Source organism: Acipenser ruthenus, chromosome 4 (genome assembly GCF_902713425.1).
Source record: "Acipenser ruthenus chromosome 4, fAciRut3.2 maternal haplotype, whole genome shotgun sequence".
NCBI lineage: Eukaryota > Metazoa > Chordata > Actinopteri > Acipenseriformes > Acipenseridae > Acipenser > Acipenser ruthenus.
In genome coordinates this window covers 55161207-55414803 of record NC_081192.1, presented here as the reverse complement: position 1 = coordinate 55414803, position 253597 = coordinate 55161207, and the positions used below count along the sequence as shown (strand labels likewise).

Here is a 253597-nt window from a genome sequence, read left to right as displayed (position 1 = left end):
GCCAAAGCTCCTTAGTTTCACCGGTGAAAATTGGATCGTCCTGCCACTCAATTTCACTATACGCCGATGACACACTTTTATATGTGTCTGATTTAGAGCGCTCTCTTCCAAATATACTTCAGATTTTTGAAAATTTCGGCTCAATAGCTGGTTACAAAATTAACTGGTCAAAATCAGTGTTAATGCTACTTAACGCGGAGGCAGGTAGAGTTAATATCCCCCCCATCATTCCAGTCTCACATCAAGTAACTTATTTGGGCATTGAGATACATCCCTCCATATCAACAATTGCTAAAAATAATTACACAAAAGTGCTAAAAAAAATTGAGGGGGATTTGAACAGATGGATGCTTCTACCAGCTTCAGTTCCTGCCCGTATTGCCTCGATTAAAATGAATATTCTCCCCCGTATTAATTTTATTAGTTCAATGCTCCCATTGCCTCCACCAGTGGGCTACTGGTCAAAACTTGATTCCTTGTTGAGAAAATTCGTCTGGAATGGTAAACACTCTCGGATCAAATTGTCTTTATTACAACGCAGTAAAGCACAAGGCGGTTGGGCCTGTCCAAATTTTAAATTTTATCACTGGTCTTTCTTACTACGTACACTAAACCACTGGATGAACCCAACCATGCAGGCATCTTGGAAGGAAATAGAACAGGAAATATTATCCCCAATTAGAATACAAGATATACTGTTCTCTGGCCTTACTTACAAAAGGTGTTCCCTGCACTATGGCCCCATAATCGCTTACACTGTGCAAACTTTCCGGGCAGTGGAAAGAACTTTGGGTCTTAATATTAAGTGGCACAGACACTCGCCCATTTGGAACAATGTTAATATTTTATCTGGTGGTAAACCCCTTTCCTTGGACTCCTGGGCCCGGAGGGGTATAAACGTGTTGAACGATGTAGCCGGTCAGGAGTCTATCCTAGAGTTCCAGGACCTAGTTTCTCGCTATAGTATCCCTAGCACCTCTTTGTTTTTTTATTTTAGACTGAGATCTGCTTTAAAAACATATGGGGTTCCCTGGGGCTCCAACTTAATCCGTCACCCAGTAGTGGATTGGGTCCTGGGGGCAGCACCTAAGGGCTTAGTCTCCCATATATATAAGCATCTCACCACACACTCCCCTGCCCCCCTCTCTTGTTCAAAACTATGGGAGAAGGATATAGCGCAATGGGGAGGGACTGTAGACTGGGATGCGGTGTGGGGTAGTGTCTTTGGAGCGTCTAAGAATCGAAATCACCAATTTATATACTTTAAATTATGCCACAGAACTTATTTGACCCCTCGTAAAAGGCATTTTATGGGGCTAGCCCCTCATCCTTGTTGTACTTTGTGCAACCTAGGAGTACCAGGCACTCTGATGCATATACTGTGGGATTGCCCAGATGTTCAGCTTTTTTGGGGGCAGGTAGTAGATTCCATTTCTGCCATTATGGGGAGGTGCTTCCCACTGGACCCTGCCTTTCTTCTCCTGGGTGATGTTTCTAAATTTCCTCTCTCTGAGAATGAACATAGACTGTGGCTGGCAAGTATGACTGCTGCAAAAAAAAAGATTGTGCAGCGCTGGCTCCCTCCTCATCAACTCTCCTTGCGGCACAGGCTACAGGTGTTTTTAGACATTATTTTTTTGGAGATGTCCTCAGCCAGAATCAACGGAGCTAAAGCTTCCACTTTGCTGATGTGGAGAGACTCGGCAACTGCAATTAAGAAGTTACTATTGTTGTAATCAGTATGCATTGCTCATTTATTTGTCGTCAACCCATGTAACGAGGGGGTGGGAGGGGTGGGAGGGGCGGGAGGGGGCGGGGTGGGGTGAGGGAAATTTTTCCAGGGTCTTTCTGTTCACTTTGTATATAAATTTTCAATAAAAACTTAATTACAAAAAAAAAAAAAAAAAAAAGAAGATTCACGTCAATCGGCCAAAGGGCTCATGAGGAGTTGTTGTTTAAGCGTTTTACGCAAAATTCAACATAGCTGCCACACCATGTGACTGATCCATTTTTCCTTAAGTAGAATCAATCGTGGACATGAGCGCACTATGTACAACATTTTTCACAGCTGTACTATTTACCGTTCATGAGAAGAAGACTTTTGAATATTGTCCAAGCTTTTCATTAAATTCAAGATGGCTGCCACACCATGTGACCAAAGGCCACCATATTGACCACGACACAACATCTCATAGTCCTCTACATCCGTGTCAAATTCTGTGCATTTTGGTGCAGCCGATAAGAAGTTATAGGCAGTTTTATAGCCAGTTGCGTATGTTGATGATGTCATGCAGCGTGGACGCCATGATTTTCACAGTAGCAACTTCCCTTGAACAAGCTTAACAGATGACCATACTGAGGTGTTTTATTCCAATTTTTGTTTCAATCGGATAAGCGGTTTCAGAGAAGATGATGTTTGAATTTTGATGATTTTATATTTTTATGGTAATTTTATGTTATTAATCAATGTGGTTGCCAAACCACTGAACCAATCAGCTTCATATTAACAACAGTTAATCATGGACTATCCCTCAACATGTATAGCAATTTTCAGAACTCTGCAGTAAGCGGTTTCCGACACATAGGCGTTTTAAGAAATTCCGCAAAATCCAATATGGCTGCCGAACCATGCGACTTGCATAAATTTGCTGAATATCACCGACTATCAACCATAGGCATCTACCAGTGTACTGAATTTTGTGAGTTTTTGAGCATATTTTGGCAGAATAATAATAATAATAATAATAATAATAATAATAATAATAATAATCCTAACAAAAACAATAGGCTTCCCCAGCCTTTGGCTTGGAAGCCTAATAATAATAACTAGTGTTGATAGCAACTATAAAGGCTTCCAAGCAGTTATTGTGAAATTTAAGCACATTGGTTATTATAGATGAAACGTTATCATCCCAACTGTGCTAACTGTGTCCATTTTGGCACAAATATGATTAGACTTTTGATGATTGCATGAAATTTTCATTAAATCTAAGATGGCTGCCACACCATGTGACTAAAGGCGGCCATATTGACCGTGGCACAACAAACCATAGTCCTCTACATCCTTGTCAAAGTTTGTGCATTTTGGTGCAGCCTATAAGAAGTTATGGGCAGTTTTATAGCCAGTTGCGTATGTTGATGATGTCATGCATCACGTTTGACCTTTAGGAGAGGTCAGAGGTCACGGGTGATGACATTTTTTCATAGAGCACATATGACTTCCCATACGTGCTCCATTATAACTATGAACCTGTCGGCACGCCCTAGGAGTTAAAATGTCAACGTAAATTCCAATATGGCCGCCGCGCCGTATGAGCAATCGGTTTCAATCTTGAGCAGTTATTACTTTCCAACGGTCTGTACAATTCTGTTGACACTGAAGAGCATAAGTGCAACAGTGTTCTTGTTATGGGTTGCAAAAGTTTTTTTTACAATTATCAATATGGCCACCAAACCATGTGACCAAAATGTGTAATTTTCATATCACCAGTACTTCACATGAGTCTCTATGGTCATATAAAGTTTCATGACTGTAGTGTATTGCACCTTGGATTAATGCACGAACGTATGAAAATAGAGCCATCGTGAAACGGTTATTTGCGCGCCGCGGCCATGTTTTTTAGCGAAAAAGCGTGGATTTTACAAATGGTATGAACATGCGTGCCAATTTAGGTGTCGATTGACGTTGCAGTTTAAGAAAGAAGATTGAATAACATTATGTAACACAATTTTTGTTCCTGGTTAGTAAGTGTTATTTCCTAATTGCTTATGCCTCAAAAGTATAGAAAATGGCTATTATTCCCCACAAACTTTGCTTTTGTGACCAGACAGTGATATTTTGAAATGTACCTATTTCCAATTTGTGTCTTTTCGTTCACATAAAGTCAGAAAAAAACAACATATGAATCCAAATTAACATGTATTTATACTAAAGTAATACAAAAATGACTACAAAAGATTTGAAGTGAGTAGTTTTTCGAGATTTACGATTATACTGTAAATCACTTTCACGAATCAGCCCCCAAATGTAGTCTCCCATTATGTTCTCGTTATACTGTCCTTGGTAGCGGCGTTAAAAGTCCAGTATATCCTGGTGGAAGCGCTCACTTGCTCCTCCGAGTACGCTCCCATGTGCTCCTTGAATTTATCAAGATGAGCAGCAAGGATATGGACTTTGAGGGACATCCTACAGCCCATTGTGCCGTAGTTCTTCACCAGAGTCTCAACCAGCTCCACATAGTTTTCGGCCTTGTGATTGCCCAGGAAGCCCCGAACCACTGCGACAAAGCTGTTCCAAGCTGCTTTCTCCTTACTAGTGAGCTTCTTGGGGAATTCATTGCACTCCAGGATCTTCTTTATCTGTGGTCCGACGAAGACACCGGCTTTGACCTTTGCCTCAGACAGCTTAGGGAAGAAGTCTTGAAGGTACTTGAAGGCTGCCGACTCCTTATGTAGAGCTCTGACAAATTGTTTCATAAGGCCCAATTTGATGTGCAGTGGTGGCATCAGCACCTTCTGGGGGTCCACCAGTGGCTCCCACTTGACGTTGTTCCTCCCCACAGAGAACTCGGTCCGCTGTGGCCAGTCCCACCTGTGGTAGTGCGCCTTGGTGTCCTTGCTGTCCCAAAGGCAAAGATAGCAGGGAAAGTTGGTAAAACCGCCTTGGAGACCCATCAGGAATGCCACCATTGCAGCCTCTTGATGCCATCTCAGAAAAATGCAGATATGTATCCACTTAGGCAGCTGGAACTAAACTGAACTGGTGGGCTTAAGGCCCCTGTATTTATACTACTATTTATATTACTGGAAAGTTCTAGAAAGTTCTAGAAGTTACTCCAAGTTTACTCAGCACTGAATCTATCTGGAATGTTCTGGAAAATAGGTACATTTCAAAATATCACTGTCCTGGTCATAAAAGCAAAGTTTGTGGGGAATAATAGCCATTTTCTATACTTTTGAGGCATAAGCAATTAGGAAATAACACTTACTACCCAGGAACCAAAAAAAAAAAAAAATGTTACACAGTGTAATTGGCGCCAATCCAGCGTAGCAGGCAAAGTAATTGTTCAATCGACCTCGATTGAACATATGTTTTTTATAGGCCATTGCTGCACTATCTGCTGCCATTGTCACAGTTCCACCTTAAGTTGTTTTTAAAGGCAAGAGTTTTGAAAAATTCCCAAAATTTCCACGAAATCCAATATGGCGGTCGAACCATGTGACTTTTTAATTCGGGGACGCCAGTCTGGTTGTCCAGCCATAGGCATCTACATACGTATGCATTTTCATAACTCTGCTACGATTTTTGGGAATAATAATAATAATAATAATAATAATAATAATAATAATAATAATAATAAACACAGCAATAACAATAGGCTTCCCCAGCCTTTGGCTTGGAAGCCTAATAATCCTAACAAAAACAATAGGCTTCCCCAGCCTACGGCTTGGAAGCCTAATAATCCTAACAGGCAGGCAGCAATGGCAGCAGCGGACCCTCGGGAGGCGACGGCAACAGCGGACCCTCGGGAGGCAACAGCAGCAGCGGACCCTCGGGAGGCGACGGCAGCAGCAGACCCTCTGGAGGTGAACTCAGGAGGGGAGCCCCTCGCCATGGAGGCGGCAGCAGGAGCTCCACTTCTCCCTCATACCCTGCAACTGGTGGCTCCACAGACGATGCGGAGCAGCAGGCAACCCCAGGCGATGCGGAGCAGCAGGTAACCTCAGGCGATGCATGGCAGGCATCCTTGGGTGGAGCGTTGCAGGCATACTTGGGCGGAGCAAGGCAGGGCAGGAGCAGTCCTTCCCATGGTGGTGGAGGTGGAACCAGCAGGTATTCACCCTCTGCTGGCGGTGGGAGGGGCAAGCAGTCCTCCCACGGCAGTGGAGACGGAACCAACAGGTATTCACCCTCTGCTGGTGGAGGTGGGATGGGCAAGCAGTCCTCCCATGGCGGTAAAGGCGGAACCAGCAGGTATTCACCCTCTGCTGGTGGAGTTCCCGGAGGCAAAGGCAGCTCCTGCTGCTCTGATCCTAGCGGTGGAGGTGGCGGAGGCAGAGGCAGCTTCCGCTGCTCTGCTCCTGGCGGTGGAGGTGGCGGAGGCAGAGGCAGCTCCTGCTGCTCTGCTCCTGGTGGAGGCGGTGGAGGTGGGGACAGCGTGTAGTCTCCTCCTGTTGCAGGGAACCAGTGCTTCTCCTTCTCCTCATCTTCCTGGAGAATGGGACAGTTGACCACGAAGTGGCCCCACTCCACGGCCTCAAGCACTGAGGTAGACTTCCCAGCTGCCCTTCGGTCATCCCTCCTCCTCTTCTCCAGGACGGGGGCAGTTGATAACGGAGTGGCCCCCCTCACCGCAGGAATGGCACCAGCTTATGGCCTCGACAAGGAGGAAATAGCTGTTCCAACTGCCCTTCTTGGGCTGTGCATGCTTGTGCTCCATCCACTTGGTCACTGAACACAACGGGACTTAGGGCTCATCCCTTTCCTCGTGTCCCTGTCGACCTCTGGGCAGCTTTCCTCCTCAATCCCAAATCGATGGCAGTATGTGCACCACTGCTCCTTCTCCTCCTCCGTGGAGTCCTCCCTCTGTACACACCATGCGAGATCCCATGGCTGGAGCTTAGGGTCCACCCTCCTGCTTCCTCTGTCCTTCTGTTGTGGGGGCTGGCTGTTCTTCTTTACCCTTTTTCTTCCCATTCTCATTTAATCATTGATTTTTTTTCCTCCAAAAAAAAACACTTTGAAAAAAACTAACAAAAACGGCGCTCAGCTATTTTATTAAATAATAATAAAGACAAAAGGTTATAAACAAAAACACCAAACACTAAACAAAAGGGCACGCTGGCCAAACAAATAAACAAACAATAACGGAAACAAGTATATTCATATATATATATATTGTGGGGCAGTGAGGGCTAATAAGTATGTCAGTCTGAGGCTGACAAGATCTATGTTCCCCTGTTAAGGTGAAAAACTTGTAGTTCATGATAGGCGTCATGGCCGAAGTAGCTGGGGAAACTACATTTCCCAGAAGCCTTTAGGGCTGATGGCATTCAGCCAGAAAAGGGAAACACCTGGCTAATTGGGTAGATAGGGTGTTGATTGTCTGAGTGTTTGCAATTATCTGTGCTATATAAACTGTCCTTTTGTTCTTAGTGTAAGAAGGAGGTGGCAGGAGTGTTGAATGTGGAGAACGTAAGTGCAGAGTGATTAAAAGAATTGATAAACTAGATTTAAGACAGGGAAACAGCTTAGCTGTCCTGTGTGAGTTAGGGACTTCAATATAGTGAAGTTAGTATCTTCAAGTGAAGATAGGCTTTGGTTTGTTCTGTTTGTAAAAGGGTTTATAGTATTTTGGTTCAAATATTTACTTTGTTCCTGTGTTTTGTTTTATTTGGTGAGAATAAAAGTGCGCCAAGGCGCTGAACAATAACTCTGTCTGTGGGTGTTTGCTGTTCCTGCCGCTAGTCAGTCTTGACTGCCCGCCACGCTACCACATATGGTGGCAGCGGTGGGATTCTAGTGCCCTAGAGAGAGAAAAAAAAAAACAAAAAAAAAAACACATAAATTATGGAAGATGTTCTCAGAGCCTTGTTGCAGGCCACTGCTACTCAGCAAGAAGCAAACCAGCGTCAAAGAGAGCAGACAGAGGCACAACAAGAAACTAACCGGCTGCAAAGGGAGCAAGCAGAGACACAGCAAGAGACAACTCGGCTCCTGTTGACCCAGATCGCACAAGGGCAATCCGAAAGGCAGGAACTGGCGAATCGGCTTGCCACGGTAGAAAACAACGCACCGGGTGGGAGGCCCATGATGAGACCGAGCCACGTTCTGCAAAAGATGACAACCAGTGACGATGTAGAGGCTTACCTGCTTGCTTTTGAACGAGCTGCTGCTCGAGAGTCCTGGCCCAGGGGACAGTGGGCTGGGATAGTAGCCCCGTTCCTGATCGGGGATGCCCAGAAGGCATATCATGATCTGGAGGCAACAGCAGCGGAGAACTACGACAGCTTGAAAGCAGAGATCCTGGCCCGAGCTGGCGTAACCCCAGTAGTTCGTGCACAACGTTTCCACAACTGGAAGTTTCAGGAGAAACTTGCCCCAAGGTCTCAAATGTTCGACCTCATACATCTGGCTAGGAGGTGGCTAAATCCGGAGGTCAACACAGCGACCCGAGTTGTGGAGATTCTGGTTATGGATCATTATTTGAGAGCCATGCCTGCCTCCCTCAGGAGATATATTGGTCAAGGGGACCCAGGCACAGTGGATGAGTTTGTAGCTTTAGTTGAGCGTCACTTGGCTGCAGTAGAACTGTCTCGGTTACCCAATGAGACACTGTCAAGGAGCACCGAGCGACCCTCTACCCTGAAGGACTGGTCTCGCAATGGAACCGGTAAGAGGGAAATGGGGAAAAGGGCCTCTGAAGAGCAGCCACAGGCTGTGAAGGGACTGGGGAGTAACAGGCATATAAATCTAGAGCGGTATAAAAATGTTAAATGCTTCCGTTGCCAAGAGTATGGGCATATAAGTGTGCAGTGCCCAAACGAACACGAGCCCATGCAGTGTAACGTGGGTCTCAATGAGTATGATTGTGGGGTCGTAAATGTGGTGAACATGGCACTAGGAGTACATAAATTTCTAATGCCTTTAAAAATTAACGGGAAGGAAGCTCTGGCACTCGCAGATTCAGGTAGTGCAATTACATTGGTCTCCACAAATTTTGTGGAATCAAACCAATTGGACCATAATCTTAAAACTGGAATTACTTGCGTACATGGGGACGTGAATTTTTATGCAACCAGTATGGTTACCCTTGAATGTCAAGATTCAAAGTGCAAAATGAGAGTTGGGGTCGTGCCTAAGTTGCCGCACGCAGTAATTCTAGGAAGAGATTATCCAGGGTTTGATGCACTGGTTAAAGTTGAAGGGGAATTGGCTCCCCCGGCTGGAAATTTAGTGTCAGGCGAAATTGGCCCAGAGGAGTGCCTTGAACAGATCTTCCCGTTTCCAGACCCGACACTGTTTGTAAAACCCCAAAGAATTAGAAAAACAAGAAGGGTTAAAAGAGAAGAAAGACGCAAGGGCCCCATAGGGGAAAGAGTACCAGAAATGTTACTTGGGGAGAGGGCAACTGGTACAGAACCAGTAGAAATTCGAGACCAGGAATTACTGGAGCAATGGTCTCTGCCAGATTTACAGTTTGGAAGGGAGCAGTTAAATGATCTCTCACTAGGGAATATTAGGAAATCTGTGGTGGAAATAAATGGGGTGCCGGTGGAGGGTAAAACCAAAAATCCTGTAGAACATTACATTCTCAAGAATGATTTGCTGTATAGAGTCGTACAACAAGAGGGAAATGAGGTCACACAGTTACTGGTGCCACACCCCTATAGAAATATAGTAATGAAGTTAGCCCATAGCCACTTGTTTGGAGCACATATGGGGGTCAAGAAAACTACACAACGGGTTTTAAAGAGGTTCTTTTGGTTGGGCATATATAAAGAAATAGAGCAGTATTGTTTGGGGTGTCCAGAGTGCCAGTTAGCGAGTCCCCGGTCCCATTTTAGAGCGCCTTTAGTTCCCCTTCCAGTAATAGATGTGCCGTTTGACCGTGTAGCAATGGATTTGGTGGGGCCCTTACCTAAGTCAGCCAGGGGTCACGAATATATTTTAGTGATTCTAGACTATGCCACACGGTATCCAGAGGCTATTCCTTTGCGAAACACCGCCTCAAAAACAATAGCAAAAGAGCTAGTCCAGGTTTTTTCGAGGGTGGGAGTACCAAGGGAAATTTTGACGGATCAGGGTACTCCCTTTGTATCGAAACTTATGCGAGACCTATGTGACTTATTAAAGATTAAACCCATCCGTACGTCTGTGTACCACCCACAAACGGATGGCCTAGTTGAGAGGTTTAATCGCACCTTAAAGCACATGCTCAAGAAAGTAGTCGGGACGGACGGGAAGAACTGGGACACCCTGTTGCCGTATTTAATGTTTGCGATACGAGAGGTTCCTCAATCTTCTACTGGGTTTTCCCCATTTGAGTTACTTTATGGGAGACAGCCCAGGGGGATACTAGACATGGCAAGGGAAACTTGGGAGAGCCAAATAGACACAGGTAAGAATGTGATAGATCATGTAATGGAGATGGGGGAGAGAATTAGGAAGGTGACCCCCATAGTAAGAGAGCACATGGAGAAGGCTCAGTTAGAACAGATGGGAAACTATAATAAGAAAGCACAAGTTAGAGGGTTCCAACTTGGGGATCGTGTGCTGGTTTTAGTTCCAACACCTGAAAGTAAACTGTTTGCCAGGTGGCACGGGCCCTATGAAATAATTGAGGTTATGGGTCCAGTAAATTATAAAGTGCGCCAGCCAGACCGCAGGAAAAAAGAGCAGATCTACCACATTAATTTGTTGAAGCCGTGGAAAGATCGTGAAACCGTCTTAATCGCAGAAGAGCCAATAGCTGAGGGTGATAGGGCACCAGCAGATATAGTTCACATAGGCCCCAATTTAGATGCGACACAAACTAGAGAGGTACGAGATTTAGTGAATAGAAATCAGGACTTATTCACCACATTACCAGGAAAGACAACGTTAGTGCACCACGATATAGTCACTGAACCAGGGGTAAAGGTAAAGCTCAGACCCTACAGGGTACCAGAAGCCAATAGGGAAGCCGTAAAAAGTGAGGTTGAAAAAATGTTACGCTTGGGGGTAATCGAGGAATCCAATAGTGAGTGGACCAGCCCCATAGTCTTGGTTCCAAAGCCGGACGGGTCTTGGCGATTTTGTAATGATTTTCGCAAAGTAAATGAGGTATCTAAATTTGACGCTTACCCAATGCCCCGGGTTGATGAGCTGATTGAGAAATTGGGCAAAGCCAAATTCTTGTCTACACTGGACCTTACCAAAGGTTACTGGCAGATCCCGTTAACAGTTCAGGCTAAGGAAAAGACAGCTTTTGTGACCCCGGAAGGTCTATTTCAATACACGGTCATGCCCTTCGGATTACACGGTGCCCCTGCGACATTTCAGAGGCTTATAGATAAAGTCTTAAGGCCTCATATTCAGTATGCCTCGGCATATCTTGATGATATCGTGGTGCATAGTGAGGACTGGGAGACTCACTTAGCTAAGGTGGAAAATGTCTTAGACAGCTTACGTCAGGCAGGGCTGACAGCTAACCCCGAAAAGTGCCATCTGGGTTTAACAGAGGCAAAATACTTGGGCTACGTTGTCGGTGGTGGGTTAATTAGGCCACAAGTGAGCAAAGTGGAAGCCATAAAAAACTGGCCGAGGCCCATAAATAAGAAGCAGGTTCGGGCCTTCCTGGGTATCGTAGGATATTATCGGAGGTTTATTCCGGACTTTGCTACAATTGCGGCGCCATTAACCGAAATGACTAAGGGTAAAACTCCAAATATGGTTAAGTGGACAGGAGAGGCTGAAAAAGCCTTTAACCAGTTGGGAAACATATTGTGTAGCGGCCCAGTATTAATAGTCCCTGATTTTAAAAAGCCATTTGTGGTGCAGACGGATGCCTCTGATGTGGGTCTCGGGGCAGTGTTGTCACAAATGATAAATGGTGAGGAACATCCGGTCATCTACCTAAGTAGAAAATTGTTACCAAGGGAGCAGCGATATGCCATAGTAGAAAAAGAATGTTTGGCAGTAAAATGGGCTGTAGAAACCCTAAAATATTATCTACTGGGTAGAGAGTTTTCTGTGGTGACAGATCACGCCCCACTCAAGTGGATGAGTCTGAACAGAGAGAAGAATGCCAGAGTGACAAGGTGGTTTTTAGCCTTGCAGCCATACCGCTTTACCATTAAACATAGAGCTGGTTCAGTAAATGGAAACGCGGATGGTCTATCCCGAGCACATTGCCTCTCGGCGGAGGCCGCTCTAACCAGAGGGTTGGAGCTGAGGGGGAGGATATGTGGGGCAGTGAGGGCTAATAAGTATGTCAGTCTGAGGCTGACAAGATCTATGTTCCCCTGTTAAGGTGAAAAACTTGTAGTTCATGATAGGCGTCATGGCCGAAGTAGCTGGGGAAACTACATTTCCCAGAAGCCTTTAGGGCTGATGGCATTCAGCCAGAAAAGGGAAACACCTGGCTAATTGGGTAGATAGGGTGTTGATTGTCTGAGTGTTTGCAATTATCTGTGCTATATAAACTGTCCTTTTGTTCTTAGTGTAAGAAGGAGGTGGCAGGAGTGTTGAATGTGGAGAACGTAAGTGCAGAGTGATTAAAAGAATTGATAAACTAGATTTAAGACAGGGAAACAGCTTAGCTGTCCTGTGTGAGTTAGGGACTTCAATATAGTGAAGTTAGTATCTTCAAGTGAAGATAGGCTTTGGTTTGTTCTGTTTGTAAAAGGGTTTATAGTATTTTGGTTCAAATATTTACTTTGTTCCTGTGTTTTGTTTTATTTGGTGAGAATAAAAGTGCGCCAAGGCGCTGAACAATAACTCTGTCTGTGGGTGTTTGCTGTTCCTGCCGCTAGTCAGTCTTGACTGCCCGCCACGCTACCACAATATATATATAGCAATTGTTTCTCTCTCTCTCCACAAAACACGTCTCGCCTCTGACACTCTCCTCCTTCAGCACAGACAGCTGCAGGCTTTTATTCTGGCCAAGGGGTTAACTAGCTGTCCAGCTCTGCTCACTCCATTGGCTCCCAATCACCGCTCGCATCCAGTTCAAGACTCTTGTACTAGCCTACAGATGCCTTGACCAGACTGCACCCAGCTACCTCCAGACCCTCATCTCTCCCTACACCCCCATTCAACCACTCTGCTCCTCCTGCACTAGAAGACTGGCTCTACCTCCTCTCCGCTCCCCTGCCTCCAGAGCCCGCTCCTTCTCCACGCTCGCCCCGGAGTGGAGGAATGACCTTCCTACAGATGTCAGGACTGCCCAGTCCCTGACCACCTTCCGGCGCCTCCTCAAGACTCACCTCTTCAGACAGCACCTGTAGAACTCCTCTTTTTTTCCCCCTGGACACGTATCACTCTTCCTTACATGCGCTTTACTTGCTCTTATCTGCCCCGTATTTTACTGCATTTAATCCTGTACTTTAGAGTACTGTAATCTGTCACAAGTGTTATTTAATCTGTAGTATTTTGTATTTAATTATATCCTGATGTAACTATCACTGACACTGTTATCTGCTCCCTTATTAAATCGTATTTTGTCATACTTGTACTTGCTAGAACCAAAGTCATTGTATTTATCTTGGTCTTAATTGTATTATTACTTGTACTGTGATTCTTGAAATGTATTTTAGTTTACGACTGTAAATTGCCCTGGATAAGGGCATCTGCTAAGAAATAAATAATAATAATAATAATAATAATAATAATAATAATAATAATAATAATAATAATATCTTATTACCCCTTGGCCACAGTCTGCACAAGTTTAGTAAGGATGCGTGCCTGTCAGCTAGTTAAATAAATCACTAGCTGATCAGTCACGCATCCTCACAAGGTTTTTAAAATACAAAAACAATAACAGATAATGGTGGCGGCTTTTATCTGCGCCACAAACAATAATACAAATAATAATAAAACAGTGCACATATACATATAGAGACGGGACACTCCGCCACACCATCTCAGTCTGCGGACTTGAACCCCATTGGAAACCTGTGGTTTCAATTGAAGAGGGCAGTCCATAAGTGCAGACCGAAGGATATCAAGGATCTGGAAAGATTCTGTATGGAGGAATGGTCTAAGATCCCTCCCAATGTGTTCTCCAATCTCATTAAACATTATAGAAAAAGACTCTGTGCCGTTATCCTTGCAAGGGGAGGGTGCACAAAGTACTGAAAACAAGGGTGCCAATAACTGTGACACTTCATTTTTTTGGAAATAAATTTATAATTTGAGAAATGTGTAATTTTGGTTGATTCCATTGAATCATTAATAAAGTCAAATATATTCCACAAGTTGGAAAATTACAATATAGCTCAGTACTGATATTTATTTTATACAGTCCTTTTTCCTCATCTTTATCAAGGGTGCCAATAATTGTGCTGGTGACCGTGTGTGTGTGTATATATATATATATATATATATATATATATATATATATATATATATATATAGGTGTATGGGATATAATGTAGGATATTTAGCACGAGTGTTGTTATATAGTTGTATTTAGGCACAGAGATTGCACAATCACTCCATGTGCAGACAAAGTATGTAATAGTAAGTGAGCACGGGATTGCACAAATTAGTTCTCGTGCTGGGATTCAAGTGAATAATGAATTAGTAATTGAATCCCAGCACAACTGTATATATATGTGCACATTTCACTCACTTGGGGTTGTGTGTGTTCGTGAGTGAAGAACGGGAGAGAGACAGTAGGAGAAATTAAAATAACAAATAATTGTTATACGCGCTGGCTTTCAACCAGCATGTGGAAGGGTGGTGGGCAATTCACTGACACAAGGGTGGTGGGCAATTCACTGACACAAGGAGACAGTACTTTATTTGTAACGCCGCTCAGGCGCACTGATTTATTTGGTACAGTAGATGGCGCTGTTGTCCGTGGACTGGATACTGACAACAGTAACCAGAACCACAGTGTTTACCAATACAGGTACAGGCACAACAAGTGCTCGTAAATAATAATGAAAACCAAAGGCAAAAGAAAAAGGGAAAATAAAACACAGCAATAAAACTACAAACAAAAGTGCTGCTTACGCAGTGCCCCCACTGCCGCTAAGCCGGTCAGGACGAGCCTCCGTCCTATGCTCAGTTCCCCTATACACTGGGATGGCCGGAGTTCCCCGTAGAACTAAGCACGTCCCCTCGGGTACGTGGTGATTTCTGTTATTTATTTCCTCTTTAAATTATTTTAAGGCTGTCTGTTTTCCCCAGCCAGGTTTGCCTCATTTTAAAACTGCCGTCTTTCGTCAGTGTCACTGTGTGTTCCGCAAACACGGCCACCCGAGTGCACAACCAAGCCAGATCTTAAGGGCCAAGCAGTCTCCCAAGGCCTGCCCCTCAGCCACTCAGAGAGAGGGAAAGCACACACACCCTCTTCCCCACCTCTCCGTGACATCGCCATGACCGACAGGCGGATCCCACGAGACTTCTGCCCTCCACCTGCAGTAATATGGATGTGCCAAATAGTCAGTCCAGATCTCCCGTTACACAGCACGATTCTTGTTTGTGGAGTGTTCGTCCCTGTTTGTTAGTGTCTGTCTGTTTTTGGCCAAAGTGCTGTTTTGTTTTGTGTACAGTGTTTTTTGTTTTTTATTTTGTTCATTTATTAAACCGCGCAAGCAGCGCTTTCATTCACTCGCAGTGCTGTGTGTTTCTTCCAGGTCTGACATCACCGCTCAGGCCAGCTTGCCAAACGGGTCTATTTATTAATGCATTTTGATACATAAAAACATAAGAACATAAGAAAGTTTACAAACGAGAGGAGGCCATTCGGCCCATCTTGCTCGTTTGGTTGTTAGTGGCTTACTGATCCCAGAATCTCATCAAGCAGCTGAAGGATCCCAGGGTGTCAGCTTCAATAACATTACTGGGGAGTTGGTTCCAGACTCTCACAATTCTCCATGTAAAAAAGTGCCTCCTATTTTCTGTTCTGAATGCCCCATTATCTAATCTCCACTTGTGACCCCTGGACCTTGTTTCTTTTTTCAGGTCGAAAAAGTCCCCTGGGTCGACATTGTCAATACCTTTTAGAATTTTGAATGCTTCAATCAGATCACCACGTAGTCTTCTTTGTTCAAGACTGAACAGATTCATTTCTTTTAGCCTGTCTGCATACGACATGCCTTTTAAACCCGGGATAATTCTGGTCGCTCTTCTTTGCACTCTTTCTACAGCAGCAATATCCTTTTTGTAACGAGGTGACCAGAACTGAACACAATATTCTAGGTGAGGTCTTACTAATGCATTGTAGAGTTTTAACATTACTTCCCTTGATTTAAATTAAAAACTTTTCACAATTTATCCGAGCATCTTGTTGGCCTTCTTTATAGCTTCCCTACATTGTCTAGATGAAGACATTTTCTGAGTCAACATAAAGTCTTTTTCATAGATTCCTTCTTCAATTTCAGTATCTCCCATATGTTATTTATAATACACATTTTTATTGCCTGCGTGCAGTACCTTACACTTTTCTCTATTACATGTCATTTGCCATGTGTCTGCCCAGTTCTGAATGCTGACTAGATCATTTTGAATGACCTTTGCTGCTGCAACAGTGTTTGCCACTCCTCCTATTTTTGTGTCGTCTGCAAATTTAACAAGTTTGCTTACTATACCAGAATCTAAATCATTAATGTAGATTAGGAATAGCAGAGGACCTAATACTGATCCCTGTGGTACACCACTGGTTACCTCGCTCCATTTTGAGGTTTCTCCTCTAATCAGTACTTTCTGTTTTCTACATGTTAACCACTCCCTAATCCATGTGCATGCATTTCCTTGAATCCCTACTGCATTCTGTTTGAGAATTAATCTTTTATGCGGGACTTTGTCAAAAGCTTTCTGGAAATCTAAATAAACCATGTTGTATGCTTTGCAATTATCCATTGTCAATGTTGCACCCTCAAAAAAGTCAAGTAGGTTAGTTAGACACGATCTCCCTTTCCTAAAACCATGCTGACAGTCTCCCAGGATAATGTTCCTATATAGGTAATTTTCCATTTTGGATCTTATTATAGTTTCCATACGTTTACATAAAATAGAAGTCAGGCTTATTGGTCTGTAGTTACCTGGTTCGGTTGTGTCTCCCTTTTTGTGGATCGGTATTACGTTTGCAATTTTCCAGTCTGTCGGTACAACCCCTGTGTCAAGAGACTGTTGCATGATCTTGGTTAGCGGTTTGTAAATAACTTCTTTCATTTCTTTGAGTACTATTGGGAGGATCTCATCTGGCCCAGGAGATTTGTTTATTTTAAGAGCTCCTAGTCCCTTTAACACTTCTGCCTCTGTTATGCTAAAGTTATTTAAAACTGGATAAGAACAGGTCGACATGTGGGTCATGTCTGTATCCTCCTTTGTAAAAAAAAACTTGTCAAAAGTAATAATTTAATGTTAGCCTTGAGGCGTAATTCGGGGGATGCCGTAGAGGGCTCTCTCCCGCTTTGCGCTGCTTTTTCTTATCCTAAATCCTTTTCTTTAGCCAGTCTTACCTTCCCTCCGTGGCGTCCTGCCTGGAAAATGTCCGCCGATCTCGGGTGGAAGCTGATCCTAGCTCAGCCATGTTACTGGCTGCCCCTCCTGTCTATCTCTCTCTCTCTTTTCTACTTTAACCCAGCACTATTTCTGCCTCCTTGTCTGTGTTTGTTTTTTTTGGAGACTCCCAGACTGCGTGCTTACCTGGTAACCCGCTAACCATTCCAAAGCAAAAAAAAAAAAAAAAAGGGGGGGATTGTGATGTTCGTTTAAAACTTTATTTTCTCTTCTCGGTTTTTTGTTATAGTTTGTATTTAAAAAAAAAAAAAAAATAATTTGTTGTTTGTTTCGAGCTTAATAACTGGCACACTGCCAGAAGGATAAAGCAAGATGGAAACTGCTTTCGGATCCTTCTCGGATGACAGTGACGAGCTTCCACCAGGTAAGCTACAGCGCTCGGCTCGCTCTTCTCAGCCCAGGCAGCAACCCTCACCATCGCCAGAACCAAGCTTTTCATCAGTAAGACCCAAGCATTCAACTCCTCTACCCCCTAAGACGCTGTCCTACAGCAGCTGGACACAGCCAAAGCTTCTTAAAACCCTTTTCGAAAATGGGATTCCAATAACCACCAGGGCGGATAGAGAAGAATTATTTAACATATACTGCAACTCAATCTCAGCAACTCCTGTCTTTCCCGCTTCAAAAAGGAAACATGTTGCTCTCCCTCAACAACATTCAGCCACTGAAGTGCCTATCCCTCCTCAGCTACTCGCCACTGATCTACCTGTCAATCAGGCTACAAGCCCACTCCTCCCGACCAGGCAGTCCCACGTATCAGCATTTGATTCGCCTGCTTCCTCTTTTCGGACATGGTTTTTCTACTGGATTATCATGTCTCCCTTCTTCTTCTTTCACCTGCAGCAATCTTCGATCTGCTACTTTGGACCCTCAAGCCGTTTCATCTCTAAATAAGGCCGAGCTGGAGAAAGGTTTCATGTCTGGCCCCTTTGCAGCTCCTCCTTTTCCAGTCTTCAGGATAAACCCCATTGGCATCGCTACTCGAAAAATTTCAGGGAAAAAACGTCTTATAATTGATCTTTCAGCTCCCCAAGGCATCCCCACTAGCAGCATCAACAAACTCATCCCAGCGGACCAATTCTCGCTTCATTATGTTACACTCTGCGATGCCATTAAATTTATCAAATCGGCAGGCCAAGGAGCTTGGCTCTCAAAAGCCGACATTACCGACGCATTCAAAGTCATGCCAAACCACCCATCACTCCGTCACCTGTTTGGCATTTACTGGCAAGGTTCCTATTTTTTAGCAGTCCGAAAATCTTTGATTCTCTATCTGAGGCCCTTTCACAAAGACGGCTGCAGTGGATGACTTCAGACCAGAAAACAGGAACACACACAGAGACTTGGGGTTTGAATGCATGATCGCGCTCAGCATTTAATAATTAAACAGAACAGAAAATAAATGGTGGTAACAAACAAAAACACAAGGACACGACACATTCGCCAAAACAAAAGAGATAAACAAAACGGACTATCACTAAACAAAACACGGTGAGCTTCTTTAACGATTATTATGTATTCTCATTACCTTCGTCTCCAATCCCGTTCTCCACTCACCGAACACACAACCCCGAGTGAGTGAAAACATGCTGCTTTTATGCAGTTGTACCGAGACTCGATTGCTAGTCAATCATTCAATTGGAATCTCGGTACAACTGCACGTGAATTCATTAAAGTGCACTTTCCCGTGTTCACATGCTAATACTTTAAATGCACGTGATGTGATGTGCCATCGTCGTGCCTAAATACAAATATACATTTTTAAATCACTCGTGTTACACAGACCCATTTATATCCCGTGTATCAATGACTATACACCAACATTTACACACAACACGTAACATATAAATAAACTACGCACAAGGGCGTGGCCACATTGCCACATATACCCTCCCTTGTGCGCAGCACACATGGCCTCAACGGCCACCTCCCCCCTTAAAAACCCAGCAGTCCAGGACAAAGTCTCGGGCTGGGAAGGGAGGCTTCAGTGGGCCCATTGCTGGCAATGCTGTCAGCACCCCTGCCGGTAGTGGCACGGCTGACAGCATGCTGGTCCACTCCTGCAGCGAAATTGCTGCGGGGGATGCTGGTCTCCTGACCTCTCCCCCTTTCTTCGTAGCCGGTAGCTCCCTCCTGTGGGGCTCTGGCCACAAGAACTCCTGCAGCGAAACTGCTGCTGGGGAAAGTGGTCTCCTGACCTCTCCCCCTGTCTTTGTAGCTGGTAGCTCCCCTTTCTGGGGCTCCGGCCACTGTACTCCCTGTGGTGGAGGTGCGGGAAGCAGAGACAGCTCCTGCTGTTCTGCTCCTGGCAGTGGCGGAGGCAGAGGCAGCTCCTGCTGCTCTCCTCCTGGCGGTGGTGGAGGCAGAGGCAGCTCCTGCTCCTCTGCTCCTGGTGGTGTCGGAACCAGCAGGTATTCACCCTCTGCTGGTGGAGGTGGGAGGGGCCAGCAGTCCTCCCACAGCGGTGAAGGCGGAACCAGCAGGTATTCACCCTCTGCTGGTGGAGGTGGGAGGGGCAAGCAGTCCTCCCACAACAATGAAGGTGGAACCAGCAGGTATTCACCCTCTGCTGGTGGAGGTGGCGGAGGCAGAGGCAGCTCCTGCTGCTCTGCTCCTGGAAGTGGTGGAGGCAGAGGCAGCTCCTGCTGCTCTGCTCCTAGTGAAGGAAGCGGTGGAGGTGGCGGAGGCAGAGGCAGCTCCTGCTGCTCTGCTCCTAGTGGTGGAAGCAGTAGAGGTAGGAGCAGCGTGTAGTCTCCTGGCGATGGAGGTGGGAGCAGCGTGTAGTCTCCTACTGTTGCAGGGGCCTGGTGCGGCTCTGCCTCACTTGCAGGGGACTGGTGCGGGTCTCCCTCCCTTGCAGGGGTAGGTGATGGAGGCAGAGGCAGCTCCTGCTCCTCTCCTCCGGGTGGTGACGGTGGGGAAAGTGATACCAGCAGACATTCACACTCTGCTAGTGGACACGGGGACAGCAGGCATTCTTCCTCTGCTGGTGGACACGGGGACAGCAGGCATTCTCCCTCTGCTGGTGGACATGGGGACAGCAGGCATTCTTCCTCTGCTGGTGGACATGGAACCAGCAGGCATTCTCCCTCTGCTGGCAGCTTGGGTCCTAGGGCTGTGGAAGCACCGACTCCCCCCTCTTGGGCTGTGGACATTCGGGCTCCCCCCACTCAGGCGTAGGACGTTCAGGCTCCTCCCACTCAAGCGTAGAATGTTCGGGCTCCTCCCACTCAGGCGTAGGACGTTCGGGCCCCTCCCACTCAGGCGTAGGACATTTGGGCTCCTCCCCTTTGGGCGCTAGAGAGGACAACAGCCTTGCTAGTAGCGGTGCGGGGCACCTTTTTAACACCGCCTGCATCTGCTGCGCTGATGTTACTCTGGGGCCCCCTTACTTCTCCCAATCCAGCAGCCAGTCGATCACCCCCTCTGTCACTGGCCTGCAGGATGGGTGCTGCTGTTGCTTCCTCTCTAGGCGCTTTTCTCCTTCCCTTTCTCCAAAAAAAAATCCATTTTATATATTTTTTTCCCCCTTTCCAAAAAAAACACACTACTCCTTCTCTGGTCTGCGTCTAGGAGGCACTGTTAATCCCACGATGAAACAACTTTCTTATGTGAAATAAATACTAACTACTGTAAATAAATGTTAAAAGTTATGAAGGCGCATTTGTCTCGTCAAAATGACAGACTTCTTTTTGTAGCCATTATAATTAAAAAGAAAAATTCACGTAAATGCACATCTTTCTAATCTGTGCTCATTCTACTGCTTGTGTTCACTGTTCAGCAAAAAAAAACGTAATTTGGTTGTCCCAGCCTTTTCACTCCGCATAAAAGTAGCGCACTGCATTGAATATTCCTAACTCAGTTGGAGTGACTAAATTAAAACAAATAAACAAAAAAAGAACCATTACAACCACAAGTTTAGAACTTTTCATTTTCAACAATATAAAATATGTACTACAGTGTTGTACTACATATCACTGTTATTTCCATAGTATAGGTTTTTGGAGAGGTTAGCTGCATATAGTAACAGAAGTTAATGTGAAACAAAAAAAGAGGCTTGACTTGTCAACTGTACCGTAGTGTGAATGATCGATTTCAACTCCATGTTATCATATGGGTTTAATATCTCACAAGATTATATGCTAAAAGGAAATTCTCTTAACACTAATATAATGCCGTCATATTTAACCAAAATGATATAAATCCTATCGACTGTGCGCCAACAATATCGTTTATTTACATTTACACATCACAGCCCACCAGAAGTGGGTTGTAACATCCTGTACATTCTCCAATCATTTTGTAATTGTTCAGATTTCTTCCCACCCACCTCATCTTCGTATTCCGGTGTGTTTTTTATATGTACATAGAATGACATTGGCGACTCAATGAGTGCAATAAGTTGCGTTAGAAATGGACAGATTCATTTGCTATACGGTTGCTATATGGTTGCGGGGACCAGTGCTGGTATTTACATTTAGTGGATCCGAGGACGACCCAAGCCCCAGTGCATTATTTGCCAGGAGATTTTGTCAAACAATGCTCTTAAACCTACAAAATTGAGACGGTGGCAAAGATTCAAGCCCAGAAATCTCATTAAATTACCTACTTTATATAAATCCTTTACTATACACATAGAAATTAGTTTCAAAATGTGAAAAATGTGTGGCAATGGTCCGTGTGAAAAATCTAAACACCAAGGTGGTCCCTACATTAAAAAGGCTGGGAACCACTGTTTACAGCATCCAGCCACACCAGATGAGCTGCAGTTGTTTAATGTGTGTGTTCCCATGCTACTAAATGGCGAGAACGGGAGCCCAGTCCTGCGAAGGAGTAGAGGCGTCCTGGGAGGTAAGGGAAGCGCAGGAACAACTCCACTGCTAAGGTGACTGGCAGGGGTGTTGTTGCTGCCAAGTTGTGGGCTAAGAGGGATGTATTCTGCACCTTTAAAGTCATAAAGGGTTTTTAATGATTTGTTTAAAACTTTAAGTTGCAAAAAGGGCTGTGACAGAGAGCGAATGAGTCTTGGTGTTAGATCTCCCTCTCGACCTGTGAGGGCACGGTGCACGAGGAACAGAGTACCCTTAATGAAATGGCACGACAATTTATTCCGTAGGGTAGGTGGAAGTCGGTCATTTCGGAAGGGGGCGGAGCCACGGCACCCAAGCTCAGTGACCCGGACGGTAAGCGGCGTGGCATCCGAGGACTGGAGGAGCGGATGCACTCGTTAACCTCGGGGTCATGGGCGAGGGTATAAATAGGGGGCATGGCTTGAGTGATCTGTTCCTTTGTATATGGTTAAACGAACTAACCGAGAACGAGCCCGTAGAGTGAAGAAACTGTGAGTGTTTTCGTGTCTGTGTCTAAAACCTTGTGTGTCTTGTGTGTTATTTAGCCACTGAGGAATACTGAGCACGATCCGGAGCTGCAGCCACAGGCCAGCGACAAACCCGGACTTCACCGTTTCACTCTTTGCACTACCAGAACTGTCTTTTTGTTTTCACCACTAGCACTTGAATCACGCACTGTCTTTGTGTTTGTGTTTTATGTGGGTGACTGAACGGGACTTTTGGGGTTACGGGTCAAACCCGTGGATTACAAATAGAAGTGATACACGCCGCTGTATCACTTCCAACACTATTATTATTTGCAGGTTTGCCTTAAGGCTCTGGACATTTATTAAATTAAATAAACACCCTTGCACCTGTACCAACGTTGGAAGCTGGATAGCAAACGGGAGGTGGAGGAGAGACGGAGAGAGGAGAGGTACACCGCGCTGATCGAGAGGGTCAGGCTGGCAATACCTCCCACAGCGTTAGCAGAACGCGGCTTCATAGCGCCCAAAGCGAGGACGCACAAAATGACGGCGGAAGATGACCCAGTAGCATACCTGGTGGCATTTGAGCGGCTGGCTACCACCGCGTCATGGCCCCGACAGTTCTGGGCAAGCCAGCTGGGACCCTGCCTGATTGGGGAAGCACAGGCAGCATACCAGGCGATGGGGGATGACGACGCCACTCAATATGACCTGGTAAAACTGGCTATTCTCCGCCGTCTTAACATTACGGAGGAAACGCACCGAGTGAGGTTCAGGGAGTACAGGAGGTCCCTGAACGTACGCCCCAGGGTGGTCGCGCAGAAGCTCTGTGACCACGATACACTGGCTCACCCCGGCGCTAAAAACAACTGCCCAGATGGGGGAGGCCATCGTTATTGAGCAGTTTTGTCATGTGGTCGGCGCCGAGACCCAAGCGTGGATACGGCGCCACAACCCAGACACCCTGGAACAGGCAGTAAAACTCGCAGAGGACTTCGAGGACTCCCTGGTATCCGCCCAGACTGGGCTACTCACCCTGCCACCTCAACGGAGCAGCCGAGCCCCACCTCCTCTCTCTGCTCCACCAACCCCACCACCGGGACCGGTTCAACGACCTCCAAGAGCACCGACCCCAATGGGCGACCTTGCCTCCTCTTCATGGAGACCAAGGTTGGCCCCCAGCTGGGGTAGAGGTGCTACCCCTACCCCGTTGCCATACCAGCAGCGGGACAGACCATTTAACCCTGTACCCTCCTTTCCCCCTACCTGTTTTAGGTGCCGCCAGCCGGGTCATCAGGCTAGGTCATGCCCGTCTGCGATGGAGTGTGACGTGGCCGTCTGTAATCTGGCATCTGAAGCGGGTAAGCGAGGGAAAAATGGTCGGGAGGGGCCTTGTATTGTTAAGGTGATTTTTGGAAATGTGAAAACCCATGCATTAGTGGACACAGGGTGTGGTCAGACCTTAATTAGAGCATCTCTCTTGGGCGGTATGGTGTGGCAGCCACAAGGTCAGGTGGCGATCTCCTGTATCCATGGAGACACGGCAACATAACCCACAGTAAAAGCATATTTATCGGTCGGTCCGATTAAACGTCACCTGGTAGTGGGGGTGGCGGAAAGGCTACCACATCCCATTATTCTGGGTCGGGACTGGCCCAATTATAAAGATTTGGTGAAATTAAGGGCAGTCCCGGCCATACACGCAAATGTGGCAGAAAAAGTAGAAGGGGAAATGATTGGTAATGTTTTTCCCTTCCAAGCAGAAATGTTCTCTCCTCTGTTCCGGCCGAAAAAAACAAACAAAGAGAGAAGGCTGCGGAAATGGGAGGGAGCGTTAATGAGACAAGGCTGGGGGCTGGTGGGAGCCTGCTATAACGGTGAAAAACGTCAGTCAAAGGGGGTCGGAACGCAGTGTGACCGAGAGGGCGAGGTTGCTGGGCCATCAAGGGCAGATGTTACTCCCGCCCCGCTCAATATACCGGACATGTGGCACTCAAATGTGAACCTAGTGTGGGAGCAGAAAAATGACCCATCACTGGCGCACATTTGGGGACAGGTCCGGTCCATTGAAGGTAAGGATGTTGAAGGCGCTGGGGCACTAGTATTTCCACACTGCATTATCAAGGGGCAATTACTATATAGGGTAAACCTGGCCACGGGCACAGGACATCCTGTAACACAATTATTGGTTCCCCCGTCTTGTCGACTGGAGGTCATGAGGCTGGCGCATGATATCCCTTTTACGGGGCACCTCGGAGTTGACAAGACAAGGGAACGGATATTGGCTCGATTTTATTGGGTAGGACTTTATAAGGAAGTGTCGAAATATGTAGCCACATGCCCAGACTGCCAGCGAGTAGCGCCGGGTCGAGTGCGCCCCGCCCCTTTGGTCCCACTGCTGATTATTTCCACCCCCTTTGAACGCATCGCAGTGGACATAGTCGGCCCTTTGCTACCTTCTGACTCCGGGTATACGCATATCTTAGTGGTGGTAGATTACGCAACGCGATACACGGAGGCAGTTCCATTGAGGTCCACTAGTGCTGCTGTGATAGCCAAAGAACTAGTGCAGATTATGGCAAGAGTAGGGATCCCTAAGGAGATATTGACTGATCATGGAACTAATTTCTTGTCAAATACGCTACAGCAAGTATATAAATTACTAAAAATACGTCCCATCAGAACGTCGGTTTATCATCCACAGACGGACGGATTGGTGGAACGTTTCAATCAGACTCTAAAGGCGATGCTGAGACGATTTGTGAATCAAGAGCAAAAACATTGGGCATCGCTTCTTCCCTACCTCCTTTTTGCAGTGAGAGAGGTGCCGCAGAGTTCGACAGGGTTCTCCCCCTTCGAGCTCTTGTACGGCCGACAGCCTCGCGGCATCCTCGATCTGTTGAGAGAGGGGTGGGAGGAGCACAAAGACTCGTCCAAAAATGTAGTGCAGCATGTGCTCCTACTTAGAGATCGCCTAGATTTGGTCGGTCGTTTGGCCCAAGACAATCTCAGATCGGCTCAGCATCGACAACAGCAGCATTACAATCAAAATGCATTAATCCGAACTTTTCGGCCTGGAGACAAGGTAATGCTGCTACTTCCCTCATCAGAATCCAAACTATGTGCTAAATGGCAAGGGCCATATGAGGTGATTCGGGCTATAGGAAAGGTGAATTACGAAATTAGACAGCCCGATCGCCGTAATAAAAAAGAAATTTATCACATAAATTTATTAAAGCCCTGGCAGGCAAGAGAGGTTTTATTCATAGCCCCAGGCAATATAGAGGATGATTTAGGGCCCGAGCTGGAACCCTCTGGCACAAAGAACATTTCGATGGGGGAACAGTTACTTCCTGATCAGCAACGTGAACTACGCAGGTTAATTGAGAAATTTAGCGATGTTTTTTCTAACACGCCCGGTACAACTAACCTTGCTGAATATGACATTATCTCTCCCCCAGGTGTCACAGTGCGAGAGAGACCTTATCGGATCCCGGAAAGTCGACGGAGTGGCGTTCGCAAAGAGGTATGGGACATGCTCGAACTTGGGGTGATTGAGCCTTCCAGGAGCGAATGGTGCAGTCCAATTGTGATAGTGGCCAAAAAGGACGGCACCAACCGCTTCTGCGTTGATTTCCGCAAGGTAAACGCTATTGCCAAGTTTGATGCGTATCCCATGCCTCGGGTCGACGAACTTCTAGATAGACTGGGGACGGCAAGGTTTATTTCCACTCTGGATCTGACGAAGGGATATTGGCAGATCCCGTTAACTCGTAGTTCTAGAGAGAAAACCGCATTTTCAACACCAGAGGGGCTGTTTCATTTTACAACCATGCCATTTGGGTTACATGGTGCGCCTGCTGCCTTCCAGAGACTAATGGACCAGGTTTTACACCCACATCGTGAATATGCGGCAGCGTATATTGATGATGTGGTTATTTACAGCTCCACCTGGCAAGAGCATTTGGCTAGGATCACAGCCGTCCTTCAGTCTCTAAGGGCAGCCCGGCTGACAGCTAACTTGCGAAAGTGTGCGTTTGCCAAGAAAGAAACACAGTATTTGGGATTTGTAATGGGGAATGGCAGGGTGAAACCCGTTGTCTCCAAGGTCCAGGCCTTGGTAGACACGGCAATCCCCAAAACCAAGGTTCAAGTGAGGTCGCTACTGGGGTTAGCCGGTCATTACCGCCGCTTTATCCCCGAGTATGCCACAGTGGTTAACCCCTTAGTTGACCTCACTAAGAAGAGCGCACCAAATTCAATTAAATGGTCAGAAGAATGTCAGGGGGCGTTTGATATTGTTAAGCAGAGACTTTGCCAGGCCCCTGCTCTCATCACTCCAGACTTCACTAAGAGATTCATCCTCCACACCGATGCTTCGGATGTCGGTTTGGGTGCAGTCCTGTCTCAAATGGTAGGCGGAGTAGAACATCCTGTTCTGTATATAAGTAAAAAAATGCTCCCTCGGGAGCGCAACTACTCCGTCGTCGAAAAAGAGTGTTTGGCCATTAAATGGGCTACTCACTCTTTGAGATACTACCTGCTGGGACACTCATTCGATCTCGTCACTGACCACGCCCCACTCAAGTGGTTAAGCACAATGAAGGACAGCAATGCCCGGATAACTCGGTGGTATCTGGCATTGCAGCCCTTCATGTACCATATGGTACACCGTGCAGGGAAAGACCACCAAAATGCGGATTATTTTTCCCGGGAGGGGGGAGTAATGGGAAAGGTAGGTTTAGCCGAGTGTTCCTTCGGCTCCACTCTGAGCGGTGGGATATGTGATAGAGAGCGAATGAGTCTTGGTGTTAGATCTCCCTCTCGACCTGTGAGGGCACGGTGCACGAGGAACAGAGTACCCTTAATGAAATGGCACGACAATTTATTCCGTAGGGTAGGTGGAAGTCGGTCATTTCGGAAGGGGGCGGAGCCACGGCACCTGAGCTCAGTGACCCGGACGGTAAGCGGCGTGGCATCCGAGGACTGGAGGAGCGGATGCACTCGTTAACCTCGGGGTCATGGGCGAGGGTATAAATAGGGGGCATGGCTTAAGTGATCTGTTCCTTTGTATATGGTTAAACAATCTAACCGAGGAGCCCGTAGAGTGAAGAAACTGTGAGTGTTTTCGTGTCTAAAACCTTGTGTGTCTTGTGTGTTATTTAGCCACTGAGGAATACTGAGCACGATCCGGAGCTGCAGCCGCAGGCCAGCGACAAACCCGGACTTCACCGTTTCACTCTTTGCACTACCAGAACTGTCTTTTTGTTTTCACCACTAGCACTTGAATCACGCACTGTCTTTGTGTTTGTGTTTTATGCGGGTGACTGAACGGGACTTTTGGGGTTACGGGTCAAACCCGTGGATTACAAATAGAAGTGATACAGCGGCTATTATTATTTGCAGGTTTGCCTTAAGGCTCTGGACATTTATTAAATTAAATAAACACCCTTGCACCTGTACCAACGCTGTCTGTGTGATTATTCTGCACTGCACTCACCTGCACGTCTTTACCACTTTGCCACAAGGGCAAATTATACTTATTATTTTATGTTGACAAAATGAGAATTTGTACTACATATACAGTAGGCTACAATATGTAAAGAACTTTTTTTTTTCTCATCCAAGCAGTCCCTCGGTTGAAACCACACGCTCGTCACTTTCCCTGGGGCATGTCCTGCAAGTCACATGACACACAAACATCCTTTCCTCTTGGGAACTAATTACTACATGTTATAAAGATACATTAGGGGACCCTGAATTGTGCAAAAAAAGTTGAGTAGTAAAGTCAGGGGTGAAATTCTGCTGGTACTCACCGGTACTCAGCACCAGAACTTATTTGTTTTAAATCTGTACATTCTTCTGAAAGTGTACGACGATGATCACCCCATGGTGAAAAATCAATTGAAGAAATCACCCCATGGTGAAAAATCAATTGAAGAAATCACCCCATGGTGAAAAATCAATTGAAGAATGTATAACAATAATTCCATCACATTTCCTGTTGTTCAGCTTTGAGAAGAGCAGAGAAGTACACATAATATATCATTGTGGGATAAGTAATAAGTAATAAAATAAAAATAAAACAACAGGGATAGATGTTCTAATCCAAGTCTATCAATGTATCATGGACAGGTCCTGTTGTAGGCGAGTAGCCAGGGTCTGGAAAGTATGGGGATGATTTCAGAGAATACTATGGAGATTAAAATGGCCAAGTCCAGTACATCATGTCTTTAATAGTTGTGCCTGTTATATTAAAAATGTCAGCCCCTATTGGCTTAATTTTTTTTACAATTTTACAAATGTTTACACCCGGCTGCGCATAGGAGTATCTGCACTTTTATGCTGAGAATTTCACCCATGAATAAAGTGCAAGTATTAATTAATAATTATTTTTATAAAGGTTGCAACCCTAATTTTTGGGTTAAAAAATCAATTAGCAAGAGCTGTATATGAACAGCTGATAGTTTATTTCTTAATTGCAATTTAAAACTTGTATGAACTGGAAAGCATTTTTTGAAAAATTAGCAATAACAAGACAATGTTACAAGAAATGTCTACATATTTATTCAGCCTATAATTGATAGCAGAAAATTGCATTAATATCCAACAATACTCAGTCTCACAAACTGCATCAGTTACGTGTACATAAACAACGTCTATTTCTATTTCTATTGAAATTATAAAAACATGATTACTGTTATGTAACATTTTTAAAAATACATGTGAATGCTTTACTCCATTTATATGGAATACCTGTAAAACAGGATTTTCAATCAAATATAAAACTTGTAGCTGTGTGACGGTGACCAGTAAATTATGCAAATTAATAGTACTGTGGCGAAATAGGTTAACGCAGGCAGGCGCATCACAGAGGGCGAGGCAATCCACACACACACGGGGAGGGCGGGCACGAACCTGGGACCTCTCGCACTAAAGCATAGCGCCGATCCCGCTGTATAAATGAGCCGTCTCTTTTGCAAGGAGCGTATATCGGGCTTATGTCTCTGTATGTGATTACGTCACGTACCAGTCCTGCTGCTGCCTACCCCCTTCACGCTACACTCTCCCCTGCCAGCCTCAAGTCCGTCCCAGACTTGCTCACCAGGCTACAGTCCGACGAGTGCTTGCCGGGGTACCTGCGTCCACTGCTGACACCAATGTGGCAATCTCGGTTAATGCAGCCAGGCGCATCACACAGGGCGAGGCAATCCGCACACAGGCGGAGGGCGGGCGCGAACCTGGGTCATCTTGCACTAAAGCATAGCATCAATATCGCTGTACAGATGAGCCAGTTCCTTTGCAAGGAGCGTATGTCAGGCTTAAGACTATGTGTGTGATTACGTCACCTACCAGCCCTGCTGCTGCCTGCCCCCGTGCACGCTACAGTACTATCGAAGTTTTTGAACGTTCGGTCATGTGTTCTGAACCTTCGAAGGTCAAAATGTACCCTTCGTTACAGCCCTAAAAATTAATAATATACATATTAAAAATATAGGGGGATAATAACTTGAAAAGTAGAGCCTATCAGCAGTGACCTGGCACTACGAAAATTAAAAGGAACCTTCAACACCATAACACAAACTCTTTCATGAATTATATGAAAATTAAAGTTTAATTTTTACATACAAATAAACGTGAATATATTGGAAAACATCACAATATACCGTTCATAACCGATTTCGGGTTATCATTTTTGTAAATAAGTTTACTAGGAATGTTTTAATTGTTATGAACCTAGTATTTTACATTCGTCTTGTTGAAACATATACATTTTAATTATAAATACACCTTTAGCAAGCTATTAGATGTAATAAAGTTTAAACAGTACATATACCGGTATATCTCAACAGTACAGTACATACACCTAAAACCCTAAGAGCTGTGATTAATCCCAGGAGGTAAAGGCTGCTGCAGCACAAGGCAAACATGCCACTCCCACCCCTTTCTTTACTGCACGTACCCAAAACAGATCCCTGCCACGGTAGTAACGTAAGCTTAAATATTTACGGATACTGTACTGCTTACTGATACAAGCTTGTGAATAATTATAGTATTTTTAGTAAAATCCTTTATCATGTTTCGGTGGTACAACTGCACAGAAGAAAAACTCAATGGATCTTTGTATTGTACTTGCCTACCTCCCCTGCACACACGCAAATAAAAATGGTCACATCTCGCAAAACAAAGAGACATATTTTTTTAAAAACATGACTGCTCACGATCGAGGTTCTAATTCTAACTTCTGAATAAGCTTCGTGAAATAACGTAATAAAAACAAAACCTGGGGGGCAGTGATGTTTGTCACTATTGTTCTCCATTTGCCTGTCTCGCGTCCCAGTCCTTAACTATTTCTCTCTTTGTAATTTTGAATAAACCTTCCTTCTGTCTTTGCTCCATTGTGTACTATGGCTTGAATGGAAATTTACATCTCTGCAAAAGAGAGTAAATAGTGGCGGCATGAACATTTCCCACCAATCAAAACAGCTAGGCCGTGGAGCAGCACATGTTTACAGGCAGCATTCCACTAAGAGGGAGAGACTGACGTCCAACTGACTGGAATGGAGTTTAAAGGCTGGACCGGAGTTCAAAAGGAAACGTGAAACTTGAAATAAAGTGAAGCTCCTTGTATCTTCAAAGTGATTTTGAAAAAATAAAATAAAAAAAACATTTTCATTACGCCTTTGTCACTATTGTCGTGTCCTTCTTGTTTTATTCACTCGATGCAGTTAATTAATTGTACGTTGTAATTCCAAGCCACACTTAACTCCACTCCATACGTTTCTGCTTTACTACACAGGGCTTTGGGGAATGGCTAGGAAAATAAACAACTCGAGTGAAGAAGGATCTGTAGCCGGCCAGATCAAGGGTGTGTTTATACAATATTTCCTACATAGTCCTGATTTCTAATCTTATGCGATATCAACACGTTTTTTTTTTTTATTAAATATATTTCTGAAGCATATTTGAAGACCGAAACAGTTATTTCCATTGCAGTGTTGTTGCACTAGTAAGTTCATATTCGTCATATTTGTTCTGTTGTTTTATTTTTTTTTATAAATGTTTATTTTATTTAATCGTCCTGTAGACAACATTTAATTAAAAAAAAAAAAAAAAACCTGCTATGCATTCTCGGCGTTTGGTAAAACGTTCGATTCTTGGGAGCCGTGTATGTGCCCCTAGCCCCACGGGGGACGGAGCGCTGCTCCCAGGGGTGGTTCAATCTGTCAAACTGGAGAACAGGGAAACGGTACCGGGATCACGTCGTAACGTGTACACAGTGTTGCTACAGGATGGGACCCTGAAAGAGTATTCTGAAGAGGAAATCGTCACGAGTCCTGCACAAATGGCAGGGAAAGCGCAACTCAGGTCTAGCATGAAGGTGTGTATGTTTTTTGTTTCGTGATCAGCTTACTTTTGCTGCTATTTAGGGTTCCGACCTTTTTGTTATATCCTGGCGAGATATCACTCTACGGGATTAAGAACAAGCTAAGAAAGCTGCATGTCTGAACAGAAATGCCCACAAATGAACAAAAACTATTGCTGTATGGGTGTATTGGTGCATGGCATTGATGGGTATGCGGTAGTTCTAAAGTAAAGGCTCTGCGTGAAGAAAGGGGGTGAAGGTAGTCGAACACATTTGCTGCACAAGTTATGTGCTCTTGAGTATTTCTAATGCAAATGCTGCAGCTACAGCCCCCCCCCCCACTTCGTGATAAGAAGAAACGAATGGTGTGCACTTGAACTGAACTTGTTTTTAGTCTTTATTTCTTTATTGGTATGGTTACGGTTATTGACAGATTATGTATGTCCTAAATACATTCTGTCATTCACATTTTACCATAGCATTAAATGACTGGCACTGTTATAATTACAAGAAAACTTGTTTTAAGATGGATTATTATAGTGTATATATGAGCAGTCATACCTAAAACGGCCTCAAAGTCTTCACAAAGATAAAACAATTGTTGTATTGGTCACTGTGGTGCTTTACAGTGGATTCCCAGTATTAAAAGAAAACAAAACCATCTTTACACCAATATTTTCTGAAGTATAAACAGCTAAGCATTACACCCAGTGTTTGTCCAAGTGACTCCACATTATATAGTGGTATGCTTGTTCCTTGTCTCTGGTGGGCTGTGGAACCCATGTGGGATCTAGAGACAATGTCCATCCAAGTTAAAATAAACTTCTGTGACTATCAGGACCAACACTATATAGTATGGTAAATTATATTACAATTTCTGTTTCAGATGTTGATATGATATAATTATTATTACGTTACTGAAATGCTACTGAGATTTCACAAGACCCATGGAAATCAAAATGCCAATAGGCCTGGTCTCTGGAGATCAGTTTTCCATACAGTTTGAAAGTGGTCCAAATGAACGTCTCATTATCGAATATGGGCTCCTAGCATTAATGCAATCTTTACTGCTTCCAATCAGACAGTGGATGATGTCATGGGGGATGCTTTCTGGTCTCTGATGTCACATGGTGGGTTAAAACACTGTACAACACAATGTACTAGAAGGACATAAAGGTGTTCTATGAGATTAAGGATCTGTGCATAATCTCTCTGCTCAAGATAATCCATGACAATTCTGGAAGTTTTACAGCAGGTTAGAAGTGGGTTTACAGCTTCATTAGAAACTGTGATTTTCAATCAAACAGTGTTACCTGAGCAGCCACTTTACTGATGGTCATATCTGAAGTCTGACTGGGGGTACCTGCATTTAAGGGGGTGCAGCTGGTACCCATATACAAGCACCTTTGTCGAGAGGCATTATAAATACTTTTTTGGTACTTACTGCACACACAGAACTGCTCTTCTAGGTTCAACATCAGCATATTACCTATTAGTGATCCTGGGGCCCGTTTCATAAAGGTCCAACGATTGCGATGTGGTTGCGAGGACGCAGAGGTCATCGCTGTGTGCATTTCATAAAGCACTTTGCAGTGTCTTCACTTGTGATGACTGTTTTGCAATCTGCACTTAAAAAAAATTCAATAATCGGTAATCCACTTTAATGCTCAGTGATCGATTAGATAATTACACAATGGCGGGTGCAAAAGAAAACTATTTTTTTTTCAAAGAAGAAATTGATACAATTATAGAAATGGTTGGCCAACACAAATCTGTTCTATTTTGTCAAGTTGTCTGGAAGTGGCAGATAATCACGGATGCAGTAAATGCTTTAAGAGTGGAGCAGAGAACATTACCTGAAATAAGAAAAAAATGATAGATCTAGTAAGTAGAACAAAATTAAAAGAATGGAGATTGAAAAAACCTCATATGACGATGAAAAATTGTGTAAATATAACTGGTTGAGTAGCTGTTGCTGGTATTGAGAGTGAAAAAAAAAACAGCAGATAGAAGCTGCTGCCTTTAACCCAATGTAAGTAAACATGTCTTTTGCTATCCATCTAAGTAAGCAATGATGGAAACAGATCGTTATAAGTTACAGTATTATTATTATTATTATTATTATTATTATTATTATAATTATCTTACCCACTGTCTCCCAATATCTCCAATAGCAAAGCGATTGGCAAATATCACAATTTGCCCAAATTAAACTGCCGTTTGTACTCCCAGGGTATCGAATGACAGCATCTAACACAGACATTTTGGCATATGTGATGGCTTGAATATTAATAGAATTAAAACCTGTCCTGCATGTACAGGTGCTCATTCACAGCAGGGGACAAAATTGGTATTTGAGATCCAAATTTCTTGATCTAATAAATCACACAGATTACAAAATGCAGCACAAAATTTTTTTGAATTGTGATGTATTTTAATATATATATATATATATATATATATATATATATATATATATATATATATATATATATATATATATATATTGTAACAGAGCAAGGGCTGTAAATGTAAATAGTTTGGGTATTGTTTGTGTTTTGGTGGTGGTTGGCAGGGACGGGGTTAATTCCCCTCCCTGCCAAAAACATGTGACAATGTGGCTGTTCCCAAACAAGGTAATTGGTGTTAATTGGGAACAGCCACAAACTATAAAAAGAGTGCTTCCAGCTCATTAAGGGGGAGATCACCAGGGAGCTGGTATAGGAGAGTTTGGCTGTGGAAAGGAAAGGAAAGGAAAGGAAAGGAAAGGAAAAGAAAAGAAAAGAAAAGAAAAGAAAAGAAAAGAAAAGAAAAGAAAAGAAAAGAAAGGAAAACTTTGTGAAAGTTTGTGTGAGACAGGGCTCTGTGTAAGTGAAGTTAGGCTCTATGTTGAAGTAGGCTTTTGTTTTGTTTGTCTTGTTTTGTGTTGTAAAAAGTAAAGTGCGCAGTAGCGCTTCAAATCAAAGTTTTGGTGTCTGGATCTGTGTTTTTAAGGGGCAAACGAATAGCTGAGCTGTTTTTATATATATATATAGCCCCTTTCACACTGGCATGCTCTACCCGGGTTGGAACCTGCCCGGGTCAGGACCCGGTGTTATGCGGGTCGGGTACGCGATTTCACACCTGGGTGACAGACGCAAGTGCACAATTTTGTTACAGACTCTCATCCAAGCTTTTCTGGATTGAACCGTTGGCCCAAATGTTGATTAGAACAAATGTTTCTTCATCCCTGCTGCAATCTGGCTAATGTGTGTCTCAATCAACAAAAATATGGCTAAACAGAATAAAGAAATGTTCCTTATGGAAGTGAAACCTTCACGCAGGTGCGACTGTTATTGCGTGGGCTCATTTGTGCATTATGCCTCGCTCAGCCCGGGTCAAAACGTGTTGACCCACATCCTGAGGTGGGTCGCTGGGACCCGGGTCAATTATTAAAATTATTAAAATTAGCTTCACAATAAAGAATTGATAAACAGAACAAACTGTCATTTATATCTTATCAGTGAAACTCTGTACACTATCTATTAATGTTTAACTAGACGAAGGAATGCTGCAGCTACGAGGAGTTTAAGTGCGCCAAGGTCCGACTGGAAATGACATTAGTTGAATCACGCAACAAATGCGTAAGGGAGGCAGCACCTGTGTTGAAAACTGGAAGAAAGTGGGTGGCAAAGAAAGCCGTAGAAGATGCAAAGGCTGCCCTTCGAATCGGTGATATCATGGGGCAAATTCAGCATGGAAGAGGGGGTCTTGGTCTCAGTTCAGCTCCTCCTACATGACACAAGGCAGCCCCAGCTCAACGGAGGAAGCTGGTAGTCAACAAGGTGCAAAAGCAGGAGGAGAGGATGAGGTGCGTAAAGGCCGTTTCCCAGGCCAAGCAGGGAGAATGGATGAGATGGGAGAGTGTGGAACAACGCAAGATCGGCTGGCAAGACCTATGGGCAATGGAACAGAGCAGGATCAGTTTCCTCATCATGTCAACATATGATGTTCTCCCATCACCACAGAACCTAAACCTCTGGGTAGGAGAGGATCCCACATGTCCTTTGTGTTCATTACCTGCAACATTAAGGCACATTTAGACAGCATGTAAGGTGGCTCTTAGCCAAGGACGGTTTACTTGGTGCTGCGATGTTTGGCCTTAGTATTGGAAGACAAGCGTAACATGACCAATAAGTTGCCACCAGTTCCATCAAAACATTACACACGAAAGACAACATTCCTCCGCCCAGGAGAGCAACTGCCAAGAAAAGGTGTTACAACCAAGCCTCGCCCAGGACAACTGAAAGCTACTAGAGACTGGAAAATGTTGGCAGATGTTGGTCAACAGCTTATTTTTCCACCTGACATTTGACCAGATATTGTCTTGTGGTCTGGATCAGCATGCCTTGTTCACCTGGTAGAGTTAACAGTGCCATGGGAAGAAACTGCGGTATGCTCAACGAGCCATTGAAGCAGAACAGCGAGGACGGAGAGTCCGGGTTTACCCAGTGGAAGTGGGTTGTCGAGGATTTGTAGCACACTCTAAAACCCGGTTTCTCAGAGACGTCGGATTCAGTGGCCAAGAGTTACGTCGCACAATGAAGAACTTATCTGAAGCAGCATAGAGGAGCAGCAACTGGCTGTCGTTGAGACGGAAAGATTCTGGTTGGGGATCTCAAGCACAATAGAAAGAAAAAAACACTGATGTACGGGTTAGTAAGCTGGGCTGAGTTGAGTGGGGGACGGAGGGGGGTGATGCTGGAACGCCAGAATCACCGTCGAGCTCTCTTGAGGTGTCGTGGGCTAGTCGACGAAACACCAAGGATGGAAGGTGCCTCACTTGAAGACCCCAGAGATGTACCCTACTTAGCTCAATCCAGATGGTTGTCATGCTGATGCGCTGGGGAGACTGCACTATGGTTGATCCCCGGAGCCAGCATCGCAGCCGTTGTGTGGGCTGATGCGCTAGGGAGGCAAAATAAGCTGATCCCTGGAGCCAGCATTACACTTCAGCCATCAACACCAGGCAGAAGGATACCTACATTATCATATGGAAGGAAACGCAAATGGATGGAGACACAGATGGATCACATTAGTTTACTGTAAAGCTACGTCTTAGTTGGTGCTTATCTTGGCGAGAGCCGAGTTCAAATCAGCATGAAGTTTTAACATCTACTCTCATGTAATGGAAATCTAGAGCACAGTACAAACCGAGTTCAGCATTAGTTTTGTAAAATAATACTTCAAAGTTACCTCAAAAAAGCTCAATTTAACCACAAACAGAATCTGTGTAGGCTATATGACAAATTTATGAATAACTCACAAAGTCAGTCTATATTATATTTACTGTAATGATAAAACAATGTAGGCTGTCATTCCAGAAAATCTTTTCCAAAAATTCAATGATGAATTGAAAGGATGTTTGTTGTTGTGGCAGACCCTAATAAGCGGATTATATAAAGTTAAGATATTTTCTATACTGTAAATATACTGTTTCAGTCTTTTTAAACATTGTAGCGAAACATAGAGCAGAGTCTTTTGAGGTGCAAATTTGGATGTCTCCGAATGATCTTAAATAAAATTTTAGCAAAACTGAAGTTCTATTTTTTGGTCCATGATGTCAGCATGGGTTGGACCCCATCCTGCACCTATATTATTAATTTGTGCATACGCAAGTATTCCCTTCTAAACCGTGCGTACGCACATTCCAACAGAAAGTATGTGATTTATGTATGGAGATTCGCGCACACGCTGGACCATGCGTACCATCGTTTCCTTGTGTTAGAATAATGGTACTGCAAGATAAGATCAAACTCCTGTTAAATCATCTAAAGATCCGCAGTCAGTGCAATATGTATGTGGAAGGCCTCTGGCTGACACACAGAGAGGTATAGGGTTAGGTGAACAAAAACTTGCTTTTATTTACAATTCTTCACAAACAAAAGAAAATCTAAAACAAAATAAAACAGTGTACTTTAAACGGACTCGCCTATTTACAACAATGGTCCGCTCACAGTAATTCCCAGGCAGGCAGACACAGCGCTGACGGCGATTAGTCTCAAAAACAGCTCAGCTAGTGGTTCAGTCCCGGTAAGGTTGCTGCAGGGCAGGTAACGCTCTTCAATTGTCTGGAGCATAGGCAAGCTTGTGAAGGTCTGGAGCACCGTGTACCTATTTAGTCTGCAGGTGTAAAGTCTCTCCTGGTCCCAGGAACACTGCCCTGACTAGTGGAAAGGCTGACCCTTTTGTACACTTTAGCTCCGCCACCTACCCGATTACCTGGGATTGGAACCAGATGTACATTGTTCCCCTCCACCAGCCTTTTCAGTGCAGTGATTTCATCTACCCTGTCACAGTAAAATAATACCCTGGTAGAAATCTTGAACAGGATCCTGTATAAGATCCTGAAGGATCCCATAGGATCCTACAATAAGATATTGTACTAGATTCTGTAAGATCTTGCACAGGATCCTTTAGGCCCTACAAGGTCCTGTAAGGTCCTACATATGATCTTGTATGGCCCTACAATATTCTGTAAGATCCTACATAGGACCCTACAAGATCTTGTAAGATCCTGTAAGATCATGCACATGATCCTACAATATCTTGCAAGATCTTGCACAGGATCCTGTAGCAGTCTGGAAGAGTACTTGTAGGATCCTGTCAGTATCCTGTAAGAACCTGTAGGATCGTGTAGGATGCTTGTATGTTCCTACAGCATACTGGTAAGATCCTGGCGAGATCCTGTAGATGTCCTATACAATCCTTGTAAGACCCTACAGGATCTTACTGCATCCTGTACAGGATTTTGTAACATCATGTACAATATCCTGTAGGATTCACAATGTACAATTATAATCGAGGATCCTACCATATAATCCTCCTCTAGATCATACAGGTCTGTGTAAGAATTCTACATGATCCTAAGATCCTGTTTGATCTGATTCCTGATAAGGGTCTTCTACAATTATCTATTCAGGAACTTATAGGATGTAGTGATTCCTGAGCAGAATCTTACACAGGATATTGTACAAGACTCTGCTTAGGAACCTCTACATTCTACAAGATCCTACCGAACACCTTGAACATCTTGCAGGAACAGTCCTGCAAGATCTCATGAAACAAAGATGTGGACTATGATAAAACCATTTTCAGGTACTACTGCAAAGAAAACACACAGTTTACAAACATTCTGACAAACCAATTTTATTTGCCAGAAAACAAAGAAACAATATAATAGGCATCATATTACACAAACAGCACTTGCTTGTATTTAAGCAACTATTTAAGGGGGTAGAGAGGGAAACAAGAAAAACAACCCTCCAACTTAGACAATCCTCCCATTCATTTCCCTTGCCTTTTCCATGCTTTCATTTTATCTAAGCCACAGTGTATCAAAGTCATAGTGCTGTTGCCATGCTAGATGGCAGTCTTCCTGTTGCTCTTTATTGGCATGTGGATGGTGTTCCTGCATTGAAATAAAAATATATATCACTGTGGCCCATTCAAAGCTTTATAGTGGAGTTACCGCTTAGCTTGAGATATGTTTAATAAAATATCTTGCTCTGAGGGCTCTGGTATGGTAAAAAGAAGCCAAATATGCAATTATTTCAGACTCTCTTTGTAGAAGAAGTTAAGGCTCTCCAAGAAAGGTTCTCTGTTGAGGAGGTCCCTAATCAGAAATTCAAACATTTTGTAAATGAACAAGTAGCTGACCTCATGGCCAAAGGGCCATCTCTCAACTTTAAAATCCACAATGAAATGTGGTTGTAGTGTGTTTTTTCAGCCAGGAAAATGATTAGCAGGCCGTGGAAAGGAATCAAGCAGACTGTATGATGCATGCTCAACTTGCATCAGAAATAGGGGAAGCTGTGTTTGGAATTATGGAATGTTCACCTGTGCACAACATTTTAGATACCCAAGATGTTACCCATAGACTATGCACCAAGTCCTTGAAGGTGAATGCACTAGAAGCCTTACTAAATAGCGGAAAGGGGATTGTCCAAGTGAAGTTTCGATCAGCAATGAAAAAAGAAAGGCTTGGTATGAGACTGAAGAAAATGTGTCTTCCCCATGATTTCAAGAGTAAGCTCAGATCATTTGAAGAATTTAACAAATGGAAAGCCAATGAAAACAGCTACTCCCTCCATGCAGAACTGCACATTTTTAAGGGAGTACTTCCCAGTGAATATTTTTACCCATACCCTTCTTGTCACTGGTGTATGGACTTTGTGTAAAGATAACATAACCAACACTGAAATCTCTTTGGCTGAGGCAATGCTACAAAGTTATGTTAGACTTCTTCCAGTCCTATTTGGCGTTACAGACGGAACATACATCTCCCACTCCCTGACCCACCTAGCTAAGCAAGTGAGAGGGCATGGACCTTTAATTCTTCATACTGGTTTTGTTTTTGAGTCTGTGCTGGCACATCTTAAGCATTTGTGCATCAGTATTTGGGCAGCAGTGTGGAGTAGTGGTTAGAGCTCTGGACTCTTGACCGGAGGGTTGTGGGTTCAATCCCTAGTGGGGGACACTGCTGTTGTACCCTTGAGCAAGGTACTTTACCTAGATTGCTCCAGTAAAAACCCAACTGTATAAATGGGGAATTGTCTGTAAAATAATGTGAAATAATGTATAATGTGATATCTTGTAACAATTGTAAGTCGCCCTGGATAAGGGCGTCTGCTAAGAAATAAATAATAATAATAATAATTTGTTCCATGGCACTCGTGGTATATCTGAAGAAATTGTGAAGAGACTGGCCATTGCTCAACATGCAACTAAGCATGCACTGGACATTGCTCAAGGCAATGAAGATGCTACAAATTTATAGAACACCTTTTGAAACCTGAAACTGCAACAAAATTGGTAACTTTGAATGATGGTGTCAAGTTTGGAATTCCTCACACAGACATCATTATCGAAGGTTTCTCTGCTCAAATGGACATGATCATGGTTGCCCAATGGATGATGAGAAATTGTGAAGTTTATCATAGCCTCATCTACAAAAACAAACAGAGCTCTGTGAGTTATTTAGTAAGTTTTGAAGAAAATGGTGGAGAGGTCAGTTTTGGTCAGGTGGAGTATTTTATCAAAGATGGCAATAATGGTTCTGCAGTTATCAATGTTTATAGAAGCGTACACATTAATGTGTGTCAGAGAGGTTTGCCAGAACCCAAAGATCCAGTGATGAGGTGTTTTTGACATCAGGGTTTCTTGAATGTCGGTTCATTGCTGTGAAGAAAGCCAGGAATTACAAGTTTATAAAATGTTCAAAGATACAGAGCAGAATTGTCTTTGGACTGAGTGATGATGATGGTGTTGATGGATATGTTTCATCAGTATTCAAAAACTATCAGCATGACTAAAAATAGTTCATTTGTAGAGAGAAATATCTTGTACTATTTTATAGTTATATTTATTTTATAGTTGTGCATTTCCGTTCATATATAATTCCATCGTGACTGTTTCATTATCATCAGGAGGGGTACACGTCTTGATTTTGTTCAGATTAAGGAAACAAGCACCGAAGGAACTTTGTTTTGTGATCTGTTCCCGATGGAGCTGTCTATTATGCCACATTGCACTTGGGTCCTCTGAAAACAGCTGACACCCACTATCCTGCTAATAAACAGTCACATTCAAACTTGGAATGCTTGATATTTTGGTGTCCTTTTGATATCATTGAACATCAAATTTTGGTTGATTTGGCACAGAATTACCCAAATATAGTGTGATACTGAACTTGATCTTATAGTGATTTCTGCCCAAGATTTGTACCAGGACTCTTAGGGCTTCATTCACTAAACGGCAGTGTTTTGGACATTATACTGCGTGAGAAAGGAAGACCACTTCACGTGGTTTCATCCAGTGATTAACACCTTAGTCACTAAACTTAATAGATGCAGAAATACTGTATGGTGGAGTAACCTTCTAATTAGCATAAACCTTGTAACACACCATATATGCCACGCAGTATGGGCTAAACAGAGTGCCAATTCACAACAAGTTAAGGTGCCTCTGTATGAGATATCCAGCTTGAAATACAATAGAATCCTGTTCTCCATTTATACACTTAAACAAGTATAAATGTAAGACATTCCATGTAAAAACAAATAGATTTTTAATCAAGTAGATTAAAACACATTTTTATTTCAAAGCAGCACATGAATGAATGAATGAATGAATGAATGAATACATAAATAAATAAATAATATTAATTTGGTCTGATGACCGATGTACTTTCCCACAATATTTTTTACTTCCAATAATTAAATGGTTGGTGTGTAGCTCCCGACATCTCATCTATTCAGAAACCATAATTAATCTACAGTAATGCCTGCAATAGTAATGTTAACCTGATTTAATTATTATTATTATTATTATTATTATTATTATTATTATTATTATTATTATTATTATTATTATTATTATTTATTTATTTTTAATATTATTTATCATTATTTCTTAGCAGATGCCCTTACCCAGGGCAATTTACAGTTGTCACAAAATATACACATTTCAACTGAAACTGAAATAATTTCATAAATAGGCTACCGTGTACAGTTTTTAAACACAGTTCCTGTCTCAATGAAAAGTTCATTACTGTTCTTTCCCTGAATGCAAGTTGCGCTGCATTGTACTCCCTGCTACTGTACTAGCCATCACAATGCTAGCCAAACGGCCTTCTATACTGTAGGCTATCAACAAAACTAAAGAATTACAATAAAGCAGACCCCGTGTACAGGGAGTTCTATCTCGGCTGCTGCCCTGGCATAATGAAAGATGACAGTCTCACCGGCATTTTTCAGGACAGTAGAAGGACCAAATACCTTGAGAATTGTTCAGCATGTTTCTGTGCCATACAGTAAGGCATTCGTGGAGCGAGTTTTCAGTTTAATGTTAAACCTTTGGACTGACCAAACGAATCGCCTAGGTGTTGAAGTGGTCAAAAGTGAGCTTTGCATACATTCCAAACCACATGTTCACATTCAAGTGTATAGTTAAGAATATAGAATCAATGCAGTTTGGGAATAAAATAATCTCAATGAAGAGGGACACACAAAGCAGCTTGGAGCTTAAACACAAGGTAATACCATTATGTTATTTTAACTGAATAAAACGTCATCAAGCAGCTTCTTGAAGGATCCCAGGGTGTCACCTTCAACAACATTACTGGGGAGTTGGTTCCAGACCCTCACAATTCTTGTGTAAAAAAGTGCCTCCTATTTTCTATTCTGAATGCCCCTTTATCTAATCTCCATTTGTGACCCCTGGTCCTTGTTTCTTTTTTCAGGTAGAAAAAATCCCCAGGGTCGACACTGTCAATACCTTTTAGAATTTTGAATGCTTGAATCAGATCACTGCATAGTCTTCTTTGTTCAAGACTGAACAGATTGATTCTTTTAGCCTGTCTGCATACAACATGCCTTTTAAACCCGGGATAATTCTGGTCGCTCTTCTTTGCACCCTTTCTAGAACAGCAATATCCTTTTTGTAACGAGGTGACCAGAACTGAACACAATATTCTAGGTGAGGTCTTACTAATGCATTGTAAAGTTTTAACATTACTTCCCTTGATTTAAATTCAACACTTTTCACAACATATCCGAGCATCTTGTTGGCCTTTTTTATAGCTTCCCCACATTGTCTAGATGAAGACATTTCTGAGTCAACATAAACTCCTAGGTCTTTTTCATAGATTCCTTCTTCAATTTCGGTATCTCCCATATGATATTTATAATTCACATTTTTATTGCCTGCAAGCAGTACCTTACACTTTTCTCAATTAAATGTCATTTGTCATGTGTCTGCCCAGTTCTGAATGCTGTCTAGATCATTTTGAATGACCTTTGCTGCTGCAACAGTGTTTGCCACTCCTCCTATTTTTGTGTCGTCTGCAAATTTAACAAGTTTGCTTACTATACCAGAATCTAAATCATTAATGTAGATTAGGAATAGCAGAGGACCTAATACTGATCCCTGTGGTCCACCACTGGTTACCTCGCTCCATTTTGAGGTTTCTCCTCTAATCAGTACTTTCTGTTTTCTACATGTTAACCACTCCCTAATCCATGTGCATGCATTTCCTTGAATCCCTACTGCGTTCAGTTTGAGAATTAATCTTTTATGTGGGACTTTGTCAAAAGCTTTCTGGAAATCTAAATAAACCATGTCATATGCTTTGCAATTATCCATTGTCGATGTTGCATCCTCAAAAAAATCAAGCAGGTTAGTTAGACACAATCTCCCTTTCCTAAAACCATGTTGACTGTCTCCCAGGATACTGTTACCATATAGGTAATTTTCCATTTTGGATCTTATTATAGTTTCCATAAGTTTACATATAATCAGGCCCGTATTAAGGTATTTGACATTTCAGGGGCCCCCTTGGAGAACCCCCCCCCCCCCCCCCCAAGCACAAACTCATACAATACCAACACAATAATGTCATTCGAATAGACAGTGGACAGCGTTACCACTCACATCACAGTAGCTATGGCATGCAAAATAGTATGGTAGTCGGTACTACCACTAGCTCTCATTACCGACTGCATCGTTTCGAATTAAATCAACGGTAGTTGTAGTCGGTGGGACCATGTTATCAGGCAGCACAGCATGATATGACATTAGACAAAAACATAGTGTAGTCGGCGCTACTCTCAAGCCTCCTTAACATTGCAAAGTATAAAGACACATTTGACTTACCATTGCTAGATCTTATGCTTTCTTGCCTTAAAACTTAAAAAAGAATTCCTTACTAATGTCCGTGAAGTCCAGTTGGCGAAGCAGGTCATGTTCAGTGAACATGAGAGTTAAATGATTGAGTCATTAAATTCAGTAATTCATTAAATTCTCTCTGAGGCGGAAAAATTACTGTCTTACTGGCAAATAAGGGGACACTTGCTCACCTTGTGCGACCTCACCTCCTCAGTTATCGGACCCCAACATGCCGTATCAGAGCTAGCAATAGCATTATCTGTTTCGTCAGTTTCTCTCGCATTAAATTGGCAGTTCAATGGCTGGCTCTCGTTTTTCTCCTCTGCTGTAGTGGCTGTGCACTCAGCGCTAACCGACTCGCTGCTCTCTGCTTGCTCCTCTGACTCATGTGGCTCTTCCTAACTTTCATTCTTCTGACACTGACTTTTAAAGAGTTTAGTGAGTTTTGGGGTACTATTTATAACCTCCTCGGATTTAGCTAGTTTGAGTTTAGTGATTTTTTCTTTTTTTCGCACCGCTACTCAGCTTTTCTTATTTGAGTTAGCATAAGATTTTTTTTATTTCGTCAAATAACTACGGCATGCCAAAAGGACACAAAATGTTTTAAAAAATAGGCAAATTGTTTAGTTTAGTACGTGCTTTTTTATTTGCCAACCGTTATCAGTTTGACTTTACAGCAGTGGTCCTCAAAGTAATTTGGGCACGGGCATAAATTGATCTTACTTGGCTGTTTGCGGGCACGCTGACTATTGCATAGGTTCTTATAGTATAACGTTATATATAGAGTTTTAGTGGGAGTTATTCTTTGTTTACGCTGATAAGGCCAAGTCTCAGGCAGTAATTGTATGTGCTGCGCTTATTTTTCAAATAATTCATATAAAATACGCAATGCAAATATTTTTAAATAACATGTTTACATAGATAACCATGAATAAACTAAAATAAGAGGATTGCGTCTCGCTTTGTGTCAATTTGTCAAATCTGTCAACACTACTCTTTTTTAAAGATCGCTCATCTCCCAGTACAATTATTCTGAGAAAGTGGATTTGTAACTAAATCTACTACAGTGTTTCCCTTGTCTGGTGAAATTAAAAAAATATATATAGAGAAAATTCAATTCTAAATACTGAAATGTATTATTTTTCTCAATAACAGTCGGCGAAATTCAGTGCTTACCCGGCATATTAACAGCCCGCCTCGCTCACGAATGATTGGACAGCTGTCGGATCTTTCACTTTCCCATTGGCTACTCACTCGCCTTCAATTTTCATGCAGAATACCGTGAACGGCCTCTGCTTAATTATGATTGGACAACTGCGTAAACTTGGCAGATATTTGATTCTCCTATTGGTTAAACTTACTGTCAGTACCTGCAACTGAAACAGACAGAGTTAATGTCCCACCCAGCTATTTAATGATTGGGCTACCGCAGAGAAAATGCAGATATTCAGTTGGATGATCGTATTGCAGAGGTACTTCAGGAAAAAAAAAAATATGTCGAGTACGTACAAGCACAGCATAAGCGAGCAGCACAGAATTTGCCAGCGGGCACCACTTTGAGGACCACTGCTTTACAGGGACGGCAGGGGCTCCCCTAGGAGGCGGGGCCCTGGGCTTCAGCCCATGTAGCCCATTGGCTTAACACGGCCCTGCATATAATACAAGTCAGGCTTATTGGTCTGTAGTTATCTGGTTCGGTTTTGTCTCCCTTTTTGTGGATCGGTATTATGTTTGCAATTTTCCAATCTGTCGGTACAACCCCTGTGTCAAGAGACTGTTGCATAATCTTGGTTAGTGGTTTTGTAAATAACTTCTTTGAGTACTATTGGGAGGATCTCATCCGGCCCAGGGGGGTTGTTTATATTAAGAGCTCCTAGTCCCTTTAACACTTCTGCCTCTATTATGCTAAAGTTATTTAAAACTGGATAGGAACAGGTTGATGTGTGGCATGTTGTCCGTATCCTCCTTTGTAAAAACCTGTGAAAAGTAATCATTTAATATATTTGTTATTTTTTTTTCTTTGTCTATGGTTTGGCCATTTGTGTCTCTTAGACATTTAACCTCCTTTTTGAATGTTCTCTTGCTCTTATAATATTGGAAAAACATTTTGGTATTGTTTTTAGCCCCCTTAGCAGTGTTCATTTCTATCTCTCTCTTGGCCTTTCTAACTTTCTTTTTGACTTGCGTTTGCAGTTCTAAGTACTCTTTCTGTGTACTTTGTTCTTTATCCCTTTTAAACGCTGTGTAAAGTGCCTTTTTTCGCTGAATTTTTAAAAAAATATATCTATTAAACCATTTTTGCCATTTTGTTTTAGATTTAGATTTGTCTACTTTTGGGATGTAATTGTTTTGTGCCTCTAGTACTACATTTTTAAAAACACCCATCCTTTTTCTGTGGATGTTTTCACTATTTTACTCCAATCTACTTCTGTTAGTCTCTGTTTCATACCTTCATAGTTTGCTTTTCTAAAATTGTAAACCTTAGCTTTAGTCATTACTTTGGGGGTTTTAAAAAACACTTCAAATGAGACCATGTTATGGTCTGAGTTTGCTAATGGCTCTCTGAACTCTGTTTTAGTTATTCTGTCTTCGTTATTTGAAAAGACTAAATCAAGGCATGCCTTCCCTCCAGTCGATGCCTTGACAAATTGCTTTTTGTCATTTCCACCATTTCAATTTCGTCCGTCGTGCTCCCCACCGGGTTTTCCCATTTTATATGGGGGAAGTTGAAATCCCCCATTAGTATGGCTTCTTCTTTTCTACATGCATTTCTAATGTCATTGTATAACAGATTATTTTGCTCGGCGTCTGAATTTGGCGGTGTATAGCATGCTCCTATTATTATGCACTTTGAATTGTTATCCATTATTCTGACCCATATTGATTCGCCGTTGTTTTCTTCATCCAGATTTAACACCTGTGCTTCAAGACTATTTCTTATGTATAGCTCTACCCCTCCACCTCTTCTGTCCTGCCTGTCTTTCCTATACAGTGTGTACCCACTAATATTATATTTGTCTCCATCACTCTCAGACAACCAAGTTTCTGTAACACCTATCACATCGTAGTTACTTGTTAGTGCAGTAGCTTCAAGTTCTAACATTTTGTTTCTGAGCCTTCTAGCATTTAGATAAATACATTTAATTGCTGTCTTACCTGAGTTGTTGTCTTTGTTTTGATGTGATCTCCCTTCTGTTTTTTTGTTTTCTCCCCCCTTTCTAGTTTAAATGCTTTTGGACTTCCTCAAGGAGATCCAGAAGATGTTTGTTTGTTATTGATGTTACGCAACATGGATGCCATACCACGCAACCGATCAGCTTCTGATGCACGTGCCCCAATCTTGGACTGTCCCTTAACAAATCTGTATTGCTTATTCAATGCAGTGATTCGCCAAGAACTAAAATGTCTGATTTTCAGGGGTTGTTCATCAGTAACCATGCAATACTCACTGTTTCAAGTGTCTTTATAGAGTAAGCTATTCTGTAGCGTTGTGTCTATACTTTTAATTACCTAAAATAGTTTGTTCCAAGAAAAATAAGCTGGCGAACTTGCACCACCCCCTAGTTAAAATGCAAACATATATATTTTTTCTGGTTTGGTTTAGGCAAAGTACAGCGATATATATATATATATATATATATATATATATATATATATATATATATATTTTCAAATACTTAGTGTCTGTGTTTCAATATGTGTACAGTTCTGTATATGCCTGCCTGTCCACAAGGTTATTTTAAGTAGACAAACTATAGTAGGGTCTTTATTATTATTATTATTATTATTCGCGTGTGTATTATGTTTTTTTATATTTATTGTATTTATAAATGTGTACTTTGTTTTGTTGTGCAGCACATTTAATTATTATAATTTTTTTAAATAGCTCCTACTCAAACAACATTACGACAGAAAAGCTGCTGATGCAGCTCCATTTACTTTCCACCACAGCATAATTGTATGTTCCATTTAAAATGTTTACAACATCAAAAAACTTAACCTGAAGCAGTGTGGAGTAGTGGTTAGGGCTCTGGACTCTTGACCGGAGGGTTGTGGGTTCAATCCCTGGTAGGGGACACTGCTGCTGTACCCTTGAGCAAGGTACTTTACCTAGATTGCTCCAGTAAAAACCCAACTGTATAAATGGGTAATTGTATGTAAAAATAATGTAATATCTTTTAGCAATTGTAAGTCGCCCTGGATAAGGGCGTCTGCTAAGAAATAAATAGTAATAATAATAATAATAATAATAATAATAATAATAATAATAGTAAAACTATAATACCAACAATGGTATACTTTTTTTATTAAAGCCAGCATAGTTATCCAAAAGGGCAGTATAAAACTTTCTGTCCCTTTGCAGTTTCTGTATTTTCTCCCTCGTTTTTGTTATGCAAGTAAGAAAACACTGTATATGCCTGCATGTCCACGAGGTTATTTTAAGTAAACAAACAACATTACGTTTATACTAATTATACTCAATTATACTAAAATTTCTGTGTATTATACATTTTATTGTTTCAATTGTCTTCTGATTTAAAAAACGTGGTGCAGTATTTTTTTTTTTTCGCGTGGATGCAGCTGCAACAGCTCTTCAAAAAAATGTTTTCTTAGTTTACAGTATGTGCCTTTGTATACTGTACTTTGTGTATGGTAAAATAATATCAGCCTTTCCAGTGTAATTACTGTGTTTTAAGTTACACGAGTTAGCGAAACTGATCTTGCCAGACACCAGCAAAAAATAGCTGCTTCAAGAAATATTTTTTCCAAGACTGCTCAGTTTTCAATGGCAACAGCTGTCCCCAGTGGTGGGAATGTGTAATTTCAGGGTGAAAAAAGGGCAAAACTGGCATGTCACCCATATTGATTGGCTCATGGCGGCCATGTTTGTTCATGTAGCAACCTTTCCTGAATAACCTTTTTTAGAGGACACTACAAAGATAACATATACCCAAGATTTACGTCAATCGGCCAAAGGGTTCATGAGGAGTTGTTGTTTAAGTGTTTTACGCAAAATCCAATATAGCTGCCACACCATGTGACTGATCCATTTTTCCTTAAGTAGAATCAGTTGTGGGCATGAGCGCACTATATAAAACATTTTTCACAGCTGTACTATTTACCATTCATGAGAAGAAAACTTTTGAATATTGTCCAAAATTTTCATTAAATCCAAGATGGCTGTCACACCATGTGACCAAAGACCGCCATATTAACCACGACACAACATCCCATAGTCCTCTACATCCGTGTCAAATTTTGTGCGTTTTGGTGCAGCCGATAAGAAGTTATAGGCAGTTTTATAGCCAGTTGCGTATGTTGATGATGTCATGCAACGTGGACGCCATGATTTTCACAGTAGCAACTTCCCTTGAAGCGTAACAGATGAACATACTGAGATGTTTTATTCCAATTTTTGTTTCAATTGGATAAGCGGTTTCAGAGAATAAGATGTTTGGATTTTGATGGAAATTCAAACATGGATGCATATAAGAGGCTAACATTGTTCTAAATTCTAAATCGCTTTCTGTTTAAGATTGTGTGTGTGTGTGAGCGTGTGTGAGTGTGTGGTACCCTATTCTTAATTTTGCAATATAAAATAAAGTCTACAGCATGTATTGGTTCTTGTATATTTTAATGCCACTATCATTTAAATGTGCATTTTTAAAGCAATAGAAAGTGATAATAGTGTGACGATTGGCTATCAGGGGTGCCTGGCAAATACACAATTCACCATATTTAATTGTGACCAAATCGCTACTAGGACATAACATGTGCACGATTCATGAGTAACACCACTCGAATCCTATACCGAGGAATTATCAACAGGACAGAGGAGAGAAGCTGGAACAGAACCCAGAGAGACAGTACTAATGGAGCATTTATTGTGCTCTGCAGGTAATAGACCTTTTGGACAATTGGCTCAAATAAGGAAACAAATTATTTTGTAATAAATCATATCCAAAGTTATATTATAGCACTCAATAGTTAACCATCTGGCCCAACAAACATTATATCTGGCTGAATCAAAAACATCATATTGCACACTTGATAAACTCATTATAGTTTGCACATAAATAGTAATTATTGCACATCAATAGTAGCCCAGTTATATTGCACACCTTAATCATGTATATTACACATAATTACACATCTTTAATGTAAACTCACTGTCCAACTTGCACCCCCAGCGTAAGCAACGTATTTATCTCAAGTGCCATGGTAAATACAAGCTTCATATTGCATCTTTATGTTTGATTTTTAGACTGCCTACATTGATTGTGAAATGGTTACCACTGCCGAGCAACAGGAGCAAAGGAAGAGTGAGATCAACCAAAAAAACAAACAGAAGCTTCTTGGGAAAGAGGAAGATATAAAAATGTTTGACAGTAAAAAGGCAGACAGAATCCAGGACCATGAAAAGGATCAGACACGTTCTGTCTCGCTTTTGGAGCAAAAGCATGAAGGTGTTTCCTCGAGTATTGATGTCCCTCATGCAAGGTAGGAGAGGCTCATCAAAAATGCATTCTTGCTTAGAGGGGAGAATGAATAATCAATGCTAATATTGTAGCCTAGAGGCAAAGTCTGGTGGTAATAGATGTTAACAAAATCTGGTTTGCTTTTGTTTGACCTGAGGCCCTGGCATTAAAAAGTGAGGAAAGAAAGTGGTGTTAAAATTCTCTACACGTCAGTTAAAGGAGTGCTAACCTGTGCTTTAAAATCCATTTCTTATCTCTTACTAGCCTTATTAACATTATTGCTCTCCATTTTATTGTGCTGAGAATCGTTTGGTTCTTCAAAAGTTATTTTTTTTAAAATGTAAATTCAAGATAGGCAGATATAGCATTGGAATACATTTCAACTGCTATACATGAAGTGATTAGCTAACAGGCAGAAGGAGACATTTTCCATCTATCTTATATTGTCTTTGAAATATATGCATAGATTTTATACTGGTACTATAACGGGTGGCCAAACTTCCTGACCCTGCGAGCCTCATACCAAAATGTTCATATAGCCGAGAGCCACAAGACACATACTGTAAAACATTAAATGTTTGCGAGCAAGACATTTTAAAATGCTAGCATTGTTTTCATTTTTTTGTGTTCTCTCCAACATTATAACATAATTTTGCACTTACTCTATGCAATAAATGTTATCTCCTGACACTAGATGGCAGCAAAATACACATGACTAAGGGATAGAACTTATTCTGTGTAATTTTTATTGTACTGTAGATCTACAGTTTATTAAACTTTATATGTAGCACTGGTGTTTTTCCATTATTTCTGTTTATACTGTATGTATTACATACTTTAAATAAAATATTCAGTTATTATGAAGCAAAATATGATAACTGCCCTGATTTCACCAAAAGCAATATTTTTTTTGTATGGCTGCTCTGTGTATTAAATACTTTTGAGAGCTTTGTGGATGACACATGCACTGTATTTATTTCGGAAGGGATTACAGTACCTAGTCATGACTAGATGTAAGCTGTGTAAATATAATATTTATTTTAGACCTGCAGTATAACATTTAAACATGCATTCTCTAGTCTAGCGCCAACAGTTGAAGCCAGGCTAATTTGCAGTCAGGGCGGTACAGAGGAGGCTTGTGAGGTGTTGGTGAGTAAGGACCGAACGTTGTTTCGCTTTCACGAACTCGAGCGTGGTGTAGAGCGACATTATTGATATGAGTCGCACGCTTGTCTTCTTGAGTTGCGGATACTTCGATCCTGGCACTTGTTTCCAGAATTCGATTGTAGACTCTGATTTATGCACCATCTTTAGACCCTCATCCTCCTGGAGTTCCAGTAGTACCATTTCTACATCCGATGTATTCGTTACCAGAGGTTTGGGGATCGGACAGCCGGCACATCCGGCACAGGGTACATCCTGCAATCCACGGAATGCCTTTACCAGATGCGCCACCCGGGAGCCCCCCTGCTGCTATTTCTGACCCTCACATGCTGTTTCTTGCACCAACATTGATAATACCAAAGCAATATATCCCTCCATCTACAAAAGCAATTCAGATATTTAAAAACAATTCAGACAAGAATGGTGCCGTACTTTTGAATGGCTTGAATATAACAAGCAGTTAAATGCCATGAGTTGCAAAGTGTGCAGAAAACACCCTCAACTAGCAGATAAAGCATCTGTATTTTTTGTGGTCAGCACTACTTTTAAGTTAGAGTCCATACAAAATCACGATGCAAGCAGTGCTCATGTTAAATGTGTTTCTGCTGATAGTGCACAATTAGCACCTGAAACAGCTCCAATGGCTTTTTGTTTTCAGAGAATGGTTCCTGCAAATATGGAGTACCTGTGCTGTCTGTATAGTATTGCCTACCTGGTGGGATAGACCTTTCAGAGATTTTCCATTTCAGGTCACACTGTTAAAGAAAGGTGATTGACCAATATGCAAATCACAAGAAATGCTGTGAATTTGTTCATCACATTGCAGCAGTTATTTTTAACAAATCAATTTCTGTAGCAAAATAGTCTCCAGCTTTGGGACTGCTGATCGATGGTAGCACTGATCGAAGTGTACGAGAATGTGTTAATGTTTTCCTGACATTGATTGTACTCTTGTCACTTGTTTCTTAGGAAGTGAGTTGCTAGGGAAAGCTGATGCAGATGGGTATACAGTATATCAGCAGGGCCAGCATAACTATATAGGCAGAACAGGCGGCCGCCTAGGGCGGCAAAAACCGTACATAATTACATTTTATATTTCACATTTCTTTAATCGTAAAATGTTCAACATTTCCATACGGCTTATTATTGCCTTGACACAACAAGGAAAAGAGATGGCTTTATCGGTACCCAGGCACTGAAATTAGAGCGGTTGTGTGCCATTTAAGCATTTTCATAACACATCGGTAAAGATTCTTTAAATCTTTTTAAAGTTAATTCTTAAGTCAAGGATCTGCCTATAGAAAAAAGTGCCGGAGGATTTGCTGTGCACGATTATATGATCACTAACCTACACGTTAGATATCCAGTTTTATAGTAGTTAAGGAATGCAATACGGTACTGTACAAATAAGGTACAATGAAAATACAATGTGTTTGAAGTAACCTGTGTATCCTGTATCAGTTGTTATTTATAACTCTAAGCTCATGCATGGTGGTAGAATCCATTGATCATAAATGTTGTAGTAGAGCTGACAGTAGATGTCACTACCATTTGTAAACAGAGTGATCATTGTGTAGTTTTGTGACGATGTAAAAAAAAAAAAAAAAATCTGGTGTACAATAATTTGTTGAGAGAGAGAAATAAATAAATAAATGGGCTTCAGTGAGTTAGATAAGAAATAACCCAACGACAGGGTGTGCAGTATGACACTTCCTCCACCCAGGAAGTGTGGTAAGAATTGTCTTACCGCACAACTTTTCGCTTATAAAATGGCTACTTTTTTTTTTTAATTACACAAACTAGCTTTTTTTAAGGAAAAAAATAAGAAAGTGAGAAAAAATAGTCCCTGAAGACTGTTTGATTGTAACTTATATTTTGTAATTTTTTTAATTTGCCATAAACATTACATTGAACATTGCCATTTACAGTAAGATTTTCGAGATTAAATGGCATTTGTGAATTGAAAGCAAACTGATTTCCCGCATCTGAGAGAGGATTCATGGAACAGCTAAACGCTGCACTGGCACTCGAGGGAGGGGCTTCTGAGTGGTTTTTTTTTTTTTTTTTTTTGGTGGGAAATGATCCTACTCAGGCTTTGCAGTCTTCAAGAGAAGCTGACCAATAATTTCTGAGGCATAATTTCCCTAGATTGTAAACCAACATTACAATGAAAAAAATATTGCAAAATGAACATTAGGAGTTGCATATAATGCATATAATGTGGCAAAATATCTCCTGAATGAATGAGGGTAAATTAATAATTTAATTTTTTTTTTTTTTAATCCGTGCCGTCCGATTTTTACCCACACACAAGATAATTGTAAATCAGCATTTTATATGTGAAGTGTTCTAAATAAATGTACATTCTACATAACAAAATGTACAAAAGTTTACAAATTATACACAACAGATATTCCCATTATTTATTTCCATGTAGCTGCTGCTCATTGGTGGGAGATCTGTCTCGCTGTACACTAGTAGTTTCCATAATAGCGAATTCTGCTTCCTTTCATTTTTCTTGATCTCGTTAACATGCATTTTGACGAAGGAGTTTCCCTTATCTAGGTGTTGAGACAGGAAGTGATGTAGGTGACCTGCGACAATTAAGCTTTTTAATGAGAAATGCGTTCATTAACAACCTCATCGACTCAATTTCAAAGCATTAAGGGATTAATTAATTAACACATTTCGTTTGAAAATCACTTGCTACTAAAGTTCTTGTTACTATACCACAAGTTCGATGCACTAATGCTGGTTTTTGAAAATCCTGCCCCATATGTTTTAATATCGTGCAACGAGAACAATGAAGTAATTGACTTCTGGCCAATTGGAGAAGAGGTTCCAGCTGCAGTTTGGTCAAGATATTCCTGTACCTAAAAAATAATAATAATAATAATAATAATAATAATAATAATAATAATAATAATAAATGTTTACTAACCAGAATCAAAGCAATTAACTACAAACAGAAATAAAATGGGTTACTTGTCTGGATGGTCATGTGAAAGATGCCTGTTGAGTTAAATGATGTCCCCAGTTTTTCTCCGATCTTCCTCTTGCAAATTTTGCATTCCGCACTCCATTTCGACAATGATGCATTTATGTTGTAATTTTAAAAGCCATAAACCACAATCTGTGGAGCAGCAGTGGGCATTATAATTTCTCGAGACTCCGTTTCTGACACTGTCTGGCATGAATGTAACACAATCTGTTATGAAATCACCTGCTTTGCTCTAACTGAATTCAATTGTAGTAGCCCCCACTAGTGGTAGTAGTGGGGGAACAGTTTACCTAACGGATGTTGTCTGATATCCCTCAGGAAAAATGAACAAATAATAAAAAATAAAAATACAAAAAAAAAAAAAGATTAATTTTTTCTAGGTAGATTATTCTATATGCATGCCTTTTTCAACTTGTCTGTCATCATCTTCTTTTCTTTTCTTTTGGAATTGGAATACTGTTTGAATGTACCTGAAGTTTATTGATTAGCTTCAAGTTTGCAGAAGTTGTTTTTTTTCACTTACACATTGCCGGAACTCTGTGTGCGTGTGTGTGTGTGTGTGTGTGTGTATGTGTCTCTCTCTCTCTCTCTCTCTCTCTCTCTCTCTCTCTCTCTTACTGTGTTCTTAAATAGTAAATTTTAGTATTTTGTTTTGCAAAACAGCACTTTTATTAAGTATGTAATACAATGAAATTATGCTTCAGTTCATTTGATTTCAGATAACAATGTATTTATCTTTTCTCTTTTACACAAAAACATTATATTGATGTATTTCCCCTTTGTGTGTTCGTAATGCAATAAAAAGTGAAGTTCACATAGACAGAGATTTCTAGGTTGAAGTTGCTTTATAATACTGTATAGTGCAGTCTAGAGCTGGGGACAGGAGAAGTGGACGACTCGTTCTTGGGGTCGGGTTTATTATTTTGGACCCGTGAAAACCTCTACTTAATGGACTTGGACGTTATTTCTGACTGGGTGACAGGAACTGAAAAACACTGACGCCAAGTACTGCAGATTCAAAACAAAAAGACGCAGCGGTGCTGTTTTATTTAAATACAAAAATAAATAAAATATTTAAACAGAAAACTACAGAGCGAAATAAAACAGTTAAACAAAAACAAGTCACGAACACAAAATACTAAACAATACAGATCAGGCTGGGCAGTAGCCTTCACTGTTCCTGTATTATTATTTTTAAATTTCTCTCTCGCTGTCTCCGCTCTCACTCCTAACACCCACACGGAACATGGAGAGCTGCAGGCTTTTTATACCGTTGCCAAGGGGTTTAACTAGCTGGCAATTATTCTATTACCCATCGGCCACAATCTGCACGAGTTTAATTATTCCTGACAGAGGACGAGTACCCACTCTCGCCTCTGCCAGAACACATTTTAAATAAAACAATAAGAAACAAAACGCACGGCTACACCGTCATATTTAAATACAATAAATAAATACAAAAACAATATCGACGACGCTTCGCCGTCATATAAATACAATAATAAATCATAACAACAATCATAATAATAATAACCACAAATACAAAATAATAAACTGCACGGGCGGAGGGGGAGACCCCGTTCTAAAAAATAAACAAAATCCATGTACAGTGCTCCTTGCCCTGTTACACTGACCTATTTATTATTGTCCAGTGTGTGTTCTGTTTTCTGTTGCTCTCTCGCTTTCTCTCTGTTTTTGTTGCTCTATTTCTTTGTATTATCTTGTATTCTATTAGGATTTTTGGAGTTTAATGACGGTGGAAGGAGGCTTTCTAGGGGGTTGTACTTTCGTCGTTTTCTAATAAGGAGCAATAATTGCGTTTTTTTGTTATTTGTATTGCTTATGTGGGGGTGAAAATGGTGAGTTAGGGTTAAAAACCCTAACGCCACATTTACTTGCTTTTGTGGCGATGAGTTTAAACCTGCTAAAACTGCTGCATTAACTTAGTTTTTTGCAATATACAGTCAACCTCGGTTAACTCGACACCAAAAGGTGATGCCATTTAGTGTCTACTTATCCAAGGTGTCGAGTTAACCACGGGTGCAATGAGCCATGGCATTAACATGTATATAAGTAACAGAACTCAAACATTTACAGCATTACAGTATTTATTTTTAGTTAAATGTCCTTATGAAAACTGTTGAAAGAACTGCAGTGAATGAATCAATTACAATAATGTACAAACTCGTTGTAATGTCCTTAATCTTTAGTAAGCATGTAATGAAGATTCTGATGCACAGGTGGGTCTCAATTCACATGAACTTTATTCCATGGTTTATTAGTTAACATTAATGATGTTTACTACTATTCTTCTGCACTAATCTACCACTGTACTGCAGGGTGGCCAGATTTCTGACAGAAAAATAGCGACCTTGTTCTTCAAATAAAGCCCAAAACCAGCAGAACCCTAGCCACGCCCCATTTATAGTAACACTTGCCAATCTTTAAGAAGCATAAAGCGTGGGTCAGGTGGGGTGGGGAAGAAAATTACTTTCATAATACTACAGATTGGATTAAGTGCAGGATTAAATACAGTAAAATAGGGAGCAGATAAGTGCAAGTTGAAGTGCATTAAAGGTAGAGTGCTGTATTGTCCAGAAGGGAAGAGTTGAGTTTTACAGGCGTTGTCTGAAGAGGTGTGTCTTGAGGAGGTGCAGAAAAGGTGGTCAGGGACTGGGCAGTCCTGACATCTGTAGGAAGGTCGTTCCACCACTGCGGAGCAAGGGTGGAGAAGGAGCGGGCTCTGGAGGCAGGGGAGCGTAGAGGAGGTACAGCCAGTCTTCTAGTGCAGGAGGAGCAGAGAGGTCTGGTGGGGGTGTAGGGAGAGATGAGGGACTGGTGGTAGCTGGGTGCAGTTTGGTCAAGGCATCGGTAGGCGAGTACAAGAGTCTTGAACTGGATGCGAGCGGTGATCGGGAGCCAGTGGAGTGAGTGGAGCAGTGGAGTAGCGTGGGAGAAGCGAGGCAGAGAGAACACCAGGCAAGCAGAAGAGTTCTGGATGAGCTGGAGTGGACGGGTGGCGGACACAGGGAGGCCGGTCAGGAGGGAGTTGCATTAGTCAAGACAGGAGAGTACCGGGGCCTGGAGTTGCGTGGAGTAGTTGGTGAGAAAGGGTCAAATTCTTCGTATGCTGCTCAGGAAGAATCGGCAGGTGCATGCGATAGTGGAGATGCGCTGGGTGTAGGAGAGGCAGGGATCCAGGGTTACTCCGATGTTCTTGGCTGAGGAGGAGGGAGAGAGCATGGTAGATTCCAGAGGAGGGGGAAGATGAGGAGGGGATGGGTAGAGATACGGGAGGGGATGGTGAGGTCAGAGGGGGGGGGGGAGAGGAAGATCTGAGCATCATCAGCATAGAAATGGTATGAGGGGGCCCAGGGAGCGGGTGTAGAGAGTCCACATGAGAGGACCCAAGACCTATCCTTTGGGGACTCCTGTTGAGAGAAGGTGAGGCGTGGAGGTTGAGCCGTGCCAGGTTACCTGGTAGGTGCGGTCGGAGAGGTAGGAGGAGAACCAGGCCAGTGCAGTGCCAGACATTTCCAGGTCAGTGAGAGAGAATAGGAGAATAGAGTGGTAAACAGTGTCAAAGGCAGCAGAGAGATCGAGGAGAATTAGGACAGAGGAGAGAGAGGCAGCACGGGCAGAGTTTAGCAAGTTAGTGAAAGACAGGAGAGCAGTTTCAATGGAGTGAGCAGAGTGGAAACCAGATTGGAGAGGGTCGAGCAGAGAGTGGTTAGACAGGAAAGCAGAGAGCTGGCGGTGTACTGCCTGCTTGAGGGTTTTAGAGAGGAAGGGTAAGAGGGAGGTGGGGTCAAGGGTAGGTTTTTTGAGGAGGAGGGTGATAGAGGCTTGTTGGAAGGCAGAGGGAAAGAGGCCAGAGAGGAGAGAGGTGTTGAGAAGGGAGGAGATGAAGGGGAGTAGAGCAGGAGCAGCAGCTTGAAAGAGGTGAGTGGGGAGGGGGTCCAGGGCGCACATGGTGGGTTTGTGGCCCTGGAGGAGGGAGGAGAGGTCAGAGTCTGAGAGGGGAGAGAAGGAGGGTGAGTTAGTTGGGGAGACAGAGGGTGTTGGGGTTGGAGGGGGAGGGAGAGTTGTTAAAGAGTTTGCGGATATCAGATTTTAGAGGAGAAAAAAGGCAGTTGTCACAGGAGATAGAGGAGGAGGAGGGAGGGTTGAGGAAGGAGGAGAAGGTAGAGAATAGTTTCTGGGGGTTGTTGGTGGAGGATTGGATAATAGATTGGAAATAGGAGCGTTTCACAGAGGGGAGAGTAGTGGAGGAGGGAGCGGTAGAGATCTAGGGCAGCAGGGAGTTTGGTTCTCTTCCATTTCTTTTCAGAAAGAGAGGGGAGAGACAGAGAAAAAGAGATGAAATAGTGAACAGAGAGGTCCAGAGGGGTGACTCAGAGGGTGGAGGGGCAACAGGCCCCAGAGAAGGCGAGGTCCAGTTGACGGCCAGCTTTGTGGGTAGGTGGGGATGGAGAGAGGTTGAAGGAGTCAAGGAGAGGAAGGAATCCGACAGAGTGGGTGGGGTTGGAGAGATGGATATTGAAATCACCTAACAGGACAGTTGGGGTAGACAGAGAGGGGAGGAATGAGAGGAGATATTCAAGACTATGGGACGGGACATGGAGAGAGGACAGGGCAGCAGGAATTAGTGTTATCAGGTGAGCCAGGTTTCAGTGAGAGCAAGGAAACTGAGAGAGGTGGGAGGCAAAGGCAGAGATGAAATCTGCTTTGTTAGCAGAAGAGTGACAATTCCAGAGGGCACCAGAGTGAGTGCAGGAGGGGAGAGAGTGAGAATGGGAGTGGGATTTGGGGGGGGGGGGGCAGAGGGATCAGGTTGGGTTAGGGGAGCAGTGGCGGAGAGAGGACAGAGGATGGAAGTGAGAGACAGTCATAGCAGGACAGATAGGTACAGATACGGAGCAGGAGCGGTGGGGGGAGGGTACAGACCTATCTAGTAGTTGGCGTCTTCCAGAGCACTGCTAGGTTCGGATTTTCTCCAACAGCCTCTTCTCGCAGGTCTCTCCTCGCTGGATTCCCGGCTCTATGGTAGAAAGGCTGTTCAGTTGGCTGGCGCACAAATAGGCTAGCTATCTATTATACTAAACTGCGCTAAAGACAATACTTAAGCAATACAATAGTTTCAATGCACTTCAATGGGATCACACAACTACAAAATGCTGTGTGGAAACCAGTCAAATTGCAAATCAACCTCTTCAATTTAACCACAATCACCTGGTACTAATCACAAACAGTAGATCACCTAATTAAATCAACACCACCTTTTATAATGCTACTTAAATAAAGATAATGTTAAGAGTTGGAATGAGGCCTCTAGTAGCCACTGGGAGAGATTTGGAAAAGGTCCTTGCTCTGACTGCCACAGCTCAGACTGCCATTGGTCGTGTGGCTCTTAGACTGGCTGGCGCTTAGAACGGCTGGTGTTCTAAGACACTGAATGCCAATTTATACTATCCTGTCGGATATTATTATTATTATTATTATTATTATTATTATTTATTTCTTAGACACACTTACCCAGGGTGACTTACAGTTGTATACAAGTTAGAGAACAACAGACAGCTAGTTGCCGTTCACTTTACACAAAATTTGCATCAACCTCACAATTCAACACACTCCAACACACTTTGCATAACTTATCTAGCCTCAGACGACTCATGTAATTTTGAAATATGTATTTAGAGACTAAAATTAAAGGTAAACAAATTTAAAAGTATACATCCTTTGCCTTTTTCCATACACTACATGCGTAACAGTAATACGAGTACAGTATAGTAGTAAGCCATTGTCTTTAGCAGTGTATTGCACCACAGTAACAATTACAAATAAGCAGTATGATAAGTTTTTGATGCATAATCCAATATATCTGACATAATAAATATAGTAATGAAACATGGTAACTCTGGCACATATATATTGTAGCACTGTATGAAACTGCTATCAGAAAAAGAAGGCAGTCTTGACAACAGAGCACGGTTTAGAATCTGAGCACCCTGCCGCACGGTTCAGAATCTGAGCACCCTGCCGCACGGTTCAGAATCTGAGCACCCTGCCGCACGGTTCAGAATCTGAGCACCCTGCCGCACGGTTCAGAATCTGAGCACCCTGCCGCACGGTTCAGAATCTGAGCACCCTGCCGCATGGTGCAAGCAATCAAACCCTACAAGTTAACAGTTGCGGAGCAATACAGCAGCAGACGAAGCCGGTCCGTCTGCACCTGCCGCTACAATATATATTTGAAAGTATATATAGGTTTGAAGGAGGTATAACTGCAGTGTACAAAAATTAAAGATATGAAGAAAAAAAAATGTTTTTGGATGTACACAAAAGGTTTCAATGACTGAAATATATTTCAGGACATTTAGGACAAAAGCCCTTCTGCTGTGTAGAAAGAAATATGTGTGTGTGTGTGTGTGTGTGTGTGTGTGTGTATATATATTCAATGGCAAAAACTTAAAGTAACGTTAAGGTTTGTTTGCAAATGTCCAAAAGGTTAGGAAATTGCAAGTTAAGGTAGCCACGCAACCTTAACTCTGCACCCTTATGTGTATGCTTCCTGTCACACTTGACATCACATATGACATCATCAATGACATGGGCAATGACATCACTAAGCACATGACAAATTCTCCCCGAAGACTGGCCATACATACGGAAGTCATTGTGATTGGTAACATGTTCAGTAACTGCACTCCCACAATCTTTGCTGTCATGCTCATTATTTCACCAGTGTTCTAAATAAAACCAGTTAACTCAGAATACAGTAGAGCTCATTAATTAGTTGGGACCTTCCACAAGCATATTCCTCCAAACTCTAATATTGGAATCCACAACATTGGCTTTCTTGTATGAACTACACTGTTTCACATGGAAAAAGGAGTCACTGCATTTTCTACAGTATTATTAATAATTTTATTTTTGCACTGTTACCCATTCTTCTTTCAAACTTTACAGTTCAGTAATAATTCTTGCTAACATAATCTTATGACTGGAACCCAATTATGACATTGAAATGTTTAGGTACAATTACAGATTTCTGCAGTTCAATGAAGTACATAAAGCAGAAGTGGATTGTAATGCGTGGATTTTATGCTTCCAATAAACATAAAACACAGCTTTGTGTACCACAGTATACATGGAGCAGCAGTATACCATACAGTACTACAGAACATTCCTTTTCTATTTCACTGGTGCCTTCTGAGTGAAATTTAATGGAGAGTGTTATCTTACATGTAGGGTTTCACATCCCATCCATTTTCAGGTACTCCTTTCCAAACATCAAATACTCATCACTACATACCTCAACATGAATTACACATTTCTGAGTACATGGAAATCTGTTGTTGGTTAAAGCACATTTCGACAGCAAAGATAATGCAGTTACTGAACATGTTACCAATCCCAATGACTTCCGTATGTATGGCCAGTCTTCGGGGAGAATTTGTCATGTGCTTAGTGATGTCATTGCCCATGTCATTGATGATGTCATATGTGATGTCAAGTGTGACAGGAAACACACACATAAGGGTTCAGGGTTAAGGTTGCGTGGCTACCTTAACTTGCAATTTCCTAACCTTTTGGACATTTGCAAACAAACCTTAACGTTACTTTAACAAAGTTTTTGCCATTGAATTTCCATAGTTTTGCAGAAGGCATCTTGGAAAATCAAACAACCAACAAGTATGTAAAGATTTTTTTTTTAAAGCCAGGTTTATTGAGGCAAAATCAAATGTTGTTAATCCCTGCCCCTGGAGGCTGGAGAGGTGGGGACAGCAAGGACTGTACCTGAAGCTGGAGAGGTGGGGACAGCAAGGACTGTACCTGAGGCTGGAGAGGTGGGGACAACAATGGCTGCCTTGGAGGCTATAGAGGTGGGGACAGCAAGGACTGTACCTGAGGCTGAGGACGTGGAAGCAGCAATAGCTGTACCGAGGCTGGAGAGGTGGGGACAGCAACGGCTGCCTTGGAGGCTGGAGAGGTGGGGACAGTAACATCTGTACCTGAGGCTGGAGAGGTCGTGACAGCAACGACTGCCAGAGAAGCTGCAGATATGGCGACAGCAAGGACTGTACCTGAGGTTGGAGAGGTGGGGACAGCAATGGCTCTATCTGAGGCTGGAAAGGTGGGGAAAGCAAGGGCTGTACCTGAGGATGAAGAGCTGGTGACATTATTTGAACAGTACTGCCAGGGAGCAGTTATTCTTCATGTTGTGTGGCTCTCCACTCTCTCTAGAAAGATCATGTAAGAATCCTGCAGGTTTTTAGGCAGACGGATGCGTTGTGTGCAATTTAAGGTCTTGATGCCATATTGGATTTGCTGTCGCTTCTTCTCTCTTCTATCTGTCAGGCGCATCTTTCAAGTCTTGTCAGTTCTTATCTGAATTAGATAGGAGATATTTGGATCAACCACCAAAGGAAAAAAAGGTTTCTGAAATGTAATAAATATAATTATGTATAGTGATTTGGATATCTGAAAATGTATATAATAATCTGTGATATACTAAGAGTATTTATTAAAAATGAAATAATAACAATAACTGGTTACATGCATTTCTAAATTGAATTGCCGAAAAGTTTACTCTAAATGTAATAAATAGAATTGTGTATTGTGCTGTCTTGACGAGTTGTGCACATAAACAATTACAATACGAATATTACTACAGTTGTAATATTGTAATGTTTTTTTTTTTTTTTTTTACCGTCTTTAGACTACTCGCTGCGAGTAGTATTACATTTATTTATGTTCTCAATTCAGACCGATTTGATTATCGTCATCAGTCATGTCTTATACTTTCTAAAAAATATATTGTTATTCATCCATTTCATTAACAAAAGTTAAATAACTTTTTATTTTACTCGTGGATGTTCTACTGCTGTCTGATACATACTTATTTCAGGGGTTTCTTAAATCAACACAAATGATTAATAATAGCTTCTACCCACCTGTCAGTAAATTACTTCGCTTTGTGAAGAAGGTCTCTTTCAAGATAAACATTCTGTAGCGTTGAAGAACAACTTTGTGGACCAGCGCGCGCTGTTAATTTAAAAAAACTTCATTTGGCAACGATATACAGTAAACAAATAGCAGAAAGTGTTTAATGTATGTGCTTAAGTATGGAATATATAACACGCATACATATAATAGTATGCATTTGTATTTTATGTTATTTGGGAAAACATTATCTTCTCACTTTTTTATGTTTGTTTTTTGTTTTTTTTTGGAACCTACGCGATACAAGATCATAACCATTTACAGTATTGCGTTTACAAGTACTGACAGACTTCTTTCTTTTTTCGTATCCAGCAGGCAGTATGTATTTATTTTATGTGAATCAATGTGTTCCTCGACGAACAAGGGTTTTGTTCAAGCTGGGCCATGTAAAGCTGTCAGTCAGATCATTAGTTTAACAAAGCAAATTACAACTTTGATAGAAACAAATAATCACAAACCCAGTAACAACGATCTTCAATAAACAAAAAGCAATTGATGTTTAAAATAGGAGGTGTCATAACAAATACATTGTAGTCTTTATTATTTGTTATCCATTTGGTAGACGCCTTTATCCGAGGCTTACGTGTTATTTTTTAACTAGTGCTTAATTTGTGACAGGGCTCTCCAGGGCTGAGCCACAGCACCTCTTGGTTTCCGTGTTTGTGTTTTTTCTTTTTGTACGTTCACTCTATTCAAGCAGCAGGAATGTACAGACTTTAATTACCGCCATCCCTGAAGCAACAATACAACCCAGCACACAGGGTAGTACTGTAACGTGCCACTGCATTCTCTGTTTCCCTTGTTCGTTTCTCTGACCGCTGACACTGTGTGTGTGGTGGAATGGAATGACAGTTTCGATGAACTCCCGACCGTATCATGATGTTAGGAGGGGGGGGGGTATTTCATAAATGAACAAATTATTATTAGTTTCCCCAGTACTGAAAACACAAACACTGATTATTATCAATATGTAACACAATTTTTGTTCCTGGGTAGTAAGTGTTATTTCCTAATTGCTTATGCCTCAAAAGTATAGAAAATGGCTATTATTCCCCACAAACTTTGCTTTTGTGACCAGGAGTGATATTTTGAAATTTACCTATTTCCAATGAGAAAACGGGCGGATTTGTGTCTTTTCATTCACATAAAGTCAGAAAAAAACAACATATGAATCCAAATTAACATGTATTTATACTAAAGTAATACAAAAATGACTACAAAAGATTTAGAAGTGAGTAGTTTTTCGAGAATTACGATTATACTGTAAATCACTTTCACGAATCAGCCCCCAAATGTAGTCTCCCATCATGTTCTCGTTATACTGTCCTTCATTGACAGCTCATCCAGGAGCCTCAAAGCCGTGCTGCTCCATAATGGTAACAAGTACCCGTCTCTTCCCCTGGCTCACTCGGTGCACCTCAAAGAGGATTACAACAGCATCAAGACCTTGCTGGATGCCTTGAAGTATGATGAGTACGGCTGGGACCCCCGGAAGGTGCTGATGCCACCACTGCACATCAAATTGGGCCTTATGAAACAATTTGTCAGAGCTCTAGATAAGGAGTCGGCAGCCTTCAAGTATCTTCAGGACTTCTTCCCTAAACTGTCTGAGGCAAAGGTCAAAGCCAGTGTCTTCGTCGGACCACAGATAAAGAAGATCCTGGAGTGCAATGAATTCCCCAAGAAGCTCACTAGTAAGGAGAAAGCGGCTTGGAACAGCTTTGTCGCAGTGGTTCGGGGCTTCCTGGGCAATCACAAGGCCGAAAACTATGTGGAGCTGCTTGAGACTCTGGTGAAGAACTACGGCACAATGGGCTGTAGGATGTCCCTCAAAGTCCATATCCTTGATGCTCATCTTGATAAATTCAAGGAGAACATGGGAGCGTACTCGGAGGAGCACGGCAAGCGCTTCCACCAGGATATACTGGACTTTGAACGCCGCTACCAAGGACAGTATAACGAGAACATGATGGGAGACTTCATTTGGGGGCTGATTCGTGAAAGTGATTTACAGTATAATCGTAAATCTCGAAAAACTACTCACTTCTAAATCTTTTGTAGTCATTTTTTATTATTATTATTTATTTCTTAGCAGACGCCCTTACCCAGGGCGACTTACAATCGCAAGCAAATACAAATACATTCAAGTGTTACAATACAAGTCATACAATAAGAGCAAGAAATAGAATAATTTTTTTTCAAGTGTGACAAACCACAATTCAATAATACAGCAGATAATAGTGAAAGTTACATCAGGATATGATTAAATAGTGATAGTTACATCAGGATATATAATAAAAATAAAAAAATAAATAATAATTTCTTTCTTAGCAGACGCCCTTATCCAGGGCGACTTACAAGATATCACATTATTTTTACATACAATTACCCATTTATACAGTTGGGTTTTTACTGGAGCAATCTAGGTAAAGTACCTTGCTCAAGGGTACAGCAGCAGTGTCCCCACCGGGGATTGAACCCATGACCCTCCGGTCAAGAGTCCAGAGCCCTAACCACTACTCCACACTGCTGCCCGATATGATTAAGTACAAAATACTACAGGTTAAACACTTGGTAGATTACAATATTCTGAAGTACAGGATTAAATGTAGTAAAATTGGGGGCAGATAAGAGCAAAATAAAGCATATTTAAATGAAGGGTGATAGTGTCCCAGGATACAACAGAGGAGTTCTACAGGTGCTGTTTGAAGAGGTGAGTCTTAAGGAGGCGCCGGAATGTGGTCAGGGACTGGGCAGTCCTGACATCTGTAGGAAGGTCGTTCCACCACTGCGGAGCAAGGGTGGAGAAGGAGCGGGCTCGGGAGGCAGGGGAGCGTAGCGGAGGTAGAGCCAGTCTTCTAGTGCAGGCGGAGCGGAGGGGTCGAGTGGGGGTGTAGTGAGAGAGGAGGGTCTGGAGGTAGCTGGGTGCAGTCTGGTCAAGGCATCCGTAGGCTAGTACAAGAGTCTTGAACTGGATGCGAGCGGTGATCGGGAGCCAGTGGAGCGAGCGGAGTAGTGGAGTAGCGTGGGCGAAGCGAGGCAGAGAGAACACCAGGCGGGCAGCAGAGTTCTGGATGAGCTGGAGCGGACGGGTGGCGGACGCAGGGAGGCCAGCCAGGAGGGAGTTGCAGTAGTCTAGGCGGGAGAGTACCAGGGCCTGGACCAGGAGCTGGGTAGCATAGTTGGTGAGGAAGGGTCGGATTCTTCGGATGTTGCTCAGGAAGAATCGGCGAGTGCGTGCCAGAGTGGAGATGTGCTGGGAATAAGAGAGGCAGGGGTCCAGGGTGACTCCGAGGTTCTTAGCGGAGGAAGAGGGAGAGAGTGTGGTAGATTCCAGAGGAACAGAGATAGAGAGATCAGAGGAGGGGAGGAGGAGGGAAAGAAAAGGAGGTCAGATTTAGAGAGGTTGAGTTTGAGGTGATGCGAGTGCATCCAGGAGGAAATAGCAGACAGACAGGTAGAGATACGGGAGGAGATGGTGGAGTCAGAGGTGGGGAAGGAGAGGAAAATCTGAGCATCATCAGCATAGAAATGGTATGAGAAACCATAGGATGCGATGAGGGGGCCCAGGGAGCGGGTGTAGAGAGAGAACAGGAGAGGACCCAAGACTGACCCTTGGGGGACTCCAGTTAAGAGAGGGTGAGGTGTGGAGGTTGCTCCACGCCAGGTTACCTGGTAAGTGCGGTTGGAGAGGTAGGAGGAGAACCAGGCCAGAGCAGTGCCAGAGATCCCCAGGTCAGCAAGAGATGATAGTAGAATAGAGTGATCAACAGTGTCAAAGGCAGCAGAGAGGTCGAGGAGAATTAGGACAGAGGAGAGAGAGGCAGCTCGGGCACACTTAAGTGAGTTGGTGACAGACAGGAGGGCGGTTTCAGTGGAGTGAGCAGAGCGGAAGCCAGATTGGAGAGGGTCAAGCAGAGAGTGGTTGGACAGGAAAGCAGAGAGCTGGCGGTGTACAGTCCGCTCGAGGGTTTTGGAGAGGAAGGGTAGGAGGGAGACAGGACGGTAGCTCTGGAGGGAGGTGGGGTCGAGGGTAGGTTTTTTGAGGAGGGGAGTGATAGAGGCTTTTTTGAAGGCAGAGGGAAAGATGCCAGAAAGTAGAGAGGTGTTGAGGAGGGAGGAGATGAAGGGGAGTAGAGCAGGAGCAGCAGCTTGAAAGAGGTGAGTGGGGAGGGGGTCCAATGCACACGTGGTGGGTTTGTGACCCTGGAGCAGGGAGGAGAGGTCAGAGTCTGAGAGGGGCAAGAAGGTGGAGAGGGAGGGCGAGTTAGTAGGGGATGTAGTGGGTGTAGGGGTTGGAGCAGGAGGGGGTGCGGGGGAGGGAGAGGTGTTAAAGAGTTTGCGGATATCTGAGATTTTAGAAGAGAAGAAGGAGGCAAAGTCGTCAGGGGAGATAGAGGAGGGAGGAGGAGGGGGGAGGGTTTAGGAGGGAGGAGAAGGTAGAGAATAGTTTACGTGGGTTGTTAGTGGAGGCTTGGATTACAGATTGGAAATAAGCACATTTAGCAGAGGAGAGAGTAGAGGAGAAGGAGGAGAGGAGAGTGCGGTAAAGGTCTATGGCAGCAGGGAGTTTGGTTCTCTTCCATTTCTTTTCAGCAGATCGCAGTGTGATTCTTGCCGAGCGGAGCACAGAGGAGAGCCAGGGATGGGGAGGGGAGGAGCGAGCAGGTCGGGAGGTGAGGGGACAGAGGGAGTCGAGGGAGGAGGTGAGTGAGGAGAAGAGGGTGGAGGTAGCAGAGTCTACGGAGAGTTGTGAAAAGTAGTCGATAGGAGGGAGGTGAGAGAGAGCAGTGGAGGCAAGGACAGAGGGGGAGAGAGAGCGGAGGTTACGGCGAGAGGTGACAGTGGGGGTAGGAGGAGCAGGGAGAGGGGGGAGAGACAGAGAAAAATAGATGAAATAGTGATCAGAGAGGTCCAGGGGGGTGACAGAGAGGTTCAGAGACAGTGAGGTCCAATTGACGGCCAGCTTTGTGGGTAGGAGGGGACGGAGAGAGACAGAAGTCGAAGGAGTGAAGGAGAGGGAGGAATCTAGCAGAGTGGCTGGGGTTGGAGAGATGGATGTTGAAGTCACCCAACAGGACAGTTGGGGTAGACAGAGAGGGGAGGGAGGAGAGTAGATAGTCGAGTTCATCCAGAAAGTGAGTGAGAGGCCCAGGGGGGCGGTACAGGACAATGAGCAGGAGTTGACAGGGAGAGGTTAGTTGGACTGCATGAAATTCAAAGGTATTGACAGAGAGTGAGGTGAGATCAGAGGGGACAGAAAAGAGTAAGGAGGGAGAGAGGAGAAGACCCGTCCCACCTCCCCGTCCAGTGAGACGCGGGGTATGGGACAGGACGTAGAGAGAGGACAGGGCAGCAGGAGTAACAGTGTTATCAGGGGACAGCCAGGTTTCAGTGAGAGCAAGGAAATCGAGCGAGAGGTGGGAGGCAAAGGCAGAGATGAAATCAGCTTTGTTAGCAGAAGAGTGACAGTTCCAGAGTGCACCAGAGAGTGTGCGGGAGGGGGGGAGAGGCAGAGAAATGAGGTTAGAGGGGTTGGAGGAGCAGCAGCGGAGGGAGTGCAGAGGACGAGGACGGGAGGACAGACAGGGATGTGAGAGACAGTCATAGCAGGACAAGCAAGACAAAAGGCACAGTAGGAGCAGTGGGGTGGAGGATACAGACCTGACTAGTAGATGGCTTCTTCCAGAGCGCTGTTAGGTTCGGATCTATTCGACCAGTGTCTTAGCGCAGGCCTCCCCTTGCTGGACTCCCACAGCTAGACTCCCGGCTCTTTTGTTGAGGCTCTTCGGTTTGCTGGCGCTTCTTGCTGGCGCTAAAATTACTTTAGTATAAATACATGTTAATTTGGATTCATATGTTGTTTTTTTCTGACTTTATGTGAACGAAAAGACACAAATACGCCCGTTTTCTCATTGGCAATAGGTAAATTTCACTGTCACTGTCCTGGTCACAAAAGCAAAGTTTGTGGGGAATAATAGCCATTTTCTATACTTTTGAGGCATAAGCAATTAGGAAATAACACTTACTACCCAGGAACCAAAAAAAAAAAAAAATCTGTTACACAGTGTTACCAGTTTTATACAGACAGAAACACAGATCTGACCCATGTGTGCTGAACTATAGACTATTTAATGTCTCCCTATTCAGTGAAATGGAACGGTCGAAAGCAACGCTGCCATCCACTGACGTCAGACAGAAGTGACGTCAGACCGTTATCTTTTTTGGTTCAATATCGGTAAAACCAGGACCCCACCGAAAATATAAATACCCCGTTGCACATCTACACTCCCAGGACTATGTGTATGCCAAGTGTGGTTCCTTAATTAGCAGTACTTTCTGAGATACAGGTGTATACAAAAGCGTCTTAATTTTTCAATTTTTTTTAAACAGCTGTTTTAATCGCCACGCTGTATCTCAAAAAGTATTTCACCAAATATGACCCCGTTCACAGGGTTTGTTGAGCCTGTCAATCCGACCACACTCACCAATTTTCATGCATATCGATGGGGATTTAACCCCCTTTTGAGCTGGTTCTAAAATCGACTTTAAACAGAACCTTCATTCAAACCTTAACTATATCTGACATTATATATATATAATATGTGTGTGTGTGTGTGTGTGTGTATTGGCGGTTTTGCTGTCGCTCGTCCCTCGTAATTTTCGAAAGTTTTTTTGAAAGTGACGACAAAAAAAATGTGGAATCGTCACTAATGTTGATCGTTTCTGTTTGTACTATAAAAAAATCCCTTTTGTTAAAGTTAAACGAGGGGATCGCTTAATGGCAGCAGTGTGGAGTAGTGGATAGGGCACTGGACTCTTGACCAGAGGGTCGTGGGTTCCATCCCAGATGGGGGACAATGCTGCTGTACCCTTGAGCAAGGCACTTTACCTAGATTGCTCCAGTAAAAACCCAACTGTATAAATGGGTAATTGTAAAAATAATGTGATATCTTGTAACAATTGTAAGTCACCCTGGATAAGGGCGTCTGCTTAGAAATAAATAATAATAATAATAATAATAATAATAATAATAATAATAATAATAATAATAGAGTCACTGCTGCTGAGCAGATCAGCGCCTCAGCCTCTCGATTCATTGACTCTGCATCGTTCTCATGGCGTGGTAGGCGACTTAAATGCAGTCAGCCATTCAGCGCCTCAGTTTCATGTTGTGTGTCAGTTACCATGATAATTGAAAAAATAAGAGCATGCTAAAAGAGCAATGTTCTTGTATTGACGGTGTGCTATAGACTCAAGTAAATATACAGAATGTCGTAAACAGTCAAGCAGTAACCAAGTATCTGCTGTTAAGCTTATATATTATAACATCATAATCATAAAAAACAATGAAGCGAGTTCATGCAGACGCGTTGCGGCCACTGGCCTTCGTCAGTGCAGTAACAATTTAAATCAAGCTCATACAAGTGAGACATTTATATGTCTAAAGCATTAATTATTATTATCTTTCAATAAAGACATAACAATCAATATTTTTAGTGCCCAATTCAAACAATGTAAATAAAACATACAGACCAACACCAAAATATGTATATCCAAGTATAGTCTATTGTAAAATTACAAACTAGCACACAAAATCATAACGGACCACTAGATGCAACAACAATAGATACGATTATAAAAAAAAGGTGTAAACAACAGCTCCTCGTTCATGCCACCAGGAGATTCAGTTTGCAAAGTATGTATCCAAGAGGCTTCCCTTTGTAGTAACAGTTTATTACGATCTCCACCTCGACGTGGGGTATTAACCACTTCAATCCCCATAAATCTGAGAGCACAAGCGCTATGTTGTTGTTCATTAAAATGTCTCGCTACAGGTGATCGTATATCATTATTCCTAATAGCGCTTTTATGTTCACTTATATGCGTTTTCAATTCCCTAATGGTCTTACCCACATAGCACAGACCACAATTTCAACAAATAGACTACAAACTTGGTAACACAAGTAATCCTACCTCTTACTTTAAACTTCTTATTAGTTTTAGGATGGGTAATTGTATCACTTTTTATCATTGCATTGCAACAAGTGCAATTGTGACAATTAAGTACCTTGTGGTATTTGTGTTAAAAATTGAGACGGTGGAATAAAAGTGTCTGCTTTAACAAATACATTTCTCAGATTTCTTTGTCTTTTAAATGTAAAACGTGGAGGATACTGTAAAACAGATCTTAATTTGGGATCGGTTGACAATATATGCCAATGAGTCTGTATTCTGGTTTTCATTGTATTTGAAATAGGTGAGCAGGTAGAAATAAAAGTAATAGCGTGTTTAGTTTTGGAAATAGTTTTGGTCTTAAATTGATGTGTAAGCATGGTCTCTATTAAGAGACATGCATTTAGATAAAGCTTTGTCCACCCAAGTATGTTTATATCCTTTCGTCAAAAATCAGTTTTTCATTTCATTAGCTTGTAATACAAAATCATCCTCAGAATCACAGATCCGTCTTAATCTAAGGAATTGACTATATGGCAAATTGCGTTTCAAAGAAGGAGGATGATAACTAGAAGCATTTAAAAAACTGTTACGATCCTTGGGTTTCCTATATAAAGTGGTTATCAGGCGATGCCCCACCTTCACAACTTGAACATCTAGAAAAGTAACCATACTCGAGCTAATCTCTGAAGTAAACTTGAGTGTAGATTTAATGTTAATGACATATTCTTCAAACATATCTTTAGGTCCAGTCCATATAAAAAATATATCATCAATGTAACGTAACCACAACTTTAGATAAGATTTAAAAGGATTATTGTTGTAAATGTTAAAAATAATGTAATTGTATGTAAAAATAATGTGATATCTTGTAACAATTGTAAGTCATCCTGGATAAGGGCGTCTGCTAAGAAATAATTAATAATTAATAAAATGTAATCGTGTTCAAATTTACCCATATATAAGTTGGCATCTATATGAACTAGGGGGCATCACCTGAGAACCATGGTACCTTGTTACCACAGTTACCATGGTAACCTAGACTGCTTTATGAGGCTGTACTAGGTGCTGCTGTAGCTTTCAGCCTCACATTATTGTTTGCAATCTGACAGCTTCAGCGGTAAGCTTGTGTGTGCGAATTAAAAAACAAAACTGTTAGCCAATACTGTAAAATGTCGCAGAAGAAAATCCACTCGTTTTTTCAGCACGAGTGAAATAGAACAAACAGAACAAAAAGTTGTAGAAGATGAAGACTTGGATTCGGAACACCAGACAAAAAAGAACAAACAAAGCTCACAAGCGTCAGATAAAAGAAAAAGAAAACAAGCAGCAAAGTTTCAGCCTTATTGCAAAACTCTGTTTCCATGGGTTGTATTTAATACTCCTAACAATGTTTTTTTTTTTTTTATTATTGTAAAAGACATATAAGTACACGAAAACACTCAGTAAACAATTACATTTTTAATGTTATTGTATAACATAGACTGGTAGATTTTAGCTGAAGAGTTAATAAAATTCTGAAATATTGTACTTTCATTTAGGAAACCTGAAGTGAATATAGAAATAAGTTTGTTGGTTATGAAATATTGACTTATTTGTGTACCATTGTCATATGAAATTTGCAAAATAATTGCAAAAAATAAATTAAATAAATCCTGGTATAAGTACTCATAATGCATTCTGTGTATATATGTAGCTTTTCAGGGCAAATAAATCTGGATCTTGAGTTTTAAAGTTCTAAAAGTTTACAGCTGTAAATGACCAGTTTATTTAAACTGTAGAGCATTATTAAAATGGTTTAATTAAATAATTGTTTTGGTCAATACAGTGATTTAAGGTATAAAATAAAAACAGGATTCATAACACCCTTGAAGACTTGAGCTGTGCGCCAGTAGTGACTACTGAATATCTGGAGTGACTAATGTTTTTAGAAAGGATTAGTCACTAGTGACTACAAAAATCTAGAACCCAGGGGAAACCCTGGTGTGGGTGTGTGTGTGTGTATATATATATATATATATATATATATATATATATATATATATATATATATATATATATACAGTACAATTCTTCTAGGTACACTTGCACAAAGTCAGGGATTTTCTAGGCATATAGTCAGGTGTATGATTAAACAATTATACCAAACAGGTGCTAATGATCATCAATTCAATATGTAGGTTGAAACACAATCATTAACTGAAACAGAAACAGCTGTGTAGGAGGAATAAAACTGGGTGAGGAACAGCCAAACTCAGCTAACAAGGTGCACAGCAACAAGACACAAGGAAGTTATACTGCATCAGCAAGGACTCTCCCAGGCAGAAATTTCAGGGGTTTCCAGATGTGCTGTCCAAGCTCTTTTGAAGAAGCACAAAGAAAGGGGCAACGTTGAGGACCGTAGACGCAGTGGTTGGCCAAGGAAACTTACTGCAGCAGATGAAAGACACATCATGCTTACTTCCCTTCGCAATCGGAAGATGTCCAGCAGTGCCATCAGCTCAGAATTGGCAGAAAACAGTGGGACCCTGGTACACCCATCTACTGTCCGGAGAAGTCTGGACAGAAGTGGCCTTCATGGAAGACTTGCAGCCAAAAAGCCATACCTCCGACGTGGAAACAAGGCCAAGCGACTCAACTATGCATGGAAACACAGGAACTGGGGTGCAGAAAAATGGCAGCAGGTGCTCTGGACTGATGAGTCAAAATTTGAAATATTTGGCTGTAGCAGAAGGCAGTTTGTTTGCCGAAGGGCTGGAGAGCGGTACACGAATGAGTGTCTGTAGGCAACAGTGAAGCATGGTGGAGGTTCCTTGCAAGTTTGGGGCTGCATTTCTGCAAATGGAGTTGGGGATTTGGTCAGAATTAATGGTCTCCTCAATGCTAAGAAGTACAGGCAGATACTTATCCATCATGCAATACCATCAGGGAGGCATCTGATTGGCCCCAAATTTATTCTGCAGCATGACAACGACCCCAAACATACAGCGAAAGTCATTAAGAACTATCTTCAGCGTAAAGAAGAACAAGGAGTCCTGGAAGTGATAAGAACATAAGAACTGTTGGAAAACATGGAACAAGTATTGAATAGCAGTTTGCTACGCATGAGGAATGACGGCTGTATTCATGTTATTTTTCTGAAAAGTGATTTAACATTGGATAGAAAAAACTGTTAGTTCCAAAAATGCAAGCACTGCTGTGATAGATGAAAGCTGCAATATGGTAGAGAAGTTAAGATTCTTTTGTGTCAAAGCAAATGGCTGGCCAGCAGCACACGGCTGTACAAACAAGTCCTTTGATCTCCAGCCCTGACATGAAAGAAGCTTGCCCTTCGGGGAATCCACTGGGGTATAAAACTAGTTAACAGGTTTTTGCTTAGAAAATACAGCTGGTTTATGACGGGGTCATAAAGCTAGTTTTCAAGGGGACCGAAGGAGCCAGGCTCTAAGACTTCAGAGAGATCCAAAGAGATAGTGCCACTGGGATCAAAGGGTCTTAGGCAAAACAGAGAGATAGTTACAAGGAAGATGACAAAAACCAGATGTATGGACCTTCTTGTGGCACCAGGGTCTGAAGAGTGCACTGAGTTCCGAGATCTTCACACTAGATCACACACACACACACACACATAATGATAATGAGTTGTACCTTTTCTATTGGTTAAGTGTCAGAGAAAGAGGAGGAGAGAGACACCTATGCAGAAGGGTATTTAATGTCATGCAACAATTGTAAGAATGAGTATTCTGTGTCCTGTACCTGGGACCAGACTCCCTGCATATTTCAATAAACCTAACAACTGACTGAAGAAAAGGACTCTGTGCAGTTTCTTGAATCTACTTACTCACCATCCTCTTTTTTAAGTTTCATCAAGAACATAAGAAAGTTTACAAACGAGAGGAGGCCATTCAGCCCATCTTGCTCGTTTGGTTGTTAGTAGCTTATTGATCCCAGAATCTCATCAAGCAGCTTCTTGAAGGATCCCAGGGTGTCCGCTTCAACAACATTACTGGGGAGTTGGTTCCAGACCCTCACAATTCTCTGTGCAAAAAAGTGCCTCCTATTTTCTGTTCTGAATGCCCCTTTATCCATTTCTCCATTTATGACCCCTGGTCCTTTTTTCTTTTTTCAAGTCAAAGAAGTCTTGTTAGCCTTTTTTATAGCTTCCCCACATTGTCTAGATGAAGACATTTCTGAGTCAACATAAACTCCTAGGTCTTTTTCATAGTTCCCTTCTTCAATTTCACTATCTCCCATATGATATTTATAATGCACATTTTTATTGCCCGCATGCAATACTTTACACTTTTCTCTATTAAATTTCATTTGCCATGTGTCTGCCCAATTTTGAATGCTGTCTAGATCATTTTGAATGACCTTTGCTGCTTCAACAGTGTCTGCCACTCCTCCTATTTTTGTGTCGTCTGCAAATTTAACGAGTTTGCTTACTATATCAGAGTCTAAATCATTCATGTAGATTAGGAATAGCAGAGGACCTAATACTGATCCCTGTGGTACACCACTGGTTACCTCACTCCATTTCGAGGTTTCTCCTCTAATCAGTACTTTCTGTTTTCTACCTGTTAACCACTCCCTAATCCATGTGCATGCATTTCCTTGAATCCCTACTGCGTACAGTTTGAGAATTAATCTTTTATGCGGGACTTTGTCAAAAGCTTTCTGGAAATCTAAATAAACCATGTCGTATGCTTTGCAGTTATCCATTTTCAATGTTGCATCCTCAAAAAAGTCAAGTAGGTTAGTTAGACATGATCTCCCTTTCCTAAAACCATGCTGGCTGTCTCCCAGGATATTGTTACCATATAGGTAATTTTCCATTTTGGATCTTATTATAGTTTCCATAAGTTTACATATAATAGAAGTCAGGCTTATTGGTCTGTAGTTACCTGGTTCGGTTTTGTCTCCCTTTTTGTGGATTGGTATTACATTTGCTATTTTCCAGTCTTTTGGTACAACCCCTGTGTCAAGAGACTGTTGCATGATCTTGGTTAGCGGTTTGTAAATAACTTCTTTCATTTCTTTGAGTACTATTGGGAGGGTCTCATCTGGCCCAGGGGATTTGTTTATTTTAATAGCTCCTAGTCCCTTTAACACTTCTGCCTCTGTTATGCTAAAGTTATTTAAAATTGGATAGGAACAGGTCGACATGTGGGGCATGTTGTCCGTGTCCTCCTTTGTAAAAACCTGTGAAAAGTAATCATTTAATATATTTGCTATTTTTTTTTTCTTCATCTATGATTTTGCCATTTGTGTCTCTTAGACATTTAACCTCCTCTTTGAATGTTTTCTTGCTGTTATAATATTGGAAAAACATTTTGGAATTGGTTTTAGCCCCCTTAGCAATATTGATTTCTATCTCTCTCTTGGCCTTTCTAACTTCCTTTTTGACTTGTGTTTGCAGTTCCAAGTACTCTTTCTGTGTGCTTTGTTTTTGGTCCCTTTTAAATGCTCTGTAAAGTGCCTTTTTTCGCTGAATATTTTTTTTAATTGATCTATTAAACCATTTTGGCCATTTTGTTTTAGATTTAGATTTGTCTACTTTTGGGATGTAATTGTTTTGTGCCTCTAGTACTACATTTTTAAAAAACAGCCACCCTTTTTCTGTGGATGTTTTCTCTATTTTACTCCAATCTACTTCTACTAGTCTCTGTTTCATACCTTCGTAGTTTGCTTTTCTAAAATTGTAAACCTTAGCTTTAGTCATTACTTTTGGGGTTTTAAAAATCACTTCAAATGAGACCATGTTGTGGTCTGAGTTTGCCAATGGCTCTCTGACCTCTGTTTTAGTTATTCTGTCTTCATTATTTGAAAAGACTAAATCAAGGCATGCCTCCCCTCTAGTCGGTGCCTTGACAAATTGCGTTAGGAAGCAGTCATTTGTCATTTCCACCATTTCAATTTCGTCCGTCGTGCCCCCATTGGGTTTTCCCATTTTATACAGGGGAAGTTGAAATCCCCATTAGTATGGCTTCTCCTTTTCTACATGCATTTCGAATGTCACTGTACAACAGATTATTTTGCTCAGCATCTGAATTTGGCGGTCTATAGCATGCTCCTATTATTATGCCCTTTGAATTTGTGTCCATTATTCTGACCCATATTGATTCTGCATTGTTTTCTTTGTCCTGATTTAACACCTGGGCTTCAAGGCTATTTCTTATGTATAGCGCTACCCCTCCCCCTCTTCTGTCCTGCCTGTCTTTCCTATACAGTGTGTACCCACTAATATTATATTCGTCTCCATCACTCTCAGACAACCAAGTTTCTGTAACACCTATCACATGGTATGGCCCCCACAGAGCCCTGATCTCAACATCATCAAGTCTGTCTGGGATTACATGAAGAGAGAGAAGCAACTGAGGCTGCCTAAATCCACAGAAGAACTGTGGTTAGTTCTCCAAGATGTTTGGGCCAACCTACCTGCCAAGTTCCTTCAAAAACTGTGTGCAAGTGTACCTAGAAGAATTGATGCTGTTTTGAAGGCAAAGGGTGGTCACACCAAATATTGATTTGATGTAGATTTTTCTTCTGTTCACTCACTTTACATTTTATTAATTGATAAATATAAACTATTAACATTTCTATTTTTGAAAGCATTCTTACTTTACAGCATTTTTTCACACCTGCCTAAAACTTTTGCACAGTACTGTATGTATATATATATATATATATATATATATATATATATATATATATATATATATAATATATATATAGTGAGACAGCAGGGAGGTTTTAGTTTAATTGTATTTGTTTATTGTTTAATTTAAATTGGTTAATTGTTTTATTGTTTAATTATCCCCTGCACCTGGTGGTTGTTATTAAATTAGGACCAGGTGCAGGGTATTGACGAGGAGCAGTCAGTCTGCTCAAGGCTGCTGAGTAGAAGGAAGCAGGAGAGGTGCTCTGCTTCTGAGCAGTCTGGAGAAAAATGTACAGTTTAAACCTGTTAAGGTTTGGGGCAGGTAAACGGCTTAGCCATCCTGCGAGTGAGTCAGGATCCAGTGTGTATAGTAAGCGCTCCAAAAACGTCGTAATTTAAAGGGGCACGAACCCGTGAGAGGTGAAATCGTTCACAATATATATATATATATATATATATATATATATATATATATATATATATATATATATATAAATAATGTCTGTGTGTTTATACAGTCTCTATGGAAAGTCTACACCGCCTTTCACACACCAAGTTAATTGGCCTCCACCTGTGTTAAATTGTAGTGATTCACATGATTTCAGGATAAATTCAGCAGTTCCTGTAGGTTCCCTCTGCTGGGTAGTGCATTTCAAAGCAAAGACTCAACCATGAGCACCAAGGCGCTTTCAAAAGAACTCCGGGACAAAGTTGTTGAAAGGCACAGATCAGGGGATGGGTATAAAATATATCAAAGACGATTATTAAGAAGTGGAAGGTGTATGGCACCCCCAAGACCCTGCCTAGATCAGGCCGTCCCTCCAAACTAGATGACCGAGCAAGAAGGAGACTGATCAGAGAGGCTACCAAGAGGCCAATGGCAACTTTGCAAGAGCTACAGGCTTTTATGGCCAAGATTGGTCAAAGTGTGCATGTGACAACAATATCCCAAGCACTCCACAAATCTGGCCTGTATTGTAGGGTGGCAAGAAGGAAGCCATTACTCAAGAAAGCCCACCTTGAATCCCTTTTGAAGTATGCAAAAAACACTCAGGAGATTCTGTAGCTATGTGGCAAAAAATTTTGTGGTCTGAAGAAACTAAAATTGATCTTTTTGTCCTAAATGCAAAGCGTTATGTTTGACGCAAACCCAACACAGCGCATCACCCAAAGAACACCATCCCTACTGTGAAGCATGGTGGTGGCAGCATGTTATGCGGATGTTTCTCATCGGCAGGGACTGGGGCACTTGTCAGGATAGAAGGGAAAATGAATGGAGCAAAGTACAGCGAAGTCCTTGAGGAAAACCTGCTGCCCTCTGCAAGAAAGCTGAAACTGGGACAGAAGTTCACCTTTCAGCATGACAACGACACAAAGCACACAGCCAAAGCTACACTGGAGTGGCTAAGGAACAAAAAGGTAAATGTCCTTGAGTGGCCCAGTCAGAGCCCCGACCTAAATCCAATCGAAAATGTGTGGCATGACTTGAAGATTGCTGACCATCAACGCTCCCCAAAGAACTTGACAGAGCTTGAACAGTTTTGTAAAGAAGAATGGCCAAATATTACCAAATCTAGGTGTGCAAAGTTGGTAGAGACCTATCCCAACAGACTCACAGCTGTAATTACTGCCACCAAGTATTAACTCAGGGGGATGGAGACTGATCTAATTGTAATCTTTCATTTTTGTATTTTTAATATATAATTTTTTTTTATATATAATATAAATACCGAATTCCTTCCAATTTAAGAATCCCATGCTTTCAGATACAAATGAAAATATGAGTTTCACCTCAAGCAACAAAGGAGGCAACATGGTGGGCTCAGTCAACCATGGTCTCACAGGGCATGCCATTGGAAGAAAACAGCCACCACAAAAGACTTTACACAGATGCCTCCCTGATAGGCTGGGGAAGCCCAGACAGGGAGGCCCAAGTACAAGGAAAATGGTCAGTGCATCAGAGTGCATCACATCAACTAACTGAAACTCCTGACAGTCTAACTTGCTGTAAAGCATTTCAAGGTAACCTTACACAGCCAGAACATCCTCATCATAACAGTGTCACGAAATCCGTGTGTTCAGATTTCTTTTACGTACACTTTTTATTTGCTCAGCACACACTCTTATCTCAGGGGAGACGTTAGGAGGACAGAGATGTTATTACTCCTAGTGGGATATAGTTCGTGCTCTGGACCCGCAGTATATTCGGATGACCAATATAGTACCCAAGAAATTGACAGACTCATGTAGCTAAAGTGTTTTTACGAATCAGAGTATGATCAGTACTCCTTCGGTTTACAGGCTAGTTCATATCCCCAGCTGACAGATGTCTTTAGAAGACCACTCACAGCTTCCTCAGTTCTGTTCAAGGTACTACCAGAAGTGGGCACTGGCAATGTATGCATTTCCAGCCTTTCCCTTGATTCCAGCTGTCCTGAGGAAAATAAAACAAAACCAAGCCTGCCTGATTCAGCCCTATCCAGCATCCTTCTTGGACAGGAAGGCCACCCTGTGGGACCACACCCCATTGTGTCAAAATGTCTAAAAGGCCTCCTGCACCTAAGACCACCCTGTAGGCCGGTGGTCCCCCAGTTGAGCCTCTCTAGCTTTAGGAAGGTTAACAAAAGGCACCATTCAAACCCCTAAGCTCCTGCTCCTGCTCCCTAAAACACCTGTCTCTCAAATCAGCATTTCTAGCTCAGTCCATCACACTCCCTGAGTTCTATCGCCTGAAAAGAGCCCAGTTCTACTATATATTCAGGACAGAGAAATACAGACCAACAGACCAACTTTCTGTGTCCTTTGTGGAGAACACACTGGGGTGCCGGTATCCAAACAAACCATTGCAAACTTGCTGACGGAGTGAGTGAACCAACTGGATGGTAAACTTCCTACTGAACACGGTTTATGCTGTGAATATGCAGTTTATGGTAATATTGTTAAAGCGTTTACTTCCAATGAAAAAGTCTGTTTACAAAATAAATACTAAACAATTTCATAATACAGGTCAAACCACTCATACATTTTGTAAATTAACATGTATTTTTCTTCTTAAATAAATAGCAGAGTAAACATTTTGAATATATGGCCCTGTGTTTCTTATAAATTGACATTGTCTTTTCACAGACTGATACATTGTCAGGTGGTTTTAATGAGCCGTTATCCTCAAGAAGTTCAGAAATAGCGTAGGCTTAAACCTAAATCTCAAAATATATCGAGCAGTACCTAACACAATATGTCTATAACCCATTTCTGTTAAGTACTTTTTACTGCAGTGAATTACTAGGTGACACTCACAAAAAGCCATGGGGCTCTTTTGCCAGGTAATTTATCACAGTTTAATTATCCATAATGCCATTTTAATGTAGGTTGCTTAATTAGTGCATAAAATACTGTTACTGTACATGTGCGTAAACGTGAGGTGAGCTTTTAGAAGCCATTTGCATCTCTTAGGACTTTTGATGTGATTAATTTTTCTTGCCAATGAAACAGGGCATCTGACAGGTGGAATGTCTTAACAATGAAAACACTGAAGGTAAATATATCTTGTGTGTTACAGTAAGTGCAAAAAAGAAATGTGATCACAACTACCCTTACCAAGTCATTTTCACAGACAGTACAGTTGGACTGCACTATAAAGAAAGGTTCTGTTCAAAGGAGCAGTGGGTCCTTGTAGTTAATAAGACTGCATATGTCTAGTTGTCTGACCTCTGCTTTTCAAAAATGATGTTACTACTACAGTATGTAAGCAACAAACAGCCTGCAGATTTACAGACTGGGAGAATTTCATGAAAGAACTGGAGAACATACTTTTTTCTTTTTAAATTCAGTCGTTGCCAATTAGTTTTTTTTTATTATTTTCTCCCCAATTTGAAATGCCCAATTATTTTTAGGCTCAGCTCACCGCTACCACCCCTGCGCTGACTCGGGAGGGGCGAAGATGAACACACGCTGTCCTCCGAAGCATGTGCCGTCAGCTGCCCGCTTCTTTACACTCTGCAGACTCACCGTGCAGCCGCCTCAGAGCTACAGCGTCGGAGGACAACGCAGCTCAGGGCAGCTTACAGGCAAGCCCGCAGGCGCCCGGCCAGACTACAGGGGTCGCTGGTGCGCGGTGAGCCGAGGACACCCTGGCCGACCTAACCTCCCTCCCTCCCACCGGACGACGCTCGGCCAATTGAGCGCCGCCCCCTGGGATCTCCCGTCCACGGTCGGCTGTGGAATAGCCTGGACTCGAACCGGCGACGTCCAGGCTATAGAGCGCATTTGGCACTCTAGCGAGTGCTTTTACTGGATGCGCCACTTGGGAGCACATACTCTTAAACAGTAAGTGACATCAATTTAGTTAGAAACTATTAGATATACTATGTAATTCGGTTAGACACACTCTTTCTATAAATCACAGATTTATGTCACCAGAAACAGCCTTATTATGTACAGTTGTGTGTTTATTATTATTATTATTATTATTATTATTATTATTATTATTATTATTATTATTATTATTATTATTATTATCATCCTTGGCATCAACATATCTAAATAAAATGAAAAAAAAATGTTTAATGGTCTGACTGCTTCAGTGTGCAGCCATAATTTTGTGTGCTGGAATAAAACAGTTCTATTCAGATTGTAGGGTTTGTGACAGGGTAGCTGAGCACTGATGACGTTCCCAGACCAGAAAGCTGACAGAGACACACAGGCAGGTACTATGAGTTAAAGCGATGCAGCGCCTTTTTTATTCAAAACAAAACAAAAATAAATATTTTAACAAACACTGCTCATAGATCCAAAATAAAAGGTTTAAACAAAATCAGGTCACGAACACCTGAATCTCCTTACGGTCAAAACAAACACTGCTTCCTGCACGCAAATCAATTGTTTGTTTTCTTTTACTTTTTTTACTTTTGTTTTACCTCGCTCACTCTTGCACACGATCCTCCTTCCTGAACACCCACACGGAACAACAAAAGCTGTAGGGTTTTATACCTGTGACCATCTCCGAAACTAACACTATATTATTGAATACAGAGATGGTCACATTCAACACTAGCTTTAGTTACCTTTCAATTCGAAGATGACCACCGAAGACATTACGTATGGGATATGCCTGCCCATTGGGTAGGTAATTGCTGAGCTCTCTATACCAGAGCTGCCGATAGGCCCCTTCCTGGGATGATGCACTGGGTCCCACCCACCGAGGGATTAAAAACATCATCCTGAGGAAAAAAATTCTCTTTTTCCTTCTCAAGACGGTACGGTAAGACCTCTGTGTTGAGCTGAGCGTGTTTTTAGAAAAGAACTGCTTGAGTCGAATTGAGCCAATTGTATTTCCCTTGTATTCGTGCTCAAAGGTGGCTCGCCACTTTCCCGGAATCAATGACTTTGAAAAGACTGAGCCTTTCGACTTTCTGTCAGCGGCCTCCTCGCTTGCGTGGTAGGCCGCTCTTTGTTATCTATCTATTCTACCGTGGTTTTTTGCTGTCTGCGTCAACTCGCCCACTGCGGCTTCGGCCCTTGTGTCCCCCTGGTGCACGCTACGCACTGATCAGGTGTGTGTGACCGCGCAGTTAGGGTAGGCACAATTGCATAGCTGCCCCCCCCCCTGTGCTTCGGTATCGCAGCTCACACATAGTCCTTGGTACTTCGGTATCTCAGTGCACAAGGTGCTCATTGCATAAGGCACACGGTGCCCAGCGCTACAGCATCAGTGCACAGACACAGCGCTACGGGGTGCACATAGTACTCTTGGTACTCGGTGCATGCGGTGCTCGGTATGCATGGTGCACATGGCGCTTGATGCCCACTGCTACAGTGCTAGTGCACGAACACATGGTGCACGCAGTGCACACGGTGCTTGGCCACTGCTACGGAGCTAGCGCACGATGCTGCACATACCCTCTGTGCGCAGTGCTTGGGTGTCCAACGTGCCACCTTGGCCTTCGAGGGATGTAGCCTGCAGCATCTGTGCGGCTTTTCAGCCCTGGGTGAAGGAAAATAGGTTGGAGAGGGTGAGTGAGTTCCGCATCCTCGGTGGCCAGACCGTCGGTGGCTCTTGGAGCCCCTCCTCCATGACCTGTCCTAGGACCCCCTGCTGGACATCCTCGATGCACAGGCCTCCCGTAGTCACTCCCCATCTCCAGAGGCGAGAAGGGTGAAGCGTTCCAGGCAGGCGAGGGACATTATGGACCAGGTCCTGGAGCTCTTGGCCAAACAGGCTCCTGTGGCCCTGGCTGCAGCCCCAATTGCCATACCCCCCTCCCCCAGGGGAGATCAGGGTGGATGGGATGAGGCATCCCAGCTGGTGCAAGAGGACACGCTTTCTATAGCGGCCTCTGGGGAGGGGGCCACCTTCTCTGACATGAAAAACATGTGCATAGGCACATTTTTGTTTGGTTTAATTGTTTTATTAGTTTGGTTAATTTTCATTTGTTAATTGTTGTGGCAGTTGGCCTTGTTATTGCAAATTAAGGCCAGCTGCCAGGTATAAAAAGAAAGCAGCCAGTGTACTCGGGGCTGCTGTGTGAAGAGCCCGCTTGCAAGTGCGTGAAGGCGAAAAAAAGGAAAAGGTAGTGTGAAACCTTTTGGAGTGAAAACCTGTGTGTGTTTTGTTTTGTTGTGTTTTGTTTGGTGGGGAAACGGCTTAGCCGTCCCACTTGTAGTCAGAGTGTTCCCGAAAGTTTAGTTAGTGCTCCGAAGGAGCTAGGTGTTTATTTTGTTTATTTTATTGTGTTTATTAAAAATAGCGCGTCAGCGCGGAAAAAAATCCACTTCTGTGTCTTGGGTCGGTTTTTTAAAGGGGCAACGAACCATAGGGAGTTGCAGTTGTGTTACAACGCCCAAGTGCACGAATGGCCCAAAGCGTTTTTGTACGCTTTCCCGTCTATACTGCTGCTCCCGGCCTTTCTAGAAAAGCTCCGGTTAGAGGAGGCGTCAGTTCTCCTAGTGGCCCCAAAGTGGCCCAGTAGAATCTGGTTTTTGACCCTGTGCCAGCTGTTACACGGCCAGCAGTGGGAGATCCCACTGTGCATGGATCTCCTCAGTCAGGCGAGAGGCACTCTTTGGCACCTGGAGCCAGGTAGGTTCTTGCTATGGGTCTGGCCCCTGAAAGGGGCCGCTGGTTAACCCTAGGGCTATCAGATGCAGTTGTGGGTACGTTGCAGAGCACTAGGGCAGACTCCACTAGGTCTTTGTACACCTATAAGTGGAGATATTTCCAAGCTTCGTGTCTGGCTGGAAGCTATGACCCAAAATCTTGCCCTATGCCAATTGTCTTATAGTTTCTGCAAGAACTGCTTGATGCTGGTAGGTCACCTTCCACTTTGAAGGTGTATTTAGCGACTATCTCTGTATGCCATGCCCCCGTAGATTTTGTGTCTCCGGGTGCGCATTTCTTGACTACCCGATTTCTTAAGGCACTCTGCTATTACACCCTCCTAGGAGAACTGTTCTCTCCAAATGGAGCCTTAATATTGTACTGGAGGCTCTCACGAAGGCCCTGTTTGAACCCATACACTCCATAGAGCTGAAGTACCTGTCTATGAAGACAGCCTTCCTCGTGGCTATCACCTCTGCAGGCGCTGTCTGTGCACAACTCATGCATGCGTATTTGGGAGGATGGTAGCAGGGTGTCTCTGCGCACCAACCATGCTTTCCTCCCCGAGGTGATCACAGCCTTCCACATTAATCAGTGTGGAACTGGAGTCCTTCCATCCACCACAGTTTGCTTCAATGAGATTGAATTTCCTCTGCCCAATGTGGGCATTGAGATGCTACGAGGATAGGACAAGAGCTCTGCGTCAGTCTGACCAGCTCTTTGTCTGTCATGGGACATGGACCCTAGCACAGCCGCTCTCAAATCAGTGTCTGTCATATTGGATTGTGGATACAGTCTCGACTGCGTATGATGGTGCTGGCTTTCCCCCACCTGGTATGGTAGCCAAACACTCCACTAGAGGGTTGGCTACATCTTGGGCCCTCTTCAGAGGTGCCTCGATGTCTGGTATTTGTACTGCGGCTAGATGGGCTATGCCGCATACTTTCTCCAGGTTCTACCGCCTTAATGTGGTAGGTCCTGCCCTGCCTTCGTTAGGCACGAGGGTCCTTGAGAGTGTAAGCTCACACCGCTAACCATTGGGTTATGCGGTTCTGATGCATCCCTCATATGCTGCCGTTCCTTCTCCATCGCGACGGCTCTGGTATACATTATCCCATACATGATGTTCTTTGGTGGTCGTCTTCGAATTGAAAGGGAACGTTAGGTTACTTACCATAACCCTGGTTCCCTGAAAGAGAAGACGACCACCACGGTCGCCCTCACGGGTTCGATGGAAAAAGAGAAATAGCTTCCTCAGGATGATGGTTTTAATCCCTCGGTGGGCGGGACCGAGTGCATCATCCCAGGAAGGGGCCTATTGGCAGCTCTGGTATAGAGAGCTCAGCAATTACCTACCCAATGGGCAGGCATATCCCATATATAATGTTTGTTGGTGTTCGTCTTGTCTTTCAGGGAACCAGGGTTACAGTAAGTAACCTAACGTCTGCATGGCCGGCAGTCAATAATCACAGACTGCCGACCATGCATTCACGCAAGCTGTTAACACCGCCTCTGCTAGACCACATTTAAACCAAACAATAACAAAACATACTCGTTTTAAATAAACACAAAATACATTTCCTTTTAAATCATAATAAATCATTTTTTTTAAATCGACAGTACAGGTGTATGTATCGACAATACATACACCTGTTTTAAAGTAAACAAAACAATACAGTGTTTCCAATATCTTTACAAGCAGGGCTTTGCCCTGCCCCCGCTAATTATGTGACAGGCTTTTCTTCCCTACCACAGGGTTGTTTAAAGTTTTATAGATGAGTAAATCACAAACGCGAGCCTGTTCAATTTGTTCTGCTTGTATTTATCACCCCTCTTTTGCATTGAGGTAAAGCAGTAGTGCTGATGTACACTGGTTTCTCCTGCTGTTTTTCAGGAAATTGTCTGAAGAAGTGGACATGGATAAAGTGACAGCAGCCATGGTTCTGACAAGCCTGTCAACCAGTCCTCTGGTTCGCAGCCCCCCAGTCAAAACTAATGGTAAGAAATAAATTGATCTTGACCTATTGTGTGCTATATTTAGGTCCTTCAGTTATACAATGTTGGTGAATATTATTGGTTAAAAAGCAATTTTGCAATGTGTCTAGTGTTACACATAGAATGAGGGGTGTAGATATCATTCAGGTGCAGCACATTTAGTTGTTTTATAACACTATCAATGGCACAGGTTGAGCTACCATCTTTGTTATCCACGTTCCCCTTTCCAGAACATCTGTTAACAATCACGGTTCATCCATCGCTAATATCTTCTCCTTTTATGTTAGCTTAACCAGCCATCTGACAAGAACACTTTCATATATATATATTTTTTTATTTTCTTTTTATGTTTTATGCAACAATGGTGCTATATTAGTTTAATGCAGCTCTATGCCGGTATTACTTTTCATTCAGCCAAAATATTACACAATTCCGGTCGTTAAACTGTTAATTATTTAACACTAATTTATTTGACATTTTGTCTTACCTGTAAAACTGTGCAGGCTCTTAGAGGAGGCAAGGGAGGCAGTGCCTCCTCAAAATTTTAGTGAAAAAAATAAAAATTATATATATATATATATATATATATATATATATATATATATATATATATATATATATATATATGTTATAGTGTGGACACTATATAAATAATTACATTGAATATGTATTGTACTTACCTGCAGTGTAGTATGATTACTATTCATGTGTGCATTGTTATTATTGGCATTGACTGTGACCTTTCCCCTTTGATGATGTCATCACCCAGAGTCGGATCTGTACAATGTGACACTACCACATGTTGAGTTGGCTGTATCGCTTTTCTGTATTTGTACCGTGTACATGGCTGTACACCTTTTATTTCTTAGTTTGAAAGTAAAGGAAATTAATATTGAAACGCATGTGGACATTCCTTGTCAAGTTACAACATCTTTTTGGCAACAAGAATAAAACTTAATCAGCATGTACAGGAGGGAAACGCCGACGGTGAGAATCAGCAGCAAGTGGAGATCGCTAATGAGGATCAAGGACAAGTTGGCGTTACAATGGCAATGTTTGGGACTATCACTAAGTTTGTGGAAGAGAACGAGGACTGGACGGAATATGTGGAAAGGTTGGGACACTTTTTCTTGGCAAATGGAATTACAGATGAGGCTTAACAGCGCTCTTATTCTCTTGAGTGTGTGTAGGGCTAAAACCTACAAGCTAATGAGGAATTTGGCTACACCACGGAGACCGGGAGAAATTCCTTTTGTGGATCTAGTTGCTCTCGTTCAGACTCGCCACAATCCAAAGCCTTCAGTGATTGTCCCTGCCATTTTCGGAAAACAGGTCAGTCTGTTGCTAACTTTGTTGCTGAATTACGTCAACTCTCTGAACATTGTGAGTTTGGGGCTGTGTTAGTGGACATGCTCTGTGACAGATTAGTCTGTGGCATTAATGAGGACAGCATACAGCGCCGTTTGCTGGGGGAAGCCACACTGACTTTCAAGAGAGCATTGGAAATATCTCAAGGGATGGAGATGGCAGCTAGTAATGCTAAAGATATTCAAAAGGCCAACAATGGAAGTTGTGCAGTGCATCAGGTGACAAAAGAGGCAGCAGGAAAAAGGGGAAAAGCAGTGGAATGTTTCAGATGTGGGGGAACACATTACGCAAACAACTGTAAGTTCAAGGATACTGTCTGTCACAATTGCAACAAAAAGGGACATTTAGCTAAAAAGTGCAGGGGTGCTAGGAGCAAGCCAGAGGGTGGGCAGACTGGGCAGGGCAAGTTCACAGCAAAGAAGTCGCAGTCAGCAGTGCACCACCTAGAGAGCACAGAGGAGGAGGAAGAGCATTGTTCCTACAACATGTTTAATGTGAGTGAGCCGTGCGCAGAGCCTATCTATGCTACAGTGGAGGTAGATGGAAAGGAGATGAGGATGGAGGTTGACACGGGGACCTCTGCATCTGTCATCAGTGAGGAGACCTACAAAAAAACAGGCTTCCGCCCTCACATCGGCAGGGATCAGACTGCGTACGTACACCGGGGAGACCATACCATTGCTGGGGGCTCTAGAGGTGGACATTGCTTACAACAGCCAGGAAGCGAGAGCACTGCTCCTGGTGGTGAAAGGGAATGGACCGAGTTTATTAGGGCATGACTGGCTCACCAAAATACAACTGAACTGGGGTGAGATAAAACACACACGAGTGACTGAAGTCATTCAAAAGTACCCTGAGGTTTTCAACGATGAACTGGGCACGCTGCAGGGCACTGCAGTTAAGCTGTTCGTGGATCCTCAGGCCGAGCCTCACTTTTTCAAGCCCAGGACAGTGCCCTACGCCATGAAAAAGAAAGTGGAGGATGAGTTGGAGCGGCTGCAGGAAACAAACATCATTACTCCCATTCAGTTCTCCCGCTGGGCAGCTCCAATCGTTCCCGTTCTGAAAAGTGACAACACTGTGCGTATGTGTGGGGACTACAAACTCACCATCAACAGGGCCTCTAAGCTGGACGCTTACCCGCTGCCGCGGGTGGAGGACCTGTTCGCGATGCTTGCAGGAGACAAGACATTCTCAAAGCTTGACATGAGCCACGCTACCAACAGCTCCTCCTGGACGAGGACTCAAAAGAGTATGTCAAAGTCAACACGTACAAAGGCTTGTTCAAGTACAACCGCTTGGTTTTCGGAGTGGCGTCCAGTCCGGACATTTTCCAGAGGACAATGGACAATCTGTTGCAGGGGATCACTCATGTAGCAGTGTACCTGGACGACATCCTGGTTACAGAGGAGATGGAGGAGGAGCACCTCCACAATCTGGACCAGGTGTTAAAGAGACTCTCCGAGGCAGGGCTGCGCCTGAAGCGTAGCAAGTGCACCTTCCAAGCACAGAGTGTGACATACCTAGGTCACAAAATCACAGCACAGGGTCTGTGTCATGTGGAGGACAAAGTCAGGGCAATCAAGGATGCTCCAAACCCCAAGAACATGTCCGAGCTCAGGTCGTTCCTGGGCATGGTGAACTACTATGGTAAGTTCCTCCCTGAGCTGTCAACAGTGTTGACTCCACTGTATCAGCTGCTCCACAAAGACTGTAAATTGAAGTGGGGGCCAGCACAAGAGAAAGCTTTCAAGGAAGTGAAAGCACTACTACAATCAGCACAACTGCTGGTTCATTTCGACCAAGACAAAGAGATCATCCTGTCATGTGATGCCTCGCCCTATGGCGTCGGGGCAGTACTCTCTCATCAGATGGAGGACGGGTCAGAGAAACCCATTGGATTCGCATCACGCACACTGACGAGTGCTGAGAAGGGATAATCACAGTTAGACAAGGAAGGTCTAGCCATAGTCTTTGCTGTGAAACGTTATCATCAGTACCTCTACGGTCGTCATTTCACCATATGCACTGAACACAAACCACTGATGAGCCTTTTCAGTGAATCAAGATGCATTCCTCCCATGGCTTCAGCAAGGATACAGCGCTAGGCCCTCACACTGTTAGCTTACCAGTACACTATCGTGTACAGAGCGGGGAAGGACAATGCAAACGCAGACGCGCTCAGCCGCCTCCCGCTACCAGAGATGCCCGCCACAACTGTGGTGCCTCCCGAGACAATTTTCCTAATGGAGAGATTGTCAAACTCACCTGTGAATGCCAAACAGATCAAACAGTGGACAGACCGGGATCCTATCCTGTCCCAAGTGAAAAGATTCCTTATACATCCATGGGAGTGGCCTGACCGCCCATGGTCCAGGTTGCACATAGTCTGCAGGCCCTTTCATGGGCCACATGTTCCTTGTCATGGTGGACGCACACTCCAAGTGGCTGGAGGCTCACATCATGAGCAACATCACAGCGACAACAACCATCGAAAAGCTTTGGCAGGTGTTTGCAACCCATGGTCTGCCTGACTCTCTTGTGTCAGGTAACGCGACAACCTTTACCTGTGACTTGTTCCAAGAATTCATGCAGAGAAACGGGATTCGCCATGTCCACAGCACTCCGTTTCACCCGGCCTCAAACGGCTTAGCACAGCGGACTGTGCAGACACTGAAAGAGGGGCTCAAAAGGATGACCGGGGGAACCATCACAACCAAGCTCTTTCGGTTCTTGTTCCAGTACCACATCACGCCATAAACAACAACAGGACAGACTCTAGCTGAGATGCTGATGGGCAGAAAGCCAAAAGCTCACCTGGATCTATTGCATCCGGACATCAAAGCATGAGTGGAACGGAAGCAGGAGAAACAAAAAGAGAGACATGACCACCACGCGAGGGAGAGACAGTTAAAACCCAATGACACTGTCTACATCCGCTACTTCACAAGCAGCCAGCGCTGGTTGCCAGGTATCATTCTGAGTCAGAGTGGTCCAGTCTCCTTTGTGGTCAAACTGTCTGATGGTCGAGTCATGCGTAGACACCAGGACCACATCCACCTGCGCTATGACAAAGAAAAGACAATGTTTTCAGACAGAACAGCTGCGGATGGTAGTACGCAAGTTGAAACCCCACAGGAAACAGTATCTGAGGAACAGGGGCATTCAGTGGTTCCAGGAGAGGGTGATGGACTTTCTCTCACAAACACCCAACCCGCTCCTGTGCCCTCAGACCCAGCTCCACTGGGACACGCCTCACCTGTGTAGTGGCACACCAGGAGTACTGTGCAGGTCACAGTGTAGTCACAAGCCTCCTGAAAGACTAACTCTGTAGTTGAGACCTAGACTCATGGTGTTAGTGTTGGAACAGCAGACCTAGTTGAAAAGAAATAAGGACTGTCATTTTTGTTTGTTTACATTTACAGTAACACTAGCACAAGTTCTAAAGTGTTGTAAAGGAAAGAAGAGAAAACACTGATGTGGTTTACTTGTTCTTTCCTTACAGGGGGATTGAAATTAAGGGGGGAGAAGTGTTATAGTGTGGACACTATATAAATAATTACATTGAATATGTATTGTACTTACCTGCAGTATAGTATGATTACAATTCATGTGTGCATTGTTATTATTGGCACTGCCATTGACCGTGACCTTTCCCCTTTGATGATGTCATCACCCAGCATTACAAAGCCAATCAAATCGCGTGAAAGTTGCCTAACGGCTTCTACATTCACAGCATTTTAAAAGTCAAAATACAGTAGCTGCATACATGTTTCGCCCTTTTTGGGGCTCATCAGTACAGCGCAACTGTATTTTGACTTCAGAAAGGCTCAGGAGAGTAAGTAAAAACAAGTAGCTTTCGCGTTAAGGTGAGTGAAAGCAATAAATTCAAAAACAAAAACAAATGGGTTGTAGGGAGATATGCAAATAAAGCATTACAAGAGCTAATTAAAACGCTGTGAATGTAGAAGCCTTATGGTGACTTTCACACGATTTTAATTGGCTCTTGTGATTCTGATATTTGCATAAATCCCAACTAATATATATATATATATATATATATATATATATATATATATATATATATATATATAGTGGTAAAGTGGGGGAGCTTTTGACCACAGTTCTTCACAAAACTGTGTGAGTTTAAACAGGGCAGTGCCTGTATATTTATTATTGTTACCATCCCTGTGCAAAGGGACAAAGTAACAAACACAAAATCAAATACAATAAATCAAAACAAAATCTCCACTTCGGAGAATTAACTACATTTCTTCCAGTTTCCTAAGTTAAAGTATTTTAACCCCTTGTCTGCTGAGGCCCTTTCGATGCTCTGTGCTACAAGAGTTTTGTGATTTTGGGAGTCAGCTGTTTTACACCAAAATTACTGTATGTTCCATTTAAGATACCACAGGCAAACTATCCTTTTTTTGTCATTTTTTTGTGGATTTTTTAGTCATGTGATCACAAAAATTTAGCTATTTTTATATGCAAAATGCAACTTTTTCATAAAATGTATCATCCTCAGTCCCTAAAATCGTTTTTTTTATGTAAGATTTTAGACTGCTAAGCTGCTCGATTTGCCTATGTCTTTGTGTAAATCTTTGTATTTGTTTTGGGGGTATTACGTGCTCTAGGCTGATATCAGGCCACTTTGACGTTTCCACTTTGAATTATGCAGCCCTTGGTGTATATTACTGTAACAGAAATACAATGATTCTTGGTTTTAAATCTCCCTCCCGACCTGTGAGGGCGCTAAGCAGCGAGAACAGAGTTCTTTGGATGGGCTGGTCTGACAGTTCTTTCCCAGGGTCGGGAAGTTGGCCAGTCTGGATGAAGGCGAGACTACGTTGCACGAACGCATTAACCCGGAAGCTAAACAATGTAGCAGCCGCAGATTGGAGAGGCGGTTGCCCTCGTTTACCAAGGGGTCATGTGTGACAGCACAAAAGGGGATGGAGAATTGCAATCTGTTCCTTCGTTTTGGTTTGTAGTTTGTAAAGGACCCGAGAAGGGAGCAGTGAATATATGTTTTGTGAGTGTTTTGTTTGACACAATCTTCGACTCCTGGGCCTGCCGTCTGGAGACAGCCGACGTCCTTCAAGACGGGCAAGACCCAATTTAAAAAAGGGTTTGAAGAGCGGCTGTATGCCGTGAAGGGACAATGGTTGGGACAGAGACAAGGGGAGAAGTTAGATTTCTCCACTTGTAAATGTTTTAATTGTAACAAGATGAGGCATGTTGCCAAGTACTGTACTCACAATGAAGTGTAATGCAGGAGACGCTTGGTTTTGTGGGAGTATTGTTGTGCCGGGGGTAGTAGAAGGACGCCGACCCTATATAGAGGAAATACAGGTAAATGGGAACTGTGTACCAGCTCTGATTGATACTGGCAGCTCAATCACATTAGTGGCTGCTGAGTTAGTTAATAAAAAACAGTTAGATTTTAAATTTAGTACCAGTATCACCTGTATCCATGGTGATATTAAATATGACCCCACTGTTAAAACAGAGGTCTCGCTACGAGGAAAAAAATGCCAGATGAGAGTGAGGGTAGTTCCCTACCTATCCCACCAGGTGATCCTAGGAAGATATTATCTTGGGTTATATAGTCTAGTAAAAGAAAAAGGGGTGGAGGACACCCTAAGTACAATAACAGACGAGAACTGGGTCACAGAGTTTCCCTTTACCGATGAGACCATGTTTAACGGAACAGATCCCTGAAAGGTTAATAAAACACGTCGACAGCGTCGATTAGAAAAACAGAGAGGTCCTCCAGCCTCCCGGGTGTTATTGGGGGAAGCGGGAAAACAAACACAAAAAGCAATAAGTACACAATGTAATTATGTTGACATTCTAGAAGAGACTGGTGAAGTGGTGATTAGCAATACCAGAAATGTTGATACTTGGCATGACACATTTCAACCCTTGATAGGACAATTTGGCCGGGATCAAGCACAAGATCCCTCATTTATTAATATTTGCGAAAAAGTAGTAGCTGTGAATGGCATACAGTGTGCAGGTGATTAATAAACAGACAGACAATTATAATCCAGGGTCAATGTTGTTTAATGGTTGTATTTTGTAATCCAAACGGCTAACAACAGTAAATAATAACAATGTCAATGGGAAGCAATACAGCAGCGTGTCTGTAATCCGCGGGTTGGCCCTGAAATAATAACAGTCCTGTTTTAATTCAGCCACATGTGTTCAGTAACACATACTGTACACAAACACCCATCCACAGTGTGTGCTCTAGTGCTTGTGGTGAAAATACAGTACTTTAGTGCAAACAAAGTGCAGTGTTGTCCAGGTTCATGCTGGCCTTTAGCGACAGCTCTTGGATCGAGTTTAGCTGTCTAAATAATCACAAACAGTATTATTTTGACACGACATAAAACAAAACATTCACGATTTGTTCCACACAAAACACAGGTCCTTCCAGGTTGTTCTCTAACCAAAACAAAGGAACAGATTGCGTCGCTCCATCCCCTATTTATACTGTCACTCATAACCTCTTGGTCAATGATTGCAGCCGCTCCTCCAATCCGCAGCTGCCACATTATTTCCCTTCCGGGCCGATGAGTTAATATACCGAAGCTCCGCCTCTCTTCTAAATGACCGACTTCCTTTTAACCCTAGGAACAAAGTGTCAGGCCAAGCAGTCCAAGGTTCTCTGTTCCCATTACTTAGCGCCCTCATAGGTCGGGAGGAAGATTTACCACCAACAATCATTGCCTTTCTGTCACATATCCCACCGCTCAGAGTGGAGCCGAAGGAACACTCGACTGAATCTACATTTCCCATTACTCCCCCCCTCCTGGGAAAAAGAATGCTTTAGGCATATTCATAGTTCATATTAGTTCCATAGCAAAACAAGTTTATTCATAAATGATAAACAGCATGTTTACATGTTTTGACACTTGTCATTTGAATCTGTGATATCCCTACGTTTTATATTTTCTGACAAGGACACATTTTCTTCAGTATCATGCGTCTGTTAACCACATCATTTAAAAATGTTAACCTTGTGTATTTGAACCAATGCATTTGACCTAGTGCTTGCCTATGGTTAAGTGGCATTCAAAATATCTATGCTTTAAGTTTTAGGGTGGTTCATTTATCTTTGGTTGTTGGTGTCTCTGCTCACCAACAAAGTTGTCTGTTATCTTAACTGCTCAGGTTGTGACAAGCGTCAGGCTTCAGGACGCACCAGGCACTTAAATAGACGTGTTGTTTTCCACATACAGGGTCGAGTGAATGTTCGGTCACAATGGGCTTGCAGCCTAGAAGTGTCCATCTGTTAATCTCTCTCTGTCCTTTTCAAAATCATTCCAAGATGTATCTTAGAAACTGCTGGAAATACTAAAACAAATTGTCCATCAGTTGAATTGACTATGCCACAAACAAACTTCTCCAGCGACATTTGAACCAGGGATCTTCTTTATTCAAAAATTAAGCCCCTAGGCTCTAGAACAACACCAAGCCTGTATGGATGTCACAGACATTTACTTTTGTACTGTGTGTGTAGTGACTTCGTTTCTAGCTGACATTGAAATGATTATGGTAGAAGACAAACAAATGTGAAAAAGTGCTAAAGGTAAATTTATTATTATTAGCTGGTATATTGAGATTTGGTCGTGAGTCACTAAGAAGAATACTTGTAACTTATGTTTATATGAAATTACATCTCTAAAAAAACAGCCTAGAAAGGGTTGAAATGCGATCGTAATATAATATATTACTTAGTTTATAAACTGTAAACTGTACCGTACAGCTTAATTGGCTGTGGCCCAAAGACCATGAACAGCAAACATGTATTTTCTTCTTCATTTCAGCGCTTTGTAAATGTTTTCATCTTGACTAAAGTAATTGTAAAATTAAAGAATAACACACACACACAGAGCAAACTTTTTTTTCTTAATTTAAGTGCTTTCAAACTTTGGCTTTCATTTCCAGGAACAAAACTGTGAAGTGTAAGGGCAACAAAAGTGAATAGGTTAAGTAGGCCTACCTGTTGTCAATATTTTCTGATGAATAAAATGTGTTTATTGTTTTTTTTTTAATTTCAGTTAACATAACTGAATTACTAGAGCCACATTTTCTCCAGTAGTTCATTGCAGAACATTGACACAGAAGTGTTTCTGAAAGGACAGTCATGTGAATGTACTCAAAAAAACCTGTAGACAGATTTCGCCGCAAGATTCCCACACTATAAAGCACTTTAATGGTAACACTCAAATGGTGTTCAAATGCTTTGTCATCGGAATCTTTTTCAGTTCAGAAAAGCCTTGATCTCTGTGTATTTTCTTAGTCCCCTCTAACAATTCCCAGTCACGACATCCACAGTCTTGTACAACCCCAAAACACTGCCTGCAGAACAAAGATTGTTAGCCTAGTTGTTTAAGTCGATCAACACAGCTCTTTTCAGTGCTTTTGAATACATATTTCAGTACTACTAAATGCATGTGTGCGCCGCCATCCATATTCCAAACAACCATCAGGACTAAACGTAGTCTGTCTTAGCCAGCAGCTCTGTGTGACAGATAAATGACATTCTACGTGCCCTGTGCTAAGAACTCCCCAACAATTGTTTATCTCAATTGCATTGGCGATTCTCTTGTGAAACTGGCTGGAAAACCTCCAGATATCAGCGCAGGATACAGCGAGTTGGAGGTTTTGAAATGCGGTGTCCGCTTCTTTAGCTGTCTTGCTTGTCAAAGGGCCAGTCCCTGCATACTCAGACAGCGCAGCTATACACGCTAAAATGTAACCTAAAACCATAGTTGAAGTTTGAATACCGGCACATTTCTAGTTCATTTTGCCATTGCTACTCAATGTCAGCAACCACCGTTCTATTTCTCTTAAAAATGCTCCCTATTTGGTTTATGCATTGTGTAAGCATGCTGGTCTGTTAACCAATTCTGTTAACCAAATTGATACTTATTTTCTTTATACAGGCACCCCGCTATTCTGAGCACTTAACAGGCTATCCAGAATAGTTTTTTTGTGCGGTTTTCTGTAAATACATAACAGTCCTATGTATGAAAGCTTTAAAACGGGGCTGACATACTGTGTAACAAGAAGTGTTCAATTGTCATTTTTGAGAGGGGCTATCTATATGATAATCTATATGATTTTTTATTTATTTAACACAAACACCAACACAGCCAATTCTTGTTTTAATTCATTTATAAATTATTTACGATTACCTTCTTTGAAACTGTTCTCATTCTACCTAAATCAATTACAACAAATGTTGAACAGCGTCTCAAAATAAAACGCACCAGTCACTTATCGCCTATAGCCTATCACCACAGGCCATTGTAATCCCCTGCCCCTCGTCCATGAGGGGGGCCTGTCGCTTGTACGATTGTCTGTTTGCCATGCTCACACAAGAATAGACACAGCCCAAGTTTTTTGTTTTAAGTAAATACATTGTAACAAAGTTGGAAATTGTCTAAAATATGACCGCTGATAGTCAATGTTTGTAGCATTTTTTTTTTTGACATTATTAAGCTTTGAACTAAATAAACTTAAATAGACATTCATGATTTGTGCATTTCAGCATAAACGCCTGATTTCAAAGTGTTTAAATACGTGCCTAAAGACTTTGTAAAACTTTTGTGTTTGTTTACTTCTGCTTAAGCTTACAGGCCGCTCCAGCATTGCCAAGAGAGACCCAAACCGGTCTTTCTGCACGGCTGGGTCAACATATGCCTTATTTTATTTGTATAAATTAAATACAACCACAACTCTATACTTCAGTTTTATTTACTGTTTTACTGTAACAATTTTGTTTTTTTAATATCAAAATTGACTTGAAACTACAATCTTTAAAACTGTTGCTTTAAAACTACACACATGGCCCTTAACCAAGGTAAAACTTCAGTAATTGTAAAAACTACAAACACATGACAGGAAGGGGTAGTGGCACATCCACAACGCCCTTAGTGCAGGAGGGGAACTGCCAGCCACACACAATTTTCTCAGTATGCTCAGACACATATAAGGTTTGTAGCATTTTATTTTAAAACTTTTTTCTTTGTAAGTACATACATTTTAACAAGTCTAACATAGCGGAAGCTGATAGTCAAGGTTTGTATTATTTTTTTATTGGGGCATTTTAATGTTTTAAACTCATGACACTTGGTACGGACATTTCAGAAGCTGACCATGCTGTTTTACACGTGCTTGTACATCCAGCTGTGTAAAATAAATAATGCAATAAGGTTTTTAAAATGTTAACTTAATGTATACAGTGTCTCTTATTTTATTTATTTATGTGTTGGGTTAAGCATGTACATTTCTTAAACAGGTTGTACCTTATTTTAAACATTGTCTTTTTTCAACAGACATGCTTCTCTGTTTAAGACCAGCCTGTGTCGCTTTACTTCTGTATTGGTCTGTTTAGCTATGTACATACAGCATCTGATCCTTGTTCATTTTAAAACACATTTGTAGTCTTTTTTCAACATACGCTTCTCTGTTTAATGCCATCCTGTGTTGCATCCTTCTGTATCGGGGCAACATACCTCTGGACATGCAGCCTCTACACGTGTTAACAATTCACCTTTCTCCTCTTTTTAAATTGTTTTTCATTTAAGTAACTGCATTTTAACCTTCTTTTTACCATTTACTGCAACGATTCGCCATTGGTTCTGTCACGCGACCCGTTTCTTATCTTTGAACAAACCAACGACGTCCTCAGCACATGACCAGGGACGCTGTTAGCTAGTGCTGCAGGCCCCTCATTTCTTATCTTCGAGCAATGCCCTTGGCTCCTGCAGGGCAGAGTTTAGTGTACAACAGTGTTCTCTTTCCCTGAGACACAGACACACACAGACACATTTAAGGTTTGTAGCATTTTATTTTAAAAATGTTTTTTCTTTAAGCAAATACATTGTAACAAAGTTGGAAATTGTCTAAAATATGACTGCCGATAGTCAAGGTTTCTATTTATTTTTATTTTTATTGGGCTTAAGGTTTTAAACTCAAGACACTTTGTAGGGATATTCCAGAAGCGCTGTGTGTTGCCTTTACACGTGCTTGTACATCCAGCTGTGTAAAATAAATAATGCAATAAGGCTTTTTAAAATGTTAACTTAACAATGTATATAGGGTCTCACATTTTATTTGTTTATTTGTGTATGTATTTATTTTTTATGTGTTGGTTAAGAAGTGTTTTAACATGTTTTTAGTCTTTTTTCAACAAACATGCTTCTCTGTTCTCTGCACGTTTTAACATTTCTCCGCTTTTAAACTGTTTTTCATTTTAAAGTGCACACATTGTAACCTTGTGTTTACCATTTTACTGCTCATTTTATTTTCAAAACTTATTTGATTTTTCAACTCTTTATACATTTTAACAAACAGTTAACATTTCCAAGCTTATTTTATTTTTAACAATATTTGTATAAATAAAAGCTGCATCTACCACGTGGACATAAGAACATAAGAACATACGTCCTACATTTCTATTGGAGACTCTGCTTAGAACATAAGAAAGTTTACAAACGAGAGGAGGCCATTCAGCCCATCTTGCTCGTTTGGTTGTTAGTAGCGTATTGATCCCAGAATCCCATCAAGCAGCTTCTTGGAGGATCCCAGGGTGTCAGCTTCAACAACATTACTGGGGAGTTGGTTCCATACCCTTACAATTCTCTGTGTAAAAAAGCGCCTCCTATTTTCTGTTCTGAATGCCCCTTTATCTAATCTCCACTTGTGACCCCTGGTCATTGTTTCTTTTTTCAGGTCAAAAAAGTCCCCTGGGTCGACATTGTCTATACCTTTTAGGATTTTTAATGCTTGAATCAGATCACCGTGTAGTCTTCTTTGTTCAAGACTGAATAGATTCAATTATTTTAGCCTGTCTGCATACAACATGCCTTTTAAACCCTCCTGGCTGGCCTCCCTGCGTCCGCCACCCGTCCGCTCCAGCTCATCCAGAACTCCGCTGCCCGCCTGGTGTTCTCTCTGCCTCGCTTCTCCCACGCAACTCCACTACTCCGCTCACTCCACTGGCTCCCGATCACCGCTTGCATCCAGTTCAAGACTCTTGTACTAGCCTACAGATGCCTTGACCAGACTGCACCCAGCTACCTCCAGACCCTCATCTCTCCCTACACCCTCACTCGACCTCTCCGCTCCTCCTGCACTAGAAGACTGGCTCTACCTCCTCTACGCTCCCCTGCCTCCAGAGCCTGCTCCTTCTCCACCCTCGCTCCGCAGTGGTGGAATGACCTTCCTACAGATGTCAGGACTGCCCAGTCCCTGACCACATTCTGGCGCCTCCTTAAGACTCACCTGTTCAGACAGCACCTGTAGAACTCCTCTGTTTTTCCCCTGGGACACTTATCACCCTTCCTTAAATGTGCTTTACTTTCTCTTATCTGCCCCCTATTTTACTGCATTTAATCCTGTACTTCAGAGTACTGTAATCTGCCAAGTGTTTAACCTGTAGTATTTTGTATTTAATCATATCCTGATGTAACTGTCACTGACACTGTTATCTGCTGTATTATTGAATTGTATTTTGTCACACTTGTACTTGCTTGAACCAAAGTCATTGTATTTATCTTGCTCTTAATTGTATTATTACTTGTACTGTAATACTTGAAATGTATTTGCTTACGATTGTAAGTCGCCCTGGATAAGGGCGTCTGCTAAGAAATAAATAATAATAATAATAATAATAATTCTGGTTGCTCTTCTTTGCACTCTTTCTAGAGCAGCAATATCCTTTTTGTAACAAGGTGACCAGAACTGAACACAATATTCTAGGTGAGGTCTTACTAATGCATTGTAAAGTTTTAACATTACTTCCCTTGATTTGAATTCAACACTTCTCACAATATATCCGAGCATCTTGTTGGCCTTTTTTATAGCTTCCTCACATTGTCTAGATGAAGACATTGCTGAGTCAACTTAAACTCCTAGGTCTTTTTCTTAGATTCCTTCTTCAATTTCAGTATCTTCCATATGATTTTTATAATGCGCAGTACTTTACACTTCTCTATTAAATGTAATTTGCCATTTGTCTGCCCAGTTCTGAATGCTGTCTAGATCATTTTGAATGACCTTAGCTGCTGCAACACTGTTTGCCACTCCTCCTATTTTTGTGTCGTGTGCAAATTTAACAAGTTTGCTTACTATGCCAGAATCTAAATCATTAATGTAGATTAGGAATAGCAGAGGACCTAATACTGATCCCTGTGGTACACCACTGGTTACCTCGCTCCATTTTGAGGTTTCTCCTCTAATCAGTACTTTCTGTTTTCTACATGTTTAACTACTCCCTAATCCATGCATTTCCTCAAATCCCTACTGCGTTCAGTTTGAGAAATTCATCTTTTATGCGGGACTTTGTCAAAGTTTTCTGGAAATTTAAATAAACTATGTCATATACTTTGCAGTTTGTACACAATGAGGATAATTCCTCAAGGCAGAGCTTTCATCTCCTACCTTCTCTTGATTTGATTTTTCCTGTCGATTCCCTCAACGATGTCATACTCATGGATCATTTTTGCTGCAAGGAACTCCCCCTGTGGGAGCTCCTACTAAAAGAATGGAACGGCATTACTTTCTTTTACGACGACTGTCTCCTGCTGCACGAAGACCTTCAACTGTTCACAGATGCAGCTCCCTCTCTTGGCTTTGGAGGATACTACAAGGGAAAATGGTTTCCTGCTCCATGGCCTGACGAATTCAGCATCATTCCTATACCCGATCACTCCTCGTCATTGCGCAAAATGTATCCATTTGCTGTAGCCGCATTCCTTTTGGGAGTCTTCCTTGGCTCAAAAATCCATTATTCTCAGCTCAGATAATTCAGCTACAGTCATTCAGACAAATCATTAACAAGGTTGTTCATCCTCCCACCATATAATGAGAATATTCAGAAGGATTACCTGTTTATCTGTTACTCATCAGTTCATTTTCAGAACTCAACACATTCTTGGCCACCTGAATATAATCGCAGAGATTCAGAGCATTAGCTCCCGAAGACGACCTCCTGCCAGCTCAGATTCCTCCCTTTTCAAACCTGACATTCATGTGAGCCACCCGCTGCATTCCCTGATTCTGCAGGCTCAAGAAACAACTCTTATCAGCATCACTCACTGCAAATGTACTGGTCATCCTGGAATTGCTTTAAAATGTCACTTTGCATTCAACATTCCCTTCCCATCATTTTCAGTGCCCGTAGTGTCATCCTATATTATGTCCCTTAAGAATAGAGCTATAAGAGTTTCCTGCATCAAAATTTCAATTTCCGACATCCGGTTTTTCTACAAACTCATTTTCGGCGTTCCAGCTCTACACTCGGTAACTCACAAATTTCACTAATCCTGAAAGGTCTTTAACATTCAGAATCTCTTTCTCCCCCTGCTTGCCTACCTATCACCATCAACGTACTCTCTTGGTGCCTCTCATCCACTCCAGCTACTCCTCCCTGTTTTAGATAAAACTTTAAAGCCCCTTTTCTCTTTCTCTTATATTCAATACTAATCGTGGCATTGAGACCGGCTTGTACTTTTTGGGGGTCTCAGCCTCGTCCAGTAGGCCAGGCAGCGAGCCCTCAAACCAAGTTAGGTTTGATGCCAAATGTATATACAACATACTTCTCTGTAAAATCGCATACTCTGCATTCTCCACAATAAATATTTGTACTAAAACATTTTGTGATTGGTGTTTGTCCCAAACTACTGAATTCACATTTGGCATCCTTTAAATTAAAGTTGGTTTGAGCACTGTAGCTGCAGTGGTTGAGGAGATAAAGCCATTTTACGTGTGTAAGGTAGGCTGTGTGCGTATATGCGGTATGTTATTGTTTTTCACAATTTATTTGTTTGATTCACATGTAAAGGAGAGCTTGAGAAACAATTCACAATTGGTCTCCTTTAAATTAAAGTTGGTTTGAGCACTCTAGCTTCTGTGGTTGGCGAGATACAGCCATTTTCATTCATGTCGGGTTAGCTTGAGTCGAATATCAAACGTCAAGCTAACTTTACTGCGGTAGCATATTTTAGTTTAGAAAAGTAAATGATGGCTGGCGCAATTACCATATTGTATTGATGGGGCTGGTATTTCACAGGACGTCTGGGAGGATGAGGATTCCAGCAAATGGTCCGATGCCACTGCCACTGGCCGGTCACCCATTAACCGGTGCATTTCCTCCCAGAACCGAAATTGGGACCTTGAGCTTTGACCGCAGGACTGCAGGCGTTTTCTCTCCTGCAGGTACAGATATTTCAGTTTCTTGAATTTATCTCGTACCTGCAGGAGCGTTCTATTCATACCAAGTTCAGCCAGAGCACCGGTAATACTGGTGAAAATGGTGGCATTTCTTTGGCGAGGTCGATCCAGTTCATCCATAACCCCCAGATCCGCAATAATTTGGAGGAGGAACGAGTTTCCTCATCCGTCCAGCGGAGCTGGTGTTGCTGCTGTCAGAAGGGGTGGAAGCGTGAAACATCCTGCGGGAAAAAAAGCTGCATTATTCATAGTATTATTATTATGATAATAATGCTGGTCATAACGATCTAGTAGTTCTCATGCATCGTTCATAATACACTGAAATGAATAAATAATGTTATAAATCAACATCTCTATATGCAATTTATATATAATTTAGCCGCGACCCTCATCAGGAGAAGCGGATTGATAATAATGGATGGATGGATATTTAACTGATTTGTATTAGTAAGACTGGGATAAGGAAAATCTTACTTACGCTACAGAGGAGGACAGAAAGACCGTATCCCAGAGAAGAGCGTTCTTTTACATAGGGAAAATGGAGGAGGTATCGTGTTATTTCATGAAAGTCTATCGTTAAGTATTTTGCACGACTGTGGAGTTTGTTGCTATGGGACTAATTAGGCCAATTAGCGCGCACTTTACCGTGCTTTACCAAAGTGTAATGACACTTGAGTCACACACTTTTTATGCCGTGCACTTTTGGAACAAGCACAATCATGCGTCATTTGCGCGTGACACGTCATGAATGCACTATAGTAGCGCGATTAAAACTTGCATGTAAACACTGCCACTGATTCAGCTCCTCAATCACTATCTGCTGCTGCGCTGAAGAGCTCTGTCTATAATGGGACCGGATTACACTTCTGCATTACCTGAATCTTAGGTGCACAAGACATCTACTATTAAGTTACATTATATGTATTAGTCTAACATTAAACCTACATGTAATATGTTGAAGGTTTATGCGTTGCTCAAGTGAGATTCTAAATGCTTTTATTTTACAAAAACCAAAACTTACTGTAGTCTACTGTATTTGAGTGCTGTTATTTCCGAAAATAAATGCTTTTAGCAAATCATAATAAAAATAAAAAATAAAACAAAGTACACCAAAATAAAAATTGCAAAACAACTTAATCAAAGCACCAAAAAAAAGCAACCCTGGAGGCTACCAAAATATATTGTGAATTATACCTATACAACACACAATAAAGCACACAGCCATCGTATTAAGTTGTATGCATAAAATTTAAAAAAGAAAGAAAAAAATGAAAAAATCTGACAAAATATCAAATCACAAATAAAAAAACATCACGACAATTTGTGAATGGAAGGCTTTATATTATAGCTTATAGTAAAACACGTGCAGTGTATTTGTAAACACTGATATGCTATTAAACAAATGTTGCGTTATTATGCGCTTTCACAATTATTTTCAGCATATCGAGAGATCTTGCTAGGAACACAGGGAGGCAGTGCCTGTTTAGAGCAAATGCGTTTCACCAGTGAGTGGACGGTGTCCACCCCCCAGTCTAACACTGGTTCCAAGAATTATAAGCTGGCGAACTTACACCACCCTCTAGGTAAAGTCCAAACATATATTTTCTTTCTGGTTTGGTTTATGCAAAGTACAGTGATATTTCCTTTTTTTTTTCTTCTTCTAATAGTTAGGGTTGCCACCTGTCCGGGTTTGACCTGGACAGTCTGGGAATTGGCATCTGTGTCCGGGTGGAGGAATAAGAAACCCGGACGCCCTAATGTCCGGTTTTAAATGAAACGCATAAGAAACACCAACCTTCATTTAATATTTTCTTTGACATACCGTATAACGGCTTTATTGGCGGTTTGGATTGGATCGCCAATAATACTTCCACCAATCAGAGTGTGGCATACAGTGTGCGATCCCGCCCTCTGACAGACGCGCTGGACAAGGGATAGAATGTGTCGGCTGGCAAAGTGAATATGAGAATGGCAGTGAGTGTTGAAGCCAGTTTGCTTAAAAAAATTAAAAGCAGACCGGACATTTCCATCAATGGATTTAGGAAATCTGGAATTTATGATGCAATAAAAAACTCTGAGGCTGTGTAAACTGCGCCTGCTACTGTGGTACAGTACTGTAGGACTGTTCTTTTTTTAGGTTAAGCAGTTTGTGGTGTTTATTTATTTATTTATTTATTTTTACAAGGAGTTAATTAAGTAGCAGACAAAATTGTTTAAGCCAGACTTGTTCGAAAATCTGTAACAATGGTGCAAATTTGCTTTGGATTGTTATTCTTGATATGTGTAGATACACTGTGCAGGTATCGCAAAGTCCCTAAACAATATGTTAAAATAAATTAGTTCTGCACCATATAAAATAGATGATTTTGCCAGTGCTTGCTAGTCTATTAACCAGTTTTAAATTTAAAGCGTTTTAGTTTTGGCTTTATTGTTAAAGTTTTCACACGTGGCTACTGTCCTGCAATTACTACACAATACTGTGATCATTCCACTGTGTTATGTTAAGATACCATAGATAGGCCTAGGTTTTACAACTGAGAGTTAGCAAATGCCTATCTTTAAAGTGTACTGCAGTTAGTGATCCTTTCCAATTACTGATATCTTAAAATGGAAGGGCCATATAAGAACGATAAATATTGTAACTCATTTTTAGAAGGCCTTTGTTGTTCTCCAAGTTGCTGCAATGACATTGTAGATGTTATAACTAGTTACTGTAAATTAGATTCTGTTTTAGCAGACTAATTTCATTAAGTAAACATGTTTTTTAAATTAAAAGTCGAAATACAAAACTGAAATTGTTCTTTGTGAACGTGCTAAGTGATAAATGCCAATTCAAAAACCGTCAAAATCTACCAAGGTAGGAAATCTGCAGATTTAATACCAGCTGAAATGTCCAGTTATACGGTACATTAGTTGCTTAAAGGATTTCCACTATCTTATTAGAAATGTACTGTTTAGTCAGGGATCAAAGTTGGCCAAAATTCTTATGGGCATCTGGCTCCTAGCTTTTAAAATTTGGTCTCCTTAAAAAATATATATATATGGGCCAGGTAAAATACTATATAAAATATTATATGGTGACGTCACTGTTTTACCCCCCCCCCCCCCCCCCCCCCCGGTCAATACACGTGTCTTAATCCACTGTAAAGACAGCCTGAATATATTCTTGTTCAATCACCGTTACGAATCAATCTACCCCAAAAAACGTAAATACAGTATGAATTCGCTTGTGTGATTTTTCCTTCTTCTGCTATGTGAAAGTAAATCTTCGTTTTTGTACATATCCTATGAACGCTGTCAATGTGCTATATGAAGCAAAACAAAAAATCTTAAAGCGTTTGCAATCAGCGGCAATAGCAACTTCCATTGAACAAGCGTAAAAGCCAACCATACTTAGATCATGTATAGCAATTTTCGCTTCAATCGAATAAGCCGTTTCTAAGAAGGTGTTTTTTTTGATGATTTTACGTTTTTACTGTATTTTTATGATGTTATCCAACGTGGCCGCTATACCAAAAAACCAGCTTCTTATGAACAACAGTTAATGCTGGACTATCTCTAAACAAGTTTCAGAACTCTGCAATAAGTTGTTTTCGATTCGTAGACGTTTTAACAATCTCCACAAAAGCCAATATGGCTGCCGAGCCATGTGACCTACGACATTTCTTTTGGTTTCTGGTACACAGTCCCATCTACCAACCTACCAATTTTTGCAAGTTTCTGAGCCTTCGGCTAGGAAGCCTAATAATCCTAATAATTACAGTAGGGCTCCTGGAACTTCGTTGCTTGGACCCCTAATAATAAAATAATAATAACTAGTTGTAAGCAACTTTATGGCTTCCTAGTTTTTATAATGGAATTTACGCTTATCCATTGGCCACCATCCATGTGACCAATCAACTTCATTCAAGTGTGGGCATTACTTCTCATAGGGTAGTGTTATACAGCAAAGTTTCACAGTTTTTTGTGCAATGGTGTTATCTAAACTTTCTAAGTAGTTATAAGTAGGGGTCTACCTAAATCGTGAAATTGAGGGGTCACCGCAAAATTCACCTCTTTTAGGCGCCAATGCATAACAGCACAAGCCACAGAGCAACAACATTCGTGAAAACTTTCGTGATCATTTACTTCCAACTTTCAAGTTTTGAAATCCAAAAAATATATAAAAAATAGGCTCCTTGGAAATCGGCACAATCGTTTATAAACAGGTAGGTCGCATAGTTAATACATTAAGCATTCATTATTTAAAGATTGTTTTAGCTGCGCATATCAAAGACGTTTTTAATGAAAACAAACTATAATTAATTATACACATCACAAATATATCATGCCGTCCTATCGAAAAAGTTAGTAAATGATTGCACATCACTCGTATTTTACCATATTTTACAGATTTCTGAGAGGGTACTGAATTGGTTACAACACCGGACAAGTACGGAGAGAAAAAAAGAAACCTTGTTTTAAATGAACTACTGCATAACGCAAGCAACGCAAACTACGTGTGTCTTCCTTCTGTAGATAGGCTTTTTTTGTTCCTTCACCGTCCTGTGTGCATTGCACTTAGGAAAAAAAAAACACATCCTTAGATAAATGATATTTACAAAAAAAATCTCCAAAGCGGTTAATGTTCTTGTTTACTGTTCAAATGACAACGATGTTTTAATCAGCCTATCAGTGCGTCTGTACTGGCTTTTCTGTGACCTGTACTGTACAGCAGGGGGTAGGGCAAAGTCAGTGCTGCATTGTTTTGATTTAGGTTGCTTAAAGAAATAAATAATGCTAAGAAAATAAGTGCTAAGAAATAAATAATAATAAATCTAGATCTAACAACTTTGTTGCTTGGACCCCTAATAATAATAATCCCAGCAATAACAATAGGCTTCCCAGCCATTCTGGCCTGGAAGCCTAACAACAACAACAACAACAACAATAATAATAATAACAATAATAATAATAATAATAATAATAATAATAATAATAATAATAATATCAAAAGTGTTGTCAGTCAGAATACAATAATAAGATTCTACTGCTGCTGGGGTCTTAAGGGGACCCCAAGCCCTCTGCCATTTTTCTGCCTCCCCATTTCTTTTGGCCACCATTCGCCACTGCTGTAATAACATAAAGAAAAACATGCTTGAACTTTACAGAACACAATACAGCAGCCTTCTTTATTTTCATGCAGTCTGACCTGAGGTCACTGCTGTTTGTTCCTACACTGCCACCTACTAACGGGAACAAGACTCAAAATTACTGAAGTCTTCCATCCATTATTTGTAACCGCTTAATCCTATAGAGAGTCGTGATGATCTGGAGCCTAACCTGGCAGACACAGGGCGCAAAGGCAGGACTACACCCTGGATGGGACGCCAGTCCATCGCAGGGCAACTAAGAGGCAATTTAGAGAGGCCAACCCACCTAGCCAGCATATCTTTGGACTGTAGGAGGAAACCCACGCAAATACGGGGAGAACATGCAAAATCCACTCAGACAGACCCCTGAGGCCGGAATCGAACCCAGGACCCTGGAGCTGTGAGGCAGCAGCGCTAACCATGCGCCCCCCCCCCCACCCCTTACTCAGTCTTTAACTGGCCTATTAAAAACATAATGATTATTACATTTGTTTTCCCTTTAAATGTGTTTTTGTAGCAATTCCATTTCACATTTTTTTCTTAACCATTTACTTTTTGTGTGCCACACAAGTACATTGTAGCATGTTTCTGTGTAAGATGTAAAAAAATACTTAAATCATTCTTGCTCATATGTATGCAATTATGTATGTGATAACATGTGCAGCATTGATATTTACTGGTTTGTATATATCAAAATGATCGAAAAGATTGGTGAGAGAACAGATCAATCTGTATTTTCCTGTGGGGAACTCCTATAAACTAAAAACCTAAAAACTGATGTCTCCAACATATACTGAGAAATTCTATGTTTAGAGATGGGAATGTGTGAATACACTGAGGTAACCACATGTTGTGGTGCTCCTATACTTTATTGCAGCCATAAAATAATAGATAACAGTTTATTACCGTTTGCCATTTTGCAGATGGCACAAATGGATCTTGGAAAGAAGGAGGCTTCACCACCTCCAGTTACAGCAGTAGTGGCTACTGGAGCTGGTGTGCCCCTAGTGACCTGTCCAACCCATCCACCCCTTCGCCACCTCTGTCTACTGACAGTTGCAAACCCTTCCGCATCCCCAGCCAGACAGATGATGGCATTGACGAGGCAGATGCAAGCGACCTGTTGTTCAACGAACCAATTCCCAGGAAAAGAAAGGTTGGTGTGCTTTTCTACCTCCAATAAATAGTTTTTATGCACTTATTTTATGTACTTATATTTCTTTTCTTTTAAAGAGGATTTTCCATTGTGCATATAAAAAACTGATTTTTTTCTTAGTTTCCTTTTACATTACTCTGATAAAGGTTTATCTGCTTGACTTACAAGTTTTACCGTCCTTTTACTTAACGGCACATTCTTTCAGTATCTGGATTGAATATTAAAACAATTATATTGTAGCAATCTTGACAAAGATGCACCTTCAGTGGTAGCCACAGCCAGCTTTAAAAATTTCAAAATATGGCGCGGTACTCTTCGCGGTAAAACTGAAGTCAATGCGATATGCCGGTCTGATGGCGTAACTGGTTTGTTACAGATTACTACTGAAACACAGTGTTTCAAATGGATGTCACACACTGAAGCTTGTGAATACCAGAACGCAAACGACGTTTCATTTGTTGTGTGTATTTATGCAACCTACAGTAAAATTTTACAACAACCCAAAAAATGTATATCATTCTTGAACTTTTACTGCTTGAACCCAGAGTGAACGATCATGTCCATCTCCAGAAATGTATCAGGTTCTAACGTTATAAGTTCCCACATCAGAACACCACTCATAAATATTTACCTTTTATTTACCTAAGGATATGTATGTAAAATATTATATTTATTTTGGGATACAATGTGAAAACCTTTTTCTACAAAGAAAGTAGTTTACATTGTATAGGAGCTGCTATTATTAACATACTTGCCAACTGTTCAGCGGGACGTTCGTTCCCGGCAGGGGGGGAGTTATGATACACATGGGAGGGGTCATACACAAAAACACTCTATCATATAATTAGGGCTTCTGATTTTCGGTATAAAACATCCCCAATGCAAAAAAAAATTAAATGGGTGTATAGCCAATAAACACCGGAAAAACTGTGGAAATGGTTAATCAATTCACAATGACTTTACCCTTTTCCCATTAAAAAATAAAACCTACTACAAAAATAATAATACATACATTTCCCAGTGCTGCTGGGCAATGTCCCGCCTTCCTGACATGCATCTATTATTGATTCGTTCTCAGTACTTTAAACCAGCCCCAACTACTGAATGACAGCACATTCCTACATTTCTATTGGAGACTCTGCTTAGAACATAAGAAAGTTTACAAACCAGAGGAGGCCATTCAGCCCATCTTGCTCATTTGGTTGTTAGTAGCATATTGATCCCAGAATCTCATCAAGCAGCTTCTTGAAGGGTCCCAGGGTGTCAGCTTCAACAACATTACTGGAGAGTTGGTTCCATACCCTCACAATTCTCTGTGTAAAAAAAGTGCCTTCTATTTTCTGTTCTGAATGCCCCTTTATCTAATCTCCATTTGTGACCCCTGGTCCTTGTTTCTTTTTTCAGGTCAAAAAAGTCCCCTGGGTCGACATTGTCTATACCTTTTAGGATTTTGAATGTTTGAATCAGATCACCGCGTAGTCTTGTTTGTTCAAGACTGAATAGATTCAATTATTTTAGCCTGTCTGCATACGACATGCCTTTTAAACCAGGGATAATTCTGGTTGCTCTTCTTTGCACTCTTTCTACAGCAGCCTTTTTGTAACAAGGTGACCAGAACTGAACACAGTATTCTAGGTGAGGTCTTACTAATGTATTGTAAAGTTTTAACATTACTTCCCTTGATTTAAATTCAACACTTTTCACTATATATCCGAGCATCTTGTTGGCCTTTTTTATGCTTGCAAGATTTAAACTAGATTACAATTAGGATGGAGGCTTATTAGCAGGATTTAAAGCTGTACTACAGTTAAGATACAGAGGATTTCAAATAGAATTGTGCCGAAATGTACAAAAATGCCTACGCAAAAACCCCAGAGGAATGTGCCTGTGACCATAAGGAGTTTGTTTGGAAGACAGCAAAGGAAAGAAACTACAACTAAAGTGTGCAAGTACTGTCGAGTTACTACTTTACATATTTTGACAGAAAAAAAAATGCTCAAGCATTTTGAAAAGTAATGGAAAAACACTAATTTCATACAGTATATCAAGAACGAAAGCCCTGAAAACAACAATTTACATAAAACTCAAATAGATAAAAATAAGCACCAAAAAATACAATTAATAAAACCCGAAAAACAGAAGCCCTACATATAATGGCACCCAATACGCATGCCAGCGTCAGTGACACTGTCGGTTGTGGTGAAGTGCGTACAGTGTTTACTGGCGCTGATGCCTAGTAACATTTATTTAGATTTCCAGAAAGCTTTTGACAAAGTCCTGCAAAAAAGATTAATTCTCAAACTGAACACAGTAGGGATTCAAGGAAATGCATGTACATGGATTAGGGAGTGGTTAACATGTAGAAAAGAGAAAGTACTCATTAGAGGAGAAACCTCAAAACGGAGCGAGGTAACCAGTGGTGGACACTTTTTTTCACAGGGAATTGTGAGGGTCTGGAACCAACTCCCCAGTAATGTTGTTGAAGCTGACACCCTGGTATCCTTCAAGAAGCTGCTTGATGAGATTCTGGGATCAATTAGCTACTAACAACCAAAACGAGCAAGATGGGCCAAATGGCCTCCTCTCGTTTGTAAACTTTCTTATGTTCTTATGTTCTAACACCTGTAATATGCAGGCCAAACTTAAACCACTGGTCAGTGTAACACCGTCGCTGATCAGCAGCTAACAGCAAGCTAGCAAGGGCCATACGTCAATTGTTCATCTGATGTTTTCACTTACTGAATTAATCTACTTGATATAATTGTTATGTTCCCCAAACTTTAAAAGTCTATACAATATGTTGACATCGTTTTCGTGCCGTTTACATAGCTGGATTATGTATTTGTATTGAATATAGCTTTCTTTTCACGGCACCGTGAAAATAGTCACTTCGTATTTATTGTAGCATATTTTTTTCTTGTCGTCGTTGTTTTGTATATATCTATATAATTATGTTACTGCACTGGCGAAGGCCAGTGGCCGCAACTCGTCTGCATGAATTTGCTTCATTGTTTTTTCATAATGATGTTATAATAATAAATATGCAGTGCCGTATATATACATTTTTCACATTGTATTTGGTCAGATTTTTTTTGTGGGTTGTATGTGTAGTTGTCACAAAGACGGCCAGAGTGGGTTGCGTCAGACCAGAAAGGAATTCAAACACAGACAGAGACGGTGGTGATGATGAGCTGAGTGCAATGGCTGCACTCAGCGTTTAATAACAAAATAAAAGGTTTAAACAACGGAATACAAAACAGGACACGGCACTTGACGCCAAAATAAACAGACAGACAAAACGGACTAGACAGTGCACAGACAGACGAACAAAACACGGTGAGCAGATAACACTAATAATATTTACGTTCTTTCACTATTTAGTTTCTCCTTCTCCACACTCGTTCTCCACTCACCGAACACCAACCCTGACTGACTAAAAATGTGCCTATTTATACTGTTGTGCTGGGATTCAATTACTAATTAATTATTCACTTGAATCCCAGCACATGAATTAATTCTGTGCAACCCCGTGCTCACATATTACATTTAACCAGCACGTGAAGTGATTTGTGCTCTCCTCGTGCCTAAATACAAATCTACACTTTAAATACACGTGAAACACAGACCCGTTTATATCCCGTGTACCAATCTATACACCAACATTTACACACGCAACATACATACATACATACACAGAACACACAAATGCACACAGGGGCGGGGCACTTTGCCACATATACCCCCCCTTGTGCGCAGCACACATGGCCTCAACGGCCACCTCCCCCCTTAAAAACCCAGCAGTCCAGGACAAAGTCTCGGGCTGGGAAGGGAGGCTTCAGTAGGCCCATGGCTGGCAATGCGGTCAGCTCCCCTGCCGGTAGTGGCACGGCTGACAGCATGCTGGTCCCGTCCTGCAGCGAAAAAGCTGCGGGGGCGGGTGGTCCCCCGACCTCCCCCTTCTTCGTAGCCGGCAGCTCCCTCCTGTGGGGCTCCGGCCACAAGAACTCCTGCAGCGAAACTGCTGCTGGGGAAAGTGGTCTCCAGACCTCCTCCCCCTTCTTCGTGGCCGGCAGCTCCCCTTTCTGGGGCTCCGGCCACCGTACTCCCTGCGGAGGTACAGGCAGCAGAGGCAGCTCCTGCTCCTCTGCTCCGGGCGGTGGCGGAGGCAGAGGCAGCTCCAGCTTCTCTGCTCCTGGCGGTGGTGGAGGCAGAGGCAGCTCCAGCTCCTCTGCTCCTGGCGGTGGTGGAGGCAGAGGCAGCTCCAGCTCCTCTGCTCCTGGCGGTGGTGGAGGCAGAGGCAGCTCCAGCTCCTCTGCTCCTGGCGGTGGTGGAGGCAGAGGCAGCTCCAGCTCCTCTGCTCCTGGTGGTGGTGGAGGCAGAGGCAGCTCCAGCTCCTCTGCTCCTGGTGGTGGTGGAGGCAGAGGCAGCTCCAGCTCCTCTGCTCCTGGCGGTGCTGGCTCCCTCTGCTGTGGCGGCTGGGCATGTGCGCGCCGTGCTGCCTTCAGCAGCATAGCGAGAGACTGCTGGGGGACACCAGCATCCTGCCCTTCTCCCCCCAAAAAATTTTCAGGGGGTTGAGCCTGTAACCCCTCCCCTTCCGGCTCTTGGGGCTGAACCAGCAGGCATTTTCCCTCTGCTGGTGGAGGTGGGACCAGCAGGCATTCTCCCTCTGCTGGCCGCTTGGGTCCTACAGCTGTGGAAGCCCCGACTTCCCTCTTTTTGGGCTGTGGACGCACCGACTCCTCCCTTTTGGGCTGTGGACGCACCGACTCCTCCCTTTTGGGCTGTGGACGCACCGACTCCTCCCTTTTGGGCTGTGGACGCACCGACTCCTCCCTTTTGGGCTGTGGACGCACCGACTCCTCCCTTTTGGGCTGTGGACGCACCGACTCCTCCCTTTTGGGCTGTGGACGCACCGACTCCTCCCTTTTGGGCTGTGGACGCACCGACTCCTCCCTTTTGGGCTGTGGACGCACCGACTCCTCCCTTTTGGGCTGTGGACGCACCGACTCCCCCCTCTTGGGCTGTGGACGTTCGGGCTCCCCCCACTCAGGCGTAGGACGTTCGGGCTCCTCCCACTCAGGCGTAGGACGTTCGGGCTCCTCCCACTCAGGCGTAGGATGTTCGGGCTCCTCCCACTCAGGCGTAGGATGTTCGGGCTCCTTCCACTCAGGCGTAGGACGTTCAGGCTCCTCCCATTTGGGCTGTGGACACTCAGGCTCCTCCCATTTGGGCTGTGGACACTCAGGCTCCTCTCCATAGCTGCGGAAGGGACAGTGGGCGAACAGGTGATCCTGGTCGCAGAGGAGGCACCCCGGCGATGGCTTGTTACATCGCCGTGGATGCCTAGCCCTTAGGCGGCACTCCTCCTCCCTGTCCGTCACCTCTTTATCCGTCTCTGCCTCCCGCTTGGGCTGTGAAGGCAAAACCAGCAGGCATTCACCCTCTGCTGGTGGAGATGGGGACAGCAGGTACTCACCCTCTGCTGGTGGAGATGGGGACAGCAGGTACTCACCCTCTGCTGGTGGAGATGGGGACAGCAGGTACTCCTCTGCTGGTGGTCCTGCTACCTGGGCTGCTGTTCCATTTATGGTTGCCTCCAGGTAGCTGAGGACAAACTCCACACCTTCCTCCAAGGTGTTTGGGGTGTGTTCCTCCTGATAGGCCTCCCATCTCTCACTGTCCATCATCCACAGGGCCCGGACGACTATGGGCAGAGACTGGGCCTCCAGCCCAGCATTCTCCAGGAACCAGCCCCGCAGTTTGATGGCGTCTTCTGCCATGACTTTTTTTTCTTCTTTTTTTTTTTTCCCCCAAAAACAATATTTGTAATCCTTTTTTTTATTTTTATTTTTATTTATTTTTTATATCCAGACCCCTCCTGGTCTGACGCTTGGAGGCGCGGCTATCCCACGAAGACACCACGTGTCACAAAGACGGCCGGAGTGGGTGGCGTCAGACCAGAAAGGAATTCAAACACAGACAGAGACGGTGGTGATGATGAGCTGAGTGCAATGGCTGCACTCAGCGTTTAATAACAAAATAAAAGGTTTAAACAACGGAATACAAAACAGGACACGGCACTTGACGCCAAAATAAACAGACAGACAAAACGGACTAGACAGTGCACAGACAGACGAACAAAACACGGTGAGCAGATAACACTAATAATATTTACGTTCTTTCACTATTTAGTTTCTCCTTCTCCACACTCGTTCTCCACTCACCGAACACCAACCCTGACTGACTAAAAATGTGCCTATTTATACTGTTGTGCTGGGATTCAATTACTAATTAATTATTCACTTGAATCCCAGCACGTGAATTAATTCTGTGCAACCCCGTGCTCACATATTACATTTAACCAGCACGTGAAGTGATTTGTGCTCTCCTCGTGCCTAAATACAAATCTACACTTTAAATACACGTGAAACACAGACCCGTTTATATCCTGTGTACCAATCTATACACCAACATTTACACACGCAACATACATACATACATACACAGAACACACAAATGCACACAGGGGCGGGGCACTTTGCCACAGTAGTATATAGAGGGAGTCTGAGAGAAAAAATGGCACCAGTTTGTTGGTGCTTTCATTTGTTTGGTGTGCAAGGTAATCAAACATGCAATCTTCAGGTGTGAAAAAGTTATTGCCCCCCTAGTTAACTCAACCCAATTAAAGGGGTAATTAGGGTCAGCTGTTTGGGTACTTTGGTTAACAACCAGGCCTGATTTGGGCCAGCCCTGCCCAATATAAATCTGACTAACTTTGGCCCTTACCATCAGAGTGAAGTTGTCAGCACACAGGTTCTAGAGGCACATCATGCCACAAACAAAAGAAATTCCTGAAGACCTCCGGAAAAACGTTGTTGATGCCTATCAGTCTGGAAAGGGTTACAAAGCCATTTCTAAGGCTCTGGGGCTCCACCAAACCACAGTCAGAGCCATATTGTCCAAATGGACAAAGTTTGGGAAAGTAGTGAATCTTCCCAGGAGTGTCCGTCCTGCCAAAATCTCTCCAAGAGCAAGGCGTAAAATCGTCCAGGAAGTCACAAAGAACCCTAGAACAACATCCAGGGGTCTGCAGGCCTCTCTCGCCTCGGCTAAGGTCAGTGTTCATGACTCCACCATCAGAAAGACACTGGGCAAAAATGGGATTCATGGCAGAGTAGTAAGGCAGAAACCATTGCTCACTAAGAAGAACATGAATGCTTGTCTCAAGTTTGCCAAAAAGCACCTGGATGATCCTCAAGAGTTCTGGAACAATGTTCTATAGACAGATGAGTCAAAAGTGGAACTTTTTGGCTGACATGGGCCCCGTTATGTCTGGCGAAAACCCTGCATTCCACAGTAAGAACCTCATACCAACGGTCAAGCATGGTGGTGATAGTGTCATGGTTTGGGGATGCTTTGCTGCATCAGGACCTGGACGCCTTGCCATCATTGAAGGAACCATGAATTCTGCTCTGTATCAGAGAATTCTACAGGAGAATGTCAGGCCATCCATCCGTGAGCTGAAGCGCATCATGCAGCAAGACAATGATCCGAAACACACGAGCAAGTCTACATCAGAATGGTTGAAGAACAAGAAATTTAAAGTTTTGGAATGGCCTAGTCAAAGTCCAGACCTAAACCCCATTGAGATGTTGTGGCAGGACCTGAAACGAGCAGTTCATACTCAAAAACCCACAAATGTCACTGAGTTGAAGCAGTTCTGCATGGAGGAGTAGGCCAAAATTCCTCCACGGCGCTGTGAGAAACTAATCAATAACTACAGGAAGCGTTTGGTTGCAGTTATTGCTGCTGAAGGTGGCGTAACCAGTTATTGAGTCTAAGGGGGCGATTACTTTTTCACACGGGGGCATTGGGTGTTGCATAACTTTCTTTAATAAATAAATGAAATATGTATCAAATTTCTGTGTTATTTGTTCACTTAGGGTCCAGTTTATCTAATATTAGGTTTTGGTTGAAGATCTGATAACATTAGGTGTCAAAAATATGCAAAAATGCAGAAAATCAGACGGGGCAAATACTTTTTCACGGCACTGTATAAGCTTAGCAGCAGATACCTGGTGAGTGCTTGACTTTTTACGACATTCTATATATCTTTATATGAAGAAACACGTTACAAACAAAATAATGCAGTTTAACAACAGAGCCTAATGCCCTTCCAATCAATTCCAGTTAGAAAGGTCATTCTACTATTACCGATTCTACTATTGCTTGATTTTCTTACGCTCTTTTCCTATAGTTGTGTCGCCAGAATACCAGTATCTTTCAAAATGAATAAAGCATGGGTATTTATTAACTGCAACATGTTTGGATGCTCGTATTTAAAGTTTTAATACCATACAGTATTTTCAGTTACCTAATCGGGCTCATACATTTTAAAAAACCTAACATTGCATTTCCCTACTTTTTGTCGTTTTAATATCAACCCTAACTGATGCATATATATATATATATATATATATATATATATATATATATATATATATATATATATATATATATATAAATATATATATATATTATAATGGCACTATAGTTAGGGTTGAGTTGGGTGCTCAATGTTAAACCCCTAACTTTGCATTTCAATAACTTTGGCGTGGTTTGTCGGAATTGCCCACAGATTTGAATACTCCATTGACTTGCAATGTTGTGAAATCATGGAGAGTTTCATGACACCACCTTGTGCAGTTTCTGAGATCTGGATACCCGTGTTTTAGTAAAAGTTCCCTTTATTCCCCTATGCTTAACATGTTTGGTTTTGCTCTCATATACAGGCTACACGGTACAGAATTTCTACACCAAACCGAGTAAGGTAGTCGTGGTCTGTGCTGAGGTAAGGCCTTTCAAAGGTTTTGTGAAAAAATATGAAGCGGTTCCTGAGTTATTAATAATAAAAAGCTAACAGGCTAGCATCCTGGACTTTTTGAAATCCTGTCAGCAGGGAATCCTGCCCCTGAAGGAGTGTGCATGTTACACGAGCCGTTTGCTGATTGGGTCAGCAAAACTGTGTGAAGTTCTGGGGGAGCCTGTAAACAATGCAATCACATAGACATGCGCTCTTGTTTGAACTCCAGCTCCCAGAATGCATACCAAACGTGTCAGTCAGTAATACAAGGTGAATGAACATTTAAATATATACTGTACATATACTGCGTGCCACATAATACATAATGTGAGTGCAGCAATAAATAACTTAAATAACCCCTTACTAGTGGATGCTTGCTATCAAAAACGCTTGCTCAGTGCTGCCTAACGTAACAGGTACATCATAATTTTATATATATATATATATATATATACAGTGCCTTGCATAAGTATTCACCCCCCTTGGACTTTTCCAAATTTTGTAGTGTTACAACCTGGAATTAAAATGGATTTAACGGGGATTTTTACCATTTGATTTACACAACATACTTAACACTTTGAAGGTGTAAAATATTTTTTATTGTGACACAAAAGTTAATTAAACAAAAAAAAAAGACATTTGTTGGTTGCATAAGTATTCACCCCCCTGAGTCAATACTTGGTAGGAGCACCTTTGGCAGCAATTACAGCTGTGAGTCTTTTTGGGTAAGTCTCTACCAGCTTTGCACATCTGGATCCTGCAATGTTTGCCTATTCTTCTTGGCAAAATTGCTCAAGCTCTGTCAAGTTGGATGGGGATCATTGGTGAACAGCAATTTTCAAGTCTTGCCACAGATTCTCAATCGGATTGAGGTCTGGGCTTTGACTGGGGCATTCTAAGACATTCAGGTTCTTGTTTTTAAACCACTCCAGTGTAGTTTTGGCTGTGTGTTTAGGGTCATTGTCCTGCTGGAAGGTGAACCTCCGCCCAGTCCCAGGTCTCTTGCAGACTGAAACAGGTTTTATTATTATTATTATTATTATTTATTTCTTAGCAGACGCCCTTATCCAGGGCGACTTACAATTGTTTCCTCTAGAATTTCCCTGTATTTGGCTCCATCCATCTTGCCCTCAATCCTGACCAGTTTCCCAGTCCCTGCCGATGAAAAGCATCCCCATAACATGATGCTGCCACCACCATGCTTCACCGTGGGGATGGTGTTCTCAGGGTGATGAGCAGTGTTGGCTTTGTGCCACACATAGCGTTTTGCGCTAAGGCCATAAAGTTCAATTTTGGTCTCATCAGACCAGAGAACCTTTTTCCACATGTTTGCTGTGTCTCCCACATGCCTTTTGGGGTTTTTTCAGCAATGGCTTTCTTCTCGCCACAGCTTTGTGGAGCGTCTGGGTTATTGTTGTCCCATGGACGGTTTCTCCCATCTCAGCTGTGGATCTCTCCAGCTCCTTCAGAGTTATCATTGGCCTCTTGGTTGCTTCTCTGACTAATGCCCTCCTTACCTGGTCACTGAGTTTTGGTGGACGGCCTTCTCTAGGCAGAGTCGCGGTTGTGCCATATTCTTTCCATTTTTTAATAATGGATTTAACGGTGCTCCGGGGGATGTTCAAAGTTTGGGATATTTTTTTATAACCCAACCCTGATTGGTGCTTCTCCAGAACTTTATTCCGGACTTGTTTTGATAGCTCCTTGGTCTTCATGATGCTGTTTGTTTAGATATGCTCTCTAACAAACTCTGGGGCCTTCCAGAAACAGGTGTATTTAATCTGAGATCATGTGACACTTTAATTGCACACAGGTGGACTCCATTCAACTAATTATGTGACTTCTGAAGGCAATTGGTTGCACAAGAGCTTATTTCGGGGTGTCACAGCAAAAGGGGTGAATACTTATGCAAGCAAGACTTTTCAGTTTTTTATTTGTAAATAATTTTGAAAAATATGTAGATTTTTTTCCCCACTTCGACATTATGGACTATTTTGTGTAGATAAGTGACAAAAAATCCCTGTTAAATCCATTTTAATTCCAGGTTTTAACACTACAAAATGTGGAAAAGTCCAAGGGGGGTGAATACTTATGCAAGGCACTGTATCTATATATATATATATATATATATATATATATATATATATATATATATATATATATATATTTATATATATATATATATATATATATATATATTATTAAATGAATGCTGGATTGTCGTTATTTTGCTTGGGATTGCTCATCGAGAAGCTCTTACTGATAACATGGAGTTGGTCTTTCCAGTTCCATTATCTTACACGGATAACATTTCTTTGATGTGATGTGACACAATTTTTAACCAAATGTATATCTTGTTTCATGCTAGCGCTCTGAGACATCTAGCAAATTTAAAACAAGCTGCGTGAAGCTTTCGTTTCTGCTCAATGAGGATCGGTAAAAAAAAATGATTAAGAGGTTTATTACTGTCTCACGTTTCATGAATTAAAATTCCAGATTAAAACACTGGACTGATGTCTACCTTTACTTGGCTTTACTTGTAAGCCTGTGTTCTTTCATTCTTTTCATCAGTTAAATCCTTTACATTTAAAAATGGTCTCATATTAGAAAAAGTTTTAATTAATATAATTTTTTTTTTCTGTTAGCAACACTGGTACCTCAGCAGAGTGTGTCTTTTATAACAACAAAAATGCCAGTTGCCCTCTCTTAATAGACACGTGTGAGGCGTGTGAGTAATAATGGAATTTCCAGACAGTACTTTACGTGTAAAAAGTTTTTCTTTATTAATATTTACACGAAAAAAAAACAAACAAAAGAAGGATGTGAGGGAGGGCGTGCTGGAGAAACAAAACGAAAGGATCGGAAGCTTCCTAGTCCTCTTCTTGATGTGCTGAATAAAACAAAAGAAAAAGAATCAAAACCAAGAGAACAACGTGAGTAAAGCTTCCGACCGTGAAAAATAAAAACAAAAAGAACCCGGCACTGCTTCTCTCCCTCCAGCCTTTCCTCCGCCTACACTTTGTGGGACCAACCCCGGACACAGTAGCACGTTCCCTTTAGTATGCAAAGCCCCGCCCCGGTAGTCAGTGGAACACCAATTCCAACTGACAGGTGTCCTTGAACCTCACGTGACTCCAGTGGCTGGAATTTACATACTCGTACTTCCGCCCCTCACCAAGGTGCCGCCCCTCATAAAGATGACTTTCGTCATGGTCACGAGATCTTGGTAAGGGAAGTCCCGAGTTGGTTTGATACCTTCTACTGTCGGGAGGCTGAATTACAGACCGAAACCCCTTTGACTCATCACATATCCCACCCCTCAGAGTGGAGCCGAAGGAACACTCGGAAACCTCTAACCCCTCCTTTTTCCCCCCCTCCCGGGAAAAAAAATCAGCGTTTTGGTGTAACTTACCCGCACGATGCCTTATTTGAAAGGCGAAGGGTTGGAGCGCCAGGTACCACCGCGTAATCCTAGCGTTTGAATCCTTCATTGTGTCTAACCACTTTAAAGGGGCGTGATCTGTGATGAGTACAAAGGGTCGTCCCAGAAGATAGTATTTTAAGGACTCCATAGCCCACTTTACTGCCAGGCATTCCTTCTCTACTACTGAATACCTCTGTTCCCTGGACAGTAACTTCCGACTGATGTATAATATCGGGTGTTCTATACCATCTCTCTCCTGGGACAGAACCGCCCCCAGACCAGTCTGCGATGCATCTGTCTGAAGGATGAACTCTCGGCTGAAATCCGGGCTTACTAATGCTGGGGCCTGACTCAAATTAGTTTTAATAGATTCAAAGGCCGTCTGACACTCTGCACTCCATTTAATTTTATTTGGAGCGTTCTTTTTAGTGAGATCAGTGAGAGGGGCGGCTATAGTGGAAAAGTGTGGAATAAAGCGGCGGTAATAACCGGCCAACCCTAACAATGATCTCACCTGGGTTTTCGTGGTAGGTACCGGTGAATCCAACAGAGCCTGGACTTTTGAAACCAGCGGTTTCACTCTACCCTTACCCATTATGAAACCTAAATATTTAGTTTCTTCTTTTCCAATAGCGCACTTTGCCATGTTCGCTGTGAGACCCGCTTTCCTCAGAGACTGTAAGACGGCTTCTAATCTATTCAAATGTTCTTTCCAGGAAGAACTATAAATAACTACATCGCCGATATACGCAGCAGCGTACTCTCGATGAGGTTGTAATACCCTGTCCACCAGTCTCTGGAAGGTAGCAGGAGCTCCATGAAGTCCGAACGGCATAGTGCGAAATTGAAAAAGACCCTCTGGGGTTGAAAATGCCGTTTTCTCACGAGAGGCTTTAGTTAATGGAATCTGCCAGTATCCTTTCGTCAGGTCCAAGGTTGAAATAAACCGGGCCCGCCCCAGCTTGTCTAAGAGTTCATCTACTCGAGGCATGGGATATGCATCAAACTTAGAGATAGCATTCACCCTCCTAAAGTCTATACATAACCGTAGTGACCCATCTGGCTTGTCTATTGGTACAATTGGGCTACACCACTCGCTTCGGGAAGGTTCAATTACCCCAAGTTTCAACATACACTCCACCTCCCTCTGAACAGAATCTCTCCGACTCTCTGGAATGCGATACGGTCTCTGTCTGACTCTTAGACCTGGCGGAGTGATAATAGCATGTTCGATCAAATGCGTTCTTCCAGGCACGTTAGAAAACACATCAGCAAACATATTAATTAGATCGCTTACCTCTCTGCGCTAATTTAATTAATTGTTCCCCCATCGGGACCTCAATTGCTGACACTGGCTCAATTGAGGGTCCAAAGTCCTCTCCCTCCTGTGCAGGAAATATAAAATGGACCTCCCGTTCTTTCCACGGTTTGAGGAGATTAACGTGATAAATTTGATTTTCTTTCCGACGCCCAGGCTGTCGGATCTCATAATTTACTTTTCCAATCGCTCGAATAACCTCAAATGGACCCTGCACCAATCGACCGACTAATTCTAAGCGATCGCGTAACTGTAACACATATTTTACTACATTTTTAGACTCTTTTGACTGTTCTTCCCAACCTTCTTTTATGAGATCCAAGATACCCCGCGGCTGCCGACCGTACAAGAGCTCAAACGGGGAAAATCCCGTTGAAGATTGTGGTACCTCACGAACTGCAAAAAGTAAGTAGGGAAGCAGCTTGGCCCAATTGCGTTTTTCTTGATCTACAAAGCGGCGCAACATACTTTTTAAAGTCTGATTAAATCGTTCAACAAGCCCATCCGTTTGAGGATGAAAAACTGAGGTTCTAATTGAACGAATTTTTAATAATTTGTATAATTGCTGAATACAGCCAGACATAAAATTAGTGCCCTGATCAGTGAGAATTTCTTTCGGGATTCCCACCCTAGAGAATATTTTTACCAATTCATTTGCTACTACTTCTGCATTCATAGAGCGTAAGGGAACAGCTTCTGGATATCGTGTTGCGTAGTCCACTACTACCAAAATATACCGATACCCTGAGTCTGCACCCTCCAGAGGGCCTACTAAATCTACACCAATCCTCTCAAACGGTACTCCAATAATGGGCAGTGGGACCAGAGGTGCGGGGCGAACTAACTTCGGGGCAGCTAATTGACATTCTGGACACTCAGATACATACTTCCGCACAAGACCGTAAACCCCTGGCCAAAAAAACCGGGCCAGAATTCGTTCCTGGGTCTTTTCAGTTCCTAAATGACCTGAAAATGGAATGTCATGCGCTAATCTCATGACTTCCGACTGAAAAGGCCCAGGAACCAATAACTGTTTTACGAGCTGTCCCGTCCCGGGAGCCCGGGTTATTCTATATAATAAGTGCCCAGATACAGAAAAATGCGGAAATACCACTGGTTGTCCTTCCTGCATATCCTTCCCCTCGACATATCTAACCCGTTTCCAAGCGTATTGTAACGTGGGATCATTTTGTTGTTCATATCCCAGGTCAATATCTCGGTCCCAATGGTTAGGTACACTGAGAGGAGTATCTTGTATTATTTGACCTTCCACATCAGTAACCTCGCAGCCCCGGTCACACTGAACACCTACTCCCTTACCCTGCCGTTTCAGAGATTGGTTTACTTTTGAGTCAGACACCTCCCCTTGTCGTCTCAGAGTTCCCTCATATTTTTCCACCCGGCGCTCTCTTTTTGTTTTTCTGGGGCGGATTTTAGGGTTAAACAGGTCGGTTTGCAACGGGAAAATCTCGCCAATTGTTTTCTCCCGTTGCTTAGATTGTCCCCTGGTAGAAACTAAGACCATTTCCCGACCTAAAATACGATCAAAAAACGGCCAGTCTCTTCCCAGGAGAACAGGGTATGGCAAACATTGCGCTACAGCCACTTTAACGTAAGCTGAATAACCATCAACAGTAAGTTTAACTTTAGTGGTGGGATAAACCCGAGTTTCTCCATGGATACAGGAGATAGCCACTTTACCCTGTGGCTCCCAGGTTACCCCCTCCAAGAGAGCTTGTCGAATCAATGTCTGTGCACACCCAGAGTCCGCAAATGCGTAAGAACTCTTATCCCCGACCTGTACTCTTAATTGATAAGGGCCCTCCCGACATTCCCCAATGTTCCTACCTGTTACCGCTGACCAGGATCTTTTTGCCAGGTCCACCTCCATCATCGGCCAATCCCTGGCAATATGTCCGGGCTCATTACACCTGTAACACACTGGGGTAGAAGGCACCAACGGAGTTTGTTTGTCCTGTGAGTCAGTGACCGACAGGTTAGGGGGTTTTCCTCTCGCCCAAGATGGGGCTAACCTCGGCCTCCATGGTCTAAAGGTCTGGTTACCCCCTCTGGGCTTCATTGATTGGTTGGTCCGGGTTGGCTTAGGGGCAGGAGTGGGGTCAGGGACGGCGCCTTCGTTCGCGTCTTCATATGCCTCCGCCAGGATGATGGCTTTCTCGAGAGTGGTAGGTTGATTCCGTTTAACCCACTCCCGGTTTCCTGGCGGTAGTATGTAGTAAGTTCTTGGGGGGTGTGTTCTTCTGGTTGCAGCCACCGGGTGCATTGATCCAGGAGATACTGTCCCGCAACCCGGGGCCGCACCCCCTCGGACAGCTGGTATTCCCGGAAGCGGCGCCGGTATGTTTCTTCTGTGATCCCGAGGCGTGAGAGAATAGCTTCTTTTACTTTGGCATAATCCGCTGCCTCTGTGGCCATTAATGCCCTATACGCTGCTTGAGCTTCCCCTGTCAAGCAAGGTGCCAGTTTCATGGCCCAGTGTTCCTTGGGCCACCCTGCTGCTTCTGCCACTCTCTCAAAGGTGACCAGAAAAGCCTCGGGATCATCTTCCGGAGTCATCTTTTGTAACTTCGGTTGTGTTGCAAACATCCGGGCAACCGCTGTTTCCGATGCTGGTGTCGACATTTTCTCCACCAGCTGTCCAAAGAACTGGGTGAGCTGTTCCTGGCGCCGTATCTCCCTCTCCTCTCGTTTCTCCTCCTGCTCCCTAAACATTGCCAAGACTGTAGCTGGATCCATCTCCCACAATGACACCACGTGTGAGGCGTGTGAGTAATAATGGAATTTCCAGACAGTACTTTACGTGTAAAAAGTTTTTCTTTATTAATATTTACACGAAAAAAAAAAAAAAAAAAGAAGGATGTGAGGGAGGGCGTGCTGGAGAAACAAAACGAAAGGATCGGAAGCTTCCTAGTCCTCTTCTTGATGTGCTGAATAAAACAAAAGAAAAAGAATCAAAACCAAGAGAACAACGTGAGTAAAGCTTCCGACCGTGAAAAATAAAAACAACAAGAACCCGGCACTGCTTCTCTCCCTCCAGCCTTTCCTCCGCCTACACTTTGTGGGACCAACCCCGGACACAGTAGCACGTTCCCTTTAGTATGCAAAGCCCCGCCCCGGTAGTCAGTGGAACACCAATTCCAACTGACAGGTGTCCTTGAACCTCACGTGACTCCAGTGGCTGGAATTTACATACTCGTACTTCCGCCCCTCACCAAGGTGCCGCCCCTCATAAAGATGACTTTCGTCATGGTCACGAGATCTTGGTAAGGGAAGTCCCGAGTTGGTTTGATACCTTCTACTGTCGGGAGGCTGAATTACAGACCGAAACCCCTTTGACTCATCACAACACCATTTTATGACATTTTCAACTGAGATGCAGAATCGCATTGTAGTGCTATTTAAGATTACAATTAATAGAATCACTTTGTAACTGCAGTTTAACACCAAAACATCTGTAAAAAATAAAAAAAGCAAATTGCAACTGCAGTTTAACTGTAGCTTGTAAATGAATCACATTGTAACTACAGAGAAGCACTAGACTGTAATAAAATTACATTGTAACTGCAGTTTTACACTAGACTGTAATAATCATTGTAACTGCAGCTTAACACCACACTGGAGTACAATTCCATTGGAACTGCAGTCTAACTCCCACTGCAGTGCAGTCCAATTGTTCCTGCAGTTTAACAATAAACTGAAGGAACAATAATACACATTGGAACTGCAGTGTAACACCACACTGCAGTAAAATCACACTGTAACTGCATTTTAACATTACATTTAATAGAATCACTTAAAGTACTAACTTTAGTGAAGAATGAGCAATATGTTCAATCTCAATTGTAAAAACAATTATTTACATTTATGTTTCATGTTCGTGATTTTTTTTTATAGTTAATGAAGATTGCATTTTAAATGTTTCATTAATAGATAACAGACTTGTAGGACTCAAGTCCAGGACTTGGAGTCGAGTCGCATTTTTCACATTTTCTATTTCACAAGAAATTCTACCTTTCCAGTCCCGCTTCCCCTAAAACTTCCACCAACAACTACATCTCTCAGAATATAATGTTTTCAGTTACTAGGAAACTGTGCACAGTAAAAACCCGCCCAACAAAACATTATCCAATCTCTGGTTAGCCCTGTTGTCTTTGCAGCCAATCATAGTAAGAATAAGAAATTGGAGCAAGTTAGTTTGTAGTGTAAACACATCCCAAGTCCAGTTACAAATCCAACTGCAACCATCACTTATTAATTTTATAAGGAATAAATAATGTCAGCATGGTAAACAAGTAAGTAATTATTTGGCTTTTAACAAGCTTTTCTCTTTACTACTTTAAACCGTGTTTAGTTAAGCACTGTACATAGTTTTTAAGCACTGTAGAAGTGCATTTCTAAAACTGCATTCTTGAAAAATACGTAATTTGATTTTGCTGAGCTCCCTGAATTTAATTCAAATTTAAATAAATATAATTTATTTGTTTGCTCTGAAAACAATAAAACATTGGTCACCTTAATAATTTTGAGTTAGACTTGAATTGTTTTTTTCTTTTTAGAGAAATTGATTGTCTGTTTCTAGTTTGTTTGCAAAAAAATAATGTATAATTAATGGTAAATTTACCTCTTTTGACAATAGGAAAACACTCATCAGATCGCAATTGATTGCACCTGTACCAAAATATGATAATGTACCACTAGCAATCTGACAGTGTCCCATTTTCTGACAATATACAGGTAAAATTTTGGTACACGTACCACATTCTGAAAAGGTACCACTTTCTAACACTTCACAGGTACTGTATTATTGTTCAGTCCCCTCCCCCCTGAAGTAAACTATGGGCAATATGTTTACTTCCGAGTGGTGTTATCTTGTGTAACGGGAGGAGATCTGTGCTGACTATCTGGCACATGCATGGTACTGCAGGTAGAGGGCAGCAGTCTCGTAAGATCCGCCTGTCAGTCATGGCGATGACATGGAGAGGTGGGGAAGGGTGTGTTTGGCTTTACCTCTCTCTGAGTGGCTGAGAGGCAGACCTTCGGAGATTGCTAGGCCCATAAGAACTGCACTTGGTTGTGCATTCGGGTGGCCGTGTTCGGAAATATACAGTGACGCTGGCAGAAGACGCCAGTGTAAAACAAGGACCAGGCAAGCCCGGCTGAGGGAGACAGCCTGCCTTAAAATAATTTACAAAGTAAAATAAATAATTACATACCCGAGGGACGTGTGTAGGTATACGGCGAACTCTGGCCACCAAAGTGTATAGACATAGCTGAGCGTAGGTCGGAGCCCCGTACTGACCAGCTTAGCGGCAGTGGGGACACTGCATAAGCAGCACCTGTAGTTTTATTACTGTGTTTTATTTTCCCTTTTAATTTCGCCTTTTGTTTACATTATTATTTTGAGCAACTGTGAGTGTGTGAGTGTTTCTACTGTTTACCAGTATGGGTATTCCTGTGGTCCTGTGTACCGTTGTCGGTACTCAGGCCACGGACAGCAGCGCCCTCTGCGGGCTAAAAGACAAAACAGCCAAAATAATAAAACTGGGCACCAGTGCGGTGTTTTCAAATAAAACTACTGTCTCCTGTGTGTATCAGTGAATTGCCCACCACCCTTCCACACCTTGTATAGTTTGTTTTGATTGTGAAACATCTCATGGTTGTTTTTTGTTTGCTATGTTTCATTTTTGCAAGCAATAAGAAGCAGCATATCACGGTCTATCATTCTGTCATGTAATGAAGTGGAATAGTTGTATGACTTTGTCTTATGTAGGTATTCACTTCAATTCAGGCCACTAAGATTTCAGTTTACAAAAGCTCCCTTATTTTGAAAACTCAATGTTGACAGGTATGCTGAACCTCCTTTCACAGTCAACATTGCGCGCTGCAAGAATGATGGTTACCACGGCGATCACCCCTCTGTCATCCCAAGTCACGTCAACAGGTGGGAAAGGACTTAACCCTTTTGCTGCTAGGTCTTTAACCCCTCTTGCAATGCATAGAGTATAACATGCCCAATTTTCATTTTCAAAATTAAGTATTACCACCTCACATTACAAGGCTTATTCCAAGTTGAAAACTTGTCAAAATAACTGTCACGTTTTGTGCTCGTTTCAAAAAGTGCTTTACAAAAACTAGAACATTTTATACATTTTCAATGGTTTTCTTGTGTTAAAGGGCCAAATATTGATGTTAACCATGCAAAAAACAATATGCAAAAATCACAAAACTTCATATTTACTCCCAATGTTGTGCCACAAAAGCTAGATACATGAACTGCAAATGTAGATTTCCATGTTCTGCAGGTTATAAGGTTTGGAGTGATACCAGACATGTTTACTTTTACATGAGGCTTCTGACTGCAATAAGCCTCAAAACAAGACACTCCCTGGCAGGCATTTTCCATGATAATTCTGTTGATGTTGGCATGTGACACCTCCCCACATTGAACATGGCAAAACTCCCTGTGGGCAGCAAGGTAACCAGGGACAACCATATATTTTCTTAATCCCCACAAATTATAGAATTCAGTGACTGGTAACACAACCCCCACCCCTAAGGTTACCCATAACCCCTGCCGATATTAGGCAAAACTACTTAAAAGTGGTAAGAAAAGATTATATTTAGTTCCACAATTGTGCCCCAAAGGATGCATACATGAAATGCAAATGTAGATTTCCACGTTCTGCAGGTTTAAGCTTTGCAGAGACACCAAACATATATTTAGTTTAGTGGGTTCTTGCCTGTCACACCCCCCCAAAACCCATTGACACCCCTGGAAGGATATTTCCATGCAGTACCGGATGCTATTCAAGCCGCTTGTGGTATAAGAGATGGGGAGATTAACTGTGGGACAGGCCAGATAGATATGTTGTGGCTTACTTCCAATATTCAAGCTTTGAATGATAAAGTTCAAAGCACTCATCATGGCAAAGACCTGGGTTTGAGGGGCTCTTCAGGCAACAGCAGTGGCTGTCTTTGCGTATGCCTTTCTTTGCGCACATCCTGCATCTTTTTTGGGCCCGTTCTTTTCTGGCTTTTTCAGTTCTGGGACACTTGTTTCTTTCCATTTGTGGGCACGGGCATGTGGTCCCAGACTGTCTCTTTGCTGCTGTAGGAACTGGGTAGCACACCTGGTGGTCATGGTGACCATATGCTTCAACAGGTCATCTGTGAGTAAAAGCTGGAAATAATACAGAGGGGTGAAGCCAGCAGTGTACCAATAAAGCGTGGTATGTCTGGCTGTACATTATTGGGGGGGGACTCGCTTTCTGGATTTCTAACAAGCTCTTCCATGGAAGAGGAGGAATCCTCTTCCTCAGTGACATCACTGGGGGGGTAAAAGTCACTTCCAGAGTCAGATGGAATCAGACCAGGGTCTGACTCTGAGTCACTGTCAGTTTCCATCATCATCCTTTCCACCTGCTCTGTGCGCAACCATTTTGCATGAAATTTAATTTACAGTAGTTACTGCAATATACAGCAATCAATTAAATAAACTTCACACAAATTGCAAAAAATATATAATAAAAATAAAAAAGGGAATTAAATGTACAGTCGCAAATTCATCTGACAGCTAAAAAAATTCTGAAAATCACTTATATATTGGCAAATATATATAACAATTATTTCACAAATAAAAAAAAATTAGATAAATGTATTAGAACTAGTTGTTGGAATTACATGTAAAATTCGGAAATGAACTGTGTGATGGGGTACACACCACCCCTGTGTGTGTGTGTTATTTTATTTAAAACGTATTGTTTAATTTGTAAAAGCACAATGTTTTGTTATTGTTGTTTTGCAGTGTGGATGGGGTTAAACCTGTGCAGAATGTGACCGTCTCCAGGTGGATTGATTGATTTATTATCAGCTTTGGCTGATCGGGGAAGGTGTTCAGAGGCAGAACGAGACGTGAAAAGTGAAACTAAAACCAAAAGTAAAGCTTAAATAACAATTGCTACACGTGCTAGTTCAGGATAGCACAATCTGTTTGTTTTGGCCACCATGCCTTTTTGTTTCTCTGAAGTGTTTTGTTTTGTTCAACCTTTTTATTTTACAATAAATCGGCGCATCACTGCATTTATTCATATCCCAGCACTGTTGTCTGTGTCCACTGTCTTCCAGGTCTGACGTCACCACCAGCCATCCTGCCAATTATTTTTTCAAAAAGTAATTTGATTCCTTCAGTGTTATTGCAACCTCGATCTGCTCAACTCACACCACGACACAGAGTGATGAAAGATTAGCTACAGTTTCCAGACAGTAATTGAATTCCAGACAAAACAAAAAGGAGAAATCTTATAGGCCAGTGTTTATTGATGGATTGTTTGGTACACCATTCACATACTGTAAAGCCATAAATATTTGCATGCCTTTTATTATGCGTATATATTGCAACATTTCTGAAGCAAAATAGGTTTTATGATTGTGATTAAATATTTATAGGTTTACAGTATTTCAAAAGACACTAAACTCTCCCACACACATCCTAAAACTTTGGAAGCAATTGGTCACTCACAGCCTACAGGGCAATGCCTTAGGTATACATAAAGTTTGGTACAATATAGGGCACCCTGCAGCAACCAATAGCGATCAATTAGTTCTGAAAATAACTGTTGAAAATAAGATCAAGTTTGCCAAAAATAGCTCTTCGGGTCTGCTAAGTGTTGTAGCCATCACGGTTTGCTCAGATCAAAGCACAGTCCTATATAAATACAGACTTTAGTTGCTTACCTGACTTCCTGGATTTCAGACTGAACAACATAGATAATTTCTATAGGCTAATTTAGATGTTAATCATCCACTGTTTAAATTACGTGACCGATACACCATTCACATATTTCTAGAGATTAAACCCTCCCACACAAAAAATTTAAAAGATCGGTTACTCACAGCCTGCGGGACAGTGTGATATATGGGAGGACGTACACCGTACATCTCCTAGCACTTTAGGAGTATATTTTTAGTTGATAGAATGATTCTTGGTGGTAGTTCTCCCTCCTGGCCTGTGAGGGCGCTAAGTAACGGGAACAGAGTACCCTGGACTGTTTGGCCTGACAATTTATTCCCAGGGTTAAAAGGAAGTCGGTCAACTAGAAAGGGGGTGGAGCTTCTGTGCACGAACTCATCGACCCGGAAGGGAAATTATGTGGGAGCCGCGGATTGGAGGAGCGGCTGCACTCGTTTACCAAGAGGTTATGTGTGACTGTACAAATAGGGGTCGAAGTGACATAATCTGTTCCTTTGTTTTGGTTTAGCAACAACCCGGAAGGACCTTTGTTTACAACTTTGTGAAATATATTGTGAATGTTTTGTTTGTTTTGTCTTGTTTGAAAATACTGTTTGTTATTGTTTATACGGCTAACGCGATCCGGAGCTGTCGCCACAGGCCAGCACCAACCCGGACAACATCACTGCACTTTGTTTCATTAAGGACTGTATACTGACTACGAGCACTCGAGCACTCACTGTGGACTTGTGTTTGTGTGTGTGTTACGTGTGGGTGAATAAGAACAGGACTGTTTATTATTTGGGAACCAACCGTGGATTTAAACAGAGCAATACACACCGCTGTATTTCCTGTTAACATTGTTTATTATTTACTGTTGTTACACCATCAGGCAATTGGGTTACAAACCATTAAACAACATTGCACCTGGATTATAACTGTCTGTTTATTGGTCACCTGCACCTGCACACTTTTAGCCACTTTGCCACAGTTCCCTATTATTATTATTATTATTATTATTATTATTATTATTTATTAGCAGACACCCTTACCCAGGGCGACTTACAGTTGTATACAAAAAATACATATGAAGAATTACAGTACAATTAAGAGCAAGATACAAAATACAATTACTTCACTCCTAATAAGAGCAAATACAAAACACAGTACAATTTTATATCAGAGCAGATAACAGTGTTGATAGTTACATCAGGGTTAGATACGAGTGCAAGTGAAATACAAGATACTACAGATTGGGTTAAGTGCAGGATTAAATACAGTAAAATAGGGAGCAGATAAATGCAAGTTAAAGTGCATTAAAGGCAGAGTGCTGTATTGTCCAGAAGGGAATAGCTGAGTTCTACAGGTGCTGTCTAAAGAGGTGTGTCTTGAGGAGGCGTCGGTAGGTGGTCAGGGACTGGGCAGTCCTGACATCTGTAGGAAGGTCGCTTCACGACTGCGGGCGAGGGTGGAGAAGGAGTGGGCTCTGGAGGCAGGAGAGCATAGCGGAGGTACAACCAGTCTTCTACTGCAGGCGGAGCAGAGAGGTTGGGTGGGGGTGTAGGGATGAGATGAGGGTCTGGAGGTAGCTGGGTAGTGAAGTCTAGTCAAGTCATCGGGAGGCGAGTACAAGAGTCTTAAACTGGATGCGAGGTGATCGGGAGCCACTGGAGTGAGCGGAGCAGTGGAGTAGCGTGGGAGAAGCGAGGCAGAGAGAACACCAGGCTAGCTGGAGCGGACGGGTGGCGGATGCAGGGAGACCGGCCAGGAGGGAGTTGCAGTAGTCAAGGCAGGAGAGTACCAGGGCCTGGACGAGGAGTTGCGTGGATTAGTTGGTGAGGAAGGGTTGGATTCTTCGTATGTTGCTCAGAAAGAAATAGCAGGTGCGTGCTAGAGTGGAGATGTGCTGGGAGTAGGAGAGGCAGGGGTCCAGGGTTACTCTGAGATTCTTGGCTGAGGAGGAGGGAGAGAGCATGGTAGATTCCAGAGGAATGGAAATGTAGAGATCAGAGGAGGGGGAAGATGAGGAGGGGAAGTGGTTGACAGGAAAGCAGAGAGCTGGTAGTGTACTGCCCAATTGAGGGTTTTAGGGTAAGAGGGAGACAGGATGGTAGTTTTGGAGGGTATTCCAGGGATTGTTAGTGGAGGAGTGTTTAGCAGAGGAGAAGGAGGAGAGGAGGGAGCGGCAGAGGTCTAGGGCAGCAGGGAGTTTAGTTCTCTTTCATTTCTTTTCTGCAGAGCGCAGTTTGGTTCCTGCTGAGTTGAGCACAGAGGAGAGCCAGGGTTGGGGAGGGGAGGGAAGGGGCGGGCCGGTCGGGAGGTGAGGGGACAGAGGGAGTTGAGGGAGAAAGTGAGGGAGAAGAGGGTGGAGGTATCAGTCTACAGAAAGTTGGGAGGAGTCGATAGGAGGGAGGTGAGAGAGCAGAGGTTACAGCGGGAGGTGATAGTGGGGGTAGGTGGAGTAGGGAGAAAGGGGAGAGACAGAGAAAAAGAGATGAAATAGTGATCAGAGAGGGGTGACAGAGAGGGTGGAGGGGCAGCTTTGTGGGTAGGAGGGGATGCAGAGAGAGAGAAGTTGAAGGAGTGAAGGAGAGGAAGGAATCCGACAGAGTGGGTGGGGTTGGAGAGATGGATATTGAAATCACCTAACTGGACAGTTGGGGTAGACAGTTGGGGGAGGGAGGAGAGGAGATGTTCGAGTTCATCGAGAAAGTGAGTGAAAGGTCCAGGGGGACGGTACAGTACAATTAGTAGGAGTTGACAGGGAGAGGTTAATTGGAGAGCATGAAATTCAAAGGTGTTAACAGAGAGTGAGGAGAGGTCAGAGGGGACAAAAAAGAGTAAGGAGGAAGAGAGGAGAAGACCAGTCCCACCTCCCCGTCCAGTGAGACATGGAGTATGGGACAGGGTGTAGAGAGAGGACAGGGCAGCAAGAGTTACAGTGTTATCAGGAGAGAGCCAGGTTTCAGTGAGAGTAAGGAAATTGAGAGAGAGATGGGAGGCAAAGGCAGAAATGAAATCAGCTTTAATGGCAGAGGAGTGACAGTTCCAGAGGAAACCAGAGAGAGTGTAGAAGGGGAGAGAGTGGGAGGGGGGAGAGGGGTTAGGGGAGCAGCGGTGGAGACTACATCATTTTCTCTTTGTATTGTAACCCCTACCACTGAAGGGGCTACAATACAAAGAGAAAATGATGTAGCCTTGTGGCAACGTGGTGAGTGAATACAGGTGTGTGCAGTGCAGAGTGGATACAAAACAGACAGACAATGATTTCCAGGTGCAAGGGTGTTTATTGATTTAATTGGCAATGTCCAGAGCCTTATGGCAAACACCTGTAAATAATAATGATGGAGTGATACAGCGGCGTGTATCACTCGGTATTTATAAATCCCTGGGTTTGACCTGTAACCAAAAGTCCAGTTTTACACACCAACACTAAACACAAAACACAAACACAGTTCTTAGTGATAGTGAGTAAGTGCAGGTGGTGTATTACAGTTCTCCGTGAAATGCAGGGGTGAAAGTGATGTCAGGGTTTATGCTGGCTTTCGCTACAGCTCTGGATCGTGCTACTGTAGTCAGACAACAGTTAACAAACACTAACAAGCACAAGACAAAACTCACGGTTCTCAATACTGCAACACAGACTCCTGTAGGTTTAAAAACACTAACCATTTACCAAGGAACCGATCACTTACACTACGCCCCCCTATTTATACCCTCGCTCATGACCCCTAGGTTAACAAGCGTATCCGCTCCTCCAATCCTTGGATGCCACACCATTTCCCGTCCAAGTCATTGAGTTTGGGTACCGTAGCTCCGCCCCCTTCCTAAATGACCGACTTCCACCTACCCTAAGGAATAAATTGTCATGCCATTTAATTAAGGGTACTCTGTTCCTATTATACAATGCCCTCACAGGTCGGGAGGGAGATCTAACACCAAGAATCATTCAATCTCTGTCACAAGCCTAAACAATCGTTTTGATAAGTCGAAATATAAAGTGACCTTGACAAAATGTTTTACTGGTATAAAATACCGGGCTGTACTGGCTCTATAGCCCAGATCATGGCTTCTATCAAAGTGAAAAACAACGTCCACAAACTTGAACTTGAAGCTTCTCTATAAACTTCAGGCACATTCAAACAGTATTCCAATTCCAAAAGAAAAGAAGATAGTGACAGACAAGTTGAAAATGGCATGCATATAGAATAATCTAGCTAGAAAAAATTAATTTTTTTGTATTTTTATTTTTTTTATTATTTGTGCATTTTTCCTGAGGGATATCAGACAACGTCTGTTAAGTAAACTGTTCCCCCACTACTACCACTAGTTTAATGAAAATTGATTTGTGTTTGTTTCAAGGACTCGAGACTCTAAGTCAAAGACCCATGACCCAGACTTGGACTCGGACTCGAACTCTGATCCCGATGACTCGGGCTCGGACTCGGGACTCAAAAACTATGTAGATACAAACATTGTTTTACTATTTTGCTAGAATTACTGAGTTTGCACTCTTTGCATTAATATGTCTAATAAAATGTGGTAAAATGCAGCAGTCATGTATGGAACACCTCCACAGAAATGGTGTAGTCTCAAAAAGCAAGGAAATTCATTGCAAAAAACTACATTAATGCAGCAGTTAGGGTTGAACTCATCACCACAAAAGCAAAGAAATGTGGTGTTAGGGTTTTTAACCCAAACTCGCACCCCCACATAAACAGCCAAAGGAACCAGACAACACAAGCACCCGCAGACTGCCATCATCAGGTATGACATAGAACATACAACTCTTTCCATATGACACAAGAGACATCATGGTCAGATCCCAATCCTGTTGGTGCTTTAATTTTTTCAACACTTATTTATATTTAAATTTTACTTAAAGTTATTCGGTTTTTGTTTTTATATATTTTACTTTTTTACACCGGTGGCAACAAAGCCCACCACAGCACCATCAAGTAGTGGGTTAGAGGGAGTCCCTGAAAAGGAGTAAAGTAAAGCCGCCCAAAAAACTAAACACCTCACCCCTCTGGGACAGGGGCCCGGCACCACCAGGGGCGGAATCCCTCCTGTCATGTCTCGCGAGACACCGCAGGAGACTGCCTTCGGTGGCATGAGGCGGAAGAGGAAGGCGCAAACTTGGCTCTCCAAGGGGGAGAGCCAGCACGCCTTTCTCGTGTGCACGCAAGTGCAAGAGAACCGGCCTGTGTCCGACCACTAAGGGGTCGGCAGCAGTGGGGGCCACTGAGGAGGCAAAGGAGAGGCCCCCAGAGCAATCACTGCCTCAGCTTCCCCCCTCTAGGGACAACAAGGGTCCTGGCCCTTATGCTGCCGTGGAGGGGGCAATAGAACCATCCCCTGGGGCAGTTATGGGCTTCAATGACAACGTGGAAGTGACAGTCACTGAGGGACTGGGGGGGGGAGGAACCCAGATGGGCAAAAGGAGGTGATGCTCTTGGGGAGGATACCCTCCCTGTTGGCCAAAAGGGCAAAAGAAACCTTCCCGAACCCACCACTGAGTGACTGGATGCAGAAACAACAACTGCCTCTGGTTTCCCCCTCTGGCGACGACGGGGGTCCTGAACCTTGTGTTGCTTCAGAGCGGGAGACAGAAACATCCCCTAAAGCAGTTATAGTGACTGCTGCTGACGGATCAGAGGAAGGGGAAAAACCCAAGAGGGCAGAAGGTGGTGCCCTGAGGGTAGATCCCCTCCCTACAAGGACGAGGATGTGCTTGAGACCAGTCTGCTGAAGAGGGGCCCAAATTGGGGACGGAACCACCTTCTTGTGAACCATCCGCACCCTTGATTTGGGAGGTGCGGACAGTGCCCAAGAAGATTCCTCCATTGGCCTCTCCCATCGTGTCCCCTTTAAAAAGGGGTTAAAGCCCAAACTTACTCTTGAACAAAGTGTGCTTCTGGATTCCCCCCTCACACTAGAGGAGATTAAAGAAGTGCTCCTATCAATGCAAAAAGGCAAAGCTCAGGATTAAACAGGCACTGGAACATTTCATCGAAAATGGGATAACCTCCCTGAAGGCGATCAACCTGCTATGGGCCAGAGATGGGGAGCAGTGGGAAGTGTGGGAACAACAACATCGCCCAGTGTCCCTCCTAGACATCGCAGCCATGGTCTTCAACAACCTGGCTGCAGATATGGGAGGGGCCCCACCATCTCCAGTCCCATCGGGAGGGGCCACGCCTATCCCACCTCGACAGGCAGCCAGCGATCGAGGAAGAGCCACACCAGTCCCCAGCGACTGAGAGCCGCACCAGTCTGCAGTGATAGTGGGAGACTACCTGCTGCTCCCGCCTCCACCGCCAGGGGGAGACTACCCGCTGCTCCCGCCTCCACCGCCAGGGGGAGACTACCCGCTGCTCCTGCTTCACCGCCTGGGGAAGCCTGTTCGCCGTTGCCTGGGGATGGTGGTTTGCCTAGCTTGGGGAGGCTGGCTCGCCATCGCCTGGGGAGGCCAGCTTGTCATCGCCCGGGGATGCCTGCACGTCACCGCCCGGGGATGCCTGCACGTCACCGCCCGGGGATGCCTGCACGTCACCGCCCGGGGATGCCTGCACGTCACCGCCCGGGAATACCTGCACGACAGCACCCAGGGATGCCTGCTTGTCATCGCCTGGGGATTTGTTGTGTCCACCAGCAGCAGTTGCGCTGCCGGAAAAGGGAGCCACCGGCTACAGAGAAAGGGGGGAGGTGAGGAGACCACCTCCACCCACAGTAGTTTCACTGCCGCAGTATGCCAGCACCAGCGCCACTTCCGGAGTGCCCAGTGCCACCGCTGTCAGCATTACAGCTACCAGTATTGCCATTGGCAGCATTTCCGCTGCCAGAACCACCTATTCTGGAGGAGCCAGTCTTACCACTGTTAGCATTGCCGCTGCCAGCTTTCCCACAGGCAGCTTTTCTGCTGCCAGAACTGCCTTTACTGGAGGAGCCAGCCTTGGCGCTGTCAGCATTTCCGCTGGCAGCATTGCCGCTGCCAGGATTGCCTCGGCTGTAGGAGCCAGCCTGTAAGCATTGCCACTAGCAGCATTTCCGCTTCCAGGGTGTGCCACCTCGCTGTCAGCTTTGCTGCTGCCAGTAGTGCCACTGGAATAGGACCTCGCCCTGCTGCCAGCATTGCCAATGGCAGCATTTCCGCTGCCAGGATTGCCCAGGCTGGAGGAGCCCGTCTTGCCTCTGTCAGCATTTGCGCTGACAGCATGGCCGCCTGTGGGCCCCTTAATACCTCCGTTCATGGCCCAGGAATATGCCCAAGACTCTTGGGATTTTAAGGGGGAAGGTGGCCTTTGAGGCCATGTGTGCTGCGCACAAGGGGGAGTTGTGTGGCGGAGTACACCCGTCCCTGTGCGTATTTTATGTTATTGTTTGTATGTATGTATTGGTGCACTGGGTATGGTTTGGTTTATGTAACACGGGCGATTTAAAATGTATATTTGTATTTGGGCACAGGTGTTTCGCAACTAGTTCACGTGCAGACTGCCTGGACTCAACTGAATGATTGATTAGCATACGAGTCCCGGCACAGCTGCATAAAACAGGCACAAAACCCAGGGCTGAGTGTTCAGAAGTGGAGAACGATAGAGAGAAGGAAAGAAATACATTTAAAAAGAAAACAATTGCTACTCATGCTGGGAGGACCAGCACTTGTTTTAGGGTTAGAGTTTGTTTGCTTTATTGTTTGTCTGTTTTGTTTTGGCCAACGTGCCGTTTTCTTAACAACATGTTTTGTTAAATCATTTTGTTTTATAATAAATCATGCACCAGCACATTCACTCACAATACTTGTTTCCTGTGTATTTCCTGGTCTGATGTCACCACCAAGCCATCCTTGCCACATGGTGTTAATCGTTAATGAGAGGAATCCGTTCTCTATATAGGGATACTGCTCTGAGATCCAGTGTTGTTCCTGAGGTTGCGGCTTGCAAGACGAGCTCTCATCCTGCAAACAATACAAAAAGCATGTTCTCGTGAAGGACTTTAAACATTACATTTTTACCACTTACAAACTCTAATCTCCCATAGTTGCACAAGGCAACTTTCTCTGCCAACTATTAAAGTTAGTAGGCGAGCAATGTTGCACAATTGCTCAAATCAAATGTTGCTTGATTACAAATATCACCTGCAATTTAGTTACTTTATTAGTAACCAGAGAAAGTTAATTTCTGTTTCATAAGTTTTATGGTTGCTGCATAAAGAGTAGGAAGGGGTTAAAGGTGGTTTTAACTTACCTTTGGTAGATAACTTAACTGTGATTCTTTAACCCTTAGCGGTCCATTTATTCAGCGCGTCTCAGACGCGTCACGTCCAATTTATTTGCACACGCACAGTTTATTTTAGACGCGCTGTTTAAAAGTATTTTTTTCACAGTAAAACAGGTTTAAAAGACACTGCATATCAACAGGACAGGACACTCAGTACTGCATCTCCAGCCCTGCCCACCCCTTGTTCGCTGTATTTTTTACATACCTCTACATAGTAGTGCATACCGATAAATCATCTCCTGATCACTCGTTTTATCACCAAACTCCTCAATAATGCGATCCAAGTCATTATTTTATTACTATAATATCTAAAAAAAGCTCTGCAAATGTCTGTGATATTCTTTGAGCACTGGATGCAGAAGCAGCTATCTTGTTTGTTTATGTCCGTGTTATCTATGTGGCATCTGTATTCATGAGATACGCCCCTCTTTTTTTTCGGCTTCTCTCGGCTCCTATCGGTCTCTGTCGGCCATTGAATCGTTTCCTCTGCTTTTTTCCGGAAAAAAAAATGACTAGAGACCTGTTTCTTACGTCTTTTTGATGATGTCGGACAGGGTCTGACATTGGACCGGAAAGGGAAAATTGCAATGTCGGACCAGGTCCGACATAGGACCGCAAAGGGTTAAATGAAGTCTTATTTCTGTTCAAGTAACACTGCTTTAATTCTGTCCTTCGTAGAACTCCATGAAAGTGATGTTTAAGTGCTTGTGGAAGAACTGTGGGAGAGTTCTGAGCACAGCTGCAGGAATCCAGAAGCACATTCGCACTGTGCACTTGGGGTAAGGAAGCACTCAGACCCTGTTGTGAAGTTAATGCTAGAGCATGTTTGAGTCATTCCAGCCCACTTTCAGCAGAGAAAGCCTCCCCTGCCTGTTATAACAGTTGTTGTAATGTTTTTACAGGTATTTTAACCCAAATGACAACCGTTTATCAAACCAAACCGAGACATGCCCTGGCATTATTAGTTTTAAATGGAGTAGATTAGAGTCCCAAAATGTACCTAGCATCAGAAAATCAGTACCCCTTTTGCTCTGTACACTCCTGTAAACTGCTGCTTTCTGTATTAAACCCTTTGGAGCCCATTTGCCCTATGTTGACAATTCATTCAATCCCTTAAAGGCTAACAAAACAGTTCAATAAATCGAACCAATTTTGTGCTTCCATTAGCAACAAATGTGCAATTTTGAAAGAAACACATGTTATAGCAAACGTGTGTTCATTTTAAAACATACATCTGGTCCTACACTACATTAAGGAAAGTTCTCAGTCTGTTACTGCTGTACTTCACCCCATCAGTGTCTTCATGTCACTGGCTGACAGCATGGCAGTCAATTGGGAAATAAACTGATTGTTTTTGACAGGAAGAAGCCAGTGAAGTGGTGGGAACCCTCCAGGTGAAATGACCCAGGAAGTGCAAGACAGTCTTAAGCTTGGCTTGGAAACAGATTTCTTTAACCTAGTATAGTACCAGAGATCAAAAGAAAATACATATTTAATAAAACATGTGTTTCTTTCAGAAGTGCACATTTGAGACCTATATAATGGACGTATGTGCATGGCAAAGAAAATGTATGGAACTATTTTGTTAGCCATAATTACTTAAAATAAGCAATAAAATATGGTTCTATTATTATCATTCCACATATGTTACATCAATTACTTTTAATGTAATTTGGGGGTTGTGCATGTTTAAGTTTTGACTTTAAAACTATGCATGGTACAGACACCACTTGTGCTAGGGCAACAATGCAGGCTCCATGTTTTGATTCTAAATTTATTTTCAGTCGCAGTTGTGACTCTGATTGCAGTGATGGTGAAGAGGATTTCTACTACACAGAGATTAAACTGAACACAGACTCAGTGGCTGATGGGCTGAGCAGCCTCTCTCCAGTCTCGCCATCTATGGTCTCCCCACCTCACATCTTTTCCAGCACAGAGCCTGGCCGTCCAGAGAGTGTCTGCATGAAAAATGAGTCCAAGCTTACAACCCCTCTGAGCCGCTCAGCTCCCAGCACTCTCTACCTCGTACATGCAGATCATGCCTATCAGGTGAAGGTAAATTAGATTTTCAAGATAAGTCTTTCTTTTGATTTTAAACACAATGCCTTGGCTGACGAAAAGTTTTAGGGCTCCTTTCTGTTTTTAAATGTGAGGGGATGTACTGATCCTTATTTTATTTATTTATTTATTTCAGTTTGTATAGTGCCCAATTGTTTTACCTCCGATGTTCTACCTAATTCAGAATATCCGATTACGTTCCCTCACTGCAGCAATTTCCCACACAGCTCAGGAGAACTGAAGGTCACTGAGAGTCCTCCAATTCCACAACCAAACCAATTGCCTCTTTGCACCCAGGAACTCGGCTGTGGATGACAGTGAGCCCTGCAGGTGTCCACTTGGGCTCATTTGGCATCTGGCCAGTAGGGTCAGCTGTAGTGCTATGAGGAGAAACAGCCCCTGTCGGTTTTATCTCGCCAATGCAACACTCCTTCAGGAATCCTCAGCAAAGGCCGGTGACTTTGCACAGCCAAGACGCAAACTTGTGCTCCTCTGACTGCATGACTCGATCTGCACACTATGCGGTTAGATCCTTATTTACTGTAACAATGGAGGCAGTTTAAACAAGCTGTTTTGGAAAATTCAACTTTTGTGTGCATGATTTTACTGTGTATTAGATTTACTGTGTCTTGTTGTGTTATATCCTCTTATACATGTAGTCCATCAGCTGTGGGGAATGGAAATATACATCTGTCTTCACCCATCTTCATAGTACAGCCATATTCTGACAATATGTGGCCGTTGTTGATAACTGTAACCTGTCCAATTGCAGTATGGGTCTGATGTTGCATTCTTTGTCTTCGCATTAACTAGTCATGTATTCTACTGATGGTCATGGCAGGCACTATTCTACATTCACTTTAATATATGCTGTTGCAGAAAGTTGTTTTCAAAATCCAGGCAGCACCATTTAGTAATTTAAAAAAATGTATTGATGGAGATGTTTTTCAGTTTACTGTTGGAGGTCTACAAAAAACATTCTTGTTTTCCAGGCAACAGCACCTGTTAACATTCCAGGCTCTGCCAGCTTCACTCCAAGCAGCAGCGGCTTTAGTATTTCCTGGCAGTCTCCACCAGTCACTTTTACTGGAATCCCTGTGAGTAAAACAACTAAACCAGCAGTAAAAGGAGTATTTTTACAAGAGGCATATAGATCTTGTTAAATTTTGCTATGTCCTTAAATTAGTTTTCTATCATGATTCACATTGTCATATGGTGTGTTTTCAAAACTGCTTTGATTATGCCTAATGCCTGGTCTTGACATAGTATTGTATTTAGCCTATATTCCAGGTAAGTCTTTATATATATATATATATATATATACAGTACTGTGCAAAAGTTTTAGGCAGGTGTGAAAAAATGCTGTAAAGTAAGAATGCTTTCAAAAATAGACATGTTAATAGTTTATATTTATCATTAACAAAATGCAAAGTGAGTGAACAGAAGAAAAATCTACATCAAATCAATATTTGGTGTGACCACCCTTTGCCTTCAAAACAGCATCAATTCTCCTAGGTACACTTGCACACAGTTTTTGAAGGAACTAGGCAGGTAGGTTGGCCCAAACATCTTGGAGAACTAACCACAGTTCTTCTGTGGATTTAGGCAGCCTCAGTTGCTTCTCTCTCTTCATGTAATCCCAGACAGACTCGATGATGTTGAGATCAGGGGTCTGTGGGGGCCATACCATCACTTCCAGGACTCCTTGTTCTTCTTTACGCTGAAGATAGTTCTTAATGACTTTCGCTGTATGTTTGGGGTCGTTGTCATGCTGCAGAATAAATTTGGGGCCAATCAGATGCCTCCCTGATGGTATTGCATGATGGATAAGTATCTGCCTGTACTTCTCAGCATTGAGGAGACCATTAATTCTGACCAAACCCCCAACTCCATTTGCAGAAATGCAGCCCCAAACTTGCAAGGAACCTCCACCATGCTTCACTGTTGCCTGCAGACACTCATTCGTGTACCGCTGTCCAGCCCATCGGCGAACAAACTGCCTTCTGCTACAGCCAAATATTTCAAATTTTGACTCATCAGTCCAGAGCACCTGCTGCCATTTTTCTGCACCCCAGTTCCTGTGTTTCCGTGCATAGTTGAGTCGCTTGGCCTTGTTTCCACGTCGGAGGTATGGCTTTTTGGCCGCAAGTCTTCCATGAAGGCCACTTCTGACCAGACTTCTCCGGACAGTAGATGGGTGTACCAGGGTCCCACTGTTTTCTGCCAGTTCTGAGCTGATGGCACTGCTGGACATCTTCCGATTGCGAAGGGAAGTAAGCATGATGTGTCTTTCATCTGCTGCAGTAAATTTCCTTGGCCGACCACTGCGTCTACGGTCCTCAACGTTGCCTGTTTCTTTGTGCTTCTTCAAAAGAGCTTGGACAGCACATCTGGAAACCCCTGTCTTCCTTGAAATTTCTGCCTGGGAGAGACCTAGCTGATGCAGTATAACTACCTTGTGTCTTGTTGCTGTGCTCAGTCTTGCCATGGTGTATGACTTTTGAAAGTAAACTGTCTTCAGCAACCTCACCTTGTTAGCTGAGTTTGGCTGTTCCTCACCCAGTTTTATTCCTCCTACACAGCTGTTTCTGTTTCAGTTAATGATTGTGTTTCAACCTACATATTGAATTGATGATCATTAGCACCTGTTTGGTATAATTGTTTAATCATACACCTGACTATATGCCTACAAAATCCCTGACTTTGTGCAAGTGTACCTAGAAGAATTGATGCTGTTTTGAAGGCAAAGGGTGGTCACACCAAATATGGATTTGATTTAGATTTTTCTTCTGTTCACTTTGCATTTAGTTAATTGATAAATATAATCTATTAACATGTCTATTTTTGAAAGCATTCTTACTTTACAGCATTTTTTCACACCTGCCTAAAACTTTTGCACAGTACTGTGTGTATATATATAAAGACTTACCTGGAATATAGGCTAAATACAATATATATATATATATATATATATATATATATATATAAATAATTAATCGTACAAATACAATACTTATTAATTACAATATATTGGATCCAGCTGCAGTACTGCTGAAAACTGTGTAGACCTGTATCTCGTGGAGAGTGTACAGAGGAGAGTACAGGAGAGCGAGCAAGGAGAGAGAAAGTAAAATATAAACAACTGCTAAGCGTGCTGGTTTTTACACCAGCACAATACTTATTTGTTTATTTCTGTTTGTTTGGCAACAAGCCTTTTTGTTTTGTTCAAATCTTTTGTTTTTGTTTATTATTTAATAAAAGGCTGAATGCCGTAGCGTTTCAGCTTTGCCCCGCTACTTCCTGAGTCTGTGTTTCTGGTCTGACGTCACCACTGCAAGCCATCCTGATCACAGTTGTTGTCCAGAAGAGGGATACAGCACTGCCAAGCATCAGACCAGGAATACTGTAGGGTTTTTTTTTGTTGGTTTTTGGGGGTAAAAAAAATGGGAAGCGGCTGAAGGAAACAGCAGCAACAACAACAACAGCAGCAGCAGCAAGTGCTACCAAGCAGGGCCAGTTGCAGGTCCTGCTCTGTATCTGCTACGCCGGACGTCTGCCTCGCCTGTCTAGACGAGGAAGGCTTCCTGTGTGACGAGGTCAGGTACCTTCCACTGAGCCAGAGCCACGCATGGCAGGAGATGGAGAAGCCAGAGCGTGCGGCATCAAGGGGAGAGGTCCCGCAGGCTCAGAGGCCGACAAATTCATTCTCCTCTGAGGGAATCTGGGGCTGGCTGGTGGAGCCTGGGAGGAATGCCGAAGAGGCCCTCCCCCGATGTGATCAACCTCCTGTGGGACAGAGATGGAGAGTGATGGTAAGCCTGGGAAAAGCAACACTGCCCAGTGTCCCTCCGCTACCTGGCTGCAGATATGGCAGGGCTTCCGCTATCTCTAGCTCCATCGGGAGAAGCCCCGTCGCGGCCATCTCCAGTGCCAGAGGGAGAGGAGCCATTGCTGTCGTCTCCAGCGCCAGAGGGAGAGGAACCATTGCTGCCATCTACAGCGCCAGAGACAGAGCAGCAGGAGCTGCCTCTGTCTCCGCCATCTCCACTGCCAGGACCAGAGTAGCAGGAGCTGCCTCTGTCTCCGCCATCTCCACCGACAGGAGCAGAGCAGCAGGAGCTGCCTCTGTCTCCGCCATCTCCACGGCCAGGAGCAGAGCAGCAGGAGCTGCCTCCGTCTCCACTGCCATGAGAGGACTGCTGGCCGCTCCCACCAGCAGAGGATGACTACCTGCTGGTTCCTCCTCCACCACAATGGGAGGAGTGCTTACCGCTTCCACCTCTCCCGCCGTGGGAGGACTACCTGCCACTTCCACTGCCATGGGAGGGACTGCTCTTGCCCTGCCTCGCTCCGCCCAAGGATGCCTGCCTCGCTCCGCTCAAGGATGCCTGCCTCGCTTCGCCCAAGGATGCCTGCCTCGCTCCGCCCAAGGATGCCTGCTCGCACCGCCCAAGGATGCCAGCCTCCCTCCGCCCAAGGATGCCTGACATGCATCGCCTGGGGTTGCCTGCTGCTCCGCATCGCCTGGGGTTGCCTGCTGCTCCGCATCGCCTGGGGTTGCCTGCTGCTCCGCATCGCCTCGGGTTGCCTGCTGCTCCACATCGCCTGCGGTTGCCTGCTGCTCTGCATCGCCTGGGGTTGTCTGCTGCTCTGCATCGCCTGTGGAGCCACCAGTCACAGGGTACGAGGGAGAAGTGGAGCTCCCGCTGCCGTCTCCATGGCCAGGGGCTCCCCTCCCGAGTTCGCCTCCCATGGGTCCGCTGCTCCCATCGCCTCCCAAGGGTCCGCTGCTGCCGTCGCCTCCCGAGGGTCCGCTGCTGTCATCGCCTCCCAAGGGTCCGCTGCTTCCATTGCCTCCCTGCCGTCGCCTGAGGTCGCCTTCAGCTCTGCCTCACCTGGGGTCGCTGCCGGCTCTGCTTCGCCTGGGGTTGCTGCTGGCTCCGCTTCGCCTGGGAAGCTGCCGGCCATGAAGAAGGGGGGGGAGGTCAGGAGACCAGCTCCCCCTGCAGCATTATCGCTACAGGAAATTCAGTGGCCGGAGCCCCACAAGAGGGAGCAGCCGGCCGATTGCCAGGATTATCTTGGCAGTCAGCCTGGCCACTACAGCTGTTGGGGTTGGAGAAGGACCTCCCACCATGGCCACCACCTTTGGCCCGTTGCTGCCCCTGTTCCTGGGCCGGGACTGTGAACCGGGACTTTGGGGACTAAGGGGGGAGGTGGCCGAAAAGGCCATGTGTGCTGCGCACAAAGGGGGGCATATGTGATGGGGAGCCCCGCCCCTATGTATATTGTGCGCTATTTTTGTAATTTATTATTATTATTATGCCCTGCGATGGACTGGCATCCTGTCCAGGGTGTAGTCTCGCCTTGCGCCCTGTGTATGCCGGGTTAGGCTCCGGCTTACCGTGACCCTGTAAAGGAGTAAGCGGTTAATGATAATGGATGGATGGATGGATTATTATTATTATTATTATTGTTTGCGGCGCAGATGAAAGCCGCCACCATTATTTGTTATTGTTTTGTTTTGTCTTTTTAAAACCTTGTGAGGATGCGTGACTGATCAGCTACTGATTATTTAACTAGCTGACAGTCACGCATCCTTATTAAACTCGTGCAGACCCTCGTGGAGAGTGTACAGAGGAGAGTACGGGAGAGCGAGCAAGGAGAGAGAAAGTAAAATATAAACAACTGCTAAGCCATTGCGTTTCAGCTTTGCCTCACTACCTCCTGAGTCTGTGTTTCTGGTCTGACGTCACCACTGCAAGCCATCCTGATCACATGCCACCAAGGCACTGCTGAGGTCAGAACCAGATATTTGAACTCTGTTCCTAACCAAGCCAGACAAGTTTTTAAAACACACAAGAAGTGGCAATGGCCATCCTTTCAGAATGTCTAGTCATTTTGGATCCTTCTTAGAGACTTTTGGCTACTTTAAAATTGTTTTACTTATCTGTCGGGATTGTAGGCATCACCAACACATATCCGTACCCATGGATTTGGAGAACATCGTCCACAGGCCCATGCTATGCTGTCATCACCGCCCAGAGCTGCAGTGGGACTCAGGTAATGCTTGTTTCTGGTCACTGTAGAATTCTCTGTGTGTCTGTTTGGGGGGGGGTCTTTCAATGAAACTGTTAACACAAACTGTGCTGACTATTTTAGAGCAGTGAGTAAAGTGAAAATGATGTTATAAATGTAATACCAAATTAGTGTTTGCCATGATGTGTGTTCTTTCAAATATCAGAATGAAAGATCTACATAGGGAATGACATTGTACTAAAGGTAAGATCTAAGGAATTATTCAGTTAAATTCATGTAGTATAACTGTATGTATTTGTATGACTTAATTAAATAAATTGAGCAAAGCAGTGCTTCAGGCAGGGAACTCACTTTTAAGCCAGATTATAATCATAAACATCAAGCATGTTGGGCGCCTCTGTTACCAGAACATTTGTCAGTCAAATGGCTAGTATCACTTCCAATGATCAGCTAGAAAGGGCTTTATATATTACCCAATCCTTTTGTCCCTGTTGTATCCCAGAGTTTGCCACCCCCTCCCCAGCCTCCACCTGTTTTTTAGCTTCATCTAAGAGGGAGGACAGCTATCATGCCCCCCTCCTATGACTTCCCTACAGTCAGCCTCTCCACTATCAGCAAACAAAATTATGAGCATGGGTACCTCAAAGGGCCAAAGTTGTAATGAAAATATGTATAACGTATTATTTGTTGTCTAAGCTTTAATAAATATTGTTCTTTCTATCGCATGAGTTTTCCTGACTGAATTCCCTTTATCTTACCTTCAGTACACTGCCATTACAACGTTGGTCTCGTGTAAACATCATGCACATATCATGGCAAACAGATGTTTTAAAACATGATTTATTGGCAGCAACCGGAGGGTGATATTTCATACCATTCAATTCCTTGAGTTCCAGGGGCTTGTTCCTGGATAATGTATTTTTAGCGTTCCACATTTCCAGTTTATTCCGAATTTTACCGAAAAATTACAGGATTTTTTTTTTTTTTTTGACTGAACCTCAGTTTTTACAGATTTATACTCGATTTTTAGTCTGCTATACAGTATTTTCCTGGTACTATTTTCTAGTAAATACACAATATTTTGATTAAAATGCTGTTTTATTTGGACTCTGACATTGTAATAAGCAGCCCTACACTGACCTAGGATACAGCAGGTACGTTTAGATGTCAGAGGATCAAATAATATTCAAACATCGCCCGTGATTGGTTCTCTGTTGCTTCACAAACACATTATCACCCGATTCTGTTGGCCAATGGTCAGTCAAAGTCTGATTATTGTAGCAAGTGCTGGGCGTAGTAACTAGCTTGATCAAAAAATAAATTGAAATACTTACACGAAAATATAATATTTTGAGTGGATGAGGAATGGGTAGAAAACGGAAATCAGTGTATGAATATTCAAAAGAAAACGAGTGTTTCGAAGTATACAAAAAGCCAAATAGCAGAAGTGGGCCAGGTGAGGCAGAGGATGCACAGCGCTGCAAATACTACTGCACTGAGGTACATGTCCGCGCTGACAGAATAAAAGAACATACTTAAAGTAAGCGACACATTAAACTAAAACAAGAAAGAGAACTGAGAGACAAGCAATCCATTTATGCCGCTTTTACACACGCTTTAATAAAAGAGCACAGAATGATTGTTAATGAGTTTGTCAATGCTTTGTGCTTTGCTGAACAGCCACTGTTTATTACAGATAGGTGTGTATTGGTGACTTTGTGTGACAGTACTGTCCATCAAAAACACTGGTTAATGCCGACAATCTGACAGAAAATGATGATGCTTTAGTTGGTAAACTTATGGAACACGTTGATGGAAATGTCCAGTGTGATTTTTGACGCGTCTCCTGATGCCTTGGACTGTCCAGTTCTATCCATTTTCTTTTCTTTTTATGATTTCAAGGCAAATAAACCTGGCTTGTTTTGTGCTGATGTTCACATCTTCTGCAGATACTAGCTCTGTCAGCACAGCGATTCGCAAAGTACCAGCTAACTTGGGAAAATGTGGCCTTGACTTGCACAGATTCTGCTTCAACATACATGGCAAAATTTATGGACATTAAACTTAATCAGAAATAAGAACTGCTATGCATCATATTCCACTTGTAAAGTGTGTATACTGAGAATTTTATTTCCAGATTTTTACCGATGTTTAAATTAAAAACACATTTTTACAGATTTTATCCCTATTTTAATATTTGTAAAAGAAACACTTTTACTGTAATTTATTGTAATAATGCTCACAAATCTTTTGGATTTAGTGATCAGTTGTTATAAAATCAAGTGTATTAGTTGTAAGGGGGTTGACTTTCAAGAGCATGAATTGGCAGGGCAGTTCACTTGAAGTGATGATGTTCAGAGCCTTTTCTGCCCATCTTATCCTGTTACAATATCAAACCAGGGCTGCCTCCAGTTCCAGATGTAGTCTACAGTTCAATCTGCAACCAAAAAACAATAAAACTAGTAATAGTTTTATAGAAAAATATTCTGTTTATTTCACGGCACTTCTAGACAACAATTGAAAAGTGACTTTTGTATAATAACCAGTGCTTATCTCTGCTTGGCATAACAACACTCTCACTTGCTTGCCATTTATCTTTTTGTTTCCAGGCTTTATTGTAACTTTGATCCAAATGAAGCCATTATACTCTCACAGTGCTAGTCATTGGATTGAAGTGCTTGTTTTCCTTATTCAAGTCCCATGTTACAGATAACACAGTTTGGGTCCTATTTTTTTTTCAACACAGGAAGTGAACTTTTACTGATGCAGTATTACACATCTCAGAAAACAAAATATCAGTAGCAAAACCAGGGTAAGGATGTTGTTATGCTAATAGGAATGAAGACAGTTTTCTTAAGCATTGGTTATTACCCCTGTATGTGTTACTGCTGCTGTATAAGTGCAATTTAATAAAGTGTCCAATGTGTTGACAGGAAGTCTCGTGGGGAGGGGAAGAAATGCCGCAAGGTATATGGAATAGAGCACAGGGACATGTGGTGCACAGCCTGTCGTTGGAAGAAAGCCTGCCAGAGGTTTATCGACTGAGGATACAAGGGCCTTTCAAGCCGCTGCACCCATAACATTTCAGTGTAATGTATGTGGAACTATGGCTAGACATAGTCATGGAAGCAGTTTCCATGAGGTCCCAGTTTTATTTTCTTCCTTCTTTTAAAAAAATAACACAACTTGAGCAGCTAATCTTTTTCCATAACTGTTTTTACATTTTCCTTGAGCCACAGCTGAAAAAAAAGGCAAGACTTTTGAAAGTTAAAATTGTCGATTTTAACCAGTTTTAAGCAGAAGGACACCCTTCTTTCTGAACAAAGACCTATCAAGTATCTGCTTTTTCCAGGTGATGTTTATACAAGTTTCTTTTCATTAATAATGTCTTGTGAACAGTGAAAAATTGTGTCTCCCGGACTGTGAATAGCCAACTGTATCTGGAATGTATTCTGGTTTTGGGTCGATAGGCTGTTCAGAATGGGCAGTGGAGGTGAGAGTGTTTCCATTTCTCTTCATGGAAATAGACTACCATAAAACTCAGCTCCTCTGCAAGCATGGACAACCTATAGGGATTTGCTTAGAAAACCAGCAGCTCTGTTTTATACCAGACTGATCTCAGTTACAATCCATTCTTATCTTTTAGATGTAATGTGTTGTAACCAAAAAAATGCTGATTTCTCATTTCTTTTTTTCTATCATACATTTTATTGTTCTGGCAAGATCTCTGTGCTGTGCAACATATAATATGTGGCACTGAAGCTACAGTGAAGGATATTGTGCAAAGCTTGTACCATTTTTCTTAAATAAAAAAAAAACTGTATCCCTTGTTTCCATGTGCCTGCCCCAAGGTGTTCAGGTTTAAAATGCCCTGGATACAAATAGTTTGAAACATGGCGCTGGAACGAAAATAAATGGGTTTAAAACATACAGATTAAAAAATATTAAAATGCAACTGCATATTGAGACACAAACTTTTATCAAAGATTGTCTTTTTTGTTTGTGGAAATAGAATTAATGAATAACAAACAAACAACCAAGAATGTCAGCTTAACCCTTTTAGTCCAGAATTATTTTTGTTACGCTGAAGGACAAAAAAAATAGTTTTACATATACAGTATTTATACACTTGCTTCAGACTGGGACCTAGCAGTCCAGTGAGGTTCCAACGTGATTTCGGACAGCATATGTTAAAATACAACGCTAAGATAATGTGTGACCTTGAGGTCCTGCCCAGACTGAAAGGGTTTTAAGGCGTGTACATGCACCTGTTGTTTCTTACCGTTTTGTAGCATGAACAGCCTTTTCTACTTTTGGGGGAAATGGTGCAAGCTTTGCAATGGAGCAGAAGCTACTGTATTGATGATACCTTTTGAATATGTAAAGATAGATTTGGAAATTGTTGTTTTCTTTCTGTGAGCAGTACATAAGTAAGAAAATAAACCATATTCTCAAAATTAGTAAATATTCTAAACTTAGTATTGAAATTAGATGTGTTAAATCTGTGAGGTTACATAGTTTTCCCTTAAATACTAAATCACATTAGTTACACACACTTACCCATGAGCACTCCATTTTATTAACTGTATTTAGTATTTGAGATCCTATATACAGTGGTAGCCCAAACCAGCTATAAAAATGGTGATAAAACTGAAGTCTATACGATATGCAGTTTAGCTAACCTGCATCTTCTGCATGCCAAAGGGCATTACCTGACTGGTTTTGTTGGTTACACAGAACTAGCATTGACCCTGCCTCCCTATTAAAAATGTATGAAATGTATTGTTCCTATATATATTTTTTGTAGCATACTGAATCAGATGGAACACAAACTGCAGGTTTCCTCAACTAAATTGTTTCAGGGGATATGGAAAACAGACGCATGTCTTTTGATCTTATTCTTAACACAGCAGTACTTTTCATGACAAGAATGTGAACGTGGTTTTATCTTTTCTATTGGGTTAAGATATAAGGTGCTGTCCCAGTTTTTTTATTGTTATTAAAAAGAAATCAGTCAATGGCTGCACGATTTCTTTTCAAATGTGTTCAATGAAAAAGACACCAGCTGCATCAAAGATTGCTCCCTCTGCATTGCCCTGAGACAGGACCACCCTGCATTAAAAGCAATGTCTCCTGCAGAGTAAATAGTAAATACCAAGACCTCCCTGCTCATACTGGACACCTGTCACAAGAAAGAATCATCACTAGCTTGTGACAAGCCTTTTGCGAATGTGACTTTTGTGGGGATCTTTCTAGTGGTTCTGCACTGCTGTCTTCTGGTTTCTATCAGCAAAAAAGACAAAAGTGTATATTCAGAACGAGTTAATACAGAGTCACTCACAGTCCCAAAGCTGAACCTTACTGTATTACTGTATTGATTACATTTGACTTTTTTTAGATGTAGCATAATTTTGTTAATCTAGAATCTAATTTAACAAATGTGAACCTCAATTAAATAGTATTTAAGATGTGGAATATGTGAAGTAAAAAAATGACATGCTGTATATATATATATATATATATATATATATATATATATATATAATTTAATCAAATAATTTAATTTAATTTAAATTATATTTTAGTCTGGGTTTATCGAGAAGGACTAATTCTTGAAGTAAAAAATATTGTGGTTTTAAAAACATGAAACTGTTTAATTATTATTGTAATTGTTAGATCAGAGAACGAAGACGCTCAATGTACGTCACATTCAACTCAACGTAATAAAAACACACAATTATTTATCAAATAACCTTTTCATTTTAAGGTGCCAGCATGAAATAACATTAAATCACAGAAGAGTAAGTATAGTGTAGAATAAAGTGTATCTTTGACAGAGAGGTTAGTAGACCAAGGTAGAAGGTACATGTTTATAGGGAGCACTGTGGTCTGATATAGTAAGAAAGTTAAACATTATCATATCCAACCAAATTGCTGCTGTTGCCCCTTAAAGTAATTGTCACTAACAAAATAGTTCCATAGATTTTCTCTGCCATGCACATTTATGCAATTTTAAAAGCTGACACCCTGGGATCCTTCAAGAAGCTGCTTGATGAGATTCTTGGATCAATAAGCTACTAACAACCAAACGAGCAAGATGGGCCAAATGGCCTCCTCTCGTTTGTAAACTTTCTTATGTTCTTATGTTCTTAAAAGATACACGTTTTATCAAACATGTATTTCAATTTTAAAACATGATGGGCCACATTTACGAAAGGATGCTAAACTTTGTGGTGCACCATAATTGCCATTAGTGTGCACGTTAATGATTTCCATATTTAGAATTGCAATTTTATTCATTATCATGTGTGAAACTTGGCATATTATGGTAATCAGAATGCATATGTGATTTTTTTATGGTAATGCATGCTGATGTATTTAAATGAGCATTAAATGAGTATTTACATGGCATTTACTAAACGATGTGTGCATTTTGTGTGTGCATTAAAGTGATCATTTATTACTGCGTATGGGAATCTGGCTTTAACCACTGATAGACACGCTATTTAAACCTCTTTTTCTGGCCTGAAAACTAGTGATGTGCAGTTAATTTCTTTTTACTGATTCATTTGATTCATTCAGTTTAGTCAATCAGTTCAACAGATTTGATGGTGTGATTCACTGATTCACTAATGCGAAAGACATCTTGCTGAATTACTTGGTTATGAAAATGTCCAGAAATGATAGATCATTGATTGTAGTTGTGCTTACACATGAAATTGTATACAGTTAAAATAAATGAAAAAATACTAGATTTTAATAAAAAAAATTCCTGTCTGTCAGAAATGATTTTTTCTGTGTGAAATTTTATATTTAATGGCCCAGATATTCAAAGCGATGCGCAATTCCCTCGCAAAAATCTGTGCTTTTGCACAAAAATTGATATATTCCAAGTTGGAAAATAGCAGTTTTTTGCTCATTTCTCAAATGTGTTTGTGCCTCGCAAAACCACCTGCACATTCGTTACCAATTGTGAGAGGTTGATGGGCATTCACTGAGACAGGAGACAGAATTTTCTTTGAAACACCACTGGGGTGCTGATTTATTTTTACCCGCAGAGGGTGCTGTTGTCCGTGGCTTAAATACCAGTAACGGTAATCAGGACCACAGGGTTACCAACACAGGTAGACAGTCACAGGTCCAGTGCACATGCAAGTGCTGAAAAATAATATTCTATAACCAAAGACGAAAGCAAAAGAGAAAATAAAACACAGTAATAAAACTGCGAACAAAAGGTGCTGCTTATGCTCAGATTTTCCTCTCCTTCCCCACCTCTGACTCCACCATCTCCTCCCATATCTCTATCTGTCTGTCTGCTATTTCCTCCTGGATGCACTCGCATCACCTCAAACTCAACCTCTCTAAATCTGACCTCCTTTTCTTTCCCTCCTCCTCCCCTCCTCTGATCTCTCCATCTATGTTCCTCTGGAATCTACCACACACTCTCCCTCTTCCTCCGCTAAGAACCTCGGAGTCACCCTGGACCCCTGCCTCTCTTATTCCCAGCACATCTCCACTCTGGCACGCACTTGCCGATTCTTCCTGAGCAACATCCGAAGAATCCGACCCTTCCTCACCAACTACGCTACCCAGCTCCTGGTCCAGGCCCTGGTACTCTCCCGCCTAGACTACTGCAACTCCCCCCTGGCTGGCCTCCCTGCGTCCGCCACACGTCCGCTCCAGCTCATCCAGAACTCTGCTGCCCGCCTGGTGTTCTCTCTGCCTCGCTTCGCCCACGCTACTCCACTACTCCGCTCACTCCACTGGCTCCCGATCACCGCTCGCATCCAGTTCAAGACTCTTGTACTAGCCTACAGATGCCTTGACCAGACTGCACCCAGCTGCCTCCAGACCCTCATCTCTCCCTACACCCCCACTCAACCTCTCCGCTCCGCCTGCACTAGAAGACTGGCTCTACCTCCGCTATGCTCCCCTGCCTCCAGAGCCCGCTCCTTCGCCACCCTTGTTCCGCAGTGGTGGAATGACCTTCCCACAGATGTCAGGACTGCCCAGTCCCTGACTACATTCCGGCGCCTCCTTAAGACTCACCTCTTCAAACAGCACCTGTAGAACTCCTCTGTTTGTATCCTGGGACACTATCACCCTTCATTTAAATGTGCTTTATTTGGCTCTTATCTGCCCCCTATTTTACTGCATTTAATCCTGTACTTCAGAATACTGTAATCTGCCAAGTGTTTAACCTGTAGTATTTTGTATTTAATCATATCCTGATGTAACTATCACTATTTAATCATATCCTGATGTAACTATCACTATTATCTGCTGTATTATTGAATTGTGTTTTGTCACACTTATACTTTGCTTGAACAAAAGTTATTGTATTTCTTGCTCTTATTGTATTACTTGTATTGTAACACTTGAAATGTATTTGCTTACGATTGTAAGTCGCCCTGGATAAGGGCGTCTGCTAATAAATAAATAATAATAATAATTATGCAGTGTCCCCTCCCACTGCCGCTAAACTGGTCAGCTCATAAGAACATACGAACATTAGAAAGTTTACAAACAAGAGGAGGCCATTCGGCCCATCTTGCTTGTTTGGTTGTTAGTAGCTTATGCTTCTTGAAGGATCCCAGGGTGTCAGCTTCAACAACATCACTGGGGAGTTGGTTCCAGACCCTCACAATTCTCTGTGTACAAAAGTGCCTCCTTTTTTCTGTTCTGAATGCCCATTTATCTAATCTCCATTTGTGACCCCTGGTTCTTGTTTCTTTTTTCAGGTCGAAAAAGTCCCATAGGTCGACATTGTCAATACCTTTTAGAATTTTTAATGCTTGAATCAGATCACCGCGTAGTCTTCTTTGTTAACAATTGAATAGATTAAATTCTTTAAGCCTAGATGAGGTCTTAGTAATGCATTGTAAAGTTTTAACATTACTTCCTTTGATTTAAATTTAACATTTTTCACTATATATCCAAGCATCTTGTTGGCCTTTTTTATAGCTTCCCCACATTGTCTAGATGAAGACATTTCTGAGTCAACATAAACTCCTAGGTCTTTTTCATAGATTCCTTCTTCAATTTCAGTATCTCCCATATGATATTTATAATGCACATTTTTATTGCCTGCGTGCAGTACCTTACACTTTTCTCTATTAAATGTCATTTGCCATGTGTCTACCCTGTTCTGAATGCTGTCTATTTTGAAAACAGTGTTTGCCACTCCTCCTATTTTTGTGTCGTCTGCAAATTTAAGAAGTTTGCTTACTATACCAGAATCTAAGTCATTAATGTAGATTAGGACTAGCAGAGGACCTAATACTGATCCCTGTGGTACACCGCTGGTTACCTTGCTCTATTTTGAGGTTTCTCCTCTAATCAGTACTTTCTGTTTTCTACATGTTAACCACTCCCTAATCCATGTGCATGCATTTCCTTGAACCCCTACTGTGTTCAGTTTGAGAACTAATCTTTTATGCAGGACTTTGTCAAAAGCTTTCTGGAAATCTAAATAAACCATGTCATATGCTTTGCAGTTATCCGTTGTCAATGTTGCATCTTCAAAAAAGTCAAGCAGGTTAGTTAGACATGATCTCTCTTTCCTAAAACCATGCTGTCTCCCTGGATACTGTTGGGTCTCCAACCTACGCTCTGCTATTCACTATACACTGGGGTGGCCAAGGTTCCCCCATCTACCTACACACATCCCCCTCAGGTATGTAACAATTATTTTTATTTCTCTTCTATTTAATATTGACTGTCTTCCTCAGCCGTGCTTGCTTGTCCAGTTCTCACGCTCCAGCCGCTGGCATTCCTGCCTTGGTTTATTTACACCGGCTTCCTAACCCAGTGTCACTGGCTTTCCCCTGTAATGGCCACCCGAATGGATAACAGAGTGTAGTTCTTATAGGTCAAGCGACCCACCAAGGTCTTGAACAAATCTAAATCTAGGGCAAAAGAGTAGTCTGTGCACCAAGTTTACCAGTTCTGTCATTAGCGGTTTCGGAGAACAAGACTTTTAAAAATTGGCAAAAAAAATCCAATATGGCTGCCAAACCATGTGACCTATGACCTTCGTTTTTACTCTGACACAACTTCTCATAGGCCTATACCACCCGACCACCCTGTGACTTTTCATTCAACGGTGTTGATTTTATAGACATTTTTCTAAATTTGCTGAAATAATAATAACTAGAATTGAAGTTTCTGGAGAACCTTCATCTGCGTTGTAAAACGTGAGAGGTCAAACGTCAATGTCCAGGACATATTTCACTTATTCATTATTTTTGAGACAGTTGAGCGCTACCAGCATGCACAAACAGAACAGTTCTACATGACATGATTCCCGAGTTATAGCCATTACGGTTTTTGGGGGTTTCAGCCCAAGACCCATAAGTCCGATTAATAATAAAAAACAGTAGCATAAATATACAGATATAGTCTAATAGCTGTGCTGAATATCGAGTTGATCAGTTGAAAGCTGTAGGAGGAGATGCATTGAGAAAAATGTGTCAGAAACAAGACTATAACTAGAATTGAAGTTTCTGGAGAAACTTCGTCTGCATTGTAAAACGCGAGAGGTCAAAAGTCAAGGTCATTTTTAGAAATACTGTTTCGGGACTGTTTATTTATTCAATACACCACTCGCATCCGTCACCGTCCTTCAAAACTGCTGTGCAAATGTCGTCTTGCTATTATTGGTTGCGTTCTCGTATCCCAGTCCCAGAGCTTAAGGGCCGACTGTTTGTGGCTGCTGTCTGTCTGATGTCACACGCAACTTCTAGAGAAACGCATTCTGCAGACTGTGCAGCGCAGCACACATTTTTAAACGTCCTATATTTACGTCAAACAAAAAATGTCAGTCTCCTCCATCTAAAAGATCAAGGCTGGCTTATCGGAAATATCTACAGGAATTTACCACAGAATGGTCATTCATTAAAATAAGGGGAGTGTCTAAATCTCACATCTACTGTGAATAGTGCCGGACAGACTTCTCTATGAAACATGATTGGCGTCATGACTGTATAATATGAGGCGCCGTTAGGGAAAAAATTCAAACTTACACCTCATACACGACACACTACATACTGAAACCTTGAAACCTCATTGTGGAAGGGTGGTGGGCAATTCACTGACACAGACAACTTTATTTGTAACGCCCCTCAGGTGCACTGATTTATTTTTACCCGCAGAGGGCGCTGTTGTCAGTGGCCTGAATACCTATAACAGTAAACCGGTCCACAGGGTTACCAATACTGGTATACAGTCCAGTGCACACACAAGTGCTCAAAAATAATAATGAAAACAAAAGGCGAAAGAAAAAGGGAAAATAAAACACAGTAATAAAACTACAAAATAAAGGTGCTGCACTCGGCAGCATTACCCCGACCGTCGCTATCCGCATGGCCCGGGTCTCCATCCTACGCTCACCCGTTCTGCCAAGGGTTCTGCCAGGTTTTCCCTGCTCCTAAAAATTCCTTTTCTTTTTAATTAGTTTACTGTTGTGCTCGTTCTTCTCTGGCCGTGCTCGGTCCAGCAGCAGAGCTTCCGCCAGCTGGCTCGTTTCGTCTAAGAGGGGCAGCCTGAGGGAACAACAGAGCGTTATCTTATAGGGTCAGCAATCCCCCAAGGCCCGGGGCGGATCTACGAGGCTGCTGCCCCCTTCCTGTAGTACCAGGCATGTGCCAGATAGTCAGCACAGATCTCCCCCCGTTACGGTCATATACTACACAGTGAAATCGCATACACTACATACTGATATTGGATACATTACACAATGAAATCTCATACACTACATCTCAAACGCTATGGCAGTGTAATAGCATATCATTATTTCTTCATAATTGTTTTAACAGCAGACAGCATAGACACATTTAGGTTATCTTCCTCAATGTGTATTCAAACAAATTAATAAGATTTGTATCTAGTTATCGGTGATTATTACAATTAGTTCATTCATTAATTCTTAAAAGGACAAATTCAACATTACTGTGAAATAGTACACAGTTGTTTCTCAATAACTTATTTTACAAGAATCTAAGGGCGCATATGTCGTGTCCCATTCAGTTAAAATGTCTTGCTACTGATGATTTAGGGTCACGATTCCTTGTGTTCATAAATTCTGTTTTTTTTTTAATTCTCTTTTTGTTTTACCCTCATAACACAATCAACATGGGCATTTTAATAAATACAGAAATAAATTACAGATATTACAAAAATGTTTGCAGAATAAGTGGATAAAGATGAGTTTGATTGTTTGTTACAAAGTAATCCTATCATCCAGTATTCTATACATTACACAAGATACATACAGATTTATTAAATGCACCAGGGTGTCCCATAGTGGATGGAATTGGTTCATTGACAAAATTAATAACATTATCTCAGTAGGCTGATTACCACATTAACGCTTTAGTACTATCATTGTCCTCTTATATTAAAGATACTATGAATTTTCTAAACCAAACCATAAGAACAAAAGAATGTTTACAAACAAGAGGAGGACATTCGCCCCATCTTGCTCGTTTGGTTGTTAGTAGCTTATTGATCCCAGAATCTTATCAAGCAGCTTCTTAAAGGATCCCAGGGTGTCAGCTTCAACAACATTACTGGGGAGTTGGTTCTAAACCTCACAATTTTCTGTGTAAAAAAGTGCCTCCTATTATCTGTTCTGAATGCCCCTTTATCTAATCTCCATTTGTGACCCCTGGTCCTTGTTTCTTTTTGCAGGTCAAAAAAGTCCCCTGGGTTAACACTGTCAGTACCTTTTAGAATTTTGAATGCTTGAATCAGATCACCGCGTAGTCTTCTTTGTTCAAGACTGAACAGATTCAATTCTTTTAGCCTATCTGCATACGACATGACTTTTAAACCCGGGATAATTCTGGTTGCTCTTTGCACTCTTTCTAGAGCAGCAATATCCTTTTGTAACAAGGTGACCAGAACTGAACACAATATTCTAGATGAGGTCATACTAATGCATTGTAAAGTTTTAACATTACTTCCCTTAATTTAAATTCAACACTTTTCACAATATATCCAAGCATCTTGTTGGCCTTTTTTTTATAGCTTCCCCACATTGTCTAGATGAAGACATTTCCCCGAGTCAAACTCCTAGGTCTTTTTCATAGATTCCTTCTATAGTCTGAGGGTGACTATTGATAATGTATCACCCCGAAATTCAATATGATATGGCTATTACGAGCTTATATACTTATCGTGATGTGTCGCAGACTATACAAAACTTAGACACGAGCAGGGAGACGCAATATCTAACAGAATTAGCAGAAGCAGCATTAATAAGTAATTATTTGAAATGTGAGAAGGTATATTTACAGATTTAAAGAACTGCGATGGGTTCCGTGGTGACCTAATTATGCACATGTATTTGTGGAGTAACTTGAGTTCAATTGTGTGTAGCAAGTGGGGGGTGAGGGGGTCTTTGGAGAGTGGCAATTGGAAACCATGAATACCAATTTAGAGTGAAGTAATAACAAGATACATCTTTGGTATTAATATGATGGCCCTGTGTGGCAGGCTGGCTCGCAGTGGTGAGGTTGATGACGCCACGGACCAGGAAGTAACTCAAACCAAAACAGTGGATGGGTGGGTGAAGCTGAATGCAATTGCATTCAGCGTATTTAATAAACAAACAAATGATTTTAACAAAATACAAAACAAAAGGGCACGAGGGCCAAACGAATAAACAAACAAACAAGTAAGTGTCGTGCTGGATACTCCAGCACGTTTTAGGAATTTTTTTAAAATGTTGTTCTTTCTCTCCGCTCCCCGTACTCTCCTCTCTACACTCCACCCCGAGTGCAGAGAGCTGCAGGTTTATATACTCTGGCCGAGGGGTTAACTAGTTGTTAATTATCTTATTATCCCTCGGCCACAGTCTGCACGCGTTTGGTAAGGATGCGTGACTGTCAGCTAGTTAAATAATCAGTAGCTGATCAGCCACGCATCCTCACTGGGTTTTTAAATATAATAATAAAAGACGCTGCGCTTTTATGGGGCTCCAGCCACAGTATTTCCTGCCGCGAAAGTGCGGCTGGGGGAGCTGGTCTCCTGACCTCCCCCCCCTTTTCCGTGGCCGTCAGCTCCCCTTCATGGGGCTCCAGCCACAGTATTTCCTGCTGCGAAAGTGCGGCTGGGGGAGCTGGTCTCCTGACCCCCCCCCCCCCCCTTCTTCATGGCCGGCAGCTGCCCTTCATGGGGCTCCAGCCATAGTATTTCCTGCCGCATGGCAAGACTGCTAGCGACCCCAGGCAAAACAGGACCCTCGGGAGGCGACGGCAGCAGCTGCGGACCCTCGGGAGGCGACGGCAGCAGCAGCGGACCCTCGGGAGGCGACGGCAGCAGCAGCGGACCCTCGGGAGGCGACGGAAGCAGCAGCAGCAGCGGACCCTCGGGAGGCAAACTCGGAAGGGGAGCCCCTGGCCATGGAGGTGGCAGCGGGAGCTCCACTTCTCCCTCGTACCCTGTAACTGGTGGCTCTCCAGGCGATGCAGAGCAACAGGCAGCCCCAGGCGATGCGGAACAACAGGCAGCCCCAGGCGATGCAGAGCAACAGGCAGCCCCAGGCGATGCGGAGCAACAGGCAGCCCCAGGCGATGCGAGACAGGCATCCTTGGGCGAAGAGAGGCAGGCATCCTTGGGCGAAGCAAGGCAGGCATCCTTGGGCGAAGCGAGGCAGGCATCCTTGGGCGAAGCGAGGCAGGCATCCTTGGGTGAAGCGAGGCAGGCATCCTTGGGCGAAGTGAGGCAGGCATCCTTGGGCGAAGTGAGGCAGACATCCTTGGGTGGTGCGAGGAAGGGGAGGAGCAGTCCTTCCCATGACGGTGGAGGTGGAACCAGCAGGTATTCAACCTCTGCTGGTGGAAGTGGGAGGGGCAAGCAGTCCTCCCACGGCGGTTGAGGCAGAACCAACAGGAATTCACCCTCTGCTGGTGGAGATGGGAGGGGCAAGCAGTCCTCCCACGGCGGTTGAGGCAGAACCAGCAGGCATCCACCCTCTGCTGGTGGAGGAAGCAGAGGCAGCTCCTGCTGCTCTGCTCCTGGTGGTGGAGGTGGCAGAGGCAGAGGCAGCTCCTGCTGCTCTGCTCCTGGCGGTGCAGGTGGTGGAGGCAGAGGCAGCTCCTGCTGCTCTGCTCCTGGCGGTGGAGGTGGCGGATGCAGAGGCAGCTTCCGCTGCTCTGCTCCTGGTGCTGGAGACAGCGGCGAGGGCTCCTCACCCTCTGGCGTTGGAGACGGCAGCAATGGCTCCTCTCCTCTGGGCGCTGGATGCACGGGCTCCCCCCCTCTGGGCGATGGATGCACGGGCTTCCCCCCTCTGGGCGATGGATGCACGGGCTCCCCCCCTCTGGGCGATGGATGCACGGGCTTCCCCCCTCTGGACGATGGATGCTCGCGCTCCCCCCTTCTGGGCACTGGATGCTCGCGCTCCCCCCTTCTGGGCGCTGGGTGCTCGGGCTCCCCCCTTCCAGGCGCTGTAGCCTGTTTCTTTGCCTTCTTGGCACTGCCCCTCCTTCCCTTCTTCAGGACCAGCAGTTCCACCTCCTGCCATGGAGGGGGTTGGTCGGGTGCTTTGTGCCCGACCTTGCCGACGGCAAAGCACCACTCCTCCCCTTTGAGGCAGGTGAGGCAGGTTTCCTGATCCACCTGCGGCGATGGTATGGCCTTCAGGTGGATCCACTCCTCCGCAGTCTCCACCTCACCTCGATCAAAGGCCTGCACAAAGAGGGGGTCTCATATGGGCACACCTCAGGGAGATGCCCATACTCCAGGCAGGCGAGGCACCACGTAGCCCCTCCTTCCTTTAACTCCCTCTGATGCTCATGCCACCTCTTCATGTATGCATCAACTTTATCCATTCTTTTTTTTTTTTTTTTTCAAACACAAAAAAACACTATTTGATAAAGAACAAAAAAAAACGTCCTTTCCTTTCCTGGTCCGGCTGTTGGAGGCATTGTTTGTCCCACGCAGGACACCATATGTGCCAGGCTGGCTTGCAGTGGTGAGGTTGATGATGTCACGGACCAGGAAGTAACTCAAACCAAAACAGTGGATGGGCGGGTGAAGCTGAATGCAATTGCATTCAGCGTATTTAATAAACAAACAAATGATTTTAACAAAACACAAAACAAAAGGGCACGAGGGCCAAACGAATAAACAAACAAACAAGTAAGTGTTGTGCTGGATAATCCAGCACGTTTTAGCAGTTGTTTTTAAATGTTGTTCTTTCTCTCCGCTCCCCGTACTCTCTACACTCCACCCCAAGTGCAGAGAGCTGCAGGTTTATATACTCTGGCCGAGGGGTTAACTAGTTGTTAATTATCTTATTACCCCTCGGCCACTGTCTGCACACATTTGGTAAGGATGCGTGACTGTCAGCTAGTTAAATAATCAGTAGCTGATCAGCCACGCATCCTCACAGGGTTTTTAAATATAATAATAAAAGACACGGCGCTTTTATCCTCGCTGCAAAAATAACACAAATAATAATAATAGGGACGGGACACTCCGCCACACCCTGTATCATTTTTTTCAAGTGATATCTCGCTCACAAGCCAAGAATTAAGGACTGTATAGACAGCTTGGCCACACCATTACCCCATCAAGCAGCTTATGGAATACAAACTACTCATAAACTGTTTGATGTGAAATTTATACTTACTCTGAAGTGCAAGTCTAATCTTGAGGTCTCGCAAAGAAGTATTCTCACCTAAGCCAGTCCAGTTAAGATCTTGCGCCACTTTGTTTGCTATCTGCCTCAGACCCAGGTAACCAGGGTCTGAGGCAGATAGCACGAAGCGCCAGCAAACTGAAGAGCCTCAACAAAAGAGCCGGGAGTCTAGCTGTGGGAGTCCAGCAAGGGGAGACCTGCGCCGAGACGCTGTTGGAATAGATCCGAACCTAACAGCGCTTTGGAAAATTCCATCTACTAGTCAGGTCTGTACCCTCCACCCCACCGCTCCCACTGTACCTATTTGTCTTGCCTGTTCTGCTATGACTGTCTCTCACATCCCTGTTCTGTCCTCTCGCCCTCGTCCTCTGCCCTCTCTCCGCCGCTGCTCCTCCAACCCCTCTAACCTCATCCCTCTGCCTCTACCCCCCTGCACACTCTCTGGTGCACTCTGGAACTGTCACTCTTCTGCTAACAAAGCTGATTTCATCTCTGCCTTTGCCTCCCACCTCTCTCTCGATTTCCTTGCTCTCACTGAAACCTGGCTGTCCCCTGATAACACTGTAACTCCTGCCGCCCTGTCCTCTCTCTACGTCCTGTCCCATACCCCGCGTCTCACTAGACCGGGGGGTGGGACTGGTCTTCTCCTTTCTCCCTCCTTACTCTTTTCTGTCCCCTCCGACCTCTCCTCACTCTCTGTTGACACCTTTGAATTTCATGCAGTCCAACTAACCTCTCCCTGTCAACTCCTGCTAATTGTACTGTACCATCCCCCTGGACCTCTCACTCACTTTCTCGATGAACTCGACTATCTACTCTCCTCCCTCCCTTCCCTGTCTACCCCAACTGTCCTGTTAGGTGACTTCAATATCCATCTCTCCAACCCCAGCCACTCTGCCGGATTCCTCCCTCTCCTTCACTCGTTTGACTTCTGTCTCTCTCCATCCCCCCCTACCAACAAAGCTGGCCGTCAACTGGACCTCACCTTCTCCAGGGCCTGCTGCCCCTCCACCCTCTCTGTCACCCCCCTGGACCTCTCTGATCACTATTTCATCTCTTTTTCTCTGTCTCTCCCCTCTCTCCCTGCTCCTCCTACCCCCACTGTCACCTCTCGCCGTAACCTCCGCTCTCCCTCCCCCTCTGTCCTTGCCTCCACTGCTCACTCTCCCCTCCCTCCTATCGACTCTTTCTCACAACTCTCTGTAGACTCTGCTAACCCCACCCTCTTCTCCTGCCTCACCTCCTCCCTCGACACCCTCTGTCCCCTCACCTCCCGACCTGCTCGCCCCTCCCCTCCCCAACCCTGGAAGAGAACCAAACTCCCTGCTGCCCTAGACCTCTACCGCACTCTCCTCTCCTCTACTCTCTCCTCTGCTTAATGTACTTATTTCCAATCTGTAATCCAAGCCTCCACTAACCCACGTAAACTATTCTCTACATTCTCCTCCCTCCTAAACCCTCCCCCTCCTCCTCCCTCCTCTATCTCCTCTGATGACTTTGCCTCTTTCTTCTCTTCTAAAATCTCAGATATCCGCAAACTCTTTAACACCTCTCCCTTCCCTGCACCCCCTCCTGCTCCAACCCCTACACTCACTGCATCCCCTACTAACTCACCCTCCTTCTCCACCTTCTCTCCCCTCTCAGACTCTGACCTCTCCTCCCTGCTCCAGGGTCACAAACCCACAACGTGTGCCCTGGACCCCTCCCCACTCAGCTCTTTCAAGCTGCTGCTGCTGCTCCTGCTCTACTTCCCTTCATCTCCTCCCTTCTCAACACCTCTCTCCTTTCTGGTCTCTTTCCCTCTGCCTTCAAACAAGCTTCTATCACTCCCCTCCTCAAAAAACCTACCCTCGACCCCACCTCCCTCCAGAGCTACCATCCTGTCTCCCTCCTACTCTTCCTCTCCAAAACCCTCGAGCGGGCTGTACACTGCCAGCTCTCTGCTTTCCTGTCCAACCACTCTCTGCTCGACCCTCTCCAATCTGGCTTCCGCTCTGCTGAAACCGCCCTTCTGTTTGTTACCAACTCACTAAACACTGCCCGAGCTGCCTCTCTCTCCTCTGGCCTAATTCTCCTCGACCTCTCTGCTGCCTTTGACACTGTCGATCACTCTATTCTACTATCCTTTCTCGCTGACCTAGGAATCTCTGACACTGCTCTGGCCTGGTTCTCCTCCTACCTCTCTAACCGCACTTACCAGGTAACCTGGCGTGGAGCAACCTCCACACCTCGCCCCCTCTCAACAGGAGTCCCCCAAGGGTCAGTCTTGGGTCCTCTCCTGTTCTCTCTCTACACCCGCTCCTTGTGGGTGCACTGCTTTTTATGGGCAATGTCAGTGAATCCCACTTCTCACACCACGTGTGGAAGGGTGGGGGAAATCACTGATACAGGAGACAAAAAATTGGATTTTTCTAAACACCACTCGGGTGCACGATTTATTTGCCTCCACAAGGTGGCACTGTGACACTGTTGTTACCAGTGATGGTAGAAGTATTCCACAGCTCACCTATGGCACACATGCAGGTGCGTTAAATAATAGTCAAAAACAGAAGGCACAAAGAAAAAATGAAAATAAACACTATTAATCAAAAACTACAAAATAAAGGTGCTGCATTCCGCAGCAGATACCCCAACCGTCGCTACCCGCACGGCCCGGGTCTCCGTCCTACACTCGACGTTCCCTGAGCTCTATACATTCACTGGGGTCTATCCATTTATTTCCCCGCTACACAATATTCCTTCATCTCGTTTTGTTTTTTTTTTAATTATTGGGCAACTCTCTTCCAACCACGCTCAGTCCGTCCATAGCGCTTCCACTGGTTCATTCATCTAGAGAGGGCAGATCTGAGGAAACAACAAGGTATTCGTTTATAGGCCTGGCAATTCCCCAAAGCCCGCCTCCCAGCCACTCAGAGAGAGGGAAAGCCCACACACCCTCTTCCCCACCTCTCTGTGTCACTGCCATGACTGGCAGGCGGATTCCACGGGACTGCCGCCCGCTTCCTGCAGCATGCAGGTCTCCCCTGTTACAGAAATAAATTTATAATTTGAGAAATGTGTAATTTTGGTTGATTCCATTGAATCATTAATAAAGTCAAATATATTCCACATGTTGGAAAATTACAATATAGCTCAGTACTGGTGTTATTTATTTTCTATAGTCTTTTTTGCTCATCTTCATCAAGGGTGCCAATAATTTTGGAGGTGACTATATATGTGTATATATATATATATATATATATATATATATATATATATATATATATATATATACAGCTCTGGAAAAAATTAAGAGACCACTGCGAAATTATCAGTTTCTCTGGTTTTACTATTTATAGGTATGTGTTTGGGTAAAATGAACATTTTTGTTTTATTCTATAAACTACTGACAACATTTCTCCCAAATTCCAAATAAAAATATTGTCATTTAGAGCATTTATTTGCAGAAAATGACAACTGGTCAAAATAACAAAAAAGATGCAGTGTTGTCAGACCTCGAATAATGCAAAGAAAATAAGTTCATATTCATTTGTAAACAACACAATACTAATGTTTTAACTTAGGAAGAGTTCAGAAATCAATATTTGGTGGAATAACCCTGATTTTCAAGCACAGCTTTCATGCGTCTTGGCATGCTCTCCACCAGTCTTTCACATTGATGTTGGGTTACTTTATGCCACTCCTGGCGCAAAAATTCAAGCAGCTCGGCTTTGTTTGATGGCTTGTGACCATCCATCTTCCTCTTGATCACATTCCAGAGGTTTTCAATGGGGTTCAGGTCTGGAGATTGGGCTGGCCATGACAGGGTCTTGATCTGGTGGTCCTCCATCCACACCTTGATTGACCTGGCTGTGTGGCATGGAGCATTGTCCTGCTGGAAAAACCAATCCTCAGAGTTGGGGAACATTGTCAGAGCAGAAGGAAGCAAGTTTTCTTCCAGGACAACCTTGTACTTGGCTTGATTCATGCATCTTTCACAAATCTGCCCGATTCCAGCCTTGCTGACGCACCCCCAGATGAGTCCAATTTTCAGCTTTGCCCAACACCTGGTCGTCTAATGGTTAGACGGAGACCTGGAGAGGCCTACAAGCCACAGTGTCTCGCACCCACTGTGAAATGTGGTGGAGGATCGGTGATGATCTGGGGGTGCTTCAGCAAGGCTGGAATCGGGCAGCTTTGGCATGAATCAAGCCAAGTACAAGGTTGTCCTGGAAGAAAACTTGCTTCCTTCTGCTCTGACAATGTTCCCCAACTCTGAGGATTGGTTTTTCCAGCAGGACAATGCGCGAGTCACGTGACCCGAGTACCTTACTGTCATGGAGACAGGCAGCAAACAGCCTTGCAATCCACCGGCGATCACACGAGAGTTGATCGGTTGATCCAAAAAGAGTCACTGTAACCGGTTCACTTTTGCTCCGGTAATGTGAATGTCTCTGCGTTGTGTTTAATTTATTATTCTCGCTTCTGCTACTCTGCCCCCCTATCCTTATCATACACGGACGACACAATTCAGGTACGGCAAGCAGTTTATTGCGGTTATCACTGTTAAAATAAAAACAGATTTCAGTTTCAGGCAGCAATGTACGTTTCCTTAAATCCCTAAAACAAAATAAAATAGATTCACCCGATATGCAATTCAGCTTAGGTCAAATCCCCGGGGGGACAGCGTACAGTATACATAGCAACCACGTGTAACTACAGTAATCACAAATGCAACAAAAATATATGTATTAAAAACATATAGCACACTTATATGGGAATAAAACGTTACAGGTAGAAGTTATTTTCAGTTTGTTAAAATTACAAAACTATTGGAGTACTTTTATCTCGATAAAACTAAAGATTATGATTGGAGGAAACGTCATGGTGCTTACCCTCTTTCCATTCAAGCAGTGACTGGGAAGAGGTGACCCAAAACCGGAACTATTTAAAAGGGCATTGTCCACTCCCTTTGTCTCACCACAAGGTGTCAGAACAGTTAACCTCATTATCACAATTGACTTTTGGTGAAATTAAACTGGTAGAATTAAACTCTATATTAAACCTGTTACACTCACCCCCCTTAAATTACACCAAAATCAATATACGACATTGTAAGGAAAAAAAAAAAAAAAAAGTAGCCACCCATTAGAATTCAAACACTCAAGAATCATCAGGCCCAAGTCAGACACATATGAAAATGCATATACATCTTAAGTCAGCATTTTGCTACCTAACAGAAGGCTTGGAGAAAAAAATTGAGGTTGATCAAGTCTCAAATCTCTCCTAGACTAATGTGATGCCTAGTACACCACAAACACCTTGGCCAATAGACATGCAGTAAATAAAACAGGAATTCCATAGCATCTAAGCTTAACATCAGGGTGGTAAAGAACAAAACATGTACAGATAATAATATAGATACATCTGATACAAGAAAATTACCAACATCTCCCGTCAGTCATTAAAACGAAGTAAAGGATTACACACTAGGGAGCAGATTCTGATTGTGTTGCAAAGTCATGTGCTCAATTAACCTATTCACTGATCGAACAATTCTACCAAATCTAGTTCGGACAGGTTCAAGGCCAGAGACAGAGCCCTGAATACTAGTGCAACAAGTGGGGGAGCTAGTGCTGTGAGGGAAAGTGGGAGGAGCAGATGAGACATCAGTGCCTGGATTGCTACATGCGTTTGAGCTCTCATCTAATTGTGCCAGGTTCTCAGTAGTTAAGGCAGAAACAGAATTAGAATCCAAGTCTTGTAATGTTTGAGATCCGCCGGTATTGTTGCAAGTCAAGTTGTCAAAAACCCAGGAGCGGATGCGATCATCAGCACTTGCTTCCTCGACAAGGGCAACAGACTCTGAAGGCAGCGAATCTTGTAATGAACTGTCTTCCATCTCACTAAGGAAATCTGTGGAAGGATTATCGTCAGGCATATGGAGAGGCAAGAAGTTGGCTTGGAGCAGCAGATTTCTGTGCACTACTCTGGTGTTCCCAGACTGATCTTGGATCTTATAAATGTGGATTGAAGGATTCGTGTCTAACACAGTGTACACTGTTGGTTCCCATTTATCTGCCAGTTTTCATTTGCCTCGTTCCCCTTTATTGACTAAGAGGACTGTCTCCCACGGAGAGAGGCGAACCTTTTAATTTCTTGTTATACTCCTTGGCTTGATGGGTCTGTTCTTTAGCAGAGTGTTGCTGAGCTAGAGACATGGCTTCTTTGAGATCACTGATGAGAGACAGGACATAAGAATTGTAATCACACACTGCTCTGTCATTCAAGACATTTTTGAATATCAAATCGACTGGCAACCTGGGTACCCTACCAAACATGAGAAAGAAAGGCGCAAATCCAGTTGTCTCATGGGCCGTACAATTATATACAAATGTCATTGACTGGATCAGTTGAGGCCATTCGTGAATCCGCTCAGGAAAGCCATACACACAAAAGAAATTGTCCCATAGTTTCTTTGCAACTTGCTTGGCAGTCTGGTCTTTGCAAGGAAAGGCATGAGCCAGCTTTGTGAAGTGGTCTGTTACCACAAGAACGTCGACTGACTTGTTTTTATTGTCTTCAGCTGACCAGAAGTCGATGCATACGAGCTCAAGTGCAGCAGTGGTCCTAATGTTTTCTAAGGAGGCTCTTGCAGCAGGTTCGGGGATCTTGGCAAAGACGCATCTGTGACAGCATCGCACATGTTCTCGAATGTCTTTCTCCATGTCAGGCCAAAAGAATCGTTGACGAGCAAGATATAATGTTCGAGCTTGCTCCTGATGACCTGCCAGGTCATGTACTCCAGTTAAAGCCTCATTACGCAAGACCTCAGGGACGATGTATTGGAACCTTTTTTTCTTTGTGAGTGTGTCCTTGGAAACCCTATATAAGATGCCATTCTGCAGCACAAGTTTCTCCCACTGTTTAACAAGTTTAAAGGCATGGTTTGGTATTCCAAACCGCTCTCTCCTGGAAGGCCGTCTTCTCCTCTCCACATACGTGATGATCCTAGAGATAGTAGCGTCCTGTCTTTGGTGAATTTGAAGGTCATGTAGGGACAAGGTGGGTAGGGTATCTTGACCTGAAAGCACCAGCTGCTGAACATGTTGTGCAAGGCTGACAGCTCTAAGCTTGGAAGCAACGTCCCATTCCACATGCATATCTAGAACTGCAGACACTTCTTCCATCGACAGTGACCCTTGTACTGAATGCAGTGGCTGAGTGGAAGCACCACCTGATAGATGTGGAAAACTGGGGTTTAGTACCTCCTGTTGCTGGCAACTCCACCGAAACACATCCTGTATTTCAATAGCTGCAACTTCTTGAGCTTCCTCCATCAACTTAGTATAAGGCACAGACAGCAATCTCTGATCAAGAGGCTTCACGAAAGGCTCCCTACTCAAAGCGTCCGCCACGATGTTCAACCTGCCTGGAATGTGCTTAATATCGAAAGTATAAGGGGCAAGTTTAGCGACCCAACGCTGTTCACACGCATCTAATTTTGGCTTGGTCATAATATAGGTCAGTGGATTATTATCAGTCCACACAGTAAATCTGTGGCCTTTAAACCAATGACTAAATTTGTCACAGACCATTTCGATGCGAGAAATTCAAGTCTGTGGGCTGGGTATCTAGCTTGACTGCGGCTCAATGATTTGCTTGCAAAAGCAACTGGTCTTGCTTTGCCCTCTCCACTGGGATTTGTGACAGCACAGCTCCAAGACCATCAAGTGAGGCATCGATTAACAGGACGAATGGTATGTCAAAGTCAGGGTGTGCTAAAATAGCACTGTTTAGAAGAGCATCCTTCAGTTTCGCAAAGGCAACGTCACAAGAGGTGGTCCAGTCCTGTGTGGACAGTTTTCGAAAAGTACCAGGCTTTCCCAGGCCTTTGGCCATCTTGCATTTCCTCTTCTGACCTGCAGTGAGACTGAAGAGAGGCTTGGCAATAGAAGAACAGCCTGGTATGAAGTGCTGATAATAGAGGACCATGCCGAGGAACGACCGGACCTTCTTTTGAGATGGTGTACAGCCGTCATCATTCATAAGATCCTCTTTCCTTATGTCCGAAATGGCCTTTATCTTGTCTTGATCAACCCCAACACTGTTGTGGTCAATGACATGACCTAAAAACTTGACAGTCTTGCGCAAAAGGTGACACTTTTTCTGAGCAAGTTTCAAGTTGTTAGCTCGGAGACGACTGAACACTATCTTAAGGTGTTTCAGAGCCTCCTCTTCAGATGGTGCGAACACAAGCAAATCGTCAAGATAACAAAGGAGACTAGAAAAATTTAAGTCACCAAAAATACTCAACATCATGCACATAAAAGATGCAGGGCTGTTACATAACCCTTGGGGTAAGCGATTATACTCGTGCAGCCCCAGTGGAGTAGTGAATGCAGTAAATTTTCTGTCCGCCTCATGGAGAGGGATGTTATAAAATCCCGACGTCAAGTCCATTGTGCTAAAGAAAACGTTTCCTCCCAATGCTGCAAGACAATCGGCTTGATGAGGTAGGGGGTGTGCGTCCTTGAAGGTCCTGGCGTTCAGCCATCTAAAATCTGTGCAAATCCTAAGATCCCCATTTTTCTTCCAAACCATGACTAAAGGAGAGGCATATTCACTAACAGACTTGCTGATAATCCCCTTCTCCTCCATTTCTGTCAGGACCTTTCGTAACTTCTGGTAATGTGCAGGCGGGATTCTACGGTAAGGAAGTCGAAATGGACGCTCATCAGATAAGTGGATCCTGTGCACAAAGCCTTTAGCCTCACCACAGTCTAGTTTTCCTCTCAAAAAAATGTCTTGCTACTCCACTAATAAGTGTGCCAATTTATTCTTCCAGACGGGTGAGGTCTCACAAGCTTCAATGTCGATATCACCTAATCCTGCGTCCTGTAAAATCGTCACATGATCTGTAACTGCAGAGCGTACTGTATGGTTTTCAGAAGCTTGAGAGGCACACTTATATTGACTAACCCCTTGATCAATGTTCAGGTCTTCAACAGCAAGACAGTGAAAGACGTCCGCCAGTTTACAATTACGCTTTAAAGTTATATCTTTCAAGGAAGGGTTGATAATCTTCATTGGAACCCATCGATCTCCCCACATGGGTGTGACCACTCTTCCAACTAGAATGTTTTTTGGCGAAGTTGTAGATGTGGTTGGCTCAACAATCACTGTGCTCCCTGGAGACACACAAGCAGAACTAGGCAACTTCCCCCACACCAGATATTCACGCTTTGGTAACAGAGTGACGGCCTCATTTAGTTTGACTGTTCCAATCTTCACAGATACACCATCGCCTTTCCACTGAACAACGTTTGACAACATCTCTAGGAAATGTTCACCATCAGAGTTGTTGCTCTTTGAAGAAATCAGCTCCCAGTAACTGTCTGTAGATCTCATAGTTTGTAATATGTGCTTGATAACATTAGAACCTACAATTAATTCATCGTGCTGTCCAGGTACAACCAAGGTAGGAACCACCATTTTTAGACCATAAACCTCAAGCTGTAACTCATAGATACATTTTGGGTAGTTGTCAGGGCTCCACAGCCAACTAGCACCAGATTGTCAGGTGCGGCTTGCTTCGGAGAAAGCACACCAGCCGATAGTAATTTCAACTCTCCTGCTTCGCTCAAGGTGCACGCCATGGAACCAGAATCAAGCATGGCCTTCAACTCGACAAGATCACAAACAGTAACAGAGGTGTAAAACAGGTCACTAAACTTTTCAAGTCTCTGTGATCCTACAAAAATGGCTTTCTGACCCTGCGGTAACGTTTCACAATGTTGCATGAACATGGCTTCCAGGTCTTTATCCACACTTTTGTTGTACAATGCCCATACTTCCCCTCTCGCTATATGGGCTCTCTAGTTTAAATGACTTGTATGTGGCTGGGTCCCAGGCGGCCCAGGCCTGGAACGGGCAGCACAGTCCCTTTTGATGTGACCATGTGCGAAGCATTGGAGACACAAATTGTCTCGCATGCAGTGAGCATGAGTGGAGTGTGCAGAAGAGCCACAAACCTTGCATGCTCCACCATGGTAAACATGAGATCTAGAAAGATTTTGAACCAGGCTTTGGTTATGTGGAAAAACGGTGGTTTGCGTGTTCAGTGACAGAACTCTGTCCAGCATTCCTATCATTTTGTGAAGGCTTGGTTCCTCTAAAGTTAGTGTACTCGCAGGTGATGGTGTTAGGGAAAGCTGATCAACCTGAGTGCACGCTACCTGCAACTCGTGAGATGTCCGTGTGCAAGCAGTAACGGATCTAGACATCAAATTCACAGGCTGATTTCCATTCCTTCTCGCTTTCTGATCTCTTTGAAAATCGTCGAGACGCTCCTGAACCTCACCGGCTGTCCACTTCTCAGCAGATTTAAGTTTAAATACTCTCCCAAGGCCAGAGTCTGGGCAATGTTTTATAAACATCATAACCACTTCCAAACTGGGATTTTCAATCTTCCTCCCCTGCTGACGTAAACATTCGTCTGCCACATCAACTGCTTTGTTCAAACGAATCCAGAAATCCATTGCTTCTTCGCCAGTCCAACCGTGTTGTAGAAATCAGCCAATGGCATACAGGAGTAAGTTAATTCACTGAAGTTTTGTTTCAGAATGTCAAACACAATTGATGGGTCTTGCTTGGGGTCCAGCGCTGGGTTGCTACGCAAGGTAACTTTAACTATGTCCTTAGCTTTGCTCATCAGCTTGCCTAATATCTCTTCATATTGCTCATGGGTAGGGTAACCCTTTTTGCGCATATACAGTTTCATCAACTCCTCCCACTCGTGAATGGAACATTTGTCAGACTGGTCACCTCTAAAAACAGGAGGTTCATTAATGCCAGGCTGGACAACTACTTTCACTTTAGAGAGATCAAGATCAGAGGAAACAAGTTTATCTGTAGTCTGATGGTCAGGTAAGAAAGACTGGGAGCCAACAGAAGCATTATGTGTGCTTAATCTGACTGCAATGGAATCACCTATCTGGTGTGCTAACCGGGTGATAAGATCACCCAAAGCCTCAATTGTAACATCTTGGTGTATGGGTGCAGATGATGCAGGTGCGATGGACGTAGAACTAAAGCCAGGTGAGTGTAAGGGAAACAACCCTGGGGAGCTGTGTACATTTGGAAAATTATTTGCAAGGAATATACCCCTACCAATTTCACATTCTTTTCTATGACATACAGAACCGCTAACTCCAATGGAAAACCCACAATCTGAGTCATGTCCTGAAGCCACTGTAAATCAAATGCAGTATCTATAAAGAAGACCTTTAGGATTTTTTTTTTTTTTTTTTATGAATGATTTTTTTTAAAAAAAGGTATATAGATTGTGACAGTCTGGCTCGCAGTGGTGAGGTGGATGACGTCACGGACCAGGAAGTAACTGACACCAAAACAGTGGATGGGCGGGTGAAGCTGAATGCTAGTGCACAGCGTATTTAATAAACAAACAAATGATTTTAACGAAACACAAAACAAAAGGGCACGAGGGCCAAACGAATAAACAAACAAACAAGTAAGTGTTGTGCTGGATAATCCAGCACGTTTTAGCAATTGTTTTTTTAAATGTTGCTCTCCGCTCCCCGTACTCTCCTCTGTACACTCAACCACGGGTGCAGAGAGCTGCAGGTTTATATACTCTGGCCGAGGGATTAACTAGTAGTTAATTATCTAATTATGCCTCGGCCAGAGTCTGCACGCGTTTGGTAAGGATGCATGACTGTCAGCTAGTTAAATAATCAGTAGCTGATCAGTCATGCATCCTCACTGGGTTTTTAAACATAATAAAAGACGCAGCGCTTTTATCCGCGCCGCAAACAAAAATACAAATAATAATAAATAGGGGCGGGACACTCCGTCACACATGCCCCCCCTTCTGCGCAGCACACATGGCCTTTTCGGCCACCTCCCCCCTTATTCCCTAAAGTCCCGGTTAGCAGTCCCGGTGCAGGAACAGGGGCAGCAACGGGCCAAAGGTGGCGGCCACAGTGGGATGTCCTCCTCCCACCCAAACAGCCGTAGCATTCCAATGGCCCGCGCACAGGCCGGTTCCTCTGGCCAAAAATTTTTGGGGGGTGGTCTCCAGACCTGCCCCCTCTTCTTCATGGCCGGCAGCTCCCCTCCGTGGGGCTCCGGCCACCCTCTCTCCTGCAGCGAAATTGCTGCAGGGGAAGCTGGTCTCCTGACCTCCCCCCCCCCTTTTCTGTGGCCGGCAGCTCCCCTTCATGGGGCTCCAGCCACAGTATTTCCTGCCGCATGGCAGGACTGGTAGCGACCCCAGGCAAAACAGGACCCTCGGGAGACGAAGGTAGCAGCTGTAGACCTTCGGCAGGCAATGGCAGCCGCAGCGGACCCTCGGGGGGCGACGGCAGCCGCAGCGGACCCTCGGGTGGCGACGGCAGCCGCAGCAGCGGACCCTCGGGAGGTGAACTTGGGAGGGGAGCCCTTGGCCATGGAGGCGGCAGCGGGAGCTCCACTTCTCCCTCGTTCCCTGTAGCTGGTGGCTCTCCAGGCGATGTGGAGCAACAGGCAGCCCCAGGCGATGCGGAGCAACAGGCAGCCCCAGGTGATGCGGAGAAACAGGCAGCCCCAGGCGATGCGAAGAAACAGGCAGCCCCAGGCGATGCGGAGAAACAGGCATCCTTGGGCGATGCGAGGCAGGCAACCTTGGGTGAAGCGAGGCGGGCATCCTTGGGCGGTGCGAGGCAGGCATCCTTGGGCGGTGCGAGGCAGGCATCCTTGGGCGGTGTGAGGCAGGCATCCTTGGGCGGTGCGAGGCAGGGCAGGAGCAGTCCTTCCCATGACGGTGGATGTGGCACCAGCAGGTATTCACCCTCTGCTGGTAGAGGTGGGAGGGGCAAGCAGTCCTCCCATGGCGGTTGAGGAGGAACCAGCAGGTATTCACCCTCTGCTGGTAGAGGTGGGAGGGGCAAGCAGTCCTCCCATGGCGGTTGAGGAGGAACCAGCAGGTATTCACCCTCTGCTGGTGGAGGTGGGAGGGGCAAGCAATCCTCCCACAGCGGTTGAGGCATAACCAGCAGGCATTCACCCTCTGCTGGTGGAGCTGGGAGCGGCAAGCAGTCCTCCCACGGCGCTTGAGACGGAACCAGCAGACATTCACCCTCTGCTGGTGGAGGTGGGAGGGGCAGGCAGTCCTCCCACGGCGGTTGAGGCATAACCAGCAGGCATTCACCCTCTGCTGGTGGTGGTTGTGGAGGTAGAGGCAGTTCCTGCTGCTCTGCTCCTGGCAGTGGAGGTGGCGGAGGCAGAGGCAGCTCCTGCTGCTCTGCTCCTGGTGGTGGAAGTAGTGGAGATGGCGGAGGCAGAGGCAGCTCTTGCTGTTCTGCTCCTGGCAGTGGAGGTGGCGGAGGCAGAGGCAGCTCCTGCTGCTCTGCTCCTGGTGGTGGAAGTAGTGGAGATGGCGGAGGCAGAGGCAGCTCTTGCTGTTCTGCTCCTGGTGGCGGAGGCAGAGGCAGCAGGTATTCTTCCTCTGCTGCTGGAGGCCTGGGAGCTGGATGCACGTGTTCCCCCCCTCCGGGCACTGGATGCACGCGCTCCCTCCCTCCGGGCGCTGGATGCACGGGCTCCCCCTCTCCGGGTGCTGGATGCACGGGCTCCCCCCCTCCGGGTGCTGGATGCACGGGCTCCTCCCCTCCGGGCGCTGGATGCTCGCGCTCCCCCCTTCTGGGCGATGGGTGCTCGTGCTCCCCCCCTTCTGGGTGCTGGATGCTCGCGCTCCCCCCTTCTGGGCGCTGGATGCTCGCGTTCCCCCTCAGGCGCTGGAGCCTGCTTCTTTGCCTTCTTGGCACCGCCCCTCCTTCCCTTCTTTGGGACCAGCAGTTCCACCTCCTGCCATGGAGGGGGTTGGTCGGGTGCTTTGTGCCCGACCTTGCCGACGGCAAAGCACCACTCCTCCCCTTTGAGGCAGGTGAGGCAGGTTTCCTGATCCACCTGCGGCGATGGTATGGCCTTCAGGTGGATCCACTCCTCCGCAGTCTCCACCTCACCTCGATCAAAGGCCTGCACAAAGAGGGGGTCTCATATGGGCACACCTCAGGGAGGTGCCCATACTCCAGGCAGACGAGGCACCACGTAGCCCTTCCTTCCTTTAACTCCCTCTGATGCTCATGCCACCTCTTCATGTATGCATCAACTTTATCCATTTTTTTTTTTTCAAACACAACACACAAAAAAAACACTTTGAAAAAAACAAAAAAAACGTCCTTTCCTTTCCTGGTCCGGCTGTTGGAGGCATTGTTTGTCCCACGCTGGACACCATATGTGCCAGTCTGGCTCGCAGTGGTGAGGTGGATGATGTCACGGACCAGGAAATAACTGACACCAAAACAGTGGATGGGCGGGTGAAGCTGAATGCTAGTGCACTCAGCGTATTTAATAAACAAACAAATGATTTTAACTAAACACAAAACAAAAGGGCACGAGGGCCAAACGAATAAACAAACAAACAAGTAAGTGTCGTGCTGGATAATCCAGCATGTTTTAGCAATTGTTTTTTTAAATGTTGCTCGCTCTCTCTGCTCCCCGTACTCTCCTCTGTACACTCAACCACGAGTGCAGAGAGCTGCAGGTTTATATACTCTGGCCGAGGGATTAACTAGTTGTTAATTATCTTATTACTCCTCGGCCAGAGTCTGCACGCGTTTGGTAAGGATGCATGACTGTCAGCTAGTTAAATAATCAGTAGCTGATCAGCCATGCATCCTCACAGGGTTTTTAAATATAATAAAAGACGCGGCGCTTTTATCCGCGCCGCAAACAAAAATACAAATAATAATAAATAGGGGCGGGACACTGCCACATAGATATACACACAATTACAAAAAACACTATTGAAATAGTAAGAAAAAAATATTTATATTAAAAAAATACACAAATAAACTGTACAGTGCCAATAATATACAATTGCACTGCAGTCAAATCAGAATCGCATCAGAACAGGCGCGAGTCACGTGACCCGAGTACCTTACTGTCATGGAGACAGGCAGCAGACAGCCTTGCAATCCACCAGCGATCACACAAGAGTTGATCGGTTGATCCAAAAAGAGTCACTGTAACCGGTTCACTTTTGCTCCGGTAATGTGAATGTCTCTGCGTTGTGTTTAATTTATTATTCTCGCTTCTGCTACTCTGTCCCCCTATCCTTATCATACACGGACGACACAATTCAGGCACAGCTGGCAGTTTATTGCGGTTATCACTGTTAAAATAAAAACAGATTTCAGTTTCAGGCAGCAATGTACGTTTCCTTAAATCCCCTCTTTCCATTCAAGCAGTGACTGGGCACAGTAGACAGTTCAATTATAACATGCATTTGCAGAAAATCAAAATTGAACAAAACCTCGCTTACATGCTATCGCTGTATAGTCTACTAGATCCTACCGTTAAACCCTAAAATAAAAACATTCAAAACAATTAAGTACAACTGATAAAAGGGAGGACAACATACCTGTTAAAATAAAAACAGATTTCAGTTTCAGGCAGCAATGTACGTTTCCTTAAATCCCTAAAACAAAATAAAATAGATTCACCCGATATGCAATTCAGCTTAGGTCAAATCCCCGGGGGGACAGCGTACAGTATACATAGCAACCACGTGTAACTACAGTAATCACAAATGCAACAAAAATATATGTATTAAAAACATATAGCACACTTATATGGGAATAAAACGTTACAGGTAGAAGTTATTTTCAGTTTGTTAAAATTACAAAACTATTGGAGTACTTTTATCTCAATAAAACTAAAGATTATGATTGGAGGAAACGTCATGATGCTTACCCTCTTTCCATTCAAGCAGTGACTGGGAAGAGGTGACCCAAAACCGGAACTATTTAAAAGGGCATTGTCCACTCCCTTTGTCTCACCACAAGGTCTCAGAACAGTTAACCTCATTATCACAATTGACTTTTGGTGAAATTAAACTGGTAGAATTAAACTCTGTATTAAACCTGTTACACCTACAGTGAATTATGGTGGTGGTAGCATCGTGCTGTGGGGATGTTTGTCATCAGCAGGGACTGGGCATCTTGTTAAAATTGAAGGAAGAATGGATGGAGCAAAATACAGGGAAATACTGCAAGAGAACCTGCTTCAGTCCGCTAAAAAACTGAAGCTTGGGAGGAAATTCACCTTTCAGCAGGACAATGATCCCAAGCACAAGGCCAAAGCAACATTGGAGTGGCTCAAGAACAAAAAGGTGAATGTCCTACAGTGGCCCAGTCAAAGTCCTGATCTCAATCCCATTGAGAATCTGTGGCACTATTTGAAAATTGCAGTCCACAAGCGTCGTCCAACCAACCTGAACAACCTGGAGCAAATCTGCCAAGGAGAATGGGCCAAAATCACTCCGACACTGTGTGCAAAGCTGGTACATACTTACCCCAAAAGACTTAAAGCTGTTATTGCAGCAAAAGGTGGCTCTACCAAATATTAATGTGTGGGGGTTGAATACTTATGCAAGCAAGATATTTCAGTTTTTTTTATTTTTCTTAAAAATATTTCCCAACATAAAACCAATGTCACCTTACAATAATTGATTTTGAGTTTCAGTGTTTTAAAATTAAATATCAAACAGAACAAAATTTCAATGTACCATTTGTAATTCAGTAATATGAGAGAATTGGTCAGGGGTCTGAATACTTTTGCAAGGCACTGTATATATATATATATATATATATATATATATATATATATATATATATATATATATATATATATATATATTGTAACCGGCCGGCACTCACGGTCGTTCGTTGCCCCTTTAAAAGCAGGACCCAGGACACAAGAAATTGATTTTCAAGCGCTTACGCGCTAATTTTAATATACACAAAAATAAATAAACAAAACGAAACAAAACACCTAGCTCTGTTTTGAGCACTAACTAAACATTTTATGCAGGTCCCTGACTAGCTCGCAGGACGGCTAAGCCGTTTACCTGTCATAAAAACACTGGAAACCACACAAGTTTGACTCAGCACTTTGACTGCTCGGAAGCAGAGCGCACCTTCTGCCTCCTTCTACTCAGCAGCCCTCTGCAGACAAGCTGCACGTCTCAAATACCCTGCACCTGACATTAATTTACAATATATATCAGGTGCGGGTGATAATTAAACAATAAACAAATTACCAAAACATAAAACAATTAAACAAAATGTGCATACGCACATGTTTTCTTCAGGGAGGATACTAACCCCCTCCCTGATGTGTTACACATCCTCCCCCTCAAGTGTGCAACACTGATCGGCCATTCCAAGGCCACCCCCTCCCCTAAAACACAACCATCCACCCTCGAGTCCACAAATGTCAATTTTCGCCCTCTTACACGGGCGGGCTTGAGGGTGGGTCGGTTCCTCCGGCGCTTCCAGGAAGGGACCTTGAACCGGCGACACGGGACCCCACCGGGATGACAGGGGCGACCGAAGCGACGGCCGGGGAACAGGCGGCTGCAGCAGCGGGCAGAGGTCTTCACCTGGGGACCGGCGCAGCGATGTCCGATCACCCAGGGGGAGCTTAGCAGCAAACAGGGGGAGCACCAGCGACGTCTGGCAGCAGCCAGCGACGTCTGGGTGCTTGGGGAGAGCGGAGTAGGGAACCAGGGGTAGAGCTGTGGCCGATGGTGCAGACTCCTGGGCTCCAGGCCAAGCACACGGAGGTCTAGGAAGACCAGCAGGGTGTCCAGGAGCAAGGGGCAAGGGACCGCACTGACCAGCGCCAGATCCTCTTCCGGGGTTGTGGGCTGGAGCTGTGGTGGAGGTGCGGTGCTCACCTCCTCTGGCTCCGGGACGGTCTCTTCCTCCTGTTCTCCCTGCAGCAGCTCCTCTGGTGCAGGCAATTCCGGGGCTTCTCTCGCCGGCACTGCCGACAGCGCTTCTGCCTGCTCCCATTTTTGGAGCAGCAGCTCCAATTCTGTTGGCTCCCGTTCCTTTCTTTCCAACGGAGTCAACCCGAACTCTCTCTCCCATCTCTCAGTCTGCTCTAACTGAGCAGCGGTGTTCCGGTTGATCCTTGCGATCAACTCTTCAATGCTTTCCATTTCTTTTTGGGTCGTAGGGGCGCCCACACACGCTGCCACCATATGTAACCGGCCGGCACTCACGGTCGTTCGTTGCCCCTTTAAAAGCAGGACCCAGGACATAAGAAATGGATTTTCAAGCGCTTACGCGGTAATTTTTATATACACAAAAATAAATAAACAAAAGAAACAAAACACCTAGCTCCGTTTTGAGCACTAACTAAACATTTTATGCAGGTCCCTGACTAGCTCGCAGGACGGCTAAGCCGTTTACCTGTCATAAAAACACTGGAAACCACACAAGTTTGACTCAGCACTTTGACTGCTCGGAAGCAGAGCGCACCTTCTGCCTCCTTCTACTCAGCAGCCCTCTGCAGACAAGCTGCACGTCTCAAATACCCTGCACCTGACATTAATTTACAATATATATCAGGTGCGGGTGATAATTAAACAATAAACAAATTACCAAAACATAAAACAATTAAACAAAATGTGCATACGCACATGTTTTCTTCAGGGAGGATACTAACCCCCTCCCTGATGTGTTACTATATATACATATATATATATATGTGTGTGTGTGTGTGTAACATTTTTTTATATCACATATGATTTATTGTTTGAGCATTATATATTGTGTGTGTTTTCACTTGTATTTGATTATTTTGAAATTATCTGATTATTTTTCATGTGCACTATTTGAGTTTGTCAGCAACAGCAGCATTTTGATTCGTGCCGGTGAAACTACCCACCGGCAGACTATCTGCGCAATTACAGATATGCAGCAGCGATCGCTTTAAATAGGAGGAACCGGACGACGAGAGGAGGACAGAGAGAAAGAAAACAAACAGCGATGGGAGAGTGGATGGTGGATGGTGGATGGTGGATGGTGAATGGTGAATGGACTGTGAGAGGGAAGATAGGGAACTGAAAATGAAAGAACCTGACAGAGAAAGAACTGATAAAGAGCAAAGAATTGAAGAAAAGTGACCCAAGCAGGAACTGAAAACGCGAAGCTGAGTGGAACGTGGGACCGGATATAGCAGAGTACCGCAGGACGCTGAAAAGAAAAACGGAGAAAGAAAGAAGCGCGCCTGTTGAACTAAACTATCATAGCGGCTGTGTAAACTGTTGCGAGCTAAGTATCATTTACTTTTAGGTTATTTTCAAATAAATACCACCTTACATAAACTCTACCATTCATGTAAAATAATATCTGCTGCTTGTATGCATTTTTACACTAGAACTTAAAAGGCTATCGTTATCTTTAATGAAGTTCTTAACTAAAGTTCAGGAGGAGGGTCAGACACCAATCTCCGCATCACCAAATTGAATCATTCAATTTACACATTAGCTAATTAAGATTGTTAGCACTATGCAGTAAGAGTGTTACAGCAATGAACAGTATTAGACGATTAATGCTTTTCCACCTCATGTTTACAAAAAAGATTACAATGTATTGCTTTTCTTTGTGACATTTACAGTACATTAATCCATCTCGTATCCACCCGTCACATATCCGCCCTCGCCGTTTATCCGCCATGATCAACCTCTTCAGCAACGTTAGTTTATTATTAAACAGAGAAGATTAGTTCAGATATTTTAGATCCTACCAAAGTTTTCCTAGACAGTTGTGCTCTGTGCGCTGCCATTGCTGGTAGTGTCACGTGAGCTGTTCAGTGTGTTTATATGTAAATCAATCCCATTCGCCTGCGGGGCATATCAACTTCAACCTCTGTCTCGATCTCCTGCCTGTCACTCACAGCAAATGCATGCACCCACATGGCAGATGGCTACTGTGTCACAAGCATTAATACCCTGTATCTTTCTAAACAAGGGATTTAGGGGAGCTCCCCAATAAAAGCTGAATCTCAAAACAATAATTGTGTGAATATAGTAATTGTTACAACTGTGTATAATAGTATTTAAAACAGGATTCATTCATCCGTCTTTTTACATGTCCCTTACCCTTACTTGGATATGCGACAGATTACTGTATTCTTTATTTTACACTGATGTAAACAAGGCATTTAGAGCATGTTCTTTCTAGAACTGTGATCTAAAAAAATTACAAGCTTCAGAAAAAAACATTTGTTGAAAAAGTGTTGAAGTTAATAAATAAAACAGGTGGTAAATGTGTACTTGTGTCATTTTTTGCCTAGTTTTCTAGTTTTTATTAATGTTTTAGATGTTTAGTTTTTAGGGATAACAGGCTGTGCATTGCATGTGTGAGACAGTGGCGAGACACTTCCCTGGTGTTTGCTGAAGTACGTCACTTCCGCTGTTTGGAGCGGTTCATTTCCAAGTGAACTGGAGTACGTTTGGTTTCACATTGCAGAAAGTTAAAAAAGGAGCAAAGTGGTAAATGTACCGAATCCACTTCGAAGCGAACCAAGACCATCATTTCAAATGCGCATCCTAGTGCAATTATGTAGTTCTCGGAGGTTTCAAATATAACTTCAAGCAAACCGAACCACACTTCAATCCGCGTCAAACGAACTAGGTGCGAAAGTGCCCTAAGTGAAACAGGCAAATGTTTTGTCAGTCAGAATGTTTGTCTACTTCATTATATATCATGTATATAAAAAATCAACCAATTGCAGTTTAAAGATTTGGAAAATTGAAGTACATGTTACCCTGTGCGCAGATGTCAAACCGCGGGTAGCGACAAAATATTAAAATATTTGTGTGCTTAATAGCAATTCCTTAAGTAAGCAATTCAAAGATCGAAGCTCAGCATTGTAAGATGTAAAGTGTAGTGTGGGATGACTGACTTTGGCCCAGGATCTCGCCTTCTGGACCGATAGGAGCCGCCCTCATTTGAGGTGCGACCTCCAACGTCGGTCAGAGGTCACCAAGGCCGGGTGATGGAGGACCACCGACCCCCAGAAGGGAGATACAGTTGCAAAGGAGGCGGCGGGGCGGTGGAGGAGAAAGGCTTGCAGAACAAGTAGCGGAAGGCGAGCCTGGACTATATAGGTTGAGGAACCAAAAGGACTAGCGTAGCAAGCTGAGCCCCGCTCCTAGAACTACAACAAGCCCCAATTAGTACACTCCACAGTTCATTGCCTTCAACTAACCGAGAAGTGAGTTGTCTCTTTACAACTGCAAACCTTCCAGTGCATTGCTGAGATTATACAATATTCTATGAAATATAACATATTAAAAATAGAAATGGGAGCTCATGTGAAACAAAAACAAAGCATCCCTGATAACAATCCAGGGGGTATGTTATGAGATCAAGGGTGCTTACAGATTTCACCCGCAGAGCTGCGAGATATCAGATATTAACATTAGTATGTAGGTGTGGGAGCGATCGTGAGTTGGCAAACTCATACAAGCTCCCCCTAAGGGGGTGCTTAATAATACCATACTTTTGTGCGAACAGGCAAATGAGATCTGGAACCATACGGCTGTACTGGACAATTTAATAAGAGACAATTTATTGGGTGGAATTTTTAGTGTGCTTGCTTTGTCCAGGCAATTTTATATATAACACATATTTTAAAAACTTTGCAGTTATCTTGCCCACACTGTTATACTTGAGTTACGTTACGGACGAATCATTTGATTACTGTTATAATGTGGCACTGTAGACAGCTACATTGCAATTAGGTTTTTTTTTTTTTTTTTTTTTTTTTTAAATCAGTATGATGCAACAATCCTATGATTTTAGTTACAGTTTTTATTTTGAACACAAAGACACCACTGTAAAAATCAGCTGACAGAATCTCATGTACAACAGTGGAACATATTTTTAGTTAAAAAAAACAACAACAAAAAAAGTACTAAAGTTAAAACTGTACAAAAAAGCTTCCACTTTACAGTTTGTATAGCTCACATGTTGATTACATAATCACATAATAGACTCAAACACTCTGAAAGAAAGGGTACTATTTAATGGCAGCCAACAACCTGTGATACTTGGCAGGCAGAAAACCCTGTGAGTCTGCCAGGGTTATACAGACGTGCTCAAATTTGTTGGTACCCTTAAAAAAAGGGTCAGTGATGAAATTAAAAGCTATTTTATCATGTATACTTGCATGCCTTTGGTATGTCATAGAATAAAGCAAAGAAGCTGTGAAAAGAGATGAATTATTGCTTATTCTACAAAGATATTCTAAAATGGCCGGGACACATTTGTTGGTACCCCTTAGAAAAGATAATAAATAATTGGATTATAGTGATATTTCAAACTAATTAGTTTCTTTAATTAGTATCACACATGTCTCCAATCTTGTAATTCAGCCTATTTAAATGGAGAAAAGTAGTCACTGTGCTGTTTGGTATCATTGTGTGCACCACACTGAACATGGACCAGAGAAAGCAAAGGAGAGAGTTGTCTGAGGAGATCAGAAAGAAAATAATAGGCAAGCATGGTAAAGGTAAAGGCTACAAGACCATCTCCAAGCAGCTTGATGTTCCTGTGACAACAGTTGCAAATATTATTAAGAAGTTTAAGGTCCATGGAACTGTAGCCAACCTCCCTGGGCGCGGCCGCAAGAGGAAAATCGACCCCAGAGTGAACAGAAGGATAGTGCGAATGGTAGAAAAAGAACCAAGGATAACTGCCAAAGAGATACAAGCTGATCTCCAAGGTGAAGGTACGTCAGTTTCTGATCGCACCATCCGTCGCTTTTTGAGCGAAAGTGGGCTCCATGGAAGAAGACCCAGGAGGACTACACTTTTGAAAGAAAAACATAAAAAAGCCAGACTGGAATTTGCTAAAATGCATATTGACAAGCCACAATCCTTCTGGGAGAATGTCCTTTGGACAGATGATTCAAAACTGGAGCTTTTTGGCAAGTCACATCCTCTCTATGTTCACAGACGAAAAATGAAGCTTTCAAAGAAAAGAATACCATACCTACAGTGAAACATGGAGGAGGCTCGGTTATGTTTTGGGGCTGCTTTGCTGCGCCTGGCACAGGGTGCCTTGAATCTGTGCAGGGCACAATGAAATCTCAAGACTATCAAGGCATTCTGGAGCGAAACGTACTGCCCAGTGTCAGAAAGCTCTGTCTCAGTCGCAGGTCATGGGTCCACCAACAGGATAATGACCCAAAACACACAGCTAAAAGCACCCAAGAATGGATAAGAACAAAACATTGGACTATTCTGAAGTGGCCTTCTATGAGTCCTGATCTGAATCCTATCGAACATCTATGGAAAGAGCTGAAACTTGCAGTCTGGAGAAGGCACCCATCAAACCTGAGACAGCTGGAGCAGTTTGCTCAGGAAGAGTGGGCCAAACTACCTGTTAACAGGTGCAGAAGTCTCATTGAGAGCTACAGAAAACGTTTGATTGCAGTGATTGCCTCTAAAGGTTGTGCAACAAAATATTAGGTTAGCGGTCCCATCATTTTTGTCCATGCCATTTTCGTTTGTTTTCTTATTTACAATATTATGTTGAATAAAAAATCAAAAGCAAAGTCTGATTTCTATTAAATATGGAATAAACAATGGTGGATGCCAATTACTTTTGTCAGTTTCAAGTTATTTCAGAGAAAACTGTGCATTCTTCGTTTTTTGTGGAGGGGTACCAACAAATTTGAGCACGTCTGTAAGTCAGTCCGATGTCGGTGGTTGCAGGATACAATAGAGAGTTCTATGTTCTATTCATTTAAGCAGAAGGGTGTAATTGGAATGAGGTTGTAGGTTTTCAACAATGATTTCCTGTCATGCAGTTTTTCTTCCCCCTTGATCTTCAATAACAATCTTCTGAGAGGTATACAAGTGTCCTATGGAAGCCTAGAAGGAGATACAAATACAGATAGTTATTGCACACTTCAACCACAGAAGAAAGTCTTGTTTAATTTACATTCAAATTGAGGCACTGGGAAAAAGAAGATGATGAAATGATTGTAGTTCATGAGAGATGTGTGTGGCTGCCTTCTTGCTGCAGCTGAAGCCCTTGTGTAATTATTCTTCTGTCTCCCCCATCGTTCATGTTTGTTTGTTAGAACATTAAAATGCCGGTATTCCCAGATCCACTCTGTGCAGCAGAGTACTTCATTTTTTTTGCAGATGATCACACACAAAATAAGCTATTATAATCAGCTTGGGTGTAATTTCTATCAGATAACAGATCTACTATATAGTGTGCTGTAAATCAAGTCAAGCATCCTACCAGGAAAAACACTACTTATGACCCTCCTATCAACCTACACAGCAAAGCCTATGGTTTGGGGGTCTGTCAGCTGTGTAATAAGATTTGTAACTTGCATATGTACCTGTAGTATAACTTGATTCCCTTTTTTACTGAACAGATTTGACAATAAAGTAGACTTTTGCAGTCACAATGCTACTAAACATGAACTACTCTTTACTTTGCATAATGTTTTTTGGCTCGGGCCAGCAGTTTGAGTTCCTCTGATGCCAGCACTGTGAACCTCTGAAGGTTAAAGTAAACAAGTGACGCAACCCTCTGCATACACAGCTGTAACATTGCTAGTTATATATAGAGGGGCTCACAAGGCTGGCCATTAGAGCTCACAAGAGTTTCAGAATTGGGCAACACATTTTTTTTCCCCCCAATGAGGAAGAATTTGTATCAACAGCAGCATTTCAGAAGTACTATAAAAGTAGGAAAGTAACTTCTTAAAAAGTCCAAATGTGAGCAAGATGGGTTTTTTGTAGCTCTCCCTCTTCTCTCCTTTTAAGAATGTTTCAGACGAAAACAGGAAGAGAAGAACTACAATAAATGTATAACTTTCAACTTTGCCAATTCTACATAGACTGTGAATCACGAGCTGACTGCAGCCAGTTTTACTTAGAAAACAAAATGAGCGGGAACATTACAAAGTTTAAAGGCCTTCAAATATTTATACCACGTTATCATAAGATTATTTTTTATCTGATAGATGCAGATAAGTTTAGAGAAATGTTTTTTTTTTTTTTTTTTAGCACAGATAGACAGGTTGCTGACCAATCCCTACCCAGTCTACAATATTTACAGTCTGTTGGGATCACTGTTTACTTTTGTTGCACCAGGCAGCATGTCAGTGGCACACATGTAAATCCTGCAATGTTGTCTTCAGTACCCTTACAGTAAGCTATAGCCATTGTAAATCATTGGTGAGTAAGTCCCTAGGTAATGTATCACAGAGCAGGCAACTTTAAAAGGCTGGAAATTTAGTTCACAGATATTAAATTGGCTCAGGACTCCACCGATAGGGCTATGGATTTAATTTCAGAATCCCCTGTATAAGCCTGATGCTTTTAAATATGACATTGATGTCATGTGGATTGACTGGGTTTTAATTAAGCAATAGTGCCTGTCGATGAAAGCTCTACTATGTGGTAGTTGACCGTGACTAAAGTCAGGGCCAACTACCACATGATAAAGCTTCATCAAGAGGGCACTATCGCTACTAGAAATTGATTTTATCTCATTATTTTCTTTATAAAAAAACACTTTAAAACCTAGATTTACCTTGAATTTGAAATGATTCGTCGGGTACCCTTCCACTGAGAGAAGTTTTGGGAAAATAGTCCCAAAAATGTTCAGAAAAGATTGCATACATAATTAGAGAAAAAAAACAAATAACTTTTTTTCACTTGTCAGAGCTGCTTATAGTTTATCTCGACAGTGCCAGATATCTGAATGGACCAATATTACTGAATTGTCCGTGTCTCGGTTTATTATTGTTTGTGGAAGGGTGGGGGTATTCACTGACACAGGATACAGAAGGTTTTATTTGTAACCACCACACAGGTGCCCAGATTTATTTATTTTCCTTATTTATTATTTTATTTAGTTTAGCCCGCAGAGGGCGCTGTTGTCCGTGGTCTGGATACTGCCGACAGTAAACCAGGACCACGGGGTTAGCAACACAGGTATCCCAGTCCGTGCACCTTCAAGTGCTCAAAAATACTAATGAAAACAGAAGGCGAAAGAAAAAGGGAAAATAAAACACAGTAATAAAACTACAAACAAAAGTGCTGCTTATGCAGTGCCCCCACTGCCGCTAAGCCGGTCAGCACGGGTCTCCATCCTACACACGGCTATACCTATACGCCGGGGTTGGCCAGGGTTCCCCGTACTTCTACACACGTCCCCTCGGGTCTATTTATATTGCTCTGTGCAAATTAGTTTTGGGTTTTTATGAACGGCTGCCCCTCAGCTGGGCTCGCCTGCTCCTTGTTTCACGCTGGCCTTTTCTGCCCCAACATGGTCACCCGAGCGCATAACCAAGCCAGTTCTTATGGGCCGAGCAGTCTCCCAAGGCCCGCCCCTCAGCCACTCGGAGAGAGGGAAAGCACACACACCCTCTTCCCCACCTCTCCGTGTCATCGCCATGACCGACAGGCGGATCCCACGAGACTGCTGCCCTCTACCTGCAGTAATACGAATGTGCCAGACAGTCAGTCCAGATCTCCCCTGTTACATTGTTGAAATATGCTGTCTGAGCGCCAGTTGAATTGGCAGGCTGTGACTGGCTGATTTGGCAGTTGCGGGTACATGACTGGGTGCTTTAGTTGATGCAAAGTATTGATTGGCTGGTTTTGGTGGGTAAAATAAATTTGGACCAGTTGTCTGTTGAGTAATTGCTGTCCAATAGATGTGAATTGAGCTTTCATTACAGCAAGTCAAAATGAAAAAGCTGGCACTTGCACGGATTGATTTGAAGTTTGATTTACACTGCGGTGAGGTTCCAGTGGGCATCTACTGTCTAGTAGAAGCCTGCTAGAGCTGGAAGCTGATTGGCTGATATACTGAATCGCTTTCTATTATTTACTAAGACAGTACTGATTCCTGTGTAGAAACTAACACATGGTCAATCTCTTTCTGAACATGGGGACTGGGTACTCAGCTTTCCTTTGTCACGAAATCCGCGTGTTCAGATTCTTTTACGTACTCTTTATATTTGCTCAGCACACACTCTTATCTCAGGGGAGATGTTAGGAGGACAGAGATGTTATTACTCCTAGTGGGATATAGTTCGTGCTCTGGACTCGCAGTATATTCGGATGACCAATATAGTACCCAAGAAATTGACAGACTCATGTATCTAAAGTGTTTTTACGAATCAGAGTATGATCAGTACTCCTTCGGTTTATTAACAGTTAAATATTGGATTGAGTAGCTACAGGCTACTTCACATCCCCAGCTGACAGACGTTCTGGGCAGTCCAGTGTCTTAACAGATATTAACGTTAACACTTTAATACATCTTTAAGTATTCATGCAGCCTGCAGGCCTGGCCATGACCACGACACTAAAAACACCCAGTAGCCTATTTCAGCACATTCAACAAATGTTCTCCTATCTTCTAAACATAGCGTGAGTCCCTTATAGCAATACATGCAATACATGTGAGATAAAATAATAATTGATTAATGCTTACCCTTTAATATAGATCGTAAAAGGATATGACTGTATTCACCAGGCAAATTAAACTGAGTTAAATCAGTTCAATTGTGTTTTTGGTTTGCAGAAGATGGACCACCTTGCCCTGTCTGGGATGAGTGTGGTACTCCATTGAAATTACTCTGGAGTTAAATAGGTTTTTCGTCTCATTGGAATACATGAGATGCCTCAATTAAATCCAATCATTAATCAGGTGAGACAGCTCTTTATCCCTTTTACAAATAATAGTTTTCAAAAGATCCGGACTAACTTTTCAGAATTAATAGGTGTCATGTACTTCAATAAATTCAAAACTTCACATTTGTTTCAACTCTTATGATCTCATTTCTTTGCTTTCCTCCGAGCCTTTATCTGAAAAGTTAAGTGAACCAAGGTTCCCAGGATCTTTGTTTATAATATAATATAAAAACACTACTGCATGCAAAACACAAATTTTATATGTGTTATATATGAGAGATGTTCTTAATATGTGACATCATCTTCTAAGTGATTATATTATGCTAAATTAAAGGTATGTCTTTCTTGTATCTTCATATTGTTTCATCATTTTGTTAATGAGTCAGTTTTGATTCCATATACCATTGTCTAACAGAGTATTTGACAAAAGTTTGTCTCATACAATATTCAAGTCATTTAGTTTCACTAAGTTTAAGTGGTAATAGTTTTCATTACAATTATTTATCCATTAAGCGATGCACTAACCAGGCTCTGACCTGTACCTCTCTGGGTATATGTTACTGCTAGCAGTTTCCACAGTCTCTTGTTTGTTTCCAAGGTCAGAGTCTGTGCAAACACTTTTTAGATTTATGACCTACAAAGGTCTGTTAAGCCATAATTTTTGCATATTATTTCAAGATACATTCTTATCTGTGCTAAACCACTAACTCCATAAACCTTAACACTACAAGTCTATGTGATTTGCAATTTTGCTGAAGTGGAATGTAAGATGACCCCCTCCTTTCTCTACAGCCCATATGAGGCCCTTTTTCACTGCAGCAGTTTCAAATAACCACATTATAAGGATTCCATCTACCATCATTAGACAATAGTAAAGTGGATTAATAACAAGGTACATTATAGTATATTATTACAAACTTAACACAAAAACATAACACAAGACCTTTTAACTTCTATAATTCAATGGATATCATAATGTCTAGAAGTCTTATTGTTCAATAGAAAGAAGAATAAACTTGTACCATTTTCCCATTTAAGTAAATCGAATACTGCTCCAGGTTTTAATCTTCTTATCACTACAGCAAAGTCGTGAACAAGCAATAATACTTGTCAGTTTTAAATAATATGTTTTCTCATTATAGCAAATACTTAAAACATATTATTAATCTTATGAAATAACTGTTATGAACTATAAACAGTGTCAATTAGCACTGAACCTGTTTCATTATAAGATAATCTTTCAATTAATTTACCTCTGTTTATCAATTGCTATATTATTATTTTGGTGAATCCCTCTTAAGATTTAATTCCAAATATAGGCCAGTATAACTGCATTCAACTAGGCTTGACCCTTCTCTTTGTTCATACAAAATCCAGCTGAGACAGGATTTTTTCTCAAGACCTCTGGCTTGTTAGTTAATCTTTTGGTCATAAAGAGTCTCTTCTTATCTTGTGTTTTTAGGACATAAATTTGTAGATTAACGTTCACTTTTAGCCGGAATGGTGTTTTTTTTTATCAAGCGTCATACTTTCTGAAGATAAGATATACAAGTGGTAAATCGTTAGTAAGTATTTAATTAAATGTCAAATCCATAACAAGAGTGGACTGACCTATTTCATGGAGCAAGAGAGCCATCCATTGTTGGTACAAGGATACTCTTTCTTTATCCTTCCTAATATCTTTGACACTTCATTTTATAATACATTCCATATTTAAAATCGCCTAGTACATATTCAGCATATCCATATGTTCTCAGCAGGATTCAGCTTCTGTACCAGGTTTCGCTCTTAGTTGTTTCCACAAGAAGTCCCTTGATCCAATGTTTCTTCATCACAGGTGTGGATTTCCATGGCCTGACTTCATTCCTATAAGATACTTGGACACGTTTAGCTGTAAATATTATTTCTTTATATTTCCTTTTGTTCGCACAGAGTCACTTTGCGAGGTACGCCTTCCATCCAGAACACTGAAGGAGGCCAAAACTCACTGTTATTCATATTTTCTGGTATCCAATTACTGTTCTGTCTCACATCATCAGTTGGCAGACACAATACAACTGAATCTGATTCAATTGATGAACCAACAGCTGTAGCTACTGAGATCCTCCATGCAAAAGGAGTCAATATTTTACTGACCAGCCTAGCTGATTCAGCGTCACTTGCGACACCTTCCTTCCTGCCTCTTTTAGACATCCATACAATTCAGGGAACTCTGTAGCTCTGGTATTACAGTACTGTACTTTTACTCTCCGATAACACTAGATTATTATTAAACTATGTTTTTTAATAAAATCTTTACCAGGAGAAAACTTTCAACTGGCAGTTCTTCCAGCGACATCGTGGGATAAGTGCATCGTTTTAAAAGTGCAGAGCAGTTAGAATTCAGGAGAAATTAAACCTGGAATTGCTTTCATCAGAAAATACATTGATTGGGAAATTAATGCAGCTTAAATTCTAAACAGTTGTGTGTCTTTTTCTGATCACAAACTGAAACTCAGAGCAGCCGATTCAAATTCATCGCCATTCTGAGACAAGGGGAAGGGGTGGAGCTACCAGCACCACAGAACACAACAAAGCGAGGCAGTTCTTTCAGCGACAGCGTGGGAGCGACATTGTGTGAGAAGTACATTGTTTTAAAAGTGCAGAGCAGTTAGAAGCAGATTGACAGCTGCAGAAACTAAACTTAAACTTACAAAAAATAAAAAAAAAATTAATAATAACATAGCCTTCAACCCAGTAGTCTGTGACACCTGAATGATGTGGGAAATCCGACAAAACCCAGCAGAGCTAAACCAAGTGTGTGTAAAGTGCTGCACGATCTAGGACTTGCTTCAACGAGTAAGTATGCTAGAAATGGAGCTGCAGGAAATGACAGAGCAACAGGAGTGGGAGGAGCTGGCACACCCACAATTCATGCAATTCATGGAAGTCAGCACCCCTAGCAGACTGAAAGCCACCAGGGAGATAGAAGAGGGTCAAAACAGCTGGGTTCAGGTAGGCAGAAGTGAGGAAAAAAAGAAACTTCGTCAAACACAACCACCAGAAATCAAAACATCCAATAAATTTGAGCCACTTCAAAATTTAGATGATCAAAACCAACATCAAGAGAACGAAAGGAACAACATCCAGGACCCTATAAACAGTGCTGGCCAGGCAGCAAAAAGAAGGGAGGTCCTGATTGTTGGGGACTCCACATTGAGAAACACAGTTCAGTTCGCAGTTTGGACCCCCTAACTACAACAGTGTGCTGCCTTCCAGGAGCCTCTGTCACGCACATCACTGAGAACGTGGACAGGCTCCTAGAATGAACAGGAGACGACCCGGTAGTAGTCGTCCACTTCGGTACAAACAACATTGGAAGAGACAGGCCAAAATCCCTGCAAAACAATTTCAGAGAGCTAGGAAGGAAATTAAAAGACAAGACCAAAACTGTGGTATTTTCTGGGATACTGCCGGCACCTTGTAAAGGAGCATTTCACCTTCCTTGAACATTGGACCACATTCTACAGCAAGAACTATCTATATAGGCGGGATGGATTGCACTTAAATAAAAAGGGAACCAATCTACTCGGAGAAAGGGTCCTCGAGGAGATTCAGAAGCATTTAAACTAGAAAGGAAGGGAGGAGAAATCAACAAAAAAACAGAAAAGAGACTACATCAAAACAAAGGCAACAACTCAGGTAAGACAGACATTAAATGTATTTATCTAAATGCTAGAAGTCTCAGAAACAAAATGTTAGAACTTGAAGCTACTGCACCAACAAATAAACAGAAACTTGGTTATCCGAGAGTGATGGAGATGAATATAATATTAGTGGGTATACACTGTATAGGAAAGACAGGCAGGACAAAAGAGATGGAGGGGTAGCGCTATACATCAAAAATAGTCTTGACGACCAGGTGTTAAATCTAGAAGAAAAAAACAACGCAGAATCAATATGGGTCAGAATAATGGACAAAAATGTAATGGGCATAAAATAGGGGCATGCTATAGACCGCCAAATTCAGATGCTGAGCAAAATAATCTGTTATACAATGACATTAGAAATACGTGCAGCAAAGGAGAAGCCATATTAATGGGGGATTTCAACTTCCCCCATATAAAATGGAAAAACCCGATGGGGAGCATGATAGATGAAATTGAAATGGTGGAAATGACAAATGACTGCTTCCTAACGCAATTTGTCAAGGCACCAACTAGAGGGGAGACATGCCTTGATTTAGTCTTTTTAACAACAAAGACAGAATAACTAAAACAGAGTTCAGAGAACCATTGGCAAACTCAGACCACAACATGGTCTGATTTGAAGTGCTTTTTAAAACCCCAAAAGTAATGACTAAAGCTAAGGTTTACAATTTTAGAAAAGCAGACTATGAAGGTATGAAACTGAGACTAACAGAAGTAGATTGGAGTAAAACAGAGAAAACATCCACAGAAAAAGGATGGCTGGTTTTTTTAAAAATGTAGTATTAGAGGCGCTAAACAATTACATCCCAAAAGTAGACAAATCTAAATCTAAAACAAAATGGCCAAAATGGTTTAAAAGATAAATTTAAAAAAATATTCAGCGAAAAAAGGCACTTTACAGAGATTTTAAAAGGGACCAAAAACAAAGTACACAGAAAGAGTTTTTGGAACTGCAAACGCAAGTCAAAAAGAAGTTAGAAAGGCCAAGAGAGAGATAGAAATCAACACTGCTAAGGGGGCTAAAACCAACTCCAAAATGTTTTTCCAATATTATAACAGCAAGAGAACATTCAAAGAGTAGGTTAAATGCCTAAGAGACACAAATGGCAAAATCATAGACGAAGAAAGAAAAAATAGCAAATATATTAAATGATTACTTTTCACAAGTTTTTTTTTACAAAGGAGGATACGGGCAACATGCCCCACATGTCGACCTGTTCCTATCCAGTTTAAAATAACTTTAGCATAACAGAGGCAGAAGTGTTAAAGGGACTAGGAGCTCTTAAAATAAACAAATCTCCTGGGCCAGATGAGATCCTCCCAATAGTACTCAAAGAAATGAAAGAAGTTATTTACAAACTGCTAACCAAAATCATGCAACAGTCTCTTGACACAGGGGTTGTACCAACAGACTGGAGAATTGCAAACGTAATACCAATACACAAAAAGGGAGACAAAACCGAACCAGGTAACTACAGACCAATAAGCCTGACTTCTATTATATGTAAACTTATGGAAACTATAATAAGATCCAAAATGGAAAATTACCTATATGGTAACAGTATCCTGGGAGACAGTCAGCATGGTTTTAGGAAAGGGAGATCATGTCTAACTCATTTTTTGAGGATGCAACATCGACAATGGATAACTGCAAAGCATATGACATTAGTTTATTTAGATTTCCAGAAAGCTTTTGACAAAGTCCTGCATAAAAGATTAATTCTCAAACTGAATGGAGTAGGGATTCAAGGAAATGCATGCACATGGATTAGGGAGTGGTTAACATGTAGAAAACAGAAAGTACTGATTAGAAGAGAAACCTCAAAATGGAGCGAGGTAACCAGTGGAGTACCACTGCTAGGTCCTCTGCTATTCCTAATCTACATTAATGACTTAGAATCTGGTATAGTAAGCAAACTTGTTAAATTTTAAGACGACACAAAAATAGGAGGAGTGGCAAACACTGTTGCAGCAGCAAAGGTCATTCAAAATGATCTAGACAGCATTCAGAACTGGGCAGACACATGGCAAATGACATTTAAACGTGTAAGGTACTGCACGCACGCAATAAAAATGTGCATTATAAATATCATATGGGAGATACTGAAATTGAAGAAGGAATCTATGAAAAAGACCTAGACCTAGACAATGTGGGGAAACTTTAAAAAAGGCCAACAAGATGCTCGGATATATAGTGAAAAGTATTGAATTTAAATCATGGGAAGTAATGTTAAAACTGTACAATGTATTAGTAAGACCTCACCTAGAATATTGTGTTCAGTTCTGGTTACACCTCGTTACAAAAAGGATATTGCTGCTCTAGAAAGTATTCAAAGAAGAGCGACGAGAATTATCCCTGGTTTAAAAGGCATGTCGTATGCAGACAGGCTAAAAGAATTGAATCTATTCAGTCTTGAACAAAGAAGACTACGCAGCGATCAGATTCAAACATTCAAAATCCTAAAAGGTATAGACAATGTCAACCCGGGGGACTACTTTGACTTGAAAAAAGAAAAAAGCACCAGGGGTCATAAATGGAGATTAGATAAAGGGGCATTCAGAACAGAAAATAGGAGGCACTTTTTTACACAGAGAATTGTGAGGGTCTGGAACTAACTCCCCAGTAATGTTGTTGAAGCTGACACCCTGGGATCCTTCAAGAAGCTGCTTGATGAGATTCTGGGATCAATAAGCTACTAACAACCAAATGAGCAAGATGGGCCAAATGGCCTCATTTCGTTTGTAAACTTTCTTATGTTCTTAAAGTTATCATGGGAAGCACAAGAGTAAACAGGAGCAACAAATCCATGTTTGCAAAACATATTTGAAGTATCGAACAAAACAATTACATCTAAAAATCACATAAAAGTCAAAGAGGCAGAAGCCTTGACAGTTCAGTTTCACATTTTGGAAATTAATGTCAGAAAGTTGTCTGTTTCTGGCAAATGATTTGTCATTCCATATTTGTTTTACAACGAAATGTCTTAAGCATTTCCTTATTGAGAGGAACGGTAGTTCCTCGTACAAGTTAGAAAAACTTGTTTGAAACTACCGAGATTGAGAGTACCAAAAGTCTAAAACTTTCTTACATCAAATGTGAAAAAAAAACATAAATAACTTTTATACAGAATGAGATATAAGTCGTCAAGCTAAGGTAAAATTGTTATTCTCCTTCTGCTGCGGCTGCTTCATCTTTCTCTTCCATTTACTTTTTTTAGGGTGTGTACCAACTTTTCAAACAGAAAAGCTAAATAACTGGGCATCTACCAATCATGTTGGTCAACGTTAAAATAAACCAGGGAATGCAAGCAGTTTGATATCCACACCATTTATATTAAACAATTAATTTAGGTTTTAAAACTGCCGAGATTTAGTTATACAACGAGAGAGCTAGTGATCCGTCAGCTTGCAGCATCTGTGGAGTAGCGGTTAGAGCACTGTGCTCTCGACTGGAGGGTAGTGAGTTTAATCACAGATGGGGGACACGTTGCTGCTTTACCTAGATTGGTCCAGTAAAAAAAAAAAAAAAAGTGTAAAAATTAGTAATTGTATGTAAAAAAATACAATAAATAATGTCACAATTGTAAATTGCCCTGGATAAATTAGTTATTGAATTCGAAGACGCTTTCTCATTATTATTGTTTGGTACTGAAAAAATGCGTACATTTCAAACTTTGCATAAGATTCGTATCAAATTAGCTTTATACAGGGCTTATTTGTATCCAAATATCTCATAGTGTGCTCAAAGCAAGCCACGAACACTATGAGTGAGTCGACGGGGCTGACGGACCACCCTGTACTAGCGTATGAGCCATCCTTAAGAGTGCAGAAAATATAAACCATGTTCACAGCGCTGTACGGTGCATAACCGTAGAACTGTATAGAACAATAACCGAAGACAGATGGACACACACACACACACACACGGATGACGTTTCTCACATTTTTATATAGTACAAATGCAGCTCCGCAATCGGGAAGAGTTTAGGTGCAAAATGCGATAATACGCCATTCGCACCAAAACTGAGCTAAAAACAGGATCATTCATCTCACAGTTACTTTCTGATGTTCAATGTGCTTTGTCCTCAAAACACAATATACACCACGTTCACTGGGCGTGAGCTGGGGGGGAAAGATAAGGCAGAAGAAGCAGCAAGGAGCAGTTAGTAGGACAGAATGTGGTCACCGACTGGGGCCGACGCTGTCGACATCCCAGGGGCGGAGGACCCGGCAACCGGAAAGGATAGAAAAGAGGTCGTCGACTGGGGCCGACGCTGTCGACATCCCAGGGGCGGAGGACCCGGCAACCAGAAACGGGATAGAAAAGAGGTCGTCGACTGGGGCCGACGCTGTCGACATCCCAGGGGCGGAGGACCCGGCAACCTGAAACGGGATAGAAAAGAGGTCGTCGACTGGGGCCGACGCTGTCGACATCCCAGGGGCGGAGGACCCGGCAACCAGAAACGGGATAGAAAAGAGGTCGTCGACTGGGGCCGACGCTGTCGACATCCCAGGGGCGGAGGACCCGGCAACCTGAAACGGGATAGAAAAGAGGTCGTCGACTGGGGCCGACGCTGTCGACATCCCAGGGGCGGAGGCCCGGCAACCTGAAAACACATATGAGGGTTAGACTTGAAAAGCCACCCCTCGGGAGGAGATGAGCGAGGTACCCAGCATTTGAGGCTTATGTAAGGGGCGCTCGTAAAACCCCTGATTGGCCGAGACATCACGCTGCCTGGGACCTGAAAATAAGGACAGAGCATTGAGGTTAGTATAGGACTCGGCACGAGTGACCACGTCCTGAAGAGAGGCAGAATAGAAGAGAGCCTCGAGTGAGATGAGCGCAGGAGCTGCGACAGGACAGAGTTTGGCCGGGGGTCCGCTCTGACTCACGCGGTGAGAACCCCTGAAGGTAAGGGAGGCGGCTGCCTAGCCCTGAGGTCGGGGAAGTGAGCCTCACTTGCCCCCCAAAGGATGGACCCCCGGCACCTACGAAAATTCCCACACCGTGAGACAAACAAGACAGAACATGCCAACGCATAACATAAACAAACAAACAAAAGACCAGAAGGACGAACAAAGGGGGATTAGTAAATTTGTTAATGGGATGTGACTGTGTATACCTGACTATGTGTATACCTGCCGCTCAGTGGAGAGGAAAAAACCCCTCGAAGCGAATTTAGGGGAAAACCTCAGGTGGCCCCGGCGAACAGGTAGCCCCCACTCCGGGCATGCTAGCAATTTTAAAATGGGCTGCTGCTATATCGAAGGGAGATGAATGGACGTAATAGTCTACTGCGGAAGAGGACCAGCGGCCCATGGTCTTGATCAGACTGTGATTGATGCTGGCTCTTGCAGCGGAGGTAGCTGCACCTATACAAAATGAATGGGGAGAATACAGCTGAGGAGGGAGGCCTGTTCTAGAAAGGAGGGAGGAGAGCTGGGCTGATTAGGAGATTTTCGTCGCTGCAGGGGAGCTTGAAGCTGAAGAAACTGTGTATTCTGAGCTTCCGAGGAAGCCGAAGAAGGCTGTGAGTGATGTTGGCCCTCGCAGCAGAGGGGGCTGTGCCTACGGAATGATTGGGGGGGGAGGCCCGCTCTGGAGGCAAGGTAGGTTGGAATCCAGTGACGAGTGATCCTAGGAGCGAGAGAAATCAATGAGGGGGTGAAGTAGAGGAGGGAGGCTTGCTCTGGAGGGTGGAAGGAGGGCGATGAGTGATGATAGGAGCGAGAGGAATCAATGAACCGAGGGTCCTGGGGGGGGGGGGGGGTTCTTGCTGGGGAGATACCTTGATGATGAAAAGGGGCAGATAGGGGACTCTACTTGACAGCTGAATGGACTAACCACGTTGAAATTGATCCCTCTTGGGGGTACGACCGAATGGTGAAGTAAATCAGAAGCAGAAGAAACTGCGAGTTCTGAACGTAATAATCTACTGCGGAAGAGGACCAGCGGCCCATGGTCTTGATCAGACTGTGGTTGATGTTGGCTCTCGCAGCGGAGGTAGCTGCACCTATACGAAATGAATGGGGAGAATACAGCTGAGGAAGGAGGCCTGCTCTAGAAAGGAGGGTGGAGAGGTTGGCTGATTAGGAGATCTTCGTCGCTGCAGGGAAGCTTGAAGCTGAGGGAACTGTGAAGTCTGAGCTTCTGAGGAAGCCGAAGGCGGCCGAGAAGCAGATGAGATACCTTGATGTTGAAAATAAGGGGCAGATAGGGGAATCTGCTTGACAGCTGAATTAACTGACGGCGCTGAAATGGATCCGTCTGGAGGTACACAACTGAATGATGGCGTAAATTAGAACTGTGAATTCTGAGCCCCTAAGGAGACCGAAGAGGGCTCAGATGCAGATGATCTCCATAGGTAGATCCTTGTATAGGGAGAAGCGGCGTTTCAGAAGAGTAGAATGAGCAAACTGAGAATGGTCATTGATGCGGACAGCGGGAAGGTGAGGCAGAAGGGAAGGCTCTTAAGAATCAGCTGTTAGGCAGATGGTCTCCATGAGGAGATCTTCGTAAGGGGACAAGCAAACTTTCCAAAGAGTAGAGATAAGTGAATGGAGAATGTCTGTTGATATAGGCAGGCTGGAAGGTGCAGCAGGGGGGGGGGGGGGGGGGACTTTGAAGATTCCGGAAAGAGTCAGACAAACTACTGGTATGGAGAGAATGGTGGGAAGAAAAAATCCCTAGCTGGACGATGAAAGCCATGATCTGGTTTGATTTGAAGGAATAGGATGAATCAGATTCTGGCACAGAATGTTTAAAACACTGACCAGGCTGTACAATATGAAGCTGTCGAAGGAGGGAGAGAGCTGCAGATACGAAATGCTGAGCAGATTGAAGGAGGTTACTGAGAGGATGATTCAGTCAAATGACAGCTGGTGAATCGGGGGGGGGGCACGCAGCAGACGGGACCAGTCGACGGAACTTGAACACTAAAAGTGGAGGCCGAAGGGGAGCTGGAACTGACAGTTGAGGTAGCAGCTGGAACCGACGAACGTGTGTAAATCGACTGCTGGGGAAGCTCAGCACGCTTTGTGCTCCATTTACTGGAATGGAGGGCAGAGATGAGATGTTGACTATCCTATGTGTCAGTGAATACGGGATCGATCTGCGGTCTGCTACTATCATGTCTGCTTGAAATGGAAAAGGTGAACTCACATTGAGAGACTGGGTTTCACAACTCCAGTTATTCTCCTAGAGTGGAACTCCTTAACTCATAAACAAGACAGATTTCCAGTCTCACCGCGTCTCTCACCATGTATTAATGCTGTAATATTTGAGAGGATGTGTGGACATATGAATAGATTGCTGAGAAAGACAAGCACCTCGTATTTTTGATTAGATGGGGATTAGCATTAGCCTTGACTGCGGAATGCTTCCACGATCTGCGTATTGGAGGAAAGCGAAAGCGTTGGAAGATCTGGAGTAGTGCAGGTCCAGATTTAGACTGAACTAAAGCAACTTGCATGCTAGAACAGTGAGTAGATCTGAAGAGGGAGCAGAGATCTGCTGCAGGGAGGAGCAATTAACAGTAGAGGATGGGATCTGCTGGACGGTGCAGAGATCTGAGGAAGTAAACAAAGAAGTGCTGTCAATAATGAGCGGTGGTCTGCTGTAGAGAGAGATCTGCTGAAGCAGTGATCTGTTATTGTGAATGGTGGACTGCCATTGGTAGAGCGTGGTGGTCTGCTGCAGAACGCCGATATCTGCTGAAGCAGGGATCTGTAATAGTGAATGGTGGATTGCCATCGGTAGTGTGATGATCTGCTGTAGAGCACGGACATCTGCTGAATGCGGTGGATATTGGACTGTGAGTTAACTGATTTAGATGAAGCCAGAGATGGAGAATACATAGAGCTGAGGCCGCTGTAGAACCTAAGAGGATGAAGAATCCGCTGCTCTGAGGCTGTTGAAATATCTATAGATTTGGTCAGGAGCAGTCCGCCTCAAAAAGGGGCGGGGGGAGGGGGTAGAGTTGAAATTGAAGAATGTCATTTGATATAGATAGACGGAGGATGAGGCAGGAAGGGAACTCCCGAGAATCCATCCGAGTGAGAACTGCGGGAATAGATAGAAAAGCTGTAGTGTCCGAGCTTTGCAGTGAAACCAAACTGGTTTAATGTATAGAGAGAGAGCTTGTGGTATTATACTGCCATCCAGAGGTTATGATTGGAGTTACATCATTGACCTGAGTGAATCAGGGTAGAATCTAAGAAGCTATTACGATTAAAATCCTTGTCTATGTAGAACAACATTTGCTTATTCCTTTAGATTTGAATAATAAATATTCTAGACATGTTTAGGACAGATAGTCATGAATAGAAATAAGTTAACGCAATATTTAGATGTTATGGTTCGGCGCGTTGAATTCGTCTCTGCCAGTTGTGAAAGTGCAGCAACAGGAAGCCGGAAGAATGCAGTGCTGAGGCGCAGAGCACGCAGAGCCTGATGAAGCTGCCTGGTCACCACGACAACTTACCACTCCCCGCCGTCACTCAATAAGGGCGTTGCCGTGGTAACCATAGTCTGTGAGGCGCCGGTGGAAAAGTTACAGTACAATAGTGTAGTTGGAGAATGTTGTGACCAGTCGAGTCACGAGCCGCCACTAGTTAAAAAATTGAGTTTAGAATGGGCTGGATACGTCTTTAAAAGGTTGAACGTAGCTGATGGAGGTCCAGGGTAAGATCTTCTGATGAAACGGTAATTGTGCTGGCTCAGTGGGAGCGAGGGAGGGGCGCCTGATTGCAGGCGAGGAGTAAAGAAGGATTAAGCCGACAAAACTTCGTGGTAGAATTAAATAGAGCTAAGGTAAGGCAATCGCAGACAACGGGAATGAGGATGTCATGTTGAAGGAGCTTGGAAGTTTAACGGAGGACCAGACTTTCTGTTAAAGTTACAGACAAGTTGAGTATTGAAGCTGCGCTTTTGACGGCTATGATGCCGAGGTGGAGACCGGATGGAACAGGAAAGAGAAACGTTGGAGCTCTTAGAGCCGAAAAGAGAAGCTGACTGAAAAGATATATCACCTGAGCAGGTAAGAAAATGATTGATAATATCTTGGCAGCGATGTGCAGAGAAACGACCTGCGTGAGCGAGGCAACGAAGTTTAGATATTAGAGGTGAAGCACGAAACGACGGCGTCTGAGCGTTTGCTAAAAACGAAACACTAGACAGAAAAGGTGCAGGTGATCAGGTCTTAAATAGTAAATAGAACTAATTAACTGGAGATTAGAAAATTGAAAGATTAGAGATTAGCAGCCCCCCCCCCCCCCCAGCTTCACGCCCCCCGAACCTCGCAAGCTAACATTTAAATACAACTCAAATTATTGTTTCTTTCCATAACGCGCTATACACCTGGCTTCTAATTTAGCAAAATCTGACATATCCACTGAGCCAATCGGCGTGCAGTATCGCAGTCGTGTGACCCTATTGGCAGCGCCCAGGAGGTATAGTAGCGTATTTAATCTTGTAAATTGTGATTTTATGATTAAATGATAAATAATTTAAAAAAATGCAACAAAGTCAGTTTTCTAACGGGGTGTAGCAATGGTGAATAAGCATTCACAAATAATGCTTATTGATGCTAAGTTTATCGTTTTAATTTACTGAAACGTGTTGCATCTTTAGAAATGTGTAAAGTCATTTTACTAAAATGTGGAGATTTATACTTGGTTACGACTCTAACTAGGATGTCATTAGCAAAGGGGGCCACTGTAGCACGAGAAACTGCATCCCATGAGATAGTGTGGGCCTGTACAGTCACGTGACCAAACGCGTCATTGAACAACATAGTATGACATACTGCATCCCCTTCTTTTATCAACAGAAAGGTGGAAACAAACCTTCTCGTGTTTAAAATCAAAATATCTCAATGACGTATTATGTACTATTAACGTATTTTTTATTATGGGTTTTTATTATTATTATTATTTCAGGATGCATTAAAAAATAAAAAATGTGAATTTTATGTGTACATGTAGTACTTAACATACTTCATAAGGTACAGTTGAGTTCAATTTTAGGGACACATTGTGAGTCAGTGTAAAGTAATATTTAGTCAGTGTTCAAGGCTGTAGCCAGCTAAAGCACAGAGGCATGGCCTCTGTAAAAAAAAAAAAAAAAAAAAAAAAAAAAAAAAGCATAGTAATAATTATTTATCTAGGCTCTTTTACACGTTGCTTTGCCGCAAAACAAAATGAATTTAATCCGTCGTTGTGTGCATACACGAATCCGAGTCCCGCTGTGCTTTTCAACATCTTTACTATTTACTTATACGTGTGATTGATGTGTGTAGTAGGCTACCTTCTTTCAATTTAATATCGTTTTTTATTTATTTTTCGCTATTTTTTCTGACGAGGTACCTGCTTTTAAATAAGTTTTATGCCGATTGTTTTTATTAAAAATTAAAACGAGCCGATTAACGACTTATTTCACTCCAGCGAATAACTCGTGCAGAATAAAGGCGGCGGAATAAAATTAATTGCTCTGCATTTTAAGTAGTGCTCTTATAATGAAAACACATAATTAATCATCGCAATCATTATTCATTTTATATGACTAGTTTAGCGAGGGTGAAGTCTTTGTTTTATGAAACATTTATGTAGCTAACCTCCAGCGATGGTAAAGCGATCATCACTGTCGTTTTAGGAATGTATAGGTAAAAAAAATATAGTTGAGCTTATTTTGTTATTATCATCTTTACATGATTAACTTATGAAACTCAGATGGTTTAATGACGCTAATTACAACATTAAAGGCAAGCGGACCGCTCAAAGAAAACCCGACAACCAGAAACCTTAACTCTCCGTACTGGTGTATTTACAATAATTTGACGTTTCCATTTGAAGTAACTGGGTTGCTTCAGGCTTGATATTCAGACAGTGCGTGTTTAACTGGTACTTGAGTTGGGGGTTTTGTCGAGTTCAGGGCTGTGCGGTTTGCAAGGAGCCTCACAGCGGACCACATTAAAGAAGTAAAATGCATATTCATGAGTATAGTCAGAACACAACCAAACAGCCAATCAAATCGACTGGTCAGCCGAAAAGCTTGAGCTGCAACCCTCTGAACTACACATTGGTTATGATGTGTTGACAGCTTACGCAGCTGAACTCTCACCAACCTGCTTATGAGATACTGCACCCCCTTAGAAAAGGTGTTTAATTGTCATGAGATACTGCATCCTCTCTGAAAGGTTTTTTCAATAGCTATGAGGTACTGCACCCCCTCAGAAAAGGTGTTTTCATAGTTATGAGATACTGCACCCCCTCAGAAAAGGTGTTTTCATAGTCATGATACCAAATATGAAATAAAAGTAAACAATGAAGCAAACTGCACTCAGACTCGTTTTGTGATAAATGTAGAATGAGGGGAAACATGCATTTTTCAATCATCATTAGCAGTCTAATGTAATGCAGCTTTTTGTCACTTGGCCCACTGAGGGTCAAGCTGTTTTTTCCCCTCCATGGTGCTCTACAGAGTCTCCAATTTCACAACTGTTTCACAAACATTTCCTCTTGCATTCTCTTAACATATTACCATAATACATTATGCCTCCTTGTGGCTTACACAACCACTGCTAAGTGCCATATAGTAGGGACAGCTGCATTATTTTTGCCTGACATGTCCTAACTGTTTCATTTTAACAAAATACCTATTTTTTGTTCAGTGGCCCTTTGAGTACAAATTAATAAGGATTTTAAATATTGATAAAAATGAAGACTCACAGAAGAAAATAAAACCGAAACATTGGCGTATGTATCCTACAGTATAGGCCTAGTGGTAAAGAGGTGCTTTGCATATGACAAATAACAATAGTTCCCTTTCAATTCGAAGACGACCACTAACCAATACTTTGGTGTATGCCTGCCTTAGGTAGGTATTCGCTGAGCATTTTATGTCACAGCTGCCGATAGGCCCCTTCGTGGAGTGACGTCCTCGGTCCCGCCTGCCGAGGGAATAAGTAGTCACTCCGCAGAGCTCACTTCCTCTTTTGCCTCTCACTACGATAAGGTAAGCAATCTGTGTCACTAACTTGAGTGTGTTTTTGAAAGAGCTCCTCTGAGTTGAGAGAGCTGGCTTGCCGCTCTCGTGAAATGCAGTTTAAAAAAAAAAATAAAAAGAGAGAAGCGTGATTCCTCCACCAGCTCTGCTGCGCCCCCACTGTTAGTTGAATCCAACGGCTTGTTTCAGCCCGCCTACTCGGCACGCTGGGTTAAAAAAAAATAAAAATCACTCTTTGCCGTGGTAACTGTTCTTTTTACCCTCACAGCTTGCTGTTGTGTGTGTGTTTTTTTCTTTACTGCCTTGCAGTTGAAAAAAAAAAAGAGAAAATAAGCATGATTCCTCCACCGGGACCCAGCTCTGTTGCGCCCCGCTGTTGAGTTGCATCCGCTGACTTGTTTCAGGCCGCCTACTCGGCGCGCTTGATAATAATAATAATAATACAATTTTACTGCTCACCCGCCTGGCGTGGTGACTGTTGTTCTCCCATAGCTCAATTGCTGTGTGTGTGAGCCTCTATTTTCTTTTGCTATTACTGCCTTTGCAGTTTAAAAAAAAAAAAAAAAGCAGTACACTTTTTCTGCCTGTCTAACACGCAGCAGCTCCTTGAGCCTGTGCTCCACTCAGCTATACACTACGCACTGCCCCGGTTATCGCTGCACTGCACCCTGGTGAAGCACTGTGCGCTTCCCTGTACTGCTCTCCTGATTGCCTATTGCAGCCACTCGAGCCTGTGTATCCACTCCGGTGTATACTATGCGCTACCCTGGGTTGTGTTGACTACACGCGGTTAAGGCTAGATGCTAGGTCAGAAGAGATAAAGTGACAGTTCTCCTGGTGGCCCCAGATGGCCCAGGAGAATCTGGTTTTCAAACCTTTGCCAGCTGCTGCAGGGCCAGCCCTGGGAGATCCTGCTGCGCAAGGATCTCATCAGTCAGGTGTAAGGCAGCCTCTGGCACCCAGAACCAGGCAGACTCCAGCTGTGGGTCTGGCCCCTGAACGGGACCATCTATCCACCTTAGGGCTCTCAGATGCAGTTGTTAGTACACTGCAGAACGCTAGGGCTTCCTCCACAAGAGCACTATATGCTTACAAGTGGAGGTATTTTCAAAAGTGGTGTATGGCCAGAGGTCATGACCCCATCTACTGCCCCATAGCAATTATTTTACAGTTTCTGCAAGATTTGCTAGTGGCAGGCAAGTCCCCCTCTATGCTGAAAGTGTACCTGGCAGCTATATCTGCATATCACGTCTCCATAGAAAGGACGTCCTCCCCGAGTGGAGTCTGGATGTGGTATTGGAGGCTCTCACTAAGGCCCCGTTTGAGCCTATACATTCCATAGAGCTCAATATCTCGCTATGAAGACAGCCTTTTTATTGGCCATCACCTCCGCTAAGCGGGTCAGTGAGCTACAGGCTCTGTCTGTGCACAGTTCCTATATGCGTGTTTGAGATAATGGAAATAGGATATCGTTGCGCATGAACCCTGCATTCCTACCTAAGGTGATTACGGCTTTCCACTTGAATCAACTAGTGGAAATAGAGGCCTTCCACCCCTCTCCCTTTGATTCGGAGGAGGATAGGAAACTGAATTCCCTCTGCCCAGTGAGGGCATTGAGAGGTTAAGTGGATAGGACGAAAGCACTGCATCAGTCTGACCAGCTCTTCGTTTGCTATGGTGAAAGGACCCTGGTTCAAGCCCTCTCTAAGCAGCGACTGGCCCACTGGATTGTGTACACGAGATCGACTGCGTACAATAATGCCGGCCTACCTCCACCTTGGAGGGTGGCTGCGCACTCTACCAGAGGTGTAGCTACGTCATGGGCTCTCTTTCGAGGTGCCTCATTGACTGACATTTGTACTGGGGCTAGCTGGGCTACGCCACATACATTCACCAGGTTCTATCGACTTAATGTAGTAGATCTCTCTAAGCCTTCATTAGGCACAAGGATCCTTGAGGTTGTACGCACACACCAACAACACTAGTTGGCGGTAGCGAGGCATCCCTCGTATGCTGTCCGCTCCTGCTTCCTTGTGACGGCTCTGGTATACTTTCCCAAAAGTATTGGTTGGTGGTCGTCTTCGATTTGAAAGGGAATGTTAGGTTACATACCTTAACCCTGGTTCCCTGAAAGAGAAGACGACCACCAAACCTTGCGAGGTTGCATCACTTACATTCGCGGGTTTGATACAAAAGAGGAAGTGAGCTCCGTGGAGCGACTACTTATTCCCTCGGCAGGCGGCACCGAGGACGTCACTCCACAGAGGGGTCTATTGTTAGCTCTGACATAAAATGCGCAGCGAATACCTACCTAAGGCAGGCATATCCCAAAAGTATTGGTTGGTGGTCATCTTCTCTTTCAGGGGACCAGGGTTACGGTAAGTAACCTAGCTTTTTCCTCTACTAGTTTTGTAAGACTGTTACCATCTTGTAAATAACTGCAGGCAAGGTTATGAAGGTCTGCAAGACCTCTGCATCCTGTCTATCTGTACTAAAAAACAAAATTTCTCTAAACTTGCATCTTGTCTGGATCTATCAGATATAATACAGTCTTGTGATAATTTGGTATCTTTAAATGTAAATATTTCAAGGCCTTTAAACTTTGTAATGCTTCCACTCTTAATGAAACGACTTTGTTTTTTAAGTAAAAAATAGTAACACATTTCTATCCACTTAAAAGTAGACGTTTTGGGGAAAGTTCTAAGCATGAATATTATTGGCATCAGGCTTATTTTGGCCTTCAAACCACTAAGTATTTGCACTGCTCAGTCACGTGACATGAAATGCATTTGCTGCTTGCATCTTTATAGTGATCAACATAGTCTCTTGTGTAAGCACTTCTTAGCTCACGTGTTTTGACAAGGGTCAATGATTGTTAGCATGCGTTTGTGTCCAAACAGTACTAAGTACTGGGGGGGGGGGGGGGGGTTGGGACATTCAACAAGCAGTGTTAGTGTATCAAACTTGCAGTACAGTGAAACAACAGTTTTATTAGCAAGTGATTTTCAATCAGAATTTGTTAATAAAATCAATCCGATAATACTTGAAATTGAGTCGGTGAGGTTGTTAATGATCGAATCTCCCGGTAAAAAGCTGAACTGGTCACAGGTCACCTACATCACTGTCAGTTACATACCTGAAAACACAAGACAGCTGAGCTGCGTTTCCAACGTCGGTTGTTTAATCTACCATTATATCTACGTACTTGGCTTCCTTCCTCTACTTCTGCATCTAGCAGAACCTGAGGAACCGAAGACATTAAGCTTGTTAGAGGTACGCGAGAATACTGTGGCTATTGACAGTGATTGCTTAACATGCTGTCAGTCAGAAATCAAAGAAAGTAATTCCACATAATTACCTCTATTTGAGGAATGTGTGCCTTCATCGTGCCCTCTAAATGCCAGTTCTTGCTTGCCAAGATAAACAACAGAATCAATCAAGCTTTTAAAGAACCTCATGATTTTTTGTTACTTGCTCATGTATTGCATCCTTACGCTTCTGCTCATCCAGTTAAACATCAATCTGGGTTTGTCCAAAAGTTTTGATTGTAACAGTGGCTCGCAAGTGACTTTGGGAACGCTCATGACCACATTGTTGTGCATGTGCATCTCAATTTTGTATTTTGTGTGACTTGACTAGACTCCCAGTTATATATATATATATATATATATATATGTGTGTGTGTGTATTTCTAGAAATGTTGAGATAAATTGAAATACTTAAGATAAATACAGTTGTACTATTAAAATGATGCTCATACTGTCCTGGTGTAAGAAAAGGGTGTTTTTAAAATGTATTTTCAGCTTCCAGCCACTTTTCTATGCTGCTTTGAAAAAAAATCCTCACAGCAGGCATACTTTAACTAAACCCCTATTAATGTGCCTCATTAAGTAACAGCTTCCAAATCTCAAGTCTAAGTATAGCGTATTGCCAAACTGACTTAAAACATGAATGTGGCATTCTGTTCTTATTCACGGCATGCTCACTGGGCAGGCACTGCCCAAAGCTTGGTTACACTTGGTCAACAGTAAGTGTTACTTCCAAAAGCCACTGTGCTGAGGGTCAGAGGATTGAGACCTTTCATATCATGACTTGCATAGTGCAGCATTATTATTATTATTATTATTATTTATTTCTTAGCAGACGCCCTTATCCAGGGCGACTTACAATCGTAAGCAAATACATTTCAAGTATTACAATACAAGTAATACAATAAGAGCAAGAAATACAATAACTTTTGTTCAAGTGTGACAAACCACAATTCAATAATACAGCATACGACCTGCCACAGCACAGTTGCTTTTACTCAAATTTAGCTCCGGTGGAACTGCAAGTGTTTTCACATTCCACCAGAGGGCAATGTCTTCCTATGCATTATACAAATGGGAAAACAACCCTGCTCCACTAACATCATTTTAATTCAGTAAAGAAACTAGGGCACAATTCTCAGCATTCCAGCATCACAATGAATATGTTAATTGTTGCAGCTGCACACAACTCTCAGTCGTTCTGAACTGTTCACCGACCTAGAAACAGCAGAGCCAATGAACTCCTTAAACTCTCATACTGTGCTGTCTATATCTGTAAAAAAAGAAACTGTGATAGACAATTATTTTCAAAAACAAAAAGGAGGGGGGATTTGTTTTGGCTTTGTGGACTACATTGTGACAGATTCACATGAGACTGCTGTTCTTTTGGTATATGTACTAGGACAATTTTAATGTCAGGTAAGCTGGGGACAACACAGTTCAGCTGTTGGGCCAAAAATCACACGAGTATAGATGCTGTTAGAGAGATACACAGACAAATGCCCTATGGCATGACTTGCAGTTCACCATGTGGTTCTTGAATGATGAATCATGAGAATGTATTTGATTGAATTTTGTGACAGTCAATTGTGTTTTTTCACTTCATACAAGAAATAAATCATCAGAAATGTATCACAGTACGAAACCAGAAATAACCAAAGAGAATCTTGGTGCTACTAGACCAAATGCTGCCAAACAGACCCCACTGAAGCCCCTCGTTCATGCCTTGTTTCCATCTGCCATCTCGACTAGATCTCTAGCCTTAGCCTATATTTGGACAGCCACAATTTTCATCATCAGGGAATAATTTCATCTACTTCTGGACTCTTACAACAAAGGGTACAAATATAATACAGAATTTTCTGTTGATGTTAAAAATAAAACCCTTTACAATGTACTATCTGCTAGTTTTGGGGGATTCTATTGAGTCTCACTGTCATTTGCATATACGTTGTGAGAGTCCTAGTTAACAATTCTGATACCGATCTGCTGCCAATAAAAACAAAGAGGAACTCTTTGAACTCACTTTCAACTCTATCCCAGTGGCAGAAGGAAAGGCATTAATCTATCTTATCTATATCTCACAATATCTAACAATTTAACAATGTAACAATATCTCATATGGTGCTTCAATTAAGACCATTTTATTATTGTCATGGTTTGGGCTTGCATCTGAATCCTCCTACAGCTTCTCTTCCCAGTACCTTCATTGCCCAGCCATAACAAAATACAAAGTGTTAGTTGGTATAACTTTGCTTCATAATTGTGTTATGTGGCTCACTGGGGTGAGTCTTTGTGATGGATTAACCCAGTCTAATACTAATGCTTTATAAGTTTATTAGACTTCAATGACAGCAAGCAATGCGAAAAAGGTAATAATGCACATATTTACCAAATTTTGTCGATACAGAGTCGCAGTCTTTTATTGTATTCTTCCTCTGATCTAACAAAGAGCTCTTAATAAGCCTGTTTTATACCAAACTTGCTTCAACTATCCTTTCCTCATTATCACTGCTTCTGGTTCCATCATTCCTCAATAATTCTTTGTTTCATCAAATAGTTCACATTGTTCTGCACCAGTCATTAAGTTTCATAACATCTGCTTATTTTCAAAATTCAGTTTGCTTCAAATCTTTATCACTTACTGTAGTAAAACAATTGTGGTTCACACCAGCATTAGATGTTGTAAACTTGCAGGTGCAGTAAGCTCAAGCAACTGTCCCATGGATACACACCATACAACTAAAAATAATAATTAAAAAAAACTGTTATGTGAGTTCAAACCTTAAACAAATTAATTCATTAAAATGATTACACATTGCTGTGGTTGCAGCTGCTGGCTAACAATTGGTTCACATAATATTTTTCAGCTACTGCTCCCGATACAGCTTTTTGAATAATAAAAAAATAAATAAAATCTCAGAAAGTTTTAAATAATCATGTCCTTTTAAAATGAAGTCCATCTGGTATATTGTGTGTGCACTACTAGCACAATTATTACCATTACTGGTACATATAGCAGATACCCAAAAAACTCAGATGTGTTTAAGATTTGGAGCCTTGTCTGGCCAGTATGACATTGATTGGAACTATTTTGACCATAAGCATAGGGTTAATATCCATGTGTGCCAGTAAAATTACCTAACTAACGCCCAAGCTGCTTCTGACACCTGTGAAATGGCTCTTTCAGTGGTGTTTTCTCTTCGTCATATCACACTCTGAATCATAAAGCCTGATATCACAGAGTGAGTCATGCCTGAAATCCTTTTAAAAGTTATTCTTTAATGGTTTGATTTTCAGCTATGACTGGCTGGGGAATGAAGGGTCAATGATGAGTAAATGCTTCAAAACCGTGCAAAATGTTTCAACAACATCAAACAACATACGTATCACTCTGTGTATTAGACATTATACACACTGCAAATAAGTCCCAAATCAATATAAAACAGCAATCTACTTTATGTACAAAGAACTAGCATGCTGGTAAGTGTATATCAGGTTTATGTTATTAGTGAAGTGCAACAGCTTTAAAGATAGTCTCATAATATAGGGGATAAAAAAACAACTTTAAATTCAGTAGCATGACTGTAAACAACATCTGCAAAATCAATCATGGGCAACATCAATTCTTAAATAATTACTTATTGGAGTGTCATAGGTTGGGAATATGTTATTTTTAAATTAGCTGTATTGGACTGTTCTTTAAATTATCCTCAGTGTTGAAATAAAAACTTGAAACCCAAATAGGATTCTCCCATGCAGCCGTTAACCCCAACTTAAGGCTTTATTGACATATTGATTATATCTTGCAGCTGTGCTTCAGCAAAAGCTGATAAACTGGCAAAATGACATACTGAATACAGTACATGAACTGAAATATAGAACATCATAATGAATCAGATTAAAAATGACACAAGGCATGCTTGAAACCCCAACAAAAGCTTTTAATTATAATTGTAATGGGAGACAATGACCAGTGATGTCACAGGGTGCTATAATCTGGGCTGCTGCATGTCATCACTAATTTTAAAGGCTCTGGTGATACCAATGATATGGCACTCTCATCTATCAACATTACAGTATGGGAACAGATACAAAACTCCTGATGCACAGACATTTGAGTGATTCCAGATAACACAATTAGCATTGGCTTTTAACTTCTGGAGGATTTTCTTTGAATGCAGCTGAAAGTCACAAATTAAATTAATTTCATGGTGCCAACTTAGCCCTCTGTGGATAGTAAAGATCAATACGCAAATCAGCACATTGTGTGAATGAGTGCGGTGCCTTATCAATACGCAAATCAGCACACTGTGTGAGTGAGTGCTGTGCCTTATCAATACGCAAATCAGCACACTGTGAGTGCTGTGCCTTATCAATACACAAATCAGCACACTGTGTGAGTGAGTGCTGTGCCTTATCAATACACAAATCAGCACACTGTGAGTGCTGTGCCTTATCAATACACAAATCAGCACACTGTGTGAGTGAGTGCTGTGCCTTATCAATACACAAATCAGCACATTGTGTGAGTGAGTGCTGTGCCTTATCAATACGCAAATCAGCACACTGTGAGTGCTGTGCCATATCAATACGCAAATCAGCACACTGTGTGTGAGTGAGTGCTGTGCCTTATCAATACACAAATCAGCACACTGTGTGAGTGAGTGCTGTGCTTTATCAATACACAAATCAGCACACTGTGAGTGAGTGCTGTGCCTTATCAATATGCAAATCAGCACACTGTGAGTGCTGTGCCATTAAGACTAACATGTGTAATGAACTCTCTCTCAGCAGGAATAGCAATTGGAAGTGATTAAGTATGTGACTCCACTCGGTACAAGCGTTGTTGGAAGTGGGGGCAGAATATAGCGAACTCTCTCCTGTACTTAACCGAGTAATATAATAATAAGACACTTCTATCGGCTCCAGAAAGGAGCCTGGCTCATTTACTACAGCACATGATCTCACTCTTCCATGTGTGTTTTAGTTTAATATTCGCTGTGAAAGAAGTCATTTGAGCAAGGATAAAACTTTCTGAAATAAAACAACAAATTAGGCGCCAATCAGGAGTGTTACATGTATTCACTAAGTAAATTATCTCAGCCACCTAATTAGATTATATAGTATGTGGGCTCAGGTGTCATTTTTTGTATAATGACCTGAATGAAAACTGTAAACTTCTTCAGGCATTTGGTGTTTTGTTTTAAGTGTAATATTCTGAGTGTGTTACAACCAATCCTGCAGAAACGTAACATCTAGGGGCTAATAGTAACTACCGGTAATTCATATTTTTTTAAAATCTTAAAATTAGATTTATTTCCCTTAAACAGGGTGTGGCAAAGTGCCCCGCCCCTGTGTGCATTTGTGTGATCTGTGTTGTATGTTGCGTGCGTGTGTGTGTTAATGTTGGTGTATAGATTGGTACACGGGATATAAACGGGTCTGTGTTTCACGTATATTTAAAGTGTATAATTATATTTAGGCACGAGGATGGCACATCACTTCACGTGCAGATAAAATGTGTATAATATGTGAGCACGGGGTTGCACAGAATTAATTCACGTGCTGGGATTCAAGTGAATGATTAATTAGTAATTGAATCCCAGCACAACAGTATATATAGATGCACATTTTCACTCAGTCGTGGTTGGTGTTCGGTGAGTGGAGAACGGGAGAGAGAGAAGGAGAAAAGAAAGTCAAAAGTAAAGTAAAGTAATTAGTGTTTTCACTCACCGTGTTTGTCCGTTTGTCTGTTCACTGTTTAGTCTGTTTTTGTTTGTCTCTTTATTTTGGCGCAAGTGCCGTGTCCTGTTTTGTATTCCGTTGTTTAAACCTTTTATTTTGTTAATAAACGCTGAGTGCAGCCATTGCACTCAGCTCATCACAACCACTGTCTCTGTCTGTGTATTCCTCTCTGGTCTGACGCCACCCACTCTGGCCGTCTTTGTGACACGTGGTGTCATCGTGGGATAACAGCGCCTCCAAGCGTCAGACCAGGAGAGGGGGTTTTGTGTTAAAAAAAAAAAACACAGGACTGGTTTCAAAAAAAAAAAAAAAAAAAAAGTGAAAATGGAAGGCTGGAGAGACGGCTGCCGGGACCTGGAGGACCTCCTCGGGGGCCTCGAGGACCAAGGCTGGTGCATGGCCTGTGGAGTCTACGGACACACGGTGGCGATCTGCCCCTTCCAAGGTGAGGAGGAGGAGGAACCGGCCCAGGAGAGGAAGGTGGGGAGGAGGAGTAAGAAGAGAAGGGGGAAAGGAAAGCTGCAGCAGCAACAGCAACCACAACACCAGCTGGAGGAACAGCAGCCCGGCTGTTACTGCTGTGCTGAGCCTGGGCATTCCAGCACCAACTGCCCCTGGTACCCCCTCGGACAGCTACCCCAACGATGCCCCATCTGCAGAGGTGAGCACTTCGTGGCCCACTGCCCTGTCCATCAGGAGAGGGAGGAGCAGGGGTCGCCTCAGTCTCCACGACCAGCAGGGGGGGGTAGACTGCTGCTCCCACCGCCCCAACCACAACTGCAACAGCGGCCAGAGGAGCCAGAGAACCTGTTCCCCTGGTGCACCTGGTGCGGAGAGGTGGATCACCGCTGGAGGGACTGCTCCGAGGTGCCACCGAGCTGGTGCGGGCGATGTGAGGAAGGGGGACATGACTGGTCAGGATGCCCCTATGCCAGCTCGCCAGTGCCCAAGCGGAAGGAGCCTGAACGTCCTACGCCTGAGTGGGAGGAGCCCGAACGTCCTACGCCTGAGTGGGAGGAGCCTGAACGTCCTACGCCTGAGTGGGAGGAGCCCGAACGTCCTACGCCTGAGTGGGGGGAGCCCGAACGTCCACAGCCCAAGAGGGGGGAGTCGGTGCGTCCACAGCCCAAAAGGGGAGGAGTCGGTGCGTCCACAGCCCAAAAGGGAGGAGTCGGTGCGTCCACAGCCCAAAAGGGAGGAGTCGGTGCGTCCACAGCCCAAAAGGGAGGAGTCGGTGCGTCCACAGCCCAAAGGGAGGCAAGTCGGGGCTTCCACAGCTCTGGGACCCAAGCCACCAGCAGAGGGAAAATGCCTGCTGGTTCAGCCCCAAGAGCCGGAAAGGGAGGAGTTACAGGCCCAACCCCCTGGAAATTTTTTGGGGGGAGAGGGGCAGGAGGCTGGTGTCCCCCAGCAGCCTCTATTCATGCTGCTGAAGGCAGCACGGCGCGCACCAGCCCAGCCGCCACAGCGGAGGGAGCCAGCGCCGCCAGGAGCAGAGGAGCTGCCTCTGCCTCCGCCACCTCCACCGCTTCCTCCACTAGGAGCAGAGGAGCAGGAGCTGCCTCTGCCTCCACCACCACCAGGAGCAGAGGAGCAGGAGCTGCCTCTGCCTCCGCCACCTCCACCGCTTCCTCCACTAGGAGCAGAGGAGCAGGAGCTGCCTCTGCCTCCACCACCACCAGGAGCAGAGGAGCAGGAGCTGCCTCTGCCTCCGCCACCTCCACCGCTTCCTCCACTAGGAGCAGAGGAGCAGGAGCTGCCTCTGCCTCCACCACCGCCAGGAGCAGAGGAGCAGGAGCTGCCTCTGCCTCCACCACGTCCAGGAGCAGAGGAGCAGGAGCTGCCTCTGCCTCCACCACCTCCAGGAGCAGAGGAGCAGGAGCTGCCTCTGCCTCCACCACCTCCAGGAGCAGAGGAGCAGGAGCTGCCTCTGCCTCCACCACCGCCAGGAGCAGAGGAGCTGAAGCTGCCTCTGCCTCCACCACCGCCAGGAGCAGAGGAGCTGGAGCTGCCTCTGCTGCCCGTACCTCCGCAGGGAGTACGGTGGCCGGAGCCCCAGAAAGGGGAGCTGCCGGCCACGAAGAAGGGGGAGGAGGTCTGGAGACCACTTTCCCCAGCAGCAGTTTCGCTGCAGGAGTTCTTGTGGCCGGAGCCCCACAGGAGGGAGCTGCCGGCTACGAAGAAGGGGGAGGTCGGGGGACCACCTGCCCCCGCAGCTTTTTCGCTGCAGGATGGGACCAACAGGCTGTCAGCCGTGCCACTACCGGCAGGGGTGCTGACAGCATTGCCAGCCAAGGGCCCACTGAAGCCTCCCTTCCCAGCCCGAGACTTTGTTCTGGACTGCTGGGTTTTTAAGGGGGGAGGTGGCCGTTGAGGCCATGTGTGCTGCGCACAAAGGGGGGTATATGTGGTAAAGTGCCCCGCCCCTGTGTGCATTTGTGTGATCTGTGTTGTATGTTGCGTGCGTGTGTGTGTTAATGTTGGTGTATAGATTGGTACACGGGATATAAACGGGTCTGTGTTTCACGTATATTTAAAGTGTATAATTATATTTAGGCACGAGGATGGCACATCACTTCACGTGCAGATAAAATGTGTATAATATGTGAGCACGGGGTTGCACAGAATTAATTCACGTGCTGGGATTCAAGTGAATGATTAATTAGTAATTGAATCCCAGCACAACAGTATATATAGATGCACATTTTCACTCAGTCGTGGTTGGTGTTCGGTGAGTGGAGAACGGGAGAGAGAGAAGGAGAAAAGAAAGTCAAAAGTAAAGTAATTAGTGTTTTCACTCACCGTGTTTGTCCGTTTGTCTGTTCACTGTTTAGTCTGTTTTTGTTTGTCTCTTTATTTTGGCGCAAGTGCCGTGTCCTGTTTTGTATTCCGTTGTTTAAACCTTTTATTTTGTTAATAAACGCTGAGTGCAGCCATTGCACTCAGCTCATCACAACCACTGTCTCTGTCTGTGTATTCCTCTCTGGTCTGACGCCACCCACTCCGGCCGTCTTTGTGACACAGGGATATTTAACTTAAACAAAGGGGCATTTAGAACACAACTTAATAAGAGAAAGTGAAAAATATAGGCCAGTATATCTATATCTTCATTGTTCCAGTGCAATGCTGTAGTTTAAACTATGCAAGTCAACTTCCACTCACTGTAATGCTTGTGTCTGAGCTTTGCGGTCACCTTGGACGACATAGAGTTTCCTGTCTCTGACTCTGAACCCATTGATACCCTGTGGCACAGCAGAAGATCCCCTGGCTGTCCAGTAACTGCATTTACAATGCTCTCCAATTCATCATTGCCTTCTGCTGGGTTTATCCTTTCAGTGGTCAGTTCACCTCCATGCAGCATATTTGTGAAATAATTCTCAATAGTACAAAAAAATAATAATTAGACAAACATTTTATAAGAACCGCAAAAAGTGTTTTGTGTAAATGTTTAACTTTTTTTTTTTTTAACTAAAGTTTGGGAGGAGGGTCAGACACCAATCTCCGAGTCACTAAATTGAATCATTCAATTTACACATTAGCTCATTAAGATTGTTAGCACTATAAATACCCTTTTCACTTCCCTCTCAGTTGCGTTTCAATTTCATCGTAAATGCACGCATCATGGTCAGTATTCTATTTTTCCGTTTCGTCGGATGATGATCTGTTTGCTGTTTCCCTGGAGCCGAGATCCACTCAACCAGGCCAACTCCACGACAACTTCGGTCGGCGGTATTTACCACTCCAAACTTCTCTGCCCAGATGTCTTCTCCTGTCTGCCGTGGCTCCCGCCTGGCCACTCGTTCCTCCGCAACTCCTGACATCAGAGACTGGACGATCTCCAGGCTTCAGCATTATCTTTGTAGCAACAACATCCCATTCAAATCTTCAGCACTTAAGGAGAATTTTTTTTACTTTATTTCTCTCCGCAGCATCCTTCCTGTTGCAGGCGCTATGACGTCAGCAAAGATCGTTGCTTTACAGCTCGGCCCCAGTGTTGCCAAGTCTCACGACAAAACAAGCCCAACCCATGTCAGCATGGGCAGCAGTGTGGAGTAGTGGTCAGGGCTCTGGACTCATGACCGGAGGGTCGTGGGTTCAATCCCCAGTGGGGGACACTGCTGCTGTACCCTTGAGCAAGGTACTTTACCTAGATTGCTCCAGTAAAAACCCAACTGTATAAATGGGTAATTGTATGTAAAAATAATGTGATATCTTGTAACAATTGTAAGTCGCCCTGGATAAGGGCGTCTGCTAAGAAATAAATAATAATAATAATAATGGGTGTTTCTACGAATTCCAACCCGCGACTCTCAGAAAACAAGCGCAATTCCGCTTATTATAAACAGACTTGAAACGCCTTGCCCCGCACCCACTGCATCTCCACAAAGCGTGTCTACATCTGGAGAACTCTGAAGGCGTGACCACAGCATCTGTCAATCAAAGGTTCATTCAGCAGTTCCTGAGCATTCTGGTTTCAACTATAACCTTTCAGGTTACCTCCCCTCACTGCAGGCGTCCAGCAGGCCCCTGCAGTGACCTCCCTAGCCACTATGGGCATCCAGCAGGCCCCCATTGTGGTCCTTTCTCTGTGAAATGCTTTTCTTTCGGCTCATCAGCAGTTTTGAGCATTTGTATCCAGAGACTGTTTTTACAGTTCGGAGCGGCTGCTCCCACGATCCATCCTGGGTTTTCGACACCCGCCACTGTTGTCCAACAAGCAACTGTAACCTTTCAGGTTACCCTCCTCTCCTCACTGCAGACGTCCAGCAGGCCCTTGCAGTGACCTCCCTGGCCACTATGGTCATCCAGCAGGCCCCCATAGTGGTTTCTTCTCATCCAACTATAACCTTTCAGTTAAATCCCCTCACTGCAGGTGTCCAGCAGGCCCCTGCAGTGACCTCTCTGGCCACTATGGGCGTCCAGCAGGCCCCCCATAGTGGTCCCTTCTCTGTCAGACGGTTTTCTTCCAGCTCCAGGATTCAACAGGGCCCCGCAGCCCCGTTCTATTCCTTAACTCAAACGGTTGCCCAGCAGGGCCCTGTTTTTCCATCCACTCTTCCACCCTTCCCAGCGGTCCTCCAAATGTAACCTTTTAGGTCCCCCCCCCACTGCAGGCGTCCAGCAGGCACCTGCAGTGACCTCCCTGGCCACTATGAGCATCCAGCAGGCCCCCATAGTGGTCCACCCTTCCTTCCTTCCCAGCGGTACAGCAGACCCCTGCTTTCTCTTTCCCAGGCTCACAGCAAGCACCTGCATTCCTTACTTCTACATTGGGTTCCCAGCAAGCTCCGTTAGCAGGTTCAGTGTTCTCACTTCAGCTGGGCCCAACTCTCTTTTTCTCTCCAGCAGGCCCCCATAGCTGCTCCCTCCTCCTACCTGTCTTTTCTGCTGGCACCCCTCAATTCCACCCAGCACTCCAGTTTTTCAATAACCACCCTTTACTTTTTCCCTACCCGTGTCCCTTGGCCTACGCAACCAGATTTTAGCAGGTGCAAATATTAACCTCGTTCACTACTCACTAACACGCTAGATTCCATCCGTGACAGGGTGGTCCAGTGCGCCGACCTCTCAGTTAAACTTAAAACCTCCAACCCCCGCTTATTCAAAACACTTCCATTTCCGAGTTCATTCTAGCTCTCGGCCATTTCAGGGACATCATATGCAAGTTCTATCCCGACTGCCAGCGCGAGTTGGATGATTGTATGGTGATCATTTTAGACTTCTCAATTCAGAGGTTCCCATTTCTTTGAATACCACAAAGCCTTCTATGCCAAAGCCACTGCCTGTGGAACCAGAGGATCTACTGGGGTGCACTGGACCAAGAGACATTCTCCTGTTTTTTCACAGGTCTTCGGCATCTAGCTTGCTCGGTATGCAGTTCCACCGCTCACCCCACCATTTCCTGCTGCCTTACTGACTCTCCACCCCGTCCCCTCATGTCCCTCCCTTGCAATCCTCCTCATCTTTTCATCCCCTCCAGATCAAAAGACGGTCAGGCTGCCAGATTTGTAATAACTTCAATGAAGGAACCTGTCCTATTCCGCCTGTAACTTCCTTAATTTGTGCTCACCATAACTCCACCACACCCAGCATCAACAGTTTAATCCCTCATGAAGATTTCTCCCTGCAATATGCAAAAATCGACCATGCCATATCCTTAATTAAAATTGCTGGGAAAAACGCATGGCTGGCTAAAGCTGATTTATATCAAACACATTTAAAATCATGCCCATTGATCCTGCCCTCTGGCACCTCTTCGGGAGTACAGTGGCGGTCCAAATTTTACTTTTCTGTTCGCCTGACGTCCGGCCCCAAGATATCTGGTACCGTCAGAAGCTCTGTACTGGATTCTACTTAACTACTAACAGACCTGACATACATGTGAGCCACCTGCTGCATTCCCTAATTCTGCAGGCTCAAGAAACAACTCTTATCAGTATCGCTCCCCGCTCACTGTAAATATACTGGTCATCCTGGAATTGCTTTAAAAATGTTCACATTGCATTCAACATTCCCTTCATTTTCAATGCCCGTAGTATCAGCCTATATTATGTCCCTGAAGAATAGCACTATACGAGTTTCCTCCATCAAAATTTCAATTTCTGGCATCCAGTTTTTCCACAAACTCACACACTCAGCAACTCACAAATCTCCTTCTCCCCCTGCTTGCCTGCCTATTACCATCAACATACTCTCCCAGTGCATCTCATTCATTCACTCTGGCTACTCCTCCCAGTTTTTAGATAAAATCTTAGAAGCCCTTTTTCTCCTAGCCTTTTTGGGTTCCCTACGTGCTCAGAGTTTACATCGCACTCAAATAAATTCAACCCCCAGATTCACCCCTGTATCTCTGATCTATCCATCATCTCTTCTGACACCCTTTCCTTCCAGCTCAAAAGAAGTAAAACTGACCAGGAAGGAAAGGGTTCCCTATCTATTTGTTTAAATTAAACTCCCATGTTAGCCCAAATGACCCCTTTCTCTCTTATCCATCTCCGTCTTTCTCAGGGCACATCACCCTCAGACCCGCTGTTTATTAACGAAAACTGAACAATCGTCACCCGACATTGGTTCTTCTTTCACCTTCACCAGACTCTTTCCAGGTCCGGATTCGCAGCTGAGCAGTTCTCTGGTCCTTACTTCAGAATCGTAGCAGCTTCTCACCACGGAGTTCCAGGCTCCCTTATCAAACGGTTAGGTTGCTGGTCCTCCAGGAAGGGCAATCGAATCAGCCATGGATTCCCAGAGGTTTATTTCCCAAAAATGTTTTGTTTTCCTCTCCTGCACGCTGATGATCATTTGCTAACCCTTAGCGGCCCATTTATTCAGTGGGTCAGGTCAATTTTTTTTTACAGTAAAACAAGTTTAAAAGGCACTGCATATCCACAGGACACTCAGTACTGCATCTCCAGCCCCACCCCACCCCACCCCACCCCTTGTTCGCTGTATTTTTAACATACCTCTTCATAGTCGTGCATACTGATAAATAATCATCTCCTGATCATTCGTTTTATCACCAAACTCCTCAATAATGTGATCCAAAGTCATTATTTTATTACTATAACATCTCAAAAAGCTCTGCAAATGTCAGTGATATTCTTTGAGCGCTGGATGCAGAAGCAGCTATCTTGTTTGTTTATGGCCGTGTTATCTCTGTGGTGCCGGGGCTATCTGTATTGCTCAGATTCGCCCCCTTTTTTTTTTTTTGGCTTCTCTCGGCTCCTATCAGTCTCACGCAGCCTTTGAATGATTTTCTCGGCTTTTTCCAGAGAAAAAATGACTAGAGACCTGTGCTTTATGTCTTTTTGATGATATCGGACCAGAAAGGGAAAATTGTAATGTCAGACCTGGTCTGACATAGGACCGCAAAGTGTTAAATGTTGGCTAAACCTTCAAGTGGGCTATATTCAATACTAATCATGGCGCTGAGACCGGCTTGTTCTTTTTGGGGGTCTCCACCTCGTCCAGTCGGCCAGGCAGCGAGCCCTCAAACCAAGTTAGGTTTGATGCTAAATGAATGTGTATATACAACATACTTCTCTGTAAAATCGCATACTCCGCATTCTCCACAATAAATATTTATACTAAAACATTTTGTGATTGGACTACTGAACCAAGAATTACATTTTAATTAGTTTTGCTATCCTTATAACAGCTTTTACTAAATAACAAAAACTATGATAACTAAGTGCAATTATTGAATGCCAACACTGCATTAAATGCCAGAACACACCCCATTTGTCTTTATTCCAATTATTGTTTTTTATTTGGTACTTTTTAAAAGCTGGTCGTGCCATAAATTCAATTAATTCCTTTTTTATTGGCATTACTAAACATCTTACAATTTTGTGTTTAAAATAAGAGTAACATGACACTGTAGTTTTATTATTAGAAAAAGGTTACTGCAAAGTACATGTCTGCATGAAGAGGCTGGTTCTATCTGCATTGCATCCTTTTGACTCCGTCATAAATCAGCCTCATGGAGCAAGCTGTAACACCCATTAATAGTTTAGCAAGCAAGGAGTGAGAGATCAGTGTTACAGCTCTGCATCCAGAATGCCAAGAAGCCTGTAGTAATCAGTACCATTAAATACCATCCTCTGATTATCACTTTGTTTTAAGTGGAGAACTATTTACATCACATACAATGAAGAAGAATATGTTTTTTTTTTTTTTTTTTAATGAGAGAGATCCTTTAATAAAGTATCCCTAATGCAAGATGCCAGTGGCAAGCGTTCCTTAGTGAAACAGTGCTTTCACAGGGCAGACTGAGATCATGGTAGTGATTCATCAATGTATGCAGGCATGTACAGTTTATCACTGACAACAAACTACACATTTTGTGAAATTTCCTACTCTTTGAGGTATTCATTTTTATGGACATCTCTGTTAAACTAACTAGTGGGGAAAATAACAGAAGCACAACGTTAAATTAGGCGACTGCAAAAATGAAATGCAAGTAGGATCGGGGATGAACAATTCACGTAATTTGTCAGCTCTGTTTGAAATAAAATTAAGGGGACCATAATTAGGCTCAGGCAAGATATGAAGGGATTGTTTTGCAATTAACAGCTTTTTTCTGAGTGATACAGAGTCAGCTCAATTTGTTTAAAGGGTCACCTGATTGACCAAAATACTGATTTTATTTATTTTTAGCAATATGGACCTCTATTAATATGGGGCATAACACATTATTTTAAAATAAAATACAATGCATGGTAGGATGCTATATTATTAATTTCCACTGTTCATTGCACTGCTAGGAACTGTAACCAAACTATTTTAATAGTGTGTGGATACATTAAGCCTGACTAAACATGAAACTGTACTTCAGTGTGGATGCTTTGAACTGGATTAATTAGAACGGTTTTGAGTACGGTTCTCCAGATCGGTTATGGTACCAAAAAAGCAGTATCATTTGACTACATGTGAACCTGTAAATACTTTGATAATAACATTATTATTTTATAACATTTGCTTAAACAAATATAGCATACATGACTTGTCACATACTTATTGACATCCTTGCCATCCTTTTTGACAATATGAAAATGTGCTAGGTAGAGTCAGAGGGTCAAAAGGCCACATTAACGACTAAATTAGATGTGTCATGGAAGATATACCAGTAGAGTTTTTATTTTGTCAGACATTATAAAACCATCTAATTCAGAATGTAGTTTTCTCAGCATGCATCATTATTAATAAAGTAAAACAAAATAAAAAAACTGTATATTCAGCCTAAATACAATGTACAGCTGTGACAGGAATGGCTGAGTGGTCTGACGTCACGGCAGAAGAAGGGACAACAAAAACAAAAGGTATGGTGCAGTGGCGCCGTTTTATTTAAAGAGAACCAAAAATAAAAAAAATATTTAAACAAAAAGCACTGTGCTCACAGAGCAAAATACAAGGTTAAACAAAAACAAATCACGAACACAAAATCAACAATAAATAATAAATAAACCATATAGGTCAGGCTGGGCAGTCGCTGTCACTGTTCCTGTATGTTATAATTTAGTTTCGGTTTTTAAATACATTTCTCTCGCTCTCTCCTCTTTAACACCCACCCCCTCTCCCGAGCTAGAGAGTTGCAGGCTTTTTATAACAGGTGACCATCTCCCGATTAGCAATAAATTAAATCACCTAATTAATTCGGGAGATGGCCACCTTCTGCACGAGTTTTAATTATTATCTTGTGGATGGGGCTACCCATCCACGCTAAACAAAACAAATTGGCTACGCCGTCAAAATACAAACAATAAAACATACGGCGCTCGCCGACAAATACAGTAAATCATAATACACAAAAACAATAATCTGCACAGGGGCGGAGGATGAACCCTCGTTCTAAAAATAAACAAACAAACAATATACAGGGCTGCTCGCCCTGTTACAACAGCATTTCCCTGCCACCCATAACTGAAGCTTTTCTAGCCATACATAATCTATTCTATAATTATTTGAATGGCTTACTTTCAAAATACATAAAACATTTTATTTAAATAAATGATAGAAGAGAAGATTACAGTTACCACACAGAAAGTGGCACATCTAAAATGCTGTGAGAACTCATATTATTAAATCGGTGGTACTTTCAGTGGAAAAAAAATACACTGTGATAAATCACCTTTATTTCTGAATTTAGCAATAAAGACAACATCACTACCATACCAATGTTTCTAACTGATTCTAATCATTTTTGTGTACAACCTACAATCACAGTGCAGATACAAAACTACACTCATCTGAAATGCGACTTGGCCACTGGTGCAGTTTTGATTGAGCTAACAAAAACACTTGCCCAAGGTTACACAGACCCCAATAAACACCAATCTTGGATTCTTAATTTAACATTAGGTAACATAATACAAGATAGATTACTGTTAATCAGAGTCTGCAACACCACTCCTTGGTGTCTCACACACCTTTATTTCTGTCCACAGAGACAAATTAGAATGTAATAAAAATGACAAACACATAGCCATAGCAGCGTGATAGTATAAGTAAATTATGTCTATATAGCACTGAAATGGCAGCAAGGTTTCAGTGGATTTATATGGCTGACACTACCCATCGCCTATCCAGCAGGTACTTTAAGACTGAAACCCCATAGCTATTTCCCTGTAATTAGGATTTTAGTTGGGTAGCCTGCCCTGTAGTTATTTTAAACTGTCGGCTAGGTTGAATATACCCCGCAGTGGATCTAATCTGGAAACTCCCATGTGGATATACCAATCCTCAATCCCCAAAAGGTGACTTTCTTACAATCTATTTACTCAATAATTATCCAAGGGTTGCATTTTAAATATTTAGACTGTGTGTTTAGATTTGACTACCAACACTTTATTTTTTACTTTAGCACATAATACATATTTTTTGTTTGTTTTTGCTGGAATCACCATTATTTGCAAGGGAGAGTTATGGCAGTAACCAGACAGCCTGCTTTTATAAAAAATAATATTAGGCTTAATGTTCCTCCATCTCTTTCTGAATATAGAGCAAAGATGCTTGAAGTATCCAATAGATTAGTTTAATAGATAACATCACCCTTTTCCTGCCCCAGCATGGATTATTTATAACAGGCCATACGAAACAGGTCCTGTGCTCAACGTGTCATAAAACAAGAAATGAGCTACAAAACAGTGACCTTTTGACCAACATATTTTTGGTTGTTATTCACTTCACTTCAGATTTCACTGACTAATAATTCACAGGTTGGAAATGAAAACTGTCCAATGTTTTTAATTATTCACAACATGCAACAGTGGTGACATTAGAAAGCATGCTGTTTACATTACTTTGAATACCAGGAACAACATTGAACTTATAGTTCTTCCAGAGCACTTCACAATCTAGAAAACAGTTTAAAATATTAGAAAATAAAGAAAAATACATTGATTATGTTTTGATCATCTATATAAACCTCAACTCATAAGCAATTAGTGAAGTATTAGAACATTTTAAAATCCGATTGAGGCGGCAGAGAGTTTCAAGGGTTAAGGATTTATAAAAGGCCCCTAGAGAGCTGCAACAAGCCCACACCGTGAGATTGTACTGTGCAGCTTTGGATGCAAGTTCAGACAGATAAAGCAGGGAAAAGCTTTATTAGTCAGAAGCAAAACCTTAAAATCAACTTATAAACACACTTGCAATAAATGCATCAAGGCTAGTACAGGTGTAATATGTTCTTATTTTTTAGACTTTGTCAGAACTCTTGTAGTAGTAGTCTGTAAAATCTGAAACCAAGACAAAACTTTTGAAGGATTACTAGCTACAGTATAAAGCACTGAAGTAATAAACCCTGGAGGAAACAAATGTGTGCGCCAATTTGTTTTAAGCTATAATGCTAAGATGATAGAAAGAGATCCTAGTAGTGTTGATGTGTGTCTCAGAAGTCAGGCCAAGATCAAATTACACTCCTTGTTTCTGACCACTGATATAGGTTATTAGACCCATTAATATAAATGTAACATACATTTGTATCCCTCAAGGCCGGGAACCAAGCCATATTATCTTGAGTTTGTTGATGAAAGTTGTGTTTCACTCAGCATTTGATGCCTGCAAGGCACAGACAGAACAGCCAAAGACTAGGTTTGACTAAAAGATTGCAGCATATGGGATAATACTGTTTTTTTCCTATGAACACACAGTTTACACATGCATCATGATGCCCCCAATGTTACTTTTATTAAAAGAAGAATGGAACCCCATAAGCACATTTTGTTCTTTAACTAAATAGAAAAATACATTAAAATGTATTCATTAATTGCAGATATCTTATAGGGGAGTGTTGATATTTTCTGAGAAATTTGAAGTTGTTAGGTTTTAATTAAATGGAATAAAATGTATTAATTATGGAAAACAAAACAAGGCAGTCGCTCGGTTTCCCTTGTTTACACAATTATTGAGTAACAATCAAAAACAATCTGTCAATGTGATTTAATATATAATCTGTGATCAAACTAAAACTCATTTGTATTTTATAAGCGATTATTTGTCTTACCTTTCCTTTATCCTTTTATTATGAAATATTTTTTTCCCCCACTAACCTTAGTTTCCTTAGAAATGCATAATCACTACAGTGAATTGTGGGATTGTAGTCCTGGGCAAGGTGTTAGCTCTGATTAAACTCGACAAAGAAATACATATCCCAGTTTCCATGGGAAAATACGGTATCAGCACACCCCTTTTATCATATGAACGGAACAAAATACTAAAATATGGACTTGGTGGCCAAAGATTAAAGCTGGGTAGACAGGTGTTCTAATTTAATTTTCATATTGGGATTTTATAGAAAACAGTGGATACCTGCAAGTTCAATTTCAAATTATTTATGTAATCCTTTCCTACTTTCACCTGAAGAAGAGACCTTTGCGGTCTTGAAAGCGTGTGATTAATTATTGTGTAGTTAGTCCAATAAAAGGCACCACATCTCCTTCTCTTTGTAAATTATTTATGTGTAATTTAAGCTGCATTACTGAAAACTTTCCCTCAGAGTGTTTCAGTAACATAATTTAAATAGTCTATGGATTACATGAGAAAGGGGCACCATAGACCAGGGGTACTTCTAAGGGTCACAGGGGGTGCACAGGACGACTCAGAAATGCACAAATAAAAATGAAAGTACAAGAAAATAATTATCTTGAATTGATTTTTTTAACAGTATTATATATTCTCTAAACCACTGTGCATACATATTGAGTTTTTGTTTAGCAGCTCAAAGTGAACCACAAATGAAAAAAATAAAACACATAATCTATCATGTCCGTACTTTCCACCTGCACGCATGCATGATTTCGATTCAGTGGGTGAAGCAGGCATCTGCTGATTCTGCCTATGGAGCTCTCTGTGCTGCTGTTAAACTTTGATGTTTTCAAATTTTCATAATTGAATACTAATCAGTGAAGCACAATCTTTCTGCATTTTTTAAAAGTATAAATGATCCGTTAAGCATAAATAATAATCACAAAACTCATACTTTGACAGTTTTTGTTTTATTTATTAGGCACGACTGCATTTTATTAACAGCAATAGCAGCTGGTTGAATTTGTTTCCGGTGTTTGAAATGGATACATTTCTTACATGCAAAAGAAAAACGAAGGAAGGAAACACAACAATTGTATGTAATTTTCACTATTATCTGCTGTATTATTGAATTGTGGTTTGTCACACTTGAGAATTATTGTATTTCCTGTTCTTATTGTATGACTTATATTGTAACACTTGAATGTATTTGTATTTGCTTGCGATTGTAAGTCGCCCTGGATAAGGGCGTCTGCTAAGAAATAAATAATAATAATAATAATAACAACAAAGGAATCTGCAGAAAGTGCAAAGTGAACGGAATTACACCAAATCACGCTGGAACATTTTTATGCTGACTTTAATAAAGAAAAAAGTTCACCAGTGTTAGTTACTATACTTTTAATCTTGAGGTTAATATTTTTGATATTGTAAACATTTTAAATGACACAAAATTATGAGATGGGAAGTACATGGTAACGTGATATTTACTGTACAGACTACTTTGTACTATTTATAACAACGTTGCTGAATAGAAAGTGTTTCCAAAGAGTTTCCTAAATACTGTCTTTTAATTCTGTGCATCCAAAGACATGTAACTAAAAGTTTTAAGAATTAAGCCTACTGTTTAGTACTCTTTCTTAAACCAGCAGTTTGTCTGTCCCAAACTGTTGTGACATAAATCATATATTAAATAAACTGGAAAAAAGAAAATGTGTTAATCAGATTATTCTGCCTTTTATTGCAACTGTGGTACCATTCAGTAGAGTGAAAATTGTAAAGGGGCACTCTAACTGAAACCTCCAGACAGAAAGGGTACAGTTTTAAAAAAGAAAAAGATTGAAAATCCCTGCCTCAGACAATGCTGGTGCCACACTGGCATCAAACACGTGCCTGGTGAAAAATTGAAAATGTCTCCTGAAGGCACTGTTGTTTAACCTGGTCTTTTTAAACTACTTCTAGGGTTAACAGTTTTATATAAGCTAATATATGATTATAACTAGACTTGCCGTAAAAATCATTGTAGGCTGCACTGCCGTAAAAGTCACTGCCCAGTTTCTGAGACTTCAATTTTAGGAAAACACCTTTTTTGTTTAAAATACTTTTTTTACAATTTATTTTTTTCCCTACATGATCAACACCAATAAATAAAGAAAAATACACAGGTTTAGTTCAGAAATAACCCTTGTTTGCAACATTTTATTCTAATTTTACAGTGTTGTTTTTTTCATTTTTAGTTAAACTTCTAGAAAGTATTCAGTTTTTCAAAATTAATTGGTTCACGTAAATTTAAGTGCAATGTCAAAATACACCAAAATATACATATAATACTACTACAGTCTTGTAAATTCCAATAGTACAGTGTAAAGACAAATAGTACTTGAATGGATTTAAAAAGTAATAATTAACATAGTGTAAAATCAAGTTATACATCCCATCTGTATTAACCTATTTAATTTTAGCTTATCAAGTACCCAGACACTTCAAGAACATATCATCTTTGCTTTACTGAACATTTCTTTGCAAAACCACACTTAGACAATATAGTTCCAGCTGCATTGGCTTTTACAAATTCGTTGTATTAATTCAAATTTAAAAGAAAAGTATTAAACAGTGCTGCTTGCATCAATTAAAAAAATAAAAAACAAACAAACAAAAAAAATAAAAACTAAACAGTGCACCATCTAATAACCAGTAAACAAAATATCTCAGTACTCCATTCAAACCAAATGTTTTCTACATTGGACTATAAAAACTTTCCTCCTCTATCAGCTCTTTTTTCTTCCGCCATCTTTATTTTTGTCTTTGTTTCATCTCCAGTCACGTGCTGTTTTTTCCAGCATTACATTTGCCGTGCATTTCTGCAAATTAAACAACGCGCAATTTCAATCCTGTTGAGTAGCATTGTCGTTTTTTGTCTGACTGTCCTACTTTATCCAGTCTCAAAGACACCTGCATTATACTATAACATTGCAGTTACAACAAATGGAAGACTTGATAAGTTTATTCTGCTTTCTAACCAATAGCTGTTTGCTACGGATCCCAGGGGCGGGTTCAGTCTGAATGCTGACAAATCAATGGCTCGGGAGGGTGGGAATAAGGACATTTATAAAGACTGACAGCTCTGTGTTAACAGTGATGTTTTTATATTCCGAAGATTAATAACTTTAGCCACTATTTTTTTTTTTTCTCCACATACGCACGCGTCTGGGTCGACAGGAGGTCAGTAAAGAGTCTGAAAGCTTGAGTTTAACATTCTAAATGACTAAGGGTATTGAGAGTAACTAATTCAAACTTTTAATTAGAACAGCGGTTTTGTGTTTCTACCTAGTAGCAACATGACCTGAATGCTGTAGATCCTCGGGTAGATAGTCGGGTTGTTGACAGTTAAGTCTCTGTGAGCCATAACCATGGCTGTAGTAATCCCATTGTGGCACTGGTACAGTAGTTTAATATAAGACACATAGGTGCATACGTCACACCGGTGTATTAGTTGCTCCTCCCTTTTATAGACCCCTGCAAAAATTGCTAGAAAATCGACTTATATAAAGTTTTTTACGGTAATTCATCCAGCCAGTTACTTGTTTATTCATTTTTATCATCTGTCTTTCCTAGCTGATATAACCACTACCGAGAGGAATACAATCATGCACATAGATTAAACTTAAGTGCAACTCTTATTTGAATGGAAAGGGGAATAGAAATGGGACAAAACTGCTTTTAAAAATCTATATTGTTTCAGAGAGATCATGTTGACTAGATTGGATGATGAAATAAACATTGACTTATAAATATCTTCCTTGTAAAGCAATGCCCTTGAAAGACATGGATATTCTCAGCTATGCTTCCAGTTGCTTGGGAATTCACATCACCATTCACAAGTCTACCTACTTCTCCCTTCCCCCTTTAGTACAAGTACAGCAGACAAATTGAATTTCTTATAGATTACCAGGGGATGAGCCATCATCATATTTTTCTGTTGGAGCCCAGCTTGTTATTTTAAAGGAGAAATAAGCTGCACTGTAAAATATTTAAAGCCTTACTCTTACCAGGGGTGTCAGAGGCCACAGATCATAATCAATTTGTTAAATTCCCAGCAGGAGCATCAACAAATACTGATTCAAAAAACATTTTCAGCAGAGGGTTAACATGTCTGCAGTGTTATTAGATCATCACAGCAGCCAGAGCAAATTTGAAGACATTTTTTAAAGGCTGATATTTAAGAGGCTTTTCCTGAAGGAATAACTGTCACAAGGGTATAATTTTAGACAAATTATATGTAATATTACTGGAAATGTTAATTAATCTTAAATATTTTCTTAAATCACTGGCTTTATAAAGACAGTATGCCTTTGCTTTAACTCTAACTGCACTTTAACCACTTGTACTCCATCTATGGCTCATCCCCGGTAAGGAAATCTGATAAGCCCTGCTGCCAGCCTTCAATGGTGCCGGAATAAATCGTATATATCTCAACATGGTTACACAGTAGTACTTTTGGGAGGTGAAAACAGGTTGTGAGTCTGCTTTGTGCAAAGGGTGGGGGTAATTGAGGAGATACTATCAACATTCCATGAAATTTAGTGAGCTATGCAGTTTTGCAGCATTTTCTGTGTCAGAATTTGTGCAGATGGTGGCATTCTGTAGGTAATGACATAAACAATATCAGCCCACATCAAAAACAGGAAGTCAAGTACAGTACATCTCCCACAGCTGCTTTATTTTTCAATAAACTGTGTGGCCAACTGTGATAGAGACAAAATGATTCTTGGTGATACACCTCCCTCCCGACCTGTGAGGGTGCTGTGTAAAGGGAACAGAGAGCCCTGGACTGGATGGCCAGATATTTCATTCCCAGGGTTAGGCGGAAGTTGGTCATCCAGAAAGGGGGCGGAGCTCCGGTACACACAATCATCAACCCAGAAGGGAAACGATGTGGCAGCTGTGGATTGGAGGAGCTGTTGCACTTGTTAACTAATGGGTCATGATAGATGGAACAAAAGGGGACGGATCGAGGTGATCTGTTCCTTTGTAATGGTTAGCGCTAACCGGAAGGAGTACTGTGTTGTGAACCATGAGTGTTTTGTTTGTTTTGTTTGTCATGTCTAAATTGTACTTGTTTGTTATTTAGACAGCTAACACAATACGGAGCTGTCGCCAAAAGGCCAGCACTAAACCCGGACAACATTTTCACTATTTCAGGAGAGCCACAATTACACCACGGGCACCTTAGCACTCACTGTGGACTTGTGTATGTGTTTTGTGTTTCGTGTGGATGTTAGACACTCTTTTTTTCCAAATTGCTGATTTTGGTATTGACTGAGGATAAGGTATCCGCGATTGGTTGCATGAATGCTTTTATTTCATAAAAAATCTGAGAATGTTCCTGTTGAGTTTCGCTGACTAGAGCGTCTGCCTGCTGGCCTGATGTGCTGGCTGCGGGAGTAGCTTGCTCTGAGACAGTCTGCCTGCTGTCTGACCTGAGCTGCTGAACAGCCGAGCGCTGCTGGGGAGTTTTCTTGGGTAGAATAATTAGTTCTGCCGAGATGGAGCTGCAATAAAAAATGAAGAGATTCCTGATTGCTCCCTGCTGGGATCCAGCTGCCATTTTTAAGGAGGGTCTTTATCAGCTTGTTGAGTCTAGTCCTTAAAGTGCAGTCGCTCATGAGAGGTATCCTGGACCTGGAGCCGCTTAGATTGATGGGGATTCACTACCTGGACGACGGGTAGTGGTATGCTGTCCTGCTGGGGAGGCACCTGTTCGGATCTTACGGAGATGCCTGATAGAGGGAAGAATGGTGGGCTGACCAGACCCTGGGTTGAAGCTGTCAGAGAATGTTCTGATACAGACAAGAAGTTATCTTCGAAAACCTCTGAATCTGAGGAAGAGATGTGAGGTAAGTACTCCATACCTAATTTTTTCTTTAATCTTTACACTGAAAGAAATTAGCTGGGGTTCTTGCAATCCGCTTAGGTTCAGAACCATAACGAAAAAAACACAAGACGAAGGTATAGGGTGTGAGTAATGGTTTAAATAGGCAGTAGATTTGATTGGTGATAGGAGATAAATGGATATGGAGGAGCCTGGCTCCCGTACCTCGAATCACACGCAATAGTTAACATTTATTTGAATATTCATCACAGCACACTTTTTTTTTCTTCTCTCGCCTGCCAAATCAGTCAGTTTTTATTGTGCAGTTACACAGCGCTTCCTCCAGTTTCACCTGACGAAAATGAAGCCAAAACAAAGCAAACGAGACAATGTAATTGACTGAGGATAAGGTATCCGCGATTGGTTGCATGAATGCTTTTATTTCATAAAAAATCTGAGAATGTTCCTGCTGAGTTTCGCTGACTAGAGCGAAAGGAGTTCACAACACAGTACTCCTTCCGGTTAGCGCTAACCATTACAAAGGAACAGATCACCTCGATCCTTCCCCTTTTGTTCCATCTATCATGACCCATTAGTTAACAAGTGCAACAGCTCCTCCAATCCACAGCTGCCACATCGTTTCCCTTCTGGGTGTAATGTAACAGTTAATCATTAAACAGTTTTATATACTGTGATAGATATATTTTAAATCTGTGATCTTTAGTTGTTTTTGTGCATTTTCATTTGCAAGTGAACTGTGACATTAAGGTCTTATTGAGCACTATATTCTGAAATTTGTAATACTGTTTTAATTCTGGAAACTTTTCTTTTAAAATCTTTTGCTAAATTGTATTACCTTTTACATTGTACGAAGTTCTGCGCATGGGTAACATTTTGATTTAATTTTGCTGTTGGGTCGTTAACGGAGAATTTTACATACTGCTACAATACGTACTGGATTTAAAAGTATGTACAGTCCACATGTCTTTTTTGGCAAGTGATATTTTTGGAATCATATATTTCTGTTGAAAATATAGTACTGTACCAACAAAACCAATACAGTACATCTATAAATGGAAGTCTGCTTATTTTAAAACAGTCCTTTCAGCTATGTATTTTTGATATTGTATCTTTCCCTGAAAAACGGACAAGGGTTGGAATGGGCCAAAATGAAATAATCAGATATACGTCACATGCGTTTAAACGTCACTGAAGTCAAAATTGTATAGGGTCAGATATGTGAGTGCTGCATATATTAAAATAGGGAGACAAATCGGTACAAAAATGTCTTTAAACATCGGTAAAAATCGTGGGAACACACTTTACATTTGGAATATGTTGCGTAGCAGTTCTGGTTTCTGATTAAGTTTAATGTCCCTGGCATGTATGATGAAGCACAATCTGCAAGTCGAGGCCACATTTTCCCAAGTTAACTGGTACTTTGCAAATGTTTGGGCAATCGCTGTGCTGACAGAAATAGTATCTGCAGATGGTATGAACATGACAATAGGCACAAAACAAGCCAGGTTTATTCACCTTGAAATCATAAAAAAAAGAAAATTGACAGAACTGGACGATGCATTGAGATGCCTCAAAAAAATCACACTGCGTTCTATAGGTTTACCAACTAAAGCATCACCATTTTCCGTCAAATATTTACAATTGATTGTTAGCATTAGCGGCAGTGTTTTAGCTGATGGACAGTACTGTCGCACGAAGTCACCAATACATACCTCTCCGCAATAAACAGTGTTTGTCCAGCAAAGCGCAGCGCTCTGACAAACTCATTAACACAGTCATTCTGCGCTCTCTTTTGCTTTGAGAAGCCTTTTCATAAGCTATTTGTTTCTGGAATAGTTCATGGTAATAAATCTAAAACAGAAACACAATAGAGAAGCACACATAAGTAAAACAAATAATAATGAAGATGATAGGGATAGATGTTCTAATCAATGTAGCATGGCCAGGTTATGTTGTAGTTGAGTACCTAGGGTGTGGAAAGTATGGGGTTGATTTCAGAGAATACTATGGAGATTAAAATGGCTAAGTCAAGTACATCATTTTTACTTAAAAAATGTGCGGGACATTTCACCCCCTATTGTGCATTGTTTTACTTTTTGTATAATTTTTTCATAGCACAGTTGTTTTTTTAAACCATTACTTTTTTATAACAATATGTATATTTTTATAACAATAATAATATTTCTAAATACTTGTCATTAAGGTTTAACTTAAAGTTTTGTCCAAAATCATTCTTCTGAGCCAAAAAAACTTGACTTCCGCATGTACTGTCCGATGACATACTGGTGCATGCCCAATGAAACGTTATGTAAGATAAATTACCTCCGTGTGGAAACACGCTAGTCTGTGTGACAAACATGGTCCGTCCAATTTTCCATAAGGAAGGAACTTGTACCTGCTTTCGTTTTGTCTAGTAGACATCTTTCACACTGTACATGTTTCCTTTACATGTTGTATTTTGATGTGTTATTATGATTAATTTTGCATTCAATAAAAAAAAAAACGCCTGTGCTGTGTAAGATTGCGGGGAAAAGAAAACCAAGATTGAGTTGTTCTCATTTCCAACTAATGAAGGTAACTACCCACAATTATAGCAGCACTGTGTTATTTAAATATACGTCCACAAAGTTTTAGACAGTGGGCCAACTTAGCGATTTTGTCGCTAGATCCAGCGACTTTTAGGTTTCCCTAGCGAACAAAAACAAAGCGACTAACGACAAATCTTAAGATTTTCACTGCCGACAACAGGGATTTTCAGCGAAAGAAGTCGCCAAATTGTATCATCACAACATAAGTCACACGCAGCTCATTACACCACGCTCCTCTCGTTCTGAAGTAGTACAGTGGTGGCGTTCTTCACGTAGTTCAGATTTCCGCACTTCTGCACAGATTTGCACAGTTCTGGACAGAATCGCAGAGATGCGCGTTCTTCGAGGGCTGCTGCGTGACGTCACTCAACTCCACCATCATTAATCTGTGCAGATCCTGCACAGCCCAGCGCAGCTTTAAAAAGTTGCTGCGGAGCTGGTTGCGGCTATGAACCAAAGAGATCCCGAGTGACCTGCTAATCGTAATGCAAATAACTACTACAACTGCTGCCCCCTTGCTAACGGAAGCAAACAACATCAGTTATTTAAACAAACATAATGTACTAAATCACTGATAAGTGATGTATAATGTTACAATAAAATCAAGTACAAAAGACTAATTCATTTGCATTTCCTGACACAACACATGCACAATCATCTACACACTGTTGGGTGGGAAAGTCGCATTCGGCCACAAATTCCATCTCCCTATCAGTTTCTGAACAATCTGATGTTGAAATATTGTTTGGCATTATTTTGGACGTTCCCTGTGTACAGTCACACTGTGTTGCTGAGGAAAATTTATAATTTTCTTAGGTTGAATCCTAAATAACATTAATGGCTTAAATTATTAATATTATTATAGTTACAAATGTACTTTAAAATGATCTTTTGTAGTTTTGTTGCTCTTGCTTGGTCTGCATTGGTTGCAGGTGTATTCGGCAGCATTTTGAAGCAGAAATTGATTATTGTGCCGTTGTAGCATGAGAAACTGCACCCCATGAGATAGTGCAGGCTTGTACGGTCACGTGACCAAACACCTCATTGAACAACAGAGCATGATATACTGCTACAGTCATAAAAACATAAGAACATAAGAACGTTTACAAACGAGAGGAGACCATTTGGCCCATCTTGCTCATTTGGTTGTTAGTAGCTTATTGATCCCAGAATCTCCTCAAGCAGCTTCTTGAAGGATCCCAGGGTGTCAGCTTCAACAACATTACTGGGGAGTTGGTTCCAGACCCTCACAATTCTCTGTGTACAAAAGTGCCTCCTATTTTCTGTTCTGAATGCCCCTTTATCTAATCTCCATTTGTGACCCCTGGTCCTTGTTTCTTTTTTCAGGTTGAAAAAGTTCCCTGGGTCGATATTGTCAATACCTTTTAGAATTTTTAATGCTTGAATCAGATCACCGCATAGTCTTCTTTGTTCAAGACTGAATAGATTCAATTATTTTAGCCTGTCTGCATAGGACTGCCTTTTAAACACGGGATAATTCTGGTCGCTCTTCTTTGAACTCTTTCTAGAGCAGCAATATCCTTTTTGTAATGAGGTGACCATAACTGAACACAATATTCTAGATGAGGTCTTACTAACACATTGTAGAGTTTTAACATTACTTCCTTGATTTAAATTCAACACTTTTCACAACATATCCGAGGATCTTGCTGGCCTTTTTTATAGCTTCCCCACATTGTCTAGATGAAGACATTTCTGAATCAACATAAACACCTAGGTCTTTTTCATAGATTCCTTCTTCAAGTTCAGTATCTCCCATATGATATTTATAATGTACATTTTTATTGCCTGCGTACAGTACCTTACACTTTTCTCTATTAAATGTCATTTGCCATGTGTCTGCCCAGTTCCAAATGCTGTCTAGATAATTTTGAATGACCTTTGCTGCTGCAACAGTGTTTGCCACTCCTATTTTTGTGTCATCTGCAAATTTAACGAGTTTGCTTACTATACCAGAATCTAAATCATTAATGTAAATTAGGAATAGCAGAGGACCTAATACTGATCCCTCTGGTACACCACTGGTTACCTCTAATCAGTACTTTCTGTTTTCTACATGTTAACCACTCCCAAATTCATGTGCATGCATTTCCTTGAACCCCTACTGCGTTCAGTTTGAGAATTAATCTTTTATGCTGGACTTTGTCAAAAGCTTTCTGGAAATCTAAATAAACCATGTCATATGTTTTGCAATTATCCATTGCTGATGTTGCATCCTCAAAAAAATCAAGCAGGTTAGTTAGACACGATCTCCCTTTCCTAAAACCATGCTGTCTGTCTCCCAGGATACTGTTATCATATAAGTCATTTTCCATTATAGTTTCCATAAGTCTACATATAATAGAAGTCAGGCTTATTGGTCTGTAGTTACCTGGTTCGGTGGATTGTGGATTGGTATTACGTTTGCAATTTTCCAGTCTGTCGGTACAACCCTTGTGTCAAGAGACTGTTGCATGATCTTGGTTAGCGGTTTGTAAATAATCTTTCATTTCTTTGAGTACTATTGGGAGGATCTCATCCGGCCTAGGGGATTTGTTTATTTTAAGAGCTCCTAGTCCCTTAAACACTTCTGACTCTGTAATGCTAATATACTAACATGGTCACCAGTTCTGGGTGCGTCCAGTAGTGCTCGTGGTGGGTGACACAAGTTTATTTAGTGACAGTGGTGAAGTGATGTTCCGGTTCAGTGCTGGCCCTTGGCGACAGCTCCGGAAACGTGTTTTAGCCGTTTAACAATGTACAAGACAAGGTGATTACAAACAAACAGAACACAACACTCACGTTTTACAGTCCCCGTATTATTTTAACATCCTTCTAGGTTCAACTCACAAAACCAAGCAAAGGAAAAGATTGTGATTCTCCATCCTCTTTATGCTATCACGCATGACCCCTTGGTAAACGAGTACAGCTGTCTCGACTATCTGCAGCTGCTATGTTGTTTACCTTCCCGGTCAATATGTTCCTGCAACGGAGTCTCGCCTTCTTCCAGACTCACCGACTTCCCGGGCCGGGGAAAGAACTGTCAGGCCAGCCCGTCCAAAGACTTCTCCTTTAGCTGCTTAGCGCCCTCACAGGTCGGGAGGGAGATTTACAGCCAAATCTCATTGTATTTCTGTCACAAGCGCTCAGAAATAAAACCCTAAATATCCGTTCTGGGGTATTTAGAAGAATTTGACATTTACATTTGAAGTAGGATACTTCAGGGTTGTTATTCAGACAGTGCATGATTGACTGGTAGTTGAGTTGGGGGTTTTGTCGAGTTCAGGGCTGTGCCGTTTGCAAGGGCCCTCCAGCTGACCAATCACATCAATAGAAGTAAAATGCATATTCATGAGTATAAGTCAGAACACGGCCAAACAGCCAATCAAATCGACTGGTCAGCCGGAAACCTTGAGCTGCAACCCTCTGAACTACACATTGGTTATGATGTGCTGACAACTCACGCAGCTGAACTCTCACCAACCTGCTTAATAGCTATGAGATACTGCACCCCCTCAGAAAAGGTGTTTTAATAGCTATGAGATACTGCACCCCCTCAGAAAAGGTGTTTTTAATAGCCATGAGATACTGCACCCCCCCCCATTCTCCCGCCTATGTGGAATAAAATTACATTAAATATAGGCTGAGATCGATGTTTTTTTTAAATTGTTATTTTTTAAAATGTAATCGCTGACAACAGTTGTAAACATGATGTTTTATTCCAAGCATACCGAATAGCTAATGGAATACATGTACATTAGTATTACTATGTTTGTGGATAACGTTTGCTTTTAACTATTGTCTATTTAAAAACAAATATTACCGTAATTTGTTTTGTTAGAAACATGCAGTTTGCGTTACAAGGCCTGTTGTAAAAAAAAGAAACAAATACAGAGAAGGATTACTCAACCATGGTATCTTTAAAAAAAAAAGAAACAAATACAGAGAAGGATTACTCAACCGTGGTATCTTAAAAAAAAAAAAAAGAAACAAATACAGAGAAGGATTACTCAACCGTGGTATCTTAAAAAAAAAAAGAAACAAACACAGAGAAGGATTACTCAACCGTGGTATCTTAAAAAAAAAAGAAACAAATACAGAGAAGGATTACTCAACCGTGGTATCTTAAAAAAAAAGAAACAAACACAGAGAAGGATTACTCAACCGTGGTATCTTTAAAAAAAAAAAAAGAAACAAATACAGAGAAGGATTACTCAACCGTGGCATCTTAAAAAAAAAGAAACAAACACAGAGAAGGATTACTCAACCGTGGTATCTTAAAAAAAAAAAGAAACAAACACAGAGAAGGATTACTCAACCGTGGTATCTTAAAAAAAAAAAGAAACAAACACAGAGAAGGATTACTCAACCGTGGTATCTTAAAAAAAAAAGAAACAAACACAGAGAAGGATTACTCAACCATGGTATCTTTAAAAAAAAAAGAAACAAATACAGAGAAGGATTACTCAACCGTGGTATCTTTAAAAAAAAAAAAGAAACAAATACAGAGAAGGATTACTCAACCGTGGTATCTTAAAAAAAAAAAAGAAACAAACACAGAGAAGGATTACTCAACCGTGGTATCTTTAAAAAAAAAAAAAGAAACAAATACAGAGAAGGATTACTCAACCGTGGTATCTTAAAAAAAAAAAAGAAACAAACACAGAGAAGGATTACTCAACCGTGGTATCTTTTAAAAAAAAAAAAAGAAACAAATACAGAGAAGGATTACTCAACCGTGGCATCTTAAAAAAAAAGAAACAAACACAGAGAAGGATTACTCAACCGTGGTATCTTAAAAAAAAAAGAAACAAACACAGAGAAGGATTACTCAACCGTGGTATCTTAAAAAAAAAAAGAAACAAACACAGAGAAGGATTACTCAACCGTGGTATCTTAAAAAAAAAGAAACAAACACAGAGAAGGATTACTCAACCGTGGTATCTTTAAAAAAAAAAGAAACAAATACAGAGAAGGATTACTCAACCGTGGTATCTTTAAAAAAAAAGAAACAAACACAGAGAAGGATTACTCAACCGTGGTATCTTTAAAAAAAAAGAAACAAACACAGAGAAGGATTCGAACTGCGAAACCTTTTAGAATTATAAAATGTAGTCTAAGTACTGTAGTCTAGATTAAGTCATATTTTGATAGTGTAGTGTAATTCTGAGAAGCAGTCAAGCTAAAAAATATAGATATATTTAAATGGGTGAAGAACATACAGTAAAACCTGTACAATCCAGTGTCGCTGGAGTACTGAATAACAGAGTACCTGTAAAAGATCTAATAATGTATCTAAAAAAATGTAAAATGCCAAAACTATTTGAAAGCTTATATATATATATATATATATATATATATATATATATATATATATATATATATATATATATATATATATATATATATATATATCGGGAGCTCCCAGGGGGCGCTGCACAATTGGCCGAGCGTCGCCCAGGGGGGGAGGGTTTAGGTCGGCCAGGGTGTCCTCGGCTCACCACGCACCAGCGACCCCTGTAGTCTGGCCGGGCGCCTGCGGGCTTGCCTGTAAGCTGCCCGAGAGCTGCGTTGTCCTGTGACGCTGTAGCTCTTGGGTGGCTGCATGGTGAATCCGCAGTGTGAAAAAAAGGGGTCGTCTGACTGCACACGCTTCGGAGGACAGATTGTGTTCGTCTTCGCCCTCCAGAGTCAGCGCAGGGGTGGTAGCGATGAGCTGAGCATAAAAATAATTGATCATTCCAAATTGGGAGAAAATAATAAAAAATAATTGGCAACAACTAAATTTATATTACTGTACATAAACAGTATAATAAACACAATAATACCTCAGCAAACTTTAAACATCATTGCCTGAAAAATATATTTTACCAATTAAAATATGCTAAGCCGTACTTAAAAAAAAAATGGACTACTTTGCAGGCACTCATAAAATGATACCAGGACCTTGATACAAGTTACTAATGCCAACATGATAAGCTTCATTAATAAACTGATCCTTGGTGTCAAGTAAACTGATCAAATTGTATTAGCACGATTGATGTCTGGAAAACCATCATTGAGATTAATCTGTCAGTTAAAATGCAGTCAACCATGAGGCCTCATCTATGAAAAGATCTCTTCTGCACTTGGCATCTTTGACGGTTTGAAGAGTTCTGTTGCATTTCTGTTACCTCAATGCCTCATAATATATTCAGCATCTTGCGTTCAATAAATGAGAGCAATTTGACAACTTGATTTGCATGCACTGTAATTCTTTACAAACCCTTGTCATGTTACTGTGCAGTACACAGTCGCTTTGCTGATCATTCACAGCATATTGGACAGGATGAAAATGGGATATCTTGTAGCTGGATAGCAAATTAATAAAATATAGTAATTTAGGTAAAACAAGACTTCAGCCAGCTGCATTAATTAGTTACTCACCACAGATCTACAGTTGGATATCAGCTGAGCCAAAAGTAACAGGCTAATGAAACCCTACGTGTGCATTCGCATGCACCTTCTGCCATACTCTGTTCCCCATGGACCCACAGTTGACAAAAAATAAAATAAATAAATACATTTAAGAAATGGTTTAAGTGATTTAAGGCTGCAACGAACCTTAGACGGTTCGGAACACATTACCAAAGGAAGGTTCGAACCTTTGATGATACCAATTTGTATAATTTACTGGCGATGTCACCATAGCAACTTGTTTATATTTGATTGAAAATCCTATTATATTACAGGTAATCCATATAAATAGAATAAAACACTTCACACCTGCAGGGGAGGGTTTTCTATATTTAAAACCAACCAATCAATGGACCATTCAAATAATAAAATCTGTGGTTGCACTAGTGGCACTCCACTTTTTTTTTTTGTAAATTGACGAGAACAGGTCCTCAATATAGAGTACAACTTTGGACCAAATTAATGAAGCTTAGCAGTGACCTCAAGGAATTCTTCCCTGGCGTGGAGTGGAGATGGTAACATGCACTCTGACCCTCTGGGACTCTTAAGCAGAAAATACCAATCATGTCAAGTGGTGTGATTTTTTTATGCTGAAGACAATAAATCCAGGGGGGAATGACCCAGCACCTCCAGAACTCATTACAAAACCATCTTCCATCCCACGGTTATTTGGAGATGAAGTGTGCTAAAGCACTGTCTTTCATACTAAGTTCCTCTTAGCTGCTATTTGGGCTTAACTTCTAACCTTTTAAAACACATGCACGGATGCCTTCTGACTGGAGAATGGCTAAAAGCATCAGTAATAAGGACAATCACATCTGCTGTTCATAAATAAGTAAAATAATCCATGGAGCTTGTAATTATAAATGATTGTTTTCAGGCGCTGACCTTAAAAAACAAACAAACAAACAAACAAAAAAACACATTGCCTGAATGATAATTAGCTACTTGGTTGTGAAGCCGAGTCATCATGTTATTGGGCAGCAGTGTGGAGTAGTGGTTAGGGCTCTGGACTCTTGACTGGAGGGTTGTGGGTTCAATCCCCAGTGGGGGACACTGCTGTTGTACCCTTGAGCAAGGTACTTTACCTAGATTGCTCCAGTAAAAACCCAACTGTATAAATGGGTAATTGTATGTAAAATAATGTGATATCTGTATAATGTGAAATAATATATAATGTGATATGTTGTAACAATTGTAGGTCGCCCTGGATAAGGGTGTCTGCTAAGAAATAAATAATAATATTGGACACTCATGGTTTATTTAATGACAAAACAAGTGTTTTTTGTGAATCGATCTTACATTTGAATTTAATTCTTAAATCACATGAGGTGGGGAGCACCTGACCCCAGCTTCTACTCTGTATCTCTTTAAAAATGTACAGTATCTCCTGGCTATTGTAGTTGCTCAGATCACACACCTTATATAAATCCATTGGCTTTACTGACTGTCTGCACTAATGATCCACTTAGAGTGGTGCTCCTAGCAACAATCCTAGTCAAATTCTATTCCATCTTTATCTTTATACTGTAGACACACTCCAGCACACGCATGCATAAATTATGGACACAGTCATTTATTTTACATACAAAGGGGACTAGATGCTGAATGAATATATATATATATATATATATATATATATATATATATATAGAATAATATTAAAATCTGGACATTCTTGAGTCGAGAATGTTAGGCCAGCTCTTCTAAACTTACAGTATGCATAAAGAAAAGAGAGAAAGAAAGAGAGTCATTTGTTACTCATCTTATTATTACAGCAAAGAAATAAGGTTGGCTTTTCTCAGTGAAATAAAATAAGGGAAACACCTATACTGTAATTGAGCCCATAAGAACTGCAGACAGAATATGTGGCCAACACTTAAGTGTCCATTAATTAATATGTAATGATGCATCTTCCTTGATGGGCAGTGGATTTGCCTCCATTGTCTGACCTTAGAGTTGGCTGTACATTATGCATCTCCAGTGCTCAGACGACTAAATTACTGGTTGAAATAGAGCCTATGTTTAAAGCTTCATTTTATTTATTTAGTTGTATACAGAGTTGCTTATAATTTATATCAGCCTTGCACCCAGTCTGCAGTGACCAATAATTCATGCACTTGACTCAGAAACTACCAGGCCTGGTTTAATGTTGGGATTAATGGCCCTGAACCATTAAACTGAAATACATCACTTGCCCACATACAGCATTGATTACACTGCAAGTCAATGACTGTCTGAAGGATTTAAGACAGCTATTCTGAATTAAGTGGGGAGCTGTTATTATTCCAGCTGAAGTGTCCCCTATTTACAGGGCTTTCCAAGTAATCCATTTGAATGCAAGCAAGCATTTTACTTATTGCAATGCAATTTGAGGTCCAAGTCGATCAGCCAGACAGCTAGCTAGCTACAGCAGTTGACCTTTCAACCTGTAGTACTGCTGTTTTGCCAAATTCACACACAAATAAACAGCATTGGACAATAGATCTGAATCACCCTCACAGACATGTCAAACAAGGAGCACTAACAAAACAGCTTTTATTTTCTTACCCTTTACTAGTTTTATTAGCACAAAAAAGTAGGTCCTTCCAACAGAAGCAATAACCAAAACACCAGATGAAGTGTTTCTATGTAAGAAACTGACATCTTATTTTTACAAAATGCATTTACTCTTCCCTTCAAATGTTTGGACATACTGTCAGTTGTTTGACAATATGATAAGGAGCCTTGATCATTCAAGTCACCCTGTTTGGTTTCAGCCCAGTAGATGTAGATAGCTTTATAACATCAAGTTCCTGTCTTCATCTTGCGATAACATATTGCTCAACCTCAGAACTGTACCGACAGTCATGTAAGATGAAGACATCCACCTCAACATTTCCTCTCTTACACCCTGTTGAAATTCCTATTCATCTGTTTGCTCCTCTGGCACAGTGGATTTCTTAACATATAACGAAGGTCACCGATTCATCAGGTGCTGAGGAAAGCAATTACAGGCTTACTGTATGACTGTATAGCTTACAACCACAGATGTACAGCAAAGCAAGCCCTGCAAATTTCAAAGGGGATTACTCAGCATCATGTGTATCGTTACTTGACATTTGCTGATCAAACAACAGCTAACATTTTAGTGCAAGATGGCCTTTTTCAGTGGAGTACAAAAAAGAAAAAGGATAAAAGAAAAGTCAATCAATTTTTGTGTGTCCCCAAACAATCCTGTTACTTATAGAGGTGTACAATCTTTTTCTGTATCTTGAGGACCACTGGGACATCCTCTACTAAACCATTATAATAAAATCTGGGATTCTGGCTGCTATGTTTTGGACATTTTGGCTTGTCAAAAGCATCAGTGTATCACAACCTTACATTTTGTAATCAAAATGATTTCAATTTAACATTAAGTACTTTGTATAATGTCACTAGTTGAATACCTATGGCAAGGATGGTACATTTTTGTTGAGCACTTTGTTCTACAGCCTATCATTCTCTACCAGGAATTGGGGTCTTTGTCATGATTTTTATTTTTCTTGTTTGCAGTTGTGTTTAACTTTAAAGAAAAGTAAGGAAGAATGAGATGCTTTGAATGAAATGACTAGAAAAAGTTAAAACTAGGACTGAATAGTTCTGATCATGGATTCCTTGTCTAGACATCAATATCAACTCCAGTCACACAGTTCAGTTTCATAGATCATATCTGTGAATTTACAAAAACCTACAATAACACAGTATCATTACTTTAAAGAGCAACAGTTCCCTTTATTATTTTGTATTTGGTTGCATGTACTCATTGATGATGTACAAATTGTGTTACGGTTAAAACCATGTGCTTTTGTTTGTTCCGCTTCTCCACAACTGAAACCATATTGAGGTAAGAGTTCAGACTGTGTGGTGGAGACTAACATTACATTACCGAGCACAGAGACAGGGACAATTTGGTTTGCAGCAGTGCTGGTTGCCACTTTAAAATAGCCAGTCAGATTCTATATATTTATTCAAGGGCGAGGAGTAATATGAATATACATTTTGAAACAGTGATTTAGCAGTTTTCATTTTTAAGTAATACAAACAAGATACAGTAATGGATAAACAAATTGTTTCCTAGGTTAATGGATAGAAAAAAAAATGCAATTTATGTATGATTGGGGCAGCTGGCTTGTATAGTAGAGAGAAAGCCACACGAAGTGGCATGGGCGGCAGTGTGGAGTAGTGGTTGACCGGAGGGTCGTGGGTTCAATCCCAGGTGGGGGACACTGCTGCTGTACCCTTGAGCAAGGTACTTTACCTAAATTGCTCCAGTGAAAAAAAAAACAACTGTATAAATGGGTAATTGTATGTAAAAATAATGTGTAAAAAATAATGTAATTGTATGTAAAAATAATGTGATATCTTCTAACAATTGCAAGTCGCCCTGGATAAGGGCGTCTGCTAAGAAATAAATAATAATAATAATATATATAATATATATATATATAATATATATATATTTTGTGTCTATTTGTGTGGGTGGGGGGTGTACAAAGCCGATCTAGAAGGCTACATGCAAAATACTTTGTTTCTAGTTTTGTGGAATGCTTAGATGTCTGTGTATAGTAGATATGTGTATGTTGCTATGTCTCTATTGCACAATGGTACAACTACAGCGACACAGGCTTTTTAGTCCTTGACCCGCACAGGCTCGAGTCTAAACCTGAAAAGCTCAATACCATTTGCAAACAGGCTCCCTTTAGGCTTAACGATAGTCTGTGATAGTCTAGTTCAGATTTAATAAAAGACAAAAAACACCTAGACCCATCTTTTCACTGACGCATTTTACACTATGTGGGGCTGGATCACTTGAATTGATTGCAGTACCTCAAACTCCATAAAGATTAGTTTTCTCACTGCATAGTTAAGCTACCTAAATAAAAATCTATCGTTAACCCAACAAGTCGTTTATTATTTATACTTTGTAAGGAATGATTGAAAAGAGTTTAAAAAGCTAGAGAAATAATTTTAAAACACTTAGCTTATCTATAACGGTTTGGAAATTCTCACACATAATGTAAAACTAAAAGTAGCCTACTATATACACACATGCAAGAAATAAAATGAATCCAGTACTACAATGCATTTTTGTTCACATTATCAGTCGTCATTCATTTCAGCCTTCATAAACAGCACAGACTTAATCATTCAATCTCAGACAGCGTCTTTTTTTATTTACTAAAATGGCAGTGCCAGAAAGGAAAGTTGCAAATGTGCCTATTAAGTTAGGAAGCCTAGTTCCAGCTTTTTAGAGTAGTCAAAAATGTGTCACGATATAAAGAGTCTGCTACCCCATTGTCACCATCCAAGAAAATAAAAATCAAATGCCGTTATTGTGTTGGTTGACAGAGGTGCGTGACAGGATGTACTGGACTTGTCTATTTCATATATTTTCTTTCACTTTTTACTTTTTCAAACTGAAACTTTTCAAGGGCTACTACTCAATGAGAAAAGAACACTTCTATGCCTCCCCCTCATCAAAACACGTCAGTTCGCGTGGCAACAAGCTTGAGTCAGGTGCATCTCAAATTAATCGAGCTGCACAGTTTAGTTCAGTGTTTCTCAATGGGGGCCATACCACCCCCCAAGAGGCATTCTGAAGCCAAAGGGGGACGTTTACATCCAAGAGGACGGGAGGGGGCCATTGTGCTTCCTTCTTATTTAAAATTTTAAGGAAACTTATTTCAAAATGTTGATTAACTACTTAAACACAATGTGCCAGTGATGTACTCACTGACTTGTGCACTATAAGACTGTGTAAACACCAAGTCAGAAATGTTTGTTGCTGCGCAGCAACATCACTGCCAGTTGTGCTATCCTGTTTGTCACGCATATTTAATATGGTCCAATCAGAACGAAGCAACCGCTCCATTTATGCCTGTTGCCATGTTACGGTCTGAATTTTTGTTTATTCTTATCGTTATCCACACAATGGCGCAAGCAAAGAAGATATGTTGGCAATATTCCATAATATAACACATTTTATGTATGTATCTACATGTTGATTATTCCGGTGACTGGGGTTTAATTATTTTTGTTTTATGAATTATTTCTCTGTAATTCTCAGAACTAGTGGAATTAAATGTAATTAATTGATGTTAATTAAACAGCATTGTTAAATCGGCAGTAATTCTTAATTTTTTTATTTTCTGTGGCAAGGGAGTGATGACTAAGATAAGTAAAGTAAATACAGTTTCCTCCTGAGTGATCCCTGAAGTTATCTGACTCCACTGAAAAAGCAACAGATTGGATTCCGCCTGAATGTTATAGCTGCAAATGAATTACACTCTGATGTGTAACAGGACTCGAAGTGGAGAAGAGAGCTATGCAAAATGATTTGCAGCTTATTTTTCTATTTGCATTGCAATTTCTGGTTTATATCTAGATTGCAGTGAAGATAATTTGGTTCAGGTGATACAGTACAATACAGAAACTTAACAAAAACAGATATTTATTTTCTCTATCTGCAACACAAAATAAGCTTGCAAAGCAATTTTAAGGTGCCACATTTCTGTGTTTTATGCCCTCCACACCAGTGTTTTTCTTGTTCTTATAAGTGCTTATTTCCACCAAGGGAAAGCATTTGATTTTATTTTAAAACATTTACAGTCTCAAAAGGTAATGAGACTGTAGTGTTATTCAACTGGGGAATGGAAGTTTGATGCAGAGTGTCTTCTTTTATTTATACTCATGCCAGTGTGTGCTTGCTGTGGAAGACATGCTAAATGGAAGTCCATGCTAAATGGAAGACATGCTAAATGGAAGACATGCTAAATGGAAGTCCATGCGAAATGGAAGACATGCGAAATGGAAGTCCATGCTAAATGGAAGACATGCTAAATGGAAGACATGCTAAATGGAAGACATGCGAAATGGAAGTCCATGCTAAATGGAAGTCCATGCTAAATGGAAGACCATGCTAAATGGAAGTCCTGTACCGTGTCGTACCAATGCACACCCCCTTGATAAACATCTATCCACAGAAGTGGCACCATTGTCACATATT

General features: G+C 42.4%; 1 protein-coding gene across 4 annotated transcripts; it reads left to right on the top strand.

Annotated features, from left to right (window-relative positions):
- Nucleotides 1-31327: 31327 nt before the first annotated feature.
- Nucleotides 31328-153483, top strand: LOC117399775 (zinc finger protein 704-like). Of its 4 annotated transcripts, none has more exons than XM_033999149.3 (9): nt 31328-31425; nt 50894-51129; nt 87889-87992; nt 110668-110900; nt 142215-142315; nt 143321-143591; nt 144587-144691; nt 149560-149657; nt 152567-153483. In XM_033999149.3, exons 2-9 carry the CDS (start codon nt 50915-50917, stop codon nt 152676-152678), a joined length of 1239 nt encoding a protein of 412 aa, XP_033855040.2. In that variant the 5' UTR covers nt 31328-31425; nt 50894-50914; the 3' UTR covers nt 152679-153483. The 4 variants fall into 4 exon arrangements, with proteins under 4 accessions (XP_033855040.2, XP_033855039.2, XP_033855038.2 ...); XM_033999148.3 differs by having other exon boundaries at nt 31350-31938; nt 143345-143591; XM_033999147.3 differs by having other exon boundaries at nt 31350-31938; nt 143321-143585.
- Nucleotides 153484-253597: the final 100114 nt, after the last annotated feature.

Coding starts and splice junctions, on each gene's coding strand:
- LOC117399775 (XM_033999146.3), top strand. CDS start 31,681: ATGCATTCTCGGCGTTTGGTAAAACGTTCGATTCTTGGGAGCCGTGTA. Junction 31,939..50,893: donor AACTCAGGTCTAGCATGAAG/GTGTGTATGTTT, acceptor TTTGATTTTTAG/ACTGCCTACATTGATTGTGA. Junction 149,658..152,566: donor AGAGCTGCAGTGGGACTCAG/GTAATGCTTGTT, acceptor ATGTGTTGACAG/GAAGTCTCGTGGGGAGGGGA.